The sequence below is a fragment of the Malaclemys terrapin genome, chromosome 1 (assembly GCF_027887155.1).
Source record: "Malaclemys terrapin pileata isolate rMalTer1 chromosome 1, rMalTer1.hap1, whole genome shotgun sequence".
Lineage (NCBI taxonomy): Eukaryota > Metazoa > Chordata > Testudines > Emydidae > Malaclemys > Malaclemys terrapin.
In genome coordinates, this window is record NC_071505.1 from 217,943,692 (window position 1) to 218,232,049 (window position 288,358).

The following is a 288,358-nucleotide window of genomic DNA, read 5'->3' on the forward strand; positions in this document are numbered from 1 at the left end:
AAGGTGGGGTAGTGGTGGCATCCCCCCCTAGAATTGCATGCAGCTCGGCGTAGTAGCGGCATGTCCGCGGCTCTGACCCGGAGCGACCGTTTGCCTCCTTTGTTTTTTGATAGGCTTGTCTGAGCTCCTTGACCTTCACGCGGCACTGCCCAGAGTCCCTATTGTGGCCTCTCTCCATCATGCCCTTGGAAATTTTTTCAAAAGTTTTTGCATTTCGTCTTTTAGAACGAAGTTCTGCAAGCACTGAATCCTCTCCCCATACAGCGATCAGATCCAGTACCTCCCTCACGGTCCATGCTGGTGCTCTTTTTCGATTATCAGCCTGCATGGTTACCTGTGCTGATGAGGTATCTGTGGTCACCTGTGCTCTCCACGCTGGGCAAACAGGAAATGAAGTTCAAATGTTCGCAGGGCTTTTCCTGTCTACCTGGCCAGTGCATCCGAGTTCGGATTGTTGTCCAGAGCGGTCACAATGATGCACTGTGGGATAGCTCCCGGAGGCCAATACCATCGAATTGCGGCCACACTAACCCTAATTCGAATTGCTAAAATCGATTTTGGCGCTACTCCGCTCGTTGGGGTGGAGTACAGAAATCGATTTAAAGGGCCTTTTACATCGAATTAAATGGCGTCGTTGTGTGGACGGTTACAGGGTTAATTCGAATTAAAGCTGATAAATCCAAATTAAAGTCGTAGTGTAGACCAGGCCTAAGTCTGAGTGAGTGGTGTTGTGATCTGGCATGTGGGGTATCAATACCACTCAGGTTTGCTCCCAGCCAAAAGGTCATCAGGCCATGGCTGGGGTATCTGCCCTAGCTCCACAGCCCATGAATGAGCCAACACCTTTATTATGATTCTCTTTGGTCCAATGTACATACCAAACTTCTTCTTAGCCTTAAATCTAGATTGCTCCTTGTGTCCTTTTGCTTCCCTTATCAATTTTCTTAGTTCTGAGCTTCTGGTTTGTATTCATTACTATGAATGTTCCCTTTTTTCCATCTGTTTTATTTATATATATTTTATAGCTGCCTTCACTTCCCCTCTAAATTTGGTTGTTTTTTTAAGCAATGCAGCCTTCTTTCTTGATTGCAGGATATTGGCTTTTTGGGAGTGTAATAAAATGTTCTTAAACAATTACCAATTATTATTCATGTTTTTCTATTTAAAATTGTCTCCCAACTGTTATAGCTCATAAATGTTTTCAGATTTGTGAAACTGGCTCTTTTAAAGAATCATGATATATATTACTGGTTTGAACTTTATTCGGTTTGCACAAAATATAAAAGTAAATCAACAGAGAGTCCTGTGGCACCTTTAAGACTAACAGATGTATTGGAGCATAAGCTTTCATGGGTGAATGCCCACTTCGTCGGATGCATGTCGAATGCATCCGACTAAGTGGGCATTCACCCACGAAAGCTTATGCTCCAATACATCTGTTAGTCTTAAAGGTGCCACAGGACTCTGTTGCTTTTTACAGATCCAGACTAACACGGCTACCCCTCTGAGAAAAGTAATCAAGTTATGATCACTTGCACCTAAACCACCACTAATTCTTAGTTCTGTGATGAATTCATCTTTGTCTGTCAAGATGAGGTCCAATACAGAATTTTCCCTTTTTGGATGCAACACTTTTTGAGTTAGGAAATTGTCATCTGTAATGGGTAGAAGTTCCAAGAACGTTTTAGTAGTGGCAGCATGAGACCCCCCAGCACACATCACTGAAATTGAAGTCCCCTGTGATCATGCAGCATTTTTTTCCTTACACATTACAGATAGTTACAGAAGGATTTGGTCATTCTGTTCCCTAGTATAATTTGGTGGCCTGTAGCAGACACCACAAATACCCCATTTTGTGCTTTATCTGTTGCGATGATGATCCACATGCATTCAAGATCATTTTCTTCTGAGTTGTCAGTGACTCGAAAACTGCTCATGTCATTTTGTACATACAGCGTCCTTTTGCCCACTTGATCCTTCCTAAATAGGTTATAACCATTGATTTTTAACATTCAAATCATGTGAATCATCCCAACAGGTTTCAGTAATACCAACTGGATCAAATTCATGCTTGTAAATGAATAATTCCAATCCCCCTGGTTTGTTACCCATGTGACAAAGTTCCTCCTCTATCTTGGTGGGTCCTGCGCGTATTGGTGGATTTTCTTGCCTCAGAGATTCACCATGTGGGTTGGGGAACAGCCCAGAGACCTTCCCCTCTGGGAGAACCCACAGTCCAGGTCAATTGGGAGGTTTGGGGGGAACCTGGGCCCGCCCTCTACTCCGGGTTCCAGCCCAGGGCCCTGTGGACTGCAGCTGTCTATAGTGCCTCCTGTAACAGCTGCATGATAGCTACAACTCCCTGGGCTACTTCCCCAGGGCCTCCTCCAAACACCTTCCTTATTCTCACCACAGGACCTTCCTCCTGGTGTCTGATAACACTTGTGCTCCTCAGTCCTCCAGCAGCACACCCTCTCACTCCCAGCTCCTCACACTCCCACCACGAACTGAAGTGAGCTCCTTTTAAAACCCAGGTGCCCTGATTAGCCTGTCTTAATTGATTCTAGCAGCTTCTTAATTGGCTCCAGGTGTCCTAATTAGCCTGCCTGCCTTAACTGGTTCTAGCAGGTTCCTGATTACTCTAATGCAGCCCCTGCTCTGGTCACTCAGGGAACAGAAAACTACTCATCCAGTGACCAGTATATTTGCCCTCTACCAGACTCCTGTACCCCACTGGTCTGGGTCTGTCACATATCCCTCCCCCCTGCTCAATGCCAAGGGGTTGGGCAGTTTGGGATGCCAGACAGTGCACACGTGACAAGCCATCGGCGTTGCCATGACTGCTCCCTGTTCTTTGTTGCACACGGAACTGGAAAGGTCGGAGGGATAAGAACCATGTGGTCACCCTTGTGTTCTTCTCCTTGTTCTGCTGCATCCATTGAAGAGGGGCATGGTCGGTCACGAGGACAAATCTGCGCCCGAGCAGGTAGTAGCGCAATGTTTCCATGGCCCATTTTACAGCGAGGCATTCTCTCTCCACCACTGCATATTTTTGTTCCCTTGGAAGGAGTTTCCGACTGAGGTATAGAATTGGGTGTTCCTCCTCCCCGACCCTCTGTAATAGAACGGCCCCCAACCCTACTTCCGATGTATCCGTCTGCAGGATAAACTCCTTGGTGAAATCAGGGGCTATCAGTACGGGGTTATTGCAGAGGGCAGTCCGTGAATGCTTCCTCTGCTGCATCAGACCATCTCACCAGATCAGGTCCACAGGCTTTCACTAGATCTGTCAGGGGCCTTGCCCTTGTGGCAAAGTGGGGGATAAATCGGTAATACCCCACCACACCTAGGAATGCCCGGACTCGTTTCTTGCGACTTGGTCGGGGCCAATTTTGGATGGCCTCTAACTTGTTCACTTGGGGTTTTACCAGACCTTTCCCCACAATGTAGCCAAGATATTTGGACTCTGTAAACCCTACAGTGCACTTAGGAGGGTTTGCTGTAAGGCCAGCTCGCCTGAAGGTACTGCCTTCACCTTCTCCAGGTGGGTTTCCCAGTCTGGGGTATGAATGACCACATCGTCCAAGTAGGCAGCAGCATAACTGTTATGCGGGTGTAATAGCTTGTCCATGAGGCGCTGGAAGGTAGCTGGGGCCCCATGTAGTCCAAAAGGGAGGACAGTATATTGGAAAAGACCCTCTGGTGTAGAGAACGCAGTCTTTTCCTTTGAGTCTTCTGCAAGGGGAATCTGCCAGTACCCCTTTGTCAAGTCTAGGGTAGTCAAGTACCGGGCATTACCCAGACGGTCCACTAGCTCATCTATGCGAGATATGGGGTACGCGTCGAATTGGAATACTTCGTTTAGTCGCCGGAAGTCGTTGCAAAATCTTGTGGTGCCATCAGGTTTGGGCACCAGCACGATTGGGCTGGACCACTGACTGTGGGATTCTTCGATGATCCCCAACTCCAGCATTTTTTTTTTTAATTCTGCTTTTATTTCCTCCCTTTTTGCCGCTGGCACCCGATAGGGCCTCATTGTTACTCTGGCCCCAGGGTTCATGACGATGTGGTGATATGTCTCGGTTGTTCGACCCGGTTTTGTCAAGAACACATCTTGGTTCCGGAAGATCTTCTCAGACACCTCATTCTTCTGGTCTGGTGTTAAATCGGGAGACACTCTCACCTGTTTAGAAGGCTTGTTTTCCTGGGTTAGGTCTTTTTTGGACCGTTGTGCATGCCTCTTGTGCATGCCAGGATTTCAGAAGGTTAGCGTGATAAATCTGTTCTTGTTTTCTGCATTCTGGCTGCCGCACCTTGTAGGTTATTTCCCCCACTGGTTCAACCACCTCATAGGGCCCCTGCCATTGGGCCAGAAGCTTGCTTTCTGCTGTGGGTACCAACACCATAACCCGATCCCCTGGTTGGAACTGTCGCACTTTTGCCTGGCGATTGTAATGGGCTCGCTGGGCCTCCTGTGCCTTCTCCAAATGTTCCCGTACAATAGGGGTAACCCGGGCTATCCGGTCTCGCATCTGCATTACATGGTCTATTATATTTCTCCCCTCATTGGGTTCCTCTTCCCAGATCTCTTTGGTGATATCTAGTATGCCACGGGGTTGACACCCATATAATAACTCGAAGGGGGAAAACCCAGTTGAGGCCTGTGGTACCTCCCGGATAGCGAGCATAAGGTAGGGTAGTACGGTGTCCCAATCCTTCCCATCCAGACTTACCACCTTCCTTATCATAGCCTTGAGGATTCAGTTAAACCTTTCCACCAACCCATCAGTCTGTGGATGGTAGACCGAAGTTCTCAGGGTACGTATATGGAGCAGCGTACAGAGGTCCTTCATTAGCTTCAACATAAATGGGGTTCTTTGGTCGGTTAATATCTCCTTCGGTAGCCCCATTCGGGCAAAGATCCCCACCAGCTCTTTGGCTATAGTTTTAGAGTCCGTGTTCCGCAGGGGGACTGCTTCTGGATAGCAAGTAGCATAGTCCAAAACAACAAGTATATATTGGTGGCCCCGAGCAGTCTTCTCCAGGGGTCCCACTAGGTCCATGGCTATTCGCTTGAAGGGGACCTCTATGATGGGAAGGGGTACTAAAGGTGCCCTCAAGTGGGGACGGGGACTGTGCAGCTGACACTCCGGGCAGGAGGCACAGTACCTCCGCACTTCTTCATGTACTCCGGGCCAGAAGAACTGTTGTAGGACTCGTGCCAGGGTCTTCTCTACCCCCAAATGCCCCCCAAAAAGATGACTATAAGCAAGACTTAATACAGCGTTCTGGTGTTTTTGAGGTACTAGGATCTGCTGTACCTTCTGTCCCTGTACTGGTGCAACCCGGTATAAGAGATCCTTCTTCATTATGAAGTAGGGTCCTGGTCCCTGGGTTTTTCCTTCCACGGGGACCCCATCTATTTCAGTCACCTCCTTCCTAATGTTGTCATACCTTGGGTCTTCTGCCTGGTCCCCTCCAAAATTTCCTCTCCTGGGGCTAATCTGCCCAAGATCTAGGGGCCCAGTCTCTGTTGCCTCTACTGGTTCAGAAGCGTTAGGGTGGGGGTCAGACTCAGGTGCTTCTCCCTCCTGCGTGGCCTCCTTCTCAGCTGCGCGGGTCCGCCTACCTACAAGAGCGACCCTCTGGCTTTGGGTCAGTATTCGGGTTCCCAAGGCCTTAGCTGCCCTTCTTTCCCTTTTTGTCTTTCTACCCTGTCTGGGAGTGGAGAACAAATCTGGGGATATTTCAGAGAAGATTGGGGGTTGACAGTCTGCTGTGGATGCCTCATCAATTTTAGGGTCCCCATCTTTCTCCAATCCCCCTACTGGGAGTAAGTTTCCAAACCCTGGGAAGTCCCTCCCTATGAGCACCGGGTATGGGAGTTTAGGGACTACACCTGCTGCTACCTCAGTAGTGTTCCCTTGGATCTCTATTTTTACTGGGATGTTGGGGTAGTAACTAACTGTCCCATGGACACATGTTATCCCCGTACGTTTAGCCTGCAGCAGCTGACCACGCTTCACGAGCTTCCCTGAGATAAGAGTGATAGCACTCCCTGAATCAACCAGTGCCGTGGTCCCTACCCCATTTAGTTTCACTGGTCTGGTATACATATGTGGGGTTAGTGAGACCCCCACAAGGTGGATTAGGGAGCATGGATCTGCCCAGTTCCCCAGGTTACACTGCATAAGCTCCTCAGCATTGGGACACTGTGCAGCTATGTGTCCCCACTCCCCGCAGGCACAACATCTGTATGGAGCCCTAGGCATTCCCCGGTCTCTTGGTTTGGGCAGTCTAACATCCCAATCCTCTTCTCCCTCAGTGCTCTGACTCTTTGTGGCCTTTGATGGGCCTTCAGCCCCTCTCTTTTTCCACCTGGGCCCTCCTGGTGGCCCAGTCACCTGAACTTTAGGGCTTGGTGCTGCTAGTTTAACCCGGGGTGCCTCTTCCTTAACTGGTCGGGTCAGCTCCCTCGCTGTCCTTCGCCTCTCTACCAGGGCGACAACCTCATCATAGGTGGAGGGTTAGTTCTGGCTTACCCAGGCACGAAGGTCTGGTGGTAGTCCCCTCATGTATCGGTCAACGACCAGAACCACTAGTATCTCTTCTGGACTCCGGGACTCTGTTTGCAACCACTTTCGTGTGAGATGGATGAGGTCATACAATTGGGACCATGGGGTTTTGTCTTCCTGGTACCTCCAACCGTGATACTGCTGGGCCCGCACTGCTGTCTTTACCTCAGATCTGGCCAGGATCTCTGCTTTCAGCTGGGCGTAGTCTGCCGCAACCTCTTCAGAAAGATCATGGTAGGCCTTCTGGGCCTCCCCACACAGGAATGGGGCAAGGATGCCAGACCACTGATCTCGAGGCCAGACCTCCCGTAGGGCTGTCCTCTCAAAGGCCAGAAGATATGCCTCTACATCATCCTCCCGTGTCATTTTCTGCAGCCAATGGCTGGCCCATATGAGTCGCGTCCCATCATGGCCGCGATTCAGCTCTCTAAGGGACTTTACCTGGTTTACCAGTTCCTGCAACATAGCTCGGTCTTGGACAGCCTGGTCCATCAACAGGCAATTAGTCTCTTGCTGCAGCCGCACTACCTACTGTTGGGCGGCTGCCTGGATGCGGGTAGCCTCCTGCTGGGCTGCCGTAGTTTGTATCAGTGCCTACACTACTTCATCCATTGTGGTGAAAAAAATAAACCCTCTCCCCCTTTTTTTTTGTTTTTGTTTAAATCACCCTCCTTCTTCCGCCGTGCTGTGCACCCCAAGATCCCACATCTGACACCAGTGTGACAAAGTTCCTCCTCTATCTTGGTGGGTCCTGCGCTTATTGGCGGATTTTCTTGCCTCAGAGATTCACCATGGGGGTTGGGGAACAGCCCAGAGACCTTCCCCTCTGGGAGAACCCACAGTCCAGGTCAATTGGGAGGTTTGGGGGGAACCCAGGCCCGCCCTCTACTCCAGGTTCCAGCCCAGGGCCCTGTGGACTGCAGCTATCTATAGTGCCTCCTGTAACAGCTACATGATAGCTACAACTCCCTGGGCTACTTCCCTATGGCCTCCTCCAAACACCTTCCTTATTCTCACCACAGGACCTTCCTCCTGGTGTCTGATAATGCTTGTGCTCCTCAGTCCTCCAGCAGCACACCCTCTCACTCCCAGCTCCTTGCGCCTCTTGCTCCCAGCTCCTCACACTCCCACCACAAACTGAAGTGAGCTCCTTTTAAAACCCAGGTGCCCTGATTAGCCTGCCTTAATTGATTCTAGCAGCTTCTTCTTAATTGGCTCCAGGTGTCCTAATTAGCCTGCCTGCCTTAACTGGTTCTAGCAGGTTCCTGATTACTCTAGTGCCGCCCCTGCTCTGGTCACTCAGGGAACAGAAAACTATTCATCCAGTGACCAGTATATTTGCCCTCTACCAGACTCCTGTATCCCACTGGTCTGGGTCTGTCACACCCAGGATCCTAGCATTAACATATAGGCATTTAAAGAATAAGAATGACATGAGCTATTGACCTAGTTCTGACTATAATTCTGACAATTAGATTAGCTACAACAATCATTAATAATTTAGATCACTTACAACCTAAATTATTCAAATGTAGCCTATGCTTCAGATTTGGGTGCAATTTAACTATGAAGAAAATTTGAAGAGTCTATTTTATTACTTTTTTAGGCTCATTCAAACAAAAAAAAAAGAGACAACTCATGATGAATTTTTTTAAAAAGGTTTTCAGATGTTCTGGAAACATGAGAAATTATTTCATCCAAGAAAGTTCAATTTGCCTCTGAAGAGCAATCATGTTAAATTGGAAATCAAATTCTCTCAAAAATCCCAGTGCTAGATACTATGCTGATGATGCCTTGAGAAAAGCCTAATAGAGGGAAATAGATAATTTTCTTCCTAGTTGGATTACTTCATTTAAACTTCAGAATCTGATTGGAAATAGACAAAGCAGCAAAGTTAGTCTTCATGTTTCAAGCAAAATAAAAGATGAGGATGTGAAGGGATTTATTTATCCTATTCTAGAAAATGTGGTGAGCCCACTCAATTACAAAGAACTGTTTCAATTCTTCAACCATCATTAAGTTGCAAATATTGAGATTCAGACACTACCAGTCATTTTGTAGTTTGGGATATATAATTGCTCTATCCAATTTTATTTGCTTTGCTTACTGTTGCACGTCAATTCATGATATATTGATTCAACTTATGGAAGTAATTTTTTTTTCAGTTCATTTAAGTGATGATAATTTAGAGTGAACATATTCGAAGGAGATGGCTGTAAAATATAATCTGAGTTTTAAACAAGTCTAATTAAAAAATACAGTCTCCATAAAAAGAGGTAACTAAATTGTTTAAACCATTGATTTGAATCTACCCTGACTAGTGTGAGAAGTCCGAGGTAACCACAACACAATTATCCAAATTGAATTTGGCCAGATCTCCAGAATCATATAGAGAAGAGTGATAAGATATCGCATCATTCAGTCTCCTAGAACCAAGATGGAGACATTCTATTCAGTGCTGACTCTGAAGAAAGTGATTCAACACATCTATCTACCTAATATATTTATCTAATCTATCCCCATAGTATAGTATCCAAGTGCCTGCAGCTTCCTGAACTTTTCCAAGAAGGTTTCCCATCAAAATACTGACCAACCTGTGCTCTTTAGTGTATGCTGAAGTGCTGATTAGATCACAGTCTGAGATGGTACGGCTGCAAATGTATATGTGTATCTAGATGTATTACCCACTGTCCTTAGGTTGTATTACCTTTTCCATGGCCCTTTGTGAGTGCAAACACACTTTAATGAGGTTCTTAGAGGCAGCCACTGTTGGAAGGAACACTGTTAGTACGCCTCCTGAAGAACCCTAAAACAGCCCTGCCAGAAGGGTTTAGTTCCAGAGCTAAAGTGAGGCACAAATTGTATGTCTAAATGCATAGATTCCAAGGCCAGAAGGGACCATTGTGATCATCTAGTCTGACCACCTGTATAACTCAGTCTAGAAAACTCACCCAGTGAGTCCAACAATTTGTGGTTGAGCTACTTCATCTCTTTTGAGAGACATCCAATCTTGATTCAAACACTTCAAGTGATGGAGAGCCCACCACGTCCTTGGTGAGTTGGCCTTTGCCAGGTGGCTCTTGTCTCCAGTAGATGGTGTTTTTCGTGAGCTATCAGAGCTAAACCAATAGTTTTAAACATACTCTGGGTAAGCAATCTTATACTACTATAATGCTAATAGTTTTCTTTAATGAATGCTGTATTACTTTTGAAGATTACATTTACTATTCCTAAAAGGTTTCAGCAGTGGTTTAATGAAAACTTTTTCTGATATACTTCTGAAGGATAACATAACATTTGTAGGAGGATTTGAAAGATAATGTTCACGATGCTAAAACAATTTCAGGATAACTTTAAATTCATGCTTTTGAATTGCTACAGACTTAATGCCAAAATCCTTGTGCAAACACTCTGGGATTCCTTTCTTCCATTACAAATCTTCGGCTTTCATTCTATGAGGAAAACAGAAGGCTACAGCCCTTCTCTCCTCCTTATCGAATATTTTACATTTGCTCATACTTCTCTGTTAAAAACTCTTTTTCTTCTGTTTGTACTACTGAATAATTCATATAGTTACAAGTAAATTAGGTCAGACTAAGCACCCCAGGTGCTCTTCCACTGCTCTTTGGCTAAGATCTGAGTGGAACAACTTCAGCAATCTTCCTGGCAAAGGTGTTAAAGGATCAAAAAGCATTAGATGGGGATTTGGAGGAGGCCGAGAGAGAGAGTTTGTTTATTTATTTTATTTACTACCAAATGGTGGGCACTATGATCACTCACTGTTAAAAGAGGCTTGTATTTATTTATGTAGGGTCAATTCAAACAAATCTGGAGTTTCTTGTGAAGTCGGGAAATTGCAATCTCTTCCTGCAAGGCCTAAGGTTGTGTATGACCGTCTCACATCACCTGCCATAGACTTTTGTGTCATACAAATTCCAGGAGATTGAGTCTTGCGGGGAACTGAAAGGAGAAGTAATGATGTGTCCAGAACTGGTGTGTGTGTCTGTGGGGGCAGTTAAGGGAGTGGTAGATTGAGCTTTCCTGATAAACAGGAGAAAGAACCCATGATGTTCCCCAGCCACGGCAGTGATAGGAGATGTCCTGATTCCCTAGGAAGCTCAAATTATTGTCCTCTCAGAGCTCTCAGCCAGCATGAAACAGCTTGCACTCCATGTGGTGCTGGAGTATGAGCAGTAAACATCACATTAACATTTATGGGGACCCAGTGACCTGTCACTGCAGGTTTGGCAGCGTTGTGTGAACTCTCCCTCCATCTGTGATCCACACTGATGAGAGGGGTAGGAGCACTTAGGGACAGATTATCTGTCCTTGCAAGGGTGCACAGAGTGGGAGGCCTTCCCCCCACTTGTGTGACCCGTGCAAGGGGAGACACAATAATAGTCCCTGTGAGCCCACTCTTTGCTCCCTCCAAGAAGCCACGTACCAAGAAAAGGGCTGGAACAGAAATGGAAAAGGTAGGGCTGTAGTCCTGAATTCTCATCTCTCTGTATGGAGTGTTGGGCTGAAGCACTGAGGGAACAATCCTTAGGGATGGCACAATGATCACACCAAGCAGGTCTGTGAGAAACTGAATCTCTTGAGGCACAATCCCTCCAGGACCCTCCTAGGGGCAGGAACTTACAAACAGTTCTGCACGTACAGATGAATGTTCTTGGTTCAGTATTAATGCTTGCTATTCTTTCCTTAAAATGGAAATTACTGTACAAATTCTTTGATAAATGGATTGGAAAATTGTCTATTCCACTGTCACTACATTAGGTACTCTCCCTGCAGAAATGCTGTTTGGTCAGTTCTTCTGGCATTATTCTGAAGTAGATTTCTATCCCTCTCCCCAAGCTCCCTTGCGGTGTTGCAGTAGGTCGGTAGGGAGGCTGTTCCCCTCTCTCCAGGACTGGAAGCACAACAGTTCCAGAAACCCCCACTCCACCCTGATATCTATGAAAACTGTAGACATTTTTTTTTTAAATGTAGTGATAGGGATGGAGAACATTAAGAATCATTGGTACAGCAACATATGGCTACTGACAGGATGCTTGAACTCAGAAAGGATCAGATCAAATGCAAAAGCATCTGGATATGCTGTGTTCCTGCCAGAAAGGATAAGCCTAACCCAGTTATGTGGAGAAATTCTTCTTTTGATATTGATATTCCTAAGAACTACTGTATCGCTCCTTTGGAAGCCTGGAGTGAAAAGTGCCCCCGCAGTGGGGGGAAAAGTGCGTTGCTTTAAGAAGATCTGTGGACAAGAGGGTATTTTAAAAATCTTTTTGCGGTGAGGCTGTAGCTGCTTATTGCTAGCATATGGCGGGGTCTCCTGCTGGATTTGTCTTCCTGGTAAGATGTGTGTTCTTAAAGAAAGGCCAAAATTGCCTTGGCACCTCTTCACATTTGTTCTTATAAATTCAAATGAGTAAACTGAAATACAAGGCAAAGATAACTGAGATTTGAAAAGTGGAAGGGCCCTGTGAAAGCATAACCATATTGCTTGGTTTACAAGGCTGGGTAAAGTCTTGTCTGTAATTTTACAAAAGGGAGGCCTGGAAATTTGAAGGATTTAAAATCTCAACTGGTGTAAATTGGCACAACTCCACTGCCAATTTATACTAGTTTAGGATCTGGGCCTCAATTTTTGTGGACTTGGGTCCTACAACATAGCAGAAGAATAAAGAACAAGTAGGCTGTGACAAATGACCAGATTCCTTCCAGATTTTGATTCGTGTTTAAGTGGAAGACATATTTTGTAATCAGTCTTCAGCTAACTTTTGTTGTTCAGAATGAAAACAGAGGAGTCTAAAGCTGTGCCATGAACTGCTCAAAATTGGCTCAGAGGCCCTGAGCTTAGAAAAAATGAATTCACGTGAATATGGATTTCCCATAATTGAAACTCATTACAAACCCATAGGCCAGCTTTAGGGGCGTGCCTGTTCATTCTGGCTCACTGGAATCAGTAGTAGAACTAATAATGGTTAGATACAGGGACAAATGAAGCTGGTGTATGTGTGTGAATATATCAGGTAGTTTTTTAAAAAAAGTGGATGGACTAAGCTAAACTGTGTGTGTGGCACAGGAACTGAAGTAGACAGGCTCTCACAAGCCCTGGTGTACAGGGTATGGTAGCAAGTGGAAGGCGGGAGGAGATACATAGTGTTGCTGTCTGTAGGCAGGCCGGGTCAGGCTGCTATAACTAAACCATCCCTCGGGCTCTTCATTACAGTGACTGTGTCTTCCTATGTATCTGTAAAGTGCATAGTACATTTTGAATGCCACTGTAATATAAATATCAGCCTCCATCTTGTTTCTCATTTCCTCTTTCCTCCCCGACACCCTGCTGCACCAGTGACGCCCGCTTGTTCCGTCCATTTGCTAGTTTCTCTCACGAGCTTCTCTGTGTCTTCTTGAATAGTGCCCAGTATCCATGAGGGAATCCCCCATGCAAGGAGCATTCTCAGAGCATTCTGGATCCACCATCTTTCCAGTTGTTTTGCACTGCTGTGGGCATCAGAATTTTGTCCACAAACTATTAATTGTGAAAGAAATCCTGGAAGGATGTTACAAAATAATGCTCTAAGATGGCATTGCCTTACAGTGCATAGTGTAACAGAACTTTTTGCTAAAATATATTATTTTATTGTAAACTTAAGGCAAACATTTTCAATGGTGGCTAATGATTTTGAGTGCCTCAGTTTTTGGGTGCCCAACTTGAAACATTTTAAAGGGGTCTAATTTTCAGAGACTGACGGGGGAGGGATAGCTCAGTGGTTTGAGCATTGGCCTGCTAAACCCAGGGTTGTGAGTTCAATCTTTGAGGGGGCCACTTAGGGATCTGGGGCAAAATCAGCACTTGGTCCTGCTAGTGAAGGTAGGGGGCTGGACTCGATGACCTTTCAAGGTCCCTTCCAGTTCTAGGAGATAGGATATCTCCATTTATAATAAAATAATAGAATGAGCCCTCAGCCCTTTCTGAAATTTAGGTCCGTTTAGGGGCATCCCAAAAAACAGAGGCATCTAAAATCAGCTAATGATTTTTGAAAATCTGACCTAGTATTTTCAGAATGAACAAACTGCACAATCTTTTAAAAAGAGAATAATGCTAGGTCTAGACACCTTCTGAGATCTAACCATCAAGGATTTTGAAAGAGTTTTCCTTGCAAGATTTTTCTCTGGAAGTCAGATAAACAATATTATCTCTGAAATCTTATCCTGTACTTTAGTTGTATCAGGAAGGACAGAATTTTTATTTGATATTAATGGAGCAGGTGAAATATGAAATGATATTCCCTTAATCTTTAATGAAATAGCTGTTTTCAGTGTTTAGCTTGTCTGTTCAGTGACATGAAAGATCTAATATCACAATTTTTGAAGGATTTATTCACTAAGGCAGTCTGATTTTCTGAATCTGTCTGAGACATAGTTTAAAGTGCTCTAAAGATGCCTTGAACAAAAAATCTTGCATCCTAGAACTTTGGCAGCAGGATTTGAAAGGTATAGTTTAACAAAAAATTCTCCCAGACAGGCAATATTCCTGGAACAGTGACAGAATAGTTTAGCTCTCACCTGTTTTAAAGGAGCTGCAGTAATTAACTATGGCGATGTATGCTTGGAAAGTCTTTAACTATTGGATCTGCACTATAACTCTGTATTGGTTACATGATTCTTTTTTTAAAATAAAAAGTTGAGTAATTGCTATACTTGAGCAGAAAAGCAATTGCAATGAAATTCAGCTGTTTAAATTGAGATTTAGTGGGTTTTAATACCCAAAGAAATAAGTTCATATTAAAGGCTAATAATGACTTGCAATATTTCCTTATGAAAATTGAAGTTAAAGGTGCGTAAACTGGAAAAATAGGCTGTATGGGAAAGTTATCCTCTCTGAATGCCACTGCTGATCTTTTAACCACAATACAGGTCTCAGCTGCTGAGTACTGTGTATGCAGAACTCTTTCGTGTCAGTGGAAGGCTTGTACGGAGAGGGTGGAATCAAGGCCTGTGCAGAGATCCAGCACAAGGGCTAGAAATACACCACGTAACTCCCATAGAAGCCCTATTTTTAGGCCTTAAGTACATAGACCTCGTATGGCCCTCCCTCTGCACAGAGATGAATTTCATCCAGAATGAATGCAGACTATAAAATGATATTGCTTAAGTCTTACATAGCACTTTTTCATCTTCAAAGCCCCAGCGCAGACAGAAACTCCACCAGGTGGTGCTGTATATTTATCTTTGTGTTGTCTTGTTATTATGTTATGAGGTTGTCTTGGCTGGGGGGGAAGCAGTGCTAGGAAGAAGTTAGTTCTGGCTAGGTGGGCTGGAGTTGTTACTCTGAGTCTCCCAATAAATCCTTTGCTTTCTATAAGTGAGTATTACAGTAGGTAAAATCGTTACTCCTGGGCTGAAATTTTGTAGGCCATGTTTCAGCGTGTATTGGATTTCTGCAGCCTACAGATATATGCCTTAAAATAAGAGTTTATAATAGAAATATTCAGTGGCCTTTATTCCAGTGGTGCTAGCATAAAAATGCACCAATATGGTTCTTTAGTGGGAATTGAAGCCAGGGTCTTCAATTCCAAAAGCATTATCTTCTTGAGCTGAAAGAGTAGTATCATTAGCTAGTAGTAGCAGGCTTCTTATTCTCTTAAAGTTCTGGCTCATCTCTGTGGGGGAATGATTCTTTTGAACCAGAAATATGAACATCAGTAAAATGAATAGTATTTTTAATATAATAAAAATAGTATTGAATACAATATTTGTAATTATTTACTACCTTATTGTCTGTCTTTTAGATAAATTTGTATTTCTAAACATCAAAGCTTTTATTCAGTAGAGAAGAGTCCTGTCAGATCTATGGCTAATGAAGGTAAAATATACCTTGGCCATTCGACCAGCGGACCATTCTAATAATATTGTTGCCTTTTGGCCTGAGCAGTTAGCCTATATTCTGGGCCTTGTTGGGTTGTTTCCATTGGAAGGAGAAGGAAGGAGTCAGCTGTTCTTTGGCACAATCCTGTTTATAAAGAATGTACACAAAGTCCTGTTTCCCTGAACATAGTAGGAATGAACAGCAGCAGGCAGGTTCCTTGCTCATAGTTTCAAGCCTGCCATGTCAGCAAGTCCTGTGCCCATGGAGTTCTATCTTTCTTCACCTTCGGGGCCTTGCGCACAACTTTTTCTGCTGGCTTTCTCTGGGCTTTCTCGTTGCTTTCTACCAGTCCTACACACACAGCTCCATCAATCAGTCCCCAGGGAAACCCTTCAACCAACATGGCATAGCTGCTGATCAGCCTTGTATGCAGCTAGTGCCTTAGGCAGTGGCTTCTATTGTTTCAGCTATCTTACTCCATAAAGAAGATGAATTGCTTCTTTTATCTAGCCCAGGGGTTCTCAAGCTTCATTGCACCGCGACCCACTTCTGACAACAAAAATTGCTACATGACCCCAAAGCCTGAGCCCAGCTGCCCCGGAATGGGGTGGGGGTGGGGAGGAGCTAAAGCCTGATCTCCATTGCTCCGGGAAGAGGGACCAAAGCCAAAGCCCAAGGGCGGCAGCCCCAGGCAGAGGCCTGTGACCTGAGCCCCGCCACTAAGGGATGAAGTCATCAGGTTTCAGACTTGGACAGTGGGACTCAGACTTCAGCTTTGGCTCTGGGCAATGGGGCTCAGTCTTTGGCCCCAGACCGTGGGGCTTGGGCCCCTGGCCCCAGCAAGTCTAACACCAGCCCTGGCAATCCCATTATAATGGGGTCATGACCCACTTTGGGGTCCCGACCCACAGTTTGAGAACCACTGATCTAGGCCATGTCTATCCATACAGTGCTGAAGCAGCGCAGCTGTACCGATACAGCTGTGCCGCTGCAGTGTGTCTGGTGACGACGCTCCATGCCGATGGGAGAGAGCTCTCCCGTCGGCATAATAAAACCACGAGTGGCAGAAACTATGGTGGCTGGAGAAGCTCCTGCTGACATAGCACTGTGCATGTGAGTGTTTATGTCGGTGTAACTTGTATCGCTCAGGGATGTGTGTTTTTTCACACTTCTGGGCAACATAAATTATGCCAACATAGGCTGTAGTATAGACATAGCCTTAGTTTGAATGCAGGTGGCTAGCACACTCCTTACTTTAACAAGGCCTGCGATTGCCCACAGATCAAAATCAGGCTTGATGGCAGCTGTTGACACCTTCCAGCGTAACAATATTTAATACTAACATTTAATTGCAATTCAAGAGAACAGTTCGTATCTGTAGAATTTCAGGAGTGAAATACGTGCTGTGTTTCTAGGAGGTGGCTGTGATGGCTTTAAGCCACCCATGTGCCCTTTTGATCCTGAGCTGCTTCAGTGACTGGCATGACCCCTGGCTGAATTTAGACAGCCCCAAGGGCCCATCTCAGTTACAGCAGCCTTCCCAGGCTACCCTGTGGGCAGCAGCACTGCTCAGAATCTTTGCGGAGTGATGCCCTGTGTGCTGCAGATCTGCCACTGATTCTCTCATGCCCCCTATGTATGCCAGGGCTTACAATGGGATCCTTGGAAGGATTTCTCAGTTCCTGCACCTTGGGACTCCTCCCCTCACTGAATCCATGGTTTGGAGACTCCCTTTTCCACTCACTCTTTTACCCACCATAAAGGGTCTGGGGTGGTGGTAAGGATCTCTTTCTGGATTTTATTGAGTACACATTTCTTTTTTGGTTCAGTAATATTAATGTGGTATTTAATTTGAAAGGATGTGTTGTACTAGTAACTGAAATCATATTTTATTTTAGACTCTTGTCTCTTAAAGTGTGACCCAGAAACTTTATCCAAGAGCACTGGACAAAATGCCTGCCTAGAAAAACACACTATAGTTATCTGTATCCTGTAGTTTGCTGGATGTCCAAGCTGTACCTCAGCTATTTCAGCTGATCTATGTATTTTAATCCATTGCAGTATATTAGCAGATCAGACTTAATCAGTCTTAAGGGAGCTTTTGGACCTTGTCCATAAACAGGTCAGAGATAAGTAAGGCAGATTGTTCTGTGCTACAATATCTACAGCAAGTGAAATTTTCAGGGACATCAGCCAGCAGGATAAACTAAAGAGATTAAAGGAAGCAAAGTGAAGGGGGTGTGACTGGGATATTGACATTTTCAGACAGTCTCACTTACTTAGCATTTAAATTTTCTCTGTTGTTACACTGGTAAATATGCAAATTTGCTTTGATAATATATACGCCTCCATTGACTTAGTTCGGCGATTCTCAAACTTCATTGCATCACGATCACCTTCTGACAACAAAAATTACTACACGACCCTAGGAGGGGCGAACAGAGCCTGAGCCCACCCAAGCCCCATCACTCCAGACGGGGATGGGGCAAAGCCCAAGGGCTTCAGCCCTGGGATGGGAGTCTGGAACCTGAGCCTTTCCACTCATGGCTGAAGCCCTCAGGCTTCGGCTTCGGCCCCGGGCCCCAAAAAGTCAAAGCTAGCCCTGGCTACCCCATTAAAACAGGGTTGTGACCCACTTTGGGGTCCCAACTCACAGTTTGAGAACCACTGACTTAGGGCATGTCTACACTACAATTTTAATTTGACCTTACTGTGGTGGCTGCCACCCGGGGTTCTCGCCTCCGCGGGGTGAGGGGGAGATCCACGCCTGGAGTCCAGTCATCTGCCGTGCTCACAGCAGGAAGCAGGTAGCAGGGACCCTGGGGGGCAGCATGGTTCCCAGCAGGGAGTGGAGAGCCCAGATGGCAGCCTGGCTTGGAGCGGAGACCTGGCAGTAGCCCAGCTGGGGAGCCGGGAGCTGGCTTTCTTGGTAATTTCAGTGACAACTGATGTAAGGAACAGCTGATGTAAGGAACGCAGTGTCTACACAGACACTGTGTTGTCCTAACTACATCGACATAAGCCCAACATCTCCTGTGGAAGTGGAGTCATTATGTCGGTGCAGTAGGGCGCTTACATCGGCGGGAGCAAGGCTGTAGTGTGTACATTGACATAGTTAGGTTGACATAAGCCACCTAATGTTGACCTAACTTTGTAGCTTAGACCAAGCCTTAGTGGCATAAGATCAGAACAAAACACTGATATTGAACAGACAAAGCTATGCTAGAAATGTTGAGTGCCAGAAACCAAGGAAAACCATTGCATACTGAAATGAACCTCCATTAAGATTCATCAATGGGTGGATCCAGTCAAGAAACAGCTGGAAACAGTTTCTCTTAAAAAAACACCACCATGCTACTGAAATATGTTGCTAAAGCAATAGTATAATTTCAGCTTCTGATCAGAGGAGAATTAGGTTAAACATAGTAAATGTTCTCAGCAAATTCTTGATTTTAGTTAGTTTTTTGTTTGTTTTTCAGAAAGCAGTGGACCTTAATTCTTAGAGCTGATTTTCGAGATCATTGGACACCAAAATGGAAAGACAGTGTAAAAAGTTAGTAGAGATGAGGAGGGAAAACCCAGCCCTGTTGAAGTGAATGGGAGTTCTGCCATTGACTTCAGTAGGGGGCCAGGATTTCATCCCTGGTAAGTGCATGAGCCTGCCTTTATTTTGGTTTGAGCTTGTAAGAGTGAAAGGTCTCAAGAACTGAGGTTCAACATTTACTCCTTTCATGTGTAAGTAGAGCACTGTGATATTCTTCAGTGTAAGGGACAGATTTTTTCCACTCCTTCCCAAAAAAGTGACATCATATTTACCTGTAGCATGTAATTCTTTCAGCTCTCTTTCTTCCTGTTCTAATTGCTGAACAATGAACCCTTTCCTCTTTATTTCTCTGAAAGTAGGTATGGCAACCTCTTCCATTTCTCCCCCACAGAAGTGCATTTGTTAGCTTATCATGGGAGGGATATACTAATTCCCAGTCAGGTAAGGGTTATTTGATCATCACAGGCATTTGAAGGTGCAAGTAAAGTCTGGTCTTGTTAGTCTCTTAAAAAAAATTACTACACTCCCTTTTGCACAGCTGCTGTCTAATGGGCATTTTTAACCGCACAGTGGCAGACTTCTCCATTTCCAGATTCCTATGCTCGTTAACATCCTCTGCCTAACAACACAAAAAGAAGATGTGGTGTCTCCTATGTGAAATAAATGACTAGTGCTTTCATTTCATCAGTGAAAATCCCTGCTAAAAACTCTTTCCCCCTATTTACGGCGTTATATTCTTCTCTGGCTTGTGGCACATTATGTCTTATTAGGCTTTTTGTAATAGGGTTTCCAATTATATTACATTAGCTGAAAGTTGTTCCTAGAAGATATCCTGAATGAAATGATAATGCTATTTAGCATAGCATTGTAAATATATATTTTAGAGTACTGCGAATGAGATTTTCCTATTACCAAAACGTTTCAGAACATATGCCAGTTGTGTTAAAAAGTTTCAGGTCTGGATTGGGAGTCAGGAGACCTGGGTTCTATTGCAGGCTTTGTCATTGACCCACTGAGTGATCTTGGGTAAGTCACTTCACATCTCTGTGGTTCTCTTTTCCTCTCCTACCCTTCATCTGTCTTGTCTATTTAGATTATAGGATTCGGGGCAGGGAACAGCCTCTCTGTGTGTGTTCTTACAGCACCTAGCACAATGGGGCCCTGATCTCAGTTGTGGCCTCTTGGAACTGCTGTAATGTCAATGATAAATAACAGTAATAACTTTATTTTTTCCTTTGTAATTATATCCTTCATCTTTTATATAAATACACATAATAAAAAAGAAGAAGATATTTTCAGAGCCTTAAATCACAACATTCAGTACCATAGCGTACTTTACAAAGGACCATTCAGATTGTTCTATCATGGTTACAAAGAGAGCACTCATCAAAAGGAAGGGCAACCAATGTTGGAACTGATGGTAATGAAAATGGAGATCTTGTAGAAAAAGACAGGCATGGGATTTTCAAAAGTGATCAGCATTGGCCTAATTCTGTTGCCATTGATGTTAGTAGTAAAACACCCATTGACTTCAATGTTAACAGAGTTAAGCCAAAGCACAGAGAGAGAGTGTGAAAATCCTACCCTATATTTATAAGTATATTGCATAAAATACTAAGGAATGTAATCCTTCCATGTGACCCCATGTGTTGTATTCTACATACAGTTCTTTCTACCATATAGTTTATAGAAGATGCTTCCATCTTCTCAGTTTGACTTGTATTTGCCAATATCTTTGCAACAGAAATCCACTTTATGATGCTGAAAGGCAGATTCAGATCTCCTGGAAGGCCTAATAAGACTGTTTTGGTGGGATTGTTGTGATGATTTGGGAATCTGTCTGTACCATTTATGAATTCTGTGTGAGATTATGAGCTCTCTGCATGTGTCTTTACCAAGCTGTGAACTCCATTTTGAATGGGCAGCCCTTGCCTTCTCTGTTTACCTCCAGATTGGATTGAAATTCCAACAGGATAACGGTACAAGGCTGACAGTAGAAGGTCATTAACTCTTGAGTGCTCTGCCATTACAATGGAATAGTTCTAAATACTAGACTGGCTCCCAAACCAGAGAGGTCACCTGGCGATAAAATCACCTGGTAGATGTCTCTGATCACCTGAGGAGTTGAATCCAAGAGCCACCTGACAGAGGGCGTGGAAGCTATAAAAAGACAGATGCTGCTCTATTGGGTATCATCTCCAGCCATTGTTCCCCAGCTCAAGATGAACAGCTGCATGAAGGAGCCTGCTAAGAGAGGGGGAATCCTGACAACCTGAACATATATGGTGCCCCAATAACTTTCCAGGGAAGGGTGAATTAGTGAGGGGCTTTGCATTTTCTAAATGAGCTGTACTCGCTTGTGCTTTATCTATTAGTAAAAGTAGTATTAGGCTTCTGCACAAAGTGTCCGTGTGTGCTGTGTACTTCAAAACTACCACATGCCTCCTGTGATAGTAAAACTAACTCAGAAGGCTCAGATCTTTGGTGGTAGTCTGGGAGAGTGTATGTTTAAGATACTGGGTTGATTTGGGGATCAGCACTGGACTTGGGGCCTATGGCAGCTGGGCTGAGGGGCTCCATTTCCATGAAGGGGCAGCAGATTGAGAGCTGATCCCCAGGAAATGTGTCAGAGAAGCCAAGGAAAGAAACAACACTGCAGCCTGCTGTAACCCAGGCAAGGTTAAAACACCAGGGGCTTAGAAACTTGGATTCACCTCATAGCAATCTGGTAGGCGGCTGGCTGGAAGTACCTCACCAGATCTGTGACAGTTGTGCATTAGTTCCCGAGGCTATAGAGCCTCTTATATAACTTGTTTCTGGCATGAAATAAATGGGGCTCTAAGATAAATGGACATATTTCTGTCAGCACCACCAGCACTGGCTGTGTTATGTTAACTTACCCTTCAAGAACTTCTCTGGGGGGGACTAATAATATTGATTCAGTATTTTGTTTTGGTAGAATCTTAAGGTCAAGGAACTAGAAGTATTCTTGACATATTGTCGAATGTTTTTTCCAATTACTGTCTGAGATATGTTGAGTTCTTGTTCCCATTTCTCCTGAGTTTTCAGTCCAGAAGATATTGAAAAGAATTGAGCCATCTACTCCTTTCCCCTGCTAAATGAATCATACTGTCAAATGTTTTAAAGCAATCGTTTATTAGGGATTGATCTAAAGCCTACTGAAGTCAAAAGACTGCCATTGATTTCAGTGAGCTTTGGATCAGGCCCTCAGAAAATGTTGTTTCTTTTAGAGTAGTTCTGAATGACTTCCACAAGAATCAGGGACCCATTGTGCTAGGCACTATACATATAGAGTAAGAGACAGTCCCTGTCCCAAATTGCTTACTTTCTAAACAGACAAGACAATTAGAGTGAGTAGGGGGAAAAGACACAGAGAAATGAAGTGACAGCTGACCTGAGAATAGAATTCAGCTTTCTTGATTCCTAGACCATATCTACTGCACCATGCTGTCTCCAGTTAGTATGGCCCGTTGCCTTTGCATATATATATATATATATATTAATAAATGTGTATAACTGTTGATACAAAGAGCTAAGTGATAAAGGACAATGATCAGGAGGTAGCCGTGTTAGTCTGTATCCACAAAAACAACAAGGGTGCATCTGAAGAAGTGAGGTTTTTTTACCCACGAAAGCTTATGCCCAAATAAATCTGTTAGTCTTTAAGGTGCGACCAGACTCCTTGTTGTTTTTAAAGGACAATGAGATTTATTCTGCATATATAGGATGATTAAGGCTAAGATTTTGTCATGGTTATTTTTAGTAAAAGTCACAGATAGGTCAAGGGCAATAAACAAAAATTCACAGAAGCCATAATCTGTCTGTGACTTTTTCTGCTGCGTCTCCATGGTTTCCCCCACCATGGTGGTGGCTGGGAGCTGTGGGGTTCCCCTTCTTCTCCTGGCAGGTGGAAGCTGCAGGGTGACCATATTTCCCAAACAGAAAATGGGACACCCCTAGCCGCTCGCTTGAGGCATCTCCATCCCCCCCATTGCTGGAACCTGAGGATGGCCCCCTCAGGAGTCTGTCACCTGTTGCTGGAACTTTGCAGGGGGGCCCCCTGTCACCTGTTGCTGAAACCCTGCCAGGACCCCACTGGCTGTCAGCTCTGGTCCCGCAGCCCCTGAGGCTGAAGCAGAGAATGTCACAGAGGTCTCTGGAAGTCAGGGATTCCCTGACCTCTGTGACATAAACGTAGCCTTAAGGATGATTATTCAGTTTTGTTAATATTGTCTTGTCTTTCCAATATTTTTTACAAATGGTCTGAAATTGAATTGGGAAGTGTAGGTGTTTTCATGTAGGTGTTAGAAGCAAACTAACTAGTTTGGAATTGGTGATGTTCTTGCTGCACTGGAGTTCAGCTCAGAATGCAGTGAAAATTGGATTCATAGGGAGTGAAGCTGGTAGTCTGGTTGACTAGGGAAGTCTATACGGTGCTCCAGATAGTGTAATGAACACATTATCTATTTGCAGCCAAACTGGGATAGATGACTAGTTTTTTAAAAGCCCTCTTTTTGCGAGGGCAAGTATGGAAAGAAGTATGAGTCTGGTAAGACTGACTCTTCCTCCAGACAGCCTTACTTGGCCCCAACCCCTACACCCCCTCAAAAAAAAAAATCTTGGAGGAGAGGATTTTTATTTTCCCATTAAAAGCATTAAATTAATTTTAGTTGGTTGAAAATTTTAGCAGAAATTTTCATTTGCAATAATCTCAGGTTGCAAATAATTTTTAAGACATGTGTTCAGTTCAGCTGTTTCCCTTCTACTCACTAATACAAGGGTAGCTGCAACATCTTTCTGTATCTTTGTTTATTTCTATTATGTTGTGACCTAAATTCAAGTGGATGAGTAAAAAGCTGTGAACACACCTTTATGCCCATATGTCTATTCTACTTCCAAATACAGAAGGGTAGATGGTAATACTGTATTGGGTCTGGTCTTCTGAATATATCCATTAAGTGTTGCTTCCTTTTGATATGGAATCTTGACATAGAGCCAGAGTTTTCAATTAAATCCATTAGGTGTGGAAGTGAGGTAGCTGGATTGTGTCAAATGTCTTCTGCATGCCTTTTAATTTTGTGTGTTGTTTTACTAGCATTGCAACCTTGCTGCTTTCCGCTCTGTAGCTGGAAGACCTCTGACTTAACACCATTCATTAAGACTGATGCAAGCACGGAGCTCTACAGGATCTCTAGCCATCTTTAAAAGGATGGACTAAATCCAGATTTGCTTAGCACTGCCATCAAATACAGTCAGTCTGTCCTCTCAAAGGCCTTGTCAGCATGAAGAAGATAAGGCTACAGATGGATTTCTTGACAGTTTATGCCTGGAACATTAAGTGAAATATTTTTGTGGGTGTTATCTGCCTCAAGCCTTCCTTTTACAAACCCTGCTTGGTGCTCTTGTATTAGGATAGGAATAATTTCTCTAAGTCACATTGCTAATTTCCTGGACATCCTTACATGCCATTTGCAGGAAGGAGATGGATCAGTAATTGCCATAGCTAGGCTCGTCCTTATCTTTTTGCTTTAATGCCTTTCTCATGCCACATGACAGGATTCTTTTCTGAGAAATTTCCATGAATCCATTGTCTGATTCATACCAGCTGTGCCCAGAATGTTTAAAAAAAAAAGTCCGCTAGAAAGTCATCTGCACCAGGTGTTATTCCTGTGTTTTTGGTCCTGTATGGCTTTTTCAATCTCCCCGAGTATTATAAATCTATCTATTTGATGCACCTGATTCCAGAGAGTGCACTGAAATCAAATGTATTCATGAGGTGTTCAAACCAACACTGCTTAGAATATCCGTTAGTAGCAAAAAAATTTGGCGAACTTCTAGAACTGGGTTGATGATGTTGCTGGTTCCAGCATTACCTATCTAGCCTTATATGTGCTAAGTGTAATGTTATTACTAAGCCTGAAGAATCAAACTCATTCTGTGGAGAGGGTCAAATTCCATTTTTAATGATGGTCCATAAAACAACATATAAATTTAGCCTGGCATACCAGCCTTAATCCGCACTGCATTTCCCATTCATGCCAACAGTAGTTTTGCACAAAGATCAAGGGAAGGCACATTTATTATTTATATTACTGTAGCACCTGACACGTACCAGGACCCCATTGTTTACTGCTGTACAAACCCAGAACATGGCCTGTATGTAGTAAGTGAACGTTGTTGTATTGTCAAGTCAGTACCTTCTTGCTGAATTAAGCATCTCTCATTGAGGAGAGGGTGGGATAGGCAGGGAATGGGATGAGCTGCACTGCAGAGACTTACTTCCCGCCTCTGGGGCAGAGGAGGAATAATGACTCTCTGAGGCATAGTTCCTTTTTGGAGCTTCTCCTAGAACAGCATAACTATGCCCCTAACTCATGACTGAGACTCCAGAATCCATCTGACCCGCTATTTGTACAATATACCTCAATCTCCTCAGAGGTTGTCTTACAGAATGAACAAAATGGAAGAAAGAGAAAGAAAAGAGGGTAGGAGGGGGAAGAAAATGTGAATTTATTACTATCTGTGCATTTTTCCATTTTCTTCCAGTTAATGTAGTCTTTTAAAAGACACCCTTCTTTTTCTATAAGCTTGAAATAGCTGAATAGCTTTATGAGGAGAAAAAATGTCTTCTTTACAAATCAGTTAACAAGATTTAAATTGAATAGCCATACTCTTGTTCTTGGTAGCACCTGGTCTCTGTTAGTGAAGCATTTGCTAAAACCTCTTCTGGATGCCTAAAGCACTTAGTAGAGTTACCCAAGTACAGTGTGAAATAGCAAAATACCTAAGAGCTTATGTGTAAGGCTACGTTTTGGTCACAGGATATTTTTAGTAAAAGTCATGGGCAGTAAACCAAATTTCATGGCCCGTGACCTGTCCATGACTTGTACTATATTCCCCTGACTAAATCTTGGGTGCTCTGGCGTGACCTCGGGGTGCCGTGGGGCAGGGAGCAGCCCGGGGGCACTGCGGGTGCTCTGGGGCAAGGGGCAGCCCGGGACCCCCGCTGCTGCTCAGGGTGGGGCGCGTCGGCTGGAGTCCCCCACTGCTCCTGATGGGGGCCGGGGGGACATGTTAGCCAGAGCCCCCCGCCGCTTCTGGAGGTGGTGGGGAGCACACGGTGGCCCGAGACTGCCCCAGCAGCGGCTGGTGTGGTTGGCCCAGGGGCTGCTCGAGTGGCCCACGGGTTAGCCACACCAGCTGCTGCAGAATTCACAGAAGTCCGAGAAAGTCACAGAATCCATGACTTCTGTGACAGACTTGCAGCCTTACTTACTGCAAGTTCCTTTGAGGCTTTTCTTCAGACAGCGGAATGCTGCTCCCTTTTTGTTAAGTTCTGTTGGGAAGTCTGCATTCATTATCATCATTTTGTCATTAAATGTGAGTAGCTTAAATATCACTGGGCTTGGTTTTTCTTGACTTCTTTATCTGAATTTGATATTCTCTATTTCAATTGGAGGAAAGTGCCCCTGTAACTTTAACAAGGCAGGTAGCAGTTTTTGTAGCAAGGACATTGGCTCTTTTCCCCCCTCTCTCCCTTCTGCCAGTCCTAGTATGTGAAGCTTATTCCTTTGAGACCTATTCTCAAAATCCTTGTTTCTCTTCCATTTTCACCATACATGCCTTTAAAAGAAGCTGCTTCAGCATTTAATCCATCTGCCCTGTGGCTGTTTAATTTTTTTAGTTTCATTCCCCCAGATAAACCCATATGAGCATTCATTTGAGAAGCAGCCTTTGAGAGGGTTTTAATATCCCCAGAATTCAGGGCTAACTGTGTGGACATCATTTTTCTGAGCACCACCATTTCCTGTGAGAGAGTTCCTGATGCTGAGCCACCATTGTTTCTTTGTTAGGTAAATCCTCTGACGCACTTTTTTTTATCAGTATGGTCCATTTTTTTGTGGTTCATCTTTTATCTCGCTGCTGGCAACTCTATGTTACCAGGAACTTTTAAAGTAAAAGTGTAGGTTTTATTTTTCTTGGTGGGGAGAGGTAAGGAGTACACAAAACAGGCTGCTGTCTTTCCCTCCCCACGTCTAGCATAACTGACACGTTTTGTGCTGCTCCCTGTGACAGGTATGTAAATTACTTAATGAGCTAATTCGTGTGTCTGCAATTAATTTCCTTATAGCCATAAACTTCATCTTTAATTTTTTTTTATAGATTTAGAGCTTGTATTGCTGTAATGAATGAAGCCCTCGGTTTATCTACAGGGCAACAGCAAAGCAAGCTTCCCACTCACAGTTCTCCCGATCTTGGGAACATCTGCTAAGAAGTTGTTTAGCCACTGCTAACAGCCAGTTAGTAAGTACGCTGATGAGTTGGTGCTGCGGCAGCTGGACCTGAGACCCACCAACTCATCTCATATAGGGACCACCAAACATCCACTCAATAGGAGTAACTTTTAAGCTCTACTAAACTGGACTGGATTCATACTGGTCACCAACAGGCTCTGAAGCTCATTTGCAATGTTTTGAGACATCCATGCCCCTCAAACACTGTCACACCTTCGAGATTTAAGTGCATTTTCTGGTAGGCAGGATCTTCCACTCTCTGCACATACAAGCGACATCTTTCACCCACTGCTGTCAGGGTGAAATCCTGACTCCATTGAAGTAAATGGCAAAACTCCCATTCAGTGGGGCCAGGAGTTCACCTTTAGTGTTCTTAAGCTATCCCTGTAATTTGTGTCCCACCTAGTTCTTAAAAGGACATTAACTCCCATTTCCTGAAATATTAACCCTACAAATATAACAAAGAAACATAATATTCTCATTCACCTCTAAATATAATTGTGCAATTAAAAAGTAATTTTGACAATTATTCCAGCATCCTCCCCTTAATTTACATATTTTATCCCCATGATTCATCAGTCAGGTTTGAAGCCACAACCTTTAGATACTGTGATAGACCCAGGCCAGTTGGGTACAGCAGAGCAGTAGAAGGCAGATATACTGGCCACTGGATAAGCAGTTTTCTGTTCCCTGACTGACCAGAGCAGGGGCTGCTCCAGGCTAGGTGGACACATGACTCCAATTAGCCTGCAGAGTGTCAGTCTAAGCTGTTAGACTAATCTGAATACCTGACTCTAATTAAGGCCCCTCTGATACTATGAAAGGGCTCACTCCGGTCAGGCTGAGAGAGCCAGAGGAGAGGAAGTGCAGCTGCAGGCTGGGTAATGAAGACACCCTCAAACCACTGGAAGGGAGCCCTAAAGTAAGGGTGAAGAAGGCGTTAAGAGAGAGAAGCGGGAGAGCTGTGGGGAAGTGACCCAGGGAAGGGTAGCAGCTCTGGCGGTGAAAGGTCGACTGCCAACAGCTGCTGCCATTAGGGTTCCTGGGCTGGAACCCGGAGTAGAGGGCGGGCCCGGGTTCCCCTCAACCCGCCACCACAGAAACATCTCCTGGGAGGGAAGACAGGCCCCTGTCAGGACAGGAGGCTAAACTGTTCTTGAATAAGCCCAGAGGGACCACAGAGACTGTGGGAGTTTTCTCACCAACCTCCTTGCTGGCTTATGATGAAAAGGGCTCAGTAGACTGTAACCCTGGCCCTAGAGAGAGAAGGGCTAAGTGGAGGGTTGCAGTGAGCCTCTGAGGCTAGCATAAACCTCCTGGAAGTGCGGGACCCACGGGGACAAGGTCGGAGCTCTGCCACAATACATAACAAAGACCTCTTCCATTTCAACCATATAAGTATCCAGTGGGCAAGTCCAGTGTGTGTGTGTGTGGGGGGGGGGGATGACAATACAGTTTATCGTTGAGTTATGTAACTATTTGTGAATTAGAATGTTGATAATCAGGATTCCTGTTCTCTTCCTGGCTCTGGGAACACACATGATTTAGTGGTTAGACAGAGAGTAGCTAAGTGTAACAACATCCTTTTTGGGCTGGCTGTAGAAAATGAACCTGTAATCTCTGAGCATGAGCTTCTCCCATTTGACCTAAAAATTAATGCTTATGAGCCTGGGGGCTGTAGCAGTAACATATAGCACTAACCTCTAAATGTAGTCTAGCCACTAGAGAGGGACAAAGGTCCTTATTGTGACTGTTGGCTACACAAGTACATAATCTGGGCCATTTTCTCTGACAGGCGGTGTGGCAAACTGGATGAGACTTGGCTGTGTCCCGTGAGTAAACTGGCTTCTGTTCTCAGTCTGTCTGCACTGACCACATCCAATCTCTCAGTTATCTTAGGGTATGTCTACACTACGAAATTAGGTCGAATTTATAGAAGCCGGTTTTATAGAAATCAGTTTTATACAGCCGATTGTGTGTGTCCCCACATAAAATGCTCTCAGTGCATTAAGTCGGCGGACAGCGTCCACAGTACCGAGGCTAGCGTCGACTTCCAGAGCATTGTGCTGTGGGTAGCTATCCCACAGTTCCCGCAGTCTCCGCCGCCCATTGGAATTCTGGGTTGAGATCCCAATGCCTGAAGATGCAAAAACAGTGTCGCGGGGGGTTCTGGGTACATGTCGTCAGGCCCCTCCCCCTTCATCAGAGCAACGGCAGACAATCGATTCGTGCCTTTTTACCTGGGTTACCTGTGCAGACAACATACCACTCCAAGCATGCTGCCCGCTCAGCTCAGCTCACCGTCACCATATGTCATCTGGGTGCCAGCAGACGTGGTACTGCATTGCTATACAGCAGCAGCTAATTGCCTTTTGGCAGTAGATGGTGCAGTATGACTGGTAGCCGTCATTGGCTATCTAGGTGCTGGCAGATGTGGGGCTGCATTGCTACACAGCAGCAGCCTCTTGCCTTTTGGCAGTAGATGGTGTATTACGACTGGTATCCATCGTCGTCATACTCCAGTTTAATCAGAGGCACCTGGGCAGACATGCTTTGTCTCCTGGAGACTCAGTCCTGCCGGCAGTCCTATTGAACCATCTTGACGAAGATGGCTAGCAGTTGTAGTACAGTATCCTCTGCCAAGCACCCAGAAGATGCCGAGGGCTATCAGTCATGCTGTACCGTCTGCTGCCAGCTTAAGATATAAAAAATAGATGTATTCATTTGCTTCCCCCTCCCTCCGTGAAATCAACGGCCTGCTAAACCCATGGTTTTGAGTTCAATCTTTGGGGGGGCCATTCTCGGTGACAGTTGTTTGTGTTTCTCCCTGATGCACAGCCACCTTTGTTGATTTTAATTCCCTGTACCTGTATGCGATGTCATCACTAGCCCCTCCCTTCCTCCCTCCATCAAATACTAGTTTCGCGCCTTTTTTCAGATCAGACGCCATAGCACTGGGATCATGGAGTCCACTCAGATCACAGCGGCAATTATGAGCACTATGAACACCAAGCACATTGTCCTGGAGTATATCCAGAGCCAGGATATGCCAAAGCAAAACCAGGACCAGCCAAGGAGGTGATTGCAGCACGGCAACGAGAGTGATGAGGAAATTGACATGGACATAGACCTCTCACAAAGTACAGGCCCCAGCAATGTGCAAATCATGGTGTTACTGGGGCAGGTTCATGCAGTGGAACACTGATTCTGGGCCCTGGAAACAAGCACAAACTGGTGGGACCACATCGTGTTGCAGGTGTGGGACAATTCCCAGTGGCTGCGAAACTTTTGCATGCGTAAGGGCACTTTCATGGAACTTTGTGACTTGCTTTCCCCTGCCCTGAAGCGCCAGACTACCAGGATGAGAGCAGCCCTCACAGTTGAGAAGCGAGTGGCGATAGCCCTGTGGAAGCTTGCAATGCCAGTCAGCTACCGGTCAGTTGGGAATCAATTTGGAGTAGGCAAATCTACTGTGGGGGCTGCTGTGATCCAAGTTGCCAGGGCAATCAAAGACCTGCTGATATCAAGGGTAGTGACTCTGGGAAACGTGCAGGTCATAGTGGATGGCTTTGCTGCAATGGGATTCCCAAACTGTGGTGGGGCGATAGATGGAACCCATATCCCTATCTTGTCACCGGAGCACCAAGCCACCGAGTACATAAACCGCAAGGGGTATTTTTCAATGCTGCTGCAAGCCCTGGTGGATCACAAGGGACGTTTCACCAACATCAACGTGGGATGGCCGGGAAAGGTACTTGATGCTCGCGTCTTCAGGCACTCTGGTCTGTTTCGAAAGCTGGAGGAAGGGACTTTCTTCCCGGACCAGAAAATAACCATTGGGGATGTTGAAATGCCTATCGTGATCCTTGGGGACCCAGCCTACCCCTTAATACCATGGCTCATGAAGCCGTACACAGGCAGCCTGGACAGTAGTCAGGACCTGTTCAACTACAGGCTGAGCAAGTGCTAAACGGTGGTGGAATGTGCATTTGGATGTTTAAAAGCGCGCTGGTGCAGCTTACTGACTCGCTCAGACCTCAGCGAAAAAAATATCCCCATTGTTATTGCTGCTTGCTGTGCACTCCACAATATCTGTGAGAGTAGGGGGAGACATTTATGGCGGGGTGAGAGGTTGAGGCAAATCGCCTGGCCGCTGATTACGCGCAGCCAGACACCAGGGCGGTTAGAAGAGCACAGCAGGGCGCGGTGCGCATCAGAGAAGCTTTGAAAATGAGTTTTGTGACTGGCCAGGCTACGGTGTGAAACTTCTGTTTGTTTCTCCTTGATGAACCCTCCGCCCCCCCCCCCCGGTTCACTCTACTTCCCTGTAAACCAACCACCCCACCCTCCCCTCCCCCCTTCGAGCACCACTTGCAGAGGCAGTAAAGTCATTGTTACTTCTCATTCATGCATTCTTTATTAATTCATCACACAACTAGGGGGATAATTGCCAAGGTAGCCTGGGATGGGTGGGGAAGGAGGGAAGGAAAAGGACACACTGCAGTTTAAAACTTTAAAACTTTAACTCTTATTGAAGCCCAGCCTTCTAATGCTCGGGCATTCATCTGGGGTGGAGTGACTGGGTGGCTGGAGGCCCCCCCACCGTGTTCTTGGGCATCTGGGTGAGAAGGCTATGGAACTTGGGGAGGAGGGCTGTTGGTTACACAGGGGCTGTAGCAGCGGTCTCTGCTCCTGCTGCCTTTCCTGCAGCTCAACCATACGCTGGAGCATATCAGTTTGATGCTCCAGCAGCTGGAGCATCGACTCTTGCCTTCTGTCTGCAAGCTGACACCACCTATCCTCTTCAGCCCGCCACTTGCTCTGTTCATCCCGCAGTTCTGCCCGCCACCTCTCCTCTCGTTCATATTGTGCTTTTCTGTAGTCTGACATTGACTGCCTCCACGCATTCTGCTGTGCTCTTTCAGCGTGGGAGGACATCTGGAGCTCCGAGAACATATCATCCCGAGTCCGCCGTTTTCTCCTTCTAATCTTCACTAGCCTCTGCGAAGGAGAAACATGTGCAGCTGGTGAAGGAGACGGGAGAGGTGGTTAAAAAAGACACATTTTAGAGAACAATGGGTACACTCTTTCACATTAAATTTTGCTGTTCACATTACACAGCACATGTGCTTTCATTACAAGGTCGCATTTTTCCTCTTATATTAAGGGCCTGCCGGTTGGGTGTGAGAGATCACTCACGCAGTTCCAGACAACAGATTTTGGCTTGCATCCAGCCATGGTAAGCCACAGTCTTTTGGCTTTTTTAACCTTCTTAACATGTGGGAATGGTTTCAAACAGTAGTGCCCTCATTTCCCATACCAAGCACCCCTTGGGTTGGCCATTTAAAATGGGTTTGCAATGTAAAAGGAGGGGCTGCGGTTTCCGGGTTAACATGCAGCACAAACCCAAATACTCCCCCTCCCGCCCCCACACTCAATTCTCTGGGATGATCACTTCACCCCTCCCCCCTACCGCGTGGCTAACAGCGAGGAACATTTCTGTTCAGCCGAGCAGGAACGGGCACCTCTGAATGTCCCCTTAATAAAAGCACCCCATTTCAACCAGGGTGACCGTGAATGATATCACTCTCCTGAGGATAACAAAGAGAGATAAGGAATGGATGTTGTCTGCATGCCAGCAAACACCGGGACCATACGCTGCCATGCTTTGTTATGCAATGATTCCAGACTACATGCTACTGGCCTGGCGTGGTAAAGTGTCCTACCATGGCGAACGGGATAAGGCAGCCCTCCCCAGAAACCTTTTGCAAAGGCTTTGGGAGTACATGAAGGAGAGCTTTCTGGAGATGTCCCTGGAGGATTTCCGCTCCATCCCCATATACGTTAACAGACTTTTCCAGTAGCTGTACTGGCCGTGATTGCCAGGGCAAATTAATCATTAAACATGCTTGCTTTTAAACCATATGTAATATTTACAAAGGTACACTCACCAGAGGTCCCCTGTGTGCCCTCAGGGTCTGGGAGCACACCTTGGGTGAGTTTGGGGGTTACTGGTTCCAGGTCCAGGGTGATAAACATATCTTGGCTGTTGGGGAAACCGGTTTCTCCGCTTCCTTGCTGCTGTGAGCTATCTACATTATCTTCATCCTTATCTTCCTCGTACCCTGAACTCACTTCCCTGTTGTGTGTTTCTCCATTGACGGAGTCAAAGCACACGGTTGGGGTAGTGGTGGCTGCACCCCCTAGCATCGCATGCTGCTCCGCGTAGAAGCGGCATGTTTGCGGCTCTGCCCTGGACCTTCCGTTTGCCTCTCTGGCTTTGTGGTAGGCTTGCCTTAGCTCCTTAATTTTCACGCGGCACTGCTGTGCATCCCTGTTATGGCCTCTGTCCTTCATGGCCTTTGAGACCTTTGCTAATATTTTGCCATTTCGTTTACTGCTACGGAGTTCAGCTAGCACTGATTCGTCTCCCCATATGGTGAGCAGATCCTGTATCTCCCGTTCGGTCCATGATGGCGCTCTTTTGCAATCCTGGGACTCCATCATGGTTACCTGTGCTGATGAGCTCTGCATGGCCACCTGTGCTCTCCACGCTGGGCAAACAGGAAATGAAATTCAAAAGTTCGCGGGGCTTTTCCTGTCTACCTGGTCAGTGCATCTGAGTTGAGAGTGCTGTCCAGAGCAGTCACAATGAAGCACTGTGGGATAGCTCCCAGAGGCCAATAATGTCGAATTCCGTCCACACTACCCCAATTCCAACCCACAAAGGCCGATTTTGGCGCTAATCCCCTCGTCGGAGGTGGAGTAAAGAAACCGGTTTAAAGGGCCCTTTAAGTCGAAAAAAAGGGCTTTGTCATGTGAACGTGTCCAGGCTTAATTCGATTTAACGCTGCTAAATTCGACCTAAACTCGTAGTGTAGACCAGGCCTCAGCTGTTAAGTGGGCAAGTGATAGTCCCTAAGATAGGGGTATGTGAGCCCTTAAAGTTGTGAAGTGCACAGAAATATTAAGACCAGTTTGGAGAAGATTAGAGCCAAGAGGCTTTTGGCTTGTAGTTAGGGTGACCAGATGTCCCGATTTTATAGGGATGGTCCCTATATTTGGGACTTTTTCTTACATAGGGTCCTATTATCCCCCACCCCATCCCGATTTTTCACACTTGCTATCTAGTCACCCTACTTGTAGTTCAGTGTACCTTCCCCTAAGGCTACAGGTTATTAGGGGGAAGGGTCTCCTTTTCCTCCATTCATATCTTGCAGTACAGGGGTCTGCCTGGGTGGCACACTTCTCCTCAAAGGCACTACAGAGCCGATATAACTTGTGCTGGTGGATAAGAGCCCTCAAGGCTCTGCTCAAACAGGACTGCTGGAAGTGTGTTAAGATCCATACTCAACCCCTAGCCTTCCCTGGAGTCCCTCATCTGCTGGGGTGGGGGTGGGGAGTTCAGGAGGACTAAAGTAGGCCTCCCTAGAGTTCCCCCAGCTGCTACTTTAAGTCCCTTTTCTGCTGCTGGAGTGACTGAGAATCTGGCCTCTATTGCAAATAGCACTACCCCAAATGAAAAAAGAGCTTGAAAAGAAAAGAAAAATTAGTAGCACACTTAGCTTTATTGAAATTGAACAAATAACTTTTTTAATAAATGCTTTTACAGCAAGTGTAAAATTTTTAATGATCTTGTTATGTTTTATCTTAGTTTCTTTTTCTGTGTAAGCAAAAATACCTTTTTTTTATTTCAATTTTTATTTTTTTCTACTTTAAAACATGTAGCAAGGATTTGAACCACGTAGCTCTGGCACCAAAAGGTAACAGGTTATGAAAATCACAGTACAGTTTTAAAATTCTTAGGTTAGTCAATGATATTTAAAATGATCGCCACTTCGAGTAAAGATATAAATTAGAGGTCTGTAAACAAGTTGTGTTTACCTACAGAGCTATCAATTGCAGCTACAATGAGAGCAGTAATAGAAAGAAATAGAAAGTCAATGCTAAACTGAGCTACACCAGCCAGGAAACAAGTTCTTAATAAATAGTGTGGTACAGGGTAGCACAACAGGTAAAATACAGTTTGGCACCTCAAGTTGCATGTAAAAACAGCAGAAATGAAATGAAATAAGTGCACTCTCTTAGAACAAAAATAAAATGGGCAGTTTAACTGGTTTCTATGAGTGTCAGCTATCAAATAAATAGCACAATACACAAGTTTGACCCCAAAATTACAATTCTAATAAAGCAAGATAATATTAAAATGCACACCCACAAGGATATTAAAGTATAAATCATTTTTCCCTGTTAGTAGAAATAAGTTACAACGCACAAAAGGACTTCTTGGTGAACTGCTAACTACAGACATTTTAATGGAATGTAGCACAGTAGACTTGTTTCAAATAGAAAGGCAGCATTATCCTGAATAAGTTTGGTCCTCTTATAACTCACTGTACTGTAGCCAGTACAGTCCCATAGTAGGTGTTTCAGGTTGGTCGGTTGTTTTTATTTTTTTCAATATCTTAGTGACATTGTTGAGTAAAATTTGGCCCTGTTTAAGAGCGTCTGATCAATGCAGAATCTGGAAGAACAATACTGAGTGTACGTAAGGGGATCCGTATTGCATGGTCCCACGGCATCTTGTTTTTGCTGTCAATCACTTTTTTCCTATGCTTTTGCTTCCGTTCCATTTTTTTGTCTTATTCTCTTCAGTAGCATGGGCGAAAAAAAATCCTCAGTCCAAATGACAGAAAGACATTTCACTGTTTATTTACAAGCAAATCGCTTTGGCTACAAGGTCCCAGCACCCCCAGAGAGTTGCCTATTTCTTGTGAATATCCTCATGCCGTATAATTTTGTACGTAATCCAGTAAAAGATATTGAAAATGAGGAAGGCTAGTGGGAACGCAGCTCGGGATATTGTATCAATCCTTTTTGCACGGTCAACAAACTTCTTTCTGATGGACTCTGAATCCTTTGGTGGCGCCAGAGGGGGGTTTGGAGGAGTGGCCTTGACTGCGGTGCCATCTTTGACCTGGAGACAGTGACCCATCCCGTAACCACTGAAATTGAAGCGACTGTCACGGGTAACGTCATCTTCCTGGAGGATAAAGGACAGAAATAAGAGACAATCAATTGTCTATGTAGAATACAATTAAGGTTGTAGCATCCAGGAGCACTGCAAAGTTCCTTAACAAACCAGTGGACAAGCTTTTTGGTTCGAGTTAATATAACACTGCCTTACAAAATTCCACTGGCTCGCTCGCCTCAAGCTGTATAATATTTTTTGACAGGTGAGTAAATATCATGCCCTTTATCATCATCCTGATAACTAGGTGATGAAGACTTCGTGCCTGAGCTGGTAAATTTTCATGACCGTTTTGCCAAGCTGAAAGAATAACGATGTTTGAGCTACAATTACTGGCAGCTGTCCATGAATGATTCAAAACCACCAAACCAGTGACGCCATTCTACTCAGGATGAAAAGCAAGCCCAGAAGCTGCCCTAGTTCCTAAATTTGATATGGCTGAGGACCAGAAAAGTCAGGAAGAGCATAGAGAACCCACTTGCTGTGCTACTTATTTCACTGTTGTTGTTGTTATTATTATTTATTATTTCACTTTTTTTGAGTGACAGACATTTCACTGTTGATTTTAAATAAACTCTCCTGAGGTTCACGAGTGCAGAGTGCTCTCTCATGTCTCTAACCCACAGCTTTCTGATGGCACTACAGATCAAGGGATTGCAAAAAACAATGGGACATAGCCACAGCTGGTGTGAAGCTTTATAACTCCACTGTCTCTTCTTCAGCTGAGGATCACCCATCTGTACCACCTGTATCATCAAGCTTGCTTTGCTTACCTTAGATCTGACATACTGATGTGAGCAAATAACAATGCATCACAAGCCATGATAAAAGAAATAGGTTATACTGAGTGAGGATAAAAAAAAGTGAAGGCAACAAATAGTACCTTTGAGACCCAAGTACTTTGGTGTGAAGACTGCCATGTGCTATACTCACCAGTAGGTGTATAATTGTATTAACACAGGGCTTGTTACCACTTGCGTCCTTTCCATCTCAAATCTTCAGCAGTGTGAAAGTGAAATGTTTTGCTCTCTTTTTGCGATTTGTTCATTTACAGTTTTCAGTCCTTCTGGGAAAAGCTAAAAAGGTAAAAGTTCTGCTCCTACTATTATTATAAATAAGTAAAGTGCTTAAAAGTGAGACTGCCAAGACATGAGTTCAGGGCACGGTGCTTCTCTTGCATTAGTTCATGACATTCCTAAACCCTGCTAAAATGCAGGCAGAGGCACTGTCTGCAGTGCTCTCTGTGTCACTAGCCATTGTAGACAAAATACAAACGCAGGAGGTGGAAGATGATTAAAGGACAGCAGTTGTGTTATCACATGGATTTATTTTAAATATATACATATATTCTGTAATTTGTGAGGGAGCTTTAGAGGAAGAATAGCCTAATGGACTGAGCACAGGACTAGGAGACTCCAGAGTTCTAGCCCCAACTCAGCCACTGCCTTGTTGTGTGTCGCTGGGCAAATCATTTCAATGCTCCAGGCCTGATTCTGATCTTCTGCTACTGTAAATCCAGGATAACACCCCTGGAGTCACTTCCAATTTATACCAGTGTAACTGAATGCAGATTCTAGCCCCTGTATCTGAAAAAGGGGTATAATAAATACCTACCTCATGAATTGTGAAGAATAAGTCGTTATATGTGCAGGATATCAAAGATAGAAAATACTATACAGTAGGAATACAGTAGTATTAACTTTATTATTTTGTTTTTAAAAAGAGCTTTTCCAGTCACCTTTAAAAATACCAGAGAAATACATAGAAATGCAAGCAGCAAGATGTTCTTACAGCAGGTGATAAACTGTTTTTCCTCCGTTGCATGATAAATTATTCTTGCCTAACAGCACAAAGAGCGGGGGAGGTATAGTTATTTTACTTACTGAAAATATACAATAGTAGTTTCTAGGTGCCTTGATGACATGCAAAATACAATCCATTATAATAAAACAATAGAGAAATAGCAATAGCTCCCAACAAACCAAGCCCTTCTGCAGGAAACATAACCCAACTTCACATCCTTCTATTCTCTATCCACCCCCAGCTCCCTCCATCTCACACACTTTAGCTCTTCCCAGAATGTTGCCCTTTGCTGTGTTCCTTGAACATCAGCAGACTCAGGCTATATCAGACCAACGGAGGGAGTGTATTCCAAATTTAAGGTGCCTTTCAGCTCAAGCTCCTCAATGTACTTGTAGCCCAGAAACAGAAAGCACAGACCTGAGAAACTGGCTAACCACAAACTTGCACCGTCTAACTACAGTGTGTTTTTAAATAGATTTAATTAAACCAGTTCAAGTGTGTGTGTAGATAAGGCCTCAGATAGTCATGCCCCACACTATTTATGGCTTTATAAATTAAAAATCTATGTGAAACTCCATCTAGAAGCCAACAAACATCCACTGCAGAAGAAAATGCGTCAGTGTCATGTGCTCACTTAACAAGTGAACTTGCTTCAACTGCTAAATGAATGCAAGATTAGTCTAGTACAGCACATTGCCACTAGCCAGTCTAGATGTATTAAAGATGTGGGTTATGGAGAGGAGGGTCACAGCTGAGTGAAACAGTTCCAATCTTCTAGCCAGGCACAGACAGAAAAAAAACCAGCCATTTTCACTGGTAATGGTCTAAGAAGACTCCCAAATTCCTCACTCGAGTAACAAATCTGTTGGCCCAGATCCTGAACTGTGGCCAAGAAACATTCAGAAACAGGCTCCATGATATGGAAATGCAATGTAACAGTCTCCCTGTAATATATTCTTCTTAATTTTATGTCCATTTATGGAAATAAGGGATGTGTGTGTGTGTGTAGTTTAGTTTGTGTGGAGAGCTGTAACTTGCAGGGGGTTATCATAAATGAAAAAGAAATATGAGCAAGATTGAAGTGCTGTGTCCCTTAACTATTCATTCGCAGACTTTCAGAAGAAATGTGCTATGAAAATTAAATACATTTTCTAGGTGCTAGGAAGATAACATTGAAACTGTAGCAAAGGAATCTATTTCCTAATGCAGTTATATTTTCTTATTGTGTCTTAGGTGCTGGCTCTAAACAATTTTTATAATGGAAAGAGAGAATACTAAGAAGTGGGAGATTTTTCTACACGTTTAGTATCATTTTTTCTTCCTCATGAATGGGATCAGCTTTTGTTCTACACAAATGAATGTCTTTAATCCCATTGAATTAGATCTTGAACGGGGTAGGGGGTATTCATATAAGGGCACATTTCAGGAAAATTAACTCTCTTGCTTTCCTTTCCCCACCACAGTGTAAAACACTGGTTTTGGGTGAAAGGTGCTATGGATTGATTCCTCTAAGGCCTAGTCCTGCAGTCTCTGCATACTTAAAGCTCTGCCTGCAAGTCTGGGCTCTAGGTTAATTTGTGGAAGTTAAGAGATTGGGAAGACTTGTTAGATCATCCAGACCATTTCCCAGATGATTCAGGACTGTTAACTAGAATGTATTTTCTAGAGATGCCAGCTATAGTTATACTGTACAATGACAACAGTGAACTCAGATTGGTATTTTCAAAACTGAAATAAACCATTGCTTAGATAATTAAAAATAAATCAATGTTGTATTGAACTAGTTATGAGCTGCTGATCAGGTATTCTTGTAATCTATTGGCAGGCACTGATGTGGCTCACCATGGGATACTCCAGTCACTGTAGTGGAAATTGGGGGCTGAGGGAGGGAGGTTACTCTTCAGTGGCTCTTTACCTTCCTTGCGGAGAAGAGAACCAAGACGGTCTCTGGTAGGGAGAGGAGACTTTGGAGTCAGGGGTGTAGCCAGCTTGTGGTTTTGGTATCTAACCAGTCTACCGGTACTTTGGTAATACAGCTGGGTAGTGTGGCCTCTAATGCAGTGGATACCCACTGCATCTGTGACTCTTCAACAGTTGACTAACATGAACAGTCCACCTCCGAGATGAAATAAAGGGAAAGACTTGACACTCGTCTGTAGGAGGCGACACCATAGTGTAGGGCATAATTACTGTGCTCTCTACATGTACATTAAGCTTGATCAAATCCAGTGGGTTGCCTGGAGAATCAACTATCTGGGCTCCTCTGCAGTATGTGAATGATTCTGTCTGGGCAATACCTGTCTGGATGTTAAAGTCTCTCAGGACAATGGAGTTTGGAGACTTCATTCCCGCTAGGGCACCTGGCATTGGCCACTGTCAGAAGACCGGATACTGGGCTAGATGGATCTTTGGTCCAACCCAATATGGCTGTTCTTATGATTTCATTACCAGGTTGGATAACAGTTCTGCCAGTCCATTTGTGATGTACACAAAGTTGTCTGGTCAGCATTTCAGTGGGAATCTCACATTAGTCTGCCTTTGGATATACATAGCAGAAGAATTTATTCACGTTATTTTGATTTGGGGGTTATTCCCCTTTCTGCACCAGATGGATACAGCATAACCACTCACTTTCTTTGTCCTGCCTGGGCTTATGCAGGTCTGAGTAGACTCTAGCGTGGTTATTTTAAATGTATATAATTAGTGCTGCATTTTAATTAAAATGTGAGACAATCATTAACAGGGCTGCCAAATTGTGACAAAAGGGAACGGGGAGTTTTATTAACTAAATGACTTTGCACGCAGGAACATCCTTCAATACAGAGATCCTAGCTAAGATGAAGCACGTAGGGGAAGAGAGGCAAATACCTGAAGAACTCAGGACAGGGAGACAGAGATCAGAGATGCACAGAGACTCAAGGGAAGTGGTCTGGTGGGAGCAAAGCTGATTTGGGCTTGATTCCACTCTGTTTAATTTTAAAGCCGCACTAACTCCACAGAAGTCAGTGTAGTTAGACCAATGTAAAACCAGGTCGGTTTCGATGAGGTCTCTGGGTCAGTGACGAACTCCAGAACCCTATCTGCCCACAAGGCAAACAAATACAATTTAACTTACAATTACCTTTGCTAAAACTGTAAATACATAGGAGAAACTTCCCTGACACAAGTCTGCCTGCCTTTCTCATTGATTTCTATGGAAAATGAATTTCTTACCAGCCTAATTGCTCTCAGTGAGTGGAAAATGGTTGCTTCAGTAGGGTCCCATTTTTAATGGGGCTTTAATCCTGTTCACCCTGTGCACCTGCTGCACAGCAGGCTCCAGGTACCACCCCCATGTATCCCTCACTGCTACAGTCTGGTAAGGGAAACACCTCCACCAGAGCCAACAATTGAGATCCTGAGGTTGATGACTGCACTGGGATTATTCCTTGACAGTAAATTCTCAAGTGCTTTCACCCAGCCCAGGTTTAAATGTTTCAGACAATGTGGCTTCCACAACTTCCCCTGGGAAATTACTCTATGGTCTATGCTTCAGATAGAATCAATTTGAGGGACTTGCTTACAGCACTGTTGTTCTCTGACCTGTACAGCCCCGTTCACGTGATACAGTGAAGAGAACAAAATGATGTAGCATTGTAGTGTCTTAACTGACTCCTAGGACTTGGTTATAGTTCTAACGTGGCTGGTAGCCCGACTGATCTCACTATTAGGAATCTTTTCCTAATTTTCAGCCTTGGTTTTCAATTTTCCCTCTTTTCAGTGAGACCGTACTTAGGGCTAGATTGTAAGAATACAATCTGCCCTAAGTAAGGGGCAGCACCTATCTCAGACTCACTGCAGCAGTAACGTCATCTGCAGCAGCGTTTTGCTAGACACTGATGACTTCCCTTTTTATGCTGGCTGGCTGGTGAAATGGGCAAGGGAGGGTGGATTTAAAGCTTCATCCATGCCCTGCCTGCCTACCTACACCCCACTCATATGCACGGAAAGGAGACTGGCAACCCCACAGAGGGTTCCCCAACCTGAGCTGTGACCCACGATGTAGGTAGCCTATACAGGAAAGTAAGGGAGTACTTTATGCACCTGTACTCCCCTTGTAGGTGCATTGAGCAAGCAACAGTCTTCCCCAGCAAAGAAGAAAGCCTGGCAGCTACCAACAGCAAAAGAAGGAATGATAAAAGAGGACAGTCCATGCCAGGTTGGGGGGATGTGGGGAACAAATTGAATTCCCCTGCCATCTTTGAGTGTGCCCCATATCACTGCCACTTACTTTGGTCAAACATAACAAATATGTGCATATAATTCCTCCAGCTAAAGATTAGCCATGTGGAGAAGGAAAAGAACATGCCTTTTTCCTCCATTGATGGATGCTTTCCTTTAAACTATTTACCAAAACCACAGACATCCAGAGAGAGATTACCACAGCTTCCTCAGACAGACCTCATGCATTTAATTTATGCAAATGCTTCTCAAAACTAATTAAACATTTCAAATGATATTAATAATTTAAAATCCATAGCTAAAAATAGACAGGAATGTCTGCACGCTCTTAAAAGTATTCAAATGCAAGTTCCATTAGGCTTGCTTGGTTTTTTGGCAGCAAATAAAGACAATTGACAAATCAATGCCTTCTCCAATTATCAGTTTTAAGCACTGAGTGTCCCATAAATAAAGTGTTGGGTTTTCTCCATATCTTCCATGCCACAGATTATCCTCCTTCCTGGCTTTGCATATCATTTATGTTCTGCTAGCCAAAATCTCAATCATCTGGATTTCACTGGCTGTTTTTACATGGCTCTGAAGTGAGATTGAGTGAAACAAAGTTGTTGCATCTTAAAAACATCCTGACAGCTTGATGCTATTAGAAATTTACTACCACAAATTCTCCATTGTCTTTTCATTTTGATTTGCTTTTTTAAAGGGATCATTCTATTAAAACCAATTTTTTTATTCATAGCAAATGAGACATCATAAGGTTAAAAATCAATAGGCACTCAAAGATACAGCAACTTGATCTGCTAACCTTTTACACAAATGTTTTTTCATTGGGTAAGTGATAAATGCAAACTCCCACAAGGTCATTAATATGCATAGGATGGAAATGAAATAAGGTCCTGTGTAAAATTTGGCCATAATCATGTACACTCAGGGATCGCCAACCTTTGGCATGCGGCCCATCAGGGAAATCCGCTGGTGAGCTGGCATGGTTTGTTTACCTGCTGCATCCGCAGGTTCGGCTGATTGCAGCTCCCACTGGCTGCGGTTTGCCGTTCCAGGCCAATGGGGGCTGTGGGAAGCACATCCCTCGGCCCACGCCGCTTCCTGCAGCCCACATTGGCCTGGAACGGCGAACCGCAGCCAGTGGGAGCTGCGATCAAACCTGTGGACGCGGCAGGTAAACAAACCATCCCGGCTCACCAGCGGATTTCGCTGACGGGCCACATGCCAAAGATTGGCGATCCCTGATTGTACACCAAGCCCTAGTTTGCTATATAACACATGTTCTTGTAAAGTTGATAGTTTACCACATAGACTGCATTGCATGTATTTGTGTTTGGACATCTCTTTGCTATAATGGACTGCATCCCTTACTTGTTGTCTATGATATGATAGATTTGGAAGGAGTTTGGGGAATATTCAATGGGATAAAAATTAACTCATCTGTATAGTGAGCAAACGCCAGCCCACTTTATTACTTCCCAGTCCTGAGAACAGGAGCAGTGATACATGTGCCTTTAATGGAAGCAAGGGAATTATGGAAATAGGAGACATTTTACATGCCACTACCAGTTCCCTCCTCCCAGCTGCCTCTGGAGAAAGTCTCAAGACCATGCAGATTTTCCCAAGGCTGGTTTGCTCATCCTTCATTTCCAAAGTGGTCCTGGCCAAACAGCATCGTGTTGCCATGGGCCTGGGAGCCAGTGACAATCACCTCCATTGTCTATTTGCCACATGCAACTCCCTTCACAAATCCTCTTCTCTTCCTGCCCCCTCCTTCCATTCCATACAAGATCTCGCTAGCTTTTCCAAAGAGAAGAGCAACACGCTTTTCCATGATTTTTCTTTCCAGCCCCTTTCCTCTCCTCTCTAAGGCCATGACTAGACTGGGTGGGCATGCACTGATGTAGCTTCTCATTCTCCTCCAGGATTAATGCTCTCACATGCTGAATACTTCTAATCCCTCACCCTGCTCCTATGAGTCCATTCTCTCCTGCCTCTTAACCTGATTTAACCCCAACATCTCCCTCCTCCTCAATCTATCTTTACTCTTTCGATCCTCCCTCTCGAAATAAAAGCATACAGGGGACTCCCCCATTCTCAGTAAAATGTCCTTGGATTCACCAGACTGTCCAGCTTCCACCAAATTTCTTTCCTTCCCTTTATCTCTAACCTCTTTAAATATGTCATTTATAATTATTGCCTAAAATTGCCTAAAATTCACTGATCTCTGCCAGTCCGTGTTCTGTCCCCTTCCCTCCACCAAAACCACCCCACAAAGGTCTCTAGTGATGTCTTCTTGGCCAAATCTCAAGGTCCCGACAGCATCCTCACTTTTGACCTGTCCACTGCTTCTTCAATTCTGTCCACTCCCAGTTCTATTCCTAATGTTCTAACTGTTACTTCATCATCTTTTTTGGTGGGTCCTTCTCTTTCATCCTTCCAGTATCAGTAGGAGTGCCACAGGGCTCTCTCCTCCTTGCCTTCATGATTTACACCCTTTCTCATCACTTCACTCAGTTTCAACCATCATCTCTATGCCGAAATCTATTTCTGTACCCCACATTCATGTCTGTCCATCCAATCCTGCACCTCCATTTCTCTTTCTTAACTTGCTCCTAAACAAACTCCTTATCTTCCATCTCCAAATCCTCTCCATTATCACCTTTCTCTGTCACTGGGTCACTTAGGATGGTACAATGCAGCTGGAGAATTCTGGTGAATTTGACCTTTAGATATTTGTTAGCCCAATAACCTCACCTAGTGCCATCACATTCAACATTCGAGCTTCCTGTTGACTTCAGATTTCTGTATCCTCATCCTTTGGCAAAAGATATTGCTCTTAGAGGAACATTTCTGAGGTCCAGTTGGACTCCTAAGAACACTAACATTTCCTAGCATAAAAAATGTTGGGTCACGGGCTGTTGATTGCCAAAACTGTTTTAGTGAAAATAATATAGACATGGCTAATAAGGTATATGAATTTCTCTCTCTTTAATTTCTCAGAATAACTAAACATGCTTGAATGCTTACAGTGATTTTAAGTAACTTAGAAATGTAGACTTTTAAATAAAAGTTGAATGGAAAAATAGTTAACTAGAAGAAAACACATTTGTTTTTGTAAATTCATATAGTTTCCCATATCTCAAAATAGTTCTAATTATGCAAGATATTTGCAACAGCTCATGATTTATTTGTACTACATTTCACTAAATAGGACATTCCCAGATCCTGACACGAAAAACTGAAGTATAGTTAAATCATGTTTATCGACCCTTCCCTATCTTGGCTTGTTCTGATGGCTCAGAAACTTGCTGCATGATCTGCTTAGTGAATTTTGGAAAATGAATATTAAAAGTATTCAAACCCAGAATGTGGGATTTTGCTATTTTTCTAAGTTTGGAGCTTAACAAAAGGAGTTGCCAGTCATGCATATTAGGTGGTGCTCTATGCTACGCAAAACTCAATAACTTGCTAAATTATCCATAAGAGGAGAGATTAATGATTCAGCATATTGCTGGAACTGCAGTGCCATGCCCAGTAATAACAGGTACAGTAATGGCATCTGCCTTTTCTTATATGTTCTAAATTTATAACTGTGTGCTAAATTCTATATTAGCATACACACCGCCTACAGCAACACATGCTTAATAGATAAGCAATATTTGTTTAAGCTTTAGGTGTTTTTTAAAGATAAGGCTCAAACTGATGTGTTTTCAACTACTGTTGGTTCTATTCTTAGAGAAAGAAGTTTAGCACTCAATAACATCGATTGCATATATTCTTTTTATCCCTGAAGGAATGTCAGTGTCTTGAAATTGGATAGTTATGTCCTTAGGGTGCTTGTTTATTCAAATCTGGCTGGAATTTCAAGAAATCAATCATTTTAAAAGGTAACGAGGTGATTTGCCTTCCATCTATAGTTTGTATACTAGTACTATTCTTCACACAGCCAATTGAAAACAACCTCATGATGTATCCAGAAGCCATTTTAACTGTACCAAAAACCCAAACAAACAGAACAGAAATCTTCATGTTAATAATTCAGTCTCCTGCTACAAAAAATTACTGCCTTATTGACTGGAACACTGTAAGCAAACAATCCTATAAAACACATTTTAGTGGCATGGCAGTGCCATTATAGTTAAGGTTGTGTCACAACTTCTGTTTTAAGGTCAACCTTTCCATGTCCTCTAAAATTGACATAGTTAGTCCAGATATTTGGTGTGCCTCAGGACTGTGTGGGGTCATGACCCACATGAGGTCATTTGAGCTAGGGGTGTGGCGATATAAGCCACGGGAAAAAATTAGGCATTTTTCAAAACGTTTCTAAGTGGGGGTTTTTTTTGTGCAGCACTAGGGCTCAAACTACTGACGTGATGCAGGGCAAAGTGGTCTCAATCTGTCAAGTTTTACCCAAGTTGGTGCATGGAACTCACTAAAGCTTTGGGAGATCCAAGAAAAGGTACCTGTTTTTACAATGCGCATGCGCCAATACAAAACAATGGCTAGAGGGATTCATTCCTGCCTTTTTATATGCTTTAAAGCGCGATACAAGTGCTCTAAAATCCAAAAGGTTAATCAGAGTGCTCTGAAATTTGGTGTGTCTCATGGGGAGGGAGTAGCAAATTTGGGGTAACTTGATCAATGTGTTACAGGCTCCACCTAAAACAGTAACTTTCTGCTGCCTTGTATAGTTAAGATGACAACTGGATGGATCAGGAACTCATTGAGATTGATGGCTGTGAACTCACCCTCCAATTAACATAAGTAAGGATAAGATAATTACAAGCCCCCGCCTCAAAAAAGGAGTTTTGGGCTGAGAGGATGGAGGTTGATACAAGTTGTGAGTCATGGGTGGCAGTTTTACTTAGGGGGAGAATGTAATCAAAGTCTTTGTGGGGGGAAAATAGACATATAAATGTTTCCTGGGAGGGGTGGTGTATTAAGGGGTGGAGGAGTGGGGGAATAAGGGGAGAGGGATTTGGGGCTGCATCAAGGGGAGGAGGGCTATGGATAAATGGGGATGGGAAGTAGGGGAGAGGAGGGAGGTTGGGGGCTCAGATGAAGGAGATGTAGCACTCCCAGCTCTGCCAGTGCACCACCGCCATGCAGCCCCAAATTCCCCCTGCCCCCAGTGCACCCCAACCCTCTGCACTCTAATCTTCCTGCACCCCACAGCTCTGCCAATGTACCCCAATCCATGCACAAACTCCGCACACATCCACATCCATAGACTGTAGCTCTTTGTGGCAGGAAGCGTCTCTGTTATTAAAGTGGTGCAGCAGCGCCACTACAGTTAAGATTGTGTCACAACTTCTACTTAAAAGTCTACCTTTCTAAGTCATTTAAAATCAACATGTTTCGTTTGATTCCTTTGAAAATTTGGTGCATCTCAGAAGGATGCAGGGTAAGGTTAGTGACCCAAATTTGGGGTCATTTGAGCCAGGGGTCGTGGAGAGGTAAGCCATTAAAAATAGCATTTTTTTCAAAGAGTTTCTAAATGGTTTTTTTTTTTTTTAACAGAGCTGGAGATCAAACTATTAATGTGATGCAGGTCAAAATGGTCTCGGTATGACAAGCTTTATCCAAGGTAGTGCATGGCACCACTAAATCTTTGGGAGACCCAAATTGAGAACAGCATCTAAGCACATATTCCCTCCTTATCTTACACAGATGTGTAGTCTGGAAGGATTGCAGTGTGCATATAGCAATAAAGAGAAAAAAACATGAGAGGGTTTCTATAAAGCCACTTTATGCTTGCCTGGGTAGTTCAAAGGAATAAGAAAATGTATTCATGTCTTATCTGAAATTGTGCTTTCTTGGAGTAATAAGGTCCCCAGATCCAGGACAAAGGGAACTCTGCTCTATGCAGCCTCGGAGGAAGGCCAAACCTGTCAATCGGAGGCAGGGGAGTTGTGGCTCCACCTCTGAGAAACTGCCAATTGAGACACTTCCATAGCCTAGCACTCTATATCAGTAAGGAAAATTTAAGATTTGAGACACAATAGAACAACCCTCCTGTAGAGTAAGGAATTCAATGAACAACAAACACTGAGTGCCAATTAATTATTAAATATATTTTCCCAATTAACACCCCATACTGGGCAGGGGGATCTGTGGACCTCATTACTCCAAGAAAGGAAATTTTTCAGGGAAGACAGAAAAAAATGTCCTATTCTTATGTGTAATGAGGTCCATAGATCCATGATGTTGAGATTTTCATAGAAGTGCCCACTTGGGGGATACGGGGAGCGGGCAACAACATTCAGTTATGTACAGATGTGAAAGAGGATAACCTTTTCCTAATAGTTCCTGGGATCCCACAGTAAAGAACATCTCTCTTCTGAAGGCAGCATCAAATGGCTGGATGTTCAGCTTGTAGAATTTTGAAGGTAGCCTGAACAATTGCTCAGGTGGCTGCTTTACTTGTATGAGGAATATGATCTTTCTGCCCATGAATTTGCCATGGCTCTGAGGGAGTGAGCTCTGACATTAGAAAATGGAGCTAGGCTTTTTGAGTTGTAAATTTCTGATATACGGTATCTTAGCCATCTGGAAATGGATGTTTTCAAAGACTGACATGGGATAATAGAGCACAAAGCTTTTGTCCTTCTGTCCTAAGCTGTGCAGTGAACAGATACATTGGGAGCTCTGCAGACATCCACAGTATGCCACAGTTTCTCTTTGAGTGGGTTGGAGCTGAACAGAAGGATCCAAGAACAATGTCCTGTGCTTTTATAGAGCCTGGAACTAATCTTGAGTATGAAGCCAGGGTCAATTCTGAGGACCACTTTAGCTTTATGGAATATGCAGTGTGGAAGTTCCAGGAAAAGAGCTCCTAACCCCAAACTCCTGTGAACAGACATGATTGTCATAAAACAAGCCATTTAATTATTAAAAAATAACGACACCTTCATGAGTGGTTGACACGGAGGGTCTGTAATGGTACTGAGAACCAGGTAAGATTTCATAGAAGAACTTTATGTATGTCAGGAGGAGGCAGTAGAGATGCTGCTGTCATAAGAAAAATGTTGGACATCTGGGTCAGAAGAGATTCACTATATCTCTACTGCACAAAGGATGCAAGACAAAGCAGTAACTTGCTCTTTGCGAGTATGAACTGATAGAGTCCATTTTGAAGAAATTCAAGAGTCTATGGTATCAATGCAGATTTGGGGCGGGGGGGGGGTTGGGGGAGGACTTGAGACCCTTGTCTTGGCATCAAAGGTTAAAACTCCATCAGACCCTTGCATACGCCCAGTTAGTAGATTTACTGGCTATCAGCTTTCTGCATAACCTTGTTAGTTTACGAGGCTCTGTTCAAGAACTAGGCAGCTAGGCTCAGACTGTCTGCAATTTGATGCATGGGATTAACTGGCCATTTTAATATCGTATTCCTTCTTGATGGAAAGCAGATGGGAGGTCTTTGTACCCTGTCAAGGAGATCAGAAAGTCAAGGTCTCCTTGGCCAAAATGGGGATGCCAGAATTACCAGTGCTGCTTCTCTGTAGTATTTTGGTGAGGAAAGGAAAGGGTGGGAAAGCATATGAATACCTTTTGGCCATCTTTGCAACAAGACATCTTTTGCCATGTCTCTGTGATCCCACCAGCAAAAGAATAACACTGAAACCTTGTCATTTAGGTAGGAGGTAAACAGAACTTTCACTGAGATACTAAATTTCTTTACCAGGAGATGAAACACCTCTAGGTGTAGTTCCCATTCTGGATGATCTAACTTTTGCCTGCTAAGCCAGTCAGCTGTAACATTCAATTCTGCCTTGGATCTGGGAGCAAATTAACTGTGCATTGTATCAGGGGGTAGCCGTGTTAGTCTGTATCTACAAAAACAACAAGGAGTCTGGTGGCACCTTAAAGACTAACAGATTTATTTGGGCATAAGCTTTCGTGAGTTAAAACCTCACTTCTTCGGATGCAAGAAAGCTTATGCCCAAATAAATCTGTTAGTCTTTAAGGTGCCACCAGACTCCTTGTTGTAACTGTGCATTGTCCTTTTCCCAAGTCATCAGGAGGTGAGCTTCTCTTTGAAGGACTGCAAACCTTGTTCCCTTTGTCTGTAGATGTATGATATGGCTGAGGTGTGGTTTGCCACGATTAGCACTTGAGGAAAGTCCAAATATGGGAGCAGAGTCTTGAGACCACATGGATTGCCCTGAGCTCTCACAAGTTTATGCTGTGCTTGCTCTCTTGTTTGGACCAGATTGGACAGTCTTCCTTGGACAGTCCTTAACCTGTGGGAATGACCCTAGAATCCTCCTGGGTGAGATGCCTTTGCTGTTGGGTGGATAAAAGATAATTGAGAGAGGAATAAGAAAAATCTCTATAATGCCCTCATGTGAGCATTGACCCACTAAGAATATCTACATGGGAGACCACAGATCCCAGCTGAGACAGAGGCATATGAAACTGGCTCACAAAACTCTGGCTCTGCAGCATCTTTATTGCTTCGGTGGCACAGGCTATGGCTGGCACTGGATGAGACTTGGATAAGGAGGTCACCCAGGAAGGGATAAACATAGAACCCTTGTTTTCTGACAGCTGCCATTAACACTACCTGCACTTTCATAAACACTTGCATCATTGTAGCTAAACCAAAGGGCAAGGACCTGCATTGGTAATGCTGTGCTCCGAGAGCAAAACTGAGGAGGCATCTGTCAGACTATTGAATTGGGATCTGGAGAGAGGCATCCTTCACATCTATAGAGGTCGTTCAGTCCTGTCCATTGATGGCAGCGAGTATGGATTTTAAGGTCACCATTTTGAAATTTTATTTTATTTATTAATTTTAATGATCTATAGAGATACTTGATGTTGAGACGTGCTCTGTAGCCGTTCTGACATTTTTATATATAAAAAAAAACAAGGAACAATATAATGTAAGGCTTTTTTTTTTTCTCTGAAGAGACAGGATGGGTTCAATTGCTCCCATTTGGGAAGCTGCTCTGTGATTAACGGAGGTGGCTGTGAATGTGGACTCCGGTGGCTGGTTGGAAGCTTCCCTGGCTCTTTGATTCTCTGAATCAATCTGCACTCCTACTGCATGGGGGATAGGAAGGAAGGAGCCTCCCCTGGCTGATCTTGAAGTGCTGCTGTTGCCTGTGCCAGGCCCAACAGGATTTTGCTGCTGAGGTGTTGCCCGCGTTTCCTGGGGGCTCTCCTATGTGGGGAAGGAGGCTGCTGGAAATGCTGTTCCTGTTTGACCACTTGAGAGAGGCCGGGGCCTCCACAGAACAGGTACAGATCTCCCTGCAAGCATGTAATCAGCAGGGGAGGTGCAGGAGACCATCTCTGGTGTTCCCTCTCATCATTCTCCATCATGCTGCAAGTCAGAGGACTGGGTCTTAGGACACCTGGGCTCAATTTATGGCTCTGCCACAGACTCTGAGTTTGCGCAGTCTCTTAATCTCACAGGCCCAGATCCTCAAAGGTATGTAGGTGCCTAACTCCCATTGGTCATGTCAAAAGGGGTGAAATTTAAATTCCTGTGCATGCCCCTGGGAGTCACTTAGATACTACAGTGATGGGGACCAAGTACCTGGACAGATATTAAAATGAGAGGACATTGTGTATAGATCTAGAGCAATTGCCCAGCTTACAGTGATGTAGTGTACCACCTACTGTACGAATCCCCCCCCCCCCCGCGATGTTCCTTTGCAAGTTTTCAAAGCACAGTTGCAGGTACAACAGGCAGATTTCAATTTGAAATTAAGTATAAGCCTGTGAGAGCTAACATCAAAGCAAAGTTTCATTTTCAAATGACTCTCAATACAGAGGAATATATGTCCCACTGTGCAGGAAAATATAGCAACCTTCAAATAAAGCCACCTTTGGGGCTAAATGCAGTGCCAAACTGAGATCACATTGCACAACAACGAGGGGAGGGGGGGGGGATATTAGCCAAGGAGATCAAGGCAAAGCCCCACTCTTACAAAAAGTGCCATGGAGTCTCTAATATCCTCTGTTTTTTAACTCCCACGTACAAATAAGTGGCATGGAACGCAATGCTTCTGCCTCAAACGGATGAAGGACTCTGTCATCCCTGGCACTGGTTTGAGGGAATATAGGTATTTCAAAATGTGATGCTTGGGCCACTAAGATATCACCACAAGGGTCAGCTATGCAGGGGACATTTTAAATGTGTTTGTCATGTTTAAACAGTTGCTTTCAACTTCTGTCTTGGAATAGCTCCTAAAGTAAATGAAAATATAAGAAATACAACAATCTATTTCGTCCTGCTATGAGTGCAGGGGACTGGACTAGATGACCTCTCGAGGTCCCTCCCAGTCCTATGACTCTCTGATTAAGAGATTATATCCAAGGTATGACATAGTCATATGTTCCCTTTCTGCTCAGCAGGGCCTGCTCTAATAACTCTATATAACAAAGAAAAAATAGAGAGGCAGTTCCTCCTTAGGTCATTATAAGATGATGTGTTTAGTTTGCCTATTGCTTCAAAGATGATAAATTATGGTTTTTTTGCCATTATATGTGGTTGCTGTTTGTTTGAGTTGTCAAATCCTTGTGCAGAAATCCAATACTGCCCTCTTGTCATACACTTATCTAAAATGCATACTGCTGCAAGGCCCAAAATGAAATAACTATTGTGTTCCGACCTGCCAATTTGCCAGTGTTGTCTACAGAGTCTTGTAAAGGTCCTTCTGACTCAAACCACAAGTGTTAGTAGCCAATATGGCTAGCTGCTGTCATTTAGAGAATTATAGAAGCACAGCATAGTCTCTACTTTCTTTTCATTTACCTAATGTTGCCTGACCATAATGAAAACTGCACATACACCTCTACCCCGATATAATGCGACCCGATATAACATTCGGATATAACACGGTAAAGCAGCGCTCCGGGGGGGGCGGGGCTGCGCACTCCGGCGGATGAAAGCAAGTTCGATATAACGCGGTTTCACCTATAACGCGGTAAGATTTTTTGGCTCCCGAGGACAGCGTTATATCGGGGTAGAGGTGTACCTTAACAAATCATTTGGGCATTTTAATCCATAGTTCTGCCTTCTCGCCACCAATTTTTTACAGAGCTCTGATTGCTGAACTGTAAACAGTGTACAGTCAGATCTGCTCTCTGAGACTGTACTGTGCATTTAAGTTTTTCTGTGCCACCAATAAATAATTATTGGATTAATCTTTGCTCATGACGCAAAACTTGAAAATTGCTTCCCCAACCAAAGCAGAAGTTAGAATTGGGAGTAACTTCTAAAAGGGTCTAAATAATGGAGGGCAATTCTCAAGTCTGAGATGGTAGGCAAAGACTAAAAAAGAGACACAAGCTGATGGGAGGATTTTTTTCAAATATTAAATCATATCCCTATTTAACTCACATCACATTATTTGAGTATCAAAAGTTGTTTAGCCTCTGCTGTTACAGTAGAAAGAGAAGTTAGAGAGACCCAGTCCTAGAATGGAAAAGATTATTCATATTCTTGGCCAGGACAATACTTGTTTTTTTAAAACTGACCTTTATTCCAAGTCTCCTTGGAAGTCAAGGAAAATTATAGGACGTCATCAAAAAATACTGTGCTTGAGGTCAGCAAATCCAAAAAGAAGGTATAGCCTCTCTGAGGAGCGGAACCCTCACAAGTCTCAGGGATGAATTCACAGACTGATATGACATGATAGCCACGCGATGGAACAAATTATATGAAAGCACTGATTAATATTTTCACCTGCTCTGAACCTCTGAATATGCTGCATGATAGTTCTGTCCCTAAGAGTGGGACAGAAATGAACAACCTACAAGGCCCAATTGTTTTCACCAGTTCCAAGTGGTGTGTGCATCCAGAGCAGGACAAAAGAGCTGGAATCTTGCAGTACTTGCCCAGCTTAGAATTACCCCGGCTGGCCGGAACTCTCAGTTGGTATGAAGCTGATGCCAGCTCTGACAACCACCACTCCCTCCTTTTGGTAAGGAGGGCACAGAACAGGGACAGAATAAAATCTCCACTGCACAGTGCTTTGCCAATTGTCAGCTGGCATATAATCCCTTAGGGAACAGAATCACCTGACATAAATCAGAGCAGCTCTTAGCCTGCTCTAACTTGCACCAAGGCCAGGGCAGCTGCAGTGTGAGAATCAAGGAGCTGTAATCTGCTCCCTAACAGCCCTCACCTCTCTCTCCCTTGCGTGCTGAGTAGGTCTCAATGCTGCAGATCTGGCCCACTGGAACTCAGGTATAATTTACAATGCAAGGCTACAGACAGCGTATGGCATTCTCTTTAGAACAGTGGGATATCAGTAAGGAAAGTGAAACGTGAGAGGAAAAACTAAACAGAACTCAAAGAACATATGTTTTCTGTTGGAATGAAACAATACATAAGACCATATAGGATGAGAAAAGTATTCTTGAAAGAACAAATGTTGAGATCAAACTTATGCAGCTGATAAAAAAGATCCTGTGTCTGCTATTAGGCCCAGATTCCACAAATACCCACATGATAACACAGGGCCAGAACAAAGAAGGATGACAAAGTCCTGAGTCTTCACATGGCAGAAAGCAAAATACAAGTTGATTATATTTACCTCAAAACAACACAACATGAGCCATAAGAAAAAAGAGAATGACGATCAAAGAGCAAATAAGAGAAACAGACAACATAAAGATGCATCTCCAGCATATAAAAATAATAAAGGAATAGAAGTGGGCAGCAGTAGTGAAACTTAAAAGGGCTGTTGCATATTTGAAAAAGTAGACACATAAGTCCTTCTTTGTATAAACTCGAAAAGAATCTTTTTATCTGCAGCAAGAACTCTGGACATCATTTTTTGTGCCTGCAAAATCTGCTTGCGTCAGACTCTTAATACTCCAACAATCCCCTTGGTCACTAGAAGGAGGAACAGCATTACTAATCCCCCATGCTGACATCCAGAACATAAATATGGCAAGAACAGAACATGAAGAGCTCAACCCATGTCTGAAAAAATGGAACTGTTTCACTTGCTGTGCATGACAAACAAATCTACAACTCCTCCAAAACAAAGAAATGTAGGACTTGAATGCATTTTAAAAGAGAATTGTTACTACTAGCCATTCAATTGCATTTATGTCATACTTTAACTTTGTACAAAGTAGGAGTCACAGCAAAGGGCTGAAACTGGAAACTCAGTTTCCAAATGCTTGGATAGCGCAGGTGTGATGTAAAAACCTTGACAACCTGCATCATCCCCAATCTCTCTCTCTCCCTCCCTCCCCCACAGAGAAAATACAAAGAACTGGAACTCCTTGCATAGCTGGAACCCAGTCCTGCTGTCTGGAGTGGATCACAACTGTGAATGCCAGCCTCAGGGAAAACTGTCAAAAAGCATGGCAGAGATCCCAAACTGGTGGTATTAGATTTCACCAACCCAGTAACAAATGTGAATTCCTGGATCATTGTACTAGTCTTACCATGGAGTCACAGACAGTCCCCTTGGGTACTCCATCTACCTTGCCACCCACGCAAGCTGGACTTAGTGATAAATGGTCACTTGCACCAATAATCACAAAATATTCAGGTTGCTTCTAGTCCCAAGAGACCAGTCACTTACCTCAGTTCAGTTGGCACCATAGACCTCACTCCAAAGATAAATCTGGTAGCCAATCCTATAGTAAACTAATTAAGAATTTATTAACTAGGAAAAAGGAATTAGAGAGTTATTTACAGGTTAAAGCAGTGCTCAGCTGGCCCCACAGACTTGGCAAGAGCTGGCACCTGGTCTGCCAGTGTCACACCTGCTCTCCTAGCCGACTGAAGTCAGTGAGACTTTTGTGCACAGTGAATGCTGGATTGGGCCCTTAATAAGACACAAGCATTTGCAAAATCAGAGTTTGAGCACTTTGTATCACTAATCTGTCCAGCCTGCTTTCATCTAATACTTAGCTTCTTTATTTTTCTTATTACCTCTCTTGATTAATGTTACGTGCTATGTTCTCATCCCCACCCCTTTTTCATTCACAGTGGGATATGTGCACATTCCCAGCTGCCCCACTCACTCAGTTCTAAGACCACTAAGGTTAAGTACTACTAAGTACTTCATGACCAATTTTAGAAAGGTGCTAAATAATTCATAAATGTTAGTGCTGAGTTGACTGGTCTAGCCATCTATAGCACCTTTCTGGATTGGGCTTTCCATGCTGAGGAGACACAGCAGACTGCTGCATGACTCCACTGCAAATTTCAAAGCTCCATTGTCTAATTTATTTGCAAGTACAAGAAATAGCCAAGAGGTGACATCCCTACCAAGCACTCTGTAGACAGAACCCTATTTGTATTCTAACTATGGATTACAATGCAGGACTACAGACTGTTTAGCTCAAGCAGGTAACACCTTCCTTTTGCTCTCGGTGTGAAATTTGAATTAATATTTTCACAGTTAAGCATTTCTGGCCACATTATTAAAATTGTTTTCAAGTACAGACATTACACCCAATAATGATATTACTTGTAATAAATAACTATTACTACTCCCCTCTTCTTATTCAGCTCCTGCATGATGATTCACTTCTGCTGTGATTGCTACAAGAAATTAGTCACACACACACACACATCAGAAAATATGGCTAGCTCGGAGGACATCTGGAGATAGAAAATACATAGGAGAGGTTGTGCAGCCACCAGAGGAAATGTTAAAGAAAGACAGGAGAAAGAGTAATAAAGCACAGTGTTGGAATCGTAAGGTACAAAAATAGCAGAGGAGTTGAGGCCAACCAGCCGTTTTGAAGGCAGCAGACAAATCAAGAAGAAAAGAATGCCTTCACCTTAGGTAGGAAGATGTTATTAGCAAGAATCCTAGAAATCAGAGTTTGCCACAGAAAAATGTGGAATTTGTATTTTTACAGAGAATCTTTAGTTTTTACATTTTGAGAAAAAATAAAAACATATAGAGTAGAAACTCGTTTATCCAAATCTTCATTATCCAGCTCTCTGTTTTAACCGAACTGGGGCTAACAGCCCAAGCCCTGGGCCGTGGGGCTGGGCTTGGGTGGCGGGCCTTAAAGTCTCTGGGTTATCCAAATTTTTGATGGTCTGATCTGGCCATTAGAGTGGATAAACGGGGTTTCACTGTATCAATAAAACATTGTGTTCCACTGATACTATTATATATATATAATATATAGTGGCTAGGGAAACAAAAGTTCAGCATTTCATTTTAATGACAGTGACAGAAAAAGCGTGGATTTTTGTGTGTTTCTATTGGAAAATTTTGGATTTTTTTATCATGGAAAACTAGCCTCCCTGGTCATTAGTAGTCTTGGTAAGGCTGATTTTGGAGTGAAGGGAATGAAATCCAGTTTTGATGGGATTAAAGCGAGAACTAGAATAGATGAAGTTGGAAAGGTTTAAAACAGGACAATAAAACTAGGTTTTCAGAGGTGAGGGAATTTCACACAAGGATTTCAGAGGTAAGGGAAATTATGTGGTAACTGAAGAGTCAGGTAGGGGCAAGGAAAGGCAGAAGACAAATATGGGAGTCACTGTGGGAAAGCAATATAGGACAGGTGGGAGAACAGAATCTAAAATATGCTACTTCCTTAACTCTCTATGAAGTGAATCTACCTCCTGGGAGAAAGAAGGCAGCACTCAGAGTCTAGCATGCAGACTGCAATGAGGCTGCAGCCAGATTTGCCACTCCTCTGTTGCTACACCGGGACAGTGTGTGGTGAAGATGATTATGTCCTGGGGAGGTCAGAGAAGATGATGGTACAATAGGCTGCAGTCCAGGTCGAGATGAAAGATTCCTGTACAATTTGAGTAAGAAGCTTAATAAGGGCTTAGCTTTCAAATCTGGGTACAATAACTCCCTCTGAAAAATGCACATGCACCTGCTGCTTCTGCCATTCCATACGTTTGCACCCACAAAAAGGTAATTTGTATTTGCACATCAGAGATGGCCCCTGCAAACACAGGCATACCACTACCTGATTTTCACACAAATTGCTGCCCCCTTTTGTTGGCACAGAGGCGGGGGCACAGTAGGAGCTACTGAGGGTGCCAAAATAGAGAACTCTGTAATATATAATATTGTGCCAGCTGGTAATGGCATCACTCTGTTGGCCCTTTAAAATGGGGATTAGAGTCTTTACTGGAGCCTCCCTGGCCTGCTGGGGTGAGGAAAGAACAAAGCCTGTGAGAATGAAACTCAGCAGATGTAGTAAACAAGAAGAGTGACAGTATTTGATTCTACCCTATGCTCTGTTAAGCCTGAAAACAGTGATCATAGCAGAGCTGGGTCTATGCTAGAATTATCTGTTGTATAGCTCACTCTTATCAGCTTGAAGACACAGGTAAACTACACTACTGGGGCGAGACCTCAATGCAAGCATGATGAGGAACCTGTTACAGGTTACCAGGGAGCAGTTAGGCGAATCTCTTGGAAAGCGATGTGCCAGAGGGAGTCTGTTCAGCTCTGCACAATTAGAGACATAAGAACTTTTTATCCAGGAGGATAAAAAAAACAAAACTTATTCTCCTAGAAAGATGGGAGCTTTGACTCTAACAGATTCTTGTAATTTAGCTCCTCTCTAATGAACATGGACTGCAATCTCCATTCTTAATTAGAAATTATTTTGGCAGATGAAGATTATGGAGCACCAGGAGGCAACTCTCTGTTACTGCTCAAGAAGGCACAGCATTAAAAATGAATGAGTGACTCACAGAGTGTTCTAGTAAATGAAATTACTCCACACGGCCAGCTGAGAGATATCATGTTGGAAAACTACATGCAGAACCTACAGAAGGGTGGGTTGCGAGGACTGACCAAGAAGTGAGGTGCAACTAAATCAGAGTACAGGTGTCAGAATCTGGCCCCATGAGTTTAAATTACAAGTCGTAAGGCTTTCAAATTTGAACCGGAATTACAAAACCACCAATCTTTCACTCCCTACACTCCCAAAAAAATGATTAAGGGGTGAAATCCTGGCCCAGTTGAAGTCGATGGCAAAACTCCCACTGCGTTCATTGGAGCCAGAATTTCACCCAAGAAGTTTTGCAAACCATCAAATTCTCAGCCTAATTAATATAATACACTTTTGGTGTGGTCTACACTGCAAGAAAAGACACATGGCTGGCCCAGGTCAGCTGATTTGGGCTTGTGGGGCTTGGGCAGCGGGGCTATAAAATTGCAATGTAGCTGTTGGGGCTCAGGCTGAAGTCCAGGCTCTGAGACCCCAGAAGTGGGCGGGTCTCAGAACCTGGGTTCCAGCCCAAGCCTGAATGTCTACACTGCAATTTTATAGCCCTGCAAGTCTGAGTCAGCTGACCCGGGCCAGCCACAGCTGTGCCACGGGTCTTCTATCACAGTGTAGATGTACCCTTTGTTTCTGCACAATGTTGTTTGGACAAAATCATTACAGAATGCTTCACAACTGATTACATTAAATCAGCAGCCTTTTTTCCCCTCTGGAGAATGGGATTAATTGGGTCATATGTAAGTGTGCATTTCATGGATCCTATTAGCCACTGGCCCACCTCCTACATTTACCACATAATTTGAAACAATTGGTGTTCTATGCTCTGAAGAGGCTCAGCACTGGTGTGGCGGATTCGGTGCAGGTCAGGGTTGAAATACATCGGTAAACTTGCACAAGGCTTGTCTACGTGATGCCTGGCTGCAATGCTGTTTGTTACTCCCTCACTTTCCTGCAGGAATCCTGTTGTATTTATTTATTCTGAAACACTGTGGTTTAAAAAAAAATGCTAAATTCAGAGGTGCTATGAAGGTGACATGTATTCAGTTCCATGGCTTGGACTGTCCCCAGACAACCTGAGCTCAGAAGGGCCCCTCCTCACATGGATCTCCTCACTCCCAAATGGAAGTGGGGGCTCAGCAATCTTTACAACACTAATTCTCCTGAGTCCGAGTGACGATGTTCTCTTGGTCCTGGATCTTGGCAAGGAAGGGGATAGAGATTGGATGGGGGGGGCGGGGCAGAGTGAGTGGGCCAGGTTCAGGGCAAACAGCATCTCCCCTCTAGCCCTATGGAGCTTCAGCCAAAAAGGTAACAAATCCCAGGAGTGCATTATCTTTTCCACAGGGTGTCCGTTACCCCCTGGGAGTCTTGGGGGCAGCTAAAGTCAGAGATACTCCCTGGAGCTCCCCTCCGTTTGTTGTTGAAAAAAAAAATTGATGACAATTTTTCCAACCAGCTTCACTCCAAAAGATGAGTGGAAGTAATCAGTATTAAAAGAGTTTTGCCATTGACTTAGGGCTGGTCTACACTTGGGGGGAACGATCTAAGATACGCAACTTGCCGAAGTATCTAAGATCGAATTACCTGGGGTCCACACGGCGTGGGATCGACGGCCGCGGCTCCCCCATCGACTGCGCTACCGCCGCTCGCTCTGGTGGAGTTCCAGAGTCGACGGTGAGCGTGTTCAGGGATCGATATATCGCGTCTTAATTGATCCCTGATAAATCGATTGCTACCCGCTGATATGGCGGGTAGTGAAGACGTACCCTTAGTGGGAGCAAGACTTGGAGCTTGGAATGCAATTATCTGAGCTGAAGAACGCTATGATTACCTTATTTAAAACATTGGGAAAAATAAGGGTTTGCTAATATAACTCAGGCCCTACTTGAATCATGGGATGATTGTCAAATAATGGCAGCTGAGTTGCGGACAAGACATGGAAAATCGTGGAAAAGTAATAATGGATCTTTATTAATTGCACATGACAGTGGGAGCCCAGTGCATGACAGGACTGAAAGCCATAGCTAATTAACATCAAAATTGCAGTGAAAGCCTAATATTGCGGGATCCGCAATTTCATGAATTAAGCAGGGCCTTAAATATAACACATTTCTTCGAACAGGTGCATTTAAAGTTTGTTCTTGTTGCTTTTAAACATCAAAATATTCACTTTGCTTCCTGGCTTTTTTTCCAGTTTAGCCTGCCCTATTTGCAGTTTGCACTCTCCTCTAGGTACAATAAAGAATGAGACATTTGCACCCAGCAGGAGAGCACCTTTCACAATTTGGAGAACTGAAGAGTTCATTTCTGATGTGTTCCCTGCTGTTTATGAGCAAATTCTATGACAAAGTCACCCAAGTGAAGTGCAAACTCTTTAGTAATTTAGGCCTGTCACCCTAGCACTTATTATTTCATGCACTACATGTTTGGTAATAACATGACACGACTTGTTTCTAAAGCTAAACTGGCTCTTTATTAAGAGCTACACTTTACTATATACACTCCTGGGATCATCTCAGGCATGTCTTTATCCCCAGGTTTGAAATGTGCATCTATCTCATATCAGCTCTTAAATCTGCTGGGATTACTTCTTGGTCCTCTCTAAAAAGACAAAAACAAACAAAAAAAACCCCCAATCTTGATTTGCACACACAGCTCATCCCTCCCCTAGTAGTAGGGGGTAACCTCCTGTGACACTTGCTCCTTGTGATCTGGCCAACCCTAGGTAATGAATTGTTTTATTGCCTGTAGCATCCCATCCTTTTCGGTGCGGTGCTAGATTGTGTGGAGCCTCCCATCAGAGATGCGAAGGTATTGTAGTATGTCTATAGATTCTAGTTCCAGTTTCACAGAACCATTTGTCTACCCTGTGCAGAGCATCTACCACCAGTAGTGACTTTCCTGGGCAGTACCTTACCTTCACCTCATAGCACTGCAGTCTCAATAACTTGTTGTAGTCACTTGGGTGCACTCAGCAGTGGTGTCTTCAAGGCACTTTCTACTGGTTTGTGCTCAGACTACATGTCCATCTGTGCCCAATCATTCCATTCCAAAGAGCACCGCTAGTAGCTCCTTCTCTATCTGAGCATATCCTCTTTCTATCAAGGCTCTACTGGCAAATGCTGTGGGCTGCTGGCTTTGCATCAGTGCTTCTCCTAGGTCTCCTCGGGCATCACGCTGTACCTCTAGCTGCTCCCCCTGGGTTGCAGTACTTCAGGACTGGTGCCTTACTCTTTTAATGCCTGTTCTTGCATCTGTAGCCATTCCCACACTGCATCATTGTGTGTGACTGTGTCAAGAATTCACAGGCTTCTGATAAGAGTGCACAGAAGCTGGAAAGAGAATTGACCATCACTATACATTGCTGGACTCCTTTCAACCTATTTTGGTCTGTTCATTTTCTTAATGGTTCTCAGTGTCTCACAGTCTGGCTGAAGTCCCATAGAAGTCATCAGACATTCAATGTAGTTCTCTTCAGCTTCAGCTTATCTATATTCAGCCTAATATTCTACTCCCAGCACCTATTTAGAAGATGTCGCAGCTTGGTATCATGGTCCTGGATTGCCTCTTCCTTTTCATCTCCTTCTACTATGACAAGAATGTCATCAGTTACAATCTGGATGCCTGGGAGCCCCTATAGTGCCCGGTTCAGTTATGCTGGAACTCCTCTGAGCAGAGATGACCCATGGCTGCTGATAATGGCGGGGAGAGTGAGGGCAGCTGGCTTTAGTTGTGTTACTGAGCATGTTTAGTCCATGTGAGCATGCTCAGTACAAGCCAAACAGCAAACCGGGGGAGGGAGGAGGCATGTGACCCCGCATGGCCCCACCAACACCTGTTGGCTCTGCCCCTAAGTCTGAGCTGATGGCCATAGGCATTCATACCCAGCAAAATAAGTACCTGCAAAAAAGTGTGGAAAAGGTTGCCAGATGGCTCATCTAACTCAATATGCCAGAATCCATTCTTCACAATGAACACTTTTGCCCTGGATATTATTGGTAATGGGTAGTGACTTCTTTTCAATGCATGGTTCAGTTGGTTTTGGTCAGTGCAAGATCCTCAGTTTACTTGAAGGTTCTCTCACCACTAGTAGGCTACTCGTCCACTTTGTGCTAGTTTCAGTGGGTGTAATAATGCCTCTTCTTTGAAGCTTGCCAATTCCTTCTTCAGTGGCTAAGGGAACTCTGCATTTTGGTAGTCTCATGGGCTGCACAGTCTAACTTTAGCTTTCCCTCTAAATGTCCATCTCCTTGCAGTATGAACTCGTATTCCTTTAGAATGCTAGGAGGGCCCACTGTGACTGTTTTCTCTCCTCTCTCACACTGAGGCTATTCTGGTGTTGTCCAGCAATCAAATCCATGGCTTGCACTACCCTTGGTGTCCAACAGTGGATGGTACTCCTGTGTGTTAACTAACATCTCTTGTTTCATGGGTTTCTTATCACCAGCCTACATTTTCTCATTGGCCTCAGAGTGGGCATTAGAATAGTTTTACTGTACATCACCAGCACTTGGTTACATTTCTCCAGTGTAATGTTGCTGCTTATCAGTGTTGCTGAGATTATATTGCAGCTGGCTTCACAATCCATCTGGAATCAAATTGTTCATTGGTCTAATAGCACGGTTTCAGATAGCTGGCAGCCTTCTTCTGCAATGCATGTGTACTGAGAGTCTTTGGATCTGCTAGTCACACTGCAGACATCCTCCTCTTCATTGGAAGTCTCTACATTCTCAATCACTGCTTTACTGCTGCTTTTTAGTTCCTGGAGTAGCTGTGGCCTTGGGACATAAAGTGATCTGTTGCCCACATCCCTTGCACCATTGCCCATAGATGGGACATTTTTCATTATGCCTTTCATATTGATTTCCACAGTATATACACTGCTCAATCTATTTCAGTCATTTTGTTTCAACATTTTCAAAATGAAAAAAAATATGGTTTTCTGGTTTGAAATGACTTTTCTTTTTAATATGTAAGCTACGTATCATACAAGAAAAATTAAATAGAAAATGGCCAAAATGAAAAATTTCCAGATTGTCAGAACAAAATGTTTCAATAGCCCCAAACTGAATTTGTTAGGGGATTTTTGGTTGGCTTCTCCCCCTCCCCCCTCCTCCCATCTCAACTTTTCATTCTAATTTGGTAAAGGAAACTTTTTTGAAATCTCAAAAATGTTAATGGGCCAGGAAAACTTTCCTGCCCAGCTCTATTCACAGCCCTTGATTGCTCTGCATTGCTAGCCTACTGCTAGGCACAAGAATTTCTTCTGACAGCTCCATGGAGCTTTCAACACAAGGAGGCAAAAGGCAAAAGTGTAGGCAAAATACTTTCTTACAATCAAAATGTCACTCACAAAAGAACATGGAGTTTGTAGTTTGATGTAAATACATATGGACATACACTAATCTGTCACAAGTATTAATTAATCAAATTGACTGTGCATTCATACGTACAGTAATAGAATTGGTTCAACTAGTCATTATAGGCAAATTATTTGTTGGATTTTGCCCTTTTCCCCCTTGTATTTGGGAATTGTATGTGAGCCATTTGAGATTATTACAAATTTGTTCAATATTCAGAATAGCTAAAGAATGTTTTTTATGAACATATTGAACTAGGGGTTGTTCTGCACATGGCTGGGGGTGTCCCGTGTTCTCTTTGGGAAATATGGTCACCCTACTTAAAATACGCCAGAAACAAAGAAGGGGGGTGCGAGCAAATACATTTAAGAACCTCTGCTGTAGACAGTCATCCTCCGACTGCATGTTGTGTAGTTCAAGAGTCCGCCCTGAAGAGACTCCCTTGGCTGAAGGGACCAGCTCACTAACCTGAAAGGCCCCAAAGAACGCCAATAGAAAGGCTGCCTTGAAGAGTTCAGCCTCACCCCCTGAAAGGCAGATCTGAGGAAGAACCTCAACTAATTACTTAAGGATCAACAAGTCACTGGCTTGTAGACATTGCTTCATGTTTCAGCAGCCTGGGCCCAACTCTCCAGCATTCTATAGGCCATGAATCCCTGACAGTGGTCTAGATGACTCACAGACCTGCAATAAAAGGACAACTCAGCTAACTGGTTAGCTATTATTGTCAGTGGGGACAGCCCCTGCCTATGTAGCAAGACCATGAACTGTCAGATATGGAGTTCTGATATAAGCCAGGCCCTAGGTAGACCCACAGCCCCCCAGAATGTCTGAAACTCTTCAAATGCCATTGTGTGAGCCAAAAAGGTGCATGATGCTAGTGATCCCTTGGCCATGGATACTGCTTCTAGGAATCAAGATTCTACAGGGCCACCAGCATCTGGTTTGGCACCTCTGTGGCCTCCAGTGCTAGTGATTAGAATCTGTCGACCCTGCAGCAAGGATCAGGAATCTCATGTTGCACCTGGGCAACGAGCTCATCTGAAATGGACTGCATCATCTCCATGAGTTGCCTTATCCCATGCCACTTTGGACATGGTTTCCTTCCTCGCCTTTTGTTCTTTTCTCTCTTTCCTGACCTCCTCAGTTGCATCCTGGTCCAGGATAAGCAACACATGTTTCCCTGCATCAAGTGGCTGCAGTGGGTCTGTTAGTCTGTTCTGCTGTCCCAATAGATCTTAGTCGCAGCCCTGCAGCCAGACACCCATGTGTCCTGCAAAATCAAGCAGGGTTTGGTCGTTGCCAGACTGCTTCCTATGATTCATGTGATCTGCATGCTCTGGTCCTCTTTGGCTGCTAGAAACCAACAAACAGTAAGTGGCCCTGAGAACAAGGCTCCTATCATGGCTCTAAATTTCATGCTAAATCCCAAAAGACCTCAAGCCCATCCTAGAAGACTTGTGGGGGCTGGAACTCTTGTGGGATACAGCCCATGCTATCCTTTTCATCCTCTCCTGTTGTGGGAGCCACCAAAACTCATTCGCTAGGCTCAGAGCCCTCCTTGCTTCAAAATCACTGGCTTTCTCAGTCTCCTATTCTCCTTCATCTCGAGACCCTCCCTGAGTAACACACACAAACAAGAAATACAGAGTAGCTGAGCAAGCCCTTCTAGTGTGAATATGTTCATTCCCACATAAATACCCCATTCACACAAAAAAGGGCATGCATAGGCAGATGAAATCACAAGTTGATTTAAGCTAACATATTTATCAATAGATTGTCCCCACTATTCACCTGGCTCTATGCAGTAGTATAAGTCTCACTGTAATTCAGAGCTAAACACCAATTTTGGTGTATTTATCTTCTGCTAGCCTTCCTGTGTAGTTACAGTACAGTGCTAATGTAATTGCCTTCCAGAAAGAAAAATTACCAGAATATCTCTAGGGTGTTTATCTACAACACAACCTATTTCCTCTTTAATCCATAAACAGGAGGTTAAAGAGAGAGAAAGTCATTCAGAGTTGGACTCTTGTTTTTCACAATGAAACTCACGTGCCTGAGCTTGCTATGTGAGTGCCAAAAATAGCACAGCAAAAAGGGTTTTCCTCAAGCACTTCCATTATTCACATGATGCGGCATGTTACATAATGCAAACTGTGCATGTTAGGCCACAAAGTGCTGTACACAAGGATGTTAGAGTATAAAAATGTCCATTGGGGACAGTAGTACTGAATGTTTTAAAGGCAAAGTCAGGCTTCAGGAGCTGACTATTACTACACACAAGGCTAAGAAACCTTAGAAAATGAATTATTCGGCGGTCCGATAGAGAGATGTCAATGCAAGAAAAGACACTTCTTTATAAACAACCTTAGTCTGTGTTTACTTTCTCTCAGGTTATAGATAGTAAATATTTTATCTTGACAATTAGTCACACTGATTGTGTTTGAGCACTGCAGCCACCTGTCTATCAACTGACCACCCCACCCGCAAAACTTACCCTTTATTCTGCTCTACTAAAGATCTCAGTCCTGGTTTAGTAAGATTGCCTTTTTCTGCTGTAACAATTTAATCTCAGGCCTAATTCTCTAATCTGAGTAGAACATGCCAACCGTGCCCACTCATGCCAATTTATATGTAACCCTCTGGTTAGTGGGGGCTAGAGACATCCCTCTGGGCCCGATCCACAGGGGATGTAAGTCCATTATAGCTTCCCACTGCAGAGCTGAGCTCTTTAGTTCAAGCCACGAAAAGCCATGCTTTTAGTGCTGCCAATCACCAGTTCAATCCCTGGTTTTAGCCAAGATGGCGGCCACAATATATAAATTAGTGCTAGGGGAATAATTATCAAATTCTTTGCAATGTACTTACACACAGAGGAGAACAAAACACTATTGTAAGATCCAAAAGTGCAAATATCCACTTATTCCTATTACCTTCACCTTGTTTCCTTTTTATATATGTAAGTGGTATTCCTTTTATAATGGGGAAATTAAATCTGATGTAAACTAAATTCTTATGCTTCCTTAGAATCACACTGTTTGGAAATATAAGCAAACCTTACATGTAATTATCACAAATAATACTAAAAAAAAAACAAGTCTTCCACAGCCAAGCAATCTGGGAGTTTTGCAAAGTAATACATTAATGTAATAAACAAAATTATAGTACATTTACAATATATATCACTGCAAATGGTCTCCAAAATTTCCTTTACAAATGTAATTAATTTTAATGTATAATTAAATAATATATTTAATATAGCTGAAGAACTTCACCTGTCACTTAAATATAATCACTCATGGAATAAAATCTGCAGGTTTTTAACACTGTACGGAAAACTACACAACTGTTTAGGACAGGAAGCGACTACTATAGCCACCTGAAACTGCAAAGAGAGAATGTGATCACCCAGAATGCAATTTAGATACTGGGAAATCTCCTGATTCTTGGGAAAATACAATGGGCTCTTTAATGATCACACATGGTCAGGAGCAGCTCAGGTTTTGTATGAAAGTTGACACCTCCCTCCAATAACTCAATGCTCTCCATTGCAATGGTGAGGCATTGGTTCGCTACTGAATCAGAGAGAGGAAAGCTACTTACTGGATTATCAATATTGCTTCCTGCAGCAACCTAGGTTTTCCTTGGAGATCACTTAGCCAAGTACTGATTCGGTCCAACTCTCATCTCATAAGCTAAATAAGCTCATATTTCCTGGCTCTCCACTGGAACTCCACCTCTGACTATAGTATCTTTTCCATGGGCCACTTCTCCACAGAAGAATTACAATTATCCTATTTCTCTTAGGGTGAGAAATACACATAGAACCAATCATCAAAGTCTATAGGAAGGTTCCTGATGACCTATTCATAGAGAACCTGGAGGCAGCTGTTGTAAGACGTCTCAGGGGTTCTACAGGTAAAGTGGATATGCAGAGCCTGCGTGTGAAAGTCCAGGCTCTCCAGCAGGTCCCTTTGAAACTATGCAGATATATGTGGATCTTGGGGGATCTCTAATGTGCAGGTCATGCTTGCTGTTTCTTCCATGGACAGACAATCCCTTCACCACAAACAGAAGACCTCAGAGAAAACTCAATGAGTGGAACTGTTGCAGTTTTCTTCCCCTTAGGCCCCATCTCATGGTTTTACTCTTGTAGATCACAATCTGTTTTTCTCCTCTAGCCCTGCCTAGAGGGGAGGAAGCAGGAAGTGCTATGAAACCATAAAGAGAGGCTCTAGTGAAGATTCTGAGAGTTAGCAAGATGTCTGTGCATTCTGTTTAAAGCTGGATGTCTGCGTGAAGCATGAAAGTTAAGAGACCTCCCCACTAAGGATGTGTAGGAACCTAGTTGATTACTCTGTTGTTCATGTACCACATGTAAACCTATGCTGATGGTATATATGTTTGTAACAGACTGGATTTGTGTATGTATTCATGGTGTGCTCTGGCAGTTGCCTCATAGAGAGGAACAAGAGCTAGTGGCAATTAAAGGAGATCTCCATTAGTTCAATGAAAGAGGCCTTGTAAGCCTTCCTCTGCAGGTTATTTAGAAACTGTCTTCTGACTGCAGCATGTGCATTTCACTGTAAACTCTGTCCAAGCCTATCAGTGCAGTAAATGATGACCCAGCAAACCAGCTACATGTTTATGAGCCTTCTCACGGTCCCAAGAAGTGTAAAAAAATATAATTAGGAAGGCCAAAAAAGAATTTGAAGAACAGCTAGCCAAAGACTAAAAAGTAGTAGCAATTTTTTAAGTACATCAGAAGCAGGAAACCTGCTAAACAACCAGTGGAGCCATTGGACAATTGAGATGCTAAAGGAGCACTCAAAGATGATAAGGCCATTGTGGAGAAACTAACTGAATTCTTTGCATCAGTCTCCATGGCTGAGGATGTGAGGGAGATTCCCAAACCTGAGCCATTCTTTTTAGGTGATAAATCTGAAGAACTGTCCCAGATTGAGGTATCATTAAAGGAGGTTTTGGAACAAATTGATAAACTAAACTATAATAAGTGACCAGGACCAGATGGTATTCACCCAAGAGTTCTGAAGGAACTCAAATGTGAAATTGCAGAACTACTAACTGTGGTTTGTAATCTATCATTTAAATCAGCTTCTGTACCAAGTGACTGGAGGATAGCTTATGTGACTCCAATTTTTAAAAAGGGCTCCAGAGGTGATCCTGGCAATTACAAGCCAGTAAACCTGACTTCAGTACTGGGCAAACTTGTTTAAACTATAGTGAAGAACAGAATTGTCAGACACATAGGTGAATATAATTTGTTGGGGGAAGAGTCAACAAGTTTTTTTTAAAGGGAAATCATTCCTCACCAATCTACTAGAATACTTTGAGGGGGTCAACAAGCATGTGGACAAGGGGCATCCAGTGGATATAGTGTACTTAGATTTTCAGAAAGCCTTTGACAAGTTCCCTCACCAAAGGCTCTTAAGTAAAGTAAGCTGTCATGTGATAAGAGGGAAGGTCCTCTCATGGATTGGTAATGGGTTCAAAAATACAAAACAAAGGGTAGGAATAAATGGTCAGTTTTCAGAGTGGAGAGGGGTAAATAATGGTGTCCATCAGGGGTCTGTACTGGGACCAGCATATTCATAAATGATCTGAAAAAAGGGTAAACAGTAAGGTGGCAAAATTTGCAGATGATACAAAACTACTCAAGATAGTTAAGTCCCAAGCAGATGCGAAGAACTACAAAAGGATCTCTAAAAACTAGGTGACTGGGCAACAAAATGGCAGATGACATACAATGATGAATACAAAGTAGTGCACATTGGAAAACGTAATCCCAACTATACATATAAAATGATGGGGTCTGAATTAGCTGTTACCACTCAAGAAAGAGATCTTGGAGTCATTGTGGATAGTTCTCTGAAAACATCCACTCAATGTGCAGTGGCAGTCAAAAAAGTGAACAGGCTGTTGGGAATCATTAAGAAAGGGATAGATAAAAAGACAGAAAATATCATATTGCCGCTATATAAATCCATGGTACGCCCACATCTTGAATACTGCATGCAGGTGTTGTCACCCCATCTCAAAAAAGATATATTGGAATTGGAAAAGGTTCAGAAAAGGGCAAGAAAAATTATTAGGGGTATGGAACGGCTTCTGTATGAGGAGAGATTAATAAGACTGGGACTTTTCTGCTTGGAAAAGAGACGACTAAGGGAGGATATGATTGAGGTCTATAAAATCATGCCTGGTGTGAAGAAAGTAAATAAAGAAGTGTTATTTACTCCTTCTCATAACACAAGAACTAGGGGTGACCAAATGAAATTAATAGGCAGCAGGTTTAAAAAACACAAATGGAAGTATTTCTTCACACAACACACAGTCAACCTGTGGAACTCTTTGCCAGAGGATGTTGTGAAGGCCAAGACTATAACAGGGTTAAAAAAAGAATGAGATAAATTCATGGAGGATAGGTCCATCAATGGCTATTAGCCAGGATAGGCAGGGGATGGTGTCCCTAGCCTCTGTTTGCCAGAAGTTGGGAATGGGCAACAGGGGATGGATCACTTGATGATTACCTGTTCTGTTCATTCCCTGTGGGGCACCTGGCATTGGCCACTGTCGGAAGACAGAATACTGGGCTAGATCGACCTTTGGTTTGCCCCAGTATGGCCGTTCTTATGTTCAAGAGCTATGTTTCACTCTGCTTGGCAATCATCTACACTGTACAGATGGGTGATCAGCTGCCTCTTTGGCAGCATCTCTACAGGAACTTGCTGGAGATCTTCACCTGGTGAACTGGTGCTGCGGGGAGGAAGTGGCAGGCCTGGTGTATGACCCTGGGGAATATGCATCACCTCCCACTGTCCCAGTGAAGATTCCCTAAGAGCAGTCCACTTTCTATTTTGGTTGTTCTCTGGACCCAGTTCATGGCTACAGAAACCTTGATAATGCAACTCCATTGGAGCCCAACCTGCCAAAAAATGGTGCCAAAAATACAGCAGAGGTACACAGCCTCTATGTGAATGATCCTGGCCTTATGTGCAGTAGGGGCAATGACATCATGCAAATTCAGGAGAGAGATCTTAGGATTTTCCTTAGGAAAAAGGGAAATCAGGCCCGATGCTGGCCTCATCTAGGTGTCTCCAAAAGGTTTATAAGAACTGCACAGCAGAGCACCTATTACAACTAGTTTTGCTATAATGAGTGTGGTTTCCAGGAATGCACATTATGTTTGCTGTATAAACCAATTAATTTTACCTTGTAAAGAGAACCTGACAATTCTCTTGTTATTGTCAGTTCTGTGTATGTATAAATATGGTCACACCTAGGGCAAAAACACTGTTCACATTGCAATGCCACTGTTCAATCTTCTGGGTTGCATATGGAATCCAGCCTGGCTACTGGCTCCACCTGACAACAATCAGCTTATTGACTTATACAGGGAAAATGGAAGAAAGGGCTCACACCAGGAGCTGTGTGGGGTTCTGCTCTGATGATGCTTCTTTTATAATGCAGCAAAATCCCTTGAAATCACTTTTTTACTGAGTCAGAGTCAGAAGCATAAGACAATAGCCAGTTTTAGAGCAGAGATGAGCTGTTTTTGTTTTGGGAAACCAACTCCAGGGAGGTTTAGATTCTGGTTCCATTTTATCTGCAACACCAGAGTTTTATAGGTCAGCCACCAGCACTGTATAATGAGCAATATCCCTAAAATGATTTCTCCTTCCAGCGCTGAATTTATTACCCCCACTTCTCACCCATAATCTGGGTCTATCAGCTGCCAGTACATTACTGCAAAACTGCTAAAATAACACTCGCTCTGGGTGGTGTATACTGTAAATATAAAAGGTTTCAGACCAACTGTTCCTCACAAAAGAAGAAGAAGAAGAAAAAAAAAATCAGTAAACCAGTTTCTTTTTAATTCATAGGTGTTCACACCCCCATAAACAAGAGTCAGAGCATGCTGAGAAGGAACACTGTAGGGTTTCAGGTTTAGGAATGAATGTCATGTCAAAGTGCATTTCACTACACGAACCTAGTTTTGTTGGAATACATTCATTTGAAAGATGAGATAAAAGAGGCTTTTTCTGTCTCCAGGCACTGTCTACTCTCCTGTCTCCACTCACTATACAGTAAGTACATTTACAGGGGAACCAAGCTACACAATGAAAATGCACTTTTCCTGAGAAAATTTGTGATGACAGTACCATGAATGTAGTGGGGGGGGGGTGAGGGGGTATAAAGATGGGGCATGAGAGGTGAAAATGTATAGCATGAACCAGCTTTTCATGCTGGGGATAGTACTATATATTTCACTGTGGCATTTAGTAAAGAGAACACAAGAGGTTACATGTGATGCCATGAAAACAAGCTGTGCTGCTGGTTTATGACACTGTTTTCACACCAAGTGTCTCTCTTGGTCCCTCTTTCTCTCTATGGTTTTACCCTTGAGTTTGAATTGTAAATCTGATTCACTTTCCTATACGTTGACGACTCTTTACTTCGCAAGCCATTCATGCGCCGCACCGACTGGACGCTTTCATTCCCAACAGTCAGAGTCTGTGCTGGGCCCCAGATTGTCAAAACAGATAGCAGTAGTGAGAATGGAAATAGCACAATAGTGAAAGAAAGAAAGAATGGCACAGCGAGAGAAGACCATCATGCAAAACCACATGGATCAGTTAAAAAAGAAATACATTGTGAAAGTCAAACAAACAAATAACAGTGGAAATAAAAAAATAAAAAGGATGTCTTAGAAACTTTATTCCTCACTGTGAAACACTAGCATCAGGGTTCCTAGGAAAGTCAAGCAAAATCAACCCAAATGGATAACTGCCCTTGTCTCATTTGATATTCTTTTATTACAAAAAAAAAGTTTCCTGTATCTTTCACATTTGATTTATTTACAAGAATCAAATTAGCAAAGAGTAAAGACAGGTCTTCACAGCAAATGATCCTAGACCATAAGAACATAAGACTGGCCATACTAGGTCAGACCAAAGGTCCATCTAGCCCAGTATCCTGTCTTCCAACAGTGGCCAATGCCAGGAGCCCCAGAGGGAATGAACAGAACAGGTAATCATCAAGTGATCCATCCCCTATCGTCCATTCCCAGCTTCTGGCAAACAGAGGCTAGGGACACCATCCCTGTCCAGCCTGGCTAATAGCCATTGATGGACCTATCCTCCATGAACATATCTCGTTCTTTTTTTAACCCTGTTATAGTCTTGGCCTTCACAGCATTCTCAGGCAAAGAGTTCCACAGGTTGGCTGTATGTTGTGTGAAGAAAGAAGAGTAGCACAACTACTGTATAACTACTGCTATTGCTGATCAATACACACACTTTTAGGCCTGTGTAGTTATAGTACTGTCACTTGCTAATGTTAGCCTGTTAACAACTCATTCCCCTCCAGAGAAGTCAGTATTTCTCAAACTGGAATTACAATACAAATAAAACAGCTTCTGCTGCCACCACATTACTCTTGGAAATAAAGGCCTCCAGTGGCAGCAATTCTGGCACACATGCCTGCAGATTTGGAATTGTATCTTACACATACCTACAGGAGGAATTGAATCTTAATGGGAATCTCTATTCACCTGACAATAGCACTAGATCAGAGGACAAGACCGGATTCCTTCCAAGACCACCCCTTAAGTAACACAGTAACTCCTTAACTACAGCTCATTTGTTAAACAAAACTCTCCAAACACAAATATTTCTGTGCCATTGTTGTCAGCCCCTTTCCTGCCTGATACATTTCTACAACCTACTATAAACTCAAACACAGGGGTTAAACTTGAATGTTCCTACTGTGATGACTAAGGGTACGTCTAAAATGCAGCTGGGAGTGTGCTGAATCTAGAGCACTAAATATAGCAGTGTAGCCAGGGTAGCATGGACGGAGGTTCAGGTTAGTCAGCCAGGGTGGACTTGCACTCAGGCAGCTACCCTGCTATACTTAGTGCACAAGCTGGAGCAGAGCTAGTGTGTGTTTGTCTACCCATGCCAGGAAGCATGCTTCCAGCTGCACTGGAGACAGCTTTAGATATAAAGAAGTTGTATAATGCAAAGTTCTTATAATTGTGGGAATGAGCTCTGCTGTCCTAAAATTGAATGTAAGGCCTATTTCCAAGTATTTATGTCTCTTATATTACAATAAAACTTCAGGAAAGATGTTTCTGTTTCCTGAATAAATGGGAAATGCTCACAGATTGGTATTCAGGATAAAACAAGTTTCTGATCTAAGTTTCAGGTTAATGGTATGGGATGACTTGATCCTTTGTTTTTTGTTGGTTTGTGTTTTTAAGCAATTTCAGGTCTGTATAGGTCAACAAATTGCAAAGTAGTAGAATCTGGACAAGAAAGATCAATCCCTGGTCCTGATCTCTCTCTTACCAGTTTCACATATAACTCCACTGAACTCAATGAAATCATTCCTAATTCCAACCAGTACAAATGAAGCAGAATGGTGGTCTTTCCTATACTAGATTTAAAAAAAACAAACACACCTTCCATTTCAATGCTAGTAGCAGTACAGTGGGAGCATTAGACAAGTCTCAGGAAGGTTCTGGCTTCAGCAGGTCTAGAAGGCACAGAGGTAAAACAAAACAAAAAATGATGCCCAGTTTACAGTAGCACTCCCAGTTTCCTGGGTACCAATGAAGTTGCATCCAGGGTAGTGTAAAAATTGAAGATTAAAAATATCTACAGCCTAATATATCTGGTATTTAACACATGAAGTCACAATTGCCTCAAGAAGTCTGGTTGGAGAATGAGACACACAGGATCAATGACCAATCCACTGACACCTATTTATAAGGGTAATGAACTGCAGATGGAACCTGTTGCAAGTTTTCAACTCCTTTTATCAAGGAGTAATCAGTCACTGGAAAGTAAGTTTTAGAATGTGAGTTTAAAGTAGCAGTACCTTGTTTTGTCTCTTTTGTCTTCTTCTAAGCCTCAGAAACTCCTTGTGCTGCCTTGAAACAAAGTTGACTGCTGCATATTCCAGTAATGCAGCAAACACGAAGAGAAGGCACACAGCCATCCAGATGTCAATAGCTTTTACATAGGAGACCTAAAAGAGAATAGAAACAGAATGCCTGATAAGACTCACATATGGAATCACAGTTCTTCTTAAATAGGAGATTAATATTACAGAAAACATCTACAAGTACAAACACAAACAAACAGACTTCAACATAGCATGAGTTCCAGCTTTGTCTCCACACTATGTCTAGAACACTATAAAGCACACTGACACATCTAGTGGCTGAACAGTATACTGCAAAGTGAACATCTGCACTCAATAAGTACTCACAGTTGTGTGAATGACAGAACAGGTAAGGACACATCATATCTGTCTAACTCTTCAGTACTTTTAGTAGACACATTGGCCAATTCTCTACAGTGGGCCTCTTTGCACATATTATCAAAGCTACTTTGTTTCTTTGCTATTGGTCACCTTTTCACACTTCTAACAGGGCATGCCCATTTCATCTGTTTTTGCATATGAACAGCTTCAGCCTTATGAAAACCCATAGTGGTCTATCGGAGCATTTCCATTAATATCAGTGTGCTAAGGATGGCCCTATGCATGGAGGGCTTAGAAGGTCCTATGTGCAGAGGAATTAAATTGTGTATTTAAAGAATTGTAGAAAGGATATAAGGCTTTGTCCTGCATGACACTGGGCAGCATGCAGAGAATTTCAGAGATTCTGAGCATTGCTACTTAGCATTCACTGAAGGCTCACCTGCTGCCCAGAACGTATGAGTCTAGTCATGTTCGCCGCTCATACGGTAGAGTGGCCAAACTAGATATGTCAGTAGGGTGAGATATGGTGGGGTTAGTAGCCTGGTATAAAGTTAGGAAACCAGACATTTAAATTAGATGCAAAGTATGTGTATTTGAAGTTGCAGCCCACACCCTTGTAGGAATGTTGAGCAGCAGTATTTAGGCATTCTGCAAAGCATAGTGTAAACCCCCTCCGTGTTCCAGGCAATCTGGAAAACATGGGTCACAGGCTGACATATGTTAATAATCAAGCCACTATAATTTCTTCAAAAACGTAGCTGTAATTGGCATTGTGATTGTTTGTTACCATCTTTAAAGGTGCAGCTTGTTTTCATGTAAAAATACCTTAGTAATCATATTAGGAATGCACAAACACCTGGAATGTGCTGCCAGAGACATTGCATTGTGGGACATGAAGCCCCAAGGATCAGCATTTCTGATTGAGAAAATCCTGTGCTCATGTGCATAAGGGACTGAGGGCAACATAATAAAGGAACTCCTGAGTTAGCCTTCCTGCCACTTATGTAGTGCTGCTGTAAATTGCATCCACACAGTTGCTGAGCTAGCTGGATTATTTTAACTCCATCTTGCTCAGCTGGAATCACGTGAGTGGTAACAGCAGCATACTTGATAGCTGCCTAACTTGTGTTACCCTCTATTGACTCATCTGGCTGGGATGATTTAGTTGGGTTGGTCCTGCTTTGAGCAGGGGATTGGACTAGATGACCTCCTGAGGTCTCTTCCAACCCTAATCTTCTATGATTCTATAAAAACAATGAGGAGTCCAGTGGCACCTTAAAGACTAACAGATTTATTTGGGCATAAACTTTCAGTGTGTTTTTTACCCATGAAAGCTTATGCCCAAATAAATCTATTGGGCTTTAAGGTGCCACCGGACTCCGAGTTGTTTTTGTGGATACAGACTAACACGGCTACCACTCTGATATATAATTCTATGTCCCATGCCTCTGCATTACACAGTGCTCATGAGGAAAAGAAAGCAATCGCAAGGTAATTCTACATTTAAAAAAGGCAAAAGTCCTATAATAGGGTAACATCAATCCCTTCATTTCCAAAGCACTATGCATCATTTTACCTATGCAATCCTAGTAAAGTGACTGATGTAGCTAAAAACCCCATGTAATGCTTTGAAATCAATCTTTGTGCCTTTTTCCAAGTTCCCCAATATATGGAACAATCTCTCAGTCAGGCCCTTTCCCTCTGCTTGTTCAAATCCTTCTAAAGGACTCACTTCTTCTCCAGACCCATACAAACTAACTAACAGTAGTCACATTGTGGTGAAAAAAAATAAAGAAAAAAGTAACATAAGAGGTCCTATGGGCTTCCTCCACTACAAGTCTATTTTCTCTTCCTTCAGTTCTGCCCTATTCTTCACCAAACAGCACTATTTCTCCAGCCTCCTTGATTTCCATACCCACAATCCCAGCTGTTTATTTGCCACAGTCTGCATATGTGGTGAGATTGTTCCCTACTTGTGCTATTATCCGTCTACAGCGAGCTAATGCCCCAAGGTAATTCCTGGACACAAAAAACACAGTGGTTACCTTTGAAAACTTTCCACTTTTGCCCTTGATATCTAGTTCAATTTACCTCAGCATTTTCTGTAATTCCTTATATAGGAAATACTGCAAATTCTGAGGAAATATTTTCTCTCTCTCTAGTGTAATTGAAAAGGTTTGGTTTTTTTGAAGAATGACCTCCAGAAAACCTTTAAAAAGTCTTAGCACATTGGCTCGCCCTACTCTAGAGTATTTTTAGAATTTGATGTTTGGAACCGTTGCTTTGTTCAGTTTTATCACATTCAGAAAGTCCATTAAGCATTTCTTGTATTTTTCTTTCTTTAACTCACTCAATTGCCATGTACATTATGTTGCAGAGCTTCCCCTCTAGTGGCTTTTTTAGAGAGTTAATGGCTCCCTACCAATCACACCATAAATGATATAAATTATTCAGATGCTCTGTAAATGTTTTAGGATGAGTTAATGAGGAAAGTTTTTCAGAATGAGGTCTGTCTGCACCAAGAACCAGGCACGATAAGGCTGAACATAATAAATGTGACAGTGCAATTCCTCTTCCTTGTTAGCATTTACACCTTTCTTATTTTCTCTTAGTTGATATTTGGCCAAACTATACTAATTTCTGCTCTGACTCATACTTCTGCAAACCCACTGACTTGGTTGTAGTTCCCTAAGTTGTAAGTCAGCACAGAATTTGGCCCCTTAAAAATGTTTCCTCAAATTAAACCCCCAACCTCTTAATCATTTTAATTTTAATTCACTGAATTTCCTCCATTTTATATCTTGCTAAATGTATCCAAGTGCCATAAACTGAATGCAGCATTTTTCTTGGTTGAATGTGGGAGAAAGAATGGTTTTGGATCTTGTGGTTAAGGCATTGTCACTGACTTGTCATTCATGGATCAATCCAGATTAAAGTTCAATTTCTGGCTCAGGACAGATTTCCTGTGTGACTTTGGGCAAATCATTTAGTCTCCCTGACTCAGTTCAGTAGGTGGTAAACTGGGGATTAAAGATACTTCCCTTTCTCCCAGGTGAGATGTGAGTGTAACTGCATTAATGATAGTAAGTGCTTAGATGATATAGTGATGAGAACCATATAAATACCTGTATTGTTAGATAGAATCGTATCAAGAACATACTCTTGGATTTGTGATATGAAGTACAAAATCATGTTAGGTCTTGTTTTTGCAGCATCTCACACTGCATGCCAAGACTTTTAGAAAACTGAATTTTCATCCAGTGGGAAATTTTGACACTTTGAAATTAGTTTCTGGTCCAAATTGGAAAATGTCATGGAATGAAAAATTCTAAAAAGTTTCAAATTGGAAAGGTGTTACTTTTGATCAAAACTAAACAAAAATAGTTAAGTCAATTAACATTTCAGTACAAAATGGTAACATTTTATGTCATTTCTTTTTAAGTTTTAAAAACCTAAATGACATTTTGTGTGACAACACAACAAAAATTGTTGTTTTGTTTCAAAACATCAATTTGAAATGAAAATTTACATTTCCACGTTTCTTTCCACAAAAAAATCAACAATTTCCACTGGAACTGACAATTTGCTTAATTCTTTGGTTTCAGTGAAACCATATTTTCCTCACAGAAAAGCTTTATGAATGAAAAATTTCAGTCAGCTGTGTTTGCAAGCTGTCATAGGGTGACTGACCCCTTTAAGAGGAAGCAGTGTTCAGTTTACCTGTGATTTATAAACTGCCTCCCAGGTGGGGTTAAAAGAAGGCAACAGGACCTTATAAAGGGAGAGTAAGGAGACGGACAAGAAAGAGTTGCCTCACCATAGACCGAGTGAGATAGACAGAGAAGGGCAGGTGAGAGCTGCCTGAGGAGGAAAGCAGAGACCCAGGGGAGAATCAGGAGCAGAGAGGAGAGCTGAGAAGAGAGCTGTTAGGAAGAACAAAAGGTTGATTTGGAAGAATGGCCAGGGCCGCCCAGAGGATTCAGGGGGCCTGGGGCAAAGCGGGGGAGCTTGTACTCACCGGGCGGCGCTCCAAGTCTGCGGTGGCAGCATTTTGGCAGCGGAGGGCCCTGCAGTCGCTCCGCGTCTTCGGCAGCGCTGAAGGGTCCCCCGCCACTGAAATGCTGCCGAAGACTCGGAGCGACTGAAGGGCCCCCCGCCACCGAAATACCGCTGCCGCCGCATACTCAGAGCATCACTGAGTGAGGAAAGGGATTCTCGGCCAGGGCTCATGCGGCCCCTGTGGGGCCCAGGGCAAATTGCCCCACTTTCCCCCTGCTCTGGGCGGCCCTGGGAATGGCCAGGCTGGGGAAGCCCTGCTGAGTTACAGGAGAGCTTGTGAAGAGACCCTGAGAAACAAGGGGAAGAACGAACCTTGTTGGGAAGAACCAACCTTGGGGGAGGGATAGCTCAGTGGTTTGAGCATTGGCCTGCTAAACCCAGGGTTGTGAGTTCAATCCTTGAGGGGGCCACTTGGGGATCTGGGGCAAAAATCAGTACTTGGTCCTGCTAGTGAAGGCAGGGGGCTGGACTCGATGACCTTTCAAGGTCCCTTCCAGTTCTAGGAGATAGGATAGGATAACCTGGGTAGGAGAAGCTGAGCCCAACTCAGGAGGATTGATGCTGGAAGGGTAGGACTCAGGCAGGAAGCAGGCCGGAATGGAGGGCTGTATGAAATTGAGCCCAGAGCAAGAGTTGATCCAGGGGGGATGTTCTCTGGGCAGGGACAGGATTCACAGGTAGGGATGCCTGACTGAGTGAGTGGATGTCTTAGTCATGGGATTCCTGACTTGGGGCTACCTACCAGGCAAGAGTTGCAGGAAAGAAGAAAATCTGGGAGCTCTCAGTTGGATGTTCTGGAGAGTGTAGCCCTGGAACAAAGGCAGAAAGTGTCTGGGAACAGACTGGAGATGGACTCATGGGAGGGTGAGCTGGAAATTATGCCCTGGGAGAGGGCATGGAAAATGGCTGTGATTGTACCAGTTGTAGTTTGGGGGTTTGGAAGACTGGTTTTATCACGAGGGTTCTGTGAACGATTGTACATGCACAGGAATAAATTATACCTGGAAGCGGGCTTTTAAATTGGACACAGAGAGATTATATTTCTTTTAAGGCTGAACCATGGGGACAGAGATAGGTACACCTGTTGTGCCATGGCCTGCCACAGGAGGGCCCTCAAGGAGGGACCAGCTTGCCACCCAAGCTAATATCTGTTTTGCTGCCCATTCTCACTTCAGATCATTTTTGGCTTTACTATTTTCTAAGTATCTCCTGCATAGTAACTGTACTTATTTTGGGCCTAATGTATTAACATGCATTTTCCCAATCTGAATCTTATTTTGTTAATTCAAGTCCATGTTCCTAACCTCCCTGATATATTGTGCTAGTCACTGTCTTTGCAATACTTTCCAGATTGTCATTTGTACCCTCTAATTTCAAAAGCCAGATTCTCTGGGTGATAGCCAGCATAAAATGAAGCATAACTGAAGACAATAAGGTGGTACCTACTTATGCCAGTACTGAACTTTGGCATCAAGTATATACTGAATTTGCCTTAGTAAATGCTTTAGCCTAGACCACCTCCTCCAATATTAAAACTCATGGGATGGAACTCTGTGAGGAAATCTCCATGAAGATCACTTACAGAGTTCTGTTCCATTGGGTGTGCTGGGGCCTACCCCCAAACCTGGCTGATCCTGCAGGAGGATGATGGAAGGACAGGGCCATCCATGGTGTAGATCCTGTACCTCCACACCAACTCTAGCCCTCAGAAGACCCCTTTCTTTCCAGCAGTGCAGCTCCACTGCAGCTGTGCTACCAGAGTCCTCCTGGGCATGTTCCCCCTGAGCATGATAGTTGCAATTTTTAACTTTAAAATTCTTGTAAATCAGTGTAGTGTGCACAGCAGAGATAGCTACAACACTCAAGAACTGCCTAAACATAAGAACTTAAACTGATTTTCAGAAGTGCCAAACACCCTCGCTCTCAATAAAGTCAACACTTATTTAGGTACTCACATATGAAAATGTGGGCCCTAAATTTTAAGTTCCTAGGTAGATATGGACATGGGTAGAATGACCACTGATGAAAACAACTCTGAAAGGTGAAATAGAAGATACAACACCATGGTATGCTTCAGGAAACAAAGACCGCTAATAGGATTTTGAAACAAAAACACAATTGTTAAAAATCATACACAGAGCAACATGCTGACACTAACTTCCACTGCAAAAATGTATTAACTTGAGAGGTACAATTTGACCAAGATCAAGGCCAGTATTTATCTTGAGAGATAATATACTTAAACATTTTTAAGATTCACTGGAACAAGAAATCAGTACATGCATTGTTATATACATTCTGAATGGCTGCATCAGAAACATCAGTAAATCTCTTTGCTGTGGTCACTAATTTCTGAAGTTTAATTTATTCAAAATGGATATTAACTGAAGTCCAGAACATTCTTTATTTTCCCCTGAAGAACCAAGCAGAATATGTGGCATTTACTTATTCTAGCTGATTGGTTCATCTGAGGTGAGTAATAATCTTCATTCAACTCAGCTGCTGCCAGCTAGGATGCTGTCATATTTGCTACCTGGTTGGGCAGAATTGCTCCAGATCTTAGTATTCTTTGACCTTTGAATAGAATGACCTCGTGCATGGCTGTTTTCAAATAATGAGAAGTCAGAATCAGTGAACCCCATTCTTCCATATAAGCCAAATAATAACCACACAATTGACAACTGACAATGTAGTTGTTGTGACTGATACCAGGTGTGTGTATGTGTACATGCATTTATTGTTTTTTCTACTCGATAGCACAAAAATAGTGCTATTGTTCAGGTAACTACAGTACATTCTAACCCACATTTACCATACTGTAGTTTCTATGGTAGTCACAACTAAGCGAACCATTAAAAGTGATCCAGTTCACTGAACCAAACAACAAGAACCTAAAATTAGAAAAAAGTATGCCTAGGGCAATACGCTTTTTAACTCTTGATCTCTTCTGTTTGTGATTAGACAAAAGACTCATGTATTTCTTCCCTCTCGTTCTGCTCCTCCTCTTCCCTAAGTTGTAGACTTCCTCCAAGGCATAATTTGGAGATAAAAGGCATTTGCTTATTTTTGTGACTGTCAGTCTCTCCGTGTTAGTAATAGATAACTTAAACAAGTCCTTTGGTTAGTGACAATTGCCCTACCAACACTAACAACAACATCAGATTAAACAATTGAGCATGGGAAATCAGATGCCCCATTACATTATGCTCACTCTTGTCCACACATACTGTTTTCCTAATCTGCTACTTCAGCACACGCTTATGGTTTTGGAAGGGTTAAGCATCATCCTTAGATGTAAGCCTGTCTGATACTTTTGGCATTATATTCAGAATTGCTACCTTCATCAGATCAAAGCATGTAAGCCAGGCAAGTGTGTTCTTTGTGGGTAGTTTTTAGATAAAATCATGTGACAAAAAGTATCTGAATGTGCATCCTATCAAATTATACTCTTCCTATATTTGGAAAAAAAGACTGACAAACAGGAGTGGCTTGCATTACCACACAATTGAACTAACTGGCCAATGGTCTGCATCCTGGATTGCATGCCTCTGAGATCAAACCAGGCCCAAACAACCCAAAGCAGACCCAAAACAACCAACTGACATGATATTTTTCCTGTTCACATTATGCTGGGTTGAATGACTCAATCAATTCATTTTTCAATTTCAGAGCAGTATTTGTAATCAAGTTCTAATTGTCCTGGATAGTCTGAGATGTCTGACCCAGAAACTTCTTTCTTTTCTGTTTTTTAATTAAAGTTAATTATGATCCAGCTGTATTTACAAACCTAAAGAGAATAAATTCAGCCTTTGGAATGAAGAAGCAGAAAACCAATTGACAGGGAGTATATTTTCCCCCTCAGTGCGCATGCGTAACTCCCAGAAGTGCTAATGACCACTATGCACTTGCAGCCAGGGTAGAACAGAATAGATAGCACCACACTTTATATTCATTTTCTCTGATGATGCCGATTGACCAGAATCACTTTCTGAAACACTGATGCTAACACAGCAGATCAGAAAGCAGTGGTCTCCCATGCTGTTAGGGATATAAAGTAGCCTGCTGAATTACGGTTCAGATTGGCAGGGATTTGGATGTTTGGAAGCAGAGCCAAGTGATAGGGCTTTGTCTGCAAGTGGCAAACTTTGGGTAAAACTCCATTCTCACCTCTACTTTCTGATCTGCACTATAATATTTTCATCTGAACTCTACTACTCTATTACCAAGGGCTTTGTCTGCTTGAAACTGTGCTACCTCAAAGCCAGGCTCAAGGAAGGAACCCTCAGCGGCAACCAATGTTGCAGGGCCAGGTATCTAGCATAGGTGGCCTGACCATGACAATTGCTGAGGCTGATGAGAGGCGTGCGCAGGCTCCTCCTCCATGAAGGATGTTTGGTGCCTGTTGTGCAGAGGTCCGTCAACTATGCATTCATTTGTAGGGGATACATCTATTTTCTCCCTTCCACATTCCAGAGTAATAAATAAGTCATTTTTTGTGGCATAAGGATCCCTTGGCTGGGTTCTTAGTAGCTCCCCTCCCGTTCCCCCCGCATGACAGAAATGCATGATTAAACAGAGAGGCCCGTGCTTCAAGATTTGATCCTTGTTCCTAACCCACTGGCTGCTGCTAAACATACCAGGTGTGTGATAATAATCTGTATTTCCTGCAGCCAAAGTTCCAGCTTAACGAGCTTCTTCCCTCTGGATTGGAAAAGCCTGTATCTGAATATCACCAAGCTGTAAAAGTGTCTGCAGGGGCTCCTCTCCACAGATGGAGGCAATCCAAAAGTACAGCTATAAAAACAACGAGGAGTCTGGTGGCATCTTAAAGACTAACACATTTATTTGGGCATAAGCTTTTAATGGGTAAGAAACCCACTTCTTCAGATGCATCAAAACTACAGCTGTAAGCTTCTGAGCAGGATTTTGCAGTTCCCTCAATGAAGAGTTGTCTTAGGAACTGTAGGACCACAGCAATGTAACCAGGGCTGGGGGAAATGGTTTGCATGGGAATCTGACCACACATGAGCAAGACATGTTCAAGTCTGCTGCACCCAAACAAGGAAAGCTTAAGCTTACTTGATGTTTGCCGTACAACTTCATTATAATGTAGCACAAACTCTCAGAGCAAATAAGGCTTGAGAGAAGCCACCCACTCTCTGCCCTCCCTGTTTGGTGAAGGACCTCTACTTGCAAAGTGGCAGACCTGGGCTGTTACATCAAACATATTGGGTTGTCAATGCAGGTTGGCCACTTGCTGAGAGTACATACCATCTCACAGAACACAAAGTCACAATGTCCTGTGGTAGATCCCCAGTTACTCACGTACTACATATGGAGTTAGTAGGTGTTTCCATTGCTTCTCCTTTCTACGCTCCCTGGGCTACTGTTTTACTAAGATGACACTAAACTGGGAGGAGTGGTAGATACACTGGAGGGTAGGGATAGGATACAGAGGGACCTAGACAAATTAGAGGATTGGGCCAAAAGAAATCTGATGAGGTTGAACAAAGACAAAGTGCAGAGTCCTGCACTTAGGTTGGAAGAATCCTATGCACTGCTACAGACTAGGGACCGAGTGGCTAGGCAGCAATTCTGCAGAAAAGGACCTAGGGGTTACAGTGGACGAGAAGCTGGATATGAGTCGACAGTGTGCCCTTGTGCCAAGAAGCCTAATGGCATTTTGGGCTGTATAAGTAGGGGCATTGCCAGCAGATCAAGGGACGTGATCATTCCCCTCTATTCGACATTGGTGAGGCCTCATCTGGAGTACTGTGTCCAGTTCTGGGCCCTACACTACAAGAAGGATGTGGAAAAATTGGAAAGAGTCCAGCAGAGGGCAACAAAAATGATTAGGGGGTTGGAGCACATGACTTATGAGGAGAGGCTGAGGGAACTGGGGTTATTTAGTCTGCAGAAGAGAAGAATGAGGGGGGATTTGATAGCTACTTTCAACTACCTGAAAGGGGGTTCCAAAGAAGATGGATCTAGACTGTTCTCAGTGGTAGCAGATGACAGAACAAGGAGTGATGGTCTCAAGTTGCAGTGAGGGAGGTTTAGGCTGGATATTTGGAAAAACTTTTTCACGAGGAGGGTGGTGAAGCACTGGAATGGGTTACCTAGGGAGGTGATGGAATCTCCTTCCTTACAGGTTTTTAAGGTCAGGCTTGACAAAGCCCTGGCTGGGATTGGTCCTACTTTGAGCAGGGGGTTGGACTAGATGACCTCTTGAGGTCCTTCCAACCCTGATATTCTATGATTCTATGATTCTAAGGAAGAAGAAAGACATTTTGCTCACCAATATGATTCACCATTTCCCTGCAGTGCCAGCATAAAGGGTAACCAAATATTGTTGGTGCAAGAGTTCCTCCAAGGATGTCACAGAGTCAGCTTTGTGCCTCGCTCCCCACAGTAGGCCCAGGGACAAGCCAGAGCTGGCATGGACTGGTGTGTGTGTGTGTGTGTGGGAGGTATGTCGAGTGCATAAGGGGAATGGGCCAAGGCATTCTTATGTCCAGGTAATTCTGCAATGGCTATTGCAGTCAAAGTGTAACTCAGAAGAATGTCAGGGCTGACCTAATCTGTGCCAGGTAAGAAAATGGCTTTGGTTGCCCTGGAATTGGGCACAAGCTGCCTCCCTTTTGCCTCCTCAGGGATCAGTGAAGGCCTGAAGTTTTACCAGCAATGTACTGAGTCACTTTAACTCTTTCTTTAACTCTCAACACTTTAAAGAAGCTCAGAAAACACACTGCACAGAGTTTTAAATCATGTACCTCAGGTTTTGAAATCACAATTCTTTCCTGACATTTTAAAACACTCACATTTGTTTACTAGAAAATTCTATTCACAGGACACGCTAATTTTGGTACAGAAGATGACAAATGTTAATTGTGAGCAGGTGTCATGCCCACCCTACTTTCGAGGTACTGGTTTTATTGGTAAATCAAACAACAACAGCAGGACCTCACCCTGAGTTTTCTCGGCAACACCAGTTGGCCCTATGGGTTCCTGCAGCACCAATCTCTTTCTGCCTCTAGTTCCTTCTGACCAGAGAAAAGGTTCTCACCCACCTCTCTGGTAGCCAGCTGAAATGTATAAGCCACATCTTCCGTAATAAATCATCAGAGTTAGCAGCAACATGCAGTGTTCTAATTCCTGTATGGACCAAAAGAAGAGTCTTGTATCGCTATGCAGAATTGTAGAACATACCACCCTGGTAAGAATATATTTATTATAATGTATATATTAAGGATAAGTATGTCTGAAAAATTGTTGTTTAAAAATAATGACCCTGCTAGCAGATTGAAGAGAGGTGTGACACATGGCTAGAAGAGAAAAACTTCAAAGCTATATTTAAAAGATATCTTTATGGCTGATAAGTTATTAATAGATGTCAGGAATTTCAGTAACACTTCCACTATCATTCTTTATTAGCGCTGCAGTGAAGTGTTTGCCTTGTTGGTGAACCCTCGTAAATGCTTCTCACATAAGCTGACATTTACTCACCTGCCATTATGAGTCCACAATGCGTGTGATGAAAAACAAACAAATTAAAAATCAGGCCACCAATCCAGAAGAAGATCCAGAGAAATAAAAACTCCTGCATAAAAGAACATCACATTGGGAGGGAGTAGACTATACTTAGTGGTTATTTAAATCAGCGGTTCTCAAACTTGGGCCGCCGCTTGTTCAGGGAAAGCCCCTGGTGGGCTGGGCCGGTTTGTTTACCTGCCGCATCCGCAGGTTCGGCCGATTGCAGCTCCCACTGGCCGCGGTTCGCCACTCCAGGCCAATGGGTAATGCAGGACGAGGGATGTGCTGGCCGTCCTTCCCATAGCCCCCATTGGCCTGGAGCGGCGAACCACGGCCAATGGGAGCCACCATCGGCCAAACCTGCGAATGCGACAGGTAAACAAACCGGCCCGGCCCGCCAGGGGCTTTCCCTGAACAAGCGGCGGCCCAAGTTTGAGAACCACTGATTTAAATAATGCTCAGAATTTCTATAGCTCTTCCTACCAAGGGTCTTACAGTAATTTACAAACGTTAATTATGCCTCATATTATCCCTGCATGACTAGAAAGTACTATTAGCCCCATTTTACAGATGGGAAAACCAAGGTAGAAATTATTACTAAACAACTGACCCAGGTCCACATGGAAAGTCAGCAACACAGCTGGGAATAGAAAACCAGCTTTCTTGCCTATCAGACTAGTGCTTTAAACACAGGGCTATCCTCACCATCCAGCTACAATTTGCTGAGCACAACTTTTAGGAATTCTGTGGAGCTGCTGAAACGCAGGGTAACTTTCATGGTAAGATCACTGCATCATGAACTCATTCCAAATGGGATTTGGGAGAAAATGAGTATTTGTGAGGTAAACAATCCCAGATTACAAGAGGGAAAGGAACCCTCAACATAAATATGTTCAGTGCTTTTTTATTGTTTATGGTATTTTTCTCTATGCTATGACATGAGACCAGTCAAGCAGTAAAGAGATATTCAAAAGGACTTTCCATTTTTTAAAGCACAGGCTACAGTAACACTTAAGTGCTTCTTTCCTCACAGCTGCAGAAGATATATTTTGCATAAGGTCTCATTTTCACTTTAATTTTTATTTTGTAAACATATTTGTCAGGTTCACAACACTTTCCCTTCCTAAAAAACGCCTTGAACCGAATGTTGTTCCAACAACCAAACCTTTGATTATAGTTCAGGATGCTTAAGGACCTGCTGATACAATCACTTGACAGCAAGGAAATATCCATGCAAAGGAAGCTTTTTTAACATAATACCTTAACACCCACATGTGGCAACCAGTTGCACAGACATGGAGCTCCACCTGCAACTCTCTTGTCCTTCAGCATATAAAGACAAACACTGCACACACCAAATTCCTGTAATTCACTAAAACCATAATACCACCCTGATCATTAACATTAGTTTGTTGTAAACATGTGCATTGGGCTGCTGTCTGATGTTATATGGGCAAAGTCTAAGGTCTGAGTTCAGATTCTATGTTAGGGTGTCAGTGGGAATTTTGTTGTGTGCTTTGTGCTTCTTTGTGTGTTTTAATGTGGGGGGAGAGGGAAAAAAAGGTTAGAAATGTTATAAAAGGAAAAGCAGCAGGATTGGAACATGGATGAAAGTGTAGACAAGGGAGGTGGAAGAATCAGAGGTGATCCCCCAAGATGTGGCCCCGAGTGAAAGGAGAGATGATAGTGTTGAAAGAATCATGTTCCCATTCCTCATGAAAACATTACTTTTTTCAAAAGCCCACTCAAGTCACTCATGAGTACATTTGATCTGAAGATCTGTAAGTAAATTTGCTTCCTCACATCTCTATTCTTTTTCCCACCACAGCCCAAAGGGTTTCTCCCTCCCCCCACCCACTCCACAGCCCCAACTCCTCTCAACAGGTGCTTTCCTCCCCTCCAGCTGGAGGCTGAACTGAGGAAGAGAAGGTAGCTTAGAAGAGAACATTACTCTTTCTTCTCTGCCCAGTGCCCCCCTTCGTATCTTCTTCTGGTCTCTTGCAGGTTTAATGACTGTCCACACATACATCCATGTAGCCTATCTAGCTACTATATGAGCCCCCTTCACTTTAGTGTAAGAGCTCCTCTCCTTTCATGATGTGTTTATCAAAAATCTGATGAGGAAGACAGAGGCAAAATCTTCTCATTCCCCAGCGTGCAATGGGCAACAGCTGGAGATATTCAACCTCTTCAACCTAGGGGACCTATCTTTGGCTCCCTTTTTTTTTCTCAGTTGGCTAGACTAGCTGCAGCATGATGTCTCCATCTTTGCAACAGCTCCTGTTGTCCTAAAGACAGCAGGAGGCACCGTAGAGAGAGAGACCCAGTCTGCTGCTAGTGCTGATAGCTGATAAATCACCACCTCCTTTATTTCCTACTTTACAAGGCCTCATGACATCTCAGCAGATCACAACCTATCGTTTGCAGTCCCCCACCTTAGTTCTACATATCATTCTTATTCTGAAAACACTTGAACTTGTTTCCATTATGTTTGTGAATATACAGGCTCATTAGGCCATTTCTAGACACTGAAGAAAATGCACAAGCTAGAAATAACTAGGTAAATGTATTTTGTGGAATGAACTTTAATTGTGCAGAATGGAAAACACAGAATTTTAGATGCAACCTAATTCAAGGCTAATGCATAGAAACAAAGCCTTGGTTTTGTATGGATTTTCTGACGGGATAGACTTGTATCATATTTGATCAGAATGTTCTATACAGTTATTTTCAGAAGGTCCCAAGTGGATGGCTAAGTAGCATTATAAATAAAGTTTGTGAACACTGATTTTTAACCACATGGACTCTACACATTGCAGTGGGGCATGTCTCTCAATCTTTAGCAGAGTCTAGATTTTACTTTTAATGCAATACAGATTTGACAGTGACATGGAAAAGCCTGGAAAGACTTCGCATGTCATTGTCCAGCTATACCAAAAGGACAGGCGACACTTGATATGGTTTGAATCAGGCTGTAACTTTATTATTAGATGTCTGGAACTACCTGGCAGATAAAAGTGTACAGTGCAGGTAACCCCATGTTCATTCAATAACTCCCCAGTGGGCTTTCCCCAGCCCCCACTCTTTTTCCATCCAGGTCCTTCAGCCAACCCATTGCTGGGACCTTACCATCTACTTCCCTCATAGGAAGGTTAAGGTGGGCTAGGAAAGGGGGGTTGGCTCCAGTCATAGGAGCCCCCCACCCCATTCCATTGCTCTAACCAACACCTCCTTTCTAAGTCCTTTACCAAGGCCTTCATCTGGTCACTGTACCTTCCCTGTGGAGTACCTGCACTGGACATCCACCCCACACTTACATCATGAGTTGCAACATACAGCCTAATTCCCTTCATGCCACAACTTAACAGAGCCCTCCCCAAACACACTGTGGGGAAGGTGACCCCCCCACCACACACTCACACACTCCACCCAGGCCAATCTGATGGTGAGGGAAAAATTCCTTCCCAGCCCCCTAAAAAGGGGCAGCTAGCACTATGCCCACAGCAGGTCTTGGTATTTCACCACCTAAAAGGGAGGGAGGCAGGGTACTGCCTCAGTCTGCTCCATGTAAAAAGGGGCGTCACCACACAGGGCTGCCTGTTTTAAATCTTTCCACCCTTCCAGTTCTCAGGGGATGAGTCTGCATCACCAGGCTGACCCCTGCTCCCCGTTTTGCAGCAGTTTCTGACCTCTCCCTCTCCCCCCCCCCCCACCGCAGCCAAAAAGCACTGTTCCCCTTCCTTCGGCCAGCCGGACAACTTCCTCCCTGCTTAAAGGTATGGTGCGGTCATTCTGAGTGAGAAGAGATTGAAATGATCAGGACTATTAGGAGACTAATCAAAAAGGTTATGATAAAGGTATATTAAATAATGCATGTTATAAGAAAGGTAGGTCTCATGCTTCTAGTTACTGCTTCTCATAACAAGGACAAGGGATCATTCAATAACACTGAAAAGCAAAATTTAGGGAAATACTTCCTCTTACAGAATGCTTAATTAGACAGTGGAACTCATTATCACAAGATTGCATCCAGAACGAGCGCTCAGTAGGATTAAAAAAGATATATCACTGAGAACTCCACATTAATATGAGTCTGGGGCCGTGCGGGCAGGGGACTGGACTCGATGACCTCTCGAGGTCCCTTCCAGTCCTAGAATCTATGAATCTCTGAATATTAGATAGGACAAATATAAGAGCTATAAACCTTTATGTCCCACAGCATAAGCCAACCACTAACCAGAGCAAGGAAGAAACTACCCCTATGGCTAGGTTATACTACAGTTGTCCATTATGGAGTTTGGGTACTTACTCTAAAGGATCTGGCTCTGGTCACCGTTGGAGATAGGAAACTGAACTATATGAGCAAATCCTCTGAGAAGCCAATTCCAGCATTCCTATGAAAAATAGCTGGGAACTAAGGAAAGAAGAGTCTATTGAAATTTACCAAGCTGGAGTTTAACTTACAAACCATTAAGAAATATTGCTCCATGACTGATTCCCTCCTCTTACCTCTTCAGACCATATTGAGACAAAGCCTCCTATGGAGAAGAGCAATTCCCTTGTTATAACCTGGTATACCTCTTTAATTAACTTCAGGGCTTTACAGAGACAAACAAGATTAAAACACAGTTTGAGAAGGCTTTCAACACTTCCATTTATTATAAATGATATTGTTTAATCACAGATTTCTCATGCTTAGGCTTTGGGGTTTTTTAAATTGGTGTTTTGTTGTGGTTTGGTGTGATTAGTGCAGAAGCCTTGTAATAACCAAATAATATGATAGTCTAATCTAATAATTTGTGCATGCATATGATGTTCAGGGGAATTATTAAAAGTATTTTCTCTTATTACAATGTTAGCAAAACCAGGAAGCCTTGTTACCTACCTAGGTTTTAGGACCATGACTTTTCACTGCAAATATGTTTAATGAAATTGTATGCAACAGACTGTAGTTGTATGTTAAAATAATTAACTCCACTGAATGACCCTTTAAAGGGACCTTGTCATTTCCTGTTTTTTTAATTGCAATTTTTTTAAAACAATTTTTTAAAACCACAACCCCTGATTGCAGACAAGGACCAGATATGTGTTAGCCGGACAAGCCTTCTACTTTCATTGATTGAAACAGAATACGGGTACTGCTAAACCGACTCCTTCCTAATAGTTTTGTATTTCAGGTCACTAGGACAACAAATTGGAACAATTTAAGGGTGTAGTCTGTACATCATTGCACATTAAGATGGGAATAAGCCTCTTAGCATGCATCCCTGAAGTATAACTCCCCATTAACACAGAGAGACAGAATAATATGAAGAATCGTGAACACAAGTACCATTGCTCAGAATTCTTTGATCTATCACATCATTTGGTGCTTAATTTGATATTTCTGAATTTCAAAGCCATCTTCCTCCCTCCTCCCCCAATGTAACATTTTGAAATACAATACCTTCTTATGTATACTAAATGTCACGAAGGCATTGTCATACAGTTTATGCCTAAATACCTAGTATTTGCTAAGACGATCTCACCATCTAATCTAGTAATTTACTTCTGGCAATGACCAATACTTGACACTTAAAGGAAGTGTTCTTCTACAATGTACTTGGCTGATTGGCCTGGCAGAATTCGATTTTTATTTTTTAGATAATTTTTACAGATATCAATGTTGATTTTAAAGCATTTTTTTAGATTTGCATCAATTTACATTTTCATAGTTATACAAAATTATTGGTTTTAATCTTTTTTTTTAATTTTTATCTATTTAAAGTTTCACAGTTATAGGAAATTTATGGTGGGATCAGACAATGGGGGAGTCAGACAATAATTAAGGAAAACAGCTGTTGAGACTCAAAAAGTTAAAGCTTATATCTGTTAAAGCACAAATTGTCAACATCATATTTCAAAATATACAAAGTAAATACCTTAAATAAAATTATAATATATTTCTGAAGCAGCATTTTTCTTACTTTGCCTATCAGTAGATTTTGATTATTATTGGTGGAAATATTTTTTTTGTCGGTTGTGCTTGCATGGTGAAATTGATGTTTACCAGCATTTCCCAATAAAAATCTAATCCTTCCAAGTCTACTAATAGGGAAGTTATGATCATAGAAGAATTACCTGTAATAGATGTTCAGATAAATATAAAATGAAATTTCATAGATTACTGACATAGCCGCTGACATCATGTGCTTTTCTCATGGTATTTGCAGCTCACTTTTCCAGTTTGAAAAATAATCATTACTTTTGTTTTTGTTTCTTTTGTAACTTTTTTGTAGTTACTGTTTTGGTCATTGAATTGTTTTAGAGTTTTTTTTTTAAATCACAAAATCCATGCTAAAAAGTCTTCTTGTAAACAGCCAGATTTTTTCCACATATATTAATGAGCCCTTCTCAGGGACATTAGGCTACAAGGATTGACCTGCTCTTTGTATAGCTCTCCTACTTTGCATCGATCACAGCAGAGTTTAATGTTTATCTTGGCTTCATTAAACACCGAGGATTAGCAGATGAGTCCAAGCTGACATGGTTTCATAAGCTGTAATATACTTTCAATACCACCAAATTGCTGCTGATGTAAAAAAGGTAAATAAATGTGTTATCATTTATGATTTACAACATTATATGTGGGTATATCCACTGATGTCCACCCTGTCAATATCTCTGTGTATTTTTCACAAAGAATTTCTTGCATGTGCAAACTGGAGTACAAACCAGTATATAACCTACTATACAATGCTACATATACAAACTGTCTATTTTTGGAGTCTGGACAATTAAGAACAGTATTAAGAATGAAAAGTGTATAATTACTATCATATATTGTTTAATTACTGCTTTTATTCATACAGACAGGGCCGGCTCCAGGCACCAGGCAACCAAGCACATGCTTGGGGCGGCACCTGGTAAGGGGTGGCCAATCTTGGGGTGGTGGGGGGCAGCGCAGCTCGGCATTCCACGGGGGGGCGCTCCGGTGGCGCGGCACTCGGCGGGGGGCCCTCCGACGGCGCGGCGCGCGGCGGGGGGGCGGCACGGGGGGCGGCGCTCGGGAAGGGGTTCCGGTGGCGTGGTGCGTGGCGGGGGGCGGCGCTTGGGGGGGGGGATTCCGGCGGCGCGGGGCTCGGCGGGGCGGTGCTTTTTTTTGCTGCTTGGGGTAGCAAAAAAGTTAGAACCGGCCCTGCATACAGATCCCACCCAAGACCAATATTTCATGGGGGAGGGCGCATTTTGCTAACAGCAGTAGCAGTGGTATGAACCCATCCGTGCAGTTACAATGTTTTCAACTAGTGAGCCTGGAGAACATGCATAGGGAATTGGGATATGATGTTGGACTTCAATTTGTACATAGTTTCAATATTGAGGAAGAAAGAAGAACTAGTAACAACTTCATAGTAACACGAGGCCCTTCCCAGTAACAAATAGAGAGCAACATAAGAACCCCTTTAACAGCACAAACAGCAACTATTAATATACAGAATTTATGGCAGGATATTCATGAGCACTGCATGAGCTAAGTCACTGTTTCCACTACGTGTCAACAATATCACTAGCACTATAAGACTTTGCAAGTCAGCAAATACTCCATAAAGAAACTGCCTCAGCTCTTAAAAGTTTTCTGCCACCTACACAGACTTTTGAGCTGCTAGACATCCTATTTAGGCTAATATTTCCCCTCGGGCAGTGGATCAACTGTTTTCAGGTTCCTTTCTTCTCCTCAGAAGAAGAAATGATGATGGAAGAAGAGGGTCTTTGGGGAACTTTCTGATTTTTTTTCAGGCTTTACCCTTATTCTCTCTGCTCCCAAATAATGCCATAATTGAATGAATATTTCCTTGTTTAATTGAACAACAGTTCTCTCCCACTTTACCCAAATGTTACCTTTTAATCTCTTTTTATAGTTAGAGAACTAGTTTCCTTTTTGAGCAATAGTTCAGGACCAATGCTTGAAAAATATACTTTAGTCATAAATGCAGCTATATAGTTCTGTGAACTTTAAAACAGTCTTTCCCTTACAGTTTTAGCAACAGATGTCTTGCAAATCTTGAAACTACTGGTGATCAATGCATTACAACATTTGAGAGCTGGATTTCCAAGTATTCAAAAGGTATAAATAACTGGTTTCTGTCTCTAATGAATCTTGAGATAATTACTTGAATTATGTTAGAATTCAAGTAGAAAAGCTGGTAATCAGAATGACATGATTTTAAGGTCTCATAATTTGCAACGTGCCAGTAATAATAATGAATGCTTATACTATATGAAATCTGTGTTTTCAAGAAGCATAAAGCATTACATTCTAGCTGTGGGTGTTCAGTAAAATAGCAGACTGCAAAACTATGGCATGGGCATATTTATTTCTCAGTCTAAAGGTACTTTTCTGGCACTGGTCCAGGAGTGAATATAATAAATCCCAAACCAGTGTTATTTTCAACCTTTACTTCTATTCTCTAGTGACCCATGTCTGAGGCTCCCAGAAGACTCTGCCCTCAGCTAAACACCTTCTTTCTTTTTTAAACTTCTTTAGTGAGTCCCTGCATAGCAGGTCACACAACCTCAGATGGAATTTCCCTCTCCCCCAATCCCCTGTGAGCCTGACCCAAAATATACATGTGAAAAGATGTCATAATTGCAATTTTAAGGTAGTCTGTTGGGGCTTCTTTACCTGATCTTAAATTTTCTGGTGAACAGCTCACTGTAGTTCACTTCTCATCATCATCACTGTCATTAATGGGCTCATCTTCATTCATGTGTAATAGTGGAATCTCCTGTCTCCATTTCTACCCTTAGGTAATGGCACAATACCCATCATTTGTGAGTAGTGACTGTTTCTTTCAATACCGCATTTGTCTTCATTGAGAAATGTAACATATTATCTACATCGCTTTTTTAGTTGTGTCAAGACAAGTGAAGTAAAATGATGATGCCTTAGCATCTGAGAAAACCTGATGTCATGGACACATGTTATATTATGCAGCCCTATTAAGGTGTTTTTCCTTCAGCAGTTGGCAACCAAATAAAAACATGCACTCACCTCTCCATATAAACACCGTTAGTCAACAGATTCCTGGCCACACTACAAGACTCCAGTTGTACCACTCACAAAGCTTACAGGCTTTGCTGGAACGAGGCCAGAGTGCTAGATTGAGCCCCAACAGAGCCATGCCAGCAAAGACGACAAGGTGACCTTTGACAAATGGAAGTCCTTGCAATATTTCCAGGTGCTATTGCTTTATTTGTTTTGAATAACACTAAGCAGAAGCCTCATTTGAGTAGATCTAAATGAACAGTAGCCTCTGATGCCATTTCAAATTATTATTATTTTTTTTTGTCAAAGTGTTAGTTCCTTGCCTAAAGCAGATAGGAGAAACTCAGATCCCTCTTTGCCTATATGTATATTTTTGTCTATGGTAGTGCACACCAGAATAATGATCCAGAACTTGAGTTGCATCAAGGGGGAAGGTGTAAAGGTGCCATTTACACTCAGTGATTCTCAGCTGGCCCAGTCTTGAGCCAGTCCCCTACCTGGTTGCGGTTCTGTACACTGCACTTGTAAGGACACTCTGACCCCCTTTCCCATGCTTATGCTCCATTCACTGTGATGTGGATGTAAGTATGTGGGCTGGGGGAGGGGGGAATAGGAACCATTACAATGACTCTATGCCACCCAAGGATCTCACATTGGTGACTCCTCAAGTAGACAGGTAAACTGTCTTTAGGGCTGTTTTGTGGTGCTGGAATGGTGCAAAGCCACGTTGTAGCTGAGGATGCATCCCAAAGTCTTTGGTGACTTTTGCTCCCATTTACCAATGTTTGAAAAATGACACCCATGACCCTTGGGTGAATAATGATGACACATTTACAACTGGAGACTTCTTCTCTTTCATTCTTTTACTGAGCAGGGCAAATGTGAGTCTTATCTGTATCAGTCAACTTGTCCTGTTCTTCTTTTTGTCTTCCCAAGTAAAATATAACAGACAGTTTGCACTAATGCTAAAAGTATTTGTTTGTTTGTTTATGGAGAACAGGCACACTCCTTTCCTTTTATAGCTCCTGATCTCATTTTGAAAAACAATTTTACAAGAAGAAACTCTTAGGTTGTATGAAGTCAGTAAAAAAATGGAGTGAAAGATGCCCATACAACAGAAAGTCTTAAAAATAATGTCCACATTAAAATATTTTTGAAATGCCACGGTCTATGTGCAAAAATAAAGATAGTTATTCAGCACCTTTAACAAACGCAGCATGATATTAACATTCACAGCTGGCATTTTGTTCCTTCAAGTAAGTTATCTGAAACCACGCCGGTGAAATAATGACAATGGTAGCATCATTTGCACTCATTTTGCAAGGGGCTTTGTTAAATGACTATTGTATCTGACACAATGACATTTCTGAATTACCTATGTATAAAGTGTGGGAAGGTGGTGGGAAGGCAATGAATGAGTGTGCCTCTTAGCACATACTGATTCATTGCTTTTTTTGTTGTTCTCTAAAAACAATGTTTAGTTTTAAACCTTTGCTTAAATTACTACAATTCCTGTTCAAGTTTTAACTTGAAAAAATAATCTGTATTCAGGGGACTGATTATTCTGCCAGTTTTAAGCACATGGCTCCCAAAAGGACAGTGTGCAACTCATGGGATAATCAAGCCGCACTAGTGCAAAACTGGCCACATGGCAACCTGTAATATTTTCTGTACACTTACTCCAGCAACTATTTAGCACGCTTTTATAAATCAAACACCACATTGATTCTGTGGGCTGGCCTACATTACAAAATGCACAAACCTTATCATGAACAGCCAAGTTAGCTGACATGATGCTAATCATAACAGACTGGTTAGTGTAGATGAGAGCAGATCTCATTCAGAATCATCTAAGAAGATATCTCTGATTGTCAGCTAACTGTTTAATGACACAATATGATCCAATGCTGAACACAGTTTCCCTGATTTACACTCTTTGGTCAGTCGTGCTCACCATTGTCTCAGCTAACATGACTTTTCACAATTTTCACATGCAAAAAATTGTCTAGTAAAGACAAGACCCCAAAAGACTTTTCCTCAGCAACTGGCCTATATATCTCCTCAATATTTATTCCACTCTATATGCATCCGAAGAAGTGGGCTGAAGTCCACGAAAGCTTATGCTCTAATAAATTTGTTAGTCTCTAAGGTGCCACAAGTACTCCTGTTCTTTTTGCGGATACAGACTAACACGGCTGCTGTTCTGAAACCTGGCCTATTCTGCACGCTTGATCACACCAGGGATGTCTACACCAGGCCTGAGGCTTGGTCTACACTAGAAACTTATGTCGGTATAACTATGTCACTCAGTGGTGTGGAAAATCCACACCTCTGAGCGACACAATTATACCGACCTAACTCCTGGTATAGACAGTGCTATGTCAACAGGAGGACTTTCCCCATTGATATAGCTACCACCTCTCGGGAGGTGGAGTACCTACGCCAATGGGAGAAGCTCTCCCGTCATCATAGATAAGGATCTTCACTGATGCGCTACTGATGCAGCTGTGCCACTGAAGCATTTTAAGTGTAGACAAGCTCTGAACTGCAATGAAGGAAGAGAGAAGCGCATTCACTGTATTTACATATGCTGTGTGATTGAGAAGCCCCAAATGCTAGAGAAAGAACATTAGAAATAAGCTATTCAGCATTTTGCTTCTCTGCTTTTTTAACATGAGTTTGGTACGCTAAATCTTTTACAAGTAATAAAACTCATGGAAGTTGACTGTTTTAGAAGCCTAAAGCTAGTGGACCAAATTTTGATATAAAATACACCCTTCAAAAATGCTTATGGATCTTCGCAGTCCTCCTTTATGCAAACAAGACTGTATTTAAACAAACAAACTGATAAGTAGGCACAGTTTGAATGTGCAAATGCCTCTACGCGGATACAAAAGTGGGGTTTTGTATGCGATGGATAAATAGAAAATATTTGCACATGAAATTCAGGCAGCTAGTTTTGAAAGTTTGGCCAGTGTGACACGAACACGGTCAACAGACCCAGCAGTTCTTGCACTTGTGCAAGTGTTTGTAAGCTTTTTTTCCCTTTTTATCTGATTTGGCTACTCTCTTCACGTCTGGCCACTTTGGAGATAGTTTCTTTTCCAAAACTGGAACAGTAGTTCTGAATGGTCTTCCCATCAGGAGCTGTGCTAGACTATATCCAGTAGCTGTTGTCGGTGTTGTCTATACCTCAGAAGAGCAAGGAATGGATCTTCCTGCTGAAGGATTTTCTTGGCTGTCTGTACAGCTCTCTCAGCCTCTCCGTTCACTTATCAGTAATGTGGGCCGCTCATAATATGATAAAAATTATATCTCACTTGGACTGACAAATTCCACTGCAGTGAATTGTGGGTCCATCACTAGTTGTTCAGGAAAAATGAGCAAAAGCGCATTTCAGTTTCTCGATAACACTGCAACATGTTTTATCTTTCAAGTGCATTATTCTGGAAAAATAGTCCACTAGGACCAGGTAATAACGTCCTCTGAATTTGCAGAAATCTGTAGCTGGTTTCTTCCAAGGTCTGTCTGGTACAGGTATTGTTTTTCCGTATGGTTCAGCATTGTCACTTAGGGTTATTTGTATTGGATTTCCTTTAAAAAGTCCAATATTACCAAATACTCCATAGAATTCTTCCCCCTTTCTCACCAACCCCAACAGAGCTGTCACATCGTGGTTGGGAAGATTGTTGGTCTTTGATCCTTTGATCACATACAAAGACAAAAACTTTGCATTCAGAGTGTAAGTTGTTCTGCGGTGAACTGGTCCATATAGTTCAGAATACCTCCAGGGCTAAATCAGAGGGAGAGGGGTTGAAAGTGATTGTAAGTCCCTTCTGATATGACTGTCATGTCTGCTCCTGAATCAATTTTAAAGTCAACAGTCTTTCCATTACTATTCAGTTTCACTCTCCAGTCTCTGTGATCACGCGTGATCAATTCCAGAAACAATAGCTCTTGACTGTCTATATTGTTGGTCAACTCCTGACTGCTTTGGTGTGACAAACATCTGCAAAATGTCCATAGTTTGTGCATTTATTACATCTTGTGCCTATGGCTGGACACACATCACTTGGGCTATGAATTTTCCCACATCTTGTGCATTTAGTCTGAAAGGTTTTGTAGTTAACCTGGATTTGTCCTTCTTAGCTTCATGGGTCTTATGATACTTAATTTTACTACTCATGCTGAGTCTTTTTACAGTTTCTAAGCTAGCTTCTTGTTTCTCAAGTTTGGCAATTTGCTCTTGGTTTTTGCTGTTTCGCCAGCTCAGACTGCTTTGCTAATTGAATAGCTGTGTGCAGGGTTAGATTTGCTTGTAATTGTAGCTGCTGTGAAAGATTTTTATTTGCAAACCCTATGATTAATTTCTCTCTCATAATTTCATGTTTTATAGGCCCCTAATTACAGTTTTCAGCCAATGTATGTAAAGCTCTGATAAAAGATTCAACCGATTCCCCTGGATGTTGAATTTTCTGGTTACACATGCCCTTTCACAAACCCCATATCTCTGAGGTATAAAGTATGCATCAAACATAGCCAGAATCCTTTCATAGTCATCTTTGTAACTGTCTTCAGTAAAGGTCAAAGATTTAAAGATATGCCCTACCTTTTTCCCCACAGCATACATTAAAGAGATACCAGGATGTCTCCAGTTTCCTTGTGGAGTTTGATTGCAATGCAAAATCTTGCAAAATGTTGTTTCCAGTCTGTCTATTCTAAAGGCCTGTGAAAGCTGAAGTTCTCTTGGGCATTGAAGAGTGGCATGTTAATGAGATCAAGCCTGCAACTTTTTTTTTTTGCTTTTTTTCCCCTCCTGTTTGCAAAATTTGTTGCTGCTTTGCTTCTGTTTTCCTCTGGCAGTTAGGATGCCTTTACTTACGACATCATGTGATGTACCAGATATGGACTGGTTACAGAGCTTCCATTATAGAGAGATACAAGAGATGCTTACCCTTTAAGACACTTTAATACACTGCTCACTCTGGCTATTACCAGCTCAGATACTAAACATGGCACTGCTGAATGGCTAAATATTCTAATGCAGTTTTACATTCCATTACAGCAGCTGAGCAGGAGTTTTATGAATGCCAGCGGTGCCTAAATGTTGGCCTTAAGTACCTAAAGTGGCAGCTGGGTATCTCCGTTCCCCCTCTGGGTTACTACTCTCCTAGCCATATGATAGACTCTCTTGGTGTAATTTTGATAGCTCTGTGGCAGATGTGTGCACACTGGCTTAATTCTAGGAGCCAACATATAAGACAAACTACTGGAATCTGCTTTGTCTTTAAGCAAGTGATAAAATGTTATTACAAGCACTATGTCAGAAAGGAATACCCGAATGTTCTCAGGGGTTTGCTTTATCATCAATCACAGACAAGTCAGCAGCAGCTGGAGCTTGTCATATTTTCCAAAAGGGGACTGAGGACTTGTTCACTTTTACTCTTCAGTCTATATCGAGGCTTGTGTACTTATAAAAAATGGATATGTGTTATTGTCCTAATGGCTTCCAGTTCACTTCAGAGAAGACACAAAGCAGTTTGGCAAAGGGCGAGAGCAGGGAAATATTGTTCATAATGCTTTTGGGGGGTTCCCCCAAGACCACTTCCACTCGGTTCCTCAAGTACGTCCTTTATTTGGCATACAGCAAATCTACGCTGAGTTGATCAGACTCAAGCACGGGGGGGTAGGGGAGAGTATAAGGCATACCACACATCCAAAGTTCCACAGACAACCTCTTCCTTTATATACATTTACACATTGCATTGCATTGACTATGTATTGCATTGCATGCTTTGGGATTGGCTTGGTCACACTGTAGGAAGTAATCCCTGTACAGCACGCTCTGTCCATGCCTGACTTACTCTTTACCTCATCTTACACTCAAGGCTTATCTTATCCATTGTTATCCTGTCCACTGTAAAAGGTTCCCTGGGTGTTCCACCTTCTCTTAGCTAGTACAGCCATTCTGTTTCCAGCCTGCTGATGCACTTACCACCCTAATCCCGACTCCCAACAAATGAAGCCTCACACTGATCAAGTACTCATGTTAAGCCAGGTCTACACACTTGTGCCAAATCCTTCCTGTCCTACTGTGCTGTTTCAGTGTTTGCTTCAGGCTTCGACCCTGTCTCAGGCTTTGGTGTCCTCACTGTTATGGGAAGTCTGAGGTTCAGCCGGCTTCTCTGCACACCCTTACTGAAATCATAATAGAAAACAATATGAACTTTGCTTTTGGGAAGTTTAGACATTGTGAAACTGTTCGTTCTCATTCTCTTAGTGTCCCTGTATGTGACGCCACCACTTAATTCTTGTTCTTTTAAATGACACTTCTTTTAGTTTTTTGGGGATGGTTTTTGTTAAAGAAATTACATTCTCACTTTTCCTTCAAGCTAATACCATTGTTTTCAGCAATGATTTGAAAAACAAGCAAATAAAAATTCATAAAACTCAGTAGTAACCCCATGTTACCCAATTTCACTTTGAAATCACAGTTTTCAAAGGATTTTGACTAAAACATACACATCTGATCACTTTCATGCAGGCAAGTATCATGTGACTTGTGGCTGGATTGCAAACACTTTTTAAATATCCAGTTGTCTAGTATATTACAACTACTTCTGCCAGTTCCTTTGCTTTTCCTCAGTCATCTTGTTCACAATATATACTTATCTCGTAAAAAGATGAGGTCCTGTTCAACCAGATGAAACATTCTGGTTTCCCAATTTTATTTACATTTGGTTTAGAGTTTTAATTTTAAACTTCCAAATAGAAGATTGCTCCTAAATATCCATAATGAGCAGATTTGTCATTAACTTTATATTTATTTTTTAATGTTTTAGATTTTAGAAGGCTCTGTGGGACAGAGACTGTCTCTTCCTGTGTGTTTGTACAACACCAACAGAATCGTGCCCTGATCATGACTGGAGCCTCAGGGTGTTCATGTAATCATCAACCTCTTCTCGCTGAACAACATTTATCACAAATAGAAGGAAAAGACAGTGCCATATCTCACTTGAATGATGCTAAAAGCGAAGCTTCCAATAATTCCACTTTGACACTTATTTAAACTACGGTATTCGGATCTCTTGGGTCTGCAAAAGTGGTCTGGAAATTTCATGAACAGGCATTCTCCAAAGATATCAGGCACTTCTGTTCCTGGTCATAGCTGGAACGCCTGAGAGAACAACCTTTCCTGTGGTATCCTAGCAACTCCACTTCCAGCCAGAAAAATGAAATAAGTGTGTGTGTGTGTGACAGAATGTTTTCAATAACATTTTTTAAATAAATATGCTCACTTCAACTTTGCTTCTAGAAATGGACATATTAGCAAGCAGTGGAGCGAATTGTTTTTACTTCTGCTTACTTTTGAACCACCTTATCTAATTTACAAATTTTAAGCCAGCCCAGTCACCTTCAGAAATCTCTATTTAAAGACAAAAAGGATGTAAATTCCAATGTAAAGCTGAAAGTCCTTCCTATATTGCTTTTAACTGCCATTACACATACCTTTTATCCTTAGGTGTTAATGGTGATTACTGAGTATTCTGGGCCCTCTTGGAAGACTTTACTGTGATACTGTTGTAAGCAGAGGTATTTAAATGTACCAAAATACAACTTGCCCTGGCAATATTCCCAGAGCAGGAGAAAGCTGTTTGCAACAGTTCCCTGGCAAACTGCATGCTTACTTGTCAAATAGACTTTAACGCTTACTTTTGTTTTATTCCCGTCATTTAATAGTATTACGGTTTTTTTGAGAATTTTAACAAAACTAAACAAAAACCCCATCTTTTTGAAATCTACTAAGATCCCTTACATCGGGGTGGGCAAACTATCACCCGCGGGCTGCATCTGGCCCATCAGCCATTTTAATCCGGCCCTTGAGCTCCCGCTGGGGAGCGGGATCTGGGGCTTGCCTCGCTCCAGCACCCCAGCTGGGGATCAGGGTCAGGGGCCTGTGCGGCTCCTGGAAGCAGCAGCATGTGCCCCCTCTGGCTCCTATGCATAGGGGCAGCCAGGAGGCTCCGCTCCACACACTGACCGCAGCTCCCATTGGCCAGGAACCATGGCCAATGGGAGCAGCAGGGGTGGCGCTTGGGGATGGGTCAGTGTGCAGCAGAACTGCCTGGCCACGCCTCCACCTAGGAGCCGGAGGGGTGACATGCCGCTACTTCTGGGACCTGTTTGTGGTAAGCGCTGTCCAGAGCCTGCACCCCTGAGTCACCGCCCTCCCCCTGCCCCAACCCCCTGCCCCAGCCCTGATCCCCCTCCCGCCCTCTGAACCCCTCAGTCCCAGCCTCTGACACCCCTAACCCCTCATCACCAGCCCCACCCCAGATCCTGCACCCCCAGCCAGAGCCATCATCCCCTCCCACACTCCAACCCTAATTTAATGAGCATTCATGGCCCGCCATACAATTTCTATACCCAGACGTAGCCCTCGGGCCAAAAAGTTTGCCCACCGCTGACTTACATACATACGAATGTAAATAGTGAAATTTCGAAAAACTAAACAGCTACACCAAGATGCAAGACAGTTTCTAGCTTTAGAACTGATGATGTTGCAGTGAAATATATCTAGTTAGGTATGAGAAAAATAAACCAGTGTTGCACAAGATTGGGATGTACTGGACACTGACTATGGATCCAGTACTGTATTTCTCAAACAGCCAAAGTCCCTGTTGATTCAGGATCACAGAGGATCAAGTCTCAAAGGGGACCAAGAGAGCACAACCTAGGGAAAGTTGAAATTAAATTATATTAATGGTGTTAAAATGCCTCAGTAGTAGCCAAGAACTGCATTGATGTCACGTAACTAGAGCAAGTTGGAAATATTATTTTTTCCTATGGAAAATTTCAAGTTTGTCAAATTCAAAACCAGAAAAAAATTCAACCAAAACAACAACAACAAAATCTATTAGGAAGTGCTGCTGGGATGACTTGTGGGTTTTCGTTTCAGTCCCTCATGCTCCCATTCTTCTGTATAAACTGTGCTTCCTGATCAGACTACATCTTCCACGGTGCACCTTAGTTTCCCCTCTTGAGAAGGGAGGGGTGCACCTTAAGAGTCCAGCCCGTAGAGGAGAATGGGGACACAAAACAATGGAGCTCCAACTCCTGTCGGGCACTGTGGCAGCATATTCAAATAGAAATATACAGGTATTGGCCCAAATATTTGTGTTTTCAGGTCTTTGGTTTGTCAATGAAAAATAAAACCAAAGTTTCCACATAAAGCAGACCTTTTTCTCAAAAATAAATAAATAAATGGTTTAATCAAAAAACCAATTTTCCATCAAAAAACAGCTTCCTCAAGCCAGGTCTTCAGCTGGTGTAAATTGAACTCAGCGGAGCCATGCCAGTTTATACCAGCTGAGAATCCGTCCCCCTTTCCACAGAGCAGATCTCTATTCTATGTTCTGCATGTGTTCTGTGCAGATAAAAAAGCTACAGTGCTCATAAAACTGCAAGATTTTATCCAATTTATCCAGACAAACTCAGCATTTGGTTTTCAGAGAGCATCTACAATTTGTTCTATAGGCGATTGGGCCAACTAAAGCGTAAGAGAGCATCCATGAGCTTACATTAAATCTTGAGAGCCACATTCTACCCTCGTCCTGCATCCAAAACTCCTGCTGAAGTTGTGTAAAAATAGAAAGTAAAAAACGAGTATGGGTGTTATGAAAGGAGGAGTTGGCCACCCCTGTTACAGTGACTGGGATATGCCTGCATCTGACTTCATCCTCATTCAAACATGCAGATTCACTACAAAGTCCTCCAGATAGTGTGCGAATAATTGAGACCTTAGGTACTCTGATGCCATGGTGAAATGTACTATGATGTTAGTCTAAAAGAGGTGGTCTTGTTCAAACAGGAATTAATTCAGAAAATTAAGTCTGACCTAGTTATACAGGAGGTCAGACTAGACAGATGATAACATTGGTCCCTTCTGGCTTTATAATCTACAATTGTATAAATGCTCCAAAATATAGGCAGATGTATGTAGACATGAAGCCAAGGACTCTGGCACACTACTCTCTGCTATGCAAAAGTACCAACCTGGGTCACAAACAATAATCAAGATAGAATATAAGCAGCTTATAAACCAAAGTTTTTGGGGCAAGTACAGTCAAGTGGTTATGAATTCCAGAAATGTGTAATGATTTCAACTTGCAAGACAATTTTTATATCTGAGAAATATCACAGCCCTTTTCTGCGATCACTGACTAGACCATACAAAAGCCTTTTTTAAAGGGCCAGTCCACTCGGGGCGGGAGGGAACTATCATGTTCCTACAACTACCTGTTGTTTCAGTAATTTTTAGTTCAAATGTGCCCAGTTTACAAGTAAACATGACTCTTTATTTTCTCTCATTTCCAGCTGCAAGAGTAAAATTGAGTCCTGTTGGTCACACATTTCTTCACCTGTAATAAAGGTTCTTCATGATGAATTATGCACCCTATGCATCCCCATTGTCTCTATATCAGACCTGCAGTATCATTTGTGTAACCCACTTGCCCTCAGTGGGTTTGCAGAGGTGTAATAGACTGGAACTAAAACAGTTGTTTGGATGATACTTGAGATGGAATATCGCCCACAGCTCTCTCATTCTTAGCTGTGTTGACTCTGCAGATCTAACAGAAGTAAACAAATTTTGTGAAAACATTTTTATCAGTAAAATCAGTGGATCAGACTCTGATACACACAAGGACCATATCTAGGTAAGAAGGTACCAATTTTAAATGGCCACTTTGTAGAGTAAAAATTGAACCTTAGTATTTTCAGTGTTTATGCATTATGCAGGAATTTCTATTTTTTCCTCATATTGTACATTTGGTCTAAAAATTATTGTATTTTCCCTTTGATTTAAAATTGGTTGTAACATACAGAAGCTTTTGTGAAACCGTGTAAAAAGTCATTACTATAGGTGCTACGACCCAGTTTTGCCTTTCTGTTTTAGGTGTTAGAAATGAAAACCCAGTAAAATAGCCCATACGGGCAAAAGTCTGTGTTCATTACTCTCCCTTTAATCTCCTATTATGAAGCACATAAGCAAAAATAATCTCATACCCATCTCCTAAATATTAATTTAGATTTGCTTTGAGCAATTTCTATGCATGCATAGTTATTGATTTATTTTAAATGAGCTTCACTAAGACTATTTCATTATTTTTTTTTCTCTCTCTCTCTCTCATTTATGCTTGGCCAGTTTTCTTCTTTTTGCTGTTTATTCTTTAGCATGTGTGAACAAAATAAAATCTACATTGTAAATTTACTAGTTTTAAATGCCAAAGCCTATGTGCATTTTTATTTTGGCAATATTAAAAAAAAAGATTGTAACAGTCTTTGTTCATTTCAAGTTGCCAAAATGGTCATCTATATACCTTTGATGCTGAAAAGCTCTCTATCAGTTTTCTTTCTTCTAAGGCTAAAATTGCCACTGGCACTTCGTTGTCTCATAATTAATGAAAACCAGAAACTTGTATTTATTTTTTCCTGATCCCTATCATTCATATTTAATGTTACATATACTTGCCCTTTTTTAAAAATTCACCTCAATGAATAGCACACACATATATAGGCAAACAATAAAGCATATCTTTCTGATATCCTCTTTGCTAAACATTCCCACTGTCCATTTAGATAGCTGAAATTATTTTGGTCAGTATCATATTAGCAGACGTATGAGATCTAATCCACTTGTTTCTTAAAGTGAGTTTAATGTTCAAGACAGACATTCAGTCTAGGAATTTGGTATTGCATTGCCATTTCCCCTTTTGGAGCTCCATTTAGCTCATTGGGATTTGGTAGGTTCAGGGATGTACCTGCATGGTACTTAATACAGTATTGGAGTCGATCTGTATTTCATTAGCAACATGAATTTGAATCACTGTACAATATAACTGCTCTTATATCCTTTGCAAGTTATTACTTGACTTTACTTAATTGTTCTGCTCTTTGATTTCAGTTTCATCAGCAGTACATCTACATATTCCGTGACTGATAAGAAAATGGTCATAGAAGCTTTCAAAGTCCATTTTTTTGTTCCTATTAGTGTTCTAGTACAGCTGTCTTTATCATCAAGATTTTGATATTTAACTATTTGGTGCCTGTGTGGAAGTTATACAATAAGTTAATGAAACAGTTTGTGTTTCATTATGAGTCAGTACAGTGCCACAGACCAGCTTAGCCTTAAAGAAAGTAAATTGCAGCAGCAAATACAAACCAGCAACCATTGCTGTATAGTGATACAAACACATAGAACCCTACAATTGAAAAAACCCCATCCTGTTCCTAATAAAAATGCAGATGATATTGAGCTTTATTAGTTTTCTCCCATTCAGAATGCTAAAGTTAGCCAATTTTGCTGAAATGGCTATACAGCAAATGGACCTTGGCTTGAATTTGTTCTGGACAAGTGTAAGTCATTGCAAAACATTTTATTTTTTTAGTGATGTTAGGAATGTTTTAACTACAAAAGCTATAAAAGACTGTAGAAGTCACAATTCTACAAAAGCAAAAGACTACAACATTGGTTAAAAGCCCATCCTGGCTAAGAGGGAAAATAAATGCAGCAATTAGAAATTTTAAAAAAATCACAACAACAACATCTAACAAGCGGGAAAAAGGGGAAGTAGATAGCAATAAATATAAATTAGAAGTTATGAACTGTAGGAAATTGATAAGAAAAGCTAAAGAGATCAGGGAAAAATCCATAACTGGAAGGCTAAAAACAATAAAAGTTTTTTAAGTATATCAGAAACAAAAGAAAACATAATTGTATATCCATTACTAGATGGAGATGGTAAAATTGTTTATGTGGATGCAGAAAAGGCAAAAGTGTTCAATAAATATTTCTGTTCTGTATTTGGAAGGAAGCAGAATGATATATTCATATTGCACAAGTATAATGAACTACTTTCCAGTCTATTGGTAATTAAGTAGGATGTTAAACAGCATCTTCTAGAAAGAGACAAGGTGGGTGCAGTAATATCGTTTATTGGACCAACTTTTGTTGCTGACAAACCCAGGCTTTTGAACTTACACAGAGCTCTTCAGGCCTAGGGAGAAACATTTTAAAGTCAGCAAGCCCAGATAACTTGCATCCAAAAGCCCTAAAAGAGATTGTTGAGGACATCTCTGGCCCACTGATATTAATTTTTATTTAATTTTGAAATATTAGGGAGATTTGAGAAGACTGGAAGGATGCTAATGGTGTGTCAATATTCAAAAGGGGTAGGGGATGACCCCGTAACTATAGGCCAGTTAGCCTGACATCAGTCCAAGTGGAAATAACGGAATAAATTATCTGAGATTCAATCAATAAAAAATTAAAGGATGGGAATGTCATTAATGCTTGTCATCATAGTTTTCTGGAAAATAGGCCTTGCCAAACAAATCTGATTTCAGTTTTTGATGAGATAAATTTGGTTGATAAAGGTAACTGTGTAGATGCAACATTCTTAGACTTTTCTTAGGCATTTGACTTAGTCCTGCATGACATTCTGATTAATGGGGAATCATCTAGTGGGGCTCCACTCAGATCAGCTCTAGGCCCAACACTGATTAATATTTTTATCAATGATCTGGAAGTAAATATAAAATCAGTGCTGATAAAATGTGTGGATGGCAAAGATAAAGAATGATGAGGACGGGACAGTCATGCAGAACAATCTGGATTGCTTGGTAAACTGGGCCCATTCAAACAAAATGCTTTTTAATACAGCCAAATGCAAGGTCATACATTTAGGAACAAATAATGCAGGCCGTATTTATAAAATGGGTGGGCTGTATCCTGCAAAGGAGTGACTCTGTAAAGGATTTAGGAATCATCGTGGACAAAACTGAACAGGAGCGCCCAGTGAAATGCTGTGGCACAAAGGACTAATTGCAGTCCTTGGTGTATAAACAGGGGAGTAGTGAGTATGAGTAGAGAGGTGATTTTATCTCTGTGTACAGCACTGGTAAGACAGATACTGAAATACTGCATCCAATTCTGGTAGCTACCTTTTTTAAAGGATGATGGAAAAATTGAAAAGAGTGCAGAGAAGAGCTGCAATATGATTCAAGGACTGGGGGAAATGCCTTGCAGTGAGAGACTGAAGAATGAAGCTGATCAAAAAGAAGACTAAGAGATGATTTGATTATTGATTATAAGCACCCTCATGAGGAGAAAATACTGGGTACTAAAGTGCTATTTAATTTAGTGGAGAAAGGCATAACAAGAACCATTGGCTGAAAGTTAAAGCCAGACAAATTCAAATTAGGTAAAAAAAAAAAAAAATTAACAATGAGGATAGGATGAGTAATCACTGCAAAGCAGTGGTTTCTCCATCTCTTGATGTCTTCAGATCAAGATTGGATGCTTTTCTGGAAGACGTGCTTTAATCAAACATGGATTATTGGGCTCATTACAAGAATCACTGAGAGATTTAAAGATGAAAAACACTATATAAGAGCCAGGTTAAAAAAACAACAACTGGATGAAATTCAGTGGCCTGTGTTACACCGGAGACCAGACTAGAGTATCTAATAGCCACTTCTGGACTTAAATTCTATGAATCTCAGAAGTTGCTAAGCAGCACTGTTCTGCCCAGAAGTTAGAAACAGCCAATGATATTTTCTTCTGATAATGTAATATTTCTAGAGTTTGTGTGGATGGAATTCTTTGAACTGGTTTCCTTAAACCAATTGGAACTCGTTCTCTTAAACTCAGAACATACCAGCTCTCTAGCTTGCTCATGTGGTTGAACTAAGATTTGTTATTAAAGTGTGCCTCTAGACTCCTAATATCATTCCAAGCACAAAAATGACCCACAAGCATTTTAATACTCAGAGAGGATGAGGATATGGTTTTCCCATCCCTTGAGAATTTAAGATTTCAAAAATATTTCCTGTCCTGAATCATGACAAAAAAACCAAATCTCAATTTTTTTCCACAAATCGAATATCCAAAAGAGTTTTCAGATCTGGTCAATCAATGTTTCATTTCAATAATTTTGAAACATTTCATTTCAATTTCAACCTTTTAAATGTTGTTTCCTTTTTTTACTTCACATTAACGTTTCAAAGAAAAAGTTGTTTCAAACTGAAAAATGAAACATTTTCATTTTGAAAATGTCAAAATGGGACAGTTCTTCTATTTCAAAACTGAAAAATTAATCAAAACACAACTTTTCCTTTGGTTCTGACAAATCAGCATTTTATGATGAAAAAATATTCCATCGAAAAACCCCAACCAGCTCTAATACCCATCTCTGTTGCAGCAGAAACTCAAAACTGGCAGAAGGTGTATTGTATGGCTCAGAGTTCACATTCATTCTTTATTCAAGATGATTTGCAATTACTACAATGCTTTCATCTTTGAAAAGCGTATGAATTACAAGCACATGATGATGATGATGATGATGATGGTTAGCAGCGGCAGGCATTTGTTTAAAAATACTGCTTAACAGCTGGCAGGAGAAGAAATCAGTGAAGACATTTTTGAACTCTGTTGGGTTCAACAGCTGCTATTAAGGCTGCCATTCTTTAAATAAAAGGCAAGTACATCTGGAGGAAGCCAGTCTAATCATCCAAATCATGAATGAACCTGACCAAATGAACTCGCTGTATAGTGCATTACACATATCCAAGAAGCCCAGTCTTTAAATTAGATAAATGGACTGAGCCTATCTTATACATTGTGAAAAGCTTTTACTGCAACTTTATTAATATATGGAAGATGTGCAGCTAATCAACTCTCATAGCCACACTCACCAAGAGAGTTTTACATTAACCAATTTACCAATAAAAAGCACTTGCTGTTACTGTCTTGTCAAGGTTTTTAACAGGTCCTGGACAAACAGTTACAAAACATCTGTCTCTTGCAGCTGCCTACCTAGAAAACATATGAATTCTTATTGCCCTACAAACACCACCTGAAAAATGACAAATACACCACAAATGAGTAAGAAATAACCATAATGCATTACCCTTGCCACTCATTAGAAAGGACAAAGAGAGAAAGCAAGGCACAAAAAGAAGCTAAGACTGCTGTGTGGATCACTATTTCAGCCATTTCTGGATGTGGACAGGTAATGCTATTTCTTGTCTGCACATCCAGGGATCCTACTAGATGTGTGCATAAACAAGCTACTGTGCATTGGTTTCTTAATGCATAACCCCTAGATATCATCCCAACCTTAGGGACAAAATGGCAAGGAGTAACAATGACAGTACTGCCTGAATTTTCTCGTTAACTTGAGTCTCTCCCAAGGGCAGGATTTTATTTTCATTTTGAGCATATTTAGCACAATGCAACAAACAAACAAAACAAAAACCCTCATAAAACAGGACTTTTCAGACAATCACAGCTCCATTAAAGATAAGAAAGTGATTTGATTGTTTGAATAACAAACAGCAACTGACCATATTGCCTGGCTCTAAGAGTATGGGCATCTTTACACACGCGCGCACACACACACACACACACACACACACACTACACCCTTCCTCCTTCCCACCCCCAATCTGCAATCTCAGGCAAGTGAAAACTAGAGACTTGTTTGACAAAAAAGTCCTTTCATGCATGTATTCCATATGTTGATTTGTCCTCCCTATTACAATAAGTTAATGATTTATAATTATATATGCATGTACCACTAATTTATACATATATATATATACATGTACTGAGAAGGGATTTTTTTTTAACATTTCCCACTTAAAAAAAAAAAATCTTTCAATTTGTTTACTTTTTGTTTGGTGATCATGCAAACCAACTCCTTAAATCAGTTCCAATTTAATATTTGCAGAACATTATTATCTTAAACCTTTTCATATAATATAATTTGTACAACCACGGGGCCTGATTTGCTACTGCCTTGCTTCTTGTGTAGAGCAAATCAGAATGACAATGTTTTATGCCCACTGTCAACAGGCGTAAAGGACTGCACAAAGGGTCAAGCAGTGAAGAACAAGGCTCATTTTGCCTAGGCTTCCCTCTCCCTTCAATAAAATATCATAAGTGGAATCAATAGCAAACTCCCAACTTCTAGAAAGGATAACTAAGGAGGAAAAGAAATAACTTTGTTGTGGTTTTAGCTTTACTAGCTAGGCATCATGACAATGATTCATAAACTGCAGTCATGACTGAGACACATACCATATTTTCATGCCTTAGCAGGCAAACTAAATTGTTTTTATACCAAGACCATGTTTAGAATACTCTGCTGCAGCAACAGCTGACATCCCTAATACTGAAAAGGAAAGCATTTTTCGGCACTACCAGCAATGAAGTGTTAGTGAGGTCATATCCCAGAAATTACAGAAGAAAAGGATGTTAGGTCATCTAGTTCATTCTCCTGCCAGTTCAGGATTGTTCTGTACACTGTATTTTCTAATGCTTGTTCAGTCCAGTTTCAAATAACTAATAGGGAAGCCATCTTCAGAAATTGAATTTTCTATAAGATAGCATCACTAGATAAACTGGGGTCCAATAAAGTTGCAGATGAAGCCACTCGTAGGGTTGCCAATTTTGGTTGCACATATTCCTGGAGATTTGATCACATGACATAATCTTTAATTAAAGATTAATCTTTAATTCCTGGAGGGTTGGCAACCCTAAGCCATTGGAAGTTCTCAGATCGGTTATTTCAAACAACTTAATTGTGTCCTGTAACAAGGCATAGCAGAACCCCCTTTGATCCTGCCTCTGCTCTGCTCCAAAAATCACTCAGAGACCTTCTGGCTCAGCAGTCACTGTGAAGTTTCTTTCTTTACACTGTGCAAACCCACCACCTCTCATCATATATCTCTGGTGGTTCCAGCCTTAGTGGCTTCTTTCTTGCAGCCAGGAAGGGGTAGAGCTACCCCTCTCCTTCCACTCACCGGCTTCTTCTCCTCCCTTTTGTTTCCTTACTCTGAGCCTGTATACAGCCCCAGGCTAATCAGCTGGCAGCTGTTCGCCTCTGCCAATTAGGCTCAGGTTCACCTCCCTTAATTGGAGCTGGAATGACAGAGGTCAGCACCCTGTCACATGTTCCAAGAAATATTTGATGAATAAAACTTAGATGGGCCAACTGCCCAATACACTTTGTTTTACAGTAATGCACTGATTGGAATGCAGCGGCTTGTTATCTTGGGGTCTGCAAAGGAAAATGCTTTGCACAGAACCCAGGAGGGTTTCTAGTAACATTATTTCAAATAAAATATTAACAGCAAAATTTTCATAAGTAATGTTCCAGAAGAACTGGTAATTAATGTAAATGAGCGAGCTGCAGTATTATACACTGCTGATCTCAAAGAAGGTTCATGGCACTGGTTAGGGTTACCATTCGTCCGGATCCCCCCAGACATGTCCGGCTTTTTGAGCTAAAAATAGTGTCCGGGGGGAATTTGTAAATGTCCAGACCCCCCCCCGCCCTATGCAGAGCGCGCGCAGCTAACAGGGCAGCCGGCCGGATGGTGCCACTTACATGGGGCTCCGACAGCCAGAGAGCGCCCCCTCCTCTCCCCTGCAGCAGAGCTCACTCCCTCCCTCCCTCCCTGCATTCGCAGATCGCTCTGGCAGTCTGGAGCTCCTCCCCCCGCTACTGCCCAGCGTGCCGGGACGAACGGCTCAGGCAGTTCCTGAGCAAGTTCACAGAGACGTTAGGTGAAGGCCAACAACAAGGGGGCCAGGGGGTCGGAGAAGGGACAGGGAGGTTCTGGAGGGGGCAGTCAAGAGACGGGGGGGGGTCGGGAGTTCAGGGGGGGGCTTTCTGGGGGGATGTGGATAAAGTTTTGAGCAGTCAGGGTACAGGTAGGAGGTAGGGTCCTGGGGGCAGTTAGGGTGGGGGGGGTCTTAGGAGGGGGCAGTTAGGGGACAAGAAACAGGAAGGCTTAGGTAGGGGATGGGGTTCTGGGGGGCAGTTAGGAGCAGGGGTCCCAGGAGGAGGCAGTCAGGAGACAAGGAGAGGGGGAGAGGGTTGGGAGTTCTGGGGGGGGGGCTGTCAGGGGGTGGAGAGTGGTTGGATGGGGCGTGGGAGTCCCAGGGGTCTGTCTGGGGTGGGGGTGTGGATAAGGGTTGGGGCAGTCAGGGTACAGGTAGGGGGTACGGTCCTGGGGGGCATTTAGGGGGGGTCTTAAGAGCGAGCAGTCAGGGGACAAGAGGCAGGGAGGCTTAGGTAGGGGGTGGAGTCCTGGGGGGCAGTTAGGGGCAGGGGTCCCAGGAGGGGGCAGTCAGGGGACAAGGAGCTGGGGCAGGGTTGGGGGTTCTGAGGGGGAAGTGGGCGGGGCAGAGGCGGGGCTAGGGCAGGATGGGGCGGGGCCAGGGCAGGACGGGGGCGGGGCTCCTCCCGTCCTCTTTTTTGCTTGCTGAAATACGGTAACCCTAGCACTGGTGTGTGTGCAACAGTGGTACTGCACACCCCTCTGAGAGTTGCTAAAAGCTGTAAGAAGGTACTGGAGGGTGTGCAGAATAAAGCAAAGAACACTAGTATCTCACCAGTGTTATGAAACACAACAACTTGTGTCTTGTCTGAGGCTTGAAATGGGCCTTGCTAAATGTCAGCACTATCAAACCTTCAGAGAATGTACCAGAAGTATTCAACCTCCATCCCAGAGGTATTCAGACACATCTTTTTGTGTATTTTTAGCAGTCATGCGCAACAGCAACTACTGTTTTTATAGTACAGTAAATACCAGAATATTTACTATAAAGCCTAGTCAGTTTTACAGTACAATGTAAATGTAATGCATTAACAATCAAAAGTTTGGCCGACATACTCATTGAGCACTTGGATTTTCTTCTCCATCCAGTGGAATCCATTTATAGGGGTCCAATGCAGCAGTCTATTCAGGCAATCTGTCTTCAAATGAAAATTTCACATGGGCAAGGACTGCAGGATCAGCCACATCTGGAACATGGATATAACTAGGGCCCTACCAAATTCACAGCCATGAAAAATGCATCACGGACCATGAAATCTGGTCTTTTGTGTGCTTTTACCCTATACTATACAGACCAGCATTTCTCAAACTGGGGGTCCTGACCCAAAAAGGGTCTGTAAAGGGGGGTGTCACAAGGTTATTCTAGGGGGGTCGCGGTTTTCCTATCCTGACTTCTGCACTGCCTTCAGAGCTGGGTGGCTGGAGAGTGATGGCTGCTGGCCAAAGGCCCAGCTCTGAAGGCAGTGCAGACGTGTCAGAACTGTGTGAGAACTGAAATGCAATTTGTGGGAGTGAGACTTTGCTGCAACTGAGTTGAGGAGCTCTATGCGACACCCAAATCCTCTATCTTGCTTTTATTGTCCCCACAAGTATCATGGCTTCTTCTATTGGCCACTTCTGCTCACTCCTCCAGTAACCCCAAGCTCCCTTGCAGAGCTACTAAAGCCTATGGGAAGGGAGAAACTAAGGAGCTGGGGCATATCTCCCTTAATCTGAGCCAGACATTTATGCTTTACACTCACATAGACCCATGCCTCTGCAAGAAAGTCTGAGCAGGCTGGAAATTACTCATCTCCTCATTTTGGAAGGCTCTCTCTCACACTGCTTCCCAATTTGTTCTTTTAAGGGCAGCAGCTCAGAAGAACATGAAATCCACTGAACTCCCCCTTCACTGGGAAACCATAGAACAAAAAAAACACACCCACAAAAGGAGCAAGAAGTCAGAAAGGTGAGATGGCAAGTGGAAAACCTGAAGGGCAGAAGAAGGCAATATTCTTGTGGCTATGAGTTACAAGTAGGGATTTATGAGCAAGCTTACAGAGGTGAATTGCATGGCCATTTGCATGACTGCATTTGTTGTGCACAGAGCCTTGGATTCAGTGACAAACTGTTTATACTGAAGTAGTTGTTTCAATTCATTGCATTGTGCAAAATGTCTATCCAGTTGTTTTGAGCCTCTTTTTATTTTGAAGCTCTTCAGTGAACAAGGTGACTTCACGGTCCTGTAGATTTTTACTGAACAAATCTCCATAACCAAAATCAAATACCAACATGGGGAATGACAATGGACATTGCAGAACATTGTCCAAATACAAATGCAATAAGATTTTGTTTTATGCTTGGCAGAGCAAGATACAAAGAGAGATCCCTGCTAGGGCACAAGTCCCACAGAACGAACAAGGCTACTGATATGAATAAAGGAGGGAATACATGATTTGACTCATAAAAATCATAATAGAGAAAGCAAGGGAAAAAGATACAACAGCACTACAAAAGAACAAAATAAAATAAGTACTAAAACCTATTCATGTATTTGTGCACACAAAAAAGCAGAAGCTGGTGGTTATCTGGCCATGGGCTATGATTTTAGGTGGGTTTTGTCCTGCTGTATCATTTGTATAGGTGCTGGAACTACGGGTTCTGGGGGTGCTGTTGCACCCCCTGGCTTGAACTGGTTTCCATAATATACAGGGTTTACAGCTTGGTTCAATGGCTCTAAGCATCCCACTAAACAAATTGTTCCAGTGCCCCTGGTCATTGTTATTTACTTATTTATTGAAGCCAAGAAAATGTGTCAATATCAGGATACAATGAATGCATGAGTACAATTTGATGATGTTTTGTGACCCCAACATTATTTCCAGACTCTTTAAAGTCTGGTAAGCTAGGCTGCTGTCGGGTTGTTTCACCAAATCAGCATCATTTTAGAATAAGAAAGACAGGTGGCAACTGTAGGCTTTAAGGCTCATCAGGCTGTCCATTATATGATGTCCCCTTAGCTCACCAATAAATATAAGGTTGACATAACCATTTAAAGAGCCTTTCAAATATTCTGAAATTTGGATAAGCCAAATGCCCAGTTAACAAATCTGATGATAGTTGCACAATCTGTATCATTTATTAGTTTTTATCTTCATATAATAAGAATACTGTGGTTAAATTAAAAGTACTATGACCTCAAAAATAACTTCCATTCTCAATTATTTTTATTAATGTTTTTATGCTATAACCACATCGAGGAAAAACCCGTCCTTTTTACTAAAGAGATTTTAAACAACAGAAATTAGTTACACAAAAAGTAAGCTATATACTTCCCACAGAAAACAGTTGGACACTGAAGAATATGTTCCCCAAGAGTAGTGTCCCTCCACTTTATTTGCTGTTCTCATTCCTCACCTCTTTCTCATCCATGTTTTTTTTTTTTCATGTTGGCGTCACTCTCACATAGGGCCACATCCACAGAGGTACTGGAAACACCTATAACTTCATTGACTTCAGTTTTGCAGATGTTCAGAACTGACTTAAGTTTTTCATGTCTCCGTGGCTCTCAGAATTAATGCTCCAAAGTGCCCCAATTAGTGACCCAAAGAGCACTGAAGTGAATAGAAAGAGCCCCCTTCCTTCAGTGAGCTTTGAATCAGGCCCTTAGTCCATACAATGCTCTTTGGAGTAGGGACCTATGCTCTCATGATTCAGCTCTGCCATCTCCTACACTGTTCTACATTCAGACAGTTTTCTCCCAACGCATAAATCCTGCTGGGGCCATGCAGGGTGTACATTTAGTTAGGGCTCTAGATGAGGAGGGAGGGACAGTCTTTCCCCCACCAGTGTGTTCATATCCCTGGTGATGGGCAGAGGAGGACCCATCGACTCTGATTGGTGAAGTGAACACCTGGGAAGGCCTCTGCTGGTGGTGGATTGCCTTAATCCCTTGGAAGGGGCTTCATAAATTATCAGCGACTTCTTCAGCCTCTGACTGTTATGTGGGTAAGGGTAGGAGTGGGCCTCCTGCCTATGGTAATTGAGGCGGGGGTGGGGGGGGTGTTACCCAATCAGGATTTTTGTGGGTTCCTTGTTTGAGAAGGGAGCGCAGAGGCTCACTCATCTTCTCCCCTGTGCAAATATCTATTGATGGGGGAGGGAACTTTTCAGATCACTGGGGCATGTCTTCACACCCCATCAGAGCTGTTGGTGGGGGGAGTTGTGCTTCGTGTCACATGACCCTTTAGGATTCTTCTCTGGCAACAAGGAAAGGACTGTGACAGCCCTTGCTCGGCGCTGGCTGGTAGGGGAGCTCTGCATAGTAGTTAGGGCCAGTGATGTGCGATGGGGGAGTAGGGGAACCTGGGCCCTCCCACTACACCAGGCTCTGACCCAGGACCCTTTGAGGCATAGGTGCTGAGTTTTCTTATTCCCCAGGGGGGCTCCACCCCAAGGCTCTGCCTCCAGTCCGTCCCCTCCCCCTTCCTCTGCCTCTTCCCACCCTGCTCCAACCCCTTCCCTGAGGCCCCACCTGCCCACAGCTCTCCGCCCTCCCCCAAACACCTCCCCCAGCCGCCAAACAGCTGTGGCTGGTGGGTGTTGAGCACCCACTATTTTTTTCCCATGGGTGCTCCAGCCACAGACCACCCACGGAGTCAGCACCTATGCTTTGAGGGCTATCAGTGCTATGGCAGCTGGGGAGACAAGGCTGCCCTCCCTGGGCCACTTCCTACCACCTCCGTGCTATTGTCCCAAGGTTGCTGTCTCAGGTAAGGTAGCACAAGGTTTGTCTGCTCACCACAAGGCACCTCCTGGCAGTGGCTTGGCAACTGCCTCCTCCTGTGGTACGGCCCAGCCTCGTGGGCCAGGCCAGTCCAAAGTCTTTCCTCTGCTGGGGACAAAAATAGAGGGGCTCAATCTAGTCCAGAGTTCACAGGAGAAGGGAATGTTTCCCTCTCTGGCTGTCTCTGCAGCAGGCCCTCCCTTCCCTCAGAGAGGGGCCTTTGGGCAGTTGATTTGGGAGAGATTCTGCCTTCCCTCAGCTCGTCTCCCCTGGAGCTGCCGGTAGCAGGTCTGCTCTCCTCTCTGGTCTGCCCCCAAATGAGCTGCTGTCCTGCCTTTTAACTCCTCTTCCAGTTGGTGCATTTGCTACAGGTGTGGCAGGGGGGGGGGGGAGCTGGCTGAGCCCAGAGTAGTTCCTAAACCCCTTGTTGCTCAGTGTGGGTTTATACATCCCATCACAAGAACCCAATCCTAACTAAAATATCAGGGCATGCTGTGAGCATGATCAGTACTTCCCCCAAACCATTCCCTATATGGAAATTAGGTGCAGCAGAGTCTATGGGCTTGTGTACTCTGCCATGCGGGGTCGATCTAAGATACGCACGTGACGGGTTGGATCACAGAACCCCCCTTGTGAGCTGCCACCAGATGTGCAAAGACTACCCCTGCTTCTGTTTTCCCTGCCAGCTCAGGACTCCAGCACTCCTGTCTGGCTCCGGACACAGATCCAGGGTCTGAATCACCTGTCCCAAAGCTGTAAGTTTACCTGAAAACAGCCCACAGTAGTGTGCTTGTCTTTAGCACTCAGATGTCCAACTCCCAATGGGGTCTAAACCGAGATAAATCCATTTTACCCTGTATAAAGCTTATGCAGGGCAAACTCATAAATTGTTCGCCCTCTATAACACTGATAGAGAGATATGCACAGTTGTTTGCTCCCCCAGGTATTAATACATACTCTGAGTAAATTACTAAATAAAGTGATTTTATTAAATACAGAAAATAGGATTTAAGTGGTTCCAAGTAGTAACAGACAGAACAAAGCAAGTCACCAAGCAAAATAAAATAAAATGTGCAAATCTATGTCTAATCAAACTAAATCCAGATAATCTCACCCTCAGAGATGTTTCAGTAAGTTTTTCTCAGACTGGACACCTTCCAGGACTGGGCACAATTCTTTCCCCTGGTACAGCTCTTGTTGCAGCTCAGGTGGTAGCTAGGGGATTCTTCATGATGGCTCCTCCCTACTCTCTTCTGTTCCACCCCTTTATATATCTTTTGCATAAGGCGGGAACCCTTTGTCCCTCTGGGTTTCCTCCCCCCCTCACTGGAAAAGCACCAGGTTAAAGATGGATTCCAGTTCAGGTGACATGATCACATGTCACTGCAAAACTTCATTACTCACTTGCCAGCACACACATATACAGGGAGACTCACAGGTAAACAGCCATCTGCAGACAATGGAAGTCATCAAGATTCCAAACCATCATTAATGGCCCACACTTTACATAATTACAATAGGCCCTCAGAGTTACATTTTATATTTCTAGTTTTAGATACAAGAGTGGTACATTTATACAAATCAGATGATCATACTCAATAGATTATAAGCTTTGTAATGATACCTTACAAGAGACCTTTTGCATGAAGCATATCCCAGTTACGTTACATTCACTTATTACCATATTTTCTCTAAAACTATCCCAGTTACATTATATTGATTTATTATCAAGTTTTTATAAAACCATATAGACTGCACAACGTCACAACGCAACTTCAGCTATGTGAATAGAATAGCTGAGTTGACGTACTTAGATCTATTTACCACAGTGTCTTCACTGTGGTAAGTCGACAGCTGACGCTCTCCCGTCGACTCCACTTGCGCTTCTTGTTCTGGTGGAGTACCAGAGTCGATGGGAGAGCGCTCCGCGGTCAATTTATTGTGTCTATACTAGACACAATAAATCGACCCCCGCTGGATCGATCGCTGCCCGCTGATCCAGCAGGTAGTGTAGACAAGCCCTAGTAGTCCAACTCTGGGAAGGGAGCAGGTTTAAGTGGCTACTTACAGCCAAGATACACTTCATGCTGGAACTGCAAGGAAGAAAGCTCATGCACTCAGAAGCAGGCTCTGCAGCTTTCACTCCCCAGAAGAGTAGCCAAGTTAGGAGCTGTAATACCTTGTGATTTGCTGCAGCTTCTGTAAAAATGAGTCCGAGTTGTCTGCTATTTTGTTTATAACCACGTAGAAGTATTCAAAAATGTTCAACATTTTGTATATTATTTTGGGCCAAGTTCTGATCAACGTAACTGACATGGCCATGTATATATAACTGCTTCAATATGCTATACAGCTCAGAGCATCCACAGAATTAACATGAAAATTTACCACAGAGGTAAACTAACTATTATTTGGAAAAAGCTTTTTGACAATGTTTACCTATGGCACAGCATCCACAATCACAGACTGGAATTACATCCATTTCGTTCATTTCAGGTTACAGTATTCTCTGTTTTCTTTTTATAGTCAGAAGTTCATGTTGTATTTTTCCGTAGCTTGAGTGCATAATGCCTGGCTTGCCTGTGATCTACCGTTATGCAGTACTGTGGGTCAAAATGAGTGTTTGTTATTAATGTAGGGAAGAGTGATTCCAAGCAGCTCTGTTATATAATCTCATATACTGGTACAGTAAGATGTGATGGGTGATTGCTTCTAAACAGCACTTTCTCGTCATTTAGAATAACTGTTCAGAGACTGATACAAAAGCAAGCTAGCTCTGAATCTCCTCAGTCTATTCTCTCTTGGACATCATTAAGGAAAGGAATTATTGCTTCAAAAGTTTTGTGAGTTTTGTTTGTTTTTTGTGTGCATGTTTGGCAATGTTCTAATAAAATAAAGAAGAGGAAGAAATTTTCTGTATGACGCAGTCCATAAGTTAAAGGCAAAGCTAAGCTCTTTAAATGCACATAAATAAAAGTAAGATGTAAATAAGATAAGTACACATTAATAAAAAGGATGTGGGGGAAACAATGAAGGAAACAATTATTGAACAGCAAGATGTATTCAAAGCTGGGCTGATTTCAACAGCTTTCATGCAAAGTAGTGTCTATTTTTTCACAATGTTCTTACAATAATAATTCTCCTGGCTTCTATTATTCTGCTAGATATTCATGCTTGAAGCAATTTTTAAAATGATATAATGTTGGCAGATTAGCTTTTTATATCTTGGCAGATATGAAGACAGGATTTGGAAAATCATTTTTAAAGAGTCATTTGGGGTTTCAGATTTGATACTGATTTGATTCATAATTTTATTTTCTTTAAAGGCACCTAGGTCATCATTGGTAGACTGATGCCTAATTTTTATTAAGAAACATAATGTATTATCTTAATTACACAAGAACCTTTAAAATAATTGTCTCCCTTTAGCAAACAAACAAACAAAAATTGGCTGCTTTATTTAACTAACTGTGAATGGTTTGTAGGCAGTCAGGTGCTACAGAGATGGAGACCATATAAATACCTAGCTACATATGTACTGTACAATTGTACAATCAGCTTTGTGTCACTTTTTTGATTTGTATTTCTTAGGGTAGGAAGCAATCCCTTTAATTACACATCGGAGAGTGTCACACCTGTTGGGATTAATGTCAAGATCCCCATGGAAACAAGAAACAACATCTCAATATGTTCAAACTCCAGAAACATAAAGGTATTTCAAACTGTTTATATCCACATTAATCTGCAACATCTTCTGTCTTTATAATCTATTAATCCTGATTTGTCCGCTTCATGTACTATGTTAACTTATTTCAATTAATGTGCATGTCTTGTTTTAAACATGCTCTAATGTTACTAGTACATGTAACCACAGACAAGCCAAAATATTAGCACAACTCCAGCTAGTAAAGTATCACAATTTATGCTAATTTAAGTGTCTACTCACTGGCCAAATTCTATTCTCATTTACAGGCATGTAAATCCAGGGTCACTTCATTGACTTTACTCTTGTTCTGGTATCACACCAGAGTAACTGAGTGCAGAATTTCACCTCATATGAATAATTCTTATTCACAAAAATAGTCCCATTGCCTTCAACGTGCCACTGACATCAACAGGAGCACTAACATAAGTTAGGACTACTTGTGAATTTGGGAATGCAGGATTAGATCCTGAGGGTGGCATTTTGGCCCAATGAAGACAAAGGCAAACTACTTTTGGACAAACCTCAAGAACTGCAAGATACAGGATACCTATTATACTCATTAACTTAAATTCAAAGACACTTTTCATGAGCAGCAGACAGACATGCTGGCCTTCTCTCGGTTCATATAAGAGCACTCTTCCAATGGCAACTTCAAACTCCACACATAGGCCAATCGTAGTTATAAGGGTTTAACTCTGTTTAACTGCAAACAGTGGTCCTGGTTCTGATATCACTTACATTGGTATCGTAACTCCAATGAAATATATGGACCAGATTTTCTAGCAAGATCCATCTCCCTGTGACCAATCCCGTGGTGTAAGGATATTCATAGAATCATAGAATATCAGGGTTGCAAGGGACCTCAAGAGGTCATCTAGTCCAACCCCCTGCTCAAAGCAGGACCAATTCCCAACTAAATCATCCCAGCCAGGGCTTTGTCAAGCCGGGCCTTAAAAACCTCCAAGGAAGGAGACGCCACCACCTCCTGAGGTAACGCATTCCAGTGCTTCACCACCCTCCTAGTGAAATAGTGTTTCCTAATATCCAACCTGGACGTCCCCCACTGCAACTTGAGACCATTGTTCCTTGTTTTGTCATCTGCCACCACTGAGAACAGCCGAGCTCCATCCTCTTTGGAACCCCCCTTCAGGTAGTTGAAGGCTGCTATCAAATCCCCCCTCATTCTTCTCTTCTGGAGACTAAACAATCCCAGTTCCCTCGGCCTCTCCTCATAAGTCATGTGCTCCAGACCCCTAATCATTTTTGTTGCCCTCCGCTGGACTCTTTCCAATTTTTCCACATCCTTCTTGTAGTGTGGGGCCCAAAACTGGACACAGTATTCCAGATGAGGCCTCACCAATGTTGAATAAAGGGGAACGATCATGTTCCTCGATCTGCTGGCAATGCCCCTACTTATACAGGCCAAAATGCCGTTAGCCTTCTTGGCAACAAGAGCACACTGTTGACTCATATCCAGCTTCTCATCCACTGTGACCCCTAGGTCCTTTTCTGCAGAACTGCTACCTAGCCATTCGGTCCTTAGTCTGTAGCAGTGCATGGGATTCTTCCGTCCTAAGTGCAGGACTCTGCACTTGTCCTTGTTGAACCTCATCAGGTTTTTTTTGGCCCAATCCTCTAATTTGTCTAGGTCCCTCTGTATCCGATCCCTACCCTCTAGTGTATCTACCACGCCGCCTAGTTTAGTGTCATCTGCAAACTTGCTGAGAGTGCAGTCCACACCATCCTCCAGATCATTAATAAAGATATTAAACAAAACCGGCCCCAGGACCGACCCTTGGGGCACTCCACTTGAAACCAGCTGCCAACTAGACATGGAGCCATTGATCACTACCCGTTGAGTCCGACGATCTAGCCAGCTTTTTATCCACCTTACAGTCCATTCATCCAGCCCATACTTCCTTAACTTGGCGGCAAGAATACTGTGGGAGACCATATCAAAAGCTTTGCTAAAGTCAAGGAATAATACATCCATTGCTTTCCCCTCATCCACAGAGCCAGTTATCTCATCATAGAAGGCAATTAGGTTAGTCAGGCACGACTTCCCCTTGGTGAATCCATGCTGACTGTTCCTGATCACTTTCCTCTCCCCTAAGTGTTTCATAATTGATTCCTTGAGGACCTGCTCCATGATTTTTCCAGGGACAGAGGTGAGGCTCACTGGCTTGTAAGTTCCCCGGATCCTCCTTCTTCCCTTTTTTAAAGATGGGCACTACATTAGCCTTTTTCCAGTCATCTGGGACCTCCCCCATCGCCATGAGTTTTCAAAAATAATGGCTAATGGCTCTGCAATCTCATCTGCCAACTCCTTTTGCACCCTCGGATGCAGCGCATCCAGCCCCATGGACTTCTGCACGTCCAGTTTTTCTAAATAGTCCCGAACCACTTCTTTCTCCACAGAGGGCTGGTCACCTTCTCCCCATATTGTGCTGCCCAGTGCAGCAGTCTGGGAGCTGACCTTGTTTGTGAAGACAGAGGCAAAAAAAGCATTGAGTACATTAGCTTTTTCCACATCCTCGGTCCCTAGGTTGCCTCCCCCATTCAGTAAGGGGCCCACACTTTCCTTGACTTTCTTCTTGTTGCTAACATATCTGAAGAAACCCTTCTTGTTACTCTTAACATCTCTTGCTAGCTGCAACTCCAAGTGTGATTTGGCCTTCCTGATTTCACTCCTGCATGCCTGAGCAATATTTTTATACTCCTCCCTGATCATTTGTACAATCTTCCACTTCTTGTAAGCTTCTTTTTTGCGTTTAAGATCAGCAAGGATTTCACTGTTTAGCCAAGCTGGTCACCTGCCATATTTACTATTCTTTCTACACATCGGGATGGTTTGTTCCTGCAACCGCAATAAGGATTCTTTAAAATACAGCCAGCTCTCCTGGACCCCTTTGCCCTTCATGTTATTCTCCCAGAGGATCCTGCCCATCAGTTCCCTGAGGGAGTCAAAGTCTGCTTTTCTGAAGTCCAGGGTCTGTATTCTGCTGCTCTCCTTTCTTTCTTGTGTCAGGATCCTGAACTCGACATCTAATGGTCACTGCCTCCCAGGTTCCCATCCGCTTTTGCTTCCCCTACTAATTCTTCCCTGTTTGTGAGCAGCAGGTCAAGAAAAGCTCTGCCCCTAGTTGGTTCCTCCAGCACTTGCACCAGGAAATTGTCCCCTACACTTTCCAAAAACTTCCTGGATTGTCTGTGCATCACTGTATTGCTCTCCCAGCAGATATCAGGGTGATTAAAGTCTCCCATGAGAACCAGGGCTAGTTGCTAGAAGAAAGCCTCGTCCACCTCATCCCCCTAGTCTGGTGGTCTATAGCAGACTCCAACCACGACATCACCCTTGTTGCTCACACTTCTCAACTTTATCCAGAGACTCTCAGGTTTTTCTGCAGTTTCATACTGGAGCTCTGAGCAGTCATACTCCTCTCTTACATTCAACGCAACTCCCCCAACTTTTCTGCCCTGCCTGTCCTTCCTGAACAGTTTATATCCATCCATGATAGTACTCCAGTCATGTGAGTTATCCCACCAAGTCTCTGTTATTCCAATCGCATCATAGTTCCCTGACTGTGCCAGGACTTCCAGTTCTCCCTGCTTGTTTCCCAGGCTTCTTGCATTTGAGTATAGGCACTTAAGATAACTCATCGATTGTCCCTCTTTCTCAGTATGAGACAGGAGTCCTCCCCTCTTGCGCTCTCCTGCTTGTGCTTCCTCCCAGGATCCCATTTCCCCACTTACCTCAGGGCTTTGGTCTCCTTCCCCCGGTGAAACTAGTTTAAAGCCCTCCTCACTAGGTTAGCCAGCCTGCTGGCGAAGATGCTCTTCCCTCTCTTTGTTAGGTGGAGCCCATCTCTGTCTAGCACTCCTCCTTCTTGGTGAAGTGTTGGGGTAGGATGGAGCATGGCCAGAGCATTGCTGCCTTTTGACAATCCTTGGCTGGCAGTTGGCCATTTGGGAGCCACTAGCAGTCTAATCTATGCTGAGACTGTACTAGAACTGCCAGAAGAATCACGGCCCCACAACCAGTTCTTTTGTATCTCCTCCTCTCCCCTATCCAACAGATGTGTAAAACCAGCAAGAGCACAGAATCAAGCCCAGTATTTCTCCATCCCCACAAAGGAGGATACAAACAAAAGAGGAAATATTCCAACAAGAACAGGGGTTGCATGATGAGATCTCATTCTGAGGAAACATTTTGTCTAATCCTGTCCCTAACTCGATATCCAGAAGCCCACTGGAACACACTGATTCAGAATCAAGTTAATTCTTTGGTAACATTCTTTCAAACTCTTTACTTTGTACTGCAAATAAAATAAACTGTGCATATGTTTGGAAATCATCCACTTGGAAGCCTAAATTCATACATGAAAGATTTTCTTCTTCACAGTATTCTTGAAAAATTATACATATTTTAAGTGAACAAGTGAAGTTGAACCAACTGTTGTAGTCACCAGATTTTTAAGTGCCCAGTCGCATTACCGACTGAACAGCAACAGCAACAAAATCTGTGCAATTTTCAAAATTTCCCCACATATGCTCCACTTAAGCACATCACAGTGTTTTTAAATAAAACAAGATATGATACTGAGGGTACAGCAGAGCAGAATACAACATACTTTCAGGAATGGATCTTATTCTGTGCAAACACACAATGAGTATGTCTTCATTCCTGAGTTAGCCCAGATGATTGGCACTTGGGTTAGCTAACATCAGGAGTGAGCAGACACAGTCAAAAACCTACCCAAATTACTGGGTTCTCACCTGTCATTCTCCCAGTGAATGGCACTAGGACTTCTGGGGGCATTTCCCATGATTATTTGTGCTGCAGTAAGCTGGCTCATTCTGTGATTTTTTCCTGGGGAATTGTGATAAGACTTGTCTGTACCTCTGGGCACGTGGGAGTAATTGTGGAGGACTTGTGGAGGCTTTGGAGGACCATCAGCTCCTGAGTTGTTTAAAGTCATTCCAGTCTCACTTGCATGACAATAATTTTTTTCTCCCTCAAGCAAAAGTGCTTTTCCATCTTTAAGCAGCTGCCTCCAGTTGTAACACAGGCTTACTGAATCAAAGGATTTACTGGAACACTGCAAATAACACAAGGTGGGTGAGGTCATAATTTTTATTGGATCAACTTCTGTTGGTGAGAGATAAACACTTTTGAGTTTATACAGTTCTTCAGGTCTGGGAAATATGCTCAGAGTGTCACAGCTAAATATAAGGTGGAACAGTTTCTTTAGCATAAGTAGTTAACATATATTTCAAGGACCATTCAAGGAGAAGTGGCCAGTTAACACCCTTGCAGTCATAAGAATCTTTTACATTCTTCCCAAGACACACAAACAAGGAAACAAGGGAACACAGGCAGACCCATCATATTTAGCCACAATACTTTTACTGAAAGACTATCAGGACTCATAGAAACCATCCTCAAATCACTCACCACACAAAGGATGAGCTTCCTCCAGACACAACCGACTTCCTCCAGAAACTCTATAACATTAAGAACTTCCCTCAGAACATCATCCTTGCCACCATGGATGTCACAATGATGGCATTGCTGCCAGCCTAAAAAATCTATAAGACAATGGACAACACTCACATATAAATCCAAACACATCGCCAAACTCATCCTCATCCATAACAACTTTATATTCAACAAAAAACACTTTGTTCAAACTATGGAAACAGCCAGGGGTACTACGATGGCTCCCCAATATGCCAACCTCTTCATGGGCCAACTCAAGGGAGAATTTCTGGACAAATGCACCACAAAACCAATGATATACCTGAGATACATCAATGATATTTTCATCCTCTGGACAGATGACTTAAACTCACTCCTAAACTTCCACCACAAATTCAATAACCACCATCCATCCATCAAACTCTCTCTAGAACACTCCCGAACTAGAATGACCTTCTTAGACATCACAATCAGCTTCACTAATGGAACCCTACAGGCAACTATATGCAAGAAACGAGGGATCACCACACCTACCGTCATAGATCCAGTAACCACTCCAAACACACCAAGAAATCTGTTATCTACAGTCAGGAACTCAGGTACCTCAGAATATGCCTGGAGGAGAAAGCCCAGGATACACACCTTAACATACTTAAAACCACCTTCACCAAACAAGGACACTCCACCAGAGAAGTAGATCACATCATGGAACAGCCACCCCCACATTCAAGATCCATTGGTCCTACACTTGCCTATCACAACATGAATCCAGTGCACTAAATGCCCCAATTACAACTATGTGGATGAAACTAGAAAATCACTATGCTCTCCAATGAACTGATGAAGAAAAATGATAAAAGACAAAAACACCATATTACCTGTGGGTGAACACTTTTCACAGTGACAACTCCACATCTGATCTCTCAATACTCATCCTGCACAATACTTTCAAAAGAGAAGACTGGGAACCATGGCCATTGGGAGCTGCAGGGGGTTGTGCCTGTGGAAGGTCAACTTTAGCAAATTGTCTCACGACCCACAATCAGATTACCCAGTTTGCCCACCACTGATCTATAACCTCTAACTCCCTCTCCTTTTTTCTCCCCTTCTTCTTCCCTATGAGTGCAGAGGTGTTAACTGGCCATGTCACCTGGAATGGTCCCTTGAAATATGTGTTACTTACTTATGCTAAACAATCTGTTCCACCTTATATTGAGCTGTGACACTCTGAGTACCTTTACCAGACCCGAGGAAGAGCTCTGTGTGAGAAAAAAAGCTTGTTTTTCTCTTATCAGCAGGAGTTGGTCCAATAAAAGATATTACCTCACCCATCTTGTCTTTCTAATATCCTGGAACCAACACGGCTACTACACTGCATACAACTCCACCACAAACAGGCAAGACTAAAACTTCCTACTAACTTCCCCCAATCAAATACATAAACATAATAACAAACATAACAACAACTTAACATTAAGATAGAGCACCATCTATTGGTGAAGGTGCTGTCTACACTGATCATTACAGTTCCTCAGATTTGTGGAACTCTGCTTTTTTTAGTGAAAGTGCAAGGATGTGTATGTAGTGGACATCACACCATTATATTGCACCATTAATGTCCGCTGATAAGCAAATCTTTGCAATTTCAACACAAGACTTAGGCCTTGTCTACACAACAATATTTCACCAGTCTAACTTAAATTATGTTTTAAACTGCTTTAGTTAATCTGGTGCAAATCCCTATATGGACACTGATTTTGGCTCATTTCTGTTTAGCTTAAACAGATTCCTAACCAATTTAAACTTAAACCAATAAAAGCCTGTTCAAACCAAAATGAAAGTGTTTACACAGAGTTTTGCACCAGTTTAACTACATCATCACAGCTTTAGTTAAAATGGTGCAATTTTCTCATGCCATAAGCATGTTAAACTGGGTTTGCAGAATCTCTAAAAAATGTACACACACTTCTTGGCAAAATACCAATCAACAAGGAATGTATATTTGGCAGAGACTCCTTACTTTTGGAAGAGAAGCTCTGGATCCTGAACTCTGTGTAGTCATTGTCAAGACTGTAGTGATGCCCAAAGCGACTCTGGCTGGAGCAGCATCCATGTTGATCCAGAAAGAAACCCAGGACAAAATGACGATCAGCAGGCTAGGAATGTACATCTGGATTAAATAGTATCCCATCTGACGTTCCAAATGAAACTTGACTTCAATGCATGTAAACTTTCCTAGAACATGAAATTGCTTTTATAAATGTTTTTGCACATTTTGTCTTATTTTATGAGCATAAATTAGCTTTCTGACCTCAGGCATATACAGATTTCATAGCATGCTATCATAATGTCTTAGCTCAAAAGCAGAGGCCCCAATATGAAAACATTGTTCTGGTTTAGCTTTTTGGTAACATTGTAGTTTGGTGGAGTTGACATCATAATGTTCACTTGAAACAGCGGCCATTTATTTTTGTGACTGAATCTTATTACTTTACAGTGTGATCACTTTACAAGAGGTCTAGTCCCCTAAAAATAACTTTTTTAACAAATGAGTCCCATTCTCCTTTGGTTGGGTGGGCCCCATCTCATCCAGTGTTTCTCTCTCCATCTAACCAGTAGACCAGTCATTTGCCTGCATCTAAGTATGTTGAACTTGCTCCATCCTTAGTAAACAAAATTATATTGGTACACTTTATTGGGGCTGGAGAAGATGCTGTTAAAAGTAGACACTCAGATGTGGGTAGGGGACTGGTTTTTTGGCTGAACAGATGGTGCTGGACAGCATTATCTCACCAGGAACTGGTTGAATGGTCAAGTACAATACAAAGGGCATTAATGTACCCTAGTCATTTAAGAATTCTGTTTCCTGAAGTTCTATGGATCTACAAGGGCTGAATGCCATGCAATGAGATGGAGTGCGGGAAAGTGGCAGGGGGAAATTGCAGCTGAATAATATTCCTGTTCTTTCACAAATTAAAATTTAAACTATAATATTCTGTGAACATTTAGCAGAGAAAAATTGTATAGTTTTCTGTGCTAGGTCCTGACTATATAATTTGAATAGGTTGATAACTTCAAACTTCAGCCCCTTCAATCAGCTGGTAACAGGAATCACCTGACATCCACAGGTAATTCTGCTTACTTATAAATGGTCAGTTTTCAGAATAGAGAGAGGTAAATAGTGGTGTCCCCAGGGGTCTGTTCTGGGACCAGACCTATTCAACATATTCATAAATGATCTGGGAAAAGGGGTAAATAGTGAGGTGGCAAAATTTGCAGATGATACAAAATTACTAAAGATAGTTAAGACCCAGGCAGACTGCGAAGAGCTACAAAAGGATCTCTCAAAACTGGGTGACTGAGCAACAAAATGGCAGATGAAATTTAATGCTGATAAATGCAAAGTAATGCACATTGGAAAGAATAATCCCAACTACACATATAAAATGGTGGGGTCTAAATTAGCTGTTACCACTCAAAAAAGAGAGCTTGGAGTCATTGTGGATAGTTCTCTGAAAACATCCACTCAATGTGCAGCGGCAGTCAAAAAAGCAAAATAGAATGCTGTGAATAATTAAGAAAGGGATCGATAATAGGACAGAAAATATCATATTGCCTTTATATAAATCCATGGTACGCCCACATCTTGAATACTGTGGGCAGATGTGGTCGCCCCATCTCAAAAAGATATATTGGAATTGGAAAAGGTTCAGAAAAGGGCAACAAAAATGATTAGGGATATGGAATGGCTTCCGTATGAGGAGAGATTAATAAAACTAGAACTTTTTCAGCTTCGAAAAGAGATGGCTAAGGAGAGATATGATTGTGGCCTATAAAATCATGCTAGTGTAGAGAAAGTAGATAAGGAAGTGTTTACTACTTCTCATAACACAAGAACTAGGGGTCATCAAATGAAATTAATAGGCAGCAGGTTTAAAACAAATAAAATTAAGTATTTCTTCACACAACGCACAGTCAACCTGTGGAACTCCTTGCCAGAGGATGTTGTGAAGGCCAAGACCATAACAGAGTTCAAAAAGGAACTAGATAAATTCATGGAGGATAGGTCCATCAATGGCTATTAGCCAGGATGGGCAGGGATGGTATCCCTAGCCTCTGTTTGCCAGAAGCTGGGAATGAGCAACAGGAGATGGATCACTTGATGATTACCTGTTCTGTTCATTCCCTCTGGAGCACCTGGCATTGGCCACTGTTGGAAGACAGGATACTGGGCTAGATGGACCTTTGGTCTGACTCAGTATGGCCGTTCTTATGTTCTTATGTACTTTTCATGCACATGAACAACAGTATTATTAGTAATTATAAGAACAACATGTATGTCCAGTTCTCCCCAGTGCTGGAAAACCCCAAATAAGGAAACACCATGTGCCTCCTTTTAAAGAGTTCTCTATGGACTGTTTCTCAGAGGGAAGGCAGTATTTGTCCCCTTCAGAGCAACCACAGTTTTCAACTCTCCAAACTTACAGTTCTGAGAGGATTTTCTGGAGACAAAAGCCATTCATATATAAAAAGCAACAAAGCGTCTGAAGAAGTGGGTATTCACCCACTAAAGCTTATGCTCCAATACATCTGTTAGTCTATAAGGTGCCACAGGACTCTGTCGCTTTTTACAGGTCCAGACTAACACGGCTACCCCTCTGATACTTTATTCATATGTAAGGGGCCCTTCAGAATGCACACTGCTACTCAGCATGCTCTGCCAGGCTGTCAAGGCATTCTCTGCTGACCACTGCCCCCAAATCTTTCCTCTGGGCTGGAACTGCCACACCATGGATACAAGGTATTATCCTATGCAGGGAATCCCCATGGGCTTGCTAGGAAGCTGCTGGTCAGAGATTACTCATCCCTCCCCGCTCCAGCCTGTCTTCTCCCATATTCCAGTAGAATTTCAACCCTTTCCACAGCTCTTGGGGACAGTGAACCTCAGGGTTTTCATCCCCTAACATTTTGGGCCATAGAAATTAGAAGCAATTTTTGAAGCAGAATTGGGGGTTTTAAAAACCAAACTAACAAAATTAAACAGTAGTTTTGTTTCATAAAAACCGATGTAACATTAACTGACGGATTGGGGCTGAACCGCTCATGTCCTGTCGTTTCACTGAATGAAAAAATATAACTGATGCAACCAGACTGACTCTCCTGCTGACACAATGAAATACCTCTTTTAGATGGGAAGGATTTATATTTCAACCCAGCAGCTACCAAGAAAACCATTCATAAAAATCTCTGAACACTAGCTGCATATCATAGACTCCAAACACCCAAACTTGTCTCTGGGTAAACTTCCCAGGGGCAGCGTTTCTGACATCAAGCGTGTCCAGAGGCGGTGGATAGTGGAATTGCGTTCAGATATGGGGGCTAGCTGTGATATAAGTAGGAAAAACTGTTAAATAAGCAGGCATTGGCAATGTGATGCCAGTACTAACAGGGTGTGGTGGAGCAGCAGATGACACTGCTGCCCCTAGAAAATGCCACAAAAGTCCAAAAATGGTGTTGTGACACGGTGAGATTAATCAAGTACACCCACAAATAATAGATGAAGAAATCATGGCAGCAACAAAAAGTCTTCTTGGATGCTGGCAGACCAGGTCATGTCAGGGTTTATTCAGGCCAATTCACTTGTGTATTAGCATAGATCAAAGCGATTGTTAAATGTATAAGTGTTTTAGGTGTTAAAACTTCCTAAAATGAAATAGGATGTTAAATGCATTGTTTTTACTTATCTGTGTCCTGTCATAATGCAATAGCAAACATTTACATTGTAAATCCCCTGTAACTAAATAACTCATCATACATCAAAGAAGCCTTGTAGAATGCTAATGAGGGACTTTATCAGAAAAAAGTGCTAATTCCAAAGCAAACGGCCATTGTGTGTGATGCCCTGAGGTCAGAAACTCAAAGTGCATTCCTCATTCACTCATCAAAGGAAAAGCCCACATGGGTAGAGAGACTGTCAACTTATTTTCTGTGAGAAGAAGCTGTAGGAAGGGATTCAAAGAAAGAGCCTTCACCTCTGGACTGTTTGGACTCCTACAGGGAAGTGTACCAGATGCAAAGTGGAGATACCCCTGAAAAGATTTGTGAGAAACTGGCAGTTTATTACATCACTGCCACTATTTGGAATTACAAATTGTGATCAACCTGTATATATATTTTACCCGCTTTAACCTCTCAGTAACTCATTTTTTTTCTCAGCTTAGTTTACTGTAGAATTGGCTGGCAGCGTTGTCTTTGGTGTAAGATCCAGAGTACCAATGGATCTGGGGTAAGTGACTCGTACCTTGGGACTGGGAGCAACCTGATGTGATGTGATTCTTGGTTTATGGGGACATTATCACTAAGTCCAGTTTGTCTGGATGGCAAGATAGACTGGAGAGTCTGAGTGGACTGTCTGTGATTCCATGGAAAGACTGGAATAATGATCCAGGAGTTCACATTTGGTACTGGCTTGGTGAAATCTAATTACAGGACACACCACCAGTGTGGGGTGTCTGCCCTGTTTTCTGGCATTCTGCCCTGAGGTAAGCATTCACTGTTGCAAGCCATTCCAGACAATGTGACAATTTCAGAATGGAAAAGAACTAGGTTATGATGGATTTCTGGCTGAATTGTTAAAAAGCACAGAAGATGGAGGCTTGAAAGCCCTGTCAGAGGTAATGAAGAATATATTTGAGAGAAGAGATGTGCCATAAGATTTTACAATTTCACCGTGTATCCAAATCCCCCAAAAGAAAAACACTATGGATTGTAAAGACTACAGAACAACCAGCCTAGTACCTCATGCCTCTAAGATTCTTTTGCGAGTTGTTCAAGACCAAATACAAGGAAAGATAGATAAGGAAATAAGTGAACAACAATATAGTTTCAAACTTGAAAGGGCATGATAAATGTCATTATGAGCTTAAAGCTCATATTAGAAATATCAAGTGAAATAGGGAAAAAATACACTTGTGTTTTATTGATTTCCAAACAGCATTTGACAAAATCTACTCTATATATTTATCAACATTTTAAGATCTGTTGGGATTGATTGATATGGACTCCAAGTAATAAAACAATTTTACTGGAGTCAGAAGGCGGTTATAATGGGAGATGAAAATGCAAATCTAATAGAGATCCAGAGAGGAGTGAGACAAGGTTATATAATGTCACTGACTTCATTCAACATTTATAGTGAGTGTTTGATTAAATTAATTGAAGAAATGTAAGAAGGTATTAAGATGAATGAAAATGAGTGAATAATGTTCACTATGAAGATGACACAATGTTGTTGGCTGATTCAGAAGGTCCAATGAAGTTAGTGGAGATTATTTACAAATATGTCAAAGAATATGGGCTAGAGTTGAATGTGGACAAGACAAAATCTGTGGTGGGATGCAAGGATCCTGGGAAAACACACAAGATTCCAGTGAACAACACAGCCATACAGAAAGTAAGAAATTATTGGTACTTCGGAAGCATCATTACAGAAGTTGGAAGATAAGATACTGTCAGCACCAGAACAGTGAGAGCAAAAGGGACATTATGGAAGAACAAACATCTGAAGAAAAGGGACATAAATCTGAAGATTAATTCTGACGCTTAAAAACTTATATTTGGTCTGTGATAAATTATGGCTGTGAAACATGGACATTCAAACAATTGATAATAAAGAAACTGCAATCCTTCAAATTATGGTATTATAGAAGAATTATGAAAATATCATGGCAAGACCACATAACCAAGGAAAAAGTATCGGAGATTATCAGAATTTAGCAAACAGTAGTCAGTGAAAGTTAATGGCAGGAGAACATAGAGGAAGAAAAACAATATCTGGAATGGACAATGTGATATTCTGAGTGGATCAAAAGAACTATTAATCCACAAATAGATTAGCAGAGAATCATAGAGAATGGGGTACCATGGTTGCAAACCTCCAGTAATAGGGATTCTACATAAGAAGAAGAAGGAAGAGCCAAATCCAAACTCCAACAGAACAATTCCTGCTCTGGACACAAGGTATGAAGCACAGGGATTTAACATATTTAAAGGGAAAGTACTGAGAAAATATTACATTTTCCAACATTTTTACTGGTTTTCGCCTTCCTGCTTTGCCTAAACCCCAGCTTTCAAACACCAGACCTAATAAATGAGATCAGTTACAAAACTGCTTGTGGATAGTAGTAGAAGTAATTACTAATGGAAAAATTAGGAGAACGCTCACCGGTGTTGTAGTGTTTTGTGCAATAACCAAGTTCCTTGTCTTCTTTCAAAATAAATTGTGGCAGGGTTAAGCCTTCGGCAACTTGCACTGGACCATCACTTAGCCACTCAAATATCAGATCATTCATAGTGTACCCAACTAGAATAAACAAATCACAGTTCATTAGATAATAGAGTATAGTTTCAGATGGAAACAAATTATGACTCAGAAAATATCCTCACTTTTGAATGGGCAAACTTCGATACAAGAGTTTCTAATTGATCCAGGAGCTGAACTACATTAACTACAGTTATTATTAAAACTTTGAAATAGCATCAAATATGTAATAGTACTAGAGGCAAAATATTCAACTAAAATCTCAAACGTGCGGCATATCTGCTTTGGTTTATTTCTAATAAAAAGTCAATGTTAATAGCCTCTCAAAGATATTAATGCTCACAGCACAAATTATATTTCACTGTAGCTATGTATCAATTTCTGTACTTTGTTTTATTTTTGTCACTCTGGTTACAGAATTATTGCATTCTACCAACATGAGTATTTCTAGATTACAATATGTTGGATCTTATCAGTAACAAAATTGAACGACTTCTATAATTCTTTGAAACTCAGCATAGAGAAATACATAGCAGAAAGAGAAAAGTGAAGAACAGAGTGGACAATGCAGAGAAAAAAAGAGTGAAAATGCAAAAGGACAGTCACTTAAAACACTCCCGGCTCTTGTTTCACTCTAGTGATACAACAGCATTGTGTCTCACTATGCAGATTACAGATTGCAGAGACTTTCTGGAGTGATGATCTCCACTGTAAGGCACAATAATGAAGCTGTGAAATTTGATTTTAAAAAACACAGCTCTTCACTAGGTAAGTCAGCTGGTTACTCACAGCTTTCTAGTTGCATTGTACAAGTCTGCACATCCATCGGAAAATTCTTCAAGTCCATTGGACACGATAAGGTTAATGTTAGCCTAAATATGGGCAAGAAAGGAAACTGCTGTTAGAAATCTTTGCAAGTTATATCCTAAGCACAACATTTATAGGCCAACAATGTTTAAAGTGATGCAGTCAAGCTTTAGAGACCCAGAGGTTTAGTCCTTCGCCCCATCCTCTAGTGATTTGGGATGAGTCCTGCACTGGTGTTAGAATTCTAACTTCTAAGACAGAGTGCCCGTAAGCAAGCAGGATGCTCATTGATTGCAGTGGCTTATAGTAGCCCAGAGCCAGCAGGGACTGCAGAAAGATAGCAGGGCATGCCAATGTGTTATTGTGCAATCTGTATGTTTTACGTATAACAACGAACCCAAACAATGTAGCATCTTGAGTTATAGGTCATCTCCGCTAGGATTTTAACTCTTGTAGCCTCTGTTTTTTTTGTTTTTTGTTTTTGTTTTTTTTTGGGGGGGGGGGGCAAATGGTGAAAACACAATCACAGGGATATTTGAAAAACAGAAAGTGTAATGCATATAAAGTGAATGCTGAGCCCATCATCCTTGCCACGGACCTTTGAAAAACAAAAAGGTAGTAAAGGCTAAATCTGCAACATTAGACATTGAATGCAAACGTTAAAAGACAAAGAGCATAGATAGGAAAAGTAAGCTTAAAGGGACTTTGTCAACTCTGAATTTTTTTTATTACTACTGCTACAAGTAACACCCAAGAATACTTTAACTGAGAGACTTTTTAAATTTTCTCATTTCTTTTTACTTTACTTTTTGCATTTGACAGGACTTTCTTTACAATCAGTTTCACTAGTTTCCCCTGTACAGGGAGAGAAAAACATTTGTATCAAAATAAGAAAATGTGATGATAAAATCATAAAAATGAGCAGGAGGACTCATATACAGGTGTAGTAACCAAAATGGCTTACATCATATTAAAAAAAATATGATTAGATTTAAAGATACGATGTCTTCAAGCTATGTTGCCATCATTTTTACCACCAAAATGAATATTATTGTTATGGATGTCTGATCATTTTAAGCTGTAGTTATTTCTGAGATATTATTTAAGATTTATATTGCAGTAGACTCCAGAAGCTCCAATCAGATTCAGGCCACCTCCAATGGCCTAGGTTCTGTACAAAAATATAGAAAGAGTCTGTCACACCTGTATACCTGATCCACTCCAGGAGTTCCCAGCCAGGTCTCAGGTCTCCTACCATCACCTGTCTATGGGAAGGGACCCTCATCTCATTCCCTTCTGACTGGGTGTTTTAAGGCTGCACAGCTCCCTGCCTTAAACTATGCTATCTCAGCAAGCCAGTCTGCCTAAAGACCAGTGCCTTTGTTTTGCTTTCTCTCACAGGGCTATGAGCACTGTATTGCCAGTAGTTACCAGTAACTACACAGCTCTTTCTACGCAAGCACATCTATTCTTAAGGTAAAAGCATTACACAGAAAACATAAAAACAATGAAAGTTCCTATGCACATGCTAAAAGATAACCTGAGGTTCCCAATCAGTCTTACAGGGCCCTAGTATGCCAAAGTCTTTCCAACCCCTCTGTGAGGGCTGGAAGAAGGTCCTGTCCTTTTGCTGGATCAGAAAAAAGGTCCTGAGTCAGTTTATATCAAAAGCCCTTTCACTGTTTCTTGGTCTCTGGAAAACCCAGTTTTAACAAGTATATGGAACCCTCCCCAGGGGGTGGTACTTCTCTAGACACGTTTACAAACTATAAACTGGTTCCTGGAAGAACTGGGGCTCATGGAGACAGTCCTTATCCCATGGAACTTACAATCTTATCTACACACTTCAGCTACCAAACAAAGAGTGGCATATGAGCATCAGTGTTGGTGGGCCTTGTGAATAGGTGGATTTTAATAGGTGGATTTTAAGTGATTTGAAGATGGACAGGGCTTGGCATTTAAATATATATATATATTGGCATCTCAAAAACTATATTATTTGAGGTATTAACTACAAAAAAACAAACTGAAAATCCACAAAAGTATCTGCAGTAAATCTACTGTACTATAACATGCCATCAGTAGATTGGTTAGCTACCACAACTACGGTTGGGTAAAATTTAAAATTCATGTTGAATATCTTTGTGCCCCTTTTATGTGTGCTTTTCAGAAGTATTTTTATGAATGAGCATTTACTTGTGAGAATGCTCACAAAAATAAAATGTTAAGCTTGTATGTTTGAATATTTCCTGAAAATGTATTTTGAATTGAATTGTGAAATTAATTTTACAACTTGAAATTTGTCCCATTGTTGATTAGTTACAGAAGTCCTCCAATCATAGAACAGACCCAGTACAGCATAATTTAAATAACATGGCATGAATTTTTAATGTTCATGAATAGTTCATTGCAAACAATCTGCAGACCAAGAATTATTCACTGAAGAAATTAGTGATTAATTTCAAACAGAAATTCAAGAATTTCAGAAAAACATTTCTAGGAGAATTCTGATAGCAAAGAGGCAAAATTCATGAAATACATTTTTCATTACAAATTAGTCTCCCACTTCTAATCAATCCAATACCTTGCTTAGGGCCTATACCAAAGTCCACTGAAGTCACTGAAGGCTTTCAATTGACTTCAATAAGATCAGGCCTTTAGATCAGTATTTAAACATTATGGTGATGGGTGCTACAGAAAACCAATGGAAGATATTTCTCCCAAATTAAGAGTCAAATAGGATGTGAATGAAAAATATCAGCCATAAGGGAACTAATTCAATCAATGTATCTTGAAAAAGATGAGGTTGGTCATCAAGAAAACTTCCTTTGTATAAATATAGCTGTAATGGTATCGTGTTTTGTTGTTGTCTATTACCCACAAACTTCCTTGGCTTCCCAGGGTATGTCTACACTGCAATTAAAATCCTACAGCTAGTCCATACCTGCTGAATTGGTCTCAAAGAGCTCAGGCTAAGGGGCTGTTTAATTGCAGTGTAGACATTTGGGCTTGGGCTGGAGTCCAAGATCTGGGACTCTCCCACGTCACAGAGTCCCAGAGTTTGGGCTCCAATCTTAGCCTGCATGTCTACCCAGCAACTAAATAGTCCCTTATTCTGAGCCCCGCAAGCCCAAGTCAAGCACATTAATATGAAAAATCCAATAATAGTAAAATATTTAAAACTAGTTGCTTGAGCATTGGCCTGCTAAACCCAGGATTGTGAGTTCAATCCTTGATGGGGGCCATTTAGGGAACTGGGGTAAAAAACAGTCTAGGGATTGGTCCTGCTTTGAGCAGAGGGTTGGAGTAGATGACCTCCTGAGGTCCCTTCCAACCCTAATATTCTATGATTCTATGATTTCAATGGATCATCGTTCAATCTCCCTATCTAATCTTGCAGTTTTGTACCTTAAGGCAGTAGTTGATTTCCTAAAGTGAATACATATGAATGAATGAATGAATGAATGAAAGGATCCTTTTTGTGCAGCATAGGGATTTAAACTTTAGGAGATCAAATACTACAGTAATATAGTGTGTATATCTATCTATCTATCTATCTTTCTTCCTCTGATTTTCCGACAGCACTAGACAAGTACTTCAAGATACATATGGTGTATAACTGATATAGATATGGAGTATACCTGGTAAATGGTGAGCTATGCAAAACTAAAATCAAGAACTGTTAGTACATGGATTAAATCTTTTAAGGAATTACTGTATATGTACAGTACATAATTCAAATAAAAGCCTTGCTTACTCTGTTGACAGTATAACAGAATATCTAACTTTATTTAGGATTTAACAGATTGCTAATCTATAGCAAACATTAAACTACTGACTAAACTACTTCATATTTTTCAGGAGCTAACTTTTCATTAGCTTGATGTGCTATGACTTACAGCCAAAATCCCATTTGATCTAAAAGACAAATCTCATACAGACATGGAATATTGATCCTGCAAGAAAAAGGACCCCTAGAACTCACAATATGATATCATATATATGACTTTGAGAAAAAGGGATAATGGCATTTTCATTTTTTACCCTGAAAATGTAGTGGTTTGCAAATAGACTTGAGGAGAGCAGCCTCTTTACACAGTTTATCGAATGACAAACAAGTAGAATTAGTGCCATTAAAACAGAATGTTTACCACTTCACATGATTTATTTTTAAAGAGGTAGTCCTTACACTTAGAATGGGAGAAACAGAATTTAATGTGGTAAATGGAAATACTGCAGGAGTCAAATGTGCAGTTTTTATCTGTGCCCTCTTTGTCTCCAAAAAGTATGGCTCTCTCAGAACATCATGTAGCACAGACATTTTTCTAACTGCTTGACTTTTGGGGGGTGTCATATCCTGAGTAGCACAATAGTGCAAATTAATGCCTAGAATGAAGACCCCTTGCTCACCTTGATGAGCATATACACTAGTTTTTCCATTGAAGACACTGGGACTAGTCATGCAAGTGCTCAGTCAGGGTTGCAAATCCAAGCTTTAAAAGAACAATATTATTTTACTGGGCTTGATCCAAACTCCCCTGGAGCCAATTGGAGTCTTTCCATTGACTTCAGTGAGCGTTGGAAAGCCTGTAATGGTCAAATCTGCTCAACGTCAGCTCACATAGCAAAAATAACAAAGTTTCAAATCCTAACAAGATAATTACTAACTTATTAGTGGATACTATTGCACCTTCACTGGAAGAGGGTTGTTCCAGAAATGACAATACAGCCTGGCAGGTCAGTTTGTTTAAACAAAACAGAATAATGTCTGTGCACATGTAGGAGGAGGATGTGATAGTATATATCTGCATGTGTTCACTGCAGTTTAGATCATTTGTATTTCTATTTGGTCACTGTGGAAAGGGAACAATATAATGTTCAGTATTACCTTACTAATGTGGATAAAATACTAGCACAGAGTTAGCACAAAGACAGTGATGGGTATGATATAAGGAACCAGATATACAAGCAGATATGTACAGCAATGTGGCCAACTCCCACGATTTTATCACAAGTCTCTCAATTTTGGATGCTTTTTCTTAAAGCCCCCGGCCCTGGAAGCAGGCAATTAAGTGGAAATTTCAGGTTTTTTTTTTAAGAGTAAGTTTCTAGCCCTCAAGATTGATGAGAAAAGCTTGAAAATTTGATCCAAGTAAACCCAAATGGTTCAGAGACCAGGCCAAGAAAAACAAACAAGTTCATTATGTTTTAAAAATCTCTTCATTTTTAAGCCCATCTCATCATTTGGGGCCTGACTCATGATTGTTGGCTCCCTGGGGATGGCAATTGGTATTTGTATAATCTCCTGGCAGTTTCCCTTGCTTTCTAAAAGGGTGCAGCCAACCTGCATGTTTTCTCATGTTTTCCAGAATTTCTGGATCCAGTTGTCACAGTCCAAGGCAATTGCACCTGTATTTCCCCTCAGTGGTTCAGCCAGGGCACCCACCATCAGGCTTCCAGGTCCCCAGCTGCTGCCTCTCTTGGGTGGAGACTCACATCTCACTCCTTTCTGAGCAGAGTATGTCCAGGCTCCATAGTTCCCTGCCTTCACTGTGTATTTCCCAGCACAGTCTGCCTAAACAGACCCACGCACTTTCTCTTCAGAGACTGATAACAGAAGGATTGCTGCAGATTATAAATTATCACACAGCACTTCCTATGTAAGCCTATTTTATTCTCAAGGGAAAAGCACTACAGAGAAAACATATGAAGAACAATAAAAACCTATACAAATGCTAATAAATTTACCAGGAACCCAACATGGATTCTGACAGGCCCAGTCCTTCCAACCTTACCCTAAGGATTGGGGCCCTCCATGAGCAGGGTCCTGTCTGTTTGCTGGATCAGGAAGAAGGCCCTGAGTCCATCTAAAACCAGGTTATTTTTCCAAAAGTTTTTTCTTTGTCTGTTGATCTCCGGAGAATCCAGTTTGAAATAATATGTGCATATCTATCCGAGAGGGACGGCTTCACAGGCTGATAACAAGGAAGTTTAGTAGCATCCCCACTTCTTACTAGAGAAGGTACATACAATGCCACAGCAACACATAAACAATTGCATTTTCAATACAATATACCCCAAAGGTATTAACCCTAATTCAATCAAGGTTATCTTAATTCCATAAGGTTTGTTCAGGATATGGTCAATCTGTCATACCAGTTATTCTTTGATTTTTTTTCATGCAACTTCATTTCTGAGATGCGGAGATAGACAAAAACTGAGGCTTATGGAAATATAGAACATTCTCTATTGTGGCAAAACACGAAATACAGACTGAAGCTTCCTATATTTCAGTTTCTCAGGATGTTCTGTCTAGTCTTCCTTAGTGGTTTGCGGGACTTCATTTTGGTTCACGTATTGCTTAATAACCCAGTGACTGGATTGGAATGGTGTGGTAGGTTTTTCATTAATGGTGAAAAATTATTTTGCATCTCATTTTTCATTGTAATGCAGTTACTGTCTGTTGATATGCCATGCCAATGAATATAATGAGTTTCCAATTATCACTCAAGCAATGCCATGAAACTAAATTTGAGTATGATTTCATTTGATAGTTAAAATAATGTAACCTACCTGTTTCTTCTCCAAGAAGAATAAATTGCCATCTCTGATTTTTCTTATGTCGTTTCTTATCCTAGTTATATTTAAGTTTTCAGGACCTGGATACTTACTCTACACCACTGTTTATTTGGTCTGGTTTTGTTTTCCTTCTGGCACCATGACTCCTCTGTCCTAAGCAATATGTTTAAATACAACTGGCAGAAGGCAGTCAGTTACTCCTGAAAGCATGCATGATACAGGGACAGGATTTTTTGCATCACTCATTTAGAATCAGCCTCATGGCTACACCCTTTTACATTTCATCTTGCTACTTCTGTGTTTACAGGGAGATCATTTCATGTGGTAGATGTAGCCATGGGTCACTGACAATTCAGTACAGACTTACACATCTCTGTACATGAGTTTCTAATAGGCAATGGTTATCTTGGCCTGCAACCAGTCAGCAGTATCCCATTAGCACATATTTCCATAACTAATCACCTGCCAATAATTTTTAATATTTGCAATCAGGAACAACTCTATGTATACAAATTATTCACACGATATGCCAAAGAAAATCAATTTTTATTAAAATGACACTAGTTTTGATTGAAACACTGTGGTGTGTGTGTGTGTGTGTGTGTGTGTGTGTGTGTGTGTGTGTGTGTGTGTGTGTGTGTGTGTGTGTGTGTGTAAAAAGGGGTGTAAAATTGGGCTTTGCCAGGTAGCTACTAGTGTCAGGATCCTTAATTCACTTTAACTGTCTTATGATCAGAGAAGAGCAACCAATGGTGTCATTAAAGAGCTAATTTTTCTTCAAGCAAAACTGTCTATGGGGTTTTGACAATAGCTGTGCTGCTTGCATAACAAACACTCATACTAGTCTTTAACATAATCAAACCAAGTACTCAGGGCCAATGGAAAGTTAGGAATATGACAAATGCATTCAGATCTTCCATATAGATCTGGACACTGTAGAACGGGGGAGTGAGAATAAAGGAGTCTGTGGAGGGTGATGACAGGGACCATCAACAAGCAAAAGAAAAGCGGGGAATTGTTTCAAGGGTTGAGGCAAATATCAGGAAGGAATCTGAGATAGCTTAACAAAAGGAACCAAAAAGGGATGAAGAAGAGAGCAAGGATGGGTGGGAAGAGTCTTTGTGGACATCGGATTGTAGCAGGAGGACACCAGTTTCTTTCATTATGAAGATGGCTGACATCTCAGTTTTAAGTACAGTAAAACCTGCCAAGAGTGATCACTCACAGGAGTTAGCTAGGGTTACCATATTTTGTGCCTCCAAAAGGAGGACACTCCACGGGGCCCCGGCCCCGCCCCCAGCCCCGCCCCCGCCCCCAGCCCCAACTCCGCCCCTTCCCCAAAGTCTCCGCCCCCTCCCCTGCTTCCCGCGAACATTTGATTCGTGGGAAGCCTGAAGCAGGTAAGGGGGGTGTGGGGGGAGGAGGCGCGGCCCAGGCTGGCCCCCCCAGCGGCTCCAGCCTGGGTCGGCTCGGGCCCTGGGGTGCCGGCCCCGCCCCCCGGCCGACCACCCCGGGCCCGCCCAGCACTGCCGGCCCCCGGACCCCCGGCCGAGCACCCCCGGCCCGCCCAGCACCCCCGGTCCCCGGCCCGCCCAGCACCGCCGGCCCCCGGCCGCCCGGCGCACCTCCCGGCCGCCCGGCACCGCCGGCCCCCGGCGGCCCGGCGCACCCCCCCGGCTGCCCGGCACCGCCGGCCCGGCGTACCTCCCGGCCGCCCGGCACCAGCGGCCCCCGGCGGCCCGGCGCACCCCCCAGCCGCCTGGCACCGGCGGCCCGGCGCACCCCCCGGCTGCCCAGCACCGCTGGCCCCGGGCCAGCCCCCGGCCCAGCGGCGCCGGATTTTCCCGGACATGTTCGGCTTTTTGGGATTTCCCCCCGGACGGGGATTTGAGTCCCAAAAAGCCGGATATGTCCGGGAAAATCCGGACGTCTGGTAACCCTAAGTTAGCAAAAGTGGTCACTTGTAAGAGGTGGTCACTCTTCAAAGGTTTGCACACCAGAGACTGATGGCATTCCAGGGCTTCTGCAAATAGTCACACATGACAGATGGTCTCTCTCTACAGAGGGGGTCTCTAAGGCAGGTTTTACTGTATTTGAAACCAGTGTTAATTTTTGTAATCAGGTTCATGTGGAGATGAATCTGGCAAAATTGCTAGATTCATGTATGAATCAATTACAGCTCAGGGATTCACCTTGTCCCTATAGTATTGGGTATATTTAAAAATACCTGTTGGTTCTAGCACGATTCATATTATGTGTAAATAATCTCTCTACGATAGGTAGGCTAGCTATCAAAATGATAAAAAGCATTTTAAGTGTGCCCACTGTATGAAGGTGCTCTACTTCAATGAGCATTTCTGCACTTTGTTATTCTCAGACTGTGTTTTCATTAATTCAGAAAGTTACTTCAAGCCCATATGGAGAGCTTTATGTTTTTGAAAAGTCATTGCATAGAACACTGAATTTATATACAATTTTGCCTAAGGAGAATGGAATTATTTTTCTTGTGCCAGATAAAAAGCACCTGAAATTTCCCCAGAGGAAACAGAAGCCTATGCTATCAAAGCTTGGCTTCCAAGGGAAAATGCCACCTGGACAATATTATCATGGTAGGATTTGGTATAACCAATGAGATCAGAGAGGAGTGTTCACAACATTCACTGCTTCTTATATAGCAAACAGTGGTGTTAGTCATAATAATGGCCTCTCTCCTCCCACTCTCTGTTAATCTCCCATGACAATACAATGCTTCCAGTGAAGTCAAAATCCTCTTAAATCCTAACATTAGATTATAAAATAAATTGAAATAATCAAATGTAAGCACAGAGATTCATACCTTATTTTAGATCTGTGGAATATTCTTTACAGCACACTAGACTTTTCACATAGTACGTTCAGTTGGACCGGACATTATGATTTAAGTACCACATTCCAAATTCTCAATTGGGGTAAACTGGCATAGCTCCATTAAAGTAAATGGAGCTGCACCATTTTACACCAACTAAGAATCTGACCCCAAGACAATCGTGGAAAGTGTATACCTAAACCAGCTGACTGTGCTGCGCTACCAGCTTCTATAGTGGCCAAACTAAAGAGCTCTCAGAGGTTATTTCAACCCAGTGCTGAAGTAATGCCCAGTGAATGTTACACATGACCACCATTCACACACACCCCATTGGGACATGCAGGAACAGAAGGAACTATTTCACAGTGCAGTCACTGACTTTGTTCAGAGCCACCCAGGCCCTAGTCCCTTGAACCTCCTTCCTGCACCCAGAACCTTTGGCACAGTAGATGACACCAGTTCCACTGCCGAAGGACCCTCTGCAGCAGCAGACAAAGGGTCTGGGTATGCTTTTAATAGTGTCTATTGAAAAAATAATATTTAAAGTAAATTTCACCACGAGAGGACAAATTTTGAGTCGACCAGCTTTTTAGCTGTTGCGTATTTCCTTCATATAGGACAAAGGACACAGGTACAGAGGAGATTATTAAATGATTGCAGCTTCATTCATTGTGGCCACTGCATTTCCACTAGCACTGACTTGCCCACATTGTAGTAGGAAATCCAAAATACTACAGGGCTAGAGACTGCTTTTGGAACTAAGTATCCTGTATGTTGTAACCTTTATTATTCATAATTAGGCTTGGAAAGATTAGATTTTTATGGGTAGATGTTGATAAATGTTGATTTCACTGTACACACACAAAATGATGAACAAATATGTCCATCTATAACAGACATTTACAGATAGGCAAAGGGGGGGAAATGCTGCTGGAGAACTTATTAGAGTTTGATTTAAGGCTATTTATTATGTATATATTTGATGTGATTTTAACAATTAGTGTCTTAACAGATTTAAAGCTTTAACTTTTTGAATCTCAGCTTTTACTATAAAAGAATAATTATTGTCTGTCCCTCACAAGTGCCCAGAACTGAACATTTAAAATCAATTAAAAATGCTTAAACCCCATAATGTTGCTCAACTAGTGAAAATTTGAATAAATAAAATAAAAAAATCTCAAAATAGTGATATTTTCCATTGAAATTATTTTAAAAATTGAATTCTGCCAAGTCTAGTCATAATATAACCAAAACCATGTGCTGGGGATGGAGCCAAAGCAGTTTCTCCAGCACTCAGCACAATTGCCATGGTATGAAAGAGAAAAAGAACAAACAGGAAAGAAGAGGCAGTACAAGAAAGAAGCTGTGGAATGAGAATTGATTGTGCTTTGGATTGTGATCTCCTGATTTGCACTAGATAAAGCAACTGGCACATGGTTTTGTATTCCAGATGGATTGCCATTTGTCTGAATATAGAGTAGCTCTTTTGGATGGGCAAGCCAGTGATGGCTTTTGAATGTTGCAGCTAGCAGTAGCAGCTGTTTTTTACAGTATGAAGGGTACAGAGGTAGGGTTCTGTTGCATAAATAGAAAGGAATCCACGAGCCTGATTCCTCTCCACGTCACGGTTTTTCAGCAGCATTATTCCTTTTTACATCCCCTACCCCGACACTATTTCCCTATTCGATTCTCTGCCCTGCTCCATTATAACATTTTACAGTTGGATCAAGGTCAGGGCATGAGACCAGAAAGAGGAAATAGCCTAAATAGTGGCATCACATCCACACAGTGAAGACAAACAAACAAAATAGAGATCGCTAATCTGAAAATGGATGTAGCTATTTTGAAAATTTTGAGTAGTTTCCTGGGCAGCTCCTCAATGGTATCTTATAACCGGAGCTAGGAGTAGGGTGACCAGACAGCAAATGTGAAAGATCGGGATGGGGTGGGGGGTAATAGGCCCCTATATAAGAAAAAGATCCAAAAATCAGGACTGTCCATATAAAATTGGGACATCTGGTCACCCTAACTAGGAAAGAAAGAAGGGTAAATAGTTAAAACAAATCTCTTCCCCTACAGTTCTTCCCAAGGCAATTCCAAATAGCCCTTTACTAAATAACTCAAAAAACTCAAACATCTTCTCATATTTTTAAAGTGTGATGGTCTGCTTGATAATTTACTATAGATGGAGAAGACTTCAACCAATCTCTTAGATCCTAGATTATGTGCATCACATTCTGCATCAAGTCGATATGGCTGAAATCACTTGGTAACATGAACATGACAAAGGGGGCAGCTAGTTCAGCAAGGAAACCCATTTATTTAAGCAAAAGTCTTCAATCTCCTCTCACCCAAGTAAAATAAGCCCACGCTGGCTGGCTGTTACTAATAGTTTGAGCTAGCTGAGTAGTCAGAACTGTGCTGATGGCCTTTTTAAGGTTTCTAAACAGACCTATGTTCAGGGATTCCATTAGATCTTTTAACCCTTCTGTCATATAATACTAGTATTCCTTATTATCTACTGTCTGTAGCAGAGGCGCCATCTTTCTTAGTTGACGGAGGGGTGCTCGACCCTCACTCCGCCCCAGCCCCCACTCCACTTCTTCCCCCAGGGCCCCACCACCTGCCGCTTCCCACCCCCACTCCACCCCCTCTCTGTCTCTTTCTGCCCACCGTTCCTCCCTCTCCCCCCAGCACCTCCTGCATGCCGCTGAACAGCTGATTGTGACTGGCGGGAGGTGCTGGGGGGAGGGGGAGGAGCTGATCAGCAGGGCTGCCGGTGGGTGCTGAGCACCCCCTTTTTTTTTTCGTGGGTGCTCCAGGGCTGGAGCACCCATGGAGTCGGCGCCTATGGTTTGTAGTGCCCAAAGTGTGCTAGAGAAGACACGATCCACATCCCAAAGTACTTAAAATCTATACAGAGCATGACACAAAAAGCAAATGCAAAATATAACAAAATGTACTGTGGGAAACAGGCCATGGGAACAGACAACAGGATTTTCAACAATGTCATATTGCGTTGGCCCAGATGCTGCAATGAGGTGTAGGAGGGTGGGCCTCTACTCAGAGATCCACCCACATGGAGCTCATTGCAGGATTAGAGCTTTAGAAAGATATGACCACACAACTTTAGGGGTTTATATTTTGTTGATTTATATTTTAATTTTGACTAGTTTTTGCTTTTCGGTCTATTTTTATTATATAAAATATACACAGTGAACTTTGGTATAGTGAAACTCTATTTGTAGGGAAGGTGAATGAAAGTCCCAATTAGTCAAATGCATTCACAATGCGAAAAATCACAGTCCCAGTTACAGTGCATCTCTGCTTATGGTGAAGTTGTTCTGTGACTGCAACTTTATTGTAACTACTGATTGTAACTGCCAGAGGCCCTTCCGTGCCTGCAGAACAAAGAGCAGGATTTGCACCTTAGAGCACACAACAAAATAAGCTGACTGTCTCTGTGGTGGAGCATCTCACAGCATTCCTAAATACGTTTATAATGTTACCAGTGCAGTAAGTGGGGAGGCCAGACACAATAGAAATGCCTACCTTCTTATTTAGTGCATATTGGAAATCGTTACAGTTTTATTTTAGAGAAAATATTAACTTTCTCATGATTTTATGACATCTACACATATATGATAGAGCAGCCTGAGATGTAACTTGTCAGTCATATAAGTGCTTTGAACACTCAAAGTGAAGTAAATGCTACATATTATTATTATGCAAGTGCTAAGTACTATGATTATGGTAGTGAAAATGGTGTAGCAATTACAACTATAACATCCTAATGCAATGGGACTAACTAACCATTGCATTACTTACATTTTATTCCAGTGTAACATCACTAAAATCAGTTGAGTTATGGAGTGATCAATCAAGGCCAGTATATGAAGAACAGAGTCAAATAATTATTTTTTAAATTGTTTCTAATTGATAACTCTCAATTACCGTTCAAACATAGGTTTTGCTCACTATAAATGTTATTAATGTGTACATTTTATGCTGTCGTGTTGTAGAAGCACCAGGTACAATATATGCTAATGCAGAGCAATGCAGATGAGAAACAATACACTTTTCCTTAGCACAAAATATTACCAGTGTTTACTCTATTTCAAATTAACTTTCATTTAGGTTTGTGAATTTTACAAATATGATATGACAGCTTGAAATATTACTTTTGCAGCATGGACAAATGTCAGGAAAATTATCCATCTGTGCTCACAATGGCACCCAGCTGCATTGTTGCCTCCAGTAAGATGGTGTCTGATGTCACTCAAATGAACAGAAGCATTCATTTCTTTCTTGAGATTAAATAAGAGATATTTGTACATGACAGAATGTTTAATATATGGTATATCACTCTGTGAGTTCTGTTTTCACCCTTGCATACTGTTATTTTTCTCCCACTGTTGATATGTTAATTTCAAATTCTGCCCACTGAACAGTTACATTACCTACCAACATATTGTGGTGTTCCTATTGCAGAATTTCCATGGGAATTAAGCAAATTGAGTAGGCATAATTTTTTGTCCACTGCAAATCTACTTTCTCATTACACAGAACAATAATAATCCGTTATTAAAAATCTATGTTTCCATAAGCTTAAGAATGCCCAGTCAGAAATATCCGTACTGTGAAATATCTCACTCTCCTACAGCTCTTACACATGAATAGCTAATAAGAATTTTGTTCAGGTTCATAAAGAAGAAACAGCTCATCAAGCAACTCGGTAAACACCTGAAAGAATGTAAACATTATATAAACCAAGCACTGCAAGAAAAGAATTATGCAGGAATTCAGAAATTATGATTAATATCTATAATAATAGTAATAGCGTTTAGAGTGCTTTACATCTTCAGATCCCATTACAAGCATTAAGCAATTAATCAAATAAAATGAGTGCTGTAGATTATTTGCTGCAGCCAATTCTTAAGCAATGCTTTTTTTTTACCTCTCTAGCATTCTGATTCCCTGCATGTGTCCCATTTCATAAGGTCACATCAAGTTATGTTGTGTCAAATAGCATTTATTAACTCAGCCTAAACTCAGTCAGCATGACATATACTACATTGCACTTTGTATCAAAAATGAAAAGCAATTCCATTGATTTTTAAATGCATGCAAAGGCCAGCAGATACCTGGGTGATTTTCATATTTATTGCATACCAAGTTATTACATGGCAGGAACGACTCCATTTAAGATGTTCTCCAGCCATTTAAAATAACATTTTCCCTTTACTTTTAAAATTCAACCCACAAAGGATTGAAAGGTTGATTTTCTCCTCCTAGTAGGAGAGTAATACCAACTGATGCTAATTACTGATGCACATCAATAGGGCACTAGACCCCTTCATTTTTCAGCATGGCTAGGAGATACTGCTGTGCCACTTATATTCCAATTTGTGAAGAGTAAAAGCTCACCACAAAGACAGATTTTCCTTCTACTCTGCTGAGCTTATGTCTCATTAGAGTGTACACAAGGGGCAACAAAACTTAAAGATGTAAATTCTATGAGAGCTAGTCTACACTACCCACCCGGGTCAGTGGGTAGAAATCGTTCTCTCGGGGATTGATTTATCGCGTCTCATTGGGACGCGATAATCTATCCCTGAATCGACGCGCGTACTCCACCAGCCCAGGTAGGAGTAAGCGCCGTCAACGGGGGAGCCGCGGCAGTCGATTTGCCGCCGTCCTCACAGCGGGGTAAGTCGGATCAGATACATCGAATTCAGTTACGCTATTCCCATAACTGAATTTGCGTATCTGAAATCGATTCCCTCCCCTCTCCCCCCCCCCCGTAGAGTAGACGTAGCCTGAGTGTGGTCATGACAGGAAAGACATGGAAGCAAGGGGACTTAAGAAGCAAACAAGCTGGTTTACCTGATACTGTATAGCACTTTCCCAGTCTTAGAAATCCTCAGCAACTTGTTGTCTGTTGTAACATCATGGAAGTTTGCACCTTTCTCATTGGCAAAGAATAAATCAGGCTTCCAAATAGAGTCCAACATAGATGGATCCAAATCCAAGGAGTCATCGGGGTATTCACTGTAAGCCAGGCGTGAGTCGTTCCACTGCTGTCTCAAAAAGATGTTCACTCTGTAGTCCTACGGAAATGCCATGCACAAAAGTCAATCTCTTGCCAAGGTGAGAGTTCAGTTTAACTTTCCTGATGCTCACAATGATTTTAGGTTCAGTGCGGTACCAATGATATAATAAACCTACATATTACTCTTCCCTTTGAATGAGAGAGCTATTATTTAAAAATAAGGCAGTGCAAGTGGCATACTGTACCAAACTAGTGCAACAGGTACATTTTCCAAATCAAATACGATAGTCCCTTTTCAGCTGATGAAGATAATATCACCTACAGCCATAATATTAACTACAACCCCCTATGCAATACTGTGGATTAACATGAAGCTCAGAAATATCAAAGTATTACTAGCTGTAGAGTTTTCAGTAATCGCAATGTAAAATAAACAGGTATGAAAATATCCCAAAGAGTAACTTAACTCAATCATTCACAATCTGTAAATCAACAGATTCCAGTGCTCCAGGAGATAGGTACTAAAAGCTTTTGATACAGTCTCCCACAATATTCTTGCCAGCAAGTTAAAGAAATATGGATTGGATGAATGGACTATAAGGTGGATAGAAAGCTGGCTAGATCGTCGGGCTCAACAGGTAGTGATCAATGGCTCCATGTCTAGTTGGCAGCCGGTATCAAGCAGAGTGCCCCATGGGTCAGTCCTGGAGCTGGTTTTCTTCAACATCTTCATTAATGATCTGGATGATGGGATGGATTGCACCCTCAGCAAGTTCGCGGATGACACTAAGCTGTGGGGAGAGGTAGATATGCTGGAGGGTAGGGATAGGGTCCAGAGTGACCTAGACAAATTGGAGGGTTGGACCAAAAGAAATCTGATGAGGTTCAACAAGGACAAGTGCAGAGTCCTGCACTTAAGACAGAAGAATCCCATGCACTGCTACAGGCTGGGGACTGACTGGCTAAGCGGCAGTTCTGCAGAAAGGGACCTGGGGATTACAGTGGATGAGAATCTGGATATGAGTCAACAGTGTGCCCTTGTTGCCAAGAAGACTAATGGCATATTGGGCTGCATTAGTAGGAGCATTGCTAGCAGATAAAGGAAAGTGATTATTCCCCTCTATTCAGCACTGGTGAGCCCATATCTGGAGTATTGCATCCAGTTTTGGCCCCCCCACTACAGAAAGGATGTGGACAAATTGGAGAGAGAGTCCAGCGGAGGGCAACAAAAATGATTAGGGGGCTGGGGCACATGACTTACAAGGAGAGGCTGAGGGAACTGGGCTTATTTAGTCTGCAGAAGAGAAGAGTGTGGGGGGATTTGATAGCAGCCTTCAACTACCTGAAGGGGGGGTTCCAAAGAGGATGGAGCTTGGCTGTTCTCAGTGGTGGCAGATGACAGAACAAGAAGCAATGGTCTCAAGTCACAGTGGGGGAGGTCTAGGTTGGATATTAGGAAAAACTATTTCACGAGGAGGGTGGTGAAGTACTGGAATGGGTTACCTAGGGAGATGGTGGAATCTCCATCCCTAGAGGTTTTTAAGGCCCGGTTTAACAAAGCCCGGGCTGGGATGATTTAGTTGGGAATTGGTCCTGCTTTGAGCAGGGGATTGGACTAGATGACCTCTTGAGGTCTCTTCCAACCTTAATATTCTGATTCTAATTCCATAGGAGCTGATTATGTGGTATAATTTCTCCTATCTACATCTTAGTTCCTGTTCAAAATCTTTGTGTACCTATTGTATGTTTTTTTCTGTGTGTTCTCTAATTCTCTACTCCTCCACATCTTTTCTACTTATCTTTATGTTAATTGCATTCTCCTGCCCAATAGCCTTTTAGTTACAACTGGGAGGACAGAAATTATTAAGTGGTTCATTTAGAGCTAACTTTAATACTGTGGCAAAACTGGCCATTAAGAGGGAATGTTATAACTATAACAGCATGTAGGTACTGATCCAAAGCCCATTCAAGTTGATAGGAAAGACAGTTACATATATTCTGGGTGTATCATTTCTAAAGAGGTTCCATGCTCAACAAATACAGGTGTGGCATCGATCGCTTTGTTGCTGTAGTTATATATTTAACTGACATCAAACCCCCTACATTTAACTGCCCTGAGAATAGTTTATCAGAAATCCACATGCCATTCATCTTGAATATTTTAGTTTCAGAAATATTTAAGGATATTAAAACTGATGATATTATTCGAAAGAAGCAATCTGTTAGTGAAAGGGACTCGAAATAATTCCATCTTCTGCACAAAAATCCTGCATTTAGGATTTATTCTGCAGTAGCTAGAATATATGAAAATGGCAGCAATATGCTTCTGACTTGGAAAATGTATGAGTTGACATTTGTTTAGTTAGGCCACTGAAATGCATAGGCTAAAGAATGTATCATCACTGAAAAATAAGATAATATTCTCCCTATGATTAGTGATGCCGTAAGTTATTAGCTAAATATGCAAACTCTGACAAATAAGCCCCTCCAAATTTGAGTTTTCCACTGTTCATTCACGAGGCTTGTGATGAAAAATGTGTTGCTGAACTGACAAAACATTTCAAATAGCTCCAAGTATAGCGATTGATGAAGCTCCTGAAACCATAGGATAATGTTTTGGGATTTCATTGGGAGCATGATTTTTTTTTTAATTTTGCCTGTGTGGATATGAGCCAAATATGAATGTCAGAGAGTAATAAGGGGCTGATATTGGGGGGCTGAGCTCATGGAAAGTCAATTATTAGAGGCACTGATAGAATTTTTCAAAGAAAAGCCTACATATATTTTTCACAAGCCAATTTTTTCTGTGCTATGGAGTTTCATATGGTTTATGATTAAACAAATATTTTGAGTTCTAAATTGCCAAAGCATCTTTGTATCACATACGGAGACAAACTCTAGGCATCTCCTTTACTCATTTTCTCAGCCTTAGAAATACAGTAATTATCTTGTAAATGTACATGGGACAATTTCCACTACAAAGATATGAAAATACTCTAACAAAATTACTACAGGAAAGAGGAGAAGTGCTAGCAGGGAAGAGGGGAGATTGCTTAGGACATAAAGTTAATATATTCAACTGTGTGAGTGGCTTTTAATTTCTCTGAAGTGGGACACATACTGAAGTTAAATGAAAGCAAAGGGATTTTTTATTTCCAGGACACTTCTATAATTGTTCACTTAAATCATTACAGTCTTTAAATTTCCTAAAAACCTATAAAAGAAATATGCTTTCATCAGCTGCAGTACACACTAATTTAGATTAGAAGGAATGAACTGCCAAGTCCTTTTTGTTAGAAGCGTTAGTATAGGATGATATACATTATACCAAAGCTGAATTTAAATACCAACAGCCTTAAATGATCCTTTACTGACACAGCTGGAAGGATAATATTCAGATCGATCATTCTGGTATATTTGGAAATATTTTCTCAGCACATTTTTGTGAGAAGCAGAATAGCATTATTATAGCCCCTCTTTGTCTCTAATTATTTTTGCTTCCCGTCTTGATGAAAAATTAAAATGAAACACAAACTTTAAAAGGTAGTCCTGGATTTCTTTCTTTGCTGCCTCTTTGCAACAGGGTAAGCAGGAGGGTGTGGAATGCTAGGAGGACCATAGGTTAAGTACAATGATACAGTATCTTGTCTAAAATTTTGTATTTCTCTGAGATTATGTTTTTTTACTGATGCTATATCATCCTGGAAAGCAGTCTTTTCTGAGAATGATATCACAATTTGGCGTATCGGACAGCACATGAGTTATTTGGTAAATTCCTGAAGGCAGGAATGGGTGGAAGGTATTAAACAACTCACAGAGGGCTGATTTACACTAGCTGAAGATCCGATTCACAAACTTTAGCTAATTGCATTTGCTGGTGTCACAGAGAAATGAGGTCTGAACACAGGACTGGGAAACAAAACCTCCAAGTTCTAATCCCATCTGTGGCCCTGGGCAAGTCATTTAACTTGTTTACCTCAGTTCCCCACTATCAAGTGGGGGTAACCACACACACTTTTTCACAAAGGAGGGTTGAATATTAATTATTGTTGTTAATATTATTATTATTTATTAGTTGATAGTCAAAAATTCTTTGAAGATTACGGGCTCAACCCATGGATGCACCAAGTTAATACTAGACACAGCTCAGGAAATTGGCTGCACAGAAAGGGCGGTAGAAGGTCCTGGGCCAGTTGGGGACCAAAATAGCCAGCAATGTAATTTAGAAGAGCTGCAGGACTGTTCTAAATTACTCAGACTGCAGACAGCTGTGTGCTAGCTGGAGATCTGTCAGAGTGCTGTGCATTCCGTGGGGCTTTTTTCCATCCCACCCTTCCCCCCAACAGGGCTTTATTCACCCAAGGATGTGATTCAGGTGTCTGGGGGAAGCAGCTGCCCCTCCCAGCCTCAGCAGCACAATGCATTTGCAAGAGGGTCAGAGAACTATACTATATAAATTCTAAATATTAATATTATCTGGCAGAGAGTTGTTAAATGACCTGTTGTAGAGCCCTGAATCAGCCAGGTGCTTGAGTACACAGACTTCTGTGAGACTACTCATGTACTTAATGTAATGCACATGCTTAAATACCTGGCTGAACCAGGGCCTAAGTGGCTAACTTGGCGTCCCATTTTTTATAGTGAAAAGATGACACTGTCCATGCAGCCACAACAAAGTTCTATTGCACTTTACCAGTTGTAAAGAAAGGGCTAATTTATTTGCTGGAGTAAGTGGGTGGAATGCCACTGAAGCCAGCAGAGAACTTATCCCAAATGTCAACCATTGATTAAAATACACACCAGCAGTACAATATCCTTGCAATTAGGCATGTCTATAATGAACAATTAGTTTGTCAATCTATAAACTGCTCTTAGCTTCTCCATGGGCAATAGCTAAAAACCCCTGGTCATTAGCTACAATGAACAACTGAATTCTCTGGCAGTGTTGCTCAACTTGAGATAGATTACTCATCTATGATATTTAATCACAGCTATTTCATGCTGAGGTTTTACTGATTAATTCTGCACATGTAAAAGGATTCAAAATAGTTATGTCAGAGGACCAACTTCATCCCCGCTGTATCTCTGCTTTGATCAGTGGAGTTACATGAAGGATGAGTTGGCCCACTCTTCATAACATAAGGCCTGATCCAAAGTGAAGACAATGAAAAAACTCCCATCGACATAAAATGGCTTTGTATTAGGCCCTTTGTTATCTACCACTGTTCTGGCATAATGTACATCATCCTCACAGGGAAGAAAATAATTTCCTTTGGAATAAAAAAAAAAGTGATACTGTCCCATTTGTGTATTACAATTTAGAAGAATTAACAAGGCTGCATTTTGTCTCTATGGATCATTTCATAGAATTGAGAGTGAAAACTCATAGCAGAACTGCAAGTTGTGTTTTATAAACTGAATTTTTTTAAAATAAATATTTTTCATAAATGCATACTTCAAAATGTATTCATACCATTACAAATTAAAAAAACCCAAAGCTGAGAAATTTTAGTAAATTAGGGTAGTAAACATGTAAGGTGGAATTTTCAAAAGTCCTTAGCATTGGCTTAACTCTGCTCCCATTGAAATCATCAATAAAACTCCCACTGATTTCAAAGGGAGTGGAGTTGGGCTAATATGGAGGGTTTTTTTTAAGAAAAGCCCACCAACAAAATACAAAATTAATTTCAGTTTCCCACCAACCTTTCATCATTAGTACAAAGGTATCAAACTATGCAGTCATTTCAAAACCACTGCTGGCTGTGAACACAGAACCTGTTACCGTTTAAGGACAAAGGGCCCATTCCACCAGTTTACCCAGGATCAAATTGTTCTCATGCATTCAGATCAGTGAAACTTGTGCATATCACATGAAATTCACCCCTCTGCAGGGGACTTGCACAAGGTATATCCACCACTTAAGTTCCATTTAAACCTTCAAAAGAGGGCTTGAGTGGGACTTAAGTGAGGCAAGAGACTTATGCTGACCTACAGGTTGAATTTCACTCCTGTATCTGTCCTACTCAGAAGTCAGAAATGATGCCTGTTGGTGTTAATAAGAATTTTCCCTAAGCAAATACGGCAGAATTGGGCCCCAAATCCTGCCTTTCTCTCAGTGAGCTCATCTGAGAGCTGAATTTGGTCCCCAAAGATTTTCAATATGCCTCTTCCAAGCAATGTTCTGAAAATATCCCCTTTAGTACTTAAAACCTAAGTACTTTAAGCATTTTGGTCCTCTGAGACATGAGTGTCTTCTTTTGATTTTCAATCTAATGTATAACCTACTTACAATTTTTTTATTTTTATTTTAGTTTTATGTCAAAATCATCAAGAGCATTTGATGGGAACAAAATGAGTTCTAGATAGCAAAAAAAAGCCCTCATTATTTATCAGAAGGGATGCAAAACTTTTCAGCACATAATTAAATTTACTTTGGAAAGCAAAGTAGATGAGCAGTAATTGATGCCTGCCTCTAGGAACATTTTAAAAACATACTCTAAACTAGTCATTAATGCGATAACAGTATTAGGAAAATCAATATCAAACGGCTGAAACAGCACCCACTTTAACAGAACTCATTCAACACTATCTGCAGATATTATGAATAAAGCAAAACAAGGAAGCCAACAGTCTTTGTTTTCATTTACTTGAGTGTTTAGCGTTTTTCAGCAGAATGTGTTAATGAACATTGAAAAGGTGCACATTAACATATTTGATAGATAATAAAATGCAATGAGGGGATTTAATCAAAGCAATGAAGGAGTCTAATTAATGCAATCAGCATTAGGTCGTGCAAATATTTTCATTGAATGCCATCTTGTAAAGCCAGTGACGTGCAGGATTTTTGCTACTTAATGCTGTGCCTCTCTCTCTATGTGCTAAGACCAACAGAAAAATGTGTGACTGAATGCAAAACCCAGGACTATGTGCATAGAACTTTCTTCTCAGAATCCTTTAGATTTAGGAAATCTTACCAAGACTTTAAGGATACTGAAAATAAAGTCTGTTGATTGTTATAAATTATGTGGTATTCTGATTTTTCCCCTCCCTCTCAGTTTCAATGTTGTTTTGATTTTCTTGTCAAGGTCATTTAAAAAGATTATGTATAAATACTGTAAGTCAATGCTTTTCAACCTTTTTCATTTGTGGACCCCTAAAAAATTTTGAAAGGAGTTGCGGTCTCCTTTGGAAATTCAACCTGTGGTCCCTCACTATAGAAGTCTTACACTGAAAACTGACTGAACAGAATTCAGCTATAAATATTGCACAGGCTTGACACGGCATTTGATGCAACGTGAGAAAGGGTGCTAAACTGTGGGTTTCTATGGTAACAACAACAATCCCGGGTTTTGACCTGTAGGTGGGGGTATTCACATACTTTTGATTGATCAGAAAAATGGAATGCCTTTTCTGGGATCTGAAACTTTATTTTCACTGTCACCTTTAGCGGACCTCTTAGACATAGTTTGCGGATCCCCAGGCTCCGCGAACCACAAGCTGAAAACCACTGCTGTAAGTTATCATCTATACTGCCTCCACTCTGCTGTATCCCCTTATTGTTTATAAAAAGAAGAACAGGAGTACTTGTGGCACCTTAGAGACTAACAGATTTATTAGAGCATAAGCTTTCGTGGACTACAGCCCACTTCTTCGGATGCATATAGAATGGAACATATGCATCCGAAGAAGTGGGCTGTAGTCCACGAAAGCTTATGCTCTAATAAATTTGTTAGTCTCTAAGGTGCCACAAGTACTCCTGTTCTTCTTTTTGCGGATACAGACTAACACGGCTGCTACTCTGAAACCTGTCTTATTGTTTATATTGGGGACACTCTCTTTCCATATTATGTAAGAAAGTTGCCTAGTTTGTTAAAAATGCAGTTCATTGATTCTTTAGTGAAAAGTTAGATAGAGGTTTTTCAAAAGCACCAAAGGATTTCGGAGAATAAGTCCCACTCATTTCTGTAGGACTTGAGCTCCTAAATCTCTTCAGTGCTTTTTAAAATTTAAATAAATATTTAAATTAGGTATCTATTAACTAGCTAAGAAACACACATGTTCTTTCAGAACGCAAACATTTCAGGGCAACATTTATAACCATATTATTTAAAACCTATGCTTGATTTGCCATGTCTTTTTATAGATAATGTGTTTGATGTTGATTATAGGGGTTTGGTCCTGCCAAGTGCTGAGAATTCTCTACTGTTTTTGACTTCAGCAGGTCTATAAGGCACTCAGCAGCATAGGATGGAGCCATAAGGGGACTAAACAACACAATGTCAGAACTGCTGTGTGATTACTTCAGAATAGCTCACAGCTCTTTCTTTAAAGTGGTGCACAGGAATCTCATTGGATTTTGTTGTGGAGTGAGGTATATTCTCATTTCAATGGGGTTGTGAATACACCTGATTTTTAGGTAGGAGGGGGCAGGGAAAGGTTAAATCTGAATCCAAATTGCAACATGTAGCTAACCTTATCTATAGTAGACTGAACTAAATCCCTGGATCCAAATACTCCAGAATTTTCAAGTATTCAAAATATGAATTCATTCTGTGGTGCCAACCCATTTCTAGTTTCTGTAGTGGGTTGAACACTTAAACTACTATGGACAAGACTCCACCGCACTCAATCACTGTAGCTTGGCTCCATGTATAGTCCCATCAAAGTCTATAGGCCAGTTTGTAGCATAAGAATCCATGAATGGAAAGATGGCCAAATACTACCTGTCCAGAGCGCTATGCTATTTTAAAAAAAGTCCCTTCAGCATTAACAGGAATTATGAGCACTAGAAGGGAGCATGTGCACCAAAAGTTCTTCTTTTTAAATTGTAATAGAGGTGTATGAATCTCAGCACTTAAGGGTCACAAGGATTTGTGGGGAATCTGTTCTTTGAACCTAATTGTATAGATTAATATCCACTCCGTTTTGCTTTGAGTTGTCAGGTTCAAACAAAAGCAAAGACTCAAAGCAAATCTGGGAGAAAATTGTCTCAGTCTACCTGATGTTGGGTTGAGTTTTTCCTGGTTTCAATCTCAAAACCATAAATAGGCCAAATTCACTTAAATGTAGTTAAGATTGCCCCTATAGGTTCACCCATGTTTTGGTGAAATGATCAAAGTTTCCCATCTGTAACAAAACCTGAAGTCAGAAGAGTTGTATCTGGTTCATTTCAGTTTCATTACTGAAATGTCACACAACTCTAATTTATAGCCCTGGAGATTACTAAAATATGTAAAGCTCTAATTGTAGCATTATGATGCAAATGTGAGACAGAGCCATCAGACATTTCTCTTAGAGTTAACCTTGATTTCCATGTGTATATCCAGGGGATACATTTATTTAAGTCATAACCATATTTTTTTACTACTTTGACAAAGTATTTATTATTTAGAGCACCATTTCTGACAAAAAAAGCAAACACCAACAGTAGCTATTCCTAACCTTTAGCACTATGGTATGTAAAGTTTATCGTATTTTAATACTATAGGTACATTCTTAGTAGCTTAGGAAGTCAGTAACTATCCCTTCATCTATAATAGCACCATTCTATACCACATCCCACTCCTTCACAAGATGGCTTCAATGGTCAGTCCCACTCACCATTGTAGTTTCTGCTATTGAACCAAAGCTGTTGATAAATATGTTGCAGGTAACATTTACAGGAGGACCTGCAAGTTGAACAATAAATAGAAAAATTGACAGGTTCTGTTCATGACATATCAAGTATTGTTGTTTTCTTGCCAGTGGCATCATAACACTTACCATTGTGGTTTCTGTGACTGATCCAAAACTGTTGATAAAAATATTGCAAGTAACGTTTACTGGAGGACCTGTGGAATGCAATAAAAATGTTGCAATATACAGTGAAGCAAAAGCACAGATCCATCGACATCTGTACAGACTGGTACAGATGTGGATGAAACTAAGTAGAAAAGTGAGATTTCACAGTCAAAGTCATGTGCATGTCCATCAAAGAAACAATATCACCACAACTACTTTGGTTAGATTGGTTTTGTGAGAAAATATTTTTACTTTTTTCATGTAAGGATTTATGAAAACTGTTCGATTGACAACATTAGACACAAAAGTTCTTTGTTAATCCACCAAACCAGAACAACACAGGCAGCAGCATTGTAATCTTCCCACATTGCCCCACACCTCAGCCCAGCGATGAAGAGACCATCTCTGGCAGTTCAGTCATCATGCCTATTCCATTCAGTCCTTGGCCTTTCTGCTGAGACTTCCAACAAGGGTAACTATTAATGTAGACTCCTGTCCATTAAAAACAGGATTCAGACAACCAACCCTTTTCACATCAGACACCAAGATGCCTCTTAAGCATAACAATGTTTGGTCACTACCAATCTTGACTAGGCACAGCTTTTGGTAGATAACAACACTATTTCCTCTGTTCCCCACTCCAACCTTCCCCATTATTTAGGAATCACTGAAGTGCATAAACATGAAGGGAGCCTAAATGATACTTAATTTTTAACTACTTGCTCTTTAGCTATGATGTAACAAAGAGGTGGTTTTAAATGAATTCCTAATCAATCAGATTGGACTAAGGCTAGATGATTTAATTCAGGCAGTGGCAGAGTTCACATATGCAGTTAATATTACATACTTTTTTTCTATTTTCCCATTACCAATTTTTTAATCTTAAAATTTTCCTGATATTTAAAAATTCTGTATTTCACATTTGCATTTTTATGAAAGGCATAGAATATTTGTAAAAGTAAAAAGTAACATTCCTTTGGGGTGTTTAAAAGTGCATTTCAGTGGAGTCCAGCAATCTTAGTTTTATTAACAAAAGGGTTTTGTGCAAATTTCTCTTTTGTCTTGGAACAAATACCAGCCTAAAAGCTACTGCAAATGAAGTGCTGCATTGTTCTCTTTTTCCTCAGTCAGAGGTGTAGTTTTTAACAGCATTTCCTTTTCTTCCCTTCTCCCAGGTTTCAGTCTAGTAAACCCAACATTTTGCTCATTTCATATCTTCTCACTCAAGGCATTCATTCCAGCTGCGGAATTTTGGCCAACAATTTCTGTATATCTAAATATTGCCAATGCATCCACTCTCCTTTTCTGCACATTCACCTTGCTATCCTGAAATAATTCCAATTTATTAATGAGGCATGAATTTGTTGTTCCTTATTTGCATTTATTTATAAATCCATCATATGATTTATAATAGGTACTTTACAGATAAAAAAGGCATTTGCCAAATAAACTTACACTCTATGTAACAACATTCATAATGTGGGATAGGGGGCTGCACCTGCAGAGAGCCCCAGTGAAGTTAGTCTGTTTGCACATTGTAAATGGGGGCCTAGTTAAATAATGTCTAGGGAAAGAATAGGAGATGCATGTAATAAAAAAGAAAAATGACTCCGTGGTCCAGTTTGGCACACATCTTAATTCCCTCTATTTTTTTTCTTTTGAAGATTTTTCTTTTGTTGGTTTTGTTAGTAGTTCACATAGGGTGTGGGGATAATCGTTTGTTAGCCTTAAAGGGGAAGTGTGGCTTTAAGGAAAGAGTGTTCACAACACTTTTAATTTTAAAAAGTTTCATACACTTGTATCCCTTCTTGAAGATTATCTCATCGAATAGTGCATTTGGCATTACAGTGGCAAAAACTCTTCAACTGCACTTGAGGTTTCAGAGCCTGTTCCAAACCCATAAGGGTCTGTTCCAAAACCCACAAGCTTTCACCTGATTTGACTAATCAAATCCCTACCTCTAAAAACCAAGCAAAACTGGATGTTAAATCAAGTCCTCTGTTTTGATATGCATCTAATCCTTTCATTAAGTATTATTACATTATTTTTGGCTACTTTTTAGTCTTCTAGAATAGGATAAACCATGGCTGAGTATGCAACCATACTCCAGGGTTTTGACGTTCTACTGACTGGATTACCTATACATTTTGGATCCATATAAGAGCTAGGTATTATTATGATTATTTAAAATAAAAAAAAAATCTTCATCCCGGTTTCCAAATGGAGTTAGTCCCAAAAAAGGATAGCTGAAGTGTGAATCCATCAGAAAGAGGGCAACTGCTTGTCTGCCAGATAGCTAGGGTTTCATAGTATTTACGATCCCATCATCTCCCCAGCAGGCCTGAGCCTACTGCCAGCTATCCAGACTTCCTAGTGTGCATCTTTCTAAAAGAGGCCCGGTCCTTTAAAGTGCAGCACACCTCCTGTAACTACTTAGTACCTTACAGAATATTTTCCTGAATTGAGCCCTCAGTATCCTAGAGATAATTCTCCAGAGTTGGCTGAGACATGCTTTTTTGACAGTTCCCATATTTATGATATGTAGTTGTGGACTTTCCTCTCTATGAGTAGCGTGTAAGCCTCTCCCTGCCAGCTGCTAGAGGGGGGTCTGTACACTCCATCACACAGGAGTACTGCTGAATTGAATTAAGTGTGCATAGAATTGTCTGCTGAGGCTTTTCCAGTTGTTAACTCTGTTTTTGTCAGTGGCCTTTGATGCACATTCTCTGGTGCTGGTGTCTTATGTTGAATGCCTCATTTACTAGATATGGTCATTTCTAGATTTATCTTTTCTCCTTGCCCTTGAGAGTTTTTTTCACCTTCATCCAAACTCTGTACTCTCTAGTATTCAGTCTGCACATGGTGACTTTTTTCTTCACGTGAATCAGATTCTCTATGGGCTGGTCCACACTAACTAGCTGGTCCCCCACTTCGAACTAAGGTACACAACTTCAGCTACGTGAACAACGTAGCTGAAGTCGAAATATCTTAGTTCAACTTACCGCGGGTCCAGATGCAGCAGGCAGGCTCCCCTGTCGACTCTGCATACTCCTCTCGCGGATCAGGAGTACCGGCGTCGACGGCGAGCACATCCGGGATCGATCCCAGAAGATCGATTGCTTACCGCCGGACCCGGAGGTAAGTATAGACGTACCCTTCAACTACAATGTCAATGGTGTTGTCATTATATGAGAGGTATAAAACAATTCCCAGGTGTCTGACAATTTTCCTTGGACATTTATTTGGGCAAAGGGATATATAAGGAAAGAATAATTATTGAAAATCAAAGAATGGGATACAGGCACAACACATGAACTGGGGGGTGGGGGGAGTGGAAAGATGTGTAAGCACAATCAGAGATAGAGAAGGAAAAACACTTCTTTTCACATACACAGAAAATGAATGTGAAAATCCTAACAGGCTGAGTGAAGAATGACAAGCATATTCAGGGCCTACCCTTGAGATCACAACTCATTGTAAATTCTCTCCTTAGGCCTAGAGTCTCCCTCGAACTATGTGCTCCCACAGGGAAGTAAGAACACCGCTAATTGCCCAGTGTGGGATTCCCACATCTTGGGTCTGGGCATACAGGAATAAGAGAGTGCTAAGCACCCATTATTACCCCCACCTGGAGCAGGTGGGCAGCGAATGGATGGGGAATGAGCAGAGCCTTGACTCCAGTCACCAATATGCCAGTAAGCACAGCTGAGCTGGCCTGGGAACTCTGCAGTTTGCAGGTGATAGAGGACAGCAGCAAATTACTTCCTCCACCTCCCAAAGCAAGGGAGAAGTAAGGAGGTAACTGTGCTGCAGAAAGGTGCCAGTTTTGAGGTGCAGGGCCTTCCTGAAGTGATGCAATTTACACACCATTTGCTCAGGGATATACCTAAAGGCATAATCTAGCCCTATACCAGACAAACTCACATTGAAATCAGTGAGTTTGCCTAAGGACCAGGTGAAAAACTGAGAGCCAGTTGTAGCTGGCCTTTATGGAGGTGTACAGGAGAAGAGTGGAGAAATCAAGGAGCCTTCCTCCTACGTTGCATGGTCCATGTAAGTTGCAGTGCCTATGCTCAGAAGAATGCAGGCTCTGCTTACTATCTGCACTCCACAGGGGTCTAATGCTCCCTAGCAGGGGTGAGGAGAAAGTCTGGCCATCGCACCACCTCTTCGCCCTACCAGCCTGCAGGAGCGAGACTGTTGAAACTAGAAGAGGAACCAGGAAAACATATATTGATTTTAGCTGCCATGAGCTTTGGACAAATACAACTTTTTCTTCCATCTAAACAGAGACACCTAGCTAGAGTGTTAACTGTGAGGAAAGAGGGAGCAACACATCACTCACAAGAGGCAAGAAGTAGGGGGACCAAATGCACATGTGGTCTCCTGAATGCTTACTTATAAATGTGACATTTCTCACCAAAGAGTAATGTACTTTGTTTACTCTGATGTCGTTTTGGAGTGCATCATGCTGTTTCCCTAAGCATGACAGTGCCTAATAAAAATAGAAATCCCTTTCCTTTAGGGCCTATTTAGAAACATTCTCCATAGTGCAATATATTGTAACCATTAATAGCCTTAAATCTCTTTTGTTCTTCATTGATGACAATTTCAGCCATTAAGCACCAAAAAAAGGACAAAGATCTCAGGGACCTCTGAAATGCAGTAATTGCATGGTATTTTACGAGGATCCAATTTACTGGAACAAACAAATAGACCCAAAATTATTATTCTGCTTGATCAAGCTAAAGCCAATATCATCTTTAAGTGCCTTCCTCTTTACAATAGCTTAGTTAACTGAACACGTTGTGTCTAGTATCATCTGACTATGACAACGCACAATTCTGGGTACCTGCTGTAGTACTGAGATGATGGAATTGCATTTTGTGGAACTGACATACGTGTATCAGCAATAGAATAAACTTATTCTGCCTAGCCCAGGGGTAGGAAAACTATGGCCCGCAGGCCAAATCTGGCCTGTGAGCCGTTTTCAGCCGGCCCGCAAGCTGCACCACACAGCTCAGTCCCGTTCCGGCGCTCCGGACGGGGCGCTGAGTCGGGTCCACACCACGTGGCTCCCGGAAGCTGCGGCATGGCCCCGCTCCAGCTTCTACGTGCTCCAGTGGGAGCTGCAGTGGCAGTGTCTGCAGAAGGGGGGGCCACGCCTCCGCATAGGAGCCAGAGCAGGGCCATGCTGCTGCTTCGGGGGGCTGCTTAAGGTAAGCGCCCCTGAGCCTCTCCCCATGCCCCAACCCCCTGCCCCAGCCCTGATCCCCCTCCCGCTCTCCAAACCCCTCGATCCCAGCCTGGAGCACCCTCCTGCACCCCCAACTCCTCATCCACAGCCCCACCCAGAGCTCACATCCCCTCCCGCACTCCAACCCCAGTTTTGTGAGCATTCATGGCCCTCCATACCATTTCTATTCCCCGATGTGGCCCTCGGGCCAAAAGGTTTGCCCACCCTGACCTAGCCTGATTCCACCTGATCCTTTCATAGGTGCACAGTGGGGGCAAATGTGCAAGGAGCAGAAGGCCAGGCAGAAATGCAGCTCCTGAGCACAGGAAGTGTTTCATCCTCTATTCCCCTGATGGTGCACAGCACCCCAAAGTGGGCACAGAGAGGTGGACATAGGATCTGGGCTCTAACTCTCTCCATGTCCATGGGGCACCAGTTCATGGGGCAGGGCCTACAGGAAGCACGCTGGGTGCAAAGCTCTGATACATGAGTAGGGCCCTACCAAACTCACGGCCATGAAAAATGCCTCACAGACCATGTGTCATAACTATAAAGGGAAGGGTAACAACCCTTCTGTATACAATACTATAAAATCCCTCCTGGCCAGAGACTCCAAAATCCTTTTCCCTGTAAAGGGTTAAGACGCTCAGGTAACCTGGCTGACACCTGACCCAAAGGCCCAATAAGGGGACAAGGTACTTTCAAATCTTCAGAGTAGGAGGAGGCTTTTGTTTTTGCTCTTTGGTTTGGTGTTGTTCATTCTTGGGACTAAGAGGGATTGGACATCAATCCATGTTCTCCAAATGTTTCTGAACAAGTCTCTCATTTTTCAACTTGTAAGTAATAGCCAGGCAAGGCATATTAGTTTATCTTTGTTTTCTCAACTTGTGAATGTTCCTTTTGCTAGAGGGTTTATCCCTGTTTTGCTGTAACTTTGAAACTAAGGCTAGAGGGGGTTCCTCTGGGCTCTTTGAATCTGATTACCCTGTAAAGTTATTTCCCATCCTGATTTTACAGAGATGATTTTTACCTTTTCTTTTTAATAAAATCCTTCTTTTAAGAACCTGACTGATTTTTCCATTGTCCAAAAACCCAGGGGTTTGGGTCTTTGATCACTTTGTAACCAATTGGTTAGGATATTATTCTCAAGCCTCCCCAGGAAAGGGGGTGTAAGGGCTTGGGGGGATATTTTGGGGGAAGAGGAACTCCAAGTGGTCCTTTCCCTGTTTCTTGTTAAATCCCTTGGTGGTGGCAAAGTACCAGGTTTTAACCTAAGCTGGTAGAAATAAGATTAGGGGGCTTTCATGCGGGTCCCCACATCTGTACCCTAGAGTTCAGAGTGGGGAAGGAACCCTGACACCATGAAATCAGATCTCCCCCATGAAATCTAGCTATTGGAGGGAAGAGGGTGGGGCAGGGCTGGGAGTGCCCCAGTCAGGGGCTCCTACTGGGCACCAGGCTCCAGTTGCTAACCCCGGCGGGGCTGAGGAGGGATGGGACTTCCTCTTCCTCTGTATGTCCACTTTTTGGGGGGAGATCAGAGCTGCCTCTGGGTACCTCCCCTGGCTGCAGGAAACTCCACGGCTGCCCTGCCTTCAGAGTGAGGGGACTTCTGTGCTGCTGTGGAGTTTCCTGCAGCTGGGGGAGGTACCTAGAGGTGGGTCTGATCTCCCCCCTGAAAGTGACCATGCAGGGGAAGAGGAAGTACCATCCCTCCCCATCCCAGCCAGAACTAGCAGCTAGGAGCCCCCAGATGGGGCACTCCCAACAGCATGCGAGAGATCAGACCCCCTCTGGGAACCTCCCCTGGCTGCAGGAAGCTCTGAAGGCAGCACGGAAGTGAGAGTGGCAATCCCATGACCCCGACCCCGACAACAGCTTTGTGACCCCCACGACTCCCTTTTGGGATGGAACCCCTACAGCTACACCATGAAATTTTAGATGTAAACATCTGAAACCGTGAAATTGACCAATTTTAAAATCCCATGACTCTGAAATTGACCAAAATGGACTGTGAATTTGGTAGGACCCTTTACGTGAGAGACATCCTATGCCTACATGCCAGGAGTCAGAACACCTCCTACTGCTTTCTCTGTGCCACTGCTGCTCCATGCTGCTCCCAACAAAGGGGTTTATGGAAATTACTCATCTCACCCTTTACTGGCACTGTGTTAATACAGAGCCTGAATCTGTCACCTGAATCTGTCATCTGTCACTCTGAGCAATGCCTTGCTCTGCAAGAAGTTCTGCTGAAATCAATAAGTGTAGTAGAATCAGGCCCTTCTGACTCTGAGTGTGTTTTATGTGCTGTGTAGAAAATGTATCCTTATGCCTGGAAAAAAAATCTGTTTTGACATTATGGTGCGCTGGCAGCTTACTGCTTTATCAGTATGGCCCTTTTTCCATCTGCTGTGATTTTTTAAAGTTTTTGCCAATTCTCTCTATTTTTTAACTTCACAGCTCAAAGGTAGGGTTGATGTGTTCCTAGTAGGAGTGTTCATCATCTGAGAAATTATGTCAGGTGTTTATCCTACAGAACTGAGGGAAAACAGGGTTGGTAGCTCGAATGGAAGTCTGGCTTATTGTCAGAGCTGAATCCTGGTTCAGCAGTTGATTGTATGTGAATTGTACTTGTTAGGACCCAGGGATGGCAAACTGGTTCAGAAGCTGGATGGTTGGATCAGTGTGCTTTGGGATTGTTTGGGGGAAGGATTTGGCAAATGGAAAGTCGGGCTGCTAGATGCTTTGGGTTGCATGGTGTTGGTTTGAGTGGCTTGGTGTGATACTACTGTTGTTTTATATATTGGCCTTGTACTGAATGCATGCACTCCATCAGCGTGTGAGTCCAGTTCCCGCTAAACTCAATGGGGGACTTTCCAATGACTTCACCTGGAGCTGGATCACACCCACTGTGATCATTACAGCCAATCAGATAAGCAGGGTAAATGTAGGATAAAACATTCATGACTTCCTCGGCACGTTTGCCTTTTTTCCCCATGACAATCCATAAATTTTGACATGCTGCACCACAATTTAGGTATGTCCTTATTTATCTGAGTGGCATTTCGATTTTACTGACATTGCAATTTGTAGATCCTGTGCCTAATATCCTTCGCCTGTGCAGATGAACAATAAAAAATTGCACGCACACACACACACACACACACACACACACACACACACACACAAAATCAATCAATTAATCTAAATAAACATAATGGGCAACAGTAACAGAACTCTTTTCCTCACACAGAGGATTAACATGCGTCCTGCCTTTGACTGACCTCAGGAAAAAACCCGAGCAAATATACAGCCTTGCAACATATACCCTCAATGTCAATGGACTCAGACTGTCAGACCAAAGAGATGCAAGTTCCAGAATTAAAGGTTCTTCACCAAGAATGTCCTGTCCTCCCACCAAAGACAGAGGCATGACAGATCAAGGTGATTACAGAATGAGTCACAGAAAGAAAGCATTTCCTCTCGAGTAGCTACTACCAGAGCTATCTGCATATTGACATACACTGAGGTCAAACACTACACATTCAGCAATACAGTTTTGAAGTGTTGCATAGGGTTTTGGCTGAGTATCTCCTGTTGAATTTAATGAGCCATGTAGGTAAAATCCCAGCAAAGTTTTGAGGAAAGAAAATCTCAGTTAAGTCCAATTTTTATGTGCATTAAAGAGCTCCTGAAAGTTGCTGGATTAACATCCCTGAAGAGTGATGATCTCTGTCCATAGGACAGGAACCAGAGGAGCGGGGTAAGTTTCCTCACACCACACAAGAGCCTCAGCTCTGCACTAGGGGGACCACCTCTTGGAATTATAGGAGAGTACATTCACCATGCCTATTAATTTCTGTCCCTTTCTGATGAGATTCCCAATAGAAATGCATGTAAGAGCCAATTATGGGGTTACTGTACTGAGATCATTTCGCTTATGGCTTGTCTACACAGAAAGTTACTTTGCAGCAAACCAACGTATGAATCTACCGCACAGCAACTTGTCACGCAATAACATCCCCTGCGATCAGTGCTGCGAAAGTCCTGCAGCTCAGCTTAGTATACTAGGCTTTGAAGCAGTAGTACGCTAAGAACTTTCACTGCACTGTAGCAGTGATCACATGGGACGTTACTGTGCAGCAAACAGTAACCTGACATGTAGACAAGCCCTTAGGCTGTCTAACATTGAGTCTTTGCTTAGCAGCTCTGCCCCCAGACCAGTGATCTAGAGGTGAAGGCACTATATGCAATTGCCAATCTCCTGAACTATCCAGTCTCCTTATTTTCATAATATACAGTTACACGCATAAATTTCTGTGCATGAAAATAGACTATGGGTAAAAATTTTAAAAGCATCTAGCTGTTTTAGGAGCCTAAGTCCCTTTGACTTGCAATAGGAGTTAGATTCTTAGATGCCTAACTCACTTTTGAAAACTTTGTCTTACACCTTTAATTCTTCCTATATATTTCAACCCAAAAATACCTTGTGAGTCCTCTTCTTTCATGCCCTTCCATTCCAATTTAATTGACCCACTCCACTGCAAGCCATTTAGCTCCGCAAATCCATCTTCATTACTCCATTGTAACAGAGCAATTGCTACCACTTATTTCTTCCTCTTGGGAATTTGAATTGATTGTCTTTATTATTGATTGGTGTGTGAAGACCCAGGAGTATTCTTCTTGTCTGGTCTCTAGAGAGTGCTCATTGGAACCAGAGAATGGGAAGGTAGCAGCTTTTCAGGCATGAGAGCTGACAGCTCCAGGACTATCAGTGTGAGCAGATTGCAAAGGCAGTTGTTTCCCAATAGTCTGTGAAAACAGCCAGTTGCTTTGCATTAATGGCTCTGTGCTGTTGATCAACATGTAAAGTGCATAATCTGTGCCAAGGCATGAGTGTGAGCCTCAGCACCCTACACACTACTGCAATGCCATTTGTACACAATATGCCTTGTAAGGGATCGTTTGAAATAACACACTGGTCAATAATATCCTAGGGAAATGTATATGACAATGCTGGGGGTGGCTTTATGGATACTCATGGATATTATCTTTTAAAGTCTGTGACTAAAAGATGTTTAAACCAGGCATGTCAGGAGTTGATAAACAGGTTTTCTCCAGACAAAGGAAAGAGTCCAACACCTCAAACCAGGTGTGGCCAAATTCAATGGACTATTCATTTGTATCAAGAGTTGCAGGAAGAGAACATTTATATTGTAAAATTGCATCAGGGAGCATGAGCTGGAGCCGGTTCGCACCAGTTCGCAAGAACCGGTTGCTAAAATTAGACACCGGTGGAGAACCAGCTGTTAAAGGGCCAAGCGGGTGGGCAAACAACTCAGGTCCCCCACCTGAGCTCCCAGGAGTCCCAGCTAGGACCTCCCCTGGCCCCTCCCCCGCTCCCCCTGTCCCCCAGAGCTGCAGCGTGCCAAGCCGCTGGTAGCTCAGCTCCCCAGACTTGCCGCTTTGAGCAGCTGCCAGCAAAGTAAGGGGGGGGGGGCTGCGAGCTCCAGGGCCGCCCGGGGGGGGGGCAAGTGGGGCAATTTGGGGCAATTTCTCCCAGGCCTCGCAGGGGCCCCCACGAGAATCTGAGGCTCTCCCCTGGCTCAGAGCCGCAAGGTAAGGCTGTGGCGGGGCTACAAGCTGTGGCCGACAGGTGGGTGCTCAGGCCCCGCTAGAGCCACGCCGCTGCAGCACTGTCCAGGGCCTCTCCTGGACGCCATGCTCTGACGCTCTGGGAGGGGGGGAGGCGGGGGTAAGTGGCATTGTAAGAGGCCAGGATGGATAAGGAGCAGGGAATCTTGGGGATGGGGGGGGTTGGAGGGGGCAGAGGCTCTGGGGGGTGGTGGTCAGGGGACAGGGAGCAGGGCGAGTTGGGTAGGAGGTGGGGTCCTGGGGGGCAGTTAGGGTGGGAGTGGTCAAGGGACAAGGAGTGGGGGGGGTTATGGGTTGCAGGTTCTGAGGGGGGCAGTCGGAGGCAGGACATGGAGGGTTAGGCTGTTTTGGGAGACAGGTGGGGCTTGTACTCACCGGGTGGTTCCCTACTGGGTCTTCCGCGGCACTTTGGTGGCGGGTCCTTCACTCGCTCCGGCATTGAAGGACCCGCTGCTGCCGTGCCGCTGAAGACCCGGTGGGGAACTGGTTCCTAAGATTTTGGCAGCTCATCACTGAAAAGCATCACATGGGAGCACCCCAGGGACACCTTAATCAAGATGGGGTCAGCCCCTGAGAGGAGGCAGGAGACTGAACCCCAGGGGATCAATTTAATCCTCAAAACATGGGCAGACTTTGAGATATAAGGACACACTGAAAGACTAAGTTATCCTTCACCTGAGGAGACAAGGAAAACCAGCACCTTGGACTCTTTGAGGACTCTAAGAGTTAGCAGCTATTTCTGGGAAAGGAAGAGTGGTGAGGAAACTACCTTGAACAAAGACTGTAGCTTGTTGAGTTAGGTCTGTCACATTAGAAAGTGTATCTTCACTTTTACTTGTTTGTGACCATTTCTAGCTTTATTCCTTCTACTTGCTATCACTTAACCTATGACCATCTGTTAATAAATGTGTTTTATGTTTACTATAAACCACCTCAGCACTGTGTTTGAAGGAGAGGATGTGCTTCCACTCGATAAGTTAATAAGCTATAATTTACTGATTCTATAAAAGAGCAGCAAACTTAATATTGTCTGTGAATGTACAGAGATAAGTGCTGTGCAGTGCAAAGAGACATCTCTGAGGAGCTCGGGGGCTGGAGTTCACACCGATTATTACCGCTAGACAACGTTAAGACTGGTAGAGTCTCAAGAAGTTTGCCAGTAAGGAAAACAGACTGGTGTGTCAGGGAGCTGACACAGTCTAATCTCCAGCAAAATTCACTCTTGCTGAGGCAGAGGGGTAACACAGTAGCTCACAGCTTTGAGTGTCCCCAGAAGCATGTTACAATGAGAAATTCCTTAATATGGTCAAATAAAAAATCATGAAATTTGCATTCCAGCATGGGATCAGCCAAACGCCTCCCATGCACCATTATTTTAAATATTTTTTTATGAATGCTCATCCAAACTACCACATAGTAGAATCAGGTGATAAACAAAAGATGCATTGTGAAAGAAAGGTAGGTGTTTGTGTGTGTGGATTAATGTGAAAAAAGATTCATATTGAAATTCTCACCAATCCAGTCTACAATTCAATTTTCAGTCATAATGCACTGCTCCATTGTTCTGTTCTGTGTACTCCCCCACTTAATGTAGAATCATAGCGATGTGGGACTGGAAGGGACCTTGAGAAGTCATCTGGACTGAGCCAGGACCAAGTAAACCTAGACAATCCCGGACAGGTGTGTGTCCAACCGGTTCTTAAAAACCTTCAATGACAAACGTCACCTGTTGCAAGCAGAGCAAGACAATGTTCTCCTGTGTCTTACATATGACACTCCTGTTAATACACCCCAGAATGAAAATAACCTTTTCCACAATTGCATCATGTTGCTGACGCATATTCAACTTCTGCTCCACTATAACGCCCACATTCTTCTCAGCAATACTACCTCGTAGCCAGTTATTCCCCATTTTGTAGTTGCATTTGATTTTTTCCATTCCAAGCGAAATACTTCACACATGCATTTTTATTGAATTTCATCTTGTTGATTTGAGACCAATCTCCAAATTCTCAAGGCCATTTTCAATTCTAATCCATTCCTCCAAAGTGCTTGTAATTCCTCCCAGTTTGGTGTCATCCATACATTTTATAAGTATACTCCACAAGTATCCAAATCATTAATGAAAATATTGAATAGTACCAGACCCAGGACTGACTCCTGTGACTCCCTCTGGATTCATCCTCCCAGTTTGACAGCAAACCACTGATAACTATTCTTTGAGAATGGTCTTTCAACCAGTTGTGCATCCACCTTATAGGAATTTCATCTAGAAATATTTCCCTAGTTTGTTCATGAGAATATGTTGTGGGATTGTGTCAAAAGCCTTACTAAAATAAAAATATATCACTACTGCTTCCCCTCTTCACTAAGCCAATAACCCTGTCAAAAGGAAATTAGGTTGGTTTGGCATGATTTATTCTTCACAAATCCATGCTGGCTCTTCCTGATTATCCTCTAGATGCTTACAAATTGATTGCTTAATAATTTGTTCCAGTATCTTTCCAGACATCTAATATAGACTGACTGCTTTGTAATTTCCCAAGTCTCCTTTGTTCTCCCTTTTTAAAGATAGGTACTCCAGTCCTCTAGGACCTCACCCGTCCTCCACAAGTTCTCAAAAATAATTACTATCAGTTCCGAGATTGCTTCAGCTAGTTCCTTAAGTACCCTAAGATGAATTTCATCAGGACCTGCCGACTTGAATACATCTAATTTATCTAAATATTCTTCAACCAATTCTGTCTCTATTTTGGTTTGCATTTCTTCCTCCTTGTTGTTAATATTAATTGTGTTGAGTATCTGTCACCATTAACCTTTTTAGTAAAAACTGAAGCAAAAGAGGCATTAAACACCTCAGCCTTCTTGATCTCATCTGTTATTGGCTCTCCTTCCCCTCTAAGTAGAGGAGCTACACTTTCCTTCAGTTTTCCCTTCATCCTAATGTATTTATAGAACAATTTCGTATTGCTTTTTACATCCCCTTTGTGTATGTTATTTTGTGCCTTAGCCTTCCTGATTTCATCCTACATGCTTGTACTATTCTTTTGTCCTACTTCTTCGGAATTTGTCCATATTTTCACTTTTCATAGGATTTGTTTTTGCTTTTCAGGTCATTAAAGAGTTCCTGATGGAGCCATTGTGACGTTACACTCCATATTCTTTATGGAAATATACTTATGATATGGATATGGCATAACTGAGATATACTTTACGCAAGATGGCTCATGTGAGGTATCATTGAAAAGGTTATGATCTACTGAATGTGTTTATCCAATTTGTATGCCTGTATCATTTTTGTATCTGAAGCTAGGAATATTGACCATGTATCTGTATTTCAAATGTGCTACTTTGGGTGACACCCACAACTAGCCCTTCAGGTACAACAATGGAAAAGCCAGACAGAGCTGATGGCCCATCAGTAAAGACAATGGACTGTAAAAGAGCTTAGTCTTCCTGTGGATGCTCCAGACAGCCTGCAAGTAATGACTGCTATGACCTTGCAAAGACATGTGACTGGGTCACCTGGTACTGGACCTCCCGCCCCCCCTTGGAATGCCAGTGTGTTCCACTGGAAGACAAAGGGTTCCTGCCATACACAAGAGCTATATAAGGCAGGGGAGTGACATCATTGAGGTTCTCCTCTGTCTCCCCTCGCAATCAGACACCTGGAAACAAGAACTGAACTTGGGGGAAAAGAGTTGAGCCCAGCCTGGAAGGGTGTCTAGCCTGTGAGGAATAATCCCTGAAGTTTCAAGCTGCAGGGCAGTGCAACTGGCTTCCAAGAATCTCTGTAATCTGCCTGAGACAACATTTAGGGTGAGAAATTACTATTTGTAGCCAATTTCTTTAGTGAATCAAGCTTAGTTTGTTAGCTTTGTTTTTTTGTTTGTTTGTTTTTTGTTGTTTTTTTGTTTAGTAATCTGCTTTGTTCTGTTTTCTATCCCTTAAAATCTGCCTTTTATAGTGAATAAATGTATTTTGTTTTATTAAACCCAGTTTGTGCCATTTCTAATGGGGGCAGGGGCAAGAAGGTGTGCACATCTCTCTTCACATTGAGGAAAAGGGTGAATTTTTATGAGCTTGCACTGTGCAGATTATTCTATACATCACAAGACACTATACCTTTGGGTCTGCACTCCAAGGGAGATGGGCACTTGAGTGCTGGGGCAAGTCCCTTAAGCTGAGTCTTCCCAGAGCTGTTCTCAGTGTTTGTGTCTTTCTGCAGCTGGGTTTGGCCCTGCCTGTGTGTGCTAGAGGATGTTTAAGAGCCTGGCTCAGCAAGACAATGTAAAGGGGATCCAGGCTGGCAGAGCAGGCAGACTCAGCGGTATCTCAATACATCAGGTGGTACCTTAAAGGGGGACAACCCATCACAGCCCTATTCCTATTTTTCTTTCACATTGCAATAGTTGGCAGTTGTGCCTTTAATATTTTCCCTTGAGAAACTGTCAGCTCTCCCAAACTCCTTTATTCCTTATATTTTCTACCCATTGGCCTTTACCTACCAATTCTCTGAGTTTCTTAAAGTCTGCTTTTTGAAGTCTGATGTTCTTATTCTGCTGCTCCCTTTCCTTTCTTTCATTGGAATAATGAAATCTATTCTTTCATGATCACCTTCACCCATATACATTTTCACAAACCATATGATGTCTTATTTCTGAATTCCTTAATTTCACACCCAAATCCTCCCACTTCCTCCCTTCTCTAAGGCCTGATCCTTTACCTAAGAAGTGAATTAGAGCTTTGGAGTTCAGTGAATACAGGATCAAGACCTGTATTGATCAATAATTCCACTATTCTCCCTATTACCCATGTGCCAAACTCAGAAACAGTTTTGACTCTTTCCCTTTCTGCTTGGGTCCTGTTCCTTCACATTGTTTCCAAAGACTGCCAGCTTTTCACTTAATTTCTTCATAATTCACCTTACCTTGTCACCTCTACCATTAGAACAGTTCTCTACATTTTGAACACCTCCGTTACTGCAAGCTCCTTCTCTTTAACCTTCTTGTATTGCCACAAGTTCCCTTTGCAATCCATGCAGAATGCTGCTCTGAAAATAAATTTCCCCTTCCTTCTCAGCTCATATCACTCCCTATATAAATGTCTTCATTAGCTACCTATTAACTTATGTATTATTCTCAAGCTACTGGCCTCACCTCTATGACCCTGTATAACTCTGCTCTCATTTCATCCTACTCTCTTTAAATTGTTCCTAAACTCTACCACAGCCTTCTACATTAGTGCTCACTTGTATCCGTCTTCACTCACCTTTATACTTTCCTTCTGTGCTACCTCTTAGGCATGCAACAGTTTCCCATTCCCTATGCACCAAACAACCACTCTCTCTTCACTCAGATTCCTTCTTTAAACACACTTCAGTGATTCATTTCACCAATAAATTGTCATTGTCACCAATTCTTCCTGTATATTAAGTGTAAAGAAATGGCACCATCTTGTAAACTGGGCTAACCGGTGCATTTTATATCTGTGCTAGATTACCTGCTTTACTGAAATTATGTCTTCTGGGAGAGGGTGCTCATTAGAGGCTACAAGGAACTTCAGTGAGGCTTCACATGGGCACAGAGGTTCTAGATTTTCTGCATTTTGAACATTCTAGATTATACAACCCTTATTCATGTTGAATAGCATTTTACTGTACAAGTAGCCCCATGAAGCAATGGAGCTTCATGCAGAACAAGCTAATTAATGTAAGAGTGGCAGAAATTAATCTAAATTAATTATATTTGCAGTGATTTATAAAAGAATATTTAGCTTTTCATCTGTAGAAAAAATGAATTAACATTCTGCTTTGAACATACAAAATAAGCACACACACACTTTAAAAGCGTGGGCAAAACTATAGTTCCAAGGGGGGATGTATCATGAAAGGTGCAAAATTCTCCTTCACAGCTATTTCTATGTGGCTATAGCTTGTCCATTCAATCTGATCAAACTTTTTAAAAGGTTTGTTTTGAGACAGGAAGTTAACATTTGAGCACAGGGTAAATATGCTGAGGGGTTTAACTTTTTCCCCAGAAAAACACCTCAGAGTAGCCTGATCTTATAAGCTACTGTCATTTGGAAATGAAAATTGCAGCTCAATTCCCATGATATGAAGTCCCTGCGAGCCATGGACCCTCCACACTTTCAGTTTGTTATGAGCGTGTGTGCATTTATGTGCGAACAGGAGCAGCAAATCAGGGCAGTTTTGCAAGGGAGTTCTCCAGGCTAAGGAGGAGACTACATGACCCTGGGGGTGAGTTTGTTGTCTGCTAGTGTGCTTGTTTGCTTGCCCTGTGCCTGCTTCATTGAAGTTTGTCATATGCTCTGTTTAGGGGAGGGGGGAGGAACTGTGTGCTGAGCCTTGCGACCTCCTAGGTCTTGACTTAAGACTCCCTTCTGCTTGTTTGTCAACCTTTGTTATAAAAGAGTAAACCTCCTTAACTGAGATTGGGTGTGGCAGCCCATGCTTCTAGCTGGGGGGCAGCAGCAGACCCTGGTGATGGGGATTTCAATTATCCCCATATTGACATGTCACCTCGGGATGGGATACGGAGATGGTTTCTAGACACCATAAATGACTCCTTGGAGCAGCTAGTCCTGGAACCAACAAGGGGAGAGGAAATTCTTGATTTAGTCCTAAGTAGAGCACAGGATCTGGTTCAAAAGGAGAATATAGCTGAACCACTTGGCAATAGCAACCATAATATAATTAAATTTAACACCCCTGTAGGGAGGAAAATACCAAAGAAACCCACACAGTAGGATTTAACTTAGAAAAGGGGAACTACACAAAACCAAGGAGGCTTTTAAATGGAAATTAAAAGGAACAGTCACAAGAATGAAATGCCTGAAAACTGCATGAAAACTTTTAAAAAACAGAATAATAGAGACTCATATTATATGTATATCCCAAATAAAAAAACAGTAAGAGGACCCCCAAAAATGCCACCATGCCTAACAGAGTAAAAGAGGCAGTTAAAGACAAAAAGACATCTTTTAAAAACTGGAAGTCAAATCCTACTGAGAAAAATAGAAAGGAACATAAACTCTGGCAACTTTAGTGTAAAAGTGTAATTAGAAAGGCTGAAAAAGAATTTGAAGAGCAACTAACAAAAGACACAAACTAACAGCAACATTTTAAAGTATATCAGAAGCAGGAAACCTGCAAAACTGTCAGAGGGGCCACTGAATGACCAAGATGCTAAAGGAGCACTCAAGGAAAATAAGGCCATTGTGGAGAAGCTAAATGAATTCCTTGCATCAGATTTCACTGAAGAGGATGTGAGGGAGATTCCCACACCTGAGCTTTTCTTTTTCGATGACAAATCTCAGGAACTGTCCCAGACTGAGGTGTCAGTAGATGAGCTTTTTGGACAAATTGATAAATTAAATAGTAATAAGTCACCAGGACCAGATGGTATTCACCCAAGTGGTCTGAAGGAACTCAAATATGAAATTACAGAACTATTAACTGTGGTATGTAACCTCTCTCTTAAAACAGCCTCTGTACAGGTGTACAGGATGACTGGTGAATAGCTAATATGACACTGATTTTTAAAAAAGGATCCTGGCTTTTACAGGCCAGCAAGCCTATCTTCAGTACCAGGCAAATTGATTGAAACTATAGTAAAGAACAGAATTATCAGACACATAGATGAACACAATATGTTGGCAAAGAGTTAACATGCTGTTTGTATAGGGAAATCATGCCTCACCAATCTATTAGAATTCTTTGAGGGCATCAACAAACATGACAACAAGGGTGATCCAGTGGATATATTTTGTACTTGAACTTTCAGAAAGACTTTGACAAGATTTCTCACCAAATCTCTTAAGCAAAGTAGGCAGTCATGGGATAAGAGGGAAGGCCCTCTCATAAATCAGTAACTGGTTAAAAGACAGGAATCAAAGGGTAGAAATAAATGGTCTGTTTTCAGATAAGAGAGAAGTAAATAGCAGAGTCCCCCAAGAATCTGTATTGGGATCAGTGCTGTTCAACATATTCATAAATGATTTGAGAAAAGACATACACAATGAGGTGGCAAAAGTTTGCAGATGATACAAAATTAGTCAAGACAGTTAAGTGCAAAGCTGACTGCGAAGAGTTAACAAAGGAATCTCACATTTTCTCACAAGAAAATGGCAGATGAAATTCAATTTTGATAAATGCAAAATGATGCACATTGGAAAATGTAATCCCAATGTGGCGGGGCGAGTGCCCCACCCCCAGGTGAGAGGGGGCAGGAGTAGGCCAGAGCACCTGCGCAGGCCGACAGCCAATCAGGGAAGGGCTTACTGAGAGCCAGTCAGGGCCGACATTAGAGCCAGCCAATCAGGGCTAGGCTAAACCCTATATAAAGGCTGCACCGGAGAGCAGCAGGCAGTCTGTCCCAGACCTTTGACAGGGGAAAGTCTGTTTCCAGAGCTGGGAGACTAGCACCAGGGACAGCACAGTGCTGGCCAGGCTCGGGGAGCAGAAGAGAACTCTAGCCTGTAGCCTGCCAGGCTGCAGGCCCTGAAGGGAAGGGCCTAGCGAGTGCAAGGGGCCATAGGGGAAGTGGCCCAGGGAACTGGACAGATGAAGGGAGAGAAGGAGGACAGCAAGGCTGCTGCCAGAGGGTCCCTGGGCCAGGACCCAGAGCAGAGGGTGGGCCTGGATCCCCATCTTTCCCCCTTGCAGTACACCCAGCCATCGGCCATGGGGAGCGGCCATCTCAGACTATGTCAGATCCCTGATAGGAGGGATTAGACTTTGGGGATGTGGTTGGACATGGTGGCTGGGGCATTGAAAGACTGCTAATCACCCTGCCTCCAGAAGGGGGTGTGGATGGACAAAGAGGTACTGCCGGAGGGCAGTGGTCCGGAAGAGGACGCCGCGAGCTGGGGAGTGACGTGGGCTCAGACACCAACCAAGGGCAAGATAATGGGTGGGACACCACCAGGAGAGGTCGCTCCACTGGACTGAGCTAATTCTCGGAGACAACCAGCAGGAGGCATTGTGGTGGTGAGTCCCAACACTGTCACACCCAACTATACATACAAAATGATAGGGTCTAAATTAGCTATTACCACTCAAGAAAGAGATCTTGGAGTCATCAATGGATATTAGCCATGAATGCAACCCCATGGTCTCTGGGTGTCCCTACACCTCAGACTGCCAGAAGATGGGACTGGATGACAGGGGATGGATCATTGATAAATGTGGAGATTACGTACTGTCACTGGAGGTTTGTAACTATGGTTTGTAACCTGTCCTTTAAATCAGCTTCTGTACCCAATGACTGGAAGATAGCTAATGTAAAGCCAATATTTAAAAAGGGCTCTAGAGGTGATCCTGGTAATTACAGAGCAGTAAGTTTAACATCAGTACTGGACAAATTAGTTGAAACAATAGTAAAGAATAAAATTGTCAGACACATAGAAGAACATAAATTGTTGGGCAAAAGTCAACATGGTTTCTGTAAAGGGAAATCATGTCTTACTAATCTATTACAGTTCTTTGAAGGGGTCAACAAACATGTGGACAAGGGGATCGAGTGGACATAGCGTATTTAGATTTCCTTTGACAAGGTCCCTCACCAAAGGCTCTTACATACATTAAGTTGTCATGAGATAAGAGGGAAGATCCTTTCATGGATTGAGAACTGGTTAAAAGACAGGGAACAAAGGGTAGGAATAAATGGTAAATTTTCAGAATGGAACGGGGTAACTAGTGGTGTTCCCCAAGGGTCAGTCCTAGGACCAATCTTATTCACTTATTCATAAATGATCTGGAGAAAGGGGTAAACAGTGAGGTGGCAAAGTTTGCAGATGATACTAAACTGCTCAAGGTAGTTAAGACCAAAGTAGACTGTGAAGAACTTCAAAAAGATCTCCCAAACTAACTGATTGGGCAACAAAATGGCAAATGAAATTTAATGTGGATAAACGTAAAGCAATGCACATTGGAAAAAATAACCCCAACTATACATACAATATGATGGCGGCTAATTTAGCTACAACTAATCAGGAAATAGATCTTGGAGTCATCGTGGATAATTCTCTGAAGATGTCCATGCAGTGTGCAGCGGTAGACAAAAAAGCAAACAGGATGTTAGGAATCATTCAAAAAGGGATAGAAAATAAGACAGAGAATATTTTAATGCCTTTATATAAATCCATGGTACCCCCATATCTTGAATATTGTGTACAGATGTGGTCTCCCCATCTCAAAAAAGATATACTGGCATTAAAAAAGGTTCAGAGAAGGGCAACTAAAATGATTAGGGGTTTGGAATGGGTCCCATATGAGGAGAGATTAAAGAGGCTAGGACTTTTCTGCTTGGAAAAGAGGAGACTAAGGGGATATGATAGCGGTACATAAAATCATGAGTGGTGTGGAGAAAGTGAATAAGGAAGTTATTTACTTGTTCCCATAATATAAGAACGAGGGGCCACCAAATGAAATTAATGGACAGCAGGTTTAAAACAAATAAAAGGAAGTTCTTCTTTACACAGCACACAATCCACTTGTGGAACTCCTTGCCTGAGGAGGTTGTGAAGGCTAGGACTATAACAGGGTTTAAAAGAGAACTAGATAAATTCATGGAGGTTAAGTCCATTAATTGCTATTAGCCAGGATGGGTAAGTAATGGTGTCCCTAGCCTCTGTTTGTCAGAGGGTGGAGATAGATGGCAGGAGAGAGATCACTTAGGTTCTTTGATATGTGTAAGTCCCTATGCGTACTCCACACATGGGGTACGCATGCTCACCATGTGCCCAACTTCATAAATTCTTCAAAGTAGTGTCCATTGGCCCGCACATACACAGTAGTTCTCCTTGTGCGCCCAGCCAAGAGTATAAGAGGCAGTGCAGGTCGATGCCTCTCTAGTTCCTCTTTTTACCACAAATCCAATAGGATCTGAAGCAGAGGGGTGGAAGGAGGGTAGTGGAATACAGATAGGGACAACACATCTTGAAGAACCTCCAGTTACCGTAAGTAACCTCCATTTCTTTTTCAAGTGATGGTCCCTATGTGTCTTTCTCACATAGGTGATTGGCAAGGCGTGTCAGACTGAAGGTGGATGCGAGGAAATTGATAGCAAAAATTCTTGCAATACTGCTAATCCCACTGCTACTAAGGCATGAACTAGGGTATCGTGTGTCACAAACATGTGGACAGAACTCCAGGTGGCCACTCTGCAGATGTCCTGCAGCAGAACGTTTGATAGGGATGCCATGGAGGCAGCTTGCACTCGTCTAGAATGAGCTGTGACAGCTCCAGGGAGAGGAAGTTTTGCTACCTTTTAGCACTGTAAAATGCTTCCCAAAACCCACTTAGAAATCCTCGGGGAGGATATGGCTTGTCCACACGATCTCGCTGCTATGGCGATTAAAAAGTCTCAGTGATTTCCTAAGGGCTTTGGTTCTTTGCAGGTAGAACACCAGGGCATGCCGAACATCAAGGGAGTGAAGTCTGTTATCTTCAGAGGAAGAATGGGGTTTCAGACAAAAATACAGATAAGTGTATTATTTGATACAGAACTCAGAAACAATCTCAGGGAGAAATTTGGAGTGTAGTTGGACAGAAAACTTTTCTTTGTGAAACACTGTATAAGGAGGATCCGCCATGGTAGCTCTGAGCTCACTGATCCCCCTGTACAAAGTGACAGCCACTAAGAATGCCACATTCTTCATGGCACACGTTGCCAGGGGTTCGAAAGGCAGACCTATGAGTGTCAACTGGACAAGGTTAAAGTCCCATTGAGATGTAGGTTTAAGCTCTGGTGGGAAGGTCCTGATGAGATCTTTCATAAATCATATTGTAGCAGGGTGAGTAAAGATGGAACATCTTTCCACCAGAGGGAGGAAGGCACTAATCACTACTATGTTTACTCACAGCTAACTAATAGAAAGACCTGAAGTCTTCAGGGACAGAAGATAGTCTAGGATAACCAGGATGCTTCAGGTATCCATAGAACGTTGGTGGAGTTGTGCCCAGGCCAAAAAGCATCTCCATTTGGCCAGATAGTAGGTTCTAAAAGAATCCTTTCTACTTTGATTGAGGATCTTCTGAATGGGGGCCACACATGAGCATTCTATTTCTGACTCCATCCAAACACCAGGCCATGAGGTGGAATGAGCTCAGATTAGGATGTTTGATTTTCCCCCCCATCCTGGGTTAGGAGATCTGGGAATGGGCAGATTCTGACTGGTGAGTGGGAAGACGTTGGAAGTTCCATGAACCAGAACTGTCTGAGCCAGTAGGGAGCTAAAAGAATGATGTTGGCTCTGTCAGACGTATCTTCCCCAGGACTTGTGGAAGTAGGGGAATGGAAGGAAAGGCATATCTGAGGATGTTCACCCAAGACAGCATACAAACATTGCCCTTGGAGTTGTAACCCATGCCTCCTCTGGAACAACATAAGCACTTTATGTTCATTTGGGATGAAAAGAGATCTAATAGTTGAATAACTTACTGTGCAAATATACTGGGGGGTGGGGAGGTGTCTCCCTGGTGCGGATGGGAGAGGGCCTCATAGGTTTCTCCATCAGGTGCTTTCATAGGTTAAGCTCCAGGGCTTCCTGAGTTCTGGGTGGGAAGGAGCAACAGATACTGCACTTTGTAGAGATATGCACCTCACCCACACAGTACAGGCACCACTGATGTTCATTACTAATGGAGAAGGAGAAAGGGCAGAAGATGCAATTCTTGAATCCCAGGACTCTGTGCATAGTCCTGGAGCCAGGGAGGGATTCCCCAACTGGGGGAAAATAAATACTTTAAATACTAACTACTAAGCCAAGATATATTACTAGTTACAAATGTTTTATTTCTTTACAAGTTATACAACAGAGTGAAGGAGGACACCATTCCAACTCAGGCCATGCAATGGTAAGAAGGAACAGGAGAGGCATCGACTCACACTGCCTCTTACATCCTTGGTTGGGAGCACAAGGAGAGCTACTGGGCATGTGTGGGCCAATGGACACTGCTTTGAAGAATTTCTGGATTCAGGCACCAGGTGCGCATGTGTACCCCATGTGTGGCATACACACAGGGACCAGCACTCGGAAGAATGTCCTGTTCTGTTCATTCCCTCTGAAGCATCTGGCACCAGCCACTATTGGAAGTCAGGATACTGGGATAGGTGAACCATTGATCTGACCCAGTATGGACATTCTTATGTTCTTGTGTATATGTAAGTTTATATATAAATATATAAACACATTATATATCTATACACATTAAATATATATATATGTCAATTGCATGTGTTTTCTAAGGCAATCGGAAAACATCAAGATGTTAGCTGGGTGTGTAATTCCAGTGCATCAACCTCCATTGCATGAAATATTTAAATCTATGCAGGATATTTAGCTATTTGATATCATCAAAATAAAACAATTTAAATAGAATTTTATCGGAAGATCACTGTCTCCTTCTTTGATATCAAAGATCTTGGGTTTTGCTTTGACATTTGTTTTTCATAAATTCCCTCTGTAGTTTAAGTGCAGCAGCAGACCAATATTCCATAGCAACAGTCAAATCCACTGATATCACTTAATTAAATCACTGATTCTGAATAAAGACAACACACCATAATGACAGTGATCACTTTCAGTCCATGGAACTCCTATTGGCTTCACTGGTATTGGAAGAGAACCCTAAATTAAAGAGTGATGGGCATGAAACATAAGCCCCCATCAGTGCCCTTGCAGACTATAGCAGGTATACAGGAATTTAAACAGAAATAGAAAAGAGGATGTTCCTTGCAAAGCTATGGTAAATATAGGTTTATCCATTAAAACAGAAGATGAGCGGTGCATGCCAACAGACTGGATTGCAGTCCCTTTACCGTGTTTCACACAAAGGATAAAACAATTATTTATTAATAGTTTGTCCTTATATACAGCCAAATTCTTCACTCAGATATGCACATGACTTCCTCAGAAATCAATTGGAAGTATTTCAGGGCAGAATATTGTTCATGGCATTTATCCCCATAGCGGTGTTCCCCCTAACGCTCACAGGCAATGGCAGCATATATGTAGGGAGGATGACTGCGTGGCCATGTCCCCAGACTGACAGATCGTTGGCCAGGGCCATCCACCTGATCTCAAAGGAGAAACCTGCCTATTTACAATGTGGATGCACTAGCAGGAGCGTAAGCTGCATCCTTTTGCTCCTTTGATGCACCCAATCAAGAGATCACAGGATTTTGCCATCTGTTAGATTTGTCCCTTATGGATCTTGAATGGTATGACAAATACCCAGTTTTTTAATACTCATTTTGTCTGGTCTTATGAGGGATGTTAGCTGCTAGCCATTGAAGTCTGGCCTTATGAAGGTTGTTAGCCATGCTCAAATATAGCTCTCCAGGTTCACAGCCAATGCTGCATGGTGAGGTTTTCAATTTTTATCTGTTATATTTTACAGGAGTTTTTAAAAAGGTATTTATTTTAAATTGGCATCTTTTGATCCATGTTGAGTCATTTGCATACAGTGCCTCTTCTTAGCACATCAAGAAATGACATTGTCATGTGTCAACTGTGGCTCCATTCATTCCCCTTCCCTTGTCACATAATGCTTCTCTTCCTCTTGTTACATGCTAATTTATTTCAGGTACTTGCAGTAGACAAACAAGCAATGGATTCAAACATAAGGGAAAATTTGACACTTGATGCCAAGGAGTTAAAGTGCATAAACAGCATTTCCTGTAACAGTTGTGAGGCTAATTTTTAGTCAATGTTTATTATTCCAATTTAAACCCACTGACTAAGCATGAAAATGACATGGCAGAATTATAATAGCAAGCTACTCTTTCACAACTACAGCCATTACTCGCCCAAACTTCCTCTCTCTTCACAAGACTTCAGTGAGTTTCACGTGCGCTCTTGCCCCAGAAACAACAGCTTTGGGGCAAGATACCGCACAATATATTGCAATAGCAGCACTACACTACCTGGTGGAAAAGGAAAGTGCACTGCTGCTGGACCCCTAAATGTAAGTGCACACAAAAAATGGAAAGATTCTTTAACAAATCATGACTTAAAGGAAAACAGCTAGATGTAACTATAGGTCTAAACACGAATTTTAACAGCATCACTGTAACCAACACTGTTAACCTCTTCTATGCCACAATAGAGTGTACCCTCAGAAACAATGGGGCCAAATCCTCCCCACCCCATGCCACACACAGATATCACCACCCCCTGCCCCATTCCACTTGCTTAATGCTGCCCCACAGCTCAAAGCAGGCAGATAATCATCTTAGTCAACCAGATGGGGAGGCCCCTGGTATAACTGGATCTAGACCGTCACTCTCTCCTGCAGAGGCATGTGCAGGATTGGTCCCTGGATTAGTGAATTAACACACAGGGCTGGATTTTTCAGGGAAGCTGAGAAGGGTTGTGAGAGAGTGACTCTGAATCACTGATAGAGCCTGGTGCTTTGTTAATCCTCATGATTCTTTAAGGAATTAAGCCGAGGAGAGTGCAGTAAAGCTGAAGGGAGATGGTGCTTGTGGGCTGGTGAGAACATTATGCTCAACAGCCATCATGAGCCATTGGCTGTGAGAAAAATAGATTCACCAAAGCTCATGCAGGGAGATGCCTGTTACTTCCCACTGCACCAGCTAATTCTCCTGTGCCCCAGAGGGGAACTGTTTTGTGAGGTCAGCATGTCAAAGAGGTCCTGTATTCTTACTGCCACCCTCCCTCAGAATTTCCACTTAGGTTTTAGATTACAGGCAGGATTACATGGAAAACTCATTGGCATAGACTACGGAAAAGATGTGTTAATACATCTTCAGGTCACCCAGACCACTTTCCCGTCTTGTCCAGCACTGCCCACTTGTTGGGCTGTCTTTGTCATCTATGTCCCCCACCCATCCCCCCCAGCAAAAGCCACTGGTTCCCTGCCTCTGAATTTATGTCAACACAGCCAGGCTGAATATGATGGTTAGTTCCTCACAGCTTCACCTACTCATATTTTCCTTTAGCTGCAACTATTAAGCGCACTGGAGCGAGCTGCTCCTGGCTGGCAATAGGAGTAATTGAAAATCCTAAAATAAATCTAAGACATTCACTGAATTGCATATAAGCACCTATGCCCACTGAACCAGATCCTGAACTTGTGTAAATCAGAATAGCTACTCTGAAATGAATGGAGATGTGTTATTTACACCAGCTGAGAATCTTACCTCCACTCCCTTTCATGCCCATTGTCCTGCCTCACCTGTGGTCTTTTCAGTGTGGACGTAAAGAATTGCCCACATTGGTGAGGGCTGTGTTCATTTTTTCCTATTTTGTTAAACCTCAGTGTACAGGTACTGAGCAACCAGTGGAGATGAAATCCTTGCCCCATTGAAGACAATGAGAGTTTGGCCATTGACTTTGACAGGGCCAGGATTTCACCCAGCACAATACTGAGATTTTGGTTGGCTCTTCATGCTGCTTTCAGCAGTGCTCAGCAGCCTGTGGTATTGAACGATAGTGAGAATCCAGTGCAAGCTTCTGCTGAAAGACTGTCAGATGTGTTCATTCCTACTTCATTTGGTGTGAAGGACAGATTATTATAGCTGGAAAATAGTTTTTCATATTGATTTGCTGTAGTGTGTTTACATTTTAAATTTGTTTTTAGACTATACAGTTGTAACAAATGGAAACTAAAAAATGATTAAAATAACTTTAAAGATCAACAAATGCAAGGAGATTCTAATTTTAGGCTTCTGTCACCCCCATGATCCATGTTGTGATTAAGTTGTTGATATGCATGGTCATCAAGCCATGGCAAGTGCTTTTGCACGTCATGCTGAGTCAGCCTGAGGTGAACAGGTGATCCATGATAGAACACTGCAACATTACTTCATTATCTCCTGTTCTTATCTACCAGAAAGCATACCCTTGGCTATCATATTACAGCACAGATGCCCTCTTCCATTACTACAGCTATCCCTAAAAAAAATGAAGTACGTTAAAGAGAAAGTGCCTCTCTCCACTTAGAATTTCTTTGTTTTTGTAATTTAAGACAGGATGTTAATATTATGTTAGTGAACTGTATGTGTGGGACAGCTTGCACTTATTATCTTTTAGAAACAAAGTTCTCCTGACAAGGTAGCTAAAAGAGAGAAACATCAACTTGAGTAATAGCACCTGATCCAATGCTGACTTGAGTCAATGGAAGGATTCCCATTGACTTCAATCAGAATTGGATTGGGCCTTTAAATATTTATGGTTTAACATTCATCTCACTGGCCTTTGTTAAACTATTAGGACCTTCAAATTAAGTAAATGCAAGATAAAGTGCAGGCCACCTCGGAGTATGTCTACACTGCATTTAAACACCCGCAGCTGGCCTGTGTCAGCTGACTCGGGCTCACAGGGCTCAAGCTAAGGAGCTGTTTAATTGTGGTGTAGACATTTGGGCTTGGGCTGGAGTCCAAAGTCTGGGACCTTGCAAGGGGGGACAGTCCCATAGCCTGGGCTCCAGTCCAAGCCCCAACATCTACCTGGCAATTAAACATCCCCTTAGCCCGAGCCCCGCAAGCCTGAGTCAGCTGGCACAGGCCAGTCACAGGTGTCTAATTGAAGTGTAGACATACCCTACATGTTTGACTTAGAAGGCTCAAAGCAAGGAAATTCTTAGCTGAGACTGCCACTGTGTCCTTAACTCTCCCTGTGGTGCCCATCATGGTGACAATCACTCTCATCCCCTGGTGGTTTTGCACACAATCTCTTATTAGGCCTATAGGAACTGGAAAACAATTTTCTATTCAAAATAATGGCAAATGACAGTGATAATTCATAAGGTCATTAGAGTAGAAAAGACTCTACACTGAACAGTATTGTTGCTAAAGGAGCTAAATGTTGGCTTGTGTCATCAATGTCTGATATTTAAATTATTTGATATTCACCTTGTTGCTTTCACTTAATCCATCTGAATTTTTTATTCAAGAATGCAAATGAGAAAAATTACTCTCAAAAAGTATTTGGATAAAACATTTTGCTTAAGTGAACAATCATTTTTCCCTTACGCTAAAGCGAGTTGCCTTTATGTCAGAAGTTAATCAAATAGCTGTTTTCCAGTGACTCAGACTTTGAAACCTGTCATATAAATGTATTTAAATTAATGTACATTCAGTAGCATAAAATAAGAGGATGCAACAGAATTGCCTTCTTCATGAATACCAGACTCTTTTCTGACAAAGCAAAAAATAGCAGTTATAGATCAGAAAAAAAGCTGTGTGATTGAACTGTTATTGATATGAAGCAGAAGTAATCTGGATGAATGCATAAACAATATCCAAAATACTTTGGTTCACAGTTTCTTTTTTAAAATGCAGTTAATAATATTTACCTGTTCCATAACCATATGCAAAGTCAAATAATAGACCTATTTTAAGAGACTTCTCTTTCGAACACCTTTTTGGCTTAAAATGATTGAATATATTGTTTTCAAATATACAATGTAATCAAGAATGTAATAATTTGACATTTTACACTTTAATACATTTCTGCTACTTTGAATGGTGCTATTGTATTGATGGATCCGATCACAAAAGCAAAGTAAAATAGATCAGTAAAATCTTAGAAACTGAAATATGTTTTGTAACATGATCATAATACTGAACTCAGTACAAAAACACCTTTATAATATCCAGATTCGTAACAGAAATTCACTATGATCCTCCCCACAAGCCATCTTCCTTTTTATTTAAATTCATGTGTTTATTTTAAGGGGAAATTATGCAAAACTAGAAAGACAATGCTTTCTACTTTTGTACTTTTGGGAAAATTTTAATGAGATCTGGACATTGGCCAAAGTTGTATTTTTCAGCTAACTAACTGGAACCTGGAATATATAGTAAATAGGCCACAAGGCTGCTTATGGTTATTCAGGGATTTCACTGGTGGCGTGAAGTTCAAAACTCCATGCATAGCATCTTCACTCTGGTTCACCAAACATGATGGCTTTGTAGAGAGGATAGGATGATAGAAAAGAATGACATAACCTGTTAGACCCTTCATAGAAAGATTCAGAAGAAGGGAACTTGTGCAAATATCGAAGCTGAATTTCTGATTTAAAAATGATACAAAGTGAAATTCTGCTCTGAAAAATGACTTTGTGAAAACAGCATTGGGGGGGTTCTGTGTTTATTGACATCCAAGGCTTAACTGTGCCTTGCAGGCACAGCCCTCCTTTGGAATCAGTGGGGAGCCACCACCTCCTTGGGGGAACATTGAAAGTAACTCATGTCAAGCACTTTGGAATAGAACAGCATCCCCGCTTTTATTGGATATAGCTTATTATCTCCGACGCAGCCAGTCAGCTCTGCGTACCAGTGCACTGAAAGAAAGAGCCACAGGCCTCTCTGCTCCCACCCTTCTCCCTTGGAGGTGCTACATGTCCCTCAGGAAGTAGGGAAGAAGCAATCTGTGCACCCTTGTGTATATAGACTGCTATTGTGTCTGGTCTGATGTACACAAGGTGTAGCATGGGATGGCTTATTGCATTCTCCTCCCCAACTATACCCCCACGGAATGGCCAGGCAGAATCTGTCCTTAACAATTATTTATCTGTTCAATTCAGGACAAATTCTGCCTTCCTTTACACCTTGTCAAACTTCACTGAAGTCCATGTGAGTGCATGGGGTGTGAGTGAGAGCAGAAAATGATTTGGAGTTGTTGTTTTTACTATAACAACACAGCCCCTGCTACAGGAAAGCACTTAAGCACATGCTAAAATGCCATTAATGTCAATGCCTAAGTGCTTTCCTGAATTGGGGCCACAGTTTGTCTGGCAGTTTCATCAGCTTTACTTGGAATCTGGAAGTCACATTGGCTTCTTTCTGGTTCATGCATCATAAACAGTAAAAAAGATTCCACATTCCAAATTTGGCAGTTTGCACAGGAGGGAGTGAAGGCAGAAAATGGTTCTTGATTTGAAATTTAATTAACATTGCTGTCACTGATGTGTGAGCTCCCTCTCTCATACTAGCAGCATCCACTGGCTGAACAATATTCTTTCATACCAACAGCTTTCATTGCAGAATTAATAGGAGTAAAAAGTAGTAAAAAAAAATTGTCACCAGAGCCAGCAGATATGCATCTGAAATACACACAGGGGAGCAGACCTATTGAGGAAGAGAGTACATTTTCACATAGTCACTTTTCAAACAATAACTGCACTTTGAGCTTAGATTTCTTTGTTTAAAAAAAAAGGCAGTTTGGTAGAACTGTAGAGCTCTTGAGCCATTCTAAATGCTTAAGAGAAAACTTGATCTCCCCTCTTCTTGTCTGGGGACTGAATCCTGAACTCACTGGCATGAATGTTGAAAGGTCAAAAGCAGTGGAAACACTGTTTATCCACTGACTAGTGGCCAAAGCTGTGGAAGCCTCAGCATCTGCAGCCTCACATGTGCTGATGCTAAGATGCTTATGGTCATTCTCCACACAGCAAAGAAAATGGTGTGAGAATAGGGCAGGGCAGGGAGTGGCCAAGCCAAAGCACAAACCTAGGCAACCCTAAATCAGCATAGGAAAGGAGAATTGGGCTATGTCCACTATCCTACCCCATAGCCAGTAATGGCTGGAAGAAGTCTACTCTGTGGGTGCCCTGGCCCCTAATTCCCTCATCTCCCTCAGAGTTTTACATGAGCACAGCCCTTTTACTTGGTCTTTGCTTGAGAGTTCAGGATTTAGCCCTGTATGTCTAGAAACTTCAGAAATCAGCAAATCCAATTGTATTTAGTAAGGGAACCTGGAACATACTTCTGTTTATTGTTTAGCTCAGTAACTAGAGAGATTTACAGAAGTGACTTCTAGCAAAACCAAAACCTGGATCCTTTACAAATATTATTTAATGTATGGCTACATTCCAAAAGACGGCTCCATCTAAAAGCACCAGGAGCCTGATTCTCCACTGTGCTTCTCCGGTTTTATGTCAATGAAATAATTGATTTCAATGGAATGATTGTTCTGCAAAAGTGGAATAGTGGAAAGGAGAATTGGGCCACAGATGTAAAGTTATCAAAACCCATAGTATGTCAAGAAGACTTCCAATTAGTTGATCAATAGAGAAACTTACCTTTAAAATTTGGTCTGATTCTTGCATCATATCCTGATGTCCTTCCCATCAATTTGTCCAAAAAATCTGAAGGAGACAGGGTCTGTGAGGGGGATTTTCCAGATCTGGAATCATGTTCTTTACAGAAAGCCGCCCTAAACAAATTATTAGCCACCATTAGCGACTATTCAGCTCTCGTTGCCTTTATGTTTAGGGAGGAAATTATAATACTCTTTACAAAAATCTTCGTCAACATTGATTGTACTAATGAATAGATAGGTAGAAAATGGATCCTTGTTTTCATCAGAAAACTTTATTTTAGAAGTGAAAATAAGTTTCAAGTAAGAGAAATATATCAGTGCATCACAATTTGCTCTATAGAATACTTAGACTATAAAAAGAAAATTGTTAAAACTGTAGGATTTTAAATAGATGTCTTCAACTTATCTGATTGTTTAAAACATTCTCCTGAGGACTTTGATCTCCCAATTCATGTTATTGTCAGAGTTACATGTATGCTACTGAAACCATTTTCACTTTAAGCTGGTCCTGAGGTGGCGTCAAACTTCCATACAATGACTGGCAAAACTCATCACACAGCAGTGAAAATTGTTGACTTTGTTAATATCCAAAACAAAACAAAACAAAACAAAAACATGGGAGCAGGAATAGTCTTTACAGATTCCATCTAAGTTGGTTTTAAATTGTGTTAATTAAAGACCCAATTCTTTACCAGCTGTGTGTTTATTTTCCCTGAAAAGGGTTTGAGAAGCAAACACATCTGATTTTAATCTTCTACCCACAACGAGCAATGATAATGGTCCTTTCCCCCATCTTTCCCTTTAATTTGTTTTTATATCCAGACTTTTTTTAATAGGTCTGTGTCTTGAGGTTTTAGCATTAAGTTAATAGTACCACCATGCCTTTGTAGCTTTGTATATACAACGTATTAGATATTTCAGGGGATGGGAATCTCAGATGGTTGTTCCCTAGAAAAAATAAACTAGAAGCACTTGAACAAATTTGGACTGCAGGGACATGAATTCTGTCATAACCATTATTAAATCAGTGAGTTTAAAAATATGACTAATTCGTTTGGTTCCTAAATTATCCGTTTTATATTTTAATAGTATCTCTGAGAGGTATCAGAAGTAATCCTATCACAATGTCTTCTACAGTATTGGTGTATTTAAATATGTGCCCAAAAGACATCATTCACTTTGAGCAGTATTTCTTGTTACTATTTTTTATCATCAATGCGTGTGTACCTATCTGCAAACAGCTAAACAAACATGATGATCTGAAATCTAAAGGAAATAAAATACTATTTTCCCCCACTAAAATATTAGAATTGTTAGAATACTATGTTATCTTCAACATTTGTGATATTATCAGGTTCCATTTGTGATATTGCGGGTTCCATTTTTCTGACAATGACGTGGTACTGCTTTTGATATTTTAACAACGACAGAAATTATTCCCCACTTAACTGGTATAAATGTAATATACAATAATAAAAAAGTGGGTAGCCATTCAGTATACTTATTTGGAATGACCTAACACAAATCACTTGTGTTTCCACTTGGAACCACCATGCTGAATGATGTGGCCATCCCAAACTTGTGAATATAAATAATATTTCACTCTGTCACTGTACACACACACACACTTTGTATATGTGCATACATATATACTATATACACACACACACAACATATTACATTAATGAAACTCAGGTGAACCATTGCTCTGACAAATAACCCTCCAATGTTTTTTTGGAATGATAAGGAAAACTCAATAACTGAAGCAATATCTCCTCTCTTCTTTGAAATTTTAAGAACATTCCTATATATTGCTGCTTGAAGTAAGGAGTGTAAAGGAATTATTGATTGGTCCAAGGTCTTACCAGAATCAGAGGGCTGGTTCTGTAGATACAAATAACCACATCCCTGACAAGCTTGGGAGATAAAAACAAGGCAACCTACTAAATAACTTCCAGTGGGAGTGGAGAGAGTATATTGCATTCCAAAAGGGAAAAAACGATGAAAATGTTGTTCAGCTATGTAGACGTTATTAATATGGCACTGTAAAAACGTGTCTTTAAATCAGAGACGTGGAAAATGTATTGCACAAACTTGGATTTTTGGTGTGTGTTACCAAGCAACGGGGCTCTTCCAGTGTAAGAGGTATTGCCTATATAAAATTAATATGAAATACTTTCAGACGTAGCAAATAAACTAGGTTAATGTAACGTGGTTGCTTATAGCTATGCTTTCCACATCTTTTGGTATATATCAACATACAGTTATTTCACCTACCTGAAGTGGTTTGTCTCTAAGAAAAATGCAAACAAGGCTGTCAAAATTTTCACTAGCTTCCCGTTCATTCCTCCTGTTTTGTGTGATGATTATGGAAAATATCCCAGAAACGATTCCAGAGAGAAGCAGGGGGAAGTACCTTGTGCTGTCTAGATTCCCAAATCCAGCAATAATTTGATTTTCTTGACAATCAAAAAGAGGAGATCTGGATGTCTACAAATTGGGGGTAAAAAATAAGAAGTGCCAGTCCTCGGAATCATGGTCAGGTCAAACCCAGGCTCATCCCCAGCAGCCAATACAAAAGAGACAAAGCATCAGAACTGGTGGTTCCCCCGGCTGCTTTTACGGAATGATGAAAAAATAAAATAAAAATTGCCCTGCTACCTTAAGAACATCATGCAAAAGGAAATCGCTGCCGCGCTGGAGAGCTATCTGTTGTGGGTTTGTTTGATTTCCCTTTTGCTTTGGAAATCAGTATCTATGAGTCGTCGTGGGGCTGTTTCTTTCCTTTTTCCCCCCCTACTCCCGGCAGCGAGTTGTAAATGTTGCTGTGGAATGATTGGTGTGGGCTGCAGAGAAAGCTACGCTCCTGTGTCGGAATGAGACGGGAGCTTACCCTGCCTATAAATTTCAGCACTTGGACAGCTCCGAGCCCAGCTTGTGCGCATGCATCTTTCTCCAGCGGGGGGAGAGAGGGGCAGCAAGCACAGAACGTGACTCGAGTTCAGAGCCGTTTCCTCCCTAAAGAGTGACTAACTCTCCCGCCGCCTCCCCGTTTGCAGGGCTCCGTTTGTGTGCTACAGAATCGCATGGGCTCCATTTCCCTGCGCCAGGGGCAGGGGGGCGCCCGGCGCCGGCCGGCAGATGAAGCCAGATGTTGCAGATGTTGCTTGCCTCTCCCGTGCCCAGCTGTTCTAGGGGAGGAGGAAGGAGGGCGACAGGGCAGAGCGGCAAAGCGGGGTGGAAACAGGGTAACTCAGAAAACTCCTGGCCCCGCCACACCAGGGGCTGAGCAGGGGCAGGGCCCTAGGCAGGACACTGGGGAACCTGTCTACACGGCCTGGGGGTAGGGTAGGGCTGAGGTGGCCTGGGTGGCTCTGCACCCCCGTCCCCCCGAAGCAGCAGGGGCCTCCATTGCTTTGCCCCCTGTGGAGACGGGTCACTGGCCCCTAGGAAAGGGAAAAGGGGGGAGAGGAGGCCCCCTTGCCAGTCCCAGTGGAGAAGGTTGGGGAAGCTGCCTCCTGCTTTGCTTCCCCTAGGGAAGAGGCAAAAAATATCACCCTTCTGCCGTGGCTCTCAGCCATCCCCGGGGAGAGGGAACACCGCCCCCCCCCAAGCCCCAGGAGATGGGGGGAGAAAACGGCTGCCCCCTTGTCCCAGTGGGAAAGGGCAGGCGAGAGCAACCCCTGACCTCTGGCCAGGTATCTGAGGGCTACCTGTAGGGCAGGAATGCAGCCCTGTGCCCTCTGCCTGATGGGGAGGGGTGTGCTGGTGAATGGCCTCTCTCCAGCCAGAAAAGGCCCATTCCTCAGCCATTATGAAAAAGAGAGAAGGGGCCCCAAGACCTGAGTGCTTGTGGGGAAGAGGGGGAGAGCCCTCCCAGAGCATTTGTGGGAGCAGCGAGGGCCAGTTTGCCCCTCGTGAGGGAGGAGACAGGTGAAGTGGTTCCTTCATCCACTCCCCCACTTCTCTTGCCTTTGGTTCCCACGGAAGATGAAGTGAAAGGACTTGCCAAAAATCACTCGGCAGGTCAGTGACAGAGCCAGGGATAGAGCCCAGGTTTCCTGACTCCCAGTCCAGTGCTCTATCCAAGGTGTCTCCCAGCCCGTGTATTGTTTATTTATTTGTTATGTCTTCGTGTGATAAAGTGGAGTGAGACCTGGTGTGATTGAGAACTTAATTCATTGAAGATGTGCCACATCACTTGGTGCATCTGAGGTACATAAAGAGCTAACATTGGTACTGGTAATTGCTATGGCCTTTCTGAGATTGTTACAAGCTGGCACATGTTAGAGCAGCCCTGAAGGGCACCAGGGACTGAAGCAGTCCATAGGTGGTCCCAGCATTGGGGCCGGTACAAAGGTAGCACAGTATCACCTTTATCCCTTGTAGGTGCACTGAACAGGGCCCAGCACACCTGAGGATGGAGCCTATGACTGTCATAAAAATAGTTCAGTAATTTCTTTTAGGTAAATAAATGAATTTATTGGAACCTGCTATGTTAGCATTCTGCAAATCAATCAATCAATGGAGAAAGAAAAGGCATTTATCCCCTTTAACACTTCCCAAACAAACAAGTTACTTTTCCTACCTCCGCTTTATGTTCAGCTATATCCTCATCCTCCTTCCCTTCCATTAACTCAGTTCACCAGAAACACTATTTCACTCATTTAAATAGGTTCCCACAAAACAAATATTTTAAAACACCAAATACAAAGATATTTCTCATTACCTTTGATGTGAAAGAATCCACAGTTTATAGCACATTTTTTCTAATGATTGTCGTCATCTTTAAAAATTACCTATGAAGAGCTGTTGCTGTGTTCCCAAGTTAGTCAAGGATCAAGGCTATTTAGCATTGTTTATTAAACTGGAAATAGTTGTTTGTATTTAGTCAGGTACTGTACCATTTAAAAAAAAAGACTTATTGGCCAGGCACAGAAGTTACCAGTCATTGATTTTCTGCTCCTTTATGATAATACAACAACTCTCCTAAAAGACCACAAAAGGAGTAAAATGTACAAATATAAACCTAACACAATTCCCTCCCCTCCTTTCTCCACCAGGACAACAACATCAGCTGCAGCTTGAAAGATCCAGTACATGAAATGTCAAAGACAGAGTGTATTTGTTAAAATCACTACCACCAATATCTAACAGCATATCACAAATGTATGCTGAATCACTGTACTCTGACATCCAACAATACCTCCAGCAGATAATTCTGATTAAAATGGTATTAAACAAGAGAAGCCATATGTTTGGTACTGTGGTATCTCATTCTGGGAAGTGCTGCCTGGGAGACTCTCCTGGAAATATCATAACATAGTGGGATTCCTCTCTCCTTAGACAAATGCATACATTTCAAAATGCCTTCCTAGCTCCCACTCTCAGGCAGGCAGTTGCTGATAATGCTAGGTAAATTATTCCTAAAAATTCGGACTGAAGGAAAATTGTGAAGTAACAACTTCTTCCAACAACAGGAAATATCTATTATGTCTCTTTAACCTACACTGCCACCTGCTTAAAAATGTGAGGAATCTCAGGAATGCTTGTGGATGTCATGCCAAAGAAATCATTGCCTACCTCGGGTATCTCTTTGTGGAGGGTATTTAAATAGTTTTTGTGACATGACTATTGCTTTTAGGGGCAGGCAGATGTATAGGTATTCATTCAAGATGTAGCAACTTGATACTTTAAGTGTATAAATTGTAACTAAATAAGTTCTGAACATTTTTAACTAGCCAAGTTTTTCCAAGCGTGCCTCTTAACAGCTGTTTCTGTGTTTCTCAGCTGTTTTTCTCAAAACATTCCTCCAAATATCCTGTCCTCAATTTTTTAAAAAATAATATGTGTAAAAATGTCACAAGAGGCATAACAACAACAACGGATCAAATCCTAAAGTTTTAATCAGGGTTTTATTCTGTCCTTTTTGGGGAAAAGCTCTTGCTAATTTCAGTGAGGTTTTTTCTGATTACGGATGGAATACATTGAAGGGCTGAATAAAAAAGTGCGTAAATGTTTTAAAATTTGGTCTAATAAAACATAATAAGAAATAACAGCATGTTTTATGTGCATAGCTCTATTTATCTGAGCAACTCAAAACAACAAAGATCTCTGTCTTAGGATTCAGGGCATGCTACCATCATTCATACATAGAGAGGACCTTCCATGCACAGATGTCCCCATCTCTTGTGAAGTGATGGTGGAGAGAGGGTCAGTCATCACTGCAAGTGTTTTTCCCTCCCACGCAAACTCTATAGAGGGCAAAGAAATAGGGACAGTCTCTAAGGACTTGTCCACACAGGGACACTCAGGAAAGTTTAGAGCAGGGGTCGGCAACCTTTCAGAAGTGGTGTGCTGAGTCTTCATTTATTCACTCTAATTTAAGGTTTCACATACCAGTAATACATTTCAATGTTTTTAGAAGGTCTCTTTTTCTAAGTCTATAATATATAACTAAACTATTGTCGTATGTAAAGTAAATAAGGTTTTTAAAATGTTTAGGAAGCTTCATTTAAAATTAAATTAAAATGCAGAGCCCCCCGGACCGGTGGCCAGAACCCGGGCATTGTGAGTGCCACTGAAAATCAGCTCACCTGCTGCCTTTGGCACACATGCCATAGATTGGCCACCCCTGGTTTAGAGTTAATCAGCTAAAGGTGTGAAGTCAATAAGCATAAATTAAAGTGTTTTAACATCCCATCCCCCCAATACTCTCACTCAGTGGAGGAAGATTTAAATTACAGGGAACTAAGGACACTTTGGCTTGGTCTACACTACCCCCCCTAATTCGAACTAAGGTACGCAACTTCAGCTACGTGAATAACGTAGCTGAAGTCGAAGTACCTTAGTTCGAACTTACCTTGGTCCACACGCGGCAGGCAGGCTCCCCCGTCGACTCCGCGGTACTCCTCTCGCCGAGCTGGAGTACCGCAGTCGACGGCAAGCACTTCCGGGTTCGACTTATCGCGTCCAGACTAGACGCGATAAGTCGAACCCAGAACTTCGATTTCCAGCCGTCGAACTAGCTGGTAAGTGTAGCCAAGGCCTTTATCCCTGAATGGAAGTGTCCACACACGGGGTTGACACTCAGTGCACATTGACTTCACACCTTTAGTTGATTCATCTTAACTTTCTTGAGTGCCCCCATGTAGATATGCCCCACACTGTCATTTGTCTAGAAATGGGTTGTTTCTTTAAGGCCTAGCCTCTTGTGAGGGGTGGTATTGAGCACCATAAATCACAGGGGAAATATTCTGCCTCAGAGACACACCATGTCTCCCAATGCTCCTTCTGCTGGTCTCAAGAGAGTAATTTGCTACCTTCAAGGAGCACAGTGCACTTCTCTTGACCCTGCTTGGCTGGCTCATCAGCACATGATGGGACACTCTCTACCCCTTTTTTGGTGAGTTGCTCCTAAGGGACAACCTTGGCAGCTTCTTTTACATGCCCCTGTGTTCAGAGGTTGCTATTGGGACAACCCCCTACTCCAGGAGCTCCTTATTCCCTCTACCCCACTGAACAACTGCCTAAGGGTATGTCTACACTACCCGCCAGATCGGCGAGTAGCAATTGATCTATCGGGAATCAATTTATTGCGTCTACTGTTGATGTGATAAATTGATCCCCGATCGCTCTGCCATCAGCTCCTGTACTCCACCACAGCGAGAGGCGGAAGTGAAGTCGACGGGGCAACGGCAGCAGTTGACCCCGTGCCATGAGGACACGAGGTAAGTCGACCTAAGATACATTGACTTCAGCTATGCTATTCTCGTAGCTGAAGTTGTGTATTTTAAGTCGATCCCCTCCCCCCCACAGTGTAGACCAGGCCTTAGATGCAGGCTCGACTTAACATACGCAACTTCAGCTACGAGAATAGCGTAGCTGAAGTCGACGTATCTTAGGTCGACTTACCTCGCATCCTCATGGCGCGGGGTCAACTGCCACCGCTGCCCCGTCGACTCCGCTTCCACCTCTTGCTATACTAGACACAATAAATTGATCTCCGATGGGTAGTGTAGACATACCCTTAGAGTGTAATCTCCTTGGGGCCTGTTGTTTATATTTCTATAAGATTCCATGCAAACCTATGGTGCTGTATAAACAACAGATCATTGAATCTGAGGAGAACCTCTCTCAGGCTGCTAGGCCATTAATTGTGGTGACACTTATTGCAAACATTTTTAATACATGAGGTTTTTTCTTTTTAGGAATATGCTTTAGCTCTGACTAATACTCTATGGAGTCACCCTTCCTCATTATTTTCTCATGTTACACAGAGGAGAAGAAAAAATAATCGTACAAATGGGTCACAACTAAACAGTAGCCACACTCCATATTTACTCTCTCCGAGTTCGCTTGTGCCAGGTGCTGAACACTCATATGACATGTTGAGTGCCCTCAACTCCCTCTGATGTCAATGGGAGTTGAGGGTGCTCAACACATTGGTCAGGACCTTGCAGGATTGATCCCTCTAAGTGCTTCTTCCAGGATTACTTTATAATTCCACATTCCCACAGGATCTGTATATTCCTACTATTAATTTACTCTCACAGTATTTGTCATTTTGTATCTAGCCACAGCCATTTTAGCATCATTCCAGCGTTTATGGAAAGAGGGATTATTTTTAAATATTTGAGAACATTTAAATCCATTGCTACATGATTTGTGCATGCAGATTTGTGTTTCCTTCACTAGCAACTGATGTGATCTGTCACCTGATACAGTATATTTTAGATATATTCCCTTTCAAAATTCCTGTATGCCTTCAAGAAGCTTCCCCCAATTTTCCCCCACTCCACACCTCCACACACACACATACACCCACACACTTTCTAGCTGTACAGGGGCACTCCTGATATCAGCCTCTGTGCTATAGAAAGCAGGATTCCAAGAAAGAGGTGAGGAGTGGAAGAGGTAGGGTCCTGACCGCGTCCTGCTTTTGACATGCATACTAACACACTGGCCTGCAGAGCAGCTCTGACATACCCAGGGGTGCAATCTGCTCTCTTCATTCATGAGGAAGAGCCACACTCTAGATCTAAATATGTAGTGGGAAAGTGTCCAGATTTTATCCTTATGCTAATCAGCTATTCTGTGAAATACCTTCTTAAATTTGGTATAGTTTTCTGATTGTGGACACAGGAAGCTTGGGTTTAACTGGCAAGTCACAAAGGGAGAAAAAAAATATCTCTGTCAATGAGTCTATAGAAAGAGTATTCCCTTATAAATTCCTTCTTTCCACTGTGAGTACAATGATCCTGATTCATCATAAGATTTAAACTTGCTTAAATCAATCCCTGTTAAGCAAAGTACTTCATCTCCCTTGCTTCAACAGGTCTTCTGTCAAACCACCCACTGACAACCTACTAACCCCCAACCTTGTGTTGTCTTCATGAGAAGGAGAGGCTCATCACCCGCTTCCCTCCTTGGCTTCTTTGCTTCTTGGCAGCTCTGTTTCCTCCTCTGGCATCTTTAGGGAGCATACATGGTCCCCATTTTTCTACAAAGCATGAAAAATCAAAGTCCAAATGGCTTCTGCTGACCTTCCTGAGCAACTTAGATAGATACTCAAGCCAATCAGGCATCAGGAAGAAACAACATATGACTTAACCATATGACAAAATCCAACTAAACCAACTCAAAACTTGAAAACAGACCATGAAAAGTTGTACTGAATTTTGAATGTTGCTAATCAGATAGTGAGGGAGAAAGTTGTATCCAGTTTTGATGAACTGTTGACAGGAAACACTGTATTTTCATATAGATCCATGAACTAGGAAAAGGACAATATTTGACTATTTTACAAAGCATAGTCAGAAAATAGTTACAAACCTTATCACAAACACTCACTGATGGACATCAGTTATTAAGCAACCTACAGTGGAAGGCTCCTTCTAGTAGAAGAAGTTTTATATCTGTATCTATGATCCTAAAACTTGAATAATACCTAAACTTAGTGTTGATGAAGGTTTCATAGTATTCTGACATATGCCATTTCTTTCTATGGCTCAAAGAATACACATAATCTCGTCACATGCCATTCGGCCTTAGGATATCATCCCTCCACATTCAACACCCTTATCACAGAGGAGTGCCTAGGGGGATGATAAGAAATAGGCTGGAAAATGTTCTACTATTGAGGTCTCATTTAAAAACCACACACATCTATTTGTGGTATGTTCCCGAAGCAACCTCAAAAGACATTGCATTCTTAATGAAACTCAAAAGTTCAAAGGCAGAAATAAATGAACTCATATGTTTTGGGTCAAAAGTCATCTAGAGCATCTTGAAACTGTTTAATATAAGTCATTGCAATTAAAAAGAAAAATGTAAAAGGTGTGACTGGATTAAAAAGGAGGCCAAAATCATGGACTTACATTAAAAACCAGATCGCCCAGCTGAGGTAAATTGACATCGCTCAGTTGATCGCAGTAAAAATGTACCAATTCAGAGCAGATGATGAGGATCTGACTCTAAGTGTGCACTGTCTGCTGTAGAGTAGAGAAAGGGTCAGATCCAAAGACCATTGAAAGCAATTGGTAGCCTCTCCATTGATCTCAGTGGGCTTTAGATGAGGCCCAAAGAGTCAAATAGAAAAATAATCAAGTCCAATATATGATCTTTAATAGATGTGCTAAAACAGAAATATTTGAGTTAAACTAAAACGGTATCATCCTGAACTTGTATAAATTGACTTCAGTGGAGCTAATCTGATTTCTAAGTGAGGATCTGGCCCAGCAAATCTTCTGATCACCCAGATTCCTGAGAAATAATGCAAAGCTGCATTATTTAACTCTCCCTCATCACAGGGTCTCAGAAACTGGGTTCCAGCCCAAGCCCAAATGTCTACACTGCAATTTTATAGCTCTCTAACCAAAGCCCACGCCAGTTGACCCAGGCCAGCCATGGCTATGTTGTGGGTCTTAAACTGATGCCTACGTGGATGCTTTGCAAATCTCTTCTTATGAAGCCTGAGCCTTCTTCACTTTAGAAAGTAGTTGCTGATTTGGAGGGAAATGGGCCATGACATCCAAAAGTAGTTTGGCGTAGACCTGCAGTAAATTACTATCCCCCTGCACTGTGCTGATTCAGCTACCCTAGCCAAGATGCAGGGAGGGTGGAGCCAAAGCTGTGCTCATTCCCTTTCCCCCTGCAGCGGTTCTGGGGAGGAAATAAGCCGGCAACCCTGTTTACTTCTACACACTTGGTCTGGTTGGTGTGGATGGGGAGTCTTATTCCCCTTTCATGGGCTTGCAGTCTAAGTCACTGTCTAGCCCATAGTAAATACCAGGAGAATGTTAAAAAGCTGCCTTTCCACCGAATATGGCTTTTATCTCAAGTGAGTGGAAATATCAAGTACAATTTCTATACACTACCTCAGATGTAAACTGAGGGCTTGTCTACACTGCCCCACAGTTCAGACTACAGGGGTGTGAATAGCAGTGTGCTCCAAAGGACTGCTGTAATTCCCTCATGTGGACACTTTGGTTGTGAATGAAAGGGTTCCTAGTTCACTTTAGGTAATCCTTTCTGGTAATGTGAACGAGGAACCTTTTAGTTAGCACCTGCAGTGTCCACACAGGGGAGTTACAGCACAGCCCTTTGGCATGCACTGCTATTCATACCCCTGTAGTTCGAACTGCAGGGTAGAGTAGACATCGCCTAATTGTGGCCATTCCCATTAAGATCAATAATGTAAACTAAATCATTCTCTTTCTTTTGTTATGCATGAACCTCCACTCAACAAGCTTATGAGTATTATGCATCTGCATGCTCCTGCCCATCTCATTTGTTTAGTTTATCTGAGCTAACCACAACCATGAAAGACAAGTCAAGTCAGCACCATATCTTTTCATTTTGATAGCTGAGTTGAATTTTTGACCAGAGTTCATTTTTAACATTTCTAATTTATTAAGTTCTGAAGGAGTGCATTACAGAAAACCACAGCAAGAAAGAACGACACAAAAGGTTTGTCTAATATATGTCTGATTGGGTAGCTAACAAAGAGTTCTGGTATATCAGACTAGTAGAATGATTTATCTAGTGAACACTAGATTCCAGTACATATGTACATAAAAACTCTGTCACAGTTCTTGATTTCATTTCCAGCAGTTACTTTACTCCAGCTGTTGTACATTGATCTGATGTACAGAACATCTTGCTTTGTACTATAGATTAGTGATTTTAGTAGACACCAAAAATGATATACTAAGCCATGCCACACATTATACAGTCTTTCCTTAAAGCCATCAAGCTAAATATGCCTGTGTTGTGATACTGATATTTGTAAATCTTGGACTTTGATATTTTAATCAAATCTGCATCCTCCCTGATTTGCAACAAAACTGGTTTTTTTCTTAACTTTACTCCTTTTAATGCTCGCTAAGCTTAGTCACAATAACATTATTTAAATTGTCTTTGCAATATGGCATCCTATCAAGTCTTAAGTATGTTGAGATCTAGAATGGTGTAATCATGTTTACAGACAGAAGAAGACTGGCAAAGCTTAATTTATTTGTAAATGGATTACAAGAGTTTCCTTAAACTGCTCTTTTAATTTTTTATGCCTGGTGAAGAACATGCCGAAAACAATAGTAATACAAAATATGAATGATTTAGATAATTAGTCATGTTGGAGTCTGTGCTATTGTGTGCAGTTGTCCTGGTTCTATATCATCAAGATTATGTATGCCCCAGTAAATCCAAAATGTGGGCACCACTACGTCTCTGTACAGTGTCCCAGAATGTAAAAAAAGAAAAAGAAAAAAACTTGCTGAGTGATATCCTGACATTGCCTTATGATATTTGTGCTATGATATTTCTTTGTCACAGTCCAACAGTATTGATGCAATATCAAGACACACATATTACAATGTATGACGTTGTGCAGTCTATATGGTTTTATAAAAACATGATAATAAGTGAATATAATGTAACTGGGATATGCTTCGTGCAAAAGGTCTCTTGTAAGGTATTATTACAAAGCTCATAATCTACTGAGTGTGATCATCCTATTTGTAGAAATGTACCACTCTTGTATCTAAAACTAGAAATATAAAACATAACTCTGAGGGCCTATTGTAATTATATAAAGTGTGGGCCATTAATGATGGTTTGAAATCTTGATGACTCCCATTAACAAGGACCATTGTCTGCAGATGGCTGTGTTTACCTGTTAGTCTTCCTGTATATGTGTGTGCTGGCAAGTGGGCAATGAAATCTTGCAGTGACATGTGATCATGTCACCTGAACTGGAATCCATCTTTAACCTGGTGCTTTTCCAGTGAGGGGGGTAGAAACCCAGAGGGACAAAGGGTTCCCGCCTTATGCAAAAGATATATAAAGGGGTGGAAGAGAACAAAGGGAGAGAGGAGCCAACATGAAGAATCCCCTAGCTATCACCTGAGCTGGAACAAGAGCTGTACCAGGGGAAAGAATTGTGCCCAGGCCTGAAAGGTGTCCAGTCTGAGAAAAACTTACTGAAGCATCTTTGAGGGTGAGATTATCTGTATTTAGCTTGATTAGACATAGATTTGCGCATTTTATTTTATTTTGCTTGGTGACTTACTTTGTTCTGTCTGTTACTACTTGGAACCACTTAAATCCTACTGTCTGTATTTAATAAAATCACTTTTTATTTAGTAATTTACTCAGAGTATGTATTAATACCTGGGGGAGCAAACAACTGTGCATATCTCTCTATCAGTGTTATAGAGGGCGAACAATTTATGAGTTTGCCCTGCATAGTTTGCTTTGCACATAAGCTTCATGCAGGGTAAAACGGATTTATCTGGGTTTAGACCCCATTGGGAGTTGGGCATCTGAGTGCTAAAGACAAGCAAACTTCTGTGAGCTGTTTTCAGGTAAACTTGCAGCTTTGGGACAAGTGATTCAGATACTGGGTCTGTGTTGCAGCAGATGGGAGTGTCTGGCTCAGCAAGACAGGATGCTGGAGTCCTGAGCTGGCAGGGAAAACAGGAGCAGGAGTAGTCTTTGCACATTAGGTAGCAGCTCCCAAGGGGGTTTCTGTGATCCAACCCGTCACACAATGAAACACTGATTATTTTGTGGCTCTTCATGGCCTCATTCCACGTAATGTGTCCTCTCTTATTTTCTCTCTCCAACCTTCAATTGTTTAATTAAGAACAGGAGGGATGGGTGTGTATTTGTGTTCTCCCCACAGTTCTGGCTGCTGGGATGAAGGGCTGTTTCTCTTCTCTATCTCACATACTGTCTACCTCTTCTGGCAGCTAGGAAGGAAAGGTAGCGATCTCAGTATCTTCATTCCAATTATTCCCGGTAACCCCACTACCTCATGGGCACCAAGCAGAGTTGTGAGTATTCCAGTGATAAGAATTCCCATTAAATATCAAAACTGGATGAAAGACCCTAGGAAATATTTGGTGGTTCTGGACCCATAAGCTCAGTATCACTGGTTTCGAAGTTCAACATTAGTTTTCCCTATGCTTAAAGGTGACCTGTCTCATCCTAAAGTATCATCTAAATTATTATTAATTTTAGAGTGATTACTGTATTCATAAACTTTATAACATCAAACTTTTCTATCAGTCTTGTGCCTAGGGCAAGGGACTGAGCATTAGAGCGTAAAGTGGTGATTTATCCCTGGTTCTCCCACCAGCTTGGGCAAATCATTTATCCTTGCTGGAGCTGTTTCCTTTTCTTCCCCCTTACGATATTATTACTGCTATCCAACAATCCAAAGAGGGAGGGATAGTTCAGTGGTTTGAGCATTGGCTTGCTAAACCCAGGGTTGTGAGCTCAGTCCTTGAGGGGGCCACTTACGGATTGCGGGCAAAATCAGTACTTGGTCCTGCTAGTGAAGGCAAGGGGCTGGACTTGATGACCTTTTGGGGTCCCTTCCAGTTCTATCTCCAGGTATATCTCCACATATTATCCCACTATGCTCAACAAAGTTTTCACTTTCTTTCTCTCTGTGCATATATATATGCACAAGGAGTGTTTCACTCACCACTGAAATGCAGCCACACCTGTATGGTCATCATACAGAAACACCACAGACTGCCCATATCTGTAAAGGACTTTGAAACCCAAAGATGAAACCTGCTATGCAGTATGTTATTTATTTATCAAATATTGTGTCTGATTGGCATGCTATGGACTTTTCATATAAATGACATTCATGGACTCTGTCCAGCATACACAGAATAGTACATGGTACTACAAAATGGAACACATTGCTATCCACATTTGTATAAAAAGTATTATTTGAGATGTATATGGTCATACAATTAAAAAACATATCATAATGTATATGCATAGCGGGCCAAAATTAAGGCTGCCTGTGCATTTCCTGACTTCTTAGTGCTTAACTATGCAACCTTTATATTCTCTTAACTTAAAATTTCAAACAAAAAATATGACCTCAATATTCAAAGGTTTAAAATATCAACTGGTCTCTTCTCACATTTGGCGATGTCCTCTGGCAGCAGCAATATTGAGTGGCAGTTTACAGAGAGATGATAAAAGAAAAATACATTACAGAAGATATTTATGTGCTAACCTCCTTCATCTTTGAGAAATAATTAAGCAACCAAGCAAAATTTGCATCAATAACATTGTACTCATATTATTGTTGCAGCACCAGCATAAATCTGACTTATAAATATTAGATCAGTGTATTAAGCAGTAGTCTATAGAGTAGAAATAATATTGTCTGGTGAAGAGTTACCAATGCCCCCCCTCAGCGCATTACTATTGACAATAACTATTGACACATAGATAAATTATGCATTCGTTACACAGTACATACTGAGAGGAGACGAGACTCCTATAGAGATTGTGGACCTTTCATATCTATCCTTTAATTGTTTACACACTACAAAATAAAACCAAAAGTCATTCTCCCAGCCTTTTCTCATTTCCTGGCAAAATATAAGCCAAACAGAAGTCAATTGGAATTGGAACTCATTCAGCCCCTGTAAGTGCTCACCACAACAACGATTGTGCTTGTTAAACAGGTCAGTCTTTAAGGCATTTAACAATAAAGGGCTTTCTTTGCCTTCAAACCAGTTCAGCAACTTTTTCTGCTTATGGCAAAGCTTTAGTCAATTTCACAATGAAAAGTAATGGTTTACAATAAGGTACCTATGGGATACCGCTAAAATAATCTAGGTGCTAGTGATTCTTGACAACACTGTCCAGGAAACTGCCCATCCAGATAGCTCTGAAAGAGTATATTCCAACAACTGAGTACTCACTTTGTAGCAGTGAAATGTTCAGAGTCTTTGCTGCTTGACTAGTGTGAACAGAGACAGTGGAATTAAGAAAAAAAAGCAGCCCATCAACTTATGGTAAAAAAATAATCAAATTTCTTTTCCAGCTATTGATATCTGCATTAGATTCAAAAAGACTTCTGTATTAATTATTTTTTCTTCAAAGGACAGATGCTAACTAGTGGTTAGCTCAGGAGGGAGGAGGGTAGCAGCATCCTGAGAATGGGGTGGGTGTGAAGGGCTAGGACTGGGAGTGAGGGGGAGGTACAGATACTTATCTGGGGAGGTGGGTGGAGCCAGCTCTCAGCTGGGAAGGAGGGTCCTGGGGATTCCTTCCTGCTCCTGGGCCCATTCCAGCTTCTCCAGAACCTATTCCCGGCTCCCAGCTGGGCCCCAAGGCAACCACTCCAGATCCCACTCTCATCTCCATCCACTCTGAACATGCACGAGTCTACATAGGGGTGGAGTCCCTACAATATTTCCATTGCGGGGGGTGCGAGCTTTCCCTGTCCCACAGTTCTGCTATCTCTGGGTTAGTTCACAGGGGTGGGATTTCACAGAATGCTCAGTGTTGGTCCAACTCTGCTCCCACTGAAGTAAATGTGAGTTTTACCCACTCATTATTTTTGAAAATCCCACCCTATAAATCTAAATTTGTATCCTTTAAACCTTGGTAAAAAAAACTTAAATAAATAGAAATAATAATAAATTAATACTAAATAATAATAATATAAAAAAGATCTTACATAGCACTTTCATCAGTAGTTCTCAAAGCCCTTTATAAAGGAGGAAAATATCATTATCCACAAGGGTTTTAAACCTTAAATTACAGTTCATGCCTTAGATAGACAAGGTGGGTGAGGTAATATATTTTATTGGACCAACTGCTGTTGGTGAGAAAGACAAGCTTTCAAGCTTACACCTGAAATGCAAACTTCACATATGAAGAAAAAGGAAACAAAACTAAACAGTGACATCTATTTCCTGATCAAATGCATTAAACAAAACATCATCCCCAGAGTTCTCACCATCTATAACACTCTGACCACTACATTCAATTCCAAGACCTGAAGATGAGCTCTATGTAAGCTCAAAAAACTTGTCTCTCTCACCAACAGAAGTTGGTCCAATAAAAGATATTATCTCACCCACCTTGTGTCTCTAATATCCTGGGACCAACAAGGCTACAGCAACACTACACAGTTCATACCTTACTTATTTCCAATGAAATTACAGAATTTCATCATCATATTCAATCATTGCACTAGAATAACCTCTTGGCATTTGAAGATGGCTCTCAATAAGACATCTTAGATAACTCCAGGTAACATCCAAGTAGCTGTCTTAGCTTCCCCCACTTAGGTGTTTACAATTTGAAAATTCCAGGCTGAATGGGATTGCAACAGATATTTCAACCACATGTAGTCCCCTAGAGGACAGTGCTGTATTAAGTTATGCATCACTGTGGGCCAGCTCCAGAGGGGAAGGTGTGACAGCCTGTACCCCTTGTGACACTCTGTAGCCCATGTTCAGCCCTATTATATGATTATGATATATTGTATACAAAGTATGTTTTGTGAGGTATCATTTTAAACACAGAATCTACTGAACATTATTATCCTGGTAAAATATGTGTGGCAACTTTGTATGTAAAGTTATAAGCCTCTACTGTATAACAGTGATTTTACTGTAGCATGTTACAGGGTTAGAAAAGCAGGGCCAAACTAGTTTTTCAAAGACAAAGGCACAGTGAGGGATCAGCATAATCAAATGAAACCACCAGGAACTATCGCCTCTATCACCTAGATAAGTGGTCATCCTTTGGCAGGAAGAAGGGTGTAAGCGAGAACTTTACATATTAGCAATTGAAAACAACAGGCAGTCCAGTGCAAACAGACTGAATGTCACCTGAATCCCAGCTGGGGGTAATCCTCAAAGAGGGGTGAAGGGGAGGATATAAACGAAGTATTTGCAATTCACCTGATAGACAGCTGGCAGAGCACATATGCAATGGAACTGCTGACCCCATTACACAGCAAAGACTTTTCCAGTACAAAGCGTCAGAATATAAGGAGGAGGAATAAAGGCCTCTGGCCACCTCTTCTTCCCCATCTCTACTCATAGCAACAAGATCACTTGAAAGACAATAGGAGCATCATTGAATTGGGGGGAGTGGTCCTAACTGGAAGGCTTTCCAGTTAGTATGGACTGCTGAAGGTTTTTGGGTGAGAGAAACCTTTTTGATTTCAAATCTTACTTAGCTTGGTAAAGATTAGGAATTAGATTGCACTTTTAGCTTTTTATATCTTTTGTAACCAATTCTGACTTTTATGCTTTACCACTTGTAATCACTTAAAATCTATCTTTCTCTAGTTAATAAACTTGTTTTATTGTTTTAGCTAAACCAGTGTGTTTTGATTGAAGTGTTTGGGGAATCTCTACTCAGGTTAGGTGGTGCAAAATCTGGTACAATGGCTGGCACACAATAATTTTCTTTGATGAAATGACAGACTATTAATGAGCTTGCATTGCTCAGTAGTGTGCTGGACAGGACAAGATGCCCATTTCTTGGGGTGCAAGGCTAGGGCTAAGAATTTGCAGGTGTCACCCTGTATGTAGTTCATGAGAGGCTGGGCAAGCATTCATGGACCTTTGTTGGGAGTGACTTTACATGCTAATGGCTCTGTATGAGCAGAGCCAGGAGATGTGCTTTTCACTAGCAAAGCAGTGTAAAAGGCACCCTGGGCTGCAGAATTAAAGGGACACAGTGGTTCAACAGTCCTGTACAAATTCATATCTGTTCGCTGCACCACTATGACATTCCCCAGGGTACAATCTGGACTGTTGAACTGCTGTGTCCCTTTAACTGTACTGTGAAGGCTCTCCTAGAGGGTGTTACCAAAAGTCCTCCAGGAACCAAAAACAATGGAGGTGATTATGGTGAATCCCTTAGTTTGTAAACCTCTCCAGAGAGGCACCACATGATAGGGAGGCTTGCATATACTGGTGCAAACTGGGTTTTCCAGAGACCAACAGACAAAGAACGGGCTGGGTTTAAACTGACTCAGGCCTTCTTTCTGATCCAGCAAATGGTCCGGACCTTCTGTCTAGAGATTTTGGCTGACTAGGACTCCATAAGACTGATGGGTGACTCCTGATGCCTTTACTGTTTAAATCTGTTTATTGTGTTTTCTCTGTAATGCTTTTACTTCATGAATGACGGTGTTTGTTTAGAAACAGCTTTGTGGTAACCAGTAAAGTAACACACAGGTGCCGTTAGGCAGCCCAGCTTGCCAAGGATAGCACACTGTAAGGCAGGGAGCTGTGCAGCCTTAGAAAACCGCAGTCAGAAGGGAGTGGAACAAGGGTCCCTGTCCAGATACAGATTACATTAGGAGATCTGAGACCTGAATGGGCAGTCTTGGAGTGGACCAGGGGAAGAGCGATACAGGTTCAGTTACCTTGTACCTCTGACAGTGATCGCTGAGCATTTCAAGATGTGAAGTCACCTAACCAAATCATTTTATTCTGTGGTAAACTATGCCCTTCAAATTACATTAGGTATCCACAATGCTCATCAAGAAACTAATTCATGCATTTGAATCAAAATAATAACCCTTATATTCCAGCTCCTCATTATCTTCTGTTTCTATCCCTTCCCTCTGTTTTTAAGAAAATATTGCCAAGATGGGGAGAAGTGAAGATGTGATTTTTTGAACATCTATCAAGTTTGTCATTCAGGTTTAAAGGACAGCAGTGAGATTAAGGCAAAGAGACTAGGATGTGAAGAAAAGGAATTCATCTTGTTTAGACCGATCTTCTTTGGTGCATATCTGCTGAAGCCTCTCCCTTCAACTATTATGGCATTTGTTTAAAATACTTAAAGCTAGATGGGTAGTAAAAAGTAGCTCAGTCCACGTCAAGCTGTGGTATTCACTAAAAGCTCAAGCCTATCAGGAAGATAAGTTTTCTTTCATGGTTTAAAATCTCAAATTATTTACCCAGTGGACAGAGATGGTCCCTTTAGAGTAGCACTAAAGAAGTCTATTCTCTCTGGTTTTTACTCTCTGGAGGCTTATCATGTGGCATTGGTGATGTTTTTTGTAAATATGCAATGCACAGAATTTAAAAGATTTATTTTATGAGTGTTCTGCCCAAATCTTCCTATTACTTCACTAGCCAATTCCAGTGCAAGAAGTGGAAACTACCCTCAATTTCTAAAGGACATTTTACCCAATAAAACCAGTTGAACATTCAACTCATGAATAAAGGCTTAAATAAGTTTTATAAACATTTTAACAGAAGCATGGTAAAGAATTTTTAATTTTTAAAGTTATTTATTTTAGTTTTCAGGCTAAATTCTTCTTCCTGATTTGCAGGGATGAGCTCATCAAGGCTTTGTGTAGAACTCATGTTAATATCAGTGGGAGTTCTGACATTTAGGTCCTGATCCACCTCACACTGAAATCAAGGGGAGCCTGTCTATTGCCTTCAAACAGAGTTCAGCTTCACCCTGGGGTTACAGAAGGGAATTTAGACATTTATTTCTGTTTTTTACATTATTTGTAACATCCTCTTATAAACACAAAAACATTACTTTAGCTACACATGTTAGCATTTTTCAGTTAGCAAACGTTCATTTATTTTGTCTTGTGTTTTCTTTGGAACACAATCTTTCGTCATTTAATTTCCTTCCCAGTGACTGAGCATCAGTCATAAAGTCATGGATTTGCTGCAACATATCATAAAACATTAGGTCCGATATAAACTGTCTAGCTGCAACAGATTGGGAGTTCACTGTTTTTATTTATTTCTTTATTTTCAAAGACAGATTTCTCCAAGTAACCTCCAATCTGCCCATATGTTTTCCACCAGAGGGCCTGCACACTTATTTTTCATTAATGCAATAGAAACATATAAACCAGGGGTGGCCAAACCGCAGCTTGTGAGTTCCATGTGGCTCTTTTACAGGTAAAGTACGGCTCGCGGAGCCCTCCCATCCCCCCAATCTCTGCCTACCAGACTGGGAGTGGGGAGTTCAGGGCTTCTGCCCTGTGGTGGGCTGCTGGGGCTCAGGGATTCTGCCAGAGATGACTGCTAAGAATGTGGGGGGCACAATTTCAAGGTTCACCACCCCCTCCACAACTTGAGTTACACACCTGCCAGGCATACACCCCCTTATCCTCAGCAGTTCTCCCTGCAGCTCCCAGATGTTTGCTGCTGCTTCTTCCCATGGCCGCAGCTGCCAGCTTGCCGGCTCCAACAGCTGCTGTGCAGGGAGGGGGTCCAGTGGCACCATGTGTCTGAGCAGAGCCAGCAAACCCTGGTAAAAATTTGGGGAGGCATGTGACCCTATGTGCCCTCCCATGCATCACTTCTGGCTTCTGCCCAGCAGGGAGGGGCATCTCAGGGCTTCATGCCTGCCAGGACTCAGGGCTTCAGCAGGAGTGGGGCTGGAACCCTGAGACCCCTTCCCCTCAAGGCTGAAGCCCTGAGCCCTGGCAGGCGCCTCCCACAGCACTGAAGCCCTGCGCCCGTCTTCCCAGCAGGGCAGAAGCCCTTAACCCCACCACCCCACCGCAGGGCTGAAGCCCTGAGCCCTGGTAGGCGTGCCCCTGCTCTCGAACTTCTGAAGATTGTTCATTTGGCTTGAAGGGTCAGTACGTTTGTCCACTCTTGGTATAAAGAATGCAGGAGGAAAAAGTGAATTGAAATACTGAATATTATATAAGGGATACAAGTGACTCAGTTTTGTAGCCATTTAGTGCATAGAAAAAGGAAGTTGCTCATGGGAGTTCCTTGTTCAGAATGGCTGCAGGGTTGAGCTTAACACAGTACAAAGTAACTGTATGCATGTTCCCTAATGCATACCAACATAAAAGTGCTTTAAAATGCCATGATAATCAGATTTAATGTATAATGTCATTTTTGCTTCTCAAAGTGTGAGAAGAATTTCCCTATATTTTGGTTATTCGCTTTTCCTAAATTAGGGCACCAGCTACGCTGATTTTATGTGATGTTAGAACTATCCGGGCTATCCAAAAGTACAATCAGAACAAATAGAATACAAAAGATATAGGGTTAAATTGTCCAAAGTGCTGTTTTCAAAATGATTTAGGCACTTAGGAGTCTAATTCTCATTGAAAGTCAGAGACAAACCAGGCCATAAAATAGAGGCGTTTAAGAATAACCTCTTCACACTGTTCTCCTGTCTGCAGAGGGAATGAATCAGGTTCTCAACTTTTCGGTCCCAGTTCCCAAGCAGCTTACTCCCCAGGTTTCTCTCTGCTCCCAGGATGCTGCCTCTCACCTGATCTTGCAGCCTCTGGCTTTCACTTCTCTTGAGCGTGGTCTTTCCTTTTCCTGTGCTCTCTAGAAGCTCTCTATGTTGTATAGAACCAACAAGGCTCATTACAATATTTGAGCAGCTGAAAGGATGACAATGTTTAGCAGACAGCAGCCAAGAAAGATCTACTCCAGACTGGGCATCAAAACAATGGGCGGTGAGTCACAAAGTAACGAGTGGGCATTGCCATTTTTAGTAATTAGAAGGTGCTCAGTCCCGCACATAATATTCCTGATGCATTTCCAGAAGGCCCAATTCCATTTCCATTTCCAGAAGGCCCAATTATAACATTTTGTCAGTAGGAAAGAGAGCATCTCAAAGTTGCCTAGTTATTTCTAGACTTCTAGACACAAATGGCACATTACCAGGATTAGCAAGGAAAGTCATGATGAGGTACCACAACTGGAGGTGATGCTCCATGCATTTGACTTTGAATCATTAGCATTGATGAAGCCTGCTATTCCTTCTGATAGCAAATTACAAAACACTGCACTTAGGCACAATTTGCATCAATTAACTGAAAATGCACTCCAAGATATTCCTCTGGTTTTAAGTGGCATTTGTTTTCCTGCTAGACGAGCTCATATATTTCAGTTAGACATGCATATGTATTAAAGGCAATTATGAAAATATACATTATTTATCTATTAGTTGCAGAGAAAAATATTTGTAATGATTTTTACTGGTTTTGCAGTAGTCAGTTTTCCATTTCTCACCACCTTTCCCCTGGATTACTAATGAGTCTGAACTTGTGCTTTTTAATGCCACTTCAGTTAAAGGGACAGGCACCAATCCAGTTAAATGGATGGCCCTTTCTGAAGCCTTGCTCCCAGATAGCTTTCTACACCTAAGAGACAGATAAAGAGCTACAACTGTCTGTGCCATTCTCTGTGGGGTTTCATCTACCACCACGCTCTGAAATACAATTCTCCACCATCAGCGAAAAAGGATGGTAATTGAAACACATTCTTGAATTCAAGCTTCCACAGGCAAAAATATGTAGAAAAATATTTTAAACACATGCTGGTTTTGCAGAACTATGATACTGATCTGAATCAACTGACTTTTGGAATCGTCAATTGAAGTGCCAACAGCTAGATCTTCATGCTCTGCCCTGTATAAATCTCCCTGTACACTTATAAAGCTCTACACTGCAAGATTTTGGGAAGAGAGTTCCCTGTAACAACCTCAGTGAAATGGTGAACAGTGATATTTCTACTAGTTTCAAAAGCTCCTTCCTAATAAGATTATAGATCTCTCTCCCCCCCTCCTCTTTCCTCTCCCTCACCCCCTTCTCCGGTAAATAGTTATACATTATTTATTTTTCAGAAAAACAGACTTTTTGGGATGTCTAGTTCCCAGACAGTTTGCTCTATTAACAGGAGTAGCTGAAGAGAGATACATCATCATACTATGTGGAGTTTCAAACACCACCCAGATCTGAAAATTTTGTTCTGAAAGCACCACTGCTACTGGTTTTAATTAATGACAGTGTTAAACATGGTTAAGATAAACAGAGATACTGCAGATGTAGTTTCAACTAGATGCTAGACAGCTTTGTTCCAGAAATATTGAGGCTTTAACTAATTTGCATTTCTCTAGACAGTGAGCTATAGACAGCAGCCTCGGATTTGAGAACACATTAAAATGCAAAACTGGCATAAAATAACCACTAAGGAATCCCTAGAGCAATCTAGTTTCTTTTTAATAAGCTATGTAATGTAAATATTAAGGACATCATGGAAAGTAAATGTTCAGCTTCTCTGGTTTTTAAATTTTTAATAAAAGAACAAAATGTATCAGAACTTTTTTTTAAGCTAGCTGAATTCATTGTGTATTAAAGATTATTTGGGATGTGAATTAAAACTTCTCTCCTTACCTCTCACCTTGAGAAATGCTATGGCCTGATTTTCAAAGGAATATCCGCAATCCCCATTGACTCCAATGAGATTTTTTGAGTGCTTGGCATTTCTGGAAACGAAGCCAGCAGCACGTAAGAGTGACTTATTTTGATGAGTCAATCTGGCAGTACAGGGCATAGGCTGGTACCAAGACAACAGCCTGCATTCTCAAAAGGCACCTGGAACAAAGCACTGATCTTCTTCTGTACTTTTTGTCTTCTATTAATCTTGTTACTTAAAACACATATGTTTATTTATTCTGATGCTTGCCTCCACACTAACAGAAGTGAACGAGTGCCTGGTGCCTGGAGATTTGAATTTTATTCCCAGCTGTACCAGAGGCTTCCCATGTGGCACTTAAAATGTGACTAGCATTGTGATTTTCCATATTTAGTGTGTCAATAATTCCCGTGTTAAATATGCTTAGTTAACAAGTAAAGGCTGGGTACTCATGTGGGAATTCATCCCTGGGACCTGTGCTAGGGCTGGTACAAATAAAGATGGAAAATGACTTTCATAACAGAACCCCAGACTGGGTAAAAACTCTCCTTTCTGTGTTTCTTTACAAACCCAAGACTTGGGGCAAGTTTACAAATGGGAACATTTTGATTTCCCAAACAATTTCTTTTCATCAAGAAGGGGCTGGAGAAATGGAGTTTACCCTCTTGCTGAAGGGAAGACCATGGTGGGTTGTATAAAGACCATCATCACTTCTGATCTGGCTCTGGAAAAAATAGTAACAAAAATCCCCAACTGCTGGAAATGGGACACTAGGTGGGAAGAGGCTCTGAGTTACTACAGAGAATTCTTTCCCAAGTATCCAGCTGGTGGGTCTTGCCCACATGCTCAGGGTCTGATTGCCATATTAGGGGTCAGGAAGGAATTTCCCCCCAGGTCAAATTGGTTGAGACCCTGGGGGATTTTTACCTTCCTCTGCAGCATGGGGCACAGGTCTCTTGCAGGTTTAAACAAGAGTAAATGGCAACTCAAAGACTTTAAACCATCATTTGAGGACGTCAGTAACTCAGCCAGAGGTTAGGGGTCTATTTCAGGAGTTGCTGAGGTTCTGTGGCCTGCCATGTGCAGGAGGTCAGACTAGATGATCATGATGGTCCCTTCTGACCTTAAAGTCTATGAGATTAAGCAATGATGAGTATTTCAGCCATGCTGCAGCAAAGGGAGTGACACGCACTGGCAGTATTTTGACGGCAATAATAGGCAGATTTGTGTGAGATGTGGGAAGGGAAGAGAATTCAGAATTAGGGATAACACAGAGGTTAGCAAGTGGAAGCAAATGAGATCTCTGAGTTGAGAAGGGAGATAAAACGCAGAGGCAATGGAGCTGTTGTGCTTGAGGAAAGAATACTGGTTTGTAAAGTCTTCTGTAAACTAAATTGGGAAGATAAACACATTTGTCAGCAATATTTGAACGCAAGTGTCCAGATTATTATAGCCGGAGCCCCATTAACTCCAGCCCTTCAGTTCTTTCACATTTCTGTAACTATCCACAGAAAGAAGCACTAATTTACCATAATAGCAAAACAATGTAAATCCACATATTGAATTCAAAATATCTTTTGGCAGGAAAGCACAATCCACAGCAACGTGTAAGGATTGCAGGCCTGCCAATTAAACAGGACAAGATATGGAATGAAGGCAGAGGATATTCATATTGTTTCCTTGAACTGAAAGGATCAACAGCTCAGGCAGTCAGAAATAATTGTCTGTATTACTGCCTACAATTACTTTTAATGGGACTGTGGTAACATCTGCACAATCTGCTGATAAAGTACTTGAGAGTCAGAGAGATAAAGAACTGTTTGTTCAGCTCTGTGAAATGGATGAATCAGGAAAAGGTTCTTCATTGTGAAATTGTAGGTGTATTTCAGACAATAGCTGTATAGCACTTAAATGCTCTGTAAAAGTATTGAGTGCTATTGTAGATTCAGTCTACGAATCAAGTGTAATGATTTTTGCAATAGGCCAACATAATTCAGAAGCATATTATCAGTGACCTCCTTGAACAACACTAGCGAGGCTGTGTCTGAATAGAGAAAACAATATCACTTTAGACTTAATCTGACATGTGTGGAATCAGTTTTAATTAAAAAAATCAGTCTGTTTTTCCATTATAGAAATGCAAGCAAGTAACCTGTCCCAAGCTTTTAGGTGGGAAGGCCGTAGAAATAGGAAGCTCTACCTCCAAGTAGAAAGGAAGGACAGTCCAGTGGTTAGGGGACTAGCCTGGGACTTGGGAAACTTAGGTTTAAGTCCCTGCTCTGCCAAAGACTTCCCATGTGACCTTGCTCAAGTTGTTTCTCTTTACTGCCTCGATTCCCCATCTGTAAAATGGGGATAATAATACCTCACAAGGAGTGTTATGAGAATTGTTACAGTAAAGTTTATGAAGTGCTTTGAGATCTACTGATAAACAGTACTAGCTAAGAATTAAGTATTATTATCATTGGTGGAAAGAACAATTCAAATTCTTCTCTTGTTGCCCCCCTGGAAGACAAAAAAAGAGGTCTTGACTCAAGACTCCGAAGGCAGCTTGTGCCCTGGCTTCTTCTGTCAGAAGGAAAGCCACCTCCAGGTGAGGACTTTAAGGGGAGAAGAGCAAAAAAGGGAGTAGGGAATCCTTAGGGTACAGGGACAAACAATAATGGGGCAAGTAGAGTGGGAAGTCGAACTAGATGAATTTTTTCAAATGTTGAATTTGAATGAAAAACACTCAAAAATTTGAGGAAAATTGGGGAAAAATAAAATGTTCAGTTTTGTTTTACCTGTTTTTGTTTGTTTGCTTGTTTTTACTAACTATGGAGGTGGCTGAAATTTTTTTGTATTTTGACTTGTCGGTAGAAAAATAGGGGGATTTTTTTTTTAAATAACCCACTCACTTTTCAGCTATTTCTAGTCAGAATATTTTTTTTTCATGCTCTTATCAATCTGTTCCAGTTTATTCATTTGGCTTCTGGTATTACAAAGTTTATACCAATAATAAAATGTCATTCAAAAAAATAAGATACAAACAAACATTGCTAGTACCTGATTATGTGCCTTCACTATGCAGACTCAGCAATGGAGGTTGAGCGTGGCAATTTTTTGCGTATGTTCTTCAATAAATTAGTGGCCAATGTATACTGGTTGGCATTCCCATGATCAGCCTTTCAGTAACAATTAGCTCATGGGTTTTGCCAGAGGTGGAAAGCATTAAATGTGTATTCCACAGTAGTATACTAATGCCAGGAAAACTTGCAACTGGTGCTAGCTCTATAACTTCTATTTTTAATTTAAGTAGTTGAATTCCTGCACCACTAGTTCTGGTGCCTAAGTCATATCACTCTCATGCAAAAGTTTCTAGCTTGTTTTCTTTACTCCCAACTCAGCTGTGCAATATGCTTAGTACCACTTTCAATTTGCAAAAGTGCTCTTCTGTTTTTCCAGTAACTGGCTGCTCTGCAAAGATTTGAAAAAAGTTGTTGCACCAGCTTAAACCACAGGGCAATGAGTTACTTTGGAATAATCCTTTTAATAATTAATGGCAAAATAGATTTATAATCCAGCACCACCTGCTGGTAAGCCTGTGTCAAATCTAACTTGGTAAATGTCTGTCCTCCTGCCAACATACAAAATAAATCCTGAGTTTTAGGAAGGGGGTATTGATCCACATCTGAGAAAAGATTAATTGCCACTTTATAATCCTCATGTACTGGTACACCACCATCTGTTTTTGCTACAGTTCAAATATAACAGGGGAGATTATCCCTTCATTTCCTACCTCCCTGCACTGCTGTTTCACAGAGTCTCTTACTTCAGAAGCTTGGTCTAGCTTTACAGAATTTTGGAATTGCTCTCTTTGAAATATACTTTTTGCCTCAATGCTATCAACAAAACCTATTCCTGGTTTGAACAGAGAAGTCTGTTTAATACATAATTCCTCTACTGGGTCAATGAGCTGGTTAGCTCCTAACAGGCCTAAATTTAGCTTTGGAATCCAATTTCTACCAAAAAGAGACAGACCATTACATCTTGATATAAACAGTGTTAAATTGCCACCTGCTCCTGATGCTTCATTTTTCCTGGCACTTTCCCCTGGATTTCTAAATGTTGTGCTGTATGGGTCTCCAGATACTTATTACTGAATCAGAACTTCATGTTTCAGAATTCACTTCTCTATAATTTTCCAGAAATAGATATAATTGCCCTGGTATCATTTCCATTCAGATATTCAGGACACAACAATCAATACCATCTTACATGGAAACTATTTAATAAATGAAGTTCCATACTGGGGTTTCATTTCCAGCGTCCTCATTAGGAGACAATAGAGGTACAGTAGAACCCAGTCCTTCTTAGATATATGCCACTCTTAGATATATTTGGTCAGATTCTCAATCCTACTCCAGATGTTCCAGGCACAGATACAGAAATTACATTTGTCAAATAGATTATTTGCTGCATATTGTTCCCTTTTTCTACTAAATCAGTATGCACTCAGTTTACCTCAGAGTTCACATGTATCGAATCAACTTTCAATGCAGGTTGATAAAACCAAACATAATATAGCGTTTGGGCCTCATCCCTGGAACTGAGATATCATGGCAATTTGCAGCTTATAAAAGCCAAGATAGAGAGATTAGATAAAAAATTGGGATGACAATGTGGTCTAGTGAATGGGACCCTGTACGAGAGGCAGGAGTCTTGGGTTCTTATTGCAGCTCTGCTACTAACCTGCTGTGTGACCGCTGAGAGTCACTTCACCTCTCTGGGCCTCTTGTCTACTTAGACTGTAAGTTCTTTAGGATTGGTACTTTCACTATTTGTTTGTACAATGCTTAGCACAGTGGAAACCTGATCTTGTTTGGGGCACTAGACTATACTCTAATACAGGTAATAAATAACAATGGTAAAAGCCACAATAACAAATACAGAACCTTATTAATAGGGCTGATTGAAAGCGGGGTGATAAACAGATCTGCACCCCTGTCACTGTAGTCATGGAGCCACTCCCTGCTGCAGCAGCAGCCCACCATTTTCACTAGCAGAGAGAGAGTACACAAAGGCCTTGATCCAACAAAGCACGTATGCCTGTGCTGAATTTTATGGGCGTGTTTAGTCAATTGGTAGGGTTATATATTGGAACCACCAGCAGTTAAAAGGTTCACATGTTTAAAATATTTTACGAAATCCAGGGTATGTCTACACAACAGTGGGGAGTGTGTTTCCCAGTGCGGATAAGCAGACAAGCGCTAGTTCTGTTTGAGCTCATGTGCTCCAAATAACAGTGTGGCCATAGGAGCATGGGCAACAGTTCAGACTAGTCACCCAAATACGTACACAGGAGGTCAGGTGGGTTTATACGCGGGTGGCTAGCCTGAGCTTCTATCTGTGCCTCCTGTTAGGCCACCGTGGCCACACTGCTATTTTTAGTGCACTAGCTCATGCAGAGGTACCACCTGTTTGGCCTACCTGCACTGGGAAGCACGTTCCCAGCTGCAGTATAGACATAGCTGTAGTTATAAAGTCATTGGGCTAGATCAGGGGTCGGCAACCTTTGAGAAGTGGTGTGCCAAGTCTTCATTTATTTACTGTAATGTAAGGTTTTGCGTGCCAGGGGCTGGTGGCCAGAACCCCAGACTGGCAGCAGGCTGAATGGGGCCGGCTGCCAGGACCCCCGCTGGCAGGAGCCGGCAGAACTGGCAGTGAGGGTGGCAGATGGAACCTCAGACCAGCAGCGGACTGGGAACCTCAGCCCACTGCCGGTCTGGGGTTCTGTCCGCCGGCCCCTGCCAGGCGGGGTCCTGACTGCAGGTCCCGCTCAGCCCACTGCCGGTCCGGGGTTCTGTCCATCCAGGCCAGCAGCAGGCTGAGTGGGGCTGGTGGCCGGAACCCCAGACCGGCAGCGGACTGAGCCCCTCAGCCCCTCATCCCAGCTGCCGGCCCCATTCAGCTCACTACCAGCATAGGGTTCCGTTCATCCAGGCAGGCAGCAATCTGAACAGGGCCAGTGGCCGAGACTCTGACTGGCAGCAAAGTGCCACGAAAAATCAGTTCACATGCCGCAGGTTGCCGACCCCTGGGCTAGATCCTGGGCCATGATTCACGCAGTATTCCAAGAAATCCTAAAGTTGGCTTACCCAAAAGTCTAGCCTCTTGTGAATTCTCCATGTGCACAGAAAATCTCAGGGGCATAGAACCATGATAGTGGCTCCTGTGCCACACTCGGCCTGGCCCCCAGCACAGGAGATAAGGCTGGGTTTTCTCTATACCCCAGCAACCCTTGCTGCTGAGGGCTCTTGGCAGCTAACAACGATTACCACAGCCTTGAGGGTGCGCTAATCAGGAGAGTGGGGCACAAAAATACATTTGTATCCCCCTGCCTGAGCTATACCAAATGCTCCACAGTTCAGGATCCAGCCTACAATTCACAAGGATGATCTGATACAGCGTATTCTTTTTTAGTTCATTATACATAGTGGTAAAATGTCCTTAACATCATTTAATAACAGCTCTGTCGGGACATACTGAACATGCAAAGTTTTGTGCATCAGAGTAATAAAACTATTTTGCATTACATTTTATTTCAACTGTAATAAAAAGCTCAACAGGCTCAGAAAAGCCTACAATTACTTTTAGCTGAACATTGATGACCAGTTTTTATAAAAACCTGCATGGAAAGCATAATAAAAATAAAATACTAATAGTAATCTATTCAAAGGAATTCTTCATCACACTGTAGTTAGATTTTGTTAGCTTAAAAGTAGCTGGTATAATGAATTTTTTGGCAGTGTGCCTTGCTCAGGCTAACAGAGAACATTTATGACCAGCATATACTTTAACACTATCCTTCTTGTTTTGAAACCTTAGTTCTAATTTTTTCTAGGTTTAGAATGGCTGGGCCAGATTCTTCTGAACTATTGCAGTGAGCAAGGGATTGTTTTCCTATTTAGGTTTTAAATGATCCCTGGTAATAGAACCCAGCAGTGAACAAAACCAACAAACTTTCATCGTGCTTTATCACATCAAGGTGCTTTACGGTAGCTTTCCAATTAAGTGATTCCACCCCGCAGAGATACCACTTAGTTACAATCAGGTAAAAGCCAGGAAAAGCAGACACGTCTTCCGCTTATGTTTGTCTTAAATAAGGGGAAGCCACATATATTCCTGAAGTTTCTCAAAGTAATATACTTCATCACTCAATGTGCAAGAAGATTTGTCATTAGCTGGTGGCCAGCAGAGGGAGATGTCATTAAAAATTGAAGGGGTAACTTGGACCATTTGTGAAAGGCTTTAAAACTCACTTCAATTATCTTCTGTAACTAACATGAAACATGATTGGTAGTAATCGGTGCAACTGGCACCATTAAGAATCAGAATATTGGCACTGGACTCTGTGTGTTTAGGGCCTGATCCAAAGCCCAAAGAAGTCAATCTGAGTAAATTGTATCAGGACCTTAATCCTGATCTCACTTATGCCAATTTTATAGCAGTTTAACTCCATTGGGCCAGATTGTCTCCTGTTATAAACAAGCTCCGCTGTTGTAAACATTGACTTCTATGGAGCTTTACCCCTTTGCACAAGCAGAGAATTTGACCCACTGATTTCAAAGGAGTTACTCCTGATTTACTTTAGGTGGGAGCAGAATCAAAAAAGGGGAGCAGAGGGAGACTAAAGTCAGCCTAACTATATTTAATGTAACGATTTTATGCAACAGGATTAGAACTGGTCGGAAATTGGAATTTCCATTCCCTAGGAAATTCAAAATTTGTTTTCATTCCAAATGGGGGGAAAGGGCTGAAATTTCAAAATTGTCAAGGGAACAAGAATTCTAAAAAAAAAAATCAATTTGGGATTTCAGTAATGTTGAAACCTTCCCATAATGTAAAATATTTCATTTCAATAAGGTTGAATGTATGAAATATAATATTAAAATTCATATTAAATATAATATAAATGTTGAAACAAAATTAATCAAACAATAAATTCAAAACAGGAGATTTTTACCATATTGAAACAAAACCTTTCAGCATTATTGAAATAACTAGAAATGATTCATTTTGACTTTTTCCCATCACAAATTTAATTGAAATGAATATATTTTACAGAAATATGTCAATTTTGATGAAACTGCATTTTCCAACAGAAAGTTGTTCAGTCTACATTTTTTTGACCAGCTCTAAGCAAGACGTGTTCACTTAGGTCAAATTCATCCTGTGTTGTTATTCTGTTTTTAACCAATGTAAATCACATTATACACAGTTAGTCCAATGAGTATTCCTCACAGATTTCTATCTAATATTCATTCATAATCGGCTCTGCTAGGCATATGAGTGCTTGCTTATGTGCCTGCAGATTAATCAGTGATGAAGCAGTACAAATTTGTACTGTAGAGATGTTGTAGCAGTGCTGGTTCCAGGATCTGAGAGAGACAAAGTAGGTGAGGCAATACCTTTTATTGGAAGCTCGGAAGCTTGTCTCTTCCACCAACAGAAGTTGGTCCAACAAAAGATATAACCTCACCCACTCCGTTGCTCTTGTTAAAAATTGGCAGTTTTTTTACTGTTAGATGGGTTTTATTCTCATCATTATGGAATACTAATTATATTTCAAAGCGTTTTTACTAGATTGGCTTTATTAATTATGGGAAATAAATATGGTGAATTGTTGAAGATTACTTGTCATTCACAGTAAGAAAGGGAACATTTTTACAGCTGTGGTGCCAGGTGGACTAGTCATATGATTAGGCTTGCAGACTTGGGCCCACCAAGCACATACTTGTTCTAGAGATAATTAAGCTCAAGTCAGAAATAAGGCGTTTTCACAATTTTAGGTCTTGATTCTGCAACATGTAACATACAGGCAGACCTTTCTGGGGGATCTGCGAAGGTGCCTGCTGAAGTCAATGGGGCTCTGAACAGGCAAAGCAATTCACCTGCACACTAAATATTGCAGGACTGTGGCCTTAATTTGTGTTCACTGAAAATTAAGTCATCTACACACAGCATCTGAAGTTTGGTCTTTAATTTTCACCTTGCAGTGGGAAAGTGACACATTTAGAATTATGCTACCACATTCAAGTATTTCTAAAGGGCTTTAAAAATCTTCTGAAAGCCATTCCAGATGTCAAAATATGTAGGGCTTTATATTAATTTTCCTTCTCTTCTCCATTCATTTTTGAGAGTATGCATTCAACATTTCCTTATTAAATTAATTATTGAGAAGTTCTTTTTAATTCTGGGTCTTTCAACTCCTTCCTGTCAGATAAGACTGAATTAAAAAAAAAAGAACACTCCACCAAAGACATACTCTCAGTGTCACAGAAACTTAAGTCAGGTCACAAAGAAACATTCCCTTTTCAGTTAGCCACTCTCTCTGATTTACTTGTCTACTCTTCGTGCTGAATTCCCATTCCGCTAGCTCTGGTTAAACTGCCCCACCCACTGGAATTAAAATCCCATACAAATAGAAGGTACTATATGAACTGAACAATCCGATTAATAATTCAGTAAACCAGGAGAAGACAACATGAGATAAAGGAGTTGAAACACCTAGAAGTTGTTTACAGCACTGCAAGAAGAAAAAAAAAAACCTACAAGTAATGTTATAATATACTTTTGTTACCATCTCTTAAAAAGCTGGATAGGATTTTGAATACATAGTGGTTTTGGGGAGAGATATTATATGGAGTCCGTGTCTTTTTGCACCTAGTTACATTTCTGTGATGATGAGATTATCTGATGCCTTCAGTGCCGTGTAGCTTTGGCATTTTTTAGGGAGTGAGAGTGGGCTCATCACAAATCTTTACAGAGAGGGTGAAGCAGTTGAAAAAAATGCACTAATTTTATTACCATTTTCCAATCAACTCTAGTGTACAGGAAAGCATCCTTATTCAGGACAGCACTAAAGAACCTGCTTAACTCCCATGGACATAAGTGTTTCCCTGAATCTGGAACAGGAAAAATTCACCAGTGTTTCTCTTTCTGAAACTCATTCTGTCCTACACCAACATAAAACTGAAGCTCCCAATGACTCCAATTGCAGGTGCAGGTGCTCAGCACCTCTGTAAAGAAAGTCGTTAATAACTATATACTGTCTATACTTTTCTCCAGGCAACTAGCCAAGTGATTCCAAATACCTTCTGAGGTGAAAGATTAACATACAAATTAGATCCAAACCAAACATTTGTCACATTATCATCCCTAAGAGAATCTGCACATTTTGGGTCCAAAACCTGGGAATTAGTGCACAGCCCAGGTAGCATATTCTGCACTGGCTAGCTCTGTAAGAGATGGGCGTGGAAGACACCCCTTCCCCACAGCAATTGCCAAAAAGGGTGGTAAAACTTGTTCTCCCTTCAGCAGCAGAAAGCTGCACATGCAACAGCTGTCATCTTGGCCAACATTGAGGACTGAACCAGAGACCGCTAGAGCTAAATGCATGAATCTCCATAGTTTGAATTAACGGGCCAGGCTCTCAGGTTAAAAGCTGTAACAAACCCATATCCTCAGTGGATAAGGTAAAAGAGTGGGACATGTAACACACTGACAAGTAGGTTACACACACAATCTTACATGGTTACCTCCAATTACTCCTGCTATTACCCACCTCCCACCAATGGAACCATTTTGAACTATGATGGAGAGTTATGATTTGCTACCATTGACTGGTCTGCCAAACCCATTGGCTGGGCAGATGGAAGAGCACTAGAAAGACAGCCCGTGGCACACAGCAAAACCCTGATCTCACACCACAACAAACTGAGGAGCTTGTACCAGAGAAGGGATCACCCTGGATGTTCCTCCAAGTGTCAGACTGAGCCATAGGGGCCAATGCTGACTAGCAGGTATTGAGGTGTCTGATATGGGGAAGCCTTTGACAAATGTTCCCACCAACATATCCAGCTTATGCTACCAAGTCAGCCAAAGGGGTGGTTTTGGTTAGGAAAAATACCTGTTTCCTTTCATTTATAAAATAGCATAGTCCCGGTGTGACTGTGGTCGCTGGAGGGGCTATGCTGAGAAAGCTCAATCAAGGCAAACTGCAAAGAATAGGGTAGACGACCCCCCAAACTGATGGTTTATTCTGTAACTAGATTTCACCAAGCCAGCAACAAAACAGCTTTTCTAATACCTTACTGGTTACCAAGAAGTCAAAATACAGTCCCCTTTAAGCAAGTCAGCCTTTGGCTCCCACCTAGACAGCCAAGTCTAATATAGTGATTATATACTAAAAACCTTATTCACCATATATAAAGTTCCATCAAACCTAAAAGATCGGACACATTACCTACCAGGTCACAATGAATGTTTCAGATCTCACCCAAATACAGGCTTACAGCCAATCCTTCTGACCTAAATGTAAGATTTATTAATAAAAAGAGTTACTGTCGTTAAAAATCATATGTGTATGAAGAAAGACATGAATAAGGTTCTTAGGTCAGTTTCATAGCAAAGACGGTGAGGCTGCTGATTTGTAAAATCCTTCTACAATCAATTTAAAAGGTTATGGTCCAATAGGCAGTCCATGTACAGAGTTTGTTCAAACTCTTCCATGAGAAACTGTAGGGTTAATCCAGAGTAGACCTGGAGACCTCAATCTTACAGACTTAGACTTTTCCTGACAAAATTTAAGCAGATCTGAGATAGCAAGGCTCAGGCCCAAGACTTTCTTTATAGCTGAAGTTCAGCTGTGGTCACAGCAGGCCCTCCTTGGCTGAAGAATAGGAAATGTATATTGTTGTCTTGAAGCGAATCTATTTCCTAGGCATACACCAGTAACTTAGTTGCATTCATTAACATAAGGCAATTAACCATCAAACACTTCACAGGTAGTTTACTATAAATTTCAAAGAGAAATGAAGACGATATTATTACACCACAAGTCCCATCTAAATGATAATATCCCCTTTTGATAGCTGAATCAATAGAATACAGTAATGATACATTATAGTCAGGAATAGAATTTTAGCACCTACAAGCGAATTAGATCACATTGTTAAACTTCTAACAAGATATAAGTAAAAACAGACAAATCTATTCTTAATTCTCTATCAATACAGGCCTACCATTCAAGGGCTGTAGTCTATTTAACATGGCTTTGCTAACTATCTACAAGGAATGGCCCTGTTTCAGTACTCTTCTAATATGTATTTAAGGGTTGCATTTAGGTCACTTAAGCCTTGGCTACACTTGCAGATGTACAGCGCTGTGAGTTAAACCTGACTTCGTGCAGCTGAGTAGGGAAAGCGCTGCAGTCTGTCCACACTGACAGCTGCCCAGCGCACTGTCGTGGTCACATTTGCGGCAATTGCAGCGCTATTGGGAGCGGTGCATTATGGGCAGCTATCCCACAGAGCACCTTTTCCCATTCTGGTGCTGTGGGTTGTGGGAAGGGGGCGTGGGTGCGGGGGATTCTGGGTCCTGTCCCAATGCCCTCTGATGCATCGCTTCGCATTCCAGAAATCCCTTTGTTTCCGTCCACCTTTGGCGCCATCTTTCAACGGTTTCTGTGCAGAGCAATCTGTCTGCGGGAAATGGAATCCGAACGGCTGAGGCGTATGCTGACAAATCTTGCCAGCACGTCATGTTTGGCTGTCGAACTATTCCTTAAGATCCAAGGTGACAGTGAGAGTGAGGGTGAGGAGTCCAACGATGCTATCGAGCCGCGTAACGCGTATGCACACGAAATTGCTTGTGGCATTCACGGACATGCTCAGCACCGTGGAACGCCGCTTTTGGGCTCAGGAAACAAGCACCGAGTGGTGGGTTCACATCGTCATGGAAGTCTGGGATGACGAGCAGCGGCTGCAGAACTTTCGGATGAGAAAAGCCACTTTCATGGGACTGTGTGAGGAGCTTGCCCCCACCCAGCGGCTCAAGGACACGAGATTGAGAGCTGTCCTGCCAGTGGAGAAGCAGGTGGCTATTGCAATCTGGAACCTGGCAACTCCAGACAGCTACCGGTCGGTCGCAAACCAGTTTGGAGTGGGAAAGTCGACTGTTGGAATCGTATTGATGCAAGTTTGCAAGGCCATTAATCGCATCCTACTCAGAAGAACTGTGACTCTGGGTAACGTGCAGGAAATAGTGGATGGCTTTGCACAAATGGGATTCCCTAACTGTGGAGGGGCGATAGATGGGACGCACATTCCTATTCCGGCACCCCCCCACCTAGGATCCGAGTACGTTAATCGCAAGGGGTATTTCTCTATGGTTCTCCAGGCGCTTGTGGATCACCGTGGGCGTTTCATTGACATTAACACAGGCTGGCCCGGAAAGGTGCATGACGCATGCATCTTTCGGAACACTTGGCTGTTCAGGAAGATGCAGGCCGGGACTTTTTTCCCAGAGCAGAAGATCATGGTAGGGGAAGTTGAAATGCCCATTGTGATCCTTGGAGATCCCGCTTACCTGTTAATGCTGTGGCTCATGAAACCCTGCACAGGGAGCCTTGACAGCAGCAAGGAACGGTTCAACTACAGGCTGAGCCAGTGCCGAATGACTGTCGAGTGTGCCTTTGGCCGTTTAAAGGCCCGCTGGTGATCTCTGTATGGGAAGCTGGACTTGGCCGAAAACAGCATCCCCACGGTTATATCCGCGTGCTGTGCTTGAGGGAGCAATTTGAGGCTGAAAACCAGCAGTGATATCTCGTGCCCTGCACAGGAGTGAAGTGCAGTAGTTCCAATCTTTAGGAATCAGTGTCTGCTAAGCAGACAAGCAGACTTGCAGTGCCTGTTTATTTCCTGGGCTAAGGAGTCTTTTACTTTATTCAATAATAAAGAATGTTTTCAAAGCCAAAGAATCCATTTATTGAAAAGAAAAAAAATATTTATTGAAAAGAAATAAGGGGATGGAGTGGGGAACGGTACAGTCACAGATTCACGTATGTCCTGTCTGGTGTGCTGGGCAGTGAGTGCTGCACTTCAGGACAGCTATACTGCATGGTGGTGGGGGTTGAGTGTGAAGGATAAGGGTCGTGGTTTTCAGGGCTGGGTGGTGAAGATACCGGTGTTGGAGGCAGCGGGTGGCGTGAAGAACACGGAAGTTGGGGAAAGTGGGTTGGAGGTGACAGTGGGGCACAACGGAAAGAGGTTTGGGACAAGGGCTGTAGGGGGGTGGCGTTTGCGGTACTGCTCCTCTTTCTGCACAGCTACCAGCTCCTGGATAGCATCTGCTTGGCGCTCCAGGATGCTTATGAGCCTATCAGTGCTTTGCTGCCGGTGCGCGGTGCTTTGCCGCCGGTGCACTGCCTTTTCCTGGCAGATCCTGCTTTCTCTCTCCCTCCAGCCCTGTGCTTTCTCATTCTCTTTAATAGATTGCCACATCACTTCTTGCAGCATGTCTTCTTTGCTTTTTCGCGGTCTCTTCCTGAGTCTTTGCAGTCTCTGAGCAGGCGAGGAGAGGGGTGGCTGAGGTCTCAAGGTTGAGGCAGCTGTATAGGCAAAACGCAACATTTAACAGAGGCAGCATTGTTTATACCAGACAGAGTAATGATTCCCCCTGCACTTAAGGAGTAGAAAACACACAGGGTCTACACAATAGCATAATTTTCCCGTCCGAAACAGAGCACACATATCCCATGGGAGCCTCAAAATGGTGAGTAAGGGGGACTGATTGTTTCAGGGCTGCACTGACCTCTGGGTTTCTGTGCCTTGGGGAGAGCCAACAGCTTCAGGGGGCACCTACACTGAACACAGTCCCAACATTTTCCACAGGAGTTCGTCCTGGATGATATCTCGCTGCTGAGGGTGACCTGGGAAGCAAGGGAGGGTCTTCTACTGCAATGCGGCTTCCGCCCTGGCCCATATGCAGCTTGCCTGTGTGCAGCAATAGTCCCCCCGCCCCTCGCAGCACAGTGGTGCGGACACGTTAGCCTGGCTGGGACAAGGACCATGGTGGCTCTCCCGATAAACCTGCGCAAGTGCATTGCACACTTTCTGGATGAGACATTCGAGGAGATTACCGAGGCCGATTACCGCGATGTGATAAACCACATCAATGCACTATTCCGCATCTAGGTATGCATGCCTAACCCTCCTCTCCCAAAGAGCCCGCACCGAAAAAATTCCTTCCCGAAAAAAAAAACCGCTGACCGAGAACCTGCTCTTCTGTTTGTCCTCCACCAAGTACCGGCCGCTGTGACTGGCTACCTTCCTCCTGGCTCGAGAAGAGCTTCTGGCTGCATGGCTCCAGGGATTCCGGGGTGTCTCCATCCGGCCCACCACCATCACTCCCATTTTCCTCCTCCTCCTCCTCCTCTTCCTCCCCCCCTCCCCCACCGGCTCTGAAGTGTCCATGGTGGTGCTCGGAGTGGAAGTGGGGTTAACCCCAAGTATCGCATACAGCTCTTTGTAGAATCGGTAGGTTGCGGGGGGAGCACCCGAGCGGCCGTTTGCGTCGCGGGCTTTGCGGTAGGCACTCCGCAGCTCCTTCACTTTAATCCTGCATTGCAGGGCGTCCCGGTCATGGCCCCTTTCCATCATGTCCTTTGATACCTTCCCGAAGGTATCGTAATTCCTACGGCTGGAGTGCAGCTGGGACTGTACAGCTTCCTCCCCCCAAACACTGATGAGGTCCAGCAACTCGCCATTGCTCCATGCTGGGGCTCGCTTGGCGCGTGGCGGCATGGTCACCTGGAAAGATTCGCTGATAGCACTCCACACCACGCCGGGCTGAGCAAACAGGAAGGGGATTTTTAAAATTCCCGGGGAATGTAAAGGGTCGGTCACATGGTTGGTTACCTGAGGCCAGGGCAGTAGAGTTTGAACTGATGACCAGAGTGGCTAGAACAGGCATTGTGGGATACTGCCGAATAATTCTGGAGGCCATTCATAGCGCATTGGGCGGCCACACTGATGCCGCAGCGCTGCAGCGGCAGTGCAATACTCGCTATTCCTCTCGGAGAGGTGGAGTACATGCAGCGCTGCAACCACGGAGATACAGTGCTGCAAATGCCTTGCCAGTGTGGACGGGGAGTGAGTTACAGCGCTGGGGGCGGCTTTACAGTGCTGTAACTCGCAAGTGTAGCCAAAGCCTCAGCCTGCTGGTTGCTTAACCCTTGCTGACTCAGCATCACACCCAGATTAGGATTAATTTAAAATTCTTTACTTTAAATAGTATTTACTTTTTCGAGTTAGAAAACGTTTTAGAAAAGATTTAAAACTAACCCCCTTCCAAAAAATCCACTGTTCAAAAGCTTTCATGGAACCTCAAACAATGCTGGATCCTCAACTAGGAGGGAGAGTACAAGGACATAGAAAGTACATCACAATTTATTCCTGAAGAGTTTGAGAGTGTTTTTATTCTCTAAAAGTCAGATTGTGACTGGCCCCAATGTGGCTGATCAGGGACATAAGAAGGAGCAAGACTTCTGCATGGCCTCTTTATAGGGGCGGTCCAGGCACAAAGCAGGAGTTAGTAGAAGAGGGGAAGAACATGGGCTGCACTCCCAGAACTTCCAAACTCTCCGCAGAGTGGGTGAGCAAAGAATAGGTTAGCTTCTTCCATCCCTATGCATGGGCCAGCGGAGATGAGTCAGTAAGTGGGAAGAGTGGGGGAAGGATTCTGCACCTGGTAAAGGATAGTGCAAATTACTTTCTCCAGAAAAGAGGAACCAGGGAAGGAATTGTAACTGAGACCCAGGTCCTTCCCTGAACTGCTCACAGGGTAGTGCAATTGTGCTTCACCCAACATTTATGGCACTGAACAAGGGTTCAATTTAGCCCTAAGGTATGTTACAGCAAAACTTCAGCTGAAGAGGGGTGGGGCGAGAGAGAGCTTGAAAGAGAGAGGTGGCCTCCTTCACTGTATTTCACCCTGTGGCATCATTCCAGAATGTGCATTAGTCTAACAACATATTTATTCAATTAATCTGACTGATGCTTATGAGGATTGTGTGTCGTTTTATATACGTGGTTCTTGAGATGCCCTAAGACAATGCTCATGTGCTAGTATAATTTGTGCTTTTAAAAAAAAAAAAAATCTGCAGTGTCTCAGCTTTTCATTGTTCTAATTATGTATTACTTGCTTATGAATAATTCAAGTTTAGAGACTACTGTATGATCTTTTGCCTAGGTAATGTAGACCAGCCGTCTCCTTTCATTTATGTTCCAAAAAACATCAGAGTCACAGGGCACAAATACCTTAGGTGTCTGTCTTACAATATTAAAATGGGTATAAAAATAAAGAGCAATTATCCAAATCATTACTTTGATTTCCTAAGGGAAGTGATATCATAGAATTCTAAGCCATTCCAAACCTTTATACATGTGAAGCAGATGCCCTTTTTATTATGCCTCAGATTTTCTGAAGGTTAGTCAAGCAGTCCATTGAGCTTTCATTGTGAAAGTGGGGAGGGGCATTTGATTTGTTGCTTTCCTAATGGCAAGGTGCAAAGTATCTTCTACCAGGTGCTGAGCACCCTTTATGTCCACTAAATTAATTTCCCATTCAACCCCTTTGAAATCAATGGGAGCTGGGTGCACTCAGTACCTCTCATCAGGTGCTCCACCACTTGCAGGATGGACCTATATTTTGTATTGTCCGCCAGAAGGCAGATACCATCACTGTCAAGGCTCCTTCCCCACTCTGAACTTTAGGGTACAGATGTGGGAACCTGCATGAAAACTTCTAAGCTTAACTACCAGCTTAGATCTGGTCCACTGCCACCACTCCCAATGTGCTAATTCCTTTCGCTGGGTAGCCTTTGGAGTCTCTTCACCAATTCCCTGGTGAATACAGATCCAACCCCCTTGGATCTAAAAACAAGGAAAAATCAATCAGGTATTAAGAAAAAGGCTTTTAATTAAAGAAAAGAAAGGTAAAAGAAAACCCTCTGAGAGAGATTAGCATACCAGCTACTCTCACAGACAACAGATTACAAACATAGAGGATGTTCCCCTGGGCAAACCCTTAGTTACACACACACAAAAAAAAAACCCAAATACCGAATTTGACTATTCCTCTAATTGCACAAGACAGGTTACAAAGAAATAAACATAAACCTATTTATTTCCTTCACTAATACTCACTACTTAATAAGAGGCTGAATTCTGGAGCTGTCCCACTCCGGTCCAAAGTGAAACTCAACAGACAAAGGGAACTTCCCTCCTTCCCTTTGAACCATCTTGTCCTCCCATTGGTTCCTCTGGTCAGGTGTCAGCTAGGCTAGGTGAACTTCTCAACCCTTTACATGTAAAAGAGGCATTAACCCTTAACTATGACAATCACAAAAAGAGGCTTGTTCTGTTGTGGCCTAGTAGACAATGATGTGCATGAACAGCAGGAATAAGAGTGGTAATTTGATGATATATATTATGGTCCCCACAATTTGACCCCAAGTTACCAGTGCTCATTGCTAGTGGCAGTTTAATGTGCATATGCAATAGCTAATATTATGGTGCTACCCTTATTTTATTTACTACCTTTTCTTGTTCTAAAGCAGGCAAGTTTCCAAAAACAAGTTGTTGTCACTCAGGCACTAATTAGATCAACAGGAGAGGGAAAAAATGTTTAAGTATAAATAATAAACATATCCAAAAGCCATTTGGAAGAAAACCTTGAGGAACAAAATACGGTCAGATAGAACACCCTTCACCTCACATAAGGCACACAAAGTAGGCTCTGGGTCTGAAAACCATAGTAAGATCTGTTTAGAACCAAAAACTCCACATTGATACTATGTAGAGCTGGCTGTTCAACACATGGTACATCTTGGAGAAGTCATAGCAGCCTGCAGCTCCCATCTGGCACCCTAGTCTCTGTCTCAGAGGATGACTCATTAGTCCGCCAATCCCATCAGCATTTGTAGGACATAGGTCAGCAGGCCCACTACCCCTCAATCCCTCTTTGGACTGTAACCAGTTTGTCCCTTTTCTCCCCGGCTTTATTATGGAGACTGGCCAGGCACCCACTACTTCCTCTTCTGTGTCTTTTGCGGGGCAGCTGGTAAGTCCACTACTCCATTCTTTGGTCCTCAACCTTGGCTTGTGGGGCTTGGAAATCAGATGACCTGGGTCTCATTCTCAACTGCCATTGGCTCTTTGTGGCACATTGAGCACATGACTTGCAGCAACATTTTTTTAAAGTGACTAGTGATTTTGGGTGGCTCAAGTTTGTGGGGATCCAATCTCAGACATGGAGGAACGGTAGAGATGCTCAGCTTCCACAATTCTAATTAAAGTCACTGGGAGCTGAGAGGGCTCGGCCCCTTAAAACAAAAAAATAGTCTCATGTTGGTCACCCAAAGAACTGAGGCCACTTTTGACATTTTTAGCTAACTTTTCTGTACTTCAGTTTCTCTGTCTGCACCCTGGGGATGCTAATACATACCTATCTTTGAGATCCTCCATTGAAAAGCACTATACATTATTAATTATTTTATATAAAGTTTCTGGCTTAGTTGTCCTCCACTCCAGGATTTTAGGGCCAGCCATCCAACTATACAGATGTGGATCGACAAGCCTATCAGGCAGGTCTAAAGATCAGATGGAAGGAAGGAAGTGAGACTGTTGGCTTGCCTAAAAGCCCATAGGGGGTAAGCAGCTTCCCAATCATCCAAACTACCAGGTGCTTAACCAAACCTGAACTTAGATTCTTGAGATCTGCCCATCATTTGTAGTACTACGGAGGGCCCGGGCATAATCAGCCTTTTTCTGAAAGGGGATTCTAATGATGTTAGCAGCCTTTCTCCTCTACACACCTGCCCTCTGCATCATTACTACTATGACTTTCTTCTCCCTGGAACCCAGACCCACAAAGGAGCTTAGGCATTGCCATGCTCAGGATGGCCACACCTAACTTTTAGGTGTCTAGAAATCCACAAGAACACCACTACGATCCACAAAGCCTGAGTTAGGTGCCGAGGCTCCCTACACAATGCCTGGGAGGAGAGAGGTGCCTAATAACAGGATGCACAAAAGCCAGCACGCTAAGTAGGGAGCTGCCTAAGCTAGCCAGTAGCAGATATCTGTGAGAAGGGTGTTTCCTAAGGCCTGCTGCTCTCATGGAGTTAGGTGCCTATGTTCAGGCTGCAGGTAGATGCCTAGCTCTACTAGCAATCCACAAGCAGAAACCCCTCTCCTAAAGAGTCATTGGAGCAGGTGAACTGGACCCTGGGGGGTCTCTCATGTAGGTGCCCTAATCATTGGGCTATAGAGTTATTCTCACTCTCTTTCTCTCTAGCCATCCAAATAGATCAGCTTCAACAGAAGAGACTGAGGGAGCCCCCTATCAGAATATCCCATAGCTCAGTGGGTAGGGCTCCTACCATGTTCAAATCCTTGCTCTCACCATCAGGCAGAGAGGGGAATTGAACTTGGGCTTCTGCATCCCAAGTAAGTGCTCTAACCACTGGAGTAAATTTTACACATGGCACCACTATCACCACAACCTCTCTCTCCTGCCAGATTTTGAATGGGCCCCAATCTGGTAGCCATGCTCAAAGCACACCTACTACCAGATAGGCCCTGTAGGTGAGACAGGCAGAAGAATGCCTATCTTCCCCCAGTTTCTTGATCACTGAGTTTAGGCATGAGATAGGCACCTGGGTACATAGAGGGAGGCAGTAGTGCACGTACCCAGAGGTAGAAATTGGTGTATGGGGACATTTTACAACAAAAATTAAGGTGCTGAGTGAATTTAGGTGCCTACAGCAGCCAAGTGGGGGTTTTATGGATCACAGTGAGGCCTAAAACTTAGTTGACTTAGGTTAGGCCTAAGTCTTAGTGAGGCTTAAGAGTTAGGTGCCTAAGTCCCTGTGTGGATCTGTGTCTGAATCCTTACGTGGAAGGTGATAATAGAAGCATCAGCAGTATCTTCTCATGGATCCATATGGGTGGGAAGGGGAATGTGGTGCAATGTGGCACCTAATTTTGGTTACGAGGGACAGAGGAAGGGAGATATTTTGAAATGGTTTGGCAAAGACTCCCTTTTTTACTAGTAATAAAGGTGAGAAGCAAACCCATGGTTAACTAATCTGAGGAGTAAATTATTAGAGCTGGTCCAAAAATGGAAAACAATTTATGTGAAAAACTCATTCAATTCCCCCCATACTTTTAATCAAAAATTTCAATCCACTCCATTAATTATGTCCGAACAAGATTAAAGAGAGTTGGCAAGGAGGGGAGAAACTGCTTTACTGATCTATGGTTCATCTGATTAATCAGATTAGGTTTGACGGTACATATTTTTGGATGTGTGACTAATGACAGCTGAAAACTCCCCAATAATGAATAGTCCATGTGTCAGGACTGAGATCCCCACTTTGAACTTTAGGGTACAAATGTAGGGGCCTGCATAAAAACTTCTAAGCTTAATTACCAGCTTAGCTCTGGTTCGGCTGCCACCATTTTCAATGGATTCCCTCCCTGGGAAACCTTGAAAAACCTTCACCAAATCCCTGGTGAAAACAAATCCAACCCCTTGGATTTAAAACAAGGGGAAATTAACCATTCCCCTCCTTCCTCCCACCAACTCCTGGTGAATCAAGATCCAAAACCCCTTTGGATCTAAAACAAGGAAAAAATCAATCAGGTTCTTAAAAAGAAGGTTTTTAATTAAAGAAAAAGGTAAAAATCATCTCTGTAAAATCAGTATGGAAATCAACCTTACAGGGTAATCAAACTTAAAGAGCTCAGAGGACTCCCCTCTAGTCTCAGGTTCAAAGTACAGCAAACAAAGAGAAACACTCTAGTAAAAGGTACATTTACAAGTTGAGAAAACAAAGGAAAACTAACACGCCTTGCCTGGCTATTTACTTACAAGTTTGAAATAGGGGAGACTTGCTTAGAAAGATGTGGAGAACCTGGATTGATGTCTGGTCCCTCTCAGTCCCCGAGAACGAACCAACTCCCAAACAAAGAACACAAACAAAAGCCTTCCCCCCCCCAAGATTTGAAAGTATCTTGTCCCCTTATTGGTCCTTTAGGTCAGATGCCAGCCAGGTTACCTGAGCTTCTTAACCCTTTACAGGGAAAAGGATTTTGGAGTCTCTGGCCAGGAGGGATGTATAGTACTGTACACAGGACAGCTATTACCCTTCCCTTTATAGTTATGACACGCCCCCCAAATCACAGATAGTGTTGGATGTTCGGTTCCACACTGGCTGTGATTTCTTCCTGGAGTTTTAGGAGAAAACAGAGTTAATAAGACACATGTACCTTTAGACATACGACTGATTATATAAAAACTAACAATATGTTTCATTCCAAAAACAATTGTTAACCAGTTAACTCTGGGAAACTTTCCCGGGAGAGTGCATCAGCCACTTTGTTAGAAGCTCCCGAAATGTGTTGTATTTCAAAATCAAAATCTTGGAGAGCTAAACTCCACCGAAGAAGTTTTTTGTTATTTCCCTTGGCGGTATGAAGCCACTGTAGCGCAGCATGGTCTGTTTGTAGTTGGAAACGCCGTCCCCAAACATATGGGCGTAGCTTTTCCAGCGCATACACAATGGCATAGCATTCCTTTTCGCTGATTGACCAATGGCTTTCCCTCTCAGACAGTTTCTTACCGAGAAATACGACAGGATGGAATTCTTGATCCGGTCCTTCCTGCATTAAAACTGCTCCCACGCCTCGCTCGGACGCATCTGTGGTTACTTGGAACGGTTTGTCAAAGTCTGGGGCCCTTAGCACAGGGTCAGACATGAGTGTTGCCTTAAGCTGGTTAAAGGCCTTTTGACACTCATTAGTCCACTGAACTGCATTTGGCTGTTTCTTTCTGGTTAGGTCTGTCAGCGGGGCGGCGATTTGGCTGTAGTGGGGTACAAATCGCCTATAATATCCAGCCAAGCCTAAGAAGGATTGGACCTGTTTCTTAGACTTTGGAACCGGCCACTTTTGGATAGCATCCACTTTGGCCTGTATGGGATTTATAGTTCCTTGACCCACCTGGTGCCCCAGGTAAGTCACTCTGTTTTGGCCTATTTGACACTTTTTAGCCTTAACAGTTAGTCCTGCCTGCTGGATGCGCTCAAAAACTTTTTCCAGGTGCTCCATGTGCTCTGCCCATGAATCAGAAAAAATGGCCACATCATCGAGGTAGGCAACTGCAGATTCTCCCAATCCCGCTAGGAGACCATCTACAAGTCTTTGGAAGGTGGCGGGTGCATTTCGCAACCCGAAAGGGAGTACATTGAATTCATACACCCCTGCCTGGGTGACGAAGGCTGACCTTTCCTTAGCGGGTTTATCTAGTGGTACTTGCCAGTACCCCTTGGTTAAGTCTAAAGTAGAGATGAATTGGGCATGTCCCAATTTCTCCAATAGCTCATCTGTGCGTGGCATTGGATAGTTGTCAGGACGAGTTACAGCATTTAGCTTACGGTAGTCCATGCAAAAGCGTATTTCCCCATCTGGTTTGGGAACTAGAACCACTGGAGATGCCCATGCACTCTTAGAGGGGCGGATTATACCCATCTGTAGCATGTCCTGGATCTCCCTTTGTATAGCAGTTTTGGCATGAGGTGACTCCTGGTAGGGTGGGGTTCTAATAGGGTGAGCATTACCTGTGTCAATGGAGTGGTATGCCCGTTCGGTCCATCCTGGAGTGGCTGAGAAAATTGGTGCAAAGCTTGTGCACAGCTCCTTGATCTGCTGTCGCTGCAGACGTCCAAGGGTCATGGAGAGGTTCACCTCTTCCACGCCACCATCCTTTTTTCCTTCGTAGTAGACACCTTCAGGCCACTCCGCGTCATCTGTTTCCTGGGCTGTAAACTGGCAAACGTTTAATTCTCTGGAATAAAAGGGCTTAAGAGAATTAACATGGTATACTTTAGGCTTTATGTTGGAGGCGGGGGAGGCTATGAGATAGTTAACAGCTCCTAGGCGCTCCTGGACCGTGAATGGTCCTTCCCACGACGCTTCCATTTTATGGGCCTGGATTGCCTTTAAGACCATGACTTGGTCTCCTACTTTGAAGGACCGTTCTCTGGAATGTTTATCATACCAGGCCTTTTGCTCTTCCTGAGCATCCTTTAGGTTTTCTTTAGCAAGGGCCAAAGAATGTCGGAGGGTGTTTTGTAGGTTGCTTACAAAGTCTAGAATGTTTGTTCCTGGAGAAGGCGTAAACCCCTCCCATTGTTGCTTCACCAACTGTAATGGCCCCTTAACCTCACGGCCATACACAAGTTCAAATGGTGAAAACCCTAAACTGGGATGTGGTACAGCCCTGTAGGCAAAAAGCAACTGCTGCAACACTAGGTCCCAATCATTGGAGTGTTCATTTACAAATTTACGTATCATGGCCCCCAAAGTTCCATTAAACCTCTCCACCAGGCCATTGGTTTCATGGTGGTAAGGGGTGGCAACCAAGTGATTCACCCCATGAGCTTCCCACAGGTTTTCCATGGTTCCTGCCAGGAAGTTAGTTCCCGAATCTGTAAGGATGTCGGAGGGCCAACCTACCCTGGCAAAAATGTCTGTTAATGCCTGGCACACACCTTTAGCCCTGGTGTTGCTTAAGGGTACTGCTTCCGGCCATCGGGTAGCAAAATCCATGAAAGTCAGTACGTACTGCTTTCCTCTGGGTGTCTTCTTTGGGAAAGGACCCAGAATATCCACAGCTACGCGCTGAAATGGGACCTCAATTATGGGTAGTGGCTGGAGAGGGGCTTTAACCTGGTCTTGGGGTTTTCCCACTCGTTGGCACACCTCACAAGACCGGACATAATTAGCAACGTCCTTGCCCATTCCCTCCCAGTGGAAGGACTTCCCCAACCGGTCTTTGGTTCTGTTCACCCCAGAATGGCCACTGGGATGATCATGGGCTAAGCTCAAGAGCTTTACCCGATACTTAGTGGGAACTACCAACTGCCTTTGAGGATGCCAGTCTTCCTGGTGCCCACCAGAAAGAGTCTCCTTGTATAAAAGTCCTTGTTCTACAACAAACCGGGATCGGTTAGAAGAGCTGAGAGGCGGTGGGGTGCTCCGCGCCGCCGCCCAAGCTTTCTGAAGGCTGTCATCTGCTTCCTGCTCGGCCTGGAACTGTTCCCTTGATGCTGGAGACATCAGTTCCTCCTTGGACTGTGGACTGGGGCTTGGTCCCTCTGGAAGCGATGCAGGTGCTGGGGCTGTTTCCATTGACTGTGAACCGCTGTCCGCTGGTGCACTATGTGGTATCTCAGGCTCTGGCTGAGCCTCTTGGGTAGGGTTATCTGCTGCTTCTGCCAGTTCAGGCTCGCTGGTGCCCTCTGGCGTTGGAGTTGTAGACGGGTTTGCAAGGGCTGGACTCAGGGCTGGCAATGGTTCTGGTGCTGGTTGCGTTGCCAGTTCCGGTTCTGGGACTGGCTTTGGCTGGGTCTCTGGGATTGGATCCACTACGGCTGTTGCAGTCGTTGGCAGAGGATCCAGTTCCTTCACCTTTGTCTGGGTCTCCGGTAACACAGACGGGGCCCTGGTGGACGGCTCAGGAACAGGGATGGGGGTGAAAGCTTGCTTAGCCTGGCTGCGGGTGACTATTCCCACCCTCTTGGCTACCTTCACATGGTTGGCCAAATCTTCCCCCAGCAGCATGGGAATGGGATAATTGTCATAGACTGCAAAAGTCCACATTCCTGACCAGCCCTTGTACTGGACATGCAACGTGGCTGTAGGCAAGGTTACAGATTGTGACACGAAGGGTTGAATTGTCACTGTAGCCTCTGGGTTGATGAGTTTGGGGTCCACTAGGGATTGGTGGATAGTTGACACTTGAGCCCCAGTGTCCCTCCAAGCGGTAACCTTCCTTCCGCCCACTCTCAAGGTTTCCCTTCGCTCCGAGGGTATGAGAGAGGCATCTGGGTTTGGGGATCTTTGGTGTGATTGGGGTGTAATGAACTGTAATCGGTTGGGGTTCTTGGGGCAGTGAGCCTTTATATGTCCCAGTCCATTACATTTAAAACATCGCCCTGCTAAGGTATTACCGGGACGAGGTTGGTTGGTGGAGACTGGTGTGGTGGGGTGAGAAGGCGTCTGGGGTTTCCCTTGGGATGTGGGTGGGGCCTTGGGTTGTCCCCGGTGGTAAGGTTTTGTTTCGGCTTGCCCCTTCTGATATTCGCTCCAACTGCTACTAGTTTTTTTCTTTTCTGCCACCTCCACCCATTGGGCTCCAATCTCCCCCGCCTCAGTTACAGTTTTGGGCTTCCTATCTAGGATGTACCTTTCTATTTCCTCAGGAACACCCTCTAAAAACTGCTCCATTTTTACTAGGGAAAGCAGATCTTCCAGAGATTTAACATTTGCTCCTGATACCCAGGCATCACAATTTTTGTCAATGTGGTAGGCATGACGGGTAAATGACACATCCGGTTTCCACTTTAGGGCTCTGAACCGCCGACGGGCATGCTCGGGTGTTAGCCCCATTCTGAGTCTGGCCTTGTTTTTAAAAAGTTCATAACTGTTCATGTGTTCCTTAGGCATTTCAGCCGCCACCTCTGCTAAGGGTCCACTGAGCTGCGGCCTCAGCTCTACCATGTACTGGTCTGCAGTGATGCTGTATCCAAGGCAGGCCCTTTCAAAATTTTCTAAGAAGGCCTCAGTATCATCGCCTGCCTTGTAGATGGGGAATTTTCTGGGATGGGAAGTGGTACCTGGAGGGGGGTTGTTAGCATTGGCTGGTGCATCCTGCTTAGCCTTTGCTACTTCCAGTTCATGCTTCCTTTCTTTTTCTCTCTCCTCCATCTCTTTTTCTTTCAGCTCCATAGTTCTCTTGTGAGCCTCCTCTTTGGCTTTTTCCAGCTCCATCTCTCTTTCATGGGCCTCCTTTTTGGCTTTTTCTTCTCTTTCTCTCTGCTCTGTCTCGAGTTTTGTTAATTGAAGCAGTCTCTGATGTTTTCTTTCATTTTCTTCTGCTTCTAGTTTGGCCAGTTCTATTTTGTTAGCTACTTCTTTGGTAGTCATTTTCCTGTTTTCTTGTGCTGGGTAACCCCCTTTGCAGTTGACAAACTGGGAAGCTCTCAGCTCTGGCTGCTGCAGAGTTAACAGTAACTTTCTAACTAGCTACTCCAGAGGATGTAAAAAGAAAAAAAAAACAATTCAGCTTGTAAATACCTTTTACCAGTCATTTGCTAATTGAACCCTTCTCTTAACAAAGGACCTGTAAAAAAAACTTAACACCTCTGCCTTCAGGCAAGGAGAGATAAGATATGCATCTATCTACTTCCAGCTCGGCTTTCCAAGCCGCTAGAAGAAAAAAAAAAATCACTGGCTTTTGGGTTTAAAATGATCCCACCGCTACCACCATGTCAGGACTGAGATCCCCACTTTGAACTTTAGGGTACAAATGTAGGGGCCTGCATAAAAACTTCTAAGCTTAATTACCAGCTTAGCTCTGGTTCGGCTGCCACCATTTTCAATGGATTCCCTCCCTGGGAAACCTTGAAAAACCTTCACCAAATCCCTGGTGAAAACAAATCCAACCCCTTGGATTTAAAACAAGGGGAAATTAACCATTCCCCTCCTTCCTCCCACCAACTCCTGGTGAATCAAGATCCAAAACCCCTTTGGATCTAAAACAAGGAAAAAATCAATCAGGTTCTTAAAAAGAAGGTTTTTAATTAAAGAAAAAGGTAAAAATCATCTCTGTAAAATCAGTATGGAAATCAACCTTACAGGGTAATCAAACTTAAAGAGCTCAGAGGACTCCCCTCTAGTCTCAGGTTCAAAGTACAGCAAACAAAGAGAAACACTCTAGTAAAAGGTACATTTACAAGTTGAGAAAACAAAGGAAAACTAACACGCCTTGCCTGGCTATTTACTTACAAGTTTGAAATAGGGGAGACTTGCTTAGAAAGATGTGGAGAACCTGGATTGATGTCTGGTCCCTCTCAGTCCCCGAGAACGAACCAACTCCCAAACAAAGAACACAAACAAAAGCCTTCCCCCCCCAAGATTTGAAAGTATCTTGTCCCCTTATTGGTCCTTTAGGTCAGATGCCAGCCAGGTTACCTGAGCTTCTTAACCCTTTACAGGGAAAAGGATTTTGGAGTCTCTGGCCAGGAGGGATTTATAGTACTGTACACAGGACAGCTATTACCCTTCCCTTTATAGTTATGACACCATGTGAAAAATGTATGCATCTTCCTTTTATTTTCTTCTTGAGGTGTTGGTTACTTTTTCTCCATATAACTACAATAGCTAAATTAGTACACCCAAAACTCCGGTTTCAGACAAACCTGAGGTTTGCTGGGTTAAAACATCAAGGGTGAAATCCAGGGTCTATTGAAGTCAATGGGAGTTTTGCCACTGATATCAATGGAGCCATTAGATCACCCCTAAAGAGAAGAATACATAGGGTAGTTTGACATTGTCCCTGAGACAGATCTGGTGTAGTCATCTGACATGCCTATTGCTTCATCTTCAATTCTAAGAGGAGACTGGTTCAGTTTATTTATACCACCCTAGCATGCAAGATATCTGGCGTATGCTTAACTGAGCATGATGGGAAAAGAACAGATTATACCAGATAAATTGTTCCCTTTCAAATGCTGTATCTGATCATATATATATATATGTTACAATCGTCTGGAATTGTGATTCCCAAACCTTCTAGGTATGCTGGGAATGCAGAGCACAAACTGATTGGTTTGGCTTGTTGATTTTGTTTAGTTTTGTTACTTTAAACCAACCTTGTTCATAAAATAAGATGACAGAATTGTTATTGCAGGTTATCTTTCCAACCCGCATCACACTCACTCATCTGCACATCCCCTCTAAGGAATATGACGCACATATCTGCACTAAATGTGAACAATGACTCAACTCAGAATGATCAAACGAAGCTTGAGAATGATTTCCCAAGCCCATCCACAATAGCATGAACTTCAGAGGGACCCTCAATGCAATCGCCATGAAAAGACAGAGAATTTGACTCAACGTCTATCCACTTCACCATTCTGCCATCACTTCCCAGCCCAACCCACCAACTTGTTGGATGTCTTCCAGAAAAACCCCAACAGAATTAATGAATCAAACCTGATATGTATAAACCTAAAAGTGGTCTGTTTGTGACTTTTTTGGCATTTCTTTTCTCATGACATTATGTATTGTTTTCCCTTTTGGCTTTCCTTAGAAAAACAGTTCACCTTATATTTTCATACCCTAGTTTTTATTTACTCATGCTATACAGATTTTGTTCTTTTCACACCCTCTGTTGGTTGCCTTTATTTCCCTGAGTTCCTTCCAGCTGATCAAGAACATTTCTAAATAGCAATGTTCCAAACTGAATGTAGTACTATGAATGATAGAGACTATCAATTCCCTGCTTCTAAAGTGAACCACTAGTGAAGTCTGAAATCCCCTTTGCCATTTTGTTTTGGTTTCCTTGTTACGTTCCAAGCTTATATTCAAATCCACAGGACATAGTCATCCCTAAATAAAAATGGCAGAGTTCACTTCCAAAGTTTATCGCTTTCAGAACCAAAAACTAAGAAAACTGTTATGAAGAAGTTCCAGAAGCATACAAAGGAATGTGTGTGTTGATATGAGGCAAGGGGGAAAAAATAACCCCACTTCTCTTATCTGAGAGTTGGTGAAATCTGGAAAACAGCAGATTGAGTGTTTCTGAAGGCCTCGTTAGCCAAACTCTCAGCTCATCTGCTTTTTAACAGCAATTACTGTTCTTTCTGGGGAAGGACAGGTCAGCTTCTGTGACACATGAGCAACTTTTGTGTTTTGTTGTTTGGTTTTGTTTGTTAACAAAGAGAAAAAGAAAAGAAAGTTCTTGGGGGGGAGGGAGAATAGGCAGTGAGTATGTTGATCGTAACCTCCAACGGGGAAGCCCTTCGGGCCATATGGAAAAAGAAAGAAAGATACTGACTCCTATGGACACAGTCACCCCCCTAGGAGCAGAGTCTGAACTGTAGTAGCAGCCCTGAGGAGCCACACCCTGGTATGGGGTAGGTTAGCAACGTTTACTCAAATAAGTACATCCAGGGCATGTCAGGGCAGTTGCATAGGGACAGAGAAACCTAGTGGGACTTACAAGAGCACCTGGACAGTTAGGCAACTAACTCCTATTGAGTTCAGTGGGAGTTAGGCAGCTAGGAACTTCTGAAAATCCTATTGGGCACATAGCTGTAGCTTTAGGTACATAAATACCTTTGAAAATCCACCCCATGGTGCGAGTGTTCCCTCCCTACGACTGCTCAGAGCTACATGGGACAGCGAAGTCCCAGCAGCACATCCCACAGGCACAGCCAGAGCCCAGGGAGCAGCAACTGAGCTGCAGCAACTGCCAGGATGAAGGGTTTCCCCTCCCAACTTGGTGCCTGATATCAGCAGAGAGACTACGTTCTATGAAACGCTATTTCCTCAAAAGGAGGGAATTGTGCACAGAGGACATTGGAGAGGACCTGTTCCTATTTGTAGCTGATCTGATGACAAGTAAACTATACATGTGAGGAGATGAGGGTGTAATGTGATCACCATTTAAAAGTCAGCATTTGCCAATGGTCACAGCCCAGTGATAACTGAAGGTCCCTCCCACAGGAAAACCCACTGAAAGGGACCGTTGAAAAGAAATGGGCTGTTCTGTTGGGAGCGTGGAGTTTGTTCCCCATGCCCTGCCGAACAGGCTGCACAATCGCTTACGTACATCACAGCTCCAGCCTTCAACCTGGAAACTAAACTAGATTTAATCCACTCCCCCAGACTATTCCAGTGAAAATCTCTCCCACTGCTTTATTTTAAAAAGGACTCCTTGTCTCTCATTTTCGTTTTTAAAAAAAAATGAACTTGTTTGAAGGTGCCCTTGTAATTGTGCATGGTCACATATAAGCACCGTTTCAAGATTGCTGTGGTTTTCTATTACCATCAATCAATGCAACACATATTAATTAAGTACTTCGCTGTGTTCTTGCATGATTTATTAGGTCTGCCTTCATTAATGTGTTTGATCAGAAAAAGTAATTAAACAATGAACAGTGGCAGCAACACATACTTTGCATCAATTATTAAAAGCAGGTTTCTTAGAATAAAATGTGGTAATTAATGCTTGAGTTCCCGTGGGTTTCACTTCGCGTTGTCAAATTATCTGATCTGTTAGTAGCACTAATCCTTGGCTTTACCGTAAACAAGCAAATTAGATACAACAGTGTTAAGGAGGAACCTACAGCAGCCGTTTCTGATACCGACACTTGAAGTAATTTAACAGCAAGCAGAGATTGCGGGTTCCCAGATGCGGAATATTTTACAAGAACATTTTAGATAACAAATGTGCATTAAAAATATAGGGCTGATTGTCCCGTCTTTTACCAGTCATTCAATGTAGCCAGATCAGGTGCATCTGGAGTGGGCAATTTTGAAGGAGGAAAAACATTGGAAGCCAATTGATGGATAAACCACAGAGCTTAGTTCTGTGGATCAGAAGGGATTGGATTCTCTACACAGCATCACTTCCTAACCAACTAGTGGTATTCCTCCAAGTAAAAGTCAGCATCGTCTCATCCAGAAATCTGCTTCAGACAATGAAATACCCACCAAGTAGCAGGCAGGGACCACATGGGAGCATGGATTTTTAAGATACTGTTATTATTCACGTCATGATGTAGGATAATGTGGGCCATCAGTGGCTCTGGATACCTATGGTAATATAACCCAGAGATTCCAAGTCAGTAAATGCTAGACATTACCTAAATACTGATTCAGCTTCTGCAAGCAAAATCAGTCCTTGGTGTTATATGAACTCCGGCCAAGATTCTGAAAAGTATTTAGGAGCCTAATTCCCATTGATTCCAGGATCTGTGCCTTAGTGACATAAGGAGAAGGATAACAGGGTTACCTGATTCCTGCTCAATGAGGACTTGCTGCTGTACAATATGGTCTTTGACTTCCCCTTGGATATTTATATAATTACTAATACCTTTGAGAGAGGAGATGCTTTTAACACCAAGGGTAAAATCCTGGCCCTGTTAAAGTCAATGGGAGTTTTGAAATTCACTTCAGTGAGCCCAGGATTTCACTCCAACTATTTCTCACAGCTATGTGAGTCGCTTGTTCTTTGAAATGCCTAGTTCCTGCTCTACTTAGCTCATTTTTAAATGGCTTATTAGGTCTTCCTTATGCCAATCAAGTAATCCATGTTTAGCTATTCAAACCCTGGAGAAACTGTTCCTTAGTACTGATAGCACTGCTTACCTGGGTGCACTTTGATGTATAAATGAGATAGTATGTTTACAGAGGCAAATGCTATATTTGTATCCCTCTTGGTTTCTTCCAAGTTTATTATGGCTCATATCTGTCACAAGTGATGGAAGAATTGAAAATGTTAAAGTATTGCAGACTGACACTCACAAGCAGGATACAGTTCTACACTCGTTAGATGCTAGAATAGCTGCTAAGGCCTCTTTTTCTCCAACATTATTGAGTCTGAGAAGATAATCTGATAGCCATGATTTTATTTCATAATGCAGATAGATTCCTGAATCCCAGGACCATGAATGTTTTAAAAAATATTGTCTCCCTAGCATTATGCACTCACTTTGGGCTCTGTGTTACTAAAATAGATAGCATCAGGGAGCAGTTTCCTCTTTACTCACTGTTAATCATACTCTGACTTTGGCCTTCTGCACAGTCATTGAGCTCTGGCATTGATTTTCCTCACTGGCAGTTTTAGATATTTCTCAGGTCATCCTGCAGATGTGCCCAACCACCAGCTGATTGGATCCTCAACCAAATGGCATTCAAGGGCATACTTCTCTGTAATGGGCCCAGTCTGCTGTCACAGAAGTGAATGCTTCCTTGACTAGGATTGGGGGTATTTGTATTATCTTCCATAAAGTCAGTCTATGGCCCTGTGGCCACCTAACTTACTGAAGAAGCATTCATTTTTACCGGCATGCCTTAGTAAGTTCTGAGTCCGTATCCTTCCCTTTTATCTGATACCCATACTGCATGCAAATCCCTGTGTTCTGCTTTGTTATTAGCAAATAATGGGCTCTCAGTCAGAGATTTGTACAATCAGTGTATGGTTATTTCCTAATAATTCTACATTCAAAAACAGCTCTTCAGCCAGTGTAGATCATTACTGAACCACTGAAGACAGCTTCGTTTGGAATACCCAAGTCGCCCTACTCTGACTGGCTACTATAGTTCCTCTACTCTGATAAGCTCCTGTTCTCAGATATTTCCAGTGGTTTGCCAACACCAAAGACACCTCCCCGGCTTCTTTCTGCCTTCAGCAGAAGCCAAAACATCCAATATTTATATTAAAAGAGAGGAAAATCAAAGAGAAATGGGCTGCCATGCTCTATAAAGGGAAAATGTTATTTTAAAAATGTTTTGAAGTCCTTTGATTCATTTCAAGCCCAGTCCTGCTCCCATTCCAGTTAAGCTATTTCCAATAAAGAATATAAAAGTGTTCACAACATATATGTTCTCCATATATTTGCAGCACCATATAAAAGTTTTTGCAAGGCACAAACAATAACAGCACAGCTGTATTTTCATTACATTAGAAGCACGCAGAAATGTCTGAGAAACTGTTGTGCCAAGCAGATTGCCAATACCATGATGCTTTGTAATATTTTGATGTTATATTGTAACATTCTTTATTTTTATGTTGTATATATTTTGTAAAACAGTATAACAAATACCATAACATCCTGTTCACGTCTCCTGAAACTTTTAGATACTGATAGTATTTCAGATGGAAAAGAACCACTTTGATCAGTCTGACTGAGTCTCCAGGTCTTGATGCATGTTAAATTGTTAAATAGGTTTTCCTAGCTGGTTAGCTACAGACTGATCGTTTAGAGCTCTGTAGACCCTGGGGGTACTCCAGGTTTGTATACCCTAGGAGTTACCATTAATTGGGATATGGATAAACAGAACAGTGTTCTCTGTAGAAAAGCTATACTCTTTCTGAAAGCAATACCCATGATCCATTAGCCTCAGTGAAAATAATTTCAAGGCTGCATTAGCATTTAGCTGAAATGGAGACAAACAGTAAGCTAGTAATTAACTCTGAAATAGACAGACATGTTTCTACATGGCCCACAGCATTCTCACCTGTTTCACCTTCACTGACAATTTCCATTGCTGCTAACCCTATTGTTCCTCTTTTATCAGACTACCCTTGGGTTGAGCTTTCCATCAGTAATAAAGACCATTTGTACAACACATCAGAAAGTTACTTTTCATTATCTCACACATTTTTTTGAAAGATCGATTGTGGATGCTTTTCTCAATGAGCACTGAAAATCAACTCCATCATTTTATCAGGTGCCAGCTTAGCAACAGCAAATTCCCTCTATGCGGTTCTAGGAAAGGGATTTTTGCTTGTTGTACACGTCACATCACATTCAGAACTCTGTGACCCAGTGATCCACACGTGGCCCTGAATCACTCCCTTCAGCTTTGCCTTTGCTTACACTGAAGTATAAAAGTGACCTTTAGGTTGCATATATTTTGCTCCTGAATCATTTATCACAACCCAAGGCAAAGGGTTTCAAAATGGAGGTGTTATATCAGACTAGGTGATATGTCTTCCTACCTTACTCAATTGCTGGATCATACATTGTATTTCTATCTACCTTGATATTTAGCAGCAGTAAGTGAACAGCACTTTTGAATAGTTCAGAATTTCAAGTAATTCCAAAAGCTGCAATGTCCTTTCAGTTAATCTATTCTTGTGGCTGCATTTCTATATGAGGGGAGATGCTGGACATTTCAGGTACTTTTTTAGGCTTTAGGAACCAATCCTCAAAGCACAACTGGAAAGGGAGAACCCAGTTTATGGAGGGGATGGTATGATGGGATAACCTAATTTTGGCAATTAATTGATCTTTGATTATTAGCAGGTAAATATGCCCAATGGTCTGTGATGGGATGTTAGATGGGGTGGGATCTGAGTTACTACAGAGAATTCTTTCCTGGTTGCTGGCTGGTGAGTCTTGCCCACATGCTCAGGGTTTAACTGATCTCCATATTTGGGGTTGGGAAGGAATTTTCCTCCAGGGCAGATTGGCAGAGGCCCTGGAGGTTTTTCACCTTCCTCTGCAGCGTGGGGCATGGGTCTTTTGTTGGAGGATTCTCTGCACCTTGAGGTCTTTAAACCACGATTTGAGGACTTCAATAACTCAGACATAGGTCAGGGGTTTATTACAGGAGTGGGTGGGTGAGATTCTGTGGCCTGTGTTGTGCAGGAGGTCAGACTAGAGATGATCATAATGGTCCCTTCTGACCTTAAAGTCTATGAGTCTAGGAGTTATAGGCGAATGCAGCTGACTAATAAGAAGGCTGCTCTCTAGAAGCCCATCTGCATAGCAGGTCAGTGCTTCTGCTACACGACAGTTATCTTAGAAGAGTCTCTGCTCATGAGCCCACCCTCAGAGTACATGGTGGGAGGAGGGCTGGCTACTAGCAAAGCAGCAAAGCAAATAAAACCCTTCTGTCAGAGGAATTTAAGCTTGGGTATTACTAGTTCACAGAACTTTGTGTCTTAATTGGTACAATCAGAAATGAACCTACTTCACACATCCCTAATAATGCCACCATCAAAGTCAGGAAGCTTGCCAGGTCAGATCAGCTGGTCAGACCACAGAAACCACCCATAGCCATGAGGAAGGTTATTCCTCTCATTTGTGTGTTTGCATGTTTCCCTGTTTTTAATTAGATAGCGTTTTCATACTAAACAACAGAAAGTGCTTTTTTCTGTCAAAGTTGTTTTAATTCATTGAATTAGTGTCGTAGATGTTTTATCTTTGTCAATGCCCTAGCTGAGCCCCTGAAGCGAAACACCCTAGAAGCCTCAAAACTATGACATGATTTCTAATGGAATTGTCCAAAAATGTTCTTTGACTGTCCGGTATAGATACAACATGAAACAAGTTTTCTATTTTGAAGTACATTTGGCTAATTGTTGAAGATAAAGATGTATACCTAGCACAAGAGAATAAAACAGAACCCCAGAGAACACCCTTTATTACAAATGGGGAAAAGGTGCAGTTAAAATAAAAAGCTGAAATTGCTAGTTTTGGTAGCAGAGAAACTCCCCCAGCCAACAGCTTGACAAGCCAATCTTTTTCTCAGCATTTGTTAGGAAGTTTCAAATGATTTGGCTACCCCTGTGATATTTTTAAAGGGATATACCAGATACTAGCTTCTCCTCTGGCTGCTTTATAGCAGAGCAAAGCAGCTATAAAGCTAGTGTATCTGACCCCTGAGGATTCACCCTGCCTGGTAGCTCCTATGCCATCCCCTCCTACCCCAGGTGCAGGGGGTGTGGCTGGGAGAAAAGAAACATAGCTAGGAAATGCCCAAAGTAATCTCTGACTGCCAGACAGGGCCGGCTCCAGGCATCAGCCGAGCAAGCTCGTGCTTGGGGTGGCAGATTCTAAGGGGCAGCATTCCGTCCAATCCTAGGGTAGCACGGCCCCCTTTTTTTCTTTTGGTTCGTCGCTCCGGCCACCCTGTAGGGGGTGGTGGTGTGGAGGAGGGGAGCACCCTGCTGGGAGCGGGCTGTGCGCTCCGTCTGCCCTAGCCAGTGCCAGGTCTGCAGCAAGCCCGGCAGCCCATGTCCTTCCCTCCCCACCGACCTTCAATTCACCTGCAAGCAAGAGTGGCGTGGAGCCCTCCCAGCAGGCGGTGCGGCGTGAGGGGCCAAGTGGCGAGCACCCCGGCTGATGGAAGCCCTGGCCACCCCCGTTCTCTCTCTCCACCCCCCCGCTCTTCCCTCCCCCCAGCCAGGGCGCACACTCCGCTGCCCGGGGCACATCTGCAGCACAGGGAGTCCCGCTAGCCAGCGCAGCTGGGGGAGGCAGCCACGAGCTGTCAAGTAAGTGGCACTGAAAGTTTGCACCCTGGCTCCGGCCACCTTCTACGGTTGTTGTGGGGTTTTTTTTGTTTCGCCGCTCCGGCCACCCTGCACATTTTGGGGGGTTTTTTTTGCTTGGGGTGGCAAAAAAGCCAGAGCCGGCCCTGCTGCTAGAACAGACCCTTGTGGCTGTGGGCAGCTGGGTGTACGTTTGAGCAGCTATATGGCTGCTCTAACTTATTCTTGGGACCAGATTGGTCCTCAGCTGGCTTCAGGATTGAGGGAGCAAAACAAAGCAATCTTTGCTCCCATTCTTGCACCAGTACAGCGCATCTGACACTAGAGTGTCATGGAAAAGAGATAGCCAAATTCAACAAAAACATTATCCAGTGTTCATACTTTGGAAACCTCTGCTAGGAACAAGAAGGTTATGCAACCTTGGCATGGATGTTATATATTTCAGTTCCATTACTGGCCATTCTCTGCCTTTCTTCATCAGCGCCAGGAGAGGTTTTTTTACCTTCTGTAGTAGACATGTTTTTTTAATAAGATCCAGTGCTAGGATGGTTACATGGCTCATAGACCAATAGTTATTATGCTGGTGATGGATTCTGTGTACCTTTCCTTTGCCTCTAATTTCTCCTCTCAGTGTACTGCATGGAGAAACATAGTGCCACTTTTCTGAGCTCTCATATCCTGCACAACCCCCAAAAATATAATGTTACTATAGACAGAAGGATTTTCTTTTCTGTATGTTGAATTCCACTGGTGGTATTTGTGTGGCAAGATGGCTAATTATACCAATGTCTTTCAAGTCATTCAGCTGTTCTCCACGTTCACAACAGCCAGCTTATGGCCCTCTTTTGACGGCAGATCACAGCTCCTTCATCCCTAAGGCCCAAGCTATAACATACTCCTCACCCCTGATTCTATCAAGGTCATATCACACTTTGTCTCCAGAGTCATTGTACTGTACAATCAGTAATTGTCCCAGTTAATTGAACTGATTTGTGGAACTGTTGCCTTGAAGAGAAGAATATTTTATTGGCAAGCTTTCAGAAAGAGAGAAAAAATAAAGTCAAGGCCAAACCCACCTCAGTGAATACTATGGAAAGCACTGCTAGACCGGAGCTAAACCAAGACACACGGCCAAAAGTATTTTGTCTGATCCAGCCATTTCTGTGTGTTTGTATCACATGCTCAAAAGGGTGTGTCCTTGCGTCACTATCATTCCTTCACTTACAGCGATATTCTGCTGTAGAAGCCCAGATACTGAGTCAAAGCAATCTCAGTCATCAGTTGGTGTTACCTCACCCTGTAATTAACACACACACAGAGTCCTGTACATGTAAAACAAAAACCTATGTTCTTTTCATTTCCAAGCCAGCTAAATTATAGTTCTTCTTAGCCCCTTCATTATATAATGCCCTCCCAAGGAAGTATTACTCTGCAACCTCCCTCTCCTCCCACCAAGAAATATAGCTTTAGGCTATGTCTATACTAGGATTTTAAAAGGTGCCATGTCAGCTCTAGATAGGTAACTCAAGCTAATTAACACCTTCTGAAACCTCTAGGCAAGACAAAGTAGCTGTACTTAACAACATGCTAAAACTGGCTGAATTGAAACCTAGGACCTATCACTTCAGCATCTTCTAAAGAACTGGTAGATCCTAAGTTTCAATTCGACCAGTTTAGCATGTTCTAAAGTACAGCTGCTTTGCCTTGAGTAGAGTTTTAGAAGGTATTAATTAGCTTGAGTTACCTTGCTCAGAATAACATCCCACCTTTAAATCCTTGTCTAGACAAGGCCATAGCTGTTGTAGATCCTAAATGAAAAAAAAAGCAGCAAGCGAAAAAACATTCTAGAGTTATGGCTGGACATGTTACCTCACCTTCAAGCACTGTCTTGTCAGGTTTGCTAATGCCCCATAGTAGTAAGATGGAGAATATTGTTTAGAACAGGGGTAGGCAACCTATGGCACGCAAGCCAAAGGCGGCACGCGAGCTGATTTTCAGTGGCACTCACACTGCCTGGGTCCAGGCCAGCGGTCTGGGGGGTTCTGCATTTTAATTTACTTTTAAATGAAGCTTCTTAAACATTTTAAAAACCTTATTTACTGTACATACAACAATAGTTTAGTTATATATTATAGACTTATAGAAAGAGACCTTCTAAAAACGTTAACGTGTATTACTGGCACGCGAAACCTTAAATTAGAGTGAATAAATGAAGACTCGGCACACCACTTCTGAAAGGTTGCCGACCCCTGGTTTAGTTGATCATTTAAATTAACTTAGATAACTTAAATAGGGAGAATTAAAACTAGTCATGCTGGCCTTCCTTGTGTGGATGAGATTTTAACAATGATGCTCCAGGTTTGCTGAAAAACATATAATGAAACAAAATTAGGTATTTTCATTGAACCTTTTCCTCTTATTGATCACTATTAAGAGTCATATTTAGTCACTAGTTTAAACATTGCCATTTGGAGTTTGAAAATTACCATGCCTATGTGCATTTAGAAATATTGGCATATGTGATAAACCATCGACAGTGGCTGACTGATCAAATTGTAGTCTTTTATGTCTCTCATTTTCACTTAAATATATGGATAATGAAAATAAGTGAGTGTAACAATCAATAGGCGGGAAGGATAGAACAGGGTAATGATAACAGAATCACCCAGTTATATCTGCTAGCCACATGCACATCGTGAAGTTTCCAAGTTTATGGCCAATGCATATGCAAAAGTATTATATAGCACGCAAGGCGAATGAAGATCTCTGTAGTTCTGCAGCTAAAAACTTGGTCCATGCAAGGTTTATAAATTCAGAGTTTGAGAGAAAGAGACTATTTCCTGTCTTCATAAAAAGCTTTTTAAGAACTTCCATTTACACTTTGAACTAAATACAAAGCTCTGCATTTTTATAAGTTCTTTTGTACTTATTTTAATTTATTGAATGAGTCCCAGGTTACCTACACACCATAGCTTTCCCTACAATGGTAGAACGTATAAAAATATGGTTCTGACATCTTTGATCATAGCAGAACTTTGAAAAGTTTATATAGACTGCCTTCTCCCAAACTTTTCACTCTACACTAGCTGCTTGGCTTCGGTGGATTAGTTACTAGGCTATTAAAGCTCTAGATGAAATATGGCATAGAGATGTGGGTTACCTTTTTGAAACATGAATAAGGAAAAATACCATTAATAACCATGGATGACAAACCAAACTAAGGGAACAGTCATTGGAAAGGCATAGTATAGACTTAGAAATCTAAACCCTGAAATATTTTTAGACCCAGGAAGCATTTTAACAGAAAACACGACTCACAGAAGTTGACACTAATTCACACTTCTAATTCATGAGGCTAAAACAGACCTGGTGGTCTAAAGATACCTGTGGGATCTTATGGTGCTCCACGGGTTGAACTGGGGCTACTTTACATTATCTTTGGTCTCAAACAGAGCAAATAGGATTGTTTCCAAAGCTGCTGGATACAAAGCAACGGGAAGGACTAATGAAGGTCAGAGATAAGATGGTGATATTTTATCAGATGGTATTACAGAAAACCATACAATAATCACAGCATGATGTGCTGACATTTGGGGAGGCATGTTTTCAGGTGTTGCATTAACACAAAATGATTTTGAGTCAACGAGAGATGCAATGTCAGGATATCACACTGCTTTTTTGGGGTAGTTCTTTGCCATTCAGCAAAATGACTCTGGGTCTGAGTACCACTTCACAGCTGTTGTAACAACATATATAGTGGATGTCCAAGAATTCATAGGCTGAAGTGGGAATAAAATTGAGGCACAGGCCCTATCACTTGAGCTTTAGGAAAATCTACTTTAAGTGTTATGTAGCAAGCTGATGATAAACTTGAACATGTCTGACTTCCATCTAATTAGGGAAAGGTGCACATCTGCAGAAACCAGTACATGTGTTGTATAGTAGGTATACATGCTAGTCACTACAGATAAGAAACACCAAGGAAAATTTCTGATAAAACATTAGAAATATGCCTGTAAATCATATGCAATGAAAACATTTTCTCACAATATTTAATATTATTCAAGGCTGTCAAATTCATAAAGTGACAAACCAGCTTAAATAAATTGAGAACCGCTCCAAACTTCATTGCTCACACTGAACTAAATCATAACATTTTTTTAAGACTTGTTCTCTTCACTTTGGAGGGATTTGTGCCAATATTTTCTTCAGTTTCCATTCATTTGGGTGTACAACCCACACTAAGTTTCACTCTGAGTTTGAATGAATGCAAAATTTCAAAGCAACATTGAGTAAACACAGGTTTAAGCAACACCAAGAATTTCGTCTATTGATGCAAACCCTTCAATTGCCCTATATATGTATGAAATCCAAAACCAAGTGAGTTTTATAAGGTTTCATGTTTCTTTGAAAACATTCTGCACAGGTCTAGCCTACTCCTAAATTCAGGGTTCCACATTTCCCCTGCAAAAGATGATAACATTATACCCCAAAGGAAAGAAGGGAGTCCTTCTGGGACTTTACGTGCTTCTAATATCATTAACTATTCCAGAATAACCCCAGAACCTTGAACTCTGGTCCTGGCAGGTAAGTATAAAAGGGATTCCACCCCTCACCCCCAATATGTTGTTTTAAAATGTGTTTACTTTTGATTTCTAGACACCCTATGGATTTTGTTAATGATATGGGATCATGAAAGTTTTCTCATTTATCCATTTAATTTTTTTTCATCCTCCTTTAAAACACACTGAAGAATAATACAAATTAAAATAGGAGGAGGGATAGCTCAGTGGTTTGAGCATTGGCCTGCTAAACCCAGGGTTGTGAGTTCAATCCTTGAGGAGGCCACTTAGAGACCTGGGGCAAAATCAGTACTTGGTCCTGCTAGTGAAGGCAGGGGGCTGGACTCAATGACCTTTTAGGGTCCCTTCGAGTTCTATGAGATAGAGCTATCTCCATTTATTATTATAAAAAGAAATAATGCTTACAACTCAGCAGCTACTGCAGCACAGAGAACTTTTCACTCCAGCTATTGCTAAAGTTAACTCACAAAGCTCTTAGATGGCAAATGCTTCAAAGCATAATAAAATGAAATCATGTCAGGCAGGCAGGCACAGATCGTGAAGGAAATCACATAGAACACAATGACATTTAAAGAAGTTTTTGAAGTTTGGTAAGTGTAACCCATATCTAAGTTGAGGTATTATGTCTCCAAGTTGCAGCTGAACATTTTAATATTTTGCTTGAATGTAACATTAACTCTCTTTGGCGTGTTTCTAAATCATAAACCCATACAAATCAAAAGTTCAAATAGTGTCAAGATAGATAGAAATGTGCTGATGTGCTGTCACCAACCTAAAGAGAAGATTGGGGTAATTTCCCTGCCCCTGATGGAGCCACTCCATCTCTGGATACTAATAAACTATCCCTTCCAGGGGATAGGGCTCACAAAAATGTTTCTGAAGAGCAATCTTATTTGCCTGTGTAGCCATTCAAATTCTTACCTCATGCTCACCAAAGTGGTCTGAGGGCCTAGAATGAGGTAGATTGCACAAAATAGCAGGTTTGGGGTTGTTTGTTTTTTTTTAAGAAACCTAAAGGACCGTATGTCTGCATATCCTTTACATGGTCTTCACCTCCATCCACATACTTCAGATGCAAATAAATGCATTGTACTATCAATAAGCTCAGAATGCTTTTCAGGAACAAAGTACACTTCTACCTCGATATAACGCTGTCCTCGGGAGCCAAAAAATCTTACCGCATTATAGGTGAAACCGCGTTATATCGAACTTGCTTTAATCCACTGGAGTGCACAGGCCCTCCCCCCCCCACTGCTTTACCATGTTATATCTGAATTCGTGTTACATTGGGTCACGTTATATCGGGGTAGAGGTGTATATACATTACAGCAAAGTGCAGCATACAGTAATATATGTGTACTTGTCAAAGCGGTGTTCTGTTCTCCTGGACTTTGACAAAGTGTGATGGAAAGACAAGTGAATAGATTCCCCGTTCACCAGTGCCAGGCTCGGGAGGGTGGATGGGACAGCAAGTGCTTCAGGACTGCAACAAGTGGGTGGAGAATGGCAGGGAGTAGGTAGAGCCTTTGTTCAATTTTCATTTAGATCTATCTCATTGAAAACCGGGAAAATTTCAAACAATGAAGATATTTTCACTAAACTTTCATATTGTTTCAAAAGCCATTTTAAAAAATTATTTAACCAGCCTTAATTATAAGCTCCTTGGACAGTGACCTGTCTTCTTACTGATCCGTACACCTACTAAAATAATGAGGTTGTACACATAAACCCTAATACTGAGTGCTAATGGTTCTGCCCATAGCATACACACTTCTGTAATATTCCTTAGAAAGGTGGCCCCAAGTAAATTTGCTTTGGGCTCCCACTGAAATCAAGGGAAATTAAAGGCCTGTTCCAACCATCCCTGAACAGTAATAAAAATGGATTACAGACATAGCATCAGATTGTGTCTGGCCCTGCAAGGCTACAAAGGGCTTGAAACATTCCTGTACAGAGACATAGGTCCTTGTGGGTCCTAACTATCCTAAACAGGGTGGGAAGGTTTGTTTATAAGTAGAAAGTTATTTTTCTTCCATATGTCAGCTGTAGAAACTCACTGAGATCTGAAAGATAAACTGGACTTTTGGGATTTTCTGCAATTAGAAAAAGCAATTCTGCTGTTGTTACATGATCCAGAAGAGAATCCAGGTCATTCTCCCATAGATTTGCTGGCTCTGCAACGGTAACAAGAATCAACAAAGCAAAACAACTTTATGTTGGTCAGCGGAGTCCTGTAAGCAGCTATGAGATCTGAGTATACAGGGGACAGATCCATTCAGGTGACGGTTTTACATAGTCGCTTCTCTGTCCAAAACTGAACTTTGCAAACTTTACTTCCCATCTGCTCTGCATGAGCATGCCACTATTTGTAAGACCAGGCCTTGATTCTCTTGCAAAAGTGTCCGTCTCATAACTGTTGCGCACGTCAGTGTGTTCTTTGCAGGTTGGCTGTCACCATCCACTCTAAAAATAACTTCATTTCAGTTATCCTATTTAACTCAGGGAATGCTTGGAACTCTTTCAGGGCAGAGGTGCAATTGTTGTCACGTAAGTAAATCTAGAATTCCCTCTTGATTGTATAAAGTTTACTCATTAGTTGAGCACCACCTTGCCCACCATCAAACAAAACAATGGCTACTTTATTAACCCTGGGAAAGAAAGGACATAAACATTAAGTACGAAAAATACTTGGCGGTGTCCTTTTAAATAACATGAAGGCTTTGACACAAGCCATTACAATGCAAGGAATGTAAATTTAGGTGAACTCTCACGGATGTGAATACAGTGTCAATGTATCCCAGGGGCTGCTGTATCTATAGTAATTTAGCTGAGGCTCGTGTGCACTAGAATCTGTATGGGATTAAACAAAAACAATAGTGCAGAAGCAACATTTCTGAACAAAGTAACTTAATGGTAATGTTTATTTTTCTGAGCAAAACCACCAGGAGGGCAAAATGCCAAACACTGATTCTGCAGCTAACTATTCATGTTACAGAGTCTACACAAAACAGTTATTGATGAGAAACAGGCAGATTCAACACAAAGGCCTAGATCCCCAAATGTATTTAGGTGCCTAAATCCCACTGATTTCAATTAGAGGGTCTGGACAAATGGTTTTAACATCAAATTCTGCTCTCTTTTTTAGCATTATGTGCAAATATTTCTGATTTAAGGACACTTCCTTCAGTCGAGCCAATGGCGGCTGTACTGGCATCAAAACACTATTCATGGAAATTCCATGTGGAGAATGAGAACAATATGGCACAATGGGATGCGGTAATTCTCTACTGCCTGCGGTATATAGGTATTGCCATACCAAATCAGGTCTCATCAACAAAGGATTAAAGCAGAGGTCAGCAAAATTCTCAGATATACATTGCATTTCTGGGGGTCAGAATTTGGCTGAGAGTTTGGGTATAAATCCACTTTATTCACAGTTGCTGTGAAAGTTATTAGAGTTCAAAAAAGTATCTAAAAACAGTGGGCTAAATTCACTAGTCATCTCTGCTTTGCACTACTCCAGGGACACAGAGCAACTATAAACCAAGCTGAGCTAGCCAGGTTTACAGTTAGCATGTATCGCCAGAAGAGCACAAAGCAACTTGAGTGTGCTAGTAAATCTGGCCCAGTAATTTATATTTCCACCCATGTAATCTCAGAATAGTATAATTATTTCATTTTTGTTTGGTTACAAAATGTTGGGTTTCTTGCTGGCTATACAACAACATGAACACAAACACACTACCTGGGTCCCAAATAACCACATTTATTAACTAAACACGAACATGCTAGGGCTAGTTACACACACACTGCTGCTCCAGCTGGGTTCTAAAACAGAACACAGTAAGTGCCACTAGAAAGCTTGCAAACTATTTAAAGGGACAGTCCCCTATTCCTAGACACAACAGGCTGGGATGTGTGTTGTTTTGTTGAATTCATGCCTAGCCAAAATTGGCATAGCGGAAATTTAAACCCACATTTATTTATAAATCCTTAAGAATAGGGTTCTATGGTGACCATGCAGACAGACTTAATGCTAACAGGGATGTCACTGCTACAATATCGGTCAGATCCTCTGGAAGTTGGGCAATTTTCTCTGCACACAAACATCAAACTTGAAACCTCAGTTCACTGCAACCTTATGATCTGTTGGTTCATAAACCTGCCACTATGGCTTACTTCCTTAAACTCAGATGGAAATTGCTTTAGTGGAATCACATCCGGTCTATTAACTCACAAATTGTCTTGATCCTTTGAAGATGGCAACCATTCTATGCGCTAGGCATAACACAGCATAATCATTTCTTCAGCTTTTTGCACACAGAATGTGTTAATCCACTGTACAGTACCCAATGTAAACTCTGCAGTAGAGAGAAAAACCTGCATTCCTTTCTGTTTGGTAAAGACATAAAATCTAGAGTAGAGCTGAGCCACTGTGGCGGGTTTATGAATCAACAGAAATGATGTTTGCATGGAACAGAGGTGCCAAATACAATGTTTCTCTGATGATAAAATTGCTTGTGGAAATAATTTTTAAAAATTGCTTTTAATACCTCTTTGAGCAAGTAGGCTTTAGCTTCACTTTCCATAAATATCTGTGACAGAAACATTTGATCACACAGACGTCTGCAAAAAAGGGAGCACAAAAGGTAACAGATTATGGGGAGTTCCTTTCTTTGCAGGAGATTCCTATGACAGTATTGACAGTCAAGATCCCAAGGACTTTCTGCTCTCACTAACAGCAGTTTAAGTCCATCGTCTTCAGTGGAGAAGCTTGTGATCTACTCTGATGTGTGCAACACAACTGCATGGGCCTAATTACATGCATCAATGTATGTAGGCAAATATCACAAATAAAGGTATTTTGCATTCAAACACATAACAGTTAAGCCATTGAAACACATAACAAACCAGGTTCCTTGTTTCCCTTCTGTATCTTTACAGACAACTGCAACGCCCACATGAAGTAACAGAAGAAAAGACAGGTTTACAACAGAATCAGCTCCAGAAAAGAAAAGAAAAAAAGGCTGCACCAGAGCAACAGGAAGAGAAAACTTTCCCTCTTCCCCAGTTTGCAGAGAAGACATGGAGCCACTCTGAACTCACTACTCCAGTCTGTGGTGCATGTCACTTGCATCTGTTATGACTAAGGCTAAGATTTTGTCATGGTTATTTTTAGTAAAAGTCGCGGGCAGGTCGGGGCAATAAACAAAAATTCACGGAGCCCATGACCTATCCCTGACGTTACTAAAAATAATGGGAGGCAGGACTAAACTGGGGGGAGGAATGGAGTCCCATGGGTGGGTGGGCCCAGACCCCACCATGGCGAAGGACACAGCCCCAGCTCCAGTGGCCGCCGGGGGGGAGGAGGGGGAACAGGGGTGCGCAGCCTCAGCTGCACCCTTCCCCCAACCCCCAGCTGCAGCCAGGAGGGGGCACATGGCCCTGGGATGCTGCGGGGAAGAGGCGCACATGTCCTCGCGGCAGCTCAGGCTGACTGGGATGGGGCATGTGACCTCAGCGGCTGCCGCAGGGTTGGGGCGCACGTCCCCAGCTGCAACTGCCAGGCAGGGGTGCACGGCCCCAGCTGCAGCCCCTGGTGGAAGTCACAGGAGCTGGGGCACATGGCCCCAGCTGCAATATGGCCCCCAGCAGAAGTCGTGGGGCTGGGGCACAGCAGGGGGTGCGCAGTCCCAGCTCTGGAGCTGGCCGCTGCAGGACAGGGACACACAGCCTGGCTGCAGTTCCTCCACTCCCGCAAACTGCAGGGCAGGGGCTGCAGGGTTCTGATTCCAGCCATCCTGCCCCAGTTGCAGCAGGCAGGGCCAGGGGGCACTGTCCTGCCTCCAGCCCCCGCTTCAGCTGCTGACAGCCGAAACAGAGGAAGTTATGGAGGTCCGGTAAAGTCATGGAATCTCTGACTGTCGTGACTTCCATGACTAAATTGTAGCCTTGGTTATGACTTGTTTTCTATGTCTCCTAAACTTAATTGGAGAGAACTTTGCCTCCTGGCTGCAGAGCCCACCAGGCATTTTATGGTCAGTTCAGTAGATAGTCAGAGGAGACACACAACATTCTCTCTTGTGAATACTTTAGTCATGTTCTTTCTTGCTGTTCTTGCATGTTCTTTCTTGTTGTTCTCTTAATCTGCACTGGGTAATTCTTAAGTGAATGTGGATAGCTGCTCCCCTGCACAGCAGGGTGCATGGAACTTTTGCGACCTTACACCCTGTTCTTGTCCATGGTCACTAGAGGCCTCCATTCCAGTATTTGTACCGTTGATGGTAAGACAGTTGAGAGGTCCACACCCTCCAGTAGGGTATGCTTCAGATACTCATCTTTCTTTACCACTTCTTAGAGGTAAAAAGTCTTTTTCACCTTTCCATGTGCAGTTCCCCAAAAGCAGTCTGACATCACTGTGGTTGTTGTAAAAGATGAATAGATAAAATCAAATAAAAAAAAAGAAACAGTAGGGACAACATAGCTAGTGCCTTTGGGGCAGATCCTCAGCTGGTATTAGAGAGTGTAACTCCATTGACTTCAATGGAGCTGTGACAACTGACTTCAGCTGAGCGTCTGCACTTTAAATTCTACACAAACTAATCCAGATTAGGACAATCCATAGGACTAAAGAAAATAAGAAATAATCTACTTCTTGAATTAACCTCTCTCCATAGCTTCCCCTTTTCTTTCCTGGCCCCCCTGGCCAGACATGTCAAACAATCAGCCCAGGGTATCACGTCTAGTGATTCGTTCCCCACCCTCTGGTGTCTTGCTTGAGTCCCCAGTCATGCCTTTCAGATTACTCTGATCTTCCTCTTGTGACTGCCCTCACAGATTTATTTTCACAAATGTATCACAGACCCAGGGAGCTGAGCTCCATGTTAAGCAGCAGATACTCGATCTCTGCATGAGCTCCCCAATGCCTGCCAGCCATGAATTGGAACTGCACTAGTTCCGTCACAGGGGAAGAACGTCCACACCCAGACAGCTGATTGTGGGACTTGCACATGCAGTTGGATTACTGTTCGCAACAATTAGGTGGATGTGAGCAGGTGCAACTTCCTCTGCTATCAAAATCTTGCACTAAACTTCTTTCTGGGAATGACTGCTTATGGTAATAATAGATTTGTAGGAGAAGCACAGCTCCTAACTGCAGAAGCGTAACTGTCATCTTTATAAGGAAGGGACAGAATATTGATATGGGATTTTAGAAAAAAAGTGGTGTGTTTACAGTGCACTAAATCTGTTGAAATACATGATTATAAGGGGCTAATCTGTTTGTTCTGAGAGGTATTGGTGGCAAAGGATTTGACTCAAGGCTACTCATGTTTAGCATTCTGGCTTTGCTAGTTCTGAAACTACTCGAGTAGAAAGTGGCATTTTCCCTGATGTGAATAACTTGCAAAGGCAATCAAGAGCAGGGTGTCTCAAGCTGCATTTCCCTCCATCTCTCCACTCCCTTGCATAAATGAACTTTGTTACAAACTGACGGAGTAGGGAGATTAATTCAGAATGTGTGTGCACAGTGCACCTGGCAGGCCTGATAAAACCTGGCTCAAAGAGCTGAGATGAAACAAAGGCATAAATAATACCATAGGAGGACTTACAAAGGACAAAAATATGGGCAGCCATTTGGAGGTGACAGTAATTACTTAAGTAAATGTCAAAACTCTTCAAAGAAACATGGGGGATAATATTCATGAATATTTAAAGCTGAAACGTGCTATCATGTTGATTTGCCATTTGGAAGGTTATGTTCCTGTCTTATCTTTCTCGTGATAGCTCATGGAATGGATATTTGAATCTGCTGCAGGCCAAACACAAAGAAATCAAGTATAATTTGAGGGTCTGTTGATTGTCAACTGTATTGAAACCAATGGTCTTTTAATTCACCCAGGGCACTAAATTTATGCCAGCATTGAACGTGCTATTAGACAAAGAAAACCAGTGTAGGTACCACTAAATACAGAGGGGCAGATTCTTTGCTCTGGCCAAAAGGAACTCATCACCGTGACGCAGGAAAGATCTAAGGGACTCAGATATGGGTCTCTTATCCCAGAGGTGGGCAAACTTTTTGGCCCGAGGACCACATCTGGGTATGGAAACTGTATGGCAAGCCATGAATGCTCATGAAATTGGGGGTTGTGGTGCGGGCTCCGGCTGGGGGTGTGGGCTCTGGGGTGGGGCCAGAGATTAGGAGTTCAGGATGTGGGAGGGGGCTCTGGGCTGGGGCAGGGGGTTGGGGTGCAGAGGGGGAGTGAGGGCTCCAGCTGAGGGTGTGGGCTCTGGGCTGGGGTGGGGTGGGGTGAGAATGAGGGGTTCAGAGGGTGGGAGGGGGGATCAGGAGAGTGCTCCTGGTTGGGACCGAGGGGTTCAGAGGGTGGGAGGGGGATCAGGGCTGGAGCAGGGGGTTGGGGCATGGAGGGGGTCGGGGTGCAGGCTCTGGGCAGCGCTTACGTCAAGCAGCTCCCAGAAGCAGCGGCATGTCTCCCCTCAGGCTCCTACGTGGAGGCGCAGCCAGGAGGCTCTGCATGCTGCCCCATCCACAGGCGCTTGGGGCGGGGGCAGCTTGAGAAGCCCCCTGGCTGCCCCTACATGTAGGAGCTGGAGGGGGGACATGCTGCTGCTTCTGGGAGCCACGCAGAGTGGGGCAAGCCCCTGACCCAGCTCCCTGGCTGGAGGGCTGGAGCGCCGGAGTGAGGAAAGCCCTGGACCCCGCTCCCCAGCAGGAGCTCAAGGGCCAGATTAAAACATCTGGAGGGCCGGATGTGGCCCCCAGGCCATAGTTTGCCCATCTCTGTCCTATCCTCTGCTCTATTCCACCCCAACCTGGACCCTCACACAGATTAGAGGAGTTTGTGGGCTACTCCAACTAGGGCATGTGGCAATGGTTCCCAGGAGACCATCCACCATCTGGGACTAGCCAGAGCTCAGTGTTCTCCAGCCACATCCCTGAAATGCCCCTTTCACTGGGGCTCTCCAGCCCCTGCCAATCCACCTCCATGTTAAAAATGGGCACAAATCACAGAGACTAAAACCATTGCAATAATAGCATTTGGAAAGATTTTCAAACATAAACAAGTCATAAACTAACATAGATAGAGTCTTAAAATTGTGATTTATAGTTATGAATCTTAATCCTCCTGCCCATTATGATACAATCCTGTATTTAGATTACTTTTTCTTTTCTTCTCTGTCTACCCCACCATTCTTCTTTTAATTAACTCTTCCATGGCCCCCTCCTCCTGGGCTCATGGTGCAGAGCCATGGCCAGTGGAAAAGGGATGTGGTTGGTACATTCCTCAGACAACAACCCCCAGCTGCTGCAACACCCCCAGTGTAAATGGAGAAACCCTGAGCATGCTCTAATTTATCCTGGGGACTAGGCCAGTGGTCACACAGACCCAGGTTTGGGAGACCAAATAAAGATGACTTAAAACCACCTTTATACCAAACCCTTCCCACTAAACTGAGTCAAGCTTCAGCTTAGGATCTGGGCCTTAGGGCTAACGAATATTTTAGATGTCTTTAAAAAATGGCCATTCTTTAAGCAGGAGACACATCACCCACAGAAGCATCCAGCAAGTTTCATTTAGTACAACACTCAGTGCCAGTCATTGCTTTTACCTAAACTTAAAACTAGGCAGTGGGCCAGGACTCACTTGGCATATGTTTAACGTGCCTGGCAAAAGCTAAACAGCAGGGCACAGCTGTTTGCTGTTAGCCAAGAGGTCTGTTCTTTGCCGTTGCATCTGAGTAATTTGTGTTTGATATCAAGGGGAATCAGTTAAATTACTTTATGCCACAAAAAGTCGGGCCATTTTAAATAGCTGTAACTGTTAGGCCTTACTCCCTTAGGTATATACAGATTAAAACAGTGGGAGGAGTACATCATTCCTGAGAACAATATGGCATGTTTGTTAAAATTTATCTTCATTTCTTAGTGGAAGGCAGTTAGTTGGCATCAGTATGCAGCTCCGGCCTAGAAAGTTATCAATGCTGGAATCCTTTTGGACAGCCACCAAGATTTTACATTTCAGATATTGATTGGAAGTAGTGAGTTTGTTACAGAAAATGAGGGAGATTTAGGAGAAGCCTTAATAAAAACATGCATTTAAAAATATTTCTCTAACCCAGGGATCGGCAACCTTTGGCACGCGGCTCACCAGGGTAAGGCCCCTAGGCAGGCCGGGCCAGTTTGTTTACCTGCCGCACCCACAGGTTCAGCCGATTGTGGCTCCCACTGGCCACGGTTTGCCGCTCCAGGCCAATGGGGGCAGTGGGAAGCCGCGGCCAGCACATCCCTCATCCCGCGCTGCTTCCCGCCGCCCCCATTGGTCTGGAGCGGTGAACCGTGGCCAGCGGAAGCCACGATCAGCCAAACCTGCGGACGTGGCAAGTAAACAAACTGGCCGGTCGCGCCAGGGGGCTTACCCTGGCAAGCTGCATGCCAAACGTTGCCGATCCCTGCTCTAACACTAGCACCATGAACTGCATTCTGGCCAAACTCACCATGCTCTATCTTCTCACTGGACAGGCACCAGTTAGCCAGTCTACAACACACTCTTGGCTATCTTCAAGAGGTTAACCTGAAGGGAGAATGTTTATAGTGCCACCAGTCCAAGTCAACCAAAGTGGTAGTGTAGGTGGGCTGAGAGCAGGAAAGCATAGTAAGTAATTTTAAGACTTTTTTTGACTCTATAAGTTAGAAAGTCCAAATTTTTGTTTGAGATGCAGAGAAAGCATAAGTAGCTGGGAACGAGGGACAAAATACAAAATTTCTGATCCATGCAGAAAATTCTCTACTGGGGATGGGAGGACAAGGGCGCCATGATTCCTACCCTGGTGCATAGCGTAGTGAAGTCTCCATCCCCTGCTCCTGTCTGAACAGGTGCATTGTACTCCATGACAGTCTGCACAGAATCAGCAGGGGGCGGACCATCCTGGACATGAGTGAATGGGCATTGTGACACCAGAGGCATAAGGCAGAGGATCACCATTTCCAGGCAAGCAGGCAATATTGCCCAGGTGACACAAGCAACAGTGGTAAGACTCCTGCCTTGTTAGTCAAACAATGTTCCTGTGTGGACTGTGCACATGTCCATGGTGGTTGTATCCAAATCCATTCTGAAACATTGCTGGTCACTGCACCATCACAATCAAGCCATGGGATGACTTGTGTCTGTTCCAGTTTGAGTGATTTTCTATTCCTTGGTGGATACTCTTGCTCAGGGGCTATGTAGAGCAGCTGACATTTTAAAGGCATACTGCCTAATCCCTACACATAGAAAACCCAAGTTGGCTACAGGGGGTTCATTAAGTGGCTACGAATCCTGAGTCTCATGCAGAGGTGGATGAATGTGCTTTGCTGCCTACAGTACTTACAGAGCTCCTGGGGGTGATTTAGAACAGCCTACATCTTCCTTTCAGCTACACACCTCAGCATGCCATTCACTCCACTGGCTCCCTGTAGAACACTGGGTCAAGTTTAAGGTCCTCAAATGACCTGTCATTGTCTGGGAACTTGGTAGTTCCACTTCTGCCTAGCAATAGTGCTCTCTACTAGAGCTGGAAAGAAAGTCAACAACGGTTTTCACATTTAAAAGAAATTCTCAAGTGTTTGTTTCAAACTTTTTGAAAAGAATGGATTAACAAAAACACCTCTTCAATTATTTTTACCAAAACTAGCCAATTTTGAAAAGATTTGGGTTTTCTATTTTATTTATTTTGTCTTTAACACAATCTCTTACACCAATTTTTGGTGCTACCAAGAATTCCAGTGATGTTTTTTGCCCAACTCTTAGGCCATGGCTACACTCGAAACTTCAAAGCGCTGCTGAGGGAGCGCACCCGTGGCAGCGCTTTGAAGTGCGAGTGTGGTTGTGCGCCTTCGCTGGGAGAGAGCTCTCCCAGCGCTGCAGGTACTCCACCTCCCCGAGGGGATTAGCTTACAGCGCTGGGAGCACGGCTCCCAGCACTGGGGCACTGCTTACATTGGCGCTTTACAGCGCTGTAACTTGCTGCGCTCAGGGGGGTGTTTTCTCACACCCCTGAGCAAGAAAGTTGCAGCGCTGTAAAACGCCAGTGTAGCCAAGCCCATAATCTGTTCCTGATGGCAAGTTCGCAATGTATTTGCTCACAGAAAAATATTAGATATAACATTTACATTTATATACTTTTACTTATTTTGCCTTTAACATACTTTCTTTCAGCAAGTGGAATTCAATATTTTAACAGGAATAAAATAAATGTAGTTTAAAAAGTGATGTTTGCTCGACAGAAGTTAAAATTGCTTCTCAGATCTATTTGCTGATTCCACTAATTTCTGCTCTTTTCTGCAGTTTCATGTGGTGAACTGGAGACTGAAAATCTACCATTTTTCATTAGTGTTAATGAAAGATATACAGCTCATGCCCTAGTTACTGAATTGGCAATTGTGCTCTAGTATGATCTGAAAAAAATGCCCATACTATGCTGTACAAGGTGGCTTGTGATTTATATCACTTCGAAGAACAGTTTGTAGTGCAAGGACTGTCTCCTACTATGTGTTTGTGAAATGCCTAGCACAAGGAGGGGAAGAAACTTGACATAGCCTCCGGGTAAATAAGATGAAGTGAAACTCAAATGCTTCCCATGGGATTAATATACATTAGTGGAAATATGAGAATGGAAACTGGTACAGGTGCAGCACTATATACAAGACATTTCCCCCATGTTACACAAAGAGAAACTGATTGTCAAGACAAGGTTAGGTTTTAGAATGCTTTCAAGTCAAAGTAAAGTAAAGTATCAGGGATCATGGTTGTTGTTACAATTAATTGTTACAAAACAAAGATATCTTTTCATTAATTGACAGAAAACTGTATATTATGGGAAAGTTCGATAGGACCACTACGCACCAGGTGTGAAACCTAGTGATGAAATTAAGAGAAAATGCTCATCTGTATTTAATATAGATCTGTAGTAATAGGCATAACATCACAAACTTCTCCTATGGCTTATCTTGTGCTTTGTGATAACTATAGAATAACAATGATAACCTATGGAATAGGAGTGAGAACTGGAGAAGCTGAGAATAATTTCACTGGTGAAGGTGTGAGTAACAGTAGGGGGAAAAATTAGCATGGGGAAATCGTTTTTAGTTTTTTAGGCCTGAATAAAGATTGGGAGTGGATGGGTCATTACACAAACTAAAAACGATTTCCCCATGCTAATTTTTCCCCTACTATTACTCACACCTTGTCAACTGTTTGAAATGGAACACCCTGATTACCACTACAAAAGTGATTTTTCCTCCTGCTGATAATAGCCCACTTTAATTAGAAGTGGTAAGACAACCCCCATCTTTTCATGTACTCTGTATATATATACCTTCCTACTCTATTTTCCACTCCACGCATCTGATAAAGTGGGTTTTAGTCCACGAAAGCTTATGCCCAAATAAATTTGTTAGTCTCTGTAGCAGGGTAGCTACCCTGCTTCTGCCTGAGGGGTTTAAAAGACCCCTGGCAGAGGGCTGGGGCAAAGGGAAAAGCTACTGGGCTGATTGGGAAAGTAGCCACAGCTGGGCCATGCCCCAATCAGGCCCCAGCTGGCCTGTATAAGAAGGATGGGAGCCAGGAGCTCAAGAGTCTCTCTCTGAGTGCAGAGAGAGAAGGGCCTGGCTGCAGGGAGCTAGACAGGGTACCTGAGTGTAGCAGGGCTGGGGAAAGGCTGGGGAGCTCCAGCCTGGATAGCCCCAGGCTGTGGTCTGGTAATAGGCCAAGGGGTACTGGGGGTTGCAGAGGGCAGCCCAGGGCTAGGCCAAGGCAGCAGGTCTGAACCCAACCTTGCTGATGATGAGTGGCCTATACTGCAGTCTGCCCCAGAAAGTGGGGGGCTAGCTGGTGACTGGCAGTGGCCTTATCCTGAGGTGAGGTGGGGTTAATGGGTGGGGGTTCCCCTGGGAGGGGAGACCTAGCATGTGTGGGTACTGCCAGGGGGCAGCACCCAGAGCAAGGGGCACCGGGGTCCTGGGAGGGACACGGGAGCTTGAGTGCAGAGGACAGGCGGATCACTGGCCTGCAGAGGGCGCTCCAGAGGCTGGAGAGCTAATTCCCTGGACAACCAGCAGGAGGTGCCACAGGGGTGAGTCTGGATACTCTTACAGTCTCTAAGGTGCCATAAGTACTCCTCATTGTTCTTGTGACTGTTCATTTTAATTTCCATTTAACTAGCTTCTCATTTTTATGTAGTTCCCCTTTTTGAAGTTAAATGCTACTGTGATGGGATTCTTTGGTGTTCCCCCATCCCAAGGATGCTAAATTTAATTACATTATGGTTGCTATTACCTAACAGTTCAGCTATATTCACCTCTTGGACCAGATTCTGTGTTCCACTTAGGACTAAATTAAGAATTGCTTTTCCCCTTCTGGTTCCAGGACTAGTTGCTCCAAGAAGCAGTCATTAACGGTGTCTAGAAATGTTATCTCTGCATCCCATCCTGAAGTGACATTACCCAGTCAATATGGCGATAATTGAAATCCCCCATTATTATTTAGTTTTCTGTTTTTGTAGCCTCGCTACGCTCCCGGAGCATTTCACAATCCCTGTCACTATTGTAGTCAAGTGGTAGGTAATATACGCCTACTGCGATACTCTTATCCTTGAAGCATGGAATTTCTATCCATAGAGATTCTGTGGTACTGTTTGATTCATTTAAGATTTTTATTGTATTTGATTATATATTTTCTGTAAATTTGAGAAGACCAGTTAATCTCATTCCTAGGAGCAACCCTATACAACATAACACAGTACTTTTTTTTTTTTTTCCAGAAAGAGGTCAGAAAATGAAATTTCTGTTCTGCTGAAAATTCCAACATTCCAAACCAAAATTGTTCCAAATTGGAAGAACAAGCAGAAATTGTGAAATTTCCTGCAAAATGAAAATTACAAAAAATATATATTTGAAAATATCAAAATGTTTTTGATGTCAAATAATTGTTTCAATATTGTCAAAACATTTTAATATTAAATATATGATGTATAGAATAGTAAAACTACTATAAAAGTCCAAATAAAATGAACCGAGAAAGTCAAAACCAAACATTTTGACGTTATCTACATGAAAGGGCAAAATTCCCATTGATGTCAATGGGGACAGGATTTCACCCCTTGTAAACAATTGATTATTAACTAACTGGTAGCCAGTGCCAAAGGGCAAGCAGGCAACTATGAGTTTGTTTTCCATGCTAAACCGAATATGACACAGTTGTGGGACTACTACAGTAGGTACTTAATTGTGAGCCATGAGACTTAATCCTGTACATCAGTGGTTCCCAAACTTGTTCCGCCGTTTGTGCAGGGAAAGCCCCTGGCAGGCCAGGCAGGTTTGTTTACCTGCTGCGTCCACAGATTCGGCCGATTGCGGCTCCCAGTGGCCACGGTTCGCTGCTTCACGCCAACGGGAGCTGCTGGAAGCGGCACGGGCCGAGGGACGTACTGGCCACCGCTTCCAGCAGCTCCCATTGTCCTGGAGCTGCGAACCGCGGCCACTGGGAGCCATGATCGGCCGAACCTGTAGACGCAGCAGGTAAACAAAATGGCCCGGCCTGCCAGGGGCCTTCCCTGCACAAACGGCGGAACAAGTTTGGGAACCACTGCTGTACATTTAGCATACCCTACTGAAGCTAATAGAAGTTCTGAGTGTCAAAGAAATTCATAGCTGGACCTTTACTATTGTGGTTTGCTTTAACCATGCAGCAGATAGGCAATTTACTTATAAAAATGAAAAAAAAAAACACAAAACAAATTATATTTGCCAACCACAGTAAGTGGTGGAATAAAAGTAAAATCAGAACTTAGAAGACTGTTAGGTGAGTTAGAATGATAGTGCATTTCATTAGTAAAAGCTAAACATCATCACAATGGGAATTTTTTTTCTGTTGGCTATTTTCACTGGAACAGAAAGTTAGTTTGGCCTCCCCCACCAGACAGCCTATGAACACATCTGTGTAATCCTGCATTATACTGAGCAATGTAAGACCGTGTCATTGAGCACTAAGAGTTTTGGGCAGTTTTTCCCTTGATCAGTGCATTTTTGATTCCAGTGGAAATCACCATCAGGCAGCAAACTGGCCTTAAACCTTGCAAAGATAAAATCTCAAAGGAATGGTTAAGAGGAATATAGCATTAAGCAGGAAGATGTGTCAAGCTTATTCATTCCTGGAGTGAAGCATACATGTTGGATGATATAAGATGATTTGAAAATTGAAAATATACACCCTTGAAGCAAGTGCTGGAAGTGTGACTGAAGTGACTAATGCACATCAGAAGGCACAGTTCTTGTTTCACTGGAAAGAACTATTAGGTGTATAGTAAGAAGCTGGGAATTCAATGTTAAGTGCTAAAATTTGCTTTCAAGTGCTTAATAGTGTACTATAGGATGGATATTTTAGGGTGCAAAGTTTAGACTGTACAATGCCAATTTTTGATTTTGAGAAGTTTAACATACTGACTCAAGTATAAAATGAAAACGTGTTTTTCATTCACAGGCTAAATTTCACTGCAGACCCAAACCAGCACATTCCTCTACACAAAATTACCAAAGCCCTCATCCTTGACCTAGATTTGGTTAATTTAACTTTATCCATTGACCAGGAACAGTTCTCAAGGTTTTCTACTAAGTCCATTTCCAGTCTTTTATTGGGAAGGGAAATTACTGCAGGTCTGGCAACACAAAAGGAAAAGTACAACTTTCTCTGTTCCTAGGCTGGAGACAGAATACAAAGTACTTGAATTTTCCTGTTCCCAAGATGACAGTGGAATACCAATACAAGAAATGGGGGGGAGGGGAAAGCAACTTATTCATTACCCAAGATGGAATCTATGATTAAATCAGCTGCTTCTGTTTTGCTGCATCAAACAGAAAGCCTTGAGCTCACTAGCTTTCCACTGCCTCTGTGACAGACTGAGTTTAAGGCCATAAGTGACCCCTGGATCATTTAGCCTGACCTCCCATATATCACAGGCCACCAGTTACAAACCTACCACCTCCACAGCAAGCCCAGCAACCAGAATTAGACCAAAAATATTACAGCCCTCAGGAGACTAAGCTTTTGCATGGCACAGCACAGAACAGGAGGGACCGAGGTGCACTAATACCCGAGGCCCCTGCAGAGAATTTATTTAGTGAGATAAACCCAAATGAGCCTAACAAATGACCTGCACCCCATGCTGCAACCCCCGCGCCCCCCCGCCCCCTTCCCGCCCCCCCACAAGTTACCCACTAATCTGACCTGGGGGAAAATTCCTTTCTGATGCCAAATATTCACATTAAAGCTCACACCTGAAGCATCTGTGCTTGAAATATTAGATCTCCCTGCTCATTTATAAAAATTTCAATCATCTAACAATACTACATGACCAATCACGCACAACAAATAGTGACTAGTCAAAGTGAATAGCTTGAGAACAGGCTGAAATATGTGCGCATAGAAGGATAGTGAGAGTGTGCTGAGTTTGTGTTAACAATTGCAGAGATAAGGACAAATTACAAAGTCCAGATTCTGAAGTGTTGATTTAGATCCATCCCCAATTTACAGAGTGTAAAAGGGGACATATGGTTCCTTACAAACACAAGTGACAAAATCCCACCCCAAATTGCTTAGAATCTAACTCGGACAGATGTAGATGCAATTTTCAGGCAGATCACCACTAAATTGCCTTTCAGGTTTGGTTTCTTCCATTTGTAGGGCCACATCCTCATCAGTGCCAGAGCTCCACTCAGTGCACGTGAAAGAGCTGGGGAGGGACAAAGGTGGCTTTGAGACACCTTTGCACTTCCTCAATTCTCAGGCCTTTTGGGGGGCTGCTTCAGTCTCTGACACAGTTTACAGCAGCCACAGGAATGCTCTATGTTATGGCCTGCTGGAATGGCCACAAAGGAGCCACTCTATACCCAGGGATTGCCAGATGCTATATCTACACTACACATTTCTTTCAGCAGTATGTAGAGTATGTACTCAGGTAGCCCCCCCTTAGCACGGGTATGGGTTAAAGTAGCAGTGTATACAGTGAGGTCCAGCTTAGGAGAGTAGAGTACAGACACACTTGAAGGATGTAGGTATGTACCTGAGGACATACCCTACACGGCTCTCTACTTGCTCAAGCTATGCCTTCCTGTCTACACTGCTCTTTTTAGCCACGTAGTGTTCCGCTGCCTCCCAGTTGCTGGAACCATTCCCAGCCACAGGAAAAGGCTCCAGCAGTGGGGAGGCCTTTCCCTCCTGCCTCTCTCTCCTCACCCCCCTCTTCAGAGCCATAATGAAAAGCTCTGGCAGTGGGTGGCTCCGCCTGTTGAAGCCTTTCCCTACTGCCTCCCTCCTGCCACAGCCTTTTGCTGGCACATGTAGCTACACACCACAGGGTGGATGCAGCCTGCTTTTCACTGCGGTGTGTAGCTACGCATTCCCTACATGCCACCAAAAGTGGTGTGTGAAGTATATGTAGCCAGAGAGTGGCAGCACTCAAGTCATGTTCTCTTTCCCTCAAGCAACATCCCTGGCATGCCCCAATGCAGCGGCTTGGGAGGGGGAAGGTGAAGGAGGGCCAGAAACAGTACCAATAGTTTCCAGGAGCAGTTGTGCAAACCCACAGTGGCCTAGATTGTGGACTAAAAGGAAAAATGGAGGGAGGATGGGTTTGATTGATCCCTGGTGCTCTAGAGGGGTATTTTAAAACAAACAAAACAACCCCCCTTTTGTAGTGGTGATAGAAACAGCATGGAAAGAAGTAGAGCAGTAAAATGTTCTGAACTTTCCCCCTCACACACACTGCTCTTAGATAGCCTGCCATGTGGCTCTTCTGCTTGCTATGCCTCCACACAGCTATAACTCTTCAAGGCCTTCCTTTAGTTAAGCATTTTAACTAAAGTTAAGCAAGGTCATGGGTAAACAGGAGTTCAGAGTTCTCCAAACAGGCCAGTGCTTTATGAGTTAACGTCCTGTTCAGTCAAGCACGAAAGCACACGTTTAACTTAAAATGGGGCTTTAGGATATGGTTAAACTTAAGCATGTGCTTTAGTGCATGGCTGAATTGGGGCCGATGACATCTCTACTGCTAGAGCAGAGTGATGGCTTGTTCTTACAGTAGGCCTAATTTTCCAGGTCTCTGTGGTACGCAGTCACTACTGCAGTTACGAAAGCATTTAGTCCCATATTTTTGAAATTCACTTTCTAATTTCAAGAGTATCATCATGAATGCAGATGAGAATTAGTCAAATACCAATTTGAGCAACAGACAGTCAAGGCAGATCAAGTTCATCACTACATTCATTCCTGTTGCTGCCCACACTTGCCTATGGTTTCATCAGTGTTCTCAAAACTATGTCAGTTTTAAATTAAAGTGAAGTTTTCTGAATTTGAGTTCCCAGCATCTCCTCTCTCTCTCCTTAATTTCTTTCTTGACAATCTTGTTATTTCATCTGCATGGATCTTTTTTGGTATTTCTGACATGATTTTGCTTTCATTTCTTTTTTGTTATATTTTTTCTTTCACAGATTCTTTATTGGTTCACGCAAGAACTAGCAGAAGAAATGGAATGTGTAATTACAGAAAAAAGTATGAAATGATTTTAATTATTTAAAAACAAATTCATATGAACCTACTGCTCATAAAAGGCATTGGACTAACAACCTTGGAAAATGAAGTCCTATATTTAGTGTCAGGAGAGGTACAGTTTCTTCACATTGCTTTGGCAATGTGCCTTACCTGAAAAAATACTTGCGAGGTCAAGAGAAGTTAATTTTCATGGCCAACATTTTACTGGGCTTCCCTTGTGGTACTATTAACAAAATTTGTCACTTGTTAGTTAATGCTACTTGTGGTGATGGCAGGGCTGGCGCAACCCATTAGGCGACCTAGGTGGTCACCTAGGGCACTAACATTTGGGGGGTGGCGACCGCAGCGGCCGGATCTTCGGCCGCCTCTGTCAGGGGCGGCATTTCGGGGGCGGGACCTTCCGCCGCCTCTGTCGGGGGTGGCATTTCAGGGGCGGGACCTTCCGCTGCCTAGGGCGGCAAAAAGGCTGGCAGCGCTCCTGGGTGATGGTTTATTGATGTGGATACTTGTCTACCAGGAACCACCAAAATGATATCAAAGCCAGCAAATACTTTGGTAACGGCTTTTAGGAGAAAGTCACTTAAGGTGAAATCCTGGCCTCATTTAAGTCAATGGCTAAACTCCCACCCATTTCAGTAGGGGGAGGATTTCACCCTAAGACCAGAAGACAGCCATCTAAAAGTATGAAAAAAAACTGAGCTGCAACATGACATAGTCCTGAAAACATTAACCTTTGCGCTGAAATTTTACACTGCCTGACATGGATTCTCCACTGTTTGTGTAGTCACACTTGTGTAAAGTGGGTGTAAAACACAATAGTATATACACACATAACAGGGCAGAGATAACTTTGCAAGAATAAAACTCAGAACATTCTAAAAGTTAAGACTGATAGGAATTGCTGAATTCTGTATTTGATCTCATAATGCTAACACTAATATTTCAGTGTTAGGTAGCAACAGTTAACCTAGTAGAAAGAACTGCCCAGAAAAATAACTTGAGCAAGAATTAAAGTAGTTAGAAAAAGTGTTCCATTTTCAAGATATTTCTCCAGACCACTATCAGGAAGTATTCAAGCAATTCTATTACAATAATTCCTTTTTTAGATTCTTTATTTATATTCCAAATTTTTATCTATAAATTATTCCTTGGTAATTTGTTGATATCCCTTTAGTACACTTCCTTCCATGAAACTTGTGACTCTTTCAATTAGTGTATTCAGTGACTCAAACTCTGGAGATTTCATTGTGAGTCTTGTGATATTTGGGGGTTTTCTTAAAGCCTCAGCTCCTGAAGGCATGGGTGAGAATCTCAACTGTCATTTTAAATAAAAAGTTCCCATCCCCGATGTTTGCAGAGAAAAGCTTCAAAATATGATGCAAGTGCACCCTCAAAGCCCAAAAAAACAGAAGACAAGTTAAAAGAACCTCAAAACTTATTTTAAGAGTGTCATGAAATTGACTTAAATTTATGATTTTTGGAATGCCTAACTGTTAATACTGTTTCAGTGGTAGCCATGTTATTCTGTTTCAGCAAAAAAAAACAAGAAATCCTTGCAACACCTTAGAGTCTAACAATTTTATTTGGGGATAAGCTTTCGTGGGCTAGAACCCCAGCCAATGAAAGCTTATGGCCAAATAAATGTTTTAGTCTCTAAGGTGCCACAAGGACTCCTTGTTTTGTTTTTTTAATAATGTGTACTGAAAAGTTTAGAAGAAAATGTTTACTAAAATGAGATTATTGAACAACGAAAGTCCAACTCCATAATACTATAGGCAAGCACTTAGTAATTAAAACTTACTTGGACCAGTAGCAATGTTGTAAAGCCAGTTACTCATACGATTTCCTTCTGTACAGACTATAGTTTAAATACCATTCAAGTAGCCTTACTCAGCTGTCCTCTGAAGTTTTTGAGGCCATCAAAACCACACTTCAAAAGTTTGAAATGCTAAAACATCGAAGGAAAATTTAGAGCAATGATGCCTCCAAATCCCAATTCTCCTTCATGACATTTCCTCAGCAGATCCCCATAGTGGCAGTGAAAGCCCTTCATTCGTAATTTATAGGATGTGCCCAGAATTAGAGAGGAATTGAGGGACAAGAACTTTCACCCTTTGCTCTAAAATGCTGGAACAGAGAAGGATGCATGCAGTCTCCCAGTTGCTAACTGCTTTGAAATGGGTCCAGTCACCCTGTGCTATGGCACGCAGTGTCACAGCATGGATCCAGAGAGGCACTGCATTCAGAGAACAAAAGCTACTTTGGCAAATAACCTCTTTATGCTTGACATGCTTGGCCACAGTATGGCAGTATGTCTCCATAAATGTAACAGAAGACAAACATGTATCTGGCAGTATAACTGAATCTAAAACAAATACACCAAATACATCAAATTCTCCCATCAACTTCATGGTCCATATTTGACAAGAGGACAACATTCTGCTTTCAATTACACCAGTGCACCTTGCCCACACTGCATAAATGGGACCACATCTGATAGTGATGTTGGGATGGGATTTTTATTTCTTGGGCGATCCTGGGTATTTGCAAGATGAAATAGTCACAAATGCAGATAAACCAAGAGTCTCCAACAAATGCTCAACTTTACCAGCCAGGCTGCCAACTGGATGGGACTCCGCTTCAATGCTAAGAAATGCGCATCCCTGCATATCGATGGCAGTAGAAGGGACTCAGTCCAGGCGACGCCATATCAGATCCAGGGTGAGCCCATGCTCTTCCTTGAGGATGGGCAAGACTACCAACATCTCGGCATGCCTATGGGTTTTCATGTCCAGCAGACACCTGAGGATACCATTGCGAGATCCTACGTCATGTGACCAAGCTTGACTCCTCCCTACTAGCACCATGGCAGAAGATAAATGACTTGAACAACTTCCTGATCCCCTGTATTTCATTTGCCTGAGGGGATCTGCCATGGGAAAGGTACCCCTCAACAAGGTGGACACCATCATAAGGCAATTAGTGAAGCAGTGGATATTTCTTCCCCAGAGGGCCAATAATGAGCTGGTGTACATCTCACACAGGCAGGGCGGTGCCAATGTCCTGCAAATGTGATGCTGCGGTGATCACTCACATTTTCCGCCTTCTGACATGCCCAGACGCCATAGTGAGGAACATCAGGCGAGTACTGTGCATGACATCACTAGGAAGCAAATCGCCAGGATCCTCTCCAACCAAGATGTCGCCACCTACTTCAGCGGCTCGTTGGAAGTTGAATTTGGAAGAGATGGAGGAGACTTTGCTTCATTTTAGACTCGCACCTTCTACACTACACGATGGCTGGAGAAGCGTATCAGCTGCCCCTGGACATGGTGCAAGGAACGTCAGGAGCTGGGGGTCCTGGTGCCACAGGTCAAGAACACCAACCACATAATTATCACCCAGAGAGCTAGAACTATGCTGGAGAGGACCCTGACAGATGCCATCCATTGGCAGTACATGGAAAACCTGAGACAAAAGCCCAACCAGGGCAAGGCCTTTGAGGTGATGTGCCAGTGGGATGACAGCAACTGCTTCCTCCCCAAGGGGCAGTTTCACCTGACTTGCTGACTGGAGATTCATCCACAGGGAGCAGCTCAATTGCATCCCACTGAATGGAGTTGTCCACCACAGGAATCGGAACAAGCGATGCAGAGTGTGTCTATGCTAATGAGACACTACCCCACATCTTGTGCAGTTGCAAGTCCCACTCTAGAGCCTGGCAGTTGTGCCACGCCACCATCCAAGATCACCAAATCAAGGCTATCCCACCACCCATTAGGAAGGTTGCCATGAACCCCACCCAATGAGGCACAGAAGAGGGTCGTCCTGGTAGACATCACAGTTCCTTTTTAGAACAGAACGCTGGCCTTCTGCAGTGTGTAAGTTCGAAAGGTGGAAAAATACACCACCCTGGCTAATGCCTTGAGAGCCAGAGGCTACGAGGTTCAAACACATGTGCTGATCGTCAGAGCCCTGGGCACCTGCGATTCCAGTAACAAGCGAGTGCTACAGGAATGAGGAATCAGCCAGCACTATGCCTGGCTGATGCAGTGCCCCATGGTGTTGGACACCATCACGTGGTTAAGGAACGTATATTTAGAACATATTGTCAAATATCAGCAATACCAGGAAAAATGAGCTACCGTGCCAATGAGAAGCAAAAATGAGAAAGTAGCTGAAATTCTTCTCTAGTGGACCATATTTATTCAGGGACACCCTACCTTAAATTCTCAATTACTGAGGGACAATGTACACTCATTACAGTATTTTCTGCAAGCTGCTCCTAGTATAACGTCCCATGAGTGATGTACCTGAGTATTTAAATACTGATAGTTAAACTGTACTGTTAAATGTATTAACACTAATTTGGGATATTGCAGATTATCGACTATATGCACATTATAACTTCTTAAACCAAATTTGCTACTTTGGGATAATATAAGCATTATGCCTGGATGAACAAACTTTTTTATTAACCCATGTTTTAGATAATTCTAACATAAGCTTTAATAAAACGGCTTTTCAATATAGCTGCAACACTGACAACATGCATATATTGGGACCAATATGAACTGGGTTTGTTCCATTTGGTGAATGTGTAGCTAAGTACAGGGCACTATCTCCATTAGTTATTTACATTTATTTTACTAAGTAGGATGGATGTCTGTTGGAACTATGATCCCTATTCATGTTACTGTGTCACTGACTGGCCTAGTTTGATTCACTGTGGTCGAACACTACATTTGCAACCACATGTCAATGCTGATTGAGAATGGACAGGCGTGCCTGGATGCAGCGGACCCTGGACTGTATGTGCAGCACTGTTAGACATGGTGCATTGAAGCAGCACTCACCTCTGAGCCAACTGCCAATATCTTTAAGTACAGGTCTGTTTAACCTGACTTGTTTGGGTCATCATTTTGCCTGGAACTGTGGACTTTATTCCCATTACTCAATCATCATCAACAATTTTACACTCTGTCCACCTGCTTCTGCTGAGAGAGCATCTTTTTCCTCAGCTGGTACTTTGCATTGGTGCTTTGCATTGTTCATTATTACAGGGGCATGAAAAAAGTTGATTTCTTCTAAGTTATAATATAAGTTCAAGAATTTTTATGTCAGTGGAGCAATGCAAATTTTCACCAGCTGAGGATTTGACTTCTGATTTCTAAACCTCTTCATGCACTCATCCTCTTCTCCATCTCGTGGATTTGGACTCTCTATACCCTCCTCTCTGCCCTTCCCACAATACCCTCCTAGGTATTCTCCCTTAGTATCTCCACTCTTATGTAAGAGCCTTCTGTCTAGAAGACTAAGATCCTCTGTCTCTGACTCATTTAGGGCTTGATCCTGTAAGGCGCTGAGCATTCTGGCTTTGATCCAGCAGAGCCCTTAAGCACATTTAATATTAAGCTTCATTTAAGCACACGTTTCATGTGCTCACCATTCAGCTGGTGCAGAATGTGGCTGCCCACTTTCTCCATGGTTTAAGCTGCTAGGAGGACATGAGGCCCATGATCAAGTCCCTCCATTGGTTTCCAGTCAACTTCTGATGCTTTGATCCTAATCTTCAAAGCAATTAAATGGCTCAAGCCTCAGCTACACTAAAGCGCTCAATCTGCACTGCTCGAGGGACAATGAGATCTCAAAGCCCAGGTTGAAGCATGTGAGAGCTGGGGACAAAGCATTCTCTGAGGCAATCCAGCTAGGGAACAAAATTTCCAGAGGAGATCAGGAAAATCCCTACTCTGACCATCTTTAGGAAATGCTGTAAAACGTTCTTTTCAAAAAGGCCTTTCTACCCAAAGAATGAAATGCACAACACTGACATTCCCTTCAACCCTATAAACCTCAACCAACCCCCCCCAAAATCTAAAAAAACCAAACACAAAACAGCATTTACCCCCAAAAGGGAGAAGTGCCAGAGATTTCATGAAAGTGAACACAAAGGTGCTACAAAATGAAAAATGTATTGTTCTCTCCGTCCTGGGAAATCTGCCAACCCAGGGTTGCCCTTCCTAGATGCTGTTGTGCTTTTTTTTTTTCCATTATGAAGTTAGATGCTAAATCTGATTTCCATTTTCAAAATCTGTCTCATTTGGAGAACCCTCTGGTAACCTCATCTCAGAAGCCACATTACCCCTCTGTTATACTCTGCCTCCACAGCCTTGGTGAGAATGGTCCTATCCCATCATTACGAATGCATCTTCACAGCTCTTACTCTGTACAAGAGTGGTACTAAAATATTGCAAATTTGGATTGTATTAGGGAATTATTGATACAGAATTCAGGTGTAAAAATCTCTGCTTGAAACTGAAAAATTAAAATGTAATCAATATTCTGGTCCACAAGTATCTGCATTTTGAGAGGCGTTTCAGATCAGAGAGCGTAGTATCACGCTGTAACAAATTAAATTATTGCTATAAAATGTGTTAATGTGTATTTATTGGCTTGCTTTTATATAATTTTTTGGTTTGCAATGTATGCTTTCTATCTGCAGGCTGAGGAGCTGTTTGCAGGAAGCTTACCCTAAACAAAAAAGAATTGTTGTAGAGATTGCTTTAGCAGATTAGATTTTGTTGATCTGAATCTCTTGCCTCATCCTAGCATCCTCTTTTCCATTGATTGACTCTAATTAACATGCATGTGCTCAGACTCTATAAACCAGCACTGTCAATGTCATTCTTGTCAGTTTGGATCATGACCTCTCCCGGCTGTGTCTTGGCTCCTGAAAGAGGATTTGTGGCTTAGATTGCAATTCAGGGTATTTATCCCCACAGCTTGACTCTACAGTATTCTCATTTCTCAGGAATCACAGCCCTCGTTTTCTTCTATCTCTGTAAGTCTGAAAGTCCTCTGTAGCTGAGGACTTACAGGCCACCAAACAAATTTAAATTTAATTGTTTCAAGAAATAGAAACGCTGTCTTGCAAAAGACCTGTCAGAAACACTGTGTGACATTAAGCAGGGATTCAGATGGGAGATTCTGGAACACTACTGCAATATGATTTCAGCCTTAACAATGATTTGTATTAATCAGTGGAGCAATGTTTGTACTAACTTTAAATATTACTTATGTTTTCCATGTTAGGAAATGCAAAAAAGTGACTAGTGACTTCATTTCCTTGTGGAATGTTCCATTCCTTATTTGATACCTTTGCAGAAATTCATTAAAAGTCTTTATTTCATTCTTGTGTGAAATGTTCACATTGACAAAGCATCTCTCAAGCCCACTATAAATAAAACATAGTGCTATTTAAAGACAGGTATACAACATATTTCAGTAACCTTCAGCCTTCGTTTCCCCATTTCTTCCCTACTGAGATACAAGTGGGGGGGTATCATGTCTAATATTAAAATTGGGAGCTCTATGGGGCAGGGACTGTGCCTTTGTCTTCTGTGAAGCACCTACCTCATCTTTTGGGTCCATGAAATTATCAAACTACTGCACGAAAGTAGCTTTTTTTCAAGGATACCCTCTCATTAACTATTCATTTATATTTTCAGAATTTCCCAGCTGTTACAGAGCAGAATAATGTTTGGAGGAGCCCCCGCTATGAAGATCCACTG

General features: G+C 42.5%; 1 protein-coding gene across 6 annotated transcripts; it reads right to left on the reverse strand.

Moving 5' to 3' along the window:
• Nucleotides 1-35,026: 35,026 nt before the first annotated feature.
• GLRA2 (glycine receptor alpha 2) lies at nucleotides 35,027-198,203 on the reverse strand. 6 transcript variants are annotated; one of them, XM_054016504.1, is made up of 9 exons: nucleotides 197,631-198,203; nucleotides 195,334-195,467; nucleotides 163,187-163,254; nucleotides 153,421-153,644; nucleotides 138,093-138,175; nucleotides 137,208-137,345; nucleotides 131,004-131,218; nucleotides 75,340-75,489; nucleotides 35,027-36,355 (listed from the first exon to the last, which is right to left on the reverse strand). In XM_054016504.1, the coding sequence occupies exons 1-9, from the start codon at nucleotides 197,696-197,698 to the stop codon at nucleotides 36,077-36,079; spliced, it is 1,359 nt and encodes a 452-aa protein (XP_053872479.1). In that variant the 5' UTR covers nucleotides 197,699-198,203; the 3' UTR covers nucleotides 35,027-36,076. The 6 variants fall into 6 exon arrangements, with proteins under 6 accessions (XP_053872479.1, XP_053872478.1, XP_053872482.1 ...); XM_054016503.1 differs by lacking the exon at nucleotides 163,187-163,254 and adding an exon at nucleotides 163,349-163,416; XM_054016507.1 differs by having other exon boundaries at nucleotides 195,334-195,399; nucleotides 197,631-197,713.
• Between the last annotated feature and the right edge of the window lie 90,155 nt (nucleotides 198,204-288,358).

What these genes read in the sequence shown, in the direction of transcription:
- GLRA2 (XM_054016504.1), bottom strand. Translation starts at nt 197,698, where the DNA reads ATGAACGGGAAGCTAGTGAAAATTTTGACAGCCTTGTTTGCATTTTTC. An exon ending in AATCAGACCAAATTTTAAAG is followed by an intron (nt 163,255 to 195,333) that starts GTAAGTTTCTCT and finishes TTCAACTTGCAG; the next exon opens with GTCCTCCTGTAAATGTTACC. An exon ending in CACAAAACACTACAACACCG is followed by an intron (nt 131,219 to 137,207) that starts GTGAGCGTTCTC and finishes TTCATGTTCTAG; the next exon opens with GAAAGTTTACATGCATTGAA.